At 48.4% G+C, this 255,843-nt stretch overlaps 12 protein-coding genes and 1 pseudogene across 64 annotated transcripts; 9 read left to right on the forward strand and 4 right to left on the reverse strand.

The window, feature by feature from the left end:
• Positions 1-925: 925 nt before the first annotated feature.
• On the forward strand, positions 926-11,643 carry LAMB2 (laminin subunit beta 2). Of its 2 annotated transcripts, XM_010347167.2 has the most exons (33): positions 926-1,029; positions 1,111-1,187; positions 1,317-1,489; positions 1,575-1,710; positions 1,792-1,865; positions 2,259-2,447; positions 2,540-2,603; positions 2,833-3,035; positions 3,125-3,245; positions 3,761-3,949; positions 4,121-4,300; positions 4,423-4,535; positions 4,800-4,879; positions 4,972-5,104; positions 5,301-5,459; positions 5,535-5,662; positions 6,266-6,398; positions 6,603-6,795; positions 6,872-7,015; positions 7,278-7,509; positions 7,593-7,756; positions 7,839-8,063; positions 8,152-8,369; positions 8,478-8,574; positions 8,661-9,033; positions 9,129-9,313; positions 9,387-9,628; positions 9,708-10,056; positions 10,387-10,594; positions 10,672-10,813; positions 10,897-11,073; positions 11,154-11,313; positions 11,395-11,643. In XM_010347167.2, the coding sequence occupies exons 2-33, from the start codon at positions 1,112-1,114 to the stop codon at positions 11,529-11,531; spliced, it is 5,397 nt and encodes a 1,798-aa protein (XP_010345469.1). In that variant the 5' UTR covers positions 926-1,029; position 1,111; the 3' UTR covers positions 11,532-11,643. The 2 variants fall into 2 exon arrangements, with proteins under 2 accessions (XP_010345469.1, XP_074259958.1); XM_074403857.1 differs by having other exon boundaries at positions 926-1,187; positions 10,495-10,594.
• Positions 11,644-11,828: 185 nt separating this feature from the next.
• USP19 (ubiquitin specific peptidase 19) lies at positions 11,829-24,750 on the forward strand. 38 transcript variants are annotated; one of them, XM_074403867.1, is made up of 27 exons: positions 11,829-12,291; positions 13,465-13,724; positions 14,943-15,116; positions 15,279-15,407; positions 15,498-15,631; positions 15,708-16,010; positions 16,126-16,342; positions 16,465-16,621; positions 16,721-16,792; positions 16,911-17,026; positions 17,129-17,349; positions 17,434-17,629; positions 17,712-17,845; positions 17,956-18,114; positions 18,200-18,310; positions 18,787-18,897; positions 18,978-19,079; positions 20,199-20,339; positions 20,426-20,544; positions 20,763-20,900; positions 20,993-21,306; positions 21,442-21,552; positions 21,641-21,857; positions 21,944-22,096; positions 22,203-22,363; positions 22,445-22,623; positions 24,269-24,750. In XM_074403867.1, the coding sequence occupies exons 2-27, from the start codon at positions 13,601-13,603 to the stop codon at positions 24,383-24,385; spliced, it is 4,110 nt and encodes a 1,369-aa protein (XP_074259968.1). In that variant the 5' UTR covers positions 11,829-12,291; positions 13,465-13,600; the 3' UTR covers positions 24,386-24,750. The 38 variants fall into 38 exon arrangements, with proteins under 38 accessions (XP_074259968.1, XP_039333128.1, XP_039333132.1 ...); XM_039477194.2 differs by having other exon boundaries at positions 11,829-12,002; positions 16,126-16,348; XM_039477198.2 differs by having other exon boundaries at positions 11,829-12,002; positions 16,126-16,348; positions 17,135-17,349.
• A 5,275-nt stretch (positions 24,751-30,025) lies between these two features.
• Positions 30,026-39,892, forward strand: QARS1 (glutaminyl-tRNA synthetase 1). The gene is made up of 24 exons (XM_003936673.4): positions 30,026-30,186; positions 30,332-30,479; positions 30,826-30,935; positions 31,092-31,167; positions 31,379-31,443; positions 33,475-33,528; positions 33,682-33,742; positions 34,065-34,136; positions 34,259-34,344; positions 34,523-34,609; positions 35,373-35,472; positions 35,574-35,652; positions 35,734-35,842; positions 35,940-36,070; positions 36,178-36,270; positions 36,384-36,521; positions 36,604-36,691; positions 36,781-36,924; positions 37,056-37,160; positions 37,350-37,442; positions 37,562-37,689; positions 37,784-37,850; positions 37,925-38,050; positions 39,750-39,892. The coding sequence occupies exons 1-24, from the start codon at positions 30,070-30,072 to the stop codon at positions 39,798-39,800; spliced, it is 2,328 nt and encodes a 775-aa protein (XP_003936722.3). The 5' UTR covers positions 30,026-30,069; the 3' UTR covers positions 39,801-39,892.
• A 1,662-nt stretch (positions 39,893-41,554) lies between these two features.
• Positions 41,555-109,611, forward strand: QRICH1 (glutamine rich 1). 5 transcript variants are annotated; one of them, XM_074403888.1, is made up of 12 exons: positions 41,555-41,916; positions 43,357-43,416; positions 57,092-57,215; positions 59,675-60,004; positions 77,429-78,460; positions 86,433-86,610; positions 87,090-87,244; positions 90,809-90,923; positions 105,321-105,429; positions 105,780-105,931; positions 106,268-106,358; positions 108,659-109,611. In XM_074403888.1, the coding sequence occupies exons 4-12, from the start codon at positions 59,696-59,698 to the stop codon at positions 108,849-108,851; spliced, it is 2,334 nt and encodes a 777-aa protein (XP_074259989.1). In that variant the 5' UTR covers positions 41,555-41,916; positions 43,357-43,416; positions 57,092-57,215; positions 59,675-59,695; the 3' UTR covers positions 108,852-109,611. The 5 variants fall into 5 exon arrangements, with proteins under 5 accessions (XP_074259989.1, XP_039333632.1, XP_039333633.1 ...); XM_039477699.2 differs by lacking the exon at positions 57,092-57,215 and having other exon boundaries at positions 41,599-41,916; XM_039477701.2 differs by lacking the exons at positions 41,555-41,916; positions 57,092-57,215 and adding an exon at positions 42,224-42,589.
• On the forward strand, positions 54,543-56,010 carry LOC101031287 (ATP synthase F(0) complex subunit k, mitochondrial). The gene has a single exon (XM_003936682.4). The coding sequence runs from the start codon at positions 55,709-55,711 to the stop codon at positions 55,883-55,885; it is 177 nt and encodes a 58-aa protein (XP_003936731.1). The 5' UTR covers positions 54,543-55,708; the 3' UTR covers positions 55,886-56,010.
• A 249-nt stretch (positions 109,612-109,860) lies between the features above and the next one.
• IMPDH2 (inosine monophosphate dehydrogenase 2) lies at positions 109,861-115,271 on the forward strand. Of its 2 annotated transcripts, XM_010347169.3 has the most exons (15): positions 109,861-110,056; positions 110,506-110,554; positions 111,089-111,190; positions 111,296-111,370; positions 111,703-111,909; positions 112,595-112,682; positions 112,756-112,955; positions 113,034-113,124; positions 113,218-113,313; positions 113,571-113,642; positions 114,314-114,457; positions 114,546-114,690; positions 114,779-114,922; positions 115,003-115,086; positions 115,177-115,271. In XM_010347169.3, the coding sequence occupies exons 1-15, from the start codon at positions 109,959-109,961 to the stop codon at positions 115,196-115,198; spliced, it is 1,617 nt and encodes a 538-aa protein (XP_010345471.1). In that variant the 5' UTR covers positions 109,861-109,958; the 3' UTR covers positions 115,199-115,271. The 2 variants fall into 2 exon arrangements, with proteins under 2 accessions (XP_010345471.1, XP_003936726.1); XM_003936677.4 differs by lacking the exon at positions 113,571-113,642.
• A 1,265-nt stretch (positions 115,272-116,536) lies between these two features.
• Positions 116,537-118,177, reverse strand: NDUFAF3 (NADH:ubiquinone oxidoreductase complex assembly factor 3). The gene is made up of 5 exons (XM_003936681.4): positions 117,597-118,177; positions 117,282-117,474; positions 117,054-117,120; positions 116,845-116,945; positions 116,537-116,765 (listed from the first exon to the last, which is right to left on the reverse strand). The coding sequence occupies exons 1-5, from the start codon at positions 117,671-117,673 to the stop codon at positions 116,628-116,630; spliced, it is 576 nt and encodes a 191-aa protein (XP_003936730.1). The 5' UTR covers positions 117,674-118,177; the 3' UTR covers positions 116,537-116,627.
• Positions 118,178-118,284: 107 nt separating this feature from the next.
• On the forward strand, positions 118,285-124,144 carry DALRD3 (DALR anticodon binding domain containing 3). Of its 5 annotated transcripts, none has more exons than XM_074403890.1 (13): positions 118,285-118,944; positions 119,244-121,088; positions 121,164-121,459; positions 121,610-121,863; positions 121,962-122,041; positions 122,121-122,249; positions 122,634-122,707; positions 122,800-122,861; positions 122,962-123,044; positions 123,131-123,313; positions 123,411-123,498; positions 123,603-123,671; positions 123,768-124,144. In XM_074403890.1, exons 2-13 carry the CDS (start codon positions 120,924-120,926, stop codon positions 124,142-124,144), a joined length of 1,860 nt encoding a protein of 619 aa, XP_074259991.1. In that variant the 5' UTR covers positions 118,285-118,944; positions 119,244-120,923. The 5 variants fall into 5 exon arrangements, with proteins under 5 accessions (XP_074259991.1, XP_074259992.1, XP_074259990.1 ...); XM_074403891.1 differs by having other exon boundaries at positions 120,036-121,088; XM_074403889.1 differs by having other exon boundaries at positions 118,285-121,088.
• On the reverse strand, positions 123,522-133,392 carry WDR6 (WD repeat domain 6). 3 transcript variants are annotated; one of them, XM_003936675.4, is made up of 6 exons: positions 133,089-133,392; positions 125,353-127,834; positions 125,174-125,257; positions 124,966-125,082; positions 124,749-124,867; positions 123,522-124,648 (listed from the first exon to the last, which is right to left on the reverse strand). In XM_003936675.4, the coding sequence occupies exons 1-6, from the start codon at positions 133,186-133,188 to the stop codon at positions 124,185-124,187; spliced, it is 3,366 nt and encodes a 1,121-aa protein (XP_003936724.4). In that variant the 5' UTR covers positions 133,189-133,392; the 3' UTR covers positions 123,522-124,184. The 3 variants fall into 3 exon arrangements, with proteins under 3 accessions (XP_003936724.4, XP_074259988.1, XP_074259987.1); XM_074403887.1 differs by lacking the exon at positions 133,089-133,392 and adding an exon at positions 132,394-132,621; XM_074403886.1 differs by lacking the exon at positions 133,089-133,392 and adding an exon at positions 132,273-132,387.
• Positions 133,393-133,497: 105 nt separating this feature from the next.
• P4HTM (prolyl 4-hydroxylase, transmembrane) lies at positions 133,498-151,485 on the reverse strand. The gene is made up of 9 exons (XM_003936678.4): positions 150,726-151,485; positions 150,424-150,505; positions 139,248-139,438; positions 137,967-138,063; positions 136,309-136,471; positions 135,516-135,701; positions 134,744-134,834; positions 134,424-134,547; positions 133,498-133,926 (listed from the first exon to the last, which is right to left on the reverse strand). Exons 1-9 carry the CDS (start codon positions 151,083-151,085, stop codon positions 133,706-133,708), a joined length of 1,515 nt encoding a protein of 504 aa, XP_003936727.1. The 5' UTR covers positions 151,086-151,485; the 3' UTR covers positions 133,498-133,705.
• A 16,770-nt stretch (positions 151,486-168,255) lies between these two features.
• Positions 168,256-243,575, reverse strand: ARIH2 (ariadne RBR E3 ubiquitin protein ligase 2). Of its 4 annotated transcripts, XM_039477707.2 has the most exons (17): positions 243,403-243,575; positions 239,440-239,504; positions 234,521-234,869; positions 214,111-214,156; positions 194,356-194,423; positions 189,677-189,740; positions 186,923-187,073; positions 185,767-185,888; positions 182,516-182,625; positions 179,042-179,159; positions 177,997-178,047; positions 177,885-177,906; positions 174,311-174,462; positions 173,128-173,271; positions 171,843-171,911; positions 168,961-169,044; positions 168,256-168,738 (listed from the first exon to the last, which is right to left on the reverse strand). In XM_039477707.2, exons 4-17 carry the CDS (start codon positions 214,147-214,149, stop codon positions 168,667-168,669), a joined length of 1,266 nt encoding a protein of 421 aa, XP_039333641.1. In that variant the 5' UTR covers positions 214,150-214,156; positions 234,521-234,869; positions 239,440-239,504; positions 243,403-243,575; the 3' UTR covers positions 168,256-168,666. The 4 variants fall into 4 exon arrangements, with proteins under 4 accessions (XP_039333641.1, XP_039333639.1, XP_039333640.1 ...); XM_039477705.2 differs by lacking the exon at positions 214,111-214,156; XM_039477706.2 differs by lacking the exons at positions 173,128-173,271; positions 214,111-214,156.
• On the forward strand, positions 242,761-244,878 carry LOC104652742 (ARIH2 opposite strand lncRNA). The gene is given in 7 exon segments (XM_074403518.1): positions 242,761-242,852; positions 242,949-243,150; positions 243,260-243,349; positions 243,351-243,690; positions 243,693-243,997; positions 243,999-244,061; positions 244,063-244,878. Coding segments are annotated over 7 exon segments (1,155 nt in total). The 3' UTR covers positions 244,126-244,878.
• On the forward strand, positions 244,873-245,182 carry LOC120367212 (cytochrome c oxidase subunit 7C, mitochondrial pseudogene; annotated as a pseudogene).
• The last annotated feature ends 10,661 nt before the right edge of the window (positions 245,183-255,843 follow it).

Consider the following 255,843-nt stretch of genomic DNA (forward strand, 5'->3'; position numbering starts at 1 on the left):
CACCAGCTTTCTCTCCTGGATGGCAGCTCAGGGCACTCCCTGCCGGAACTGCGGAGGCGTCAAACCAGACCCAGCCCTAAAGACCGGCGGACCCCACGGTTTCCCCCACTTCCTCTTCACAGGGGCCTGGGTGGGGCACCCTCCTAGTCCTCCGCCTCCGCCCCCGACTTTCCTCCTTCCCCCTCCCGGCCACTCACATTCCAACCCCGGGCTCCTGCAATCCCGGCAGGCCAAAAAGTCTGGAGCGGATAAATAGCTACAAGATCCGGAGTCGCTCGCCCTAACTCTGGTCCAGTGTCCACCAACCAGAGCCCATTTCCATACCGGGAGACAGGCAGCACTTCTCGTGCCTACTTGCCATGGTGACTAGTCGGGGAGGCAGTGATCCTTGGAGCTGTGCTTCGGGCTGGGTGTGCACTTTCCCCATCTCTCCCCCAGCCCCATTCTGTCCCGTCCCTAGGTCTGCCGGAGAACTCCCCACAGCCCTGAACAGGGGAATTTGGTACTCCTGCTTGTGCCCTCCAGCCTCTCCGCTGATGCTGGAGCCCTGGGATCTAACGACTGAATTGATGAATTTCCACGGTGCCCATGACGCCGAGGGGAAAAGGCAATAGGGTCCCTGGCCCAGAGTTGGAAATCGGAAGATCAGATCCCTCTCATTTGCTCCTGTCATGCCCCCAACTTCGTGAGCCCCCTTCCAAAAATACGCTAAAGCACCAAACCCCTTATGTTTCCCTGGCCCTCGTATAGGTGTGGGCTTGGGGGCACAATAAAGATTTGTGGGTGAAATGGTCGGTGTCTGATTCCAGGGGCGAAGGCCGTTTCCGGAGGACAGGGGTAGGGTTGGGGTCGGGGGCTCTCAGCCCCGTGTTGCGCTCCTGCCCATAATCCGCTCCGGCCTTTCCTTCTTGCCGCGATTCCCAACTTTGCTCAAAGTCGCTAGACTCCAAGCTGTTGGAGGGACTCCTGGACAGACCTGGAGATTGACAGAGGGCCTGGAAAGCAACAGGCCAAAGACCCACGGGCAGAGTTGGCACGGGACCCCAAAGGAAGGAGGAGGGCTCGGGCCCGAGACCGTTCTCCTCCCCTTATCCCTATTCTCCTCTTCAGGATGGAGCTGACCTCAAGGGAAGGAGGGAGGGGACAGCCTCTGCCCTGGGAACTTCGACTGGGCCTACTGCTAAGCGGTGAGAGGGCCTGGTGGGGGGCTGGGGGTTGTGGAATGTAATGGTAGGTCCTGGTAGCTGCCCTTGGGGCACATGAGGTGGGGCTACCGAATAAGAACTCAGCAGAACTGGCTGAACCACTGTCCCCAGTGCTGGCCGCCACACTGGCACAGGTCCCTGTCCCAGATTTGCCTGGCTGTTCGAGGGGAAGCTGCTACCCTGCCACGGGCGACCTGCTGGTGGGCCGAGCTGACAGACTGACTGCTTCATCCACCTGTGGCCTGAATGGCCCCCAGCCCTACTGCATCGTCAGTCACCTACAGGTGTGGCTGGGGACAGGGTGAGAGGCTGAGTCAGGGTGGGGCTGACACTGCCTCAGACACTGATTCTAATCCCCAATCAACCCAGGATGAAAAGAAGTGCTTCCTGTGTGACTCCCGGCGCCCCTTCTCTGCTAGAGACAACCCACACAGTCACCGAATCCAGAATGTAGTTACCAGTTTTGCACCACAGCGACGGGCGGCCTGGTGGCAGTCAGAGAATGGTGAGGCCATGGGTGGGGCAAAAAATGATGAGGGCTGTCCACCCGTAGCTTTGAGTCCTTGACTTCCGACTTCTGTCCCAGGTATCCCTGCGGTCACCATCCAGCTGGACCTGGAGGCTGAGTTTCATTTCACGCACCTCATTATGACCTTCAAGGTGCCTGCATATCTGGGAGCCTGCCCGAATCACCCTGCTTGGCTCCCCCATTGCCCCTGGACAGAGCCTCAGCTCCTTAACCCAGCCTTCCTGAGCGTGGATGCACGACAGTCTCCTTCATTCTTTCACACCTTCCATTTGCCTCCAGGCCTTTGCACATGCTTTCGGCCTTTCCAATCCAAGGCTGGGTCAGGTGCTGTCTCCCTGAGCCCTATGACCCCTGAGTCTCTCCATTAGAGGTGGCTACCCCTGCTGGTTATTATCTGGCTTCCACCAGTCACCCCCACTGCCTGTGAGCTGTTCGAGGGCAGTCTTGGGCTGAGCAGGGCTCTTGATGGCCCTGGGTTGGGCTTGGGTCCTGGTGCTTGCTGATCAGCTGTACCCCCCACCCAGACATTTCGCCCTGCTGCCATGCTGGTGGAGCGCTCAGCAGACTTTGGCCACACCTGGCATGTGTACCGATATTTCTCCTATGACTGTGGGGCTGACTTCCCAGGAGTCCCACTAGCCCCACCACGGCACTGGGATGATGTAGTCTGTGAGTCCCGCTACTCAGAGATTGAGCCATCCACTGAAGGCGAGGTAAGGGCTGGCATCTGGGCTGGGGGCTGGAAGCGGGGGATGATGGGCCTAAGGCAAGGTCCAGTGTCGCTATGAACTCCCTGCCTCTCCAGGTCATCTATCGTGTGCTGGACCCTGCCATCCCTATCCCAGACCCCTACAGCTCACGGATTCAGAGTGAGTGCTCCACCCTTTGAGCCTGGCACAGGCTGTGTCCGGCTAGGGACTATTTGGGGCCTCAGTAACTATTCTGGGTACTTCCTAGGGCAGGTGCCAAGCCCAGTTTAGCTTGGGTGGCAGTATACAGGAGGTCTTTCAAGGTGACCTTGGCTGCTGAGCCCCTGTGGGGGCATGGGGCAGCAAGGGTATGCCTAGCCAGTTGGCCCCAACCCTTCCCCCCACTCAGACCTGTTGAAGATCACCAACCTACGGGTGAACCTGACTCGTCTACACACGCTGGGAGACAACCTACTTGACCCACGGCGGGAGATCCGAGAGAAGTACTACTATGCCCTTTATGAGCTGGTTGTACGTGGCAACTGCTTCTGCTACGGACATGCCTCAGAGTGTGCGCCAGCCCCAGGGGCACCAACCCATGCTGAGGGCATGGTGAGGGGCTTCAGATGGTTGGGATAGGGCTAGGGGAAGCGGGGAACGTGGCTGAGCAGCTCTAACAACCTACCTGCCAACCTCCATAGGTGCACGGAGCTTGCATCTGCAAACACAACACACGTGGGCTCAACTGCGAGCAGTGTCAGGATTTCTATCATGACCTGCCCTGGCATCCAGCTGAGGACGGCCATAGTCATGCCTGTAGGAGTGAGTGAGATCTTGGCCTCCATAGCTCCAGCGCTCTGCAGCCTGATTGTGCGCTGGGTAGAACCTAGAGCTGGCTGGTCGAGCCCCTAAAACCCAGGCTGTATCCAGAGTGTATAGGCCAGGCGTCCCCAAACTTTTTACACAGGGGGCCAGTTCACTGTCCCTCAGACCGTTGGAGGGCCACCACATACTGTGCTCCTCTCACTGACCACCAATGAAAGAGGTGCCCCTTCCTGAAGTGCGGCGGGGGGCCAGATAAATGGCCTCAGGGGGCCGCATGTGGCCGCAGGCTGTAGTTTGGGGAGGCCTGGTATAGGCCTTGATGCCCCTTGGGAATCCCTCAATCCTCCTCTACAATCTGCTCTGGGTAGGGAACCAGTATGATGCTGAGGCCTTGAAGTCCCTGAGCCCCTACCCAAATTCTGGTCTGTGATAGGGATCTAAGGTGGCTTACTCTTTATCCTTGTGACCTGGTTCCTCAAGTGGCCTTTGCCCTATCCTTCCTCCCCTGCCAGAGTGTGAGTGCCATGGGCACACCCACAGCTGCCACTTCGACATGGCCATATACCTGGCATCTGGCAACGTGAGTGGAGGTGTGTGCGATGGATGTCAGCATAACACAGCTGGTCGCCATTGTGAGCTCTGCCGGCCCTTCTTCTACCGTGATCCAACCAAGGACCTGCGGGATCCAGCTGTGTGCCGCCGTGAGGCTGGGATTGGGCAGGGGGAGAGAAAGCTGAGCCTGAGGCAGGAATTAGAGAGTTGGGGGCTTGGGATAGAGCCAGACCAGGGATCCAGGGTGGGAACTTAGGAGAGGACTGGTGATGAGCTAGTTGAGATAGGGTGGTTGACCCTGTACCTCTTTTTGTCATCAGCCTGTGATTGTGACCCCATGGGTTCTCAAGACGGCGGTCGCTGTGATTCCCATGATGACCCTGCACTGGGACTGGTCTCGGGCCAGTGTCGCTGCAAAGAACATGTGGTGGGCACTCGCTGCCAGCAATGCCGTGATGGCTTCTTTGGGCTCAGCGTCAGTGACCCTCTAGGCTGCCGGCGTATGTGTCTCCTGCCATAACTTCTATGCTGACTTTTAACCCCTGCCCTCTTACTCCTCACTCAGCTGAACATGAGCACTACTACGGTTTCCCAAAGTGCTGATGATTCTCCTTCCCTGCAGGATGTCAGTGTAATGCACGGGGCACAGTGCCTGGGAGCACCTCTTGCGACCCCAACAGTGGAAGCTGTTACTGCAAACGTCTAGTGACTGGACGTGGATGTGACCGGTGCCTGGTGCGACTGGAGGGGGCTGGAGTTCTAGGGGCATGATTTGTCCTTAGAGCACATGGTTGGGGTGTGATATCCATGCCAGTGGGTGGGTGCTGAGAGCTTAGTCCTAACTGAGAAGCCTCAGGTCTGGGAGGCCAAGGGTGTGGGTCTGGGGCCGTGTTTACACCAAGGGGTGACAGAGGCTAAGACGTGTGGTTAGGATTTCCTGCTGGGTGGCAAGGGGGCCTGGAAGTTTATTTCTGTCTCCCAGCAACTCCTTTCCCCCAGCCTGGCCACTGGGGCCTGAGCCACGACCTGCTCGGCTGCCGCCCCTGTGACTGCGATGTGGGTGGTGCCTTGGATCCCCAGTAAGTGCTGTAAAGGGGGCCTGGGAAGGGATGGGGAAAGATCCTGAGCAGGAGAGGAGGTCCTTCTTGAGTAACCACAGAGTTCCCTCCAGGTGTGATGAGGCCACAGGTCAGTGCCACTGCCGCCAGCACATGGTTGGGCGACGCTGTGAGCAGGTGCAACCTGGCTACTTCCGGCCTTTCCTGGACCACCTAACTTGGGAGGCTGAGGACACCCAAGGACAGGTGTGGGGCCTCCCCCCAGAGGACTCGGTGTGGGTGGACACTTCTGTGACTGGAGAGGTGGGGTTATGGACAGTACCTTGTTGAGGAGGTAGGGGTGATATCTAGCTTTGGCAGGAGAAATGGAGTTTGAGGGGGGCTGTGGCAGAAGAGGCGAAGCCTCACCTAAGCCTTCATCCCTGGCTGCATTATCTCCCAGGTGCTTGATGTGGTAGAGCGCCTGGTCACCCCTGGGGAGACTCCATCTTGGACTGGCTCAGGCTTTGTGCGGCTACGGGAAGGTCAGGCCCTGGAGTTCCTGGTGCCCTCTGTGCCGAAGGCCATGGACTATGACCTGCTGCTGCGCTTAGAGCCCCAGGTTAGACCCTGTTATCTAATCTGGAGCTGAATCTCTGGATGTGGGAGCATCGCCTCCATCATCCTGTTTTTCCAGGTCCCTGAGCAATGGGCAGAGTTGGAACTGACTGTGCAGCGTCCAGGGCCTGTGCCTGCTCACAGCTTGTGTGGGCATGTGCTGCCCAAGGATGACCATATACAAGGGACTCTGCAACCACACTCCAGGTGAGGGCACTGGAGGTAGCACTCACAATAGCAGGGGTGTGGGGTCAGCCCTAAGCTCCCTGCAGGGGACCTGGAAGGCCCCACAGCTCATTCATCTGTTCCTTCTTTTGAATACCTCCAGAATGCTGGTTGCCAAGTCCTGTTGGGCATGGCTCTGTTCACAGGAAGGAAGTAGACAGATCAAGGCCTACTCTCTCAGGAGTCTAAGGCCCACAGGCCAAGGCATGAATTAATGGGAAATCACCTGGTGTCACTATCATGAGGGCCCACAGTGGTGGTGGTAGAAGTGGTACTGGTGGGGCCATGGCCTCAGAGCACTCAGAGCAGGAATGTGCCAGGTCTGATTAATGTTTTATTACATTTTGGGTAGTGAGTCTGCATAGGTGGATGTATGATTCTAGAGGGCCACCTTTACGGGAGTCTTCTGTGCAGATTCTTTGTCGGGCTGCCCAGCTGTTTGTTGGCCTAGCCCAGCCCAACCCAACCCAGCCATAGTCTCCGCTTTGGCTGATGTTTTGGCTGCTGGGAGTAGGATGGTAGAGGCCCAGATGATTTGTACAGGGCCCCTAGATGACCCCCTGCACCTGTCCTCACTTCCCCCAGGTACGTGGTGTTTCGTAATCCCGTCTGCCTTGAGCCTGGTATCTCCTACAAGCTGCATCTGAAGCTGGTACGGACAGGGGGAAGTGCCCAGCGTGAGACTCCCTACTCTGGACCTGGCCTGCTCATTGACTCGGTGAATAATCCCCCTTGCCCACACCAACCAAGATGGCAGGGCCTGTGGTGTGGGACTTGGCGGGTAGCAAGGGTCTGTGGCAGAAGAGGCAGGCCCATGGTGGTGCCAGGGTGGGCAGGCTACTGGCAGTGCTAAGGCAAGTGCTCTGGCAATGCCTACATGGTCCCAGGTCTGAACTGTGGTCTTCCTTGCTCACCCCCTCAGTTGGTGCTGCTGCCACGTGTCCTGGTGCTCGAGGTGTTTAGTGGGGGTGATGCTGCTGCCCTGGAGCGCCGGGCCACCTTTGAACGCTACCAATGCCATGAGGAGGGTCTGATGCCCAGCAAGACTTCTACCTCTGAGGCCTGCGCGCCCCTCCTCATCAGTCTATCCGCCCTCATCTACAATGGTGCACTGCGTGAGTGTCTGTGATGTGGGTTGATGGGACAGAGGTGGGGACCCAGCCTGACTTGGCCCAACCCTCCTCCCCACAGCCTGTCAGTGCAACCCTCAAGGTTCACTGAGTTCTGAGTGCAACCCCCATGGCGGTCAGTGCCTATGCAAGCCTGGAGTGGTTGGGCGCCGCTGTGACGTCTGTGCCCCTGGCTACTATGGCTTTGGCCCCACGGGCTGTCAAGGTACTCTCCTGCCCATTGTTCCCTCCTGTTCTCTCTCCTTTCCATTACTGTTCTCTCTCCTCCTTCTGGCCCTGCTGCTTCTTTCCTCTAACTTAGTCTTGGACCCTCTACTCTCAACCCTGGGTCAGTTGCAGTTCTCTTCAATTTCCTAACTTTCCCACCCAGACCCCCACTACTCACCCTCCCCTGAGACTCTCCCCGACCCACACTCCCTTCAGACCCCCCTCCCCCTCCCCTGACTCAGCCTCTGCCTTGCCCCTAGCCTGCCAGTGCAGCCATGAGGGGGCACTCAGCAGTCTCTGTGAAAAGACCAGTGGGCAATGTCCCTGCCGAACTGGTGCCTTTGGGCTTCACTGTGACCGCTGCCAGCATGGCCAGTGGGGATTCCCTAGCTGCCGGCCATGTGTCTGCAATGGGCATGCAGATGAGTGCGACACCCACACTGGTGCTTGCCTGGGCTGCCGTGATCACACAGGGGGTGAGCACTGTGAAAGGTGAGCCTGCAACATCTATGAGTGGGTTGGTGGGTGGGCAGGCTTCCCAGGGATGACACATTTCTTCTTCCCTCTCCCTGCAGGTGCGTTGCTGGTTTCCACGGGGACCCACGGTTGCCATATGGGGGCCAGTGCCGGCCCTGTCCCTGTCCTGAAGGCCCTGGGAGCCAACGGCACTTTGCTACATCTTGCCATCGGGATGAGTATTCTCAGCAGATTGTGTGCCACTGCCGGGCAGGCTACACAGGTGAGTGAATAGGAGGCCAGGCGTGGGATCAGGGTGAATTGGTTGGGCTGAGCACTCACAGCTTTCTCTTGACTGTGGGCAGGGCTGCGATGTGAAGCTTGTGCCCCTGGGCACTTTGGGGACCCATCAAGGCCAGGCGGCCAGTGCCAACTATGTGAGTGCAGTGGGAACATTGACCCCATGGATCCTGATGCCTGTGACCCCCACACGGGGCAATGCCTGCGCTGTTTACACCACACAGAGGGTCCACACTGTGCCTACTGCAAGCCTGGCTTCCACGGGCAGGCTGCCCGACAGAGCTGTCACCGTGAGTATGAGTATGGGAGGGCATGGCTGAGTTGGGGCTCTGCTTCTTGGCCTCCCCTTGACTACTATTCTCATCTTGGTTGGCACAGGCTGCACCTGCAACCTGCTGGGCACAAATCCCCAGCAGTGCCCATCTCCTGATCAGTGCCACTGTGATCCAAGCAGTGGGCAGTGCCCATGCCTCCCCAATGTCCAGGGCCCTGGCTGCAACCGCTGTGCCCCCAACTTCTGGAACCTCACCAGTGGCCATGGTTGCCAGCCTTGTGCCTGCCACCCAAGCCGGGCCAGAGGCCCCACCTGCAATGAGGTATGGGACCCTCCTGCATATCCCTGATTAGATGGGGCCAGGTGTCTGTCTTGTTTCAATGACTCAGCCTCTGATAGAGGCTCTAACCCTGCCTTGTTCCCATCCCAGTTCACAGGGCAGTGCCACTGCCGTGCCGGCTTTGGAGGACGGACTTGTTCTGAGTGCCAGGAGCTCCACTGGGGAGACCCTGGGTTGCAGTGCCGTGGTGAGGGAGCCAGGGAGGCCAGGTGGATGGAGGACTTCCCAGAATGCCCCACAGTGGCCCTAACTCTGTGCTCTGCTTTCTTGCAGCCTGTGATTGTGACCCTCGTGGAATAGATACACCTCAGTGTCACCGCTCCACAGGTCACTGCAGCTGCCGCCCAGGCGTGTCCGGTGTGCGCTGTGACCAGTGTGCCCGTGGCTTCTCAGGAATCTTTCCTGCCTGCCATCCCTGCGATGCATGCTTCGGGGATTGGGACCGAGTGGTACAGGACTTGGCTGCTCGTACGCGGCGCCTAGAGCAGCGGGCACAGGAGTTGCAGCAGACGGGTGTGCTGGGTGCCTTTGAGAGCAGCTTCTGGCACATGCAGGAGAAGCTGGGCATTGTGCAGGGCATCGTGGGTGCCCGAAACACCTCAGCTGCCTCCACTGCACAGCTTGTGGAGGCCACAGAGGAGCTGCGGTGCGGAAGGGCCTAAGAATACATGGTGGGATGGGGCAGAGACCCAGTGGACCAGGGTGAAGCCTTTCTAAACAGCCCCCTCTCCATCATTGCAGGCATGAAATTGGAGAGGCCACTGAGCACCTGACTCAGCTGGAGGCAGAGCTGACAGATGTGCAGGATGAGAACTTCAATGCCAACCATGCACTAAGTGGTCTGGAGCGAGATGGGCTTGCACTTAATCTCACACTGCGGCAGCTCGACCAGCATCTTGACTTGCTCAAACATTCAAACTTCCTGGGTGAGTTGTTAGCCGACTAGGCAGGTGGATCAGGGTCAATTATCAGCTGACTGTCTGCCTCTGCCCAACTTAGGTGCCTATGACAGCATCCACCATGCCTACAGACAGTCTGTAGAGGCAGAACGTCGTGCCAACACCTCGGCCTTGGCAGTACCTAGCCCTGTGAGCAACTCAGCAAGTACCCGGCATCAGACAGAGGCACTGATGGATGCCCAGAAGGAGGACTTCAATAGCAAACACATGGCCAACCAGCGGGCCCTCGGCAAGCTCTCTGCCCTTACCCACGCCTTGAGCCTGACAGGCATAAATGAACTGGTGAGATGCAAGTGTTGGGTGGGACCGGTGGGTGTAGATGTTTCTCCCACAGGGCCCTGACTTGTTCTGTGCTTGGAAGGTGTGTGGAGCCCCAGGGGATGCACCCTGTGCTACAAGCCCATGTGGGGGTGCTGGCTGTCGAGATGAGGATGGGCAGCCCCGCTGTGGGGGACTCAGCTGCAATGGGGCAGCGGCTACAGCAGACCTAGCACTGGGCCGGGCCCGGCACACACAGGCAGAGCTGCAGCGGGCACTGGCGGAAGGTGGCAGCATCCTCAGCAGAGTGGCTGAGACTCGTCGTCAGGCAAGCGAGGCACAGCAACGGGCCCAGGCAGCCCTGGACAAGGCTAATGCTTCCAGGGGACAAGTGGAACAGGCCAACCAGGAACTTCGAGAACTTATCCAGAGTGTGAAGGACTTCCTCAACCGTGAGCCTCCCACGTGTCCCAGGCCATGTGATTGTCCCTTTAGCAACTCCGTGTCTGTATCTCCCTCGGTTCATACTTGAGCCTCAGGGACTACACTGGATCACTGTTTATGACCCCTTGACTGGCTCCTGAGTCCTTGCCCATATGTGGTCCCATGTCCATGTTCTTGAGTCTGAGCCCCTTGTATAGTCCCTGTCCCTCTGGTTACATCCTTATGCCTGTTAACAAATCCCTATCTCATGTGCATGTCCTGAGTTCACACCTCAAAACTGTATCCTCATACCCATGCTGGAGAATCTATATCCTTAAGCTCTTGTTGCGTCCTTGTAGAGGAGGGGGCTGATCCTGATAGCATTGAGATGGTGGCCACACGGGTGCTAGAGCTCTCCATCCCAGCTTCAGCTGAGCAGATCCAGCACTTGGCGGGTGCAATTGCAGAGCGAGTCCGGAGCCTGGCGGATGTGGACGCGATCCTGGCACGTACTGTAGGAGATGTGCGTCGTGCCGAGCAGCTACTGCAGGATGCACGGCGGGCAAGGTCTGACCCCATCCCTGGCTCTTATCCCTGACACCTGGTCTTGATACCTGCAGGTTCTGATTCCCCCATTTTCCCAGGAGCCGGGCTGAGAATGAGAAACAGAAGGCAGAGACAGTACAGGCAGCACTGGAGGAGGCCCAGCGGGCACAGGGTGTTGCCCAGGGTGCCATCCGGGGGGCAGTGGCTGACACACGGGACACAGAGCAGACCCTGCACCAGGTGAGATCTTCCTAGGACATCAGTGGGGCAAGGCTATGGGCATGCACCATAGATCTGTGTAACCTTTGGCTCACCCATGGCAGGTACAAGAGAGGATGGCAGGTGCAGAGCAGGCTCTGAGCTCTGCAGGTGAAAGGGCTCAGCAGTTAGATGCTCTCCTGGAGGCTCTGAAACTGAAACGGGCGGGGAATAGTCTGGCAGCCTCTACAGCGGAAGAAACGGCAGGCAGTGCCCAGGGTCGTGCCCAGGAGGCTGAGAAGGTGAGTTGAGGCAGAGCCAGCTGGAGAAGGTAGGGCTGGAAGCTGGGCTACCACGCTAGCCTAACCCTCTACATCTGCAGCTGCTACGGGGCCCTCTGGGTGATCAGTACCAGACGGTGAAGGCCCTGGCTGAGCGCAAGACCCAGGGTGTGCTAGCTGCACAGGCAAGGGCAGAGCAACTGCGGGATGAGGCTCAGGACCTGTTGCAGGCCGCTCAGGACAAGCTGCAGCGGCTACAGGGTGAGAAATGGGGCAGGTGGGCAATAGAGACACAGGACTGTGGGAGTGAGATCCCCCTAAAATGACACCTGCCCTTCCTAGAATTGGAAGGCACCTATGAGGAGAATGAGCGGGCACTGGAGGGTAAGGCAGCCCAGCTGGACGGGCTGGAGGCCAGGATGCGCAGTGTGCTTCAAGCCATCAACCTGCAGGTCCAGATCTACAACACCTGCCAGTGACCCCTGCCCAAGGCCTACCCCAATTCTCAGCACCACCCCACATGCATGTCTGCCTATGCACTGAAGAGCTCTCGGCCCGGTAGGGCCCCCAATAAACCAGTGTGAATCCCCACTGTGTTGTCTGGACTCTGATTTGGGGCGGGCGTGGGAGTCTCCAGGAGAACTTAGAGGGAGCCCCCAGCAGGGACCACGCAAAGCTAAGGCACCCGAGCGCCGCCTCTTTCCGCTCGGGCCCGCCCCGGAGCTGCCCGTCGCTCCGAGCCCATTCCCGCCGGAAGTACGTCATTAGCTTGGCGCTCCGCCTCCCGCGGCCTTAACTGGAAGTCGAAACAAAACAAGCCGCTAAGGCCGTGGCGGCGGCGCCGGGACGGGGGAGGGGCGCGCCGGAACCGGAACCGACCTGACGCCGGAACCGGAACGGAGAGCGGGTTGCCAGGGCCCGAAGAGGGCTGGCTGCGGCGGTCTCGCTCGGTGAGTGGAGCAGGCTGCAACTCGCCGGCTTGGCCGCAGCGGGGAGGCCGCAACGAGCGGCCGCAGCGGCCTGTTCAAGGTCACGGGACGTGCCAGCCCCTACCCCCTAGTGTCCCGCAGCGTGCCAGCCCACCGATGCCGGCGGGGCCGTTACGCTATGCCAGTGGCCAGCATCCCACCTGGAAGGGGACTGGCGGCCAGCGAGGGCAGTTTCCTGGAATAGGTGGTGGCGAGCTCGGGGTTCAGAGGCTGGAGCTGGGTCGCAGCCCGACCGGGGCTCTGGTCTGTGGTCAGTAACCCTTCGCTGCCATTTCAGACTGGCTTGGGTCTCTAGACAACCCCTTTTCCCGCCTCGATGTCCCCGGAGCATGGGGGAGGGACGCGACCTTCGGCTGGGGCCTAGGTGCGAGAAGGAGGCGTCGGTGGCAGGTGTCTAATTAAAGATCCAGCTCACCAGTACCACGTCTGACCTGTAGAAGGGTATCTTACCATCTCCCCTCCCTCCTTTACACACTTAGGGGAACACAGACTAGTCATTATCTGTCCTGCTACTGGTTGAGGCCAGGCTTGAGGCTGCCAGGGGTCCTGGATTGGTGGTCCTCCCCAGCCTTATCTCAGTATCTAGTTTCAAGACCTTCATTTTGGAGGGAGAAACAGTCCAGAATCCACTGCTGGGTTTCCCACTCTGTGGCTTAGAGCTGATGAGTGAAGGCATCTGGGAAGGAAGGTGATGATTTCTGTTCCGGTCTCAAACTGGATGCCTACGCTGCCTTAGTACTGGAGCAGGGTTGCTGCTGAAGAGGTAGTGTGACATCTATAGATACACTTTTCAGTCCCTCTCTGCTTGGGACAGTAGCTGGGGAGAGGACTTTCTCTTGAAATGAAGAAGGACCAGGCAGTACATAGGAGCAGGTTCTTGCCAAGGGAGCTGGCAGGAGGCAGGTGGAGTGACTTAGCCCCAGGACCTTTTCTAGGCAATGGTAGAACCTGAGTTGAGCCTGTTTTCAGCCACAGAGCCTGGTCCTCCTGCATCTTGTCTCCTTTCCTGCCTTCCTCCTCCACTTTCTATTTCTCCAGTGGTGACTAAGCAGCCATTGAGAGTGAAGGAAAAGTGAGCACCCTGCTTAGAGTGCCAGCCCTGTGGGCTGGAGCCATGGCTCCTGTCCAGATTAGTGGAATAGCCTGGTCCCAGGCCATGACTTCCTTGACCTGGTGCCCCCTCAGTGAGGCTTCCAGCTGTGTGGGACTGTTATGGTGGGTATCTGTGAGGCTTGGCCAGAAGTGATTGCTGTTACTTGAATTATTTATTACCTCTTCAGAATAGCTTGAGAGTGTCCAGGGCTGCTTCATAGATAAGATACAGCTCTGTAGCATTAGGAGTGTCCTTGGTTGCTGAGCCCTGGCTGTAGTTAAAGAGCAAGTTGTTGGGTCTTGGCAGTGATCCCTGGCTCCTTTTCATTAGGCTGTCGGTTCCTTGCTGGAGAATTTGGCCACAAAGAGTTGCCAAGATAGCTGGGCCAGGAAGAAAGCGCCGCAGCCCTGACCCAGACGCTGTTGCCGACCCTGGGGCACTCTGGCTGTCGACCAAGCGGCTCAAAATGTCTGGCGGGGCCAGTGCCACAGGCCCAAGGAGAGGGCCCCCAGGACTGGAGGATGCCACTAGTAAGAAGAAGCAGAAGGATCGAGCAAACCAGGAGAGCAAGGATGGAGATCCTAGGAAAGGTGGGAGTGGCATTCCCAGAGCGCTTGTGGCCTTCTCTTCCTTCCATCTTATTGAGTATACAGATTGGGGTTTGGAAGATTTTTTGCTCTTCTTTCTGTCCTGATCTGATGCTGAGAGAAGGACCCATGATAGCGTCAGTAGAGCCTCAGCTTTGAAGCCTGAGTACTTGGCTAAGATTCAGAAGATGGTGCTGTTGGGGTCCTTGCCTTATTTCTTTTTTCTTTCTTTCTTTTTTTTTTTTTTTGAGATGGAGTCTTGTTCTGTTGCCCAGGCTGGAGTGCAGTGGCATGACCTCGGCTCACTGCAACGTCTACCTCCTGGGTTCAAGTGATTCTCCTACCTCAGCCTCCCAAGTTGCTGGGATTACAGGTGCACGCCACCACGCCAGGCTAATTTTTTTTCTTTCTTTTTTTTTTTTTGAGACAGAGTCTCACTCTGTCATCCAGGCTGGAGTGCAGTGGTGCAATCTCCGCTCATTATGGGCTCTGCCTCCCAGGTTCAAGCGATTCTCCTGCCTCAGCCTCCCAAGTAGCTGGGATTACAGGCAGACACCACCAGGCCTGGCTAATTTTTGTATTTTTAGTAGAGTCAGGATTTCACTATGTTGGCCAGGCCGGTCACAAACTCCTGACCTCAGGTGATCCGCTTGTCTTGGTCTCTCAAAGTGCTGGGATTACAGGCATGAGCCACTGTGCCTGCCCTTGTTTTTTGTTGTTGTTGTTGTTGTTTTGTTTTGTTTTTTAAAGGCAGGGTCTCACTTTTGCACAGGCTGGAGTGCGTTGCAGGTGTGATCGTAGCTTACTGAATCCTCAAAGTCCTGGGCTCAAGCAATCTTCCTACCTCAGCCTCCCCATTAGCTTGGCTAATTTTTCTTTTTTTTTTTTTTTTTTTTTTGAGGCGGAGTTTCGCTCTTGTTACCCAGGCTGGAGTGCAATGGCGCGATCTCGGCTCACCGCAACCTCCGCCTCCTGGGTTCAGGCAATTCTCCTGCCTCAGCCTCCTGAGTAGCTGGGATTACAGGCACGTGCCACCATGCCCAGCTAATTTTTTGTATTTTTAGTAGAGACGGGGTTTCACCATGTTGACCAGGATGGTCTCGATCTCTCGACCTCGTGATCCACCCGCCTCGGCCTCCCAAAGTGCTGGGATTACAGGCTTGAGCCACCGCGCCCGGCCTAATTTTTCATCTTTTTTTTTTTTTTTTTTTTTTTTTTTAGAGACAGGGGGTCGATATGTTGCCCAGGCTGGTCTTGAACTCCTGGCCTCAGGTGATCCTTCTGCCTCAGCCTCCTGTGCAGCTGAGATTACAGGGTCACGCCACCGTACCCGGCTGTTCTTTCCTACGTCGTCAGGGTCAGCATCCACACCTCGAGAGGAGCAGACCAAAGCGGGTCAGTAATGAATGGGCTTTTTTGGTGTTAGATAAGGGGAGGGGGCACTTACAGTTTGGCTTTCATCTGAAGCAGTTTTTCCTTAGGGCTGGGTCTCTGTTTCCTGCTTACCATCAGGAGCTTGTGGAGACCCTCTTGATTTCTTTGCTACTCCCCCTACAGAGTTGTTGCTTGATTGGAGGCAGAGTGCAGAAGAGGTAATTGTCAAGCTTCGTTTGGGAGTAGGTCCCCTTCAGCTGGAGGACATAGATGCTGCTTTCACAGATACGGACTGTGTGGTGCGGTTTTCAGGTGTGTCCATCTGCCCGCAACACAGCAGTATGTTTGAATCTTCTGATATCTCCTACCCCAGCTCACATAAGGACCCTGCTCTGTCTCCAGGTGGTCAGCAGTGGGGTGGTGTCTTCTATGCTGAGATAAAAGGATCTTGCGCTAAAGTGCAGACCCGCAAGGGGAGTCTCCTGCACCTGACACTGCCCAAGAAGGTGCCTATGCTCACGTGGCCCTCTCTCCTGGTGAGTTCTAGTAGTACAGGGTTGGGTAGGGATACCCAGTGTAGTTGACAGGGCCTGACTGCTGTATCTTTGGCAGAAGAAACCTCTAGGGACCCAGGAGCTGGTGCCGGGGCTGCAGTGCCAGGAGAATGGGCAGGAACTGTCTCCCACTGCCCTAGAGCCAGGCCCTGAGCCCCACCGGGTTAAGCAGGAGGCCCGGAATCAGAAGCGGGCCCAGGGCCGTGGTGAGGTAGGCTCAGGGGCTGGCCCCGGGGCCCAGGCAGGGCCCAGCGCCAAGAGGGCTGTGCATCTCTGCAGAGGGCCAGAGGGGGAAGGGTCCAGGGATGGCCCTGGACCCCGGGGTGATGCCCCACCCTTCGTGGCTGACCTGGCCACCCAGGTGAGAGCTGGGCATCTGTTTGGGTGTTAGGAGATGGGGGGAAAGTGTGTGTACTGGAGTGGGAGCCACCTGGCAGACTCAGGGCTGATTCTGCCCACAATCTTGCCATTAATAGGTTGAGGCTGATGAACAGCATTGCATACCACAGCTGAACCCCCAAACCTGCCTCCGGGACTCAGAGGAGAATTTAGCTCTTTCTGTAGGAGAGAAAGCAGTGTCTCCCGGGAATGACCTAGTCTCTCCAGCCATGGTCCGGAGCAGAAATCCTGTGAAAGATGACTGTGTCAAGGAGGAGATGACAGTGGCAGCAGATGCTGCAACCTTGGTGGATGGTAAAGGTGGGGGTGGGCAGGCAGAGCCCTAGGTTGGGTTGCAAAGTTTCTGGGTGGGTAGGGTAGAGTAGCAATAGTCTGGAACCTATTCTGCTTGGGGCTGAGCCATGGTCTCAATATAGAACCTGAGTCGATGGTGAACCTGGCATTTGTCAAGAATGACTCGTATGAGAAAGGCCCGGATTCAGTGGTGGTGCACGTGTACGTGAAGGAAATCTGCAGGGATACCTCAAGAGTACTTTTCCGTGAGCAGGACTTCACACTCATCTTCCAGACCAGGTAGTTGGGCAAATGATGGGGCAAACAGTGCCTCAGGTGGGACGGTATGTCTCATGCTCTTCCTCTTGTCCTTCCTCCTGTCCTGCTGTGCCTCTGCAGGGATGGAAACTTCTTGAGGCTGCACCCGGGCTGTGGGCCCCACACCATCTTCCGTTGGCAGGTGAAGCTCAGGTGGGTGGTGCCCAGCCCCACCACTGTGCCTGTTCTACTCCCCTGGGCTCCATCTCCCTGGCTCATCTAGCCTGATGCCCATTCCTCCTGAGTCCCTGAGTTCAGCCTTTTCCCGCAGGAATCTGATTGAGCCAGAGCAGTGCACCTTCTGTTTCACGGCTTCTCGCATCAACATCTGCCTTCGTAAGAGGCAGAGTCAGCGCTGGGGGGGCCTGGAGGCCCCGGCTGCACGAGGTCTGCACACGAGCTCCCTTCATTGCCCAGCTCCACGTTGCCAGGACCCCAACCCCTGTCACATGCTGCTAACCACCAGCCCTCTCATTCCCCCTTTTTAAGGTGCAGTGGGTGGTGCAAAGGTTGCCGTGCCGACAGGTCCAACCCCTCTGGATTCAACCCCACCAGGAGGTGCTCCCCACCCCCTGACAGGCCAGGAGGAGGCCCGGGCTGTGGAGAAGGATAAATCCAAGGCAAGATCTGAGGACACAGGGCTAGACAGTGTGGCAGCCCGCACACCCATGGAGCATGTAACCCCAAAGCCAGAGACACACCTGGCCTCGGTGAGAATTCTCGAGTGGGAAGGACCAAGAATGGAGGCTGGAGAGTCTTGGGGCTGTTCTCTCATGTCCTCTTTGCTCCCACAGCCCAAGCCTACATGTATGGTGCCTCCCATGCCCCACAGCCCAGTGAGTGGAGACAGTGTGGAGGAGGAGGAAGAAGAAGAGAAGAAGGTGTGTCTGCCAGGCTTCACTGGCCTTGTCAATTTAGGCAACACCTGCTTCATGAACAGCGTCATTCAGTCTCTGTCCAACACTCGGGAACTCCGGGACTTCTTCCATGGTGAGGGCAGGGCCTGGAGCCTGGGATATGGGCAGAGGGGGTGCCTTTGACCCTCACACCTTTGCTCGGCTGCTGTTCCTAGACCGCTCCTTTGAGGCTGAGATCAACTACAACAACCCACTAGGGACTGGTGGGCGTCTGGCCATTGGCTTTGCTGTGCTGCTTCGGGCGCTGTGGAAGGGCACCCATCATGCCTTCCAGCCTTCCAAGTTGAAGGTGATCTGTGACCACTGTCACCCTTGGCTGGAGAGGGCGGGGAGGGCCAGCCAACTGGGTGTGCAGTGGGTGCTAGGGCTTCATGTTCACACCTTGGCTTCTGTATCCAGGCCATTGTGGCAAGTAAGGCCAGCCAGTTCACAGGCTATGCGCAGCATGATGCCCAAGAGTTCATGGCTTTCCTGCTGGATGGGCTGCACGAGGACCTGAATCGGATTCAAAACAAGCCCTACACAGAGACTGTGGACTCAGATGGGCGGCCTGATGAGGTCAGGGTTGGGGACAGCGGGTGGGTATGTCTCACGTGCATCCCAGCCCCCAGGTGTCTTTGGTTCTCACCACTCTGCCTCTCAGGTGGTAGCTGAGGAAGCATGGCAGCGGCACAAGATGAGGAATGACTCTTTCATCGTGGACCTATTTCAGGGCCAGTACAAGTCGAAGCTGGTGTGCCCTGTGTGTGCCAAGGTATAATGGGGTCCCCTGGAAAGAGGCCCCCTAGTTTGGCTCAGCTGGTCTGGTCACACTAGGTTCAGAGGCATGTGCATCTTAGGGTGCTACAGGGCAAGGTTTGGGCAAAGAAGCTGGCAGGGAGGCCTTAGGATTCTATGTGGACTGAAGAGCCTGTTCAGGGTAGGCTTTCTGACTGAGGGAAAAGTGATATTGAAGCTCAGAGGTGTTACGACAGGGTTGTGGGCACATGAGGTGCAAGTGAGGCAAATCTGTAAAGTGGCTAAGTTGAGCATGGCTTTGAGTGCCAGAAAGAGGGACCATTTACTCCTGGTGGCCCTCCTGCCCCATCTAGTGTCCTGAAGCCTGAGAGTTTGCTGGTTGGCTGTGAGGGCCCTGAGAGCCATAAGAAAGCCTGGAATGGGTTCTTTGGGCGTGAGCATCTTGTCTCCCACTCTCTGTGCAGTCACCCAGTGCCACCCATACATCCACAGGTCTCCATCACCTTTGACCCATTTCTTTATCTGCCGGTGCCCTTGCCACAAAAGCAAAAGGTTCTACCCGTCTTTTATTTTGCCCGAGAGCCCCACAGCAAGCCCGTCAAGGTGAGGAGTAAGCCCCTACCCTCTGGGCTATCGCAGGGAATGTGGCCCACCTCCCTCACTGACTGCCCTTTTTGCCACAGTTCCTGGTGAGCGTCAGCAAGGAGAACTCCACTGCAAGTGAAGTATTGGACTCTCTCTCTCAGAGCGTTCATGTGAAGCCTGAGAACCTGCGTTTGGCAGAGGTATCTTTGTCCTTCCTTGGGCTGTTATATATGTGGACATGTGTGTGTACTCAGCATAGACATGTGTACCGTCATTGACATCTACAGACATACACATGGGCTGGGCACAGTGGCTCACAGCTGTAATCCCAACACTTTGTGGGGCTGAGGTGGGCAGATCACTTGAGCCCAGCAGTTTAGGACCAGGCTGGGCAACTTGGCGAAACACTGTCTCTACAAGAAATAAAAAAGATTAGATGGGTGTGGTGGGTATGTGCTTATAGTCCCAGCTACTTTGGAGGCTGAGGCAGGAGGCTCACTTGAGCTCAGGAGGTGGAGGTTGCAGTGAGCAGAGATCGATTGCATCGCACGCAGCTCTTTAGCCTGGGTGACAAATTGAGACTCTGTCTCAAAAATAAATAAATAAATAAATAAATAAATAAATAAATAAATAAATAAATAGATAAAACATAAAAATAGACATACACATGAGTGTGCCTGTGACTGCCCAAAAACAGGCAATGTGCTGTTATTTGAGGCATGGTTGAAACCAGGCATTTTGTCTGTGCAACAGAAGTGCCCTTAGTTCCTAGCCATTATCTGGGTTTATTCTTCTTTGTGGTGGTGGACCCCAACTGCATTTCCCTTTTCAGACAAGGAGCTTGAGCTGCAGGACTATCACTGTGTTCACTCTGCTTGTCCCTCTATCCTGCTACTGCTTTCCTTTTACCCCAGTTCTGTGTGCTAGCTCTCTCCAGGGGTTCCTAACCTTTAGCCCGACAGTGTCGGTTTTCTCAGGGGTAAGAGTGGGGAGGATGCTTCTTGAATGTGAACCCTCCGTGATAATATGTTGCAGCCTTATAAGGCCATGCTAGTTATAGTAGGGTAGAGTCCCTCAGTGTGGAAAGCTGGTATGGTTGATATCTGCCCAACACCTGATCTTTCAAGCCTTCTGATACACTGGGCTCGTTATAGCCTTGGGCACTGAGATGGATGCCAGCAGAGGCATAAGCCTATTTGGGCCTGCAGATCTTACTGCTGCCCATAGACCCAAGGCAGGGCCAAGTCTTCTTACACTCTGGGGCAGGACTAGGGAAAGGGCTTATTCTCATGTGGGATCTGTGTGTTCTCTGTCCCCAGGTAATTAAGAATCGTTTCCAACGTGTGTTCCTGCCCTCCCACTCACTGGACACTGTGTCCCCATCTGATATGCTCCTCTGCTTTGAGCTGCTATCACCAGAGTTGGCTAAGGAGCGGGTAGTGGTGCTAGAGGTGCAACAGGTGAGTGGGGGCCAACCTGATGGCACAGGGCCCTGGTGGGTGGGGCACTCCTGCCTGGTCTTGCTGAGCCAGACGACCCACCCTAGCGCCCTCAGGTGCCCAGCGTCCCCATCTCGAAGTGTGCAGCCTGCCAGCGGAAGCAACAGTCGGAGGATGAAAAGCTGAAGCGCTGTACCCGGTGCTATCGTGTGGGCTACTGCAACCAGTGAGGACCCCCGTGGTCTCCCCCACCCTTCCTTTCTACCTTTTGTGTGCCACCCTGCCCCTTCCTGCCACACCAAGGCACATATGCTTAAGCTCTACCTGTCACCCTACTTTACCAGGCTCTGGGGGAGGCAGGGCTGGCATACCCAGTTCTGAGGGACTATGACGAGCCCCCAAGATGGGGCTGAGGGCCTATCCTTGTCTTCGTCTTCCCTTCAGGCTCTGCCAGAAAACCCACTGGCCTGACCACAAGGGCCTCTGCCGACCTGAGAACATTGGCTACCCCTTCCTGGTCAGTGTACCTGCCTCACGCCTCACTTACGCCCGCCTTGCTCAGCTGCTAGAGGGCTATGCCCGGTAAGAGCCCAGTGGTTGGACTAGAGTGGTGTAGGTGGAGACAGGTGCTAGATGGGCTGGTCAGGAATCTTACTTGCCTTGTCTGTTGCCAGGTACTCTGTGAGTGTATTCCAGCCACCCTTTCAACCTGGCCGCATGGCTTTGGAGTCTCAGAGCCCTGGCTGCACCACACTGCTCTCCACTGGCTCCCTGGAAGCTGGGGACAGTGAGAGGGACCCCATTCAGCCACCTGAGCTCCAGCTGGTGACCCCTGTGGCTGATGGGGACACAGGGCCTCCCCGGGTGTGGACAGCCTCTGACCGGGGTCCCGTGCCCAGCACCAGTGGAATTTCTTCTGAGATGCTGGCCAGTGGGCCCACTGAGATTGGCTCCTTGCCTGCTAGCGAGAGGGTGTCCCGACCTGAAGGTAAGATCCAGTGAATGGCTCCGGGAGCTGGGAAGGAAGATACAGGAGGGTTGAGAGGGGCTCTTGTTTAGGTCCTGATGGGGCTGGTAAGGCCCTGATGGGCAGGGAAGATTTGATTATCATGTTCTCACACAGCCGCTGTGCCTGGGTACCAGCACCCAAGTGAAGCTATGAATGCCCACACACCCCAGTTCTTCATCTATAAAATTGACTCATCCAACCGAGAGCAGCGGCTAGAGGACAAAGGTGTCTGAGGCAGCGGGTAGGAGCCATGGGGTGGTTTGAGTTGGTTGTTCTCCACAGCTGCATGACCTTTCTCCCTGCCAATCTCCAGGAGACACCCCACTGGAGCTGGGTGATGATTGTAGCCTGGCTCTCGTCTGGCGGAACAATGAGCGGTTGCAGGAGTTTGTATTGGTAGCCTCTAAGGAGCTGGAATGTGCTGAGGATCCAGGCTCTGCTGGTGAGGCTGCCCGGGCTGGCCACTTCACCCTGGACCAGTGCCTCAACCTCTTCACACGACCTGAGGTGCTGGCACCCGAGGAGGCCTGGTGAGAACAGGACAGCAGGCAGATAAGGGGACAGGATGGAGAAGAGAGAGACTTGCTGGTCCTGACCCAACCTCTGTCCCCACCAGGTACTGCCCACAGTGCAAACAGCACCGTGAGGCCTCCAAGCAGCTGTTGCTATGGCGCCTGCCAAACGTTCTCATCGTGCAGCTCAAGCGCTTCTCCTTTCGTAGTTTTATCTGGCGTGATAAGATCAATGACTTGGTGGAGTTCCCTGTTCGGTGAGCAACGGACCTTGGTGACTGTGGGCGGAGCGTGAGGACCAGGGTGGGCATCCAGAGCACCTGCTGCTTGTCTCACCCCTCCCTGACTGGACCTGACCTGCAGGAATCTGGACCTGAGCAAGTTCTGCATTGGCCAGAAAGAGGAGCAGCTATCCAGCTATGATCTGTATGCTGTGATTAACCACTATGGAGGCATGATCGGTGGCCACTACACTGCCTGTGCACGCCTGCCCAATGATCGTAGCAGTCAGCGCAGTGACGTGGGTGAGGGCACAAACAGCCAGCAGGATAGGTGGTAGGGGTGGTGGTACAGACTTTGTTCACACTCTTCCCACCCTGCTGTAGGCTGGCGCTTGTTTGATGACAGCACGGTGACAACGGTAGACGAGAGCCAGGTCGTGACACGTTATGCCTATGTACTCTTCTATCGCCGGCGGAACTCTCCTGTGGAGAGGCCCCCCAGGGCAGGTCACTCTGAGCACCACCCAGACCTAGGCCCTGCAGTTGAGGCTGCTGCCAGCCAGGTGAGGCATGTGGGAGGCTTTACAGAATAGTGGGGATAGCTCACAGACTGTGGGGCAGGGTTGGGGGATATAGCTTCCTCTCCTCCAGCCACAGACCCCTTGAGCCTTGGGATTCATGAGAATTACAAAGTTCCCTTACATCAAAGCCTTATCCAGAGGTATCTCCATGCCCTGGGGACATTATCAAATGTACAGGTACACTAATATGCTGCCACTGGCAAGCACATTGGCACCCACTTGGCACAGGTCAGGCAACTGCTCTGAACCTCACTGGGCACTGTGCTGTGAATGGACTATACCTGACAATCTCCCAGATTTCCCCCTCACATTCCCCACATGCTAGCCCACACACCTTCACTTGCGATATCCCTGAGTTATGGTGTGCATTCAAGACAAGGCCCTTCTGGGCTGGCCATGGCCTCTGGTGGCTGTCATACTCTCTGAGGTAAGCATAAGCATCTGTCTTTGCTGATCTTCTGTCTCTTTTACTGACATGGTGTGCCATAGACCCAGTTGGTAGGCGTAGACACATCTCTTGCTGGACTGGCTGCCTCCTTTCTGGCCCCATTCGATTGAGCCCTCTGTCAAGCTTAGAGAAATCTCTGCAGAAGACTGGTCAAGATCTGGGTATGGGTGGAAAGGAGCAAGGAGATTGCTCTGGGATTGGCAACCCTGTTCTCTCTGAATCAATGTCGTCTGGGGAGGCCTGGATTAAAATACTAATTAGATAACTCCCCACCCACCTCCATGTGGAGCTGCATGTGGATTGAGGGCTGTTTGGGGTAGGCGAAAATGCTGTAAAGATTCTCTTACCCTTGTGCTCTTAGTCTGGACAACCCTGAGGTTGGCTGCCTGCCTTCCTTGCTGCTTGATCTAGAATGCAGGGTGTTAGTCCCAGTCACCCCAGGTGGGATTGTCATGGCTAAGGGTCTCAGGGACACTGGGTCCTCCCCACCCCCGGGGTGCTGATGGCCGTTTCCACATACCCTAGGCTTCCCGGATTTGGCAGGAGCTGGAGGCTGAGGAGGAGCCGGTGCCTGAGGGGCCTGGGCCCATGGGTCCCTGGGGGCCCCAAGACTGGGTGGGCCCCCCACCACGTGGCCCTACCACACCAGATGAGGGCTGCCTTCGGTACTTTGTCCTGGGCACCGTGGCAGCTTTGGTGGCCCTCGTGCTCAACGTGTTCTATCCTCTGGTATCCCAGAGTCGCTGGAGATGAGCTCGCCTGCAGGCAGCAGCTGTGAGCTGGCCTACCTGCCTGTCCAGGCCATGCTTGCCTTTGTTGTGGGGAACACCTCTGGGCTTTGGGCCTCAGCTTATGTATCTGGTCGGGGAGGGTGGGGAGACTGTGGCCTCTGCAGGGGCAGAGCATCCTAGTGTGAGTATCCATCCAGCTGTCTGTCCATTCATCCTGTTGCTCTGACCCTTGGCCTGGGGCTTGGCCCTGCCCAAGCTACTTCCTGTACTTAAAGTGTTAATAAAACCAGACTATTCAGGCCCGATCTCGTCTCTCTGTCTCACGCCGCTGCTGTCTGCGCCTGCCTTGGGACCCTCCCTTGGGTGCCAGGGCTCCAAGCCAGCACCCCCGGGATGCCAGGCGGCATGCTGGGCAGCCCCCAACCCCTGTCCTCATATTCTGTTGCAGGGACTAGGCCCTGGCCAGGCCCCCGAGGTGGCCCCCACGCGGACAGCCCCTGAACGCTTCGCCCCCCCTGTGGATCGGCCAGCCCCTACCTACAGCAACATGGAGGAGGTGGATTAGCAGGTCCCTGGCTGATTGGGGGGACTGGGTATGGGAGACCCACCACAGAGGGCCAGCTCTTTGCCGCTTCTCCTTCTCTAACCCAGAGGACACTGGCTCTGTCAACGGGAAGCTGTGGGGTATGATTTGGGTGTGGAGACGTCTCAGGTTGGGACTTCTTGTCAGCTTGGATGCCTGACCAGTGGGCTGGCTTTGGCTTCTCCAGCTGCCTCCAGTGCTGCGTGATTGATCAGTTGTACCTTCAATTCTTTCTGACCCGCATTATAAACATAATTTTATTCTAAAAATTGTAATTTTTTTTTGCATTTTGGAAGTGATTGCTGCTGTTTAAATATATTTTAAAAATAAAAAATAAGTAGACTTAGTGACTGTGATCCACATGTGGCCCCATGCTGGGGCCACCTCCCCTCCCCATCATTTGTGTGTGTGTGTGTGTGTGTGTGTGTGTGTACACACAAATATGTGTATAAGAGACCCTGAAAGTGCTCTATTCTGAAGGGCGATGATGGGGTCCCAGCTCATGTCCTATGGGTCATGAAGCCCCCAGTGAACCTACCTGCTGCTCTTTGATTTCACTGGTTTTGGGTTCCACATAGAGGCAGCTGTGGTTGGCATCATCAGGATTTCAGTATGCCCAAGAGACAGAGGAGTATATGAGGCACTGGAGCTGACAGCATGGAGTCAAAGGTGCATGTACTAGAGCAGCCTGGGGCTGATAGCCAGACAATAAGTCAAGGAGGACTTGGTGGGGGACAGAATACTGGGGGTTGGTATCTTCCTCCTCTTCAGTTCTCAGCTTTTTCTTTTCTTTCTTTCTTTCTTTCTTTTTTTTTAATAAAGACGGGGTTTCACCATGTTGGTCAGGCTGGTCTTGAACTCCCGACCTCAGGTGATCCACCCGCCTTGGCCTCCAAAGTGCTTGGATTACAGGCGTGAGCCACCACATCTGGCCTGTTCTCAGCTTTTTGTTTGCTTGAACAACATCTGGATCCCTGCAGATGGAAAACTGCCGTGGGGCAAATCTTGCTGCCCTGAAAAGAGGACAGGCAAAGAGGACCAGAGCTGATCTTGTCTGACTTCTATTGGAGGGAGGGTGCTGGGGCCTGCCAGCCTTAAGAGTCTTCCCTTAAGAGTCCCTGAAACCGGCCAAGTGTGGTGATTTATGCCTGTAATCCCAGCACTTTGGGCTGAGGTAGGAGGATGGCTTGAGCCCAGGAGTTCGGAACTAACCTGGGCAACATGGGGAAGCCCCATCTTTACTAAAAATATAAAAATTAAAGCCGGGCACGGTGGCTCAAGCCTGTAATCCCAGCACTTTGGGAGGCCGAGGCAGGTGGATCACGAGGTCGAGAAATTGAGACCATCCTGGTCAACATGGTGAAACCCCGTCTCTACTAAAAAAAATACAAAAAAACTAGCTGGGTGTGTTGCCGCATGCCTGTAATCCCAGCTACTCAGGTGGCTGAGGCAGGAGAATTGCCTGAGCCCAGGAGGCGGAGGTTGCGGTGAGCCGAGATCACGCCATTGCACTCCAGCTTGGGTAACGAGCGAAACTCTGTCTCAAATTAAAAAAAAAAAAAAAAAAAAAATTAACTGGGTGTTGTGGTATGCATCTGTAGTTTCAAATATTTCAGAGGCTGAGATGGGAAGGTCGTTTGAGCCCAGGAGGTGGAGGCTGTGATGAGCTGAGATTGTGTAATTGCACTCCAGCCTGGGTGACAGAGTGAAACTCTTTTAAAAATAATAAAAGAGTCCCTGAGACCTTGGCTCCTGGCAGCGGTGCCAGGCTATTCCCTTTCAAGTGGTTCTGTAAGTCTGTCCTAGCCTAGAGCCTCTGCAACCTTGTACAAATAGCAAGGACAAGTCTTGTGAAAAGCCTCCCTGCCTCCCTTTGTAGAGAATGCTGCCCCCTCCACTCTCCAGTTGCTTGTGGGGTAAGGTGGACATCTCTAGCTGGAAGGAGATGGAGAACAAAGGTACTGATGAGGCAGGTATTTAAGGGTTGCTCAAGTGTGTTAAGACAGGCAGAGGTGGGGCAGGGTCCTGGCAGCCCTGTAGGTTCATTCCCATCTCAGCCCATGGGGTCAGTCTCAAGAAGCTCGGCATTGAGGCCGAGCTGGTAGCCCTGTTTCATTTGGAGCTAGGAGTAGCAATAAGTTCCTGGGGAAAGCTAGCCCCCTGACCAATGTTGGCTTTTTCTGATGGGGACAACACAAGGATCATGTGAAACCACTGGCTGTGGAGAGGGGTGTGAAAACCTGAGTGTGGGACCTGCAGAAACGGAATTGGTGGCCTATGTGCCGGTACTGGCAGATGTAATACTGTTAGAGGGCCTACTAGGCATGGGTTGCTCTGGGTTTTTAACCATGGGCAGCCCCAAGTGCAAGGGAGTCTGGCCATCATTGGCTATATGTGCTGGATGCACTGATCAAGGAGCTTTGTCCGCCTCTGACTGCAGCCCTGCTGCTGCACTGCACCCTTCTGTAGCATCTGCATGAGACTATTTATTTATTTTTATTTTTTTGAGACAGAGTTTCGCTCTTGTTACCCAGGCTGGAGTGCAATGGCGCGATCTCGGCTCACCGCAACCTCCGCCTCCTGGGTTCAAGCAATTCTCCTGCCTCAGCCTCCTGAGTAGCTGGGATTACAGGCATGTGCCACCATGCCCAGCTAATTTTTTGTATTTTTAGTAGAGACGGGGTTTCACCATGTTGACCAGGATGGTCTCGATCTCTTGAACTCGTGATCCACCCGCCTCGGCCTCCCAAAGTGCTGGGATTACAGGCTTGAGCCACCGCGCCCGGCTCTGCATGAGACTATTGTCATGAGTGCTGTAGTCTTTACTACCCTACCTCTATGTTATCAGCCTGTGCCGTAGGGACCTCTCCATGGGCTTGGCTGCTGGACTCTACCTCTGTCCATTCCACAACTGGGCCTTGCTGGCTGCTGCCTGTTTTTTCCGCTTGACTTTCCTGGAAGCAGTGCCAAGGGCTCATGCAGGCAGGCTAACCTCCAGACCGGGCCCATACAATTTAACATTTCTGCTCTGTGCAAGTCATAGACATCTAGGGTTAGCTGGACATGCACTGGTACTACCACTTGTGGCATTCTTGGTGGCACTCATGGGGCTACTGCCTCATCCTATGACATGTAGCCACGGGGTCCACAGTGTACCATGAAGTAACCAGGAAAGGGAGTGCAGATCTTGATCCCATTGAGGGGGCCATCACCAGACCTGTAAGACTTAGTGATGGTGCTACAATGAATCAGTGAATCAGGTACTGAGGAAACAGTGGCAGTGAAAGTGGCAGGCACTCTGCATGGATTTGCTCATCATGGGCACCTTTGTGGTTGTCTGGGCACTTGCAGCTTCAAATTCAGTGCAAGGCTGGTGTGGCTATGGCTCTGTTTTTTGGTACCTGTCCTTAGCACCACGGGTCTGCATCCCCTGCTTAATTCCTGCACCTGGCCTTTCTCATGCAGTACCTTGCAGGGCTGGGCATCTGGCTGGGGCCAAGGGGCCATGGAGAGGTGGTAAGCCCCAGGACAGCATTGGACCTGGATACTGATGCAGCATGTGGCCCTGGCTAGCACCTGGCATGTGGTCTTTAAGTGGTATCCAGATGTAGGCCCAGACTTGGAGATTGTCATTAGTGGGATGTGGGCACAAAGGACACAATATGGATACAGGCTAGTGAGAATCCTGCCTATTCCTTGAAGGTCCAGAAGTATGAGCATCACCAAGGGCTGCAAGAGCTCCAATTTCAAATTTGGATATTTCTACCATCCCATCACCAGCTGCTCATTCTCTGCAACCCTCTACCTCAACCCCTTTTCACACACACAATCTCTATATTCTGTTTTAGGTAGCAGGTCCTGGAAGTCCAGGGAGACTGCGGGAAGATCCCTAAGCACAGCAGCTATAATCATGAAGATTCCATCTCATTTGTCCCACTCTGTCCCAACTTCAATAAAATATCCTTTCTCAAAGGCCTGCAGAGGGATTTCAAGGTCTAATTTGTGTGTGGTTTTCCTGAGATTTGCATGCTTTGCCATGCAGGAGGGGAAGTGTGGAATGAGATTTTTTTTTTTTTTTTTTTTTTTTTTTTGAGACAAGAGTCTCACTCTGTTGCCCAGGCTGGAGTGCAATGGTGCAGACTTGGCTCACTGCAACATCCGCCTCCTGGGTTCAAGCTATTCTCCTGCCTCAGCCTCCCAAGTAGCTGGGATTGCAGAAGTCCGCCACCACACCCGGCTAATTTTTGTATTTTTGGTAGAGATGGGGTTTCACCATGTTGGCCAGGCTGGTCTCAAACTCCTGACCTCAAGTGATCCGCCTGCCTCGGCCTGCCAAAGTGCTGGGATTACAGGTGTGAGCCACTGCACCCAGCCTATTTTTTTTTTTTTTTTTTTTTTTTGAGACAGAGTCTCATTCTGTCTACCAGGCTGGAGTGCAGTGGCATGATCTCGACTCACTACAACCTCCGCCTCCCATATTCAAGCAATTCTCCAGCCTCAGCCTCCTGAGTAGCTGGGATTACAGGCGTGTGCCATCATGCCCAGCTAATTTTTGTATTTTTAGTTGAGACAGGGTTTCACCATGTTGGCCAGGGTGATCTCAAACTCCTGACCACAAGTAATTCGCCTGCCTCGGCTTCCCAAACTGCTGGAATTACAGGCCTGAGCCTCTGCACCAGCCAAGATTTTTTTTTTTTTTTTTTTTTTTTTGAGACGGAGTTTCACTCTTGTTACCCAGGCTGGAGTGCAATGGCGCGATCTCGGCTCACCGCAACCTCCGCCTCCTGGTTCAGGCAATTCTCCTGCCTCAGCCTCCTGAGTAGCTGGGATTACAGGCACGCGCCACCATGCCCAGCTAATTTTTTGTATTTTTAGTAGAGACGGGGTTTCACCATGTTGACCAGGATGGTCTCGATCTCTTGACCTCGTGATCCACCTGCCTCGGCCTCCCAAAGTGCTGGGATTACAGGCTTGAGCCACCGCGCCCGGCCCCTCCAGCCAAGATTTTAAACCAAATCATAGAACTTCTGTGAGGTCCCTCCTGGCCCAGACTCTTTCTTCCCTTCCCTTTCCTGGCCAGCTGTGTCCCAAAAACTAAAATCTGTCGGACTTATGGGGCCTTTTGGATCAGCCATTCTGCATATTCTCTGCGATGGAGTCTGGATCAGGGATTTCCCGGGCGTCATTTTGCTCAACTGTTTCCATAACAACTCCAAAGCGTGGCGTCAAAAATGCTACAGGGACTCGCATTTGCCCCCGAGGAAAGTTACTGTACTGAGATGGAGTTCCCAGGGATGAAGTAGAAAAGTCAGAGCAAAAGTCCACGCCTGTGTTTTCCTCCTGCCTCGGGGCCTAACACCTTCCTTTCAGATCTGTGGCGAGTCTTTCTTTCTTTTTTTTTTTTTTTTTTGTGGCGAGTATTTCTGAACGCTACGCCGCGCGCCAACATTCCTTCAAGCGCCCAGTTCTACAGAGGCCCCCGGAGAGGCCGGTTAGTCTGCCCCGTGTTCTTTAAATGGCGCAGACGACCCTGGAACGCCCCGCCCCCTCCCGCCAAGGAAGAACACCATTGGCTCTCTCCAGAGACTTCGCTTTCATTGGTCAGCGGGTGAATGCCGACCTGCAGATTCGGTCCTAAGTTTCTTTTGGTTTCCGGTGTCTCTGCAATGGCGGCTCTGGACTCCCTGTCGCTTTTCACTGGCCTCGGCCTGAGCGAGCAGAAGGCCCGCGAGACGCTCAAGAACCAGACTCTGAGCGCGCAGCTGCGCGAGGCCGCTACCCAGGTGCGAGCCCCACTGTCCCCGGCCTGGTTTGCGGGTCTTGCCGCCACGCAGCGCGGGGCGGGATCCAGATCCGGACCTGCCCCACTTGTTTTGCTCTTTCCTCTCACTGAGCGTGGGGCTTCTCTCTTGATCTCTCTGACCCCAGGCTCAGCAGACCCTGGGCTCCACCATTGACAAGGCTACCGGAACCCTGTTATATGGCTTAGCCTCCCGACTCAGGGATACCCGGCGTCTCTCCTTCCTTGTAAGCTACATAGCCAGTAAGAAGATCCACACTGAGCCCCAGCTGAGCGGTGAGACTCCTCCCTGACCTGCCATTTCGACCACCAGTGCCTCCCTTCACTCAAGACCCTTGTCTTACCTTTTTTGCCAAGTCCTCCAGTTTCTAGACATCTAGTTCTGCACAGACACTGAGGCATGGAGTGGGTGGTGAGACTAACAAGGGAACTGTCAGGGTCTGAGCAGCATCCACTCTTGACACGTGCTTCTTTCTTTCTTGCCTGTGTCCTCTAGGGTGGTGGTGCCAGGGCCTAACTTTTCAGGAGGCCAGACTATCCTTGGAGTTTCATGAGATTAGGACCCTGTCTGTCCACTTATTGGAGCAGAAATGCCACAAACTCATTGGCTCTTTTTTCTCAGCTGCCCTTGAGTATGTGCGGAGTCACCCCTTGGACCCCATTGACACTGCGGACTTTGAGCAGGAATGTGGCGTGGGTGTCACTGTGACCCCAGAGCAGATTGAGGAGGCTGTGAGTCTTTCCCCAGGCATCGACCACCTCCCCAGTCCTGGCCATGGAGAAGAGTGGCTCAGTTTCCCTCCCCAGGAGGACCCAGAGTAAGGGAGTGGGTTCCCAGAATATCTGTGAAGGTGGCTTTCCTGAACCACACGGTTTGGGTTTCTGCAGGTGGAGGCTGCCATTAACAAGCACCGGCCCCAGCTCCTGGTGGAACGTTACCGTTTCAACATCGGGCTGCTGATGGGTGAGCAGGACCTGAGATGGGGCTATATTGTTATCTCTGGTCATGCCTTTTCTTCTGGGCATGAGTGAGGGGGCTGGGGGAAGGAACAGGAGTGACTTAAAGTGGTCTGGCTGGGCTCAGGCTTTGGTTCCTGTGGTTAGCCAGGAACTTTCGGAGGTGGGGGGAGTACTGTTTTTTGCCTTTCTGCAGCTCCTTGTGGCTATGCTTCTAGGAGAGGCTCGGGCTGTGCTCAAGTGGGCAGATGGCAAAATGATCAAGAACGAAGTGGACATGCAGGTGGGCATGCTTCACTAAGCTGAAGCTGGCAAAGACTTTGACATGAACAGGGCCTGGAATCCACTAAGGGATAAAAGGCAGGAGGAGGGCTGGGCATGGTGGCTCATGCTTATGATCCCAGCACTTTGGGAAGCTGAGGCCAGGGGATTGCTTGAGTCCAGGAGTTTAAGACGAGCCTGAGCAACGTAGTGAGAACCCATCTCTACAGAAAATTTAAAAATTATCCAGACATGGGGTGCATACCTGTAGTCCCAGCTACTTGTGGGGCTGAGGTGGGAGGATTGCTTGAACCTAAGAGGTTGGGTGCAGTAGCTCATGCCTGTAATCCCAGCACTTGGGGGTGCTGAGGCAGGCGGATTACCTGAGGTCAGGAGTTTTAGACCAGCCTGGCCAACACAGTAAAACCCCATCTCTGCTAAAAGTACAAAAATTAGCCAGGCATAATGGCGGGTACCTGTAGTCCCAGCTACTCAGAAGGCTGAGGTGGAAGAATTGCTTGAATCTGGGAGGCAGAGGTTGCAGTGAGCTGAGGCTGTGCCATTGCACTCCAGCCTGGGCAACAAGAGCAAGACTCCATCTTAAGTAAATAAATAATAAAAGAAAGGAAGGAAGAAGAGAGAGAGGGAGGGAGGGAAAGGAAAGGAAGAAAGGTGGGAGGAGTGCACAGTAGAGCCCAGTGTGGAACGAGCAGCACTTGAAAGGGTAGTGACAGACTTAGGCCTCTGGGTTGTGCCTAATTCAAGGTTAATCACTTTAAACCTCAGTTTGCGGCCAGGTACAGCGGCTCACACCTGTAATCCCAGCACTTTGGGAGGCCAAGGTGGGCAGATCACGAGGTCAGGGGATCGAGACCATCCTAGCCAACAAGGTGAAACCCCATCTGTATTAAAATACAAAAAAATTAGCTGGGCATGGTGGTGCATGCCCATAGTCACAAGCTACTCAGGAGACTGAGGCAGGGGAATTGCTTCAACCCGGGAGGCAGAGGTTGTAGTGAGCCAAGATTGTGCCACTGCACTCCAGCCTGGAAACAGAGCAAGACTTCGTCTCAAAAAAAAAAATAATAATAATAATAATTCAATTTTCTTTCATACATAGGGTAATGTGGCCATCCTCTCAGGATGTTGGCATCGAAGAGGGTGGTGGCTGAGGCAGATTGCTTGTCTTGATGCTGTGCCTACAGTTCCTCTCTATATGTGGCAGCCCGGTATGGACCCTCAGCAAAGAGAGCTTTTTTTTTTTTTTGAGATGGAGTCTCACTCTGTCATCCAGACTAGAGTGCGGTGGTGTGATCTCAGTTCACTGCAACCTCTACCTCCTGGGTTAAAGTGATTCTCCTACCTCAACTTCCTGAGTAACTGGGATTACAGGTGTGTGCCACCATACCCACTTAATTTTTGTATATTTAGTAGAGATGGGGTTTCATCATGTTGGTCAGCCTGGTCTCAAACTCCTGACCTCGTGATCCTCCTGCCTCAACCTCCTACTCCTGAAGTGCTGGGATTACAGGTATGAACCACTGCGCCCAGCTTAGAGAGAGAACATTTTTTTTTTTTTTTTTTTTTTTGAGACGGAGTTTCACTCTTGTTGCCCAGGCTGGAGTGCAATGGCGCGATCTCGGCTCACCGCAACCTCCGCCTCCTGGGTTCAGGCAATTCTCCTGCCTCAGCCTCCTAAGTAGCTGGGATTACAGGCACGCGCCACCACGCCCAGCTAGTTTTTTGTATTTTTAGTAGAGATGGGGTTTCACCATGTTGACCAGGATGGTCTCGATCTCTTGACCTTGTGATCCACCCGCCTCGGCCTCCCAAAGTGCTGGGATTACAGGCTTGAGTCACCGCGCCCGGCCCAGAGAGAGAACATTTTAAGCTAGCAGACCCACATGAGGAGAATAGGTGGGATGGGGTAGGTAGGTTCTTCCAGTCAGTGCTGGTAGACCGTCTAGGAAGCCTTCAGTCAGTGGGTAGGATCAGTCAGGGGCTTCTTGAAAGAGGATACTCCTGTCACTGCCTGACTGTGGTATCTGCTCAGGTCCTCCACCTTCTGGGCCCCAAGATGGAGGCTGATCTGGAGAAGAAGCCCAAGGTAAGGCTGGGCATGGCCCTGAGTCCCTGAGGGTGAGGTAAGGTATGGTGAGACTTCAGGCTGGGGAAGGAAGTGTCTAACCACAGTGATCCCAGGACCCTGACCAAGAGAAAATCTGATGGCATTTTCTGAAGCACCTGGGGCTTCTTTCAGGTGGCCAAAGCGCGGCTGGAGGAAACAGATCGGAGGTCAGCAAAAGATGTGATAGAGAATGGTGAGAAGCTTAAGGCTCCTGTCACAGCATTCAGCTCCCTGACTTCTGAGGCTCCCCAGAAGAGTCCTCACAGGCTCTTCAGGCCCTTGGCTTGCTCAGTACCCTGCCTTGCTCAGTACTCTGCCGTCTGTCTCAAGGCTGGAATTCCTGATGTTTCCTTTGTTCCCTTTGCCCAGAGACTGGCCTGAGAGGCCTCAGATGTCTGGTTCTTGATCTCTTGTCTCTGGAATTGAGCGAAGAGGGGTCTACTCGGTTCTATTCTGGCTGTAGGATATGGTAAATGTATCCAGAGGACAAGTTTTCCTTGTTTTGTTCCCCACAGGTGAGACTGCTGACCAGACCCTGTCTCTGATGGAGCAGCTCCGGGGAGAGGCCCTTAAGTTCCATAAGCCTGGTTAGTGGGCATGTCGAAACCGTGGGGAGAGCTGGATCTTGGCAGCAGCTCCTATAGTCAGGCCCCCGGGGTCAGAGGCTTTGGCTGCAGCCTGGTCCTTAGGCTTATTCTGGTCCTGACAGGTGAAAACTACAAGACTCCAGGCTATGTGATGACTCCACACACCATGAATCTACTAAAGCAGCACCTGGAGATTACTGGTGGGCAGGTGTGTGGGAATGTGGCCATATGAGCTTGTGCCATCAAATGCCTGCCTGAGTGCCTGGGCTGCCTCCATACTGCCCCAGTTCACCCATCACCATGGCCTTCCTGGGAGGGAACATCTGTTTCCTTAGGGTCATCTGAGTTCTGACCTTATTTCTCTTTTCCCATTCCTCTTATCTCAGGTACGTACCCGGTTCCCGCCAGAACCCAATGGAATCCTGCATATTGGACATGCCAAAGCCATCAATTTCAACTTTGGCTATGCCAAGGTAAGCATGTATCTAGGGATCTGGCAAGCAAGATGACCGCTTGCTGTTCCCATGAGTGGATACCATGTCCCTGCCTTGCTGTCTGCTCCCAGTAATGTACCCAGGTGATCAGAAAAGGAACCACATGTGTGACAGATACCTAGGAATCTATTGAGCTTATTGTAATAAGTAGCTCCCTCCCGCTGAGGAGTCAGTGAGTTCAAATTTGGGGTAGTTGCCAGTGTAGCCCCTAGGCTTAAAAAGAAGCTATGCTGTCTGTCCCAAATTGATGTAAGAGGTGCTTTATCTGGGCATTTAGATACAGGAAGGTGAGAGGAAAAATTCCTGAAGGCATTTTAAATTTTGACATGAGGCTGAGTGTGGTGGCTCATGCTTACAAATCCCAGCACTTTGGGAGGGTAAAATGGGTGGATAACTTGAGGTCAGGAGTTTGAGACCAACCTGGCTAACATGGTGAAACCACATCTCTACTAAAAATACAAAAATTAGCTGGGCATGGTGGCACATGCTTGTAGTCCCAGCTACTGGGAGGCTGAGGCAGGAGAATTGCTTGAACCTGGGAGGCGGAGGTTGCAGTGAGCCGAGATCTCACCACTGCACTCCAGTCTGGGCAACAGAGTGAAACTCCATCAAAAAAAAAAAGAAAAAGAAAAAAGAAAAAAGTTCTTGACATGAGAGAGCTCTATGAATGTCCTAGTTTAATGAACAGGATTGTGGGGCTGATGGATGATGTGGGAGTTCACAGATGCTACAACTTTCCTAGGCCAACAATGGCATCTGTTTTCTGCGCTTTGATGACACCAACCCTGAGAAGGAGGAAGCAAAGTTCTTCACTGCCATCTGTGACATGGTGGCCTGGCTCGGTATGGACTGGGCAAAGCCTAGAAGGGCTGGTAGTTAGTGGGCCTCCCTGCCACTGGGTGTTTCTGGCTGGGTGCTCATACTTTGTCTCATTCTGCCCCAGGTTACACACCTTACAGAGTGACATATGCCTCTGACTATTTTGACCAGCTATATGTCTGGGCTGTGGAGCTCATCCGCAGGTAAGGCCAGGACCATGACGTAAAGCCAGGCAGGCTGACTAGGTCATAGCCATGCTGGGTACTCACACTCCTTCCCCACAGGGGTCTGGCTTATGTGTGTCACCAGCGAGGGGAGGAGCTCAAAGGCCATAATCCTCTTCCCTCACCCTGGAGAGACCGTCCCATGGAGGAGTCACTGCTGCTCTTTGAGGTGGGGTCCTAGAGGAGCATCTGGGTTTGGGTGGGCCAAGGTGCTTAGGATGAGATACCCCATGCTTAGAGACAGGCTGAGTCCTTGTTCTCCTCAGGCAATGCGCAAGGGCAAGTTTTCAGAGGGTGAGGCCACACTACGGATGAAGCTGGTGATGGAGGATGGCAAGATGGACCCTGTAGCCTATCGAGTCAAGTATACACCACACCACCGCACAGGGGACAAATGGTGGGTGTGGCATGGGGTGGGGTGGTGGGGCTGTGGAGCAGGGCAGTGGGCCATGGGATAGGGCAGAGTAGGGCTGGATGGTAGGGCCTACTGCCTATGCCCCACAGGTGCATCTATCCCACCTACGACTACACACACTGCCTCTGTGACTCCATCGAGCACATCACTCACTCACTCTGCACCAAGGAATTCCAGGCCCGGTGAGGGAGCTGGGTCCATGGGGTGGTAGGGCCAATGGAATTCCAGCAGCCCTTCCTGTGATCTCTGCCTAGTTCCAGAGCTGGCCAGTCCTAACCCTACTTTCCCACCCCAGACGCTCTTCCTACTTCTGGCTTTGCAATGCACTGGACGTCTACTGCCCTGTTCAGTGGGAGTATGGCCGCCTCAACCTACACTACGCTGTTGTCTCTAAGAGGAAGATCCTTCAGCTTGTAGCAACTGGTGCTGTGCGGTAGGTGTGGCTGTTGGGCTTATTAAAGGTTAATTGACATGTACTCCCAAAGGTGTTCTCACCACCACCTTCTTATCCACAGGGACTGGGATGACCCACGCCTCTTTACACTCACGGCCCTGCGACGGCGGGGTTTCCCACCTGAGGGTATCAACAACTTCTGTGCCCGGGTATGGCCCAGCAGGTTGGGTGGACAGATGAGGGTTGAGTGTGGCAATTTGTGATTGTAGCGGTGACTGATGCTGAACTTTCCTGCCAGGTGGGAGTGACAGTGGCACAGACCACAATGGAGCCACATCTTCTGGAAGCCTGTGTGCGTGATGTGCTGAATGACACAGCCCCACGAGCCATGGCTGTGCTGGAGTCACTACGGGTCATCATCACCAATTTTCCCGCTGCCAAGGTGGGCCTGCTCAACATGAGTATCTGCGTGTGTGTGTGTGTGTGTGTGTGTGTGTGTGGGTGTGTACACACCTGGCCCTGGGCATGAGGGTACTTGTGCTGAGTATGACTCATACCTGTCTCCTGCTTTAGTCCTTGGACATCCAGGTGCCCAACTTCCCAGCTGATGAGACCAAAGGCTTCCATCAGGTTCCTTTCGCACCCATTGTGTTCATTGAGAGGACTGACTTCAAGGAGGTAAATGGTGGGAGTAGAGGATCCTGTTTGCTGCTGAGTCTGGTCCTGGGAATCTTTATCCTCATCTCTGTCAGTCCATCTACTTCCTGCTTCTGATGAACCAATGCTTGCCAGACATGGAGGTGGGGAAGCCTCCCCACTTGTTTGATCCTTGTAGTCTCTTGTGTCTACCGTACTTCCTATCTCTAGGAGCCAGAGCCAGGCTTTAAGCGCCTGGCTTGGGGCCAGCCTGTGGGCCTGAGGCATACAGGCTACGTCATTGAGCTGCAGCGTGTTGTCAAGGTGAGAGCCAACTGCAGCCTTCCTACTGCAGTGCCTGCTGGGGCCAGGATGTGAGTGCAGCCTGCAATCCTGGTCATGGTTCCTGGGTCTAATTGCTGCTCCCCTCCCCCCACTTTTAGGGCCCCAGTGGTTGTGTAGAGAGTCTGGAGGTGACCTGCAGAAGGGCAGATGCTGGAGAGAAGCCAAAGGCCTTTATTCACTGGGTGTCACAGCCTTTGACATGTGAGGTTCGCCTCTATGAGCGACTGTGAGTGAATGGAGCTGGGGTGGGGGCAGGTACAAGATGCTCATTGCCTGCTGTAGCTGCCTGGCTGCGGGTATGACCTTCATTCTGGCTGCAGATTCCAGCACAAGAACCCTGAAGATCCTACTGAGGTGCCTGGTGGATTCTTAAGTGACCTGAACCCAGTAGGTTCATGGAGTTTGGGATGAGGGAGGTAGGCCTCCCTGGCTGGATGGTTGCCTGAGTTCCCTGCTTGCAGGCATCACTACGCGTGGTGGAGGCAGCATTAGTGGACTGCTCTGTGGCCCTGGCAAAACCCTTCAACAAGTTCCAGTTTGAGCGTCTTGGGTACTTCTCTGTGGATCCAGACAGCCATCAGGGAAAGGTGCTTGACTTTACCCACCTGCCCTTAACTGCAGCAGTGACAGTGGCTGCCATTCACTGTACCACGTGCTCTGCCTACATTCCCTTAGTAAATCCTCACCACCTAAAGAGGTCAGCGTTCATATTCTACTAATGAGGAAACTGGGCACTAAGGATAAGTTCATGCACAAAATTTTGTATGAAGGCTGCCTTTCTTTTTATCTTTTCTTTTCTTTTTTTTTTTTTTTCTCTGTTGCCCAGCCTGGAGTGCAGGGGCACGATCTCGGCTTACTGTAACTTCTGCCTCACGGGTTCAAGCGAGTCTCAGGCCTCAGCCTCCCGAGTGACTGGAACTACAGGCGTGTCCCACCGCGCCTGGCTAATTTTTTTTGTATTTTTAGTAGAGACGGGGTTTCACCATGTTAGCCAGGATGGTCTCAATCTCCTGACCTTGTGATCTGCCCACCTTGGCCTCCCAAAGTGCTGGGATTACAGGCGTGAGCCACCACACCCAGACCTGGCTTCTTTTTTTTTTTAATTATTATTTTTTGGGGCTGGGTGTGGTGGCTCACACCTGTAATCCCAGCATTTTGGGAGATTGAGGCAGGCAGATCACCTGAGGTCAGGAGTTTGAGACCACCCTGGCCTACATGGTGAAAACCCTAGCTCTACAAAAAAAAGAAAAGAAAAAAAAAATAGGCCGGGCGTGGTGGCTCATGCCTGTAATCTAAGCACTTTGGAGGTCAAGACGATCACCTGAGATCGGAGTTCAAGACCAGCCTGACCAACATGGTGAAACCCTGTCTTGACAAAAAAAAAAAAGAAAAAAAATATATAAAATAATTATGATTTTAATATCTTTCATTAAGACAGCGAATAACCTTTCTATTTATTTTAAAGACAGGGTCTTAACTCTTGCCCAGGCTGGTGTGCAGTGGTGCAATCATAGCTCACTGCGGCCTCAAACTGCTGGGCTCAAGCTATCCTCCCAGCTCAGTAGCTGAGACTACATGTGCACACCACCATGCCTGGCTAATTTGAAATTTTTTTGTAGAGGCAAGGTCTCACTATGCCCAGGCTGGTTTTGAACTACTGGCTTCTAGCAATCCTCCTGCTTCAGCTTCCCAGAGTGCTGGGATTATAGGCATGAGCCACTGACTGTACCCAGCCACCCTACCTGTATTTTTATTTTTTGAGATGGAGTCTTGCCCTGTTGCCCAGGCTGGAGTACAGTGGCACCATCTTGGCTCACTACAACCTCTGCCTCCCAGGCTCAAGCCATTCTCCTGCCTTCCGAGTAGCTGGGATTATAGCCACATGCCACCACGCCCAGCTAATTTTATATTTTTAGTAGAGACAGTTTTGCCAAGTTGGCCAGGCTGGTCTTGAACTCCTGACCTCAGGTGATCCACCAGCATCACCCTCCCAAAATGCTGGGATTACAGGCGTGAGCCACTGTGCCCAGCCCACCCTGCCTTTCTCACTCCTCAAAGCAGGGGGCAAACATAGCGGTTGTTATCCATATAAAACTATAGCCTAGAGCTCCATCCAGTCCCTTGCCCAAGTCACAAAGTTACAGAGGACCTGGGTCTCCTGATCCTTAGTCCCCAGGTTGTTTGGCTTAAGAAGGAAGTCAGGGGGAGGTGTCTGTGGTGAAACCTGCCCAGGACTCCCTGGCCTTGTTCTGGAGAGGTGGTCATTCTTTTCGCTCTGCTTTCCAGCTTGTTTTTAACCGAACTGTGACACTGAAGGAAGACCCGGGAAAGGTGTGAGCTGGACACACTGTGAACCTACCTTATCCTTCTAGAGGTTGGGGCTACCCTCAGCACCCCAAATTACATGTTAATAAAGAACAGCTAAATTATGCTGGAGTCTGTGTGTTATCTCTCTGCCCTTCCACCAGCTGAGGGCCTTGGAGACATGCTGGTAGTGGTGGTGTGGGTGGGGAGTAATGTGCCTTTTGAACATTTTGTCTGTGAGAATGGGCTTTCCCAGAAAAGAGTGGTACTAACAGCTTTGAAAGCACTGGCGCACTTTTTGGTGCTTAAAGGAAGGGGCCTGCATGGGATTCATACCCTGTGTACCTGGTCTGAGAGAATGGAGGGCCCTGGTTAGGACCCCTGTGCCAGAGGGATCTAAAAGGTTTGTTTCTGCTGGTGTGAAGTAGAGAGGTCTGGCTCCCAGTCTGATCATTCAGCATATAATTTTTTTTTTTTTTTTTTTTTTTTTTTTTTGAGATGGAGTTCCACTCTGCAGACCAGGCTGGAGTGCAGTGGCTCCATCTTGGCTCACTGCAACCTCCACCTCCCTGCTTCAAGTGTTCTCGGGCCTCAGCCTCCAAAGTAGCTGGGATTACAGGTGCACGCCACCACACTTGGATAATTTTTGTATTTTTTGTGGAGACGGGGTTTCACTATGTTCGTCAGGCTGCTCTCGAACTCCTGACCTCAGGTGATCCGCCCATCTCAGCCTCCCAAAGTGCTAGGATTACAGGCGTGAGCCACTGCGCCTAATCAGCATATAATTTTTTTTCTTTTTTTTTGAGACGGAGTTTCGCCCTTGTTGCCCAGGAGGGAGTGCAGTGGCACGATCTCGCCTCACTGCAATCTCCACCTCCCAGGTTCAAGCGATTCTCCTGCTTCAGCCTCCCAAGTACCTGGGATCACAGGTATGCACAACCACACATGGCTAATTTTGTATTTTTAGTAGAGATGGAGTTTCACCACGTTGGCCAGGCTAGTCTCAAACTCCTGACCTGAGGTGTTCCACCCGCCTTGGCTCCCAAAGTGTTGGAATTACTGGCGTCAGCCACCGTGCCCGGCCCATTCAGCATATAATTTTTTAGTGCCTACTACGTGCCAGGCACAGTGAGATGTGGCATACATGCTGTGATAGCCTTCCAAGTTCACTGGCGGGGAAAGAGGTGACCAAGCACTGCATGGGAGAGCTCTTCCTGGGCCCTGTGCAAGGCTGGAAGGGGTTCCTGACCCAGCCTGTGCCTTAGAAAAGACTACTCTCACGAAGTGACTTCTGAAGGGAATCACAAAAGACTATGGGAACTTTGCCAAGATAAGAGGAACAAGGGCAAAAACCCCGAGGCAAAAGGAGTCTACAGCAGGCTGGAAGCCCTCTGGGGGCTGTGTGGGCTGCTGCTGAGGCCTGCGTGTGCCTGCAGCTTTAACGCCTTCCACATTTTCCCTGTATACAAACACCAGGCTACCAGTGGGCCCGCTTTAAGGTGGCCCCGACTGCGGAAGGCTGAACTCAGATGGCAGCAGCTGGGGGGGCCCAGAGGGTGGGTCCTTCGGGAGGTAAGAGCTCTAGAGGCTTCCCAGGCGGGGCACAGCTGGGGACGCCGAGCCCAGGCGAGAAGTTTGCAGGGTCCACCTTAAGCGAGAGGCTGAGCCCGGCCGGGCCCCGCCCCGCTTAGGGGTGCTCGACCAAAGGAGGCTCAGGCGGGCGACGGAAGGTGGGTCCAAGGAGCTAGCTTCGAGTCCTAGCCGTCAGAGGCTCCACGACGAGGCTAAGCCCCCGCCCTAACTCCGCCCCACACAGAGGGGCGTCCAGAGGCGGGGCGAGTCGCTCCCCGCCCTGGGATCCGTGATCCGCTGTAGCAGCCAGAAGTGCGGCCTGCCTCCCCTGCTGAAGCGTTCACTTTAAGTCTGGCCGGGAGGCAGCTCGAGATCTCGCGGGATCCGACGCCCCGATTCTCGCGAGAGGAGCAATCGGCTCCCATTGGCTGTGAGGGTTGAATGTAAGATGGCGCCCAGGGAGCTGTGAGGAGAAAACCCTGTCGGTCTTGGAGCTACGACGGCAGAACCGGGGTCCCGGGCGGTGCGGCGGGGCCGGCGGGTAGAGCGGAGGCGGCGGCGGCGGTGACGTCGCCGGGTGAGGGCTCCACTGTGGGCGAGGATGCGGCGAGGCTGTGGGCCTGGGACGGTGGGCCCACCCCACACAACGGCGGGCGGGGGCGGGCGGGCCGCTACCGCTGGGGCCTGAGAGCTCGGGGCGGCTCCGGAGCTGAAAACGTCCCTGGGCTCGCGTACCCCGCCCTGTGGATGGGGGAGGGGTGGGCCGGGGATTTGGGTGGGCGCGGCGCGACATCGCGCGCTGGTGCGGGCGCGCGTCTAAACCTGTTTTTACGCGCGGGAGCGCGCGCGCTGTGCGGCTCTCTCGGTGCGCGTGGCCGCCGACGTGCGCGTTCCCCGCCCGGATATCTCTGCTCTATGAGCTTTGGCCCGCGGGCAAGAGAGGCTTTCTAGGGCGTGCGCCCGCCACGACCCCCCGTTTTGGTGCGCGCGCCCTGATGTTGGGTGGCGGTGCCGCCTCGAGAGCGCGCCGGAGGCCTCTGCTGAGCGGAGGGCCGGCCGCGGCGCGTTGCGTGGGGAAGGTTGAGGATTGGGTCTTTTCTGGTCTGGTGACGTTCTCGGGCATCGGTCGCCTAGGCCTGAAGAGAAACAAACTAGCTTTGCTGTCTGGCTTGCGGCTCCGCTCCCCTGTGAGGGGCGCGAGATTGCCTGTTCTCCTCTAGTAATGCCGTTACTTGAGGCCCAAGTGCGGGGTGGGTACTTGGGTAGGGTGTTCCTCGGCTTCAGAAACCAAGCCCTATTGGCTTGAGAGGGCAGTGAGCCCCTCCGGGTTTCCTCACCTTGTGCTGGGCTTTGTGCCGGGCAGGTACCTGCTTATCGTATTAGAAACTAATACGTCCATAAGCGCAATTCGTACACGTCACCTCTGCGCTCCGGAAGGGGATTCTCTTATGTGGACGATGTGAACTCCGAGCTCTAAAATGCCACTTTAAATCCTTAAACGCAGTTTTTTCTTTTGCGTAGGTGGGAGGGGCTTACTTTAGTCTGTTATCCTAAGGGCCTAACATTGCCTCAGCCAAAAAGTTGCCTCGAACAAAATTGAACAACCTGAGAATCAATGCTATACCTTTTTTTGAAATTCCGGAAATCTCCAGAAATTCCTAAAATCTGACTGTGTATCGCTGTAAAAGTCACTTTTGGTTTAGGTTTTCAATCCTTTTCAGCTCTTTTTTTTTTCACCACGCCATTGTGTTTTGGTGTCAAGGAAGTTCTAGGTTTGTCCTAGAGAATTATGCACTTCTTTTTTTCTAATACAAAACATCTGCTAGTTTATAATTTACAGTCTTGCTCCATTAAGCTTAAGGAAAAGGAAGCTAAGAGGAAGTAAACTTAGCAATCAAATTTCATAATGTTGGGGTAGTTCTTTCTAATGTATTGTATTTTTTTTAAGAACAAAGTTAAAATTATTAATAAAAGGAGGCTGAGGATGGAAGGAACTTTTTTGTTCTATCTTCTTCAGAATATTAGAAGTCTTAAGAACTCAGGACAAGCAACAGAAATACATGCAACATGGTGACTGGTGAGTTAAAATTGTTCATATGCTGGAAGTATGTGTGCATAGTTTTTTTTTTGTAATACTGAAGCATTACAAATCCTATCAATTATTCTGGGTGCTGTCTTCCAGAAACTGTTAGGTGCTGTAAAATGAAGATGTGGGAGAACAGCATCTTTGAATTCAGCCACAGTTTGCTACTTGGGCAGTTTTCTCCTCTTAGGATGCAAGACAGTGGAACCCACAGATTTAAGCATGGCAAGGAATCGTCTTTTAAAAGGACTTAAATGGTTCAGAGAAAAGCTGTAAAGTTTACACTTAAAATTTTGATACTTTTTTTTTTTTGAGACAGAGCCTCACTTTGTAGCCCAGACTGGAGCTCAGTGGTGTGATCTTGGTTCACTGCAACCACCGCCTCCTGGGTTCAAGCGATTCTTCTGCTTCAGCCTCCTGAGTAGCTGGAATTACAGGCCTGTGTTAACACGCCCGGGTAATTTTTGTATTTTTGGTAGAGCTGGGGTTTCACCATGCTGGTCAGGCTGATCTCAAAACTCCTGACCTCCTGATCCGCCCACCTTGGCTTCCCAAAGTGCTGGGATTACAGGCATGAGCCATTGCACCCGGCCAAATTTTGATACATTTTTTAGGTCTGCCTGTTTTGAATTATCTTTGTTTTTAACTATTATGCTTGAGATCTTCCTTTGAAATTAGTGTTTAAAAATAGTATTTCTCAGCTGGGTGTGGTAGCTTATGCCCGAGGAGGGTGGATCACTTGAGGTCAGGAGTTCAAGACCAGCCTAGCCAACATAGTGAAATCCTGTCTCTACTGAAAATGAAAAATTAGCCAGGTGTGGTGGTGGGTGCCTGTAATCCCAGCTACTTGGGAGGCTGAGGCAAGGGAATGGCTTGAACCTGAGAGGTGGAGGTTGCAGTGAGCAGAGATTGTGCCACTACACTCCAGCCTGGGCGACAGAGTGAGCAGAGTGAGACTCCATCTCAAAAAAAAAAAAAAAAAAAAGCCGGCGCGGTGGCTTGTAATTCCAAAACTTTGGGAGGCTGAGGCGGGTGGATCATCCAGGGTCAGGAGTTTGAGACCAGTTTGGCCAACATGGTGAAACCCTGTCTCTACTAAAAATACAAAAATCAGCAGGACATGGTGGCGGGTGTCTGTTATCCCAACTACTCGGGAGGCTGAGGCAGGAGAATTGCTTGAACCCAGGAGGCGGAGGTTGCAGCAGTGAGCTGAGATTGTGCCATTGCACTCCAGCCTGGGCAACAAAAGTGAGACTCCATCTTAAAAAAAAGTTTCTCTATGATTTGCTTATTGGATGTCTTCCTTCGGGTCCTCTCTGATGAATTGTTTGTATATCTCTTCAAGAACCTCTTCAGTTCCACATCCTTTTTCTAGCTTGTGTTGCCATTTCAAACTAAAGATCAAATAGTGGTTGAATTTTTTTGTAAAATTGAATAGCTATAGAAAAGTAACCAAAGTCAGGGGCTCTGGATATGGCTGCCCTTCTTTAAGGCAGCTTCATAATCATTATTGTTTTTCCTTACATTTGCATATGCTTTCTTGTAGTTTAATTAGTTATGGTATGTTCGTTGTGCCATGCTTCTTTCTTGTCTGCGTTTTATTTATTTGCTTTTTTTTTTTTTTTTTTTTTTTTTTTTTTGAGACGGAGTTTCGCTCTTGTTGCCCAGGCTGGAGTGCAATGGCGCAATCTTGGCTCACCGCAACCTCCGCCTCCCGGGTTCAGGCAATTCTCCTGCCTCAGCCTCCTGAGTAGCTGGGATTACAGGCATGTGCCACCGTGCCCAGCTAATTTTTTGTATTTTTAGTAGAGACGGGGTTTCACCATGTTGACCAGGATGGTCTCGATTTCTTGACCTCGTGATCCACCCGCCTTGACCTCCCAAAGTGCTGGGATTACGGGCTTGAGCCACCACGCCCGACCTGGTCTCACTCTTAAGGCCAGGGCAAAACTAGGTAGAACTGGTGGCTGTGTCAGAAATCTAATGTGTTTTTCTTTTTTTAAAATTTATGAAATATCAACCTATGTAAATTTAGGTGATTATCTGTACAATTTAATGAAAAATTATAGACTGATGCTGGTGTAACTACTACTTTTTCAAGAAATAATGCCAGTATCCCTGAACCCTTTGTGGGTTCCTTCTGGAACACAGCTTCTCAAGCCCTATGGACAACTGTTACCTTAACATAGTTTAGCTTTGTTTCTTTTTGAGTTTTATATACATGGAGTCATGCTGTATTATCTTGTCTTTCTAGCATAATATTTCTGAAATTGTTCACATTGTGTGCAGCTGTTCATTCCCCTTTTTTATGTAGTATTCTGTTGTATGAATATACCATAACGTATTTATCTATGGCACTATTGATAGACATCTGGGTTGCTTCCACGCAATAGCATTTTGACTGTTAACAAAATGCTGCTGTGAATGTTCTTGTGTAAGTACCCTTGTAAAAAAAGAAGTTCCTTCATATACACTGATGGGTAAAATTGCTTAGTAGGAATAGATATTTTCAGTCTCACTAGATAATGCAAGTGGTTGTGCCAATTTACAATCCGTCAGTATTTGGGAGATATAAGAATTTTAATTTCCTAATTGAAAATGAAACTATGGCCAGGCTCAGTTGCTCACGTCTGTAATCCCGACAGTTTGGAAGGCCAGCGCTGGCAGATCACCTGAGGTCAGAAGTTTCAGAACAGCCTGGCCAACATGGTGAAACCCTGTCTCTACTAAAAATACAAAAATTAACTGGGCGTGGTGGCGGGCACCTGTAATTCTAGTGACTTGGGAGGCTGAGGCAGGAGAATCACTTGAACCTGGGAGGCAGAGGTTGCAGTTAGCCAAGACTGTACCATTGGACTCCAGTCTGCGAGACTAGGCAAGATTCCATTTCAAAAAAAATGAAAATAGAAGCATGATGAAAATGCCCCTAAACCAGGGACTCCTGTAAAGGTATGGAGCAGATAATTGGCCTAACGGGATATTTTCCATCACAAACCCTGCAGTGGGCTAGTAACCTTAAGAATAGAAACATGGGTGGAACACAGTGGCTCATGCCTGTAATCCTAGCAGTTGGGGAGGCCAAGGTGCGAGGATTGCTTGAGCCCAGGAGTATGAAACCAGCCTGAGCAAAATGACAAGACCCTGTCTCTACAAAAAAAATAGAAATAGCCGGATGTGGTGGCATGGACCTAGTCCGAGCTACTCAGGAGGCTATGCCGGGGGATTGTTTGAGCCCAGGAGTTTGATGCTGCATGGAGCTGTGAATGCACCACTGTATTCTAGCCTTGGTAATGGAACAAGATCCTGTTTAATTAAAAAACAAAAACAAAAACAAAAAATCCCAGACAAATGGCTGGGTACAGTGGCTCACGCTTGTAATCCCAGCACTTTGGGAGGCTGAGGGGGTCTGGATCACCTGAGGTCAGGAGTTTGAGAACAGCCTGGCCATCTAAAAATAAAAAAAATTAGCTGGGCATGGTGGCATGTGCCTGTAGTTCCAGATACTTGGTAGGCTGGGGCAGGAGAATTGCTTGAAACAAGGAAGGGTTCAAGTCACACTTTGTCACCCAGGCTGGAGTACAGTAGTGTGGTCTTGGCTCACTACAACCTCCGCCTCCTGGGTTCAAGTGATTATTCTGCCTCAGCCTCTGGAGCAGTTGGGACTACAGGCAAGTGCCACCACGCTGGGCTAATTTTTTTTATTTTTAGTAGAGACAGTTTCACCATATTGGCCAGGCTGGTCACGAATTCCTTACTCAAGAGATCCGCCCGCCTCGGCCTCCGAAGGTGCTGGGGTTACAGGTGTGAGCCACTGTGCCTGGCCTATTTTATTTTATTTTATTTTATTTATTTATTTTGAGATGGAGTCTGCCTCTGTCGCCCAGGCTGGAGTGTGGTGGCGTGATCTCAGTTCACTGAATTCTCGCCTCCTGGGTTCAAGCAGTTCTGCCTCAGCTTCCTGAGTAGCTGGGACTACAGGCGGGAGTGGCCATGCCCGGCTAATTTTTGTATTTTTAGTAGAGATGGGGTTTCACCATGTTGGCCAGGCTGGTCCCTTGTGATCCACCTGCCTCGGCCTCCCAAAGTGCTTGGATTACAGGTGTGAGCCACTGTGCCCAGCCCCATATGAATGTATTGAAACTGGTCTAAGCTATGAAGAGCCATTGTTGGAGTAGATGTGAACCTTGAGGGAGCTCAAAGCCTAAGGAAGAGGTAAAGTTCTGACGCAGCTCATACTTTCTTCTCTTAGTCCATCACAGATTCAAGACTCACTCTGCAGAGCCATACGGGGAGCCCAAAAGAGGTATCAGGCATAAGAAACCCAAGAAAGGGTGATTGCACTGAGATCTTCCCTTGGTATCTAGATGGAAAAAAGAAAGAAATTTGTAAACAGACCTATAGAAATGTAATATACTGTTGTTTTGGAGTAATCTTTGTCCATGGTACCATCTTATGTTCTAGTAATAAAATAATAAAAATAATAACTCATGTATTTAGGAATTGCTGTGTGTCAGGCACTATGCTAAGCTCCAGTAGAAGGAAATACAGAGGAGATATCAATAATCAATTTGAATTTATACCAGCAAAAATGTCCAGGGTCTGTTTAAGGGAGTGCTGGTTTTCCTTTATTGTTCTACAAAGCAGCTGTGTTTAAGGCATTGAGAAGTAAATGCTTGTTTACAGACCTCATATACCCCAAGAGCATTAGGGTATTTTCTTTTTCATTATTCTTTGTTTTTTCTTTTAATTTTTTTGCAACAAGATCTTCAAAGCATCATTACCAATCTTATGAGAGTCCCAGAACACTCAAGTATCCTTATGGCTGCATGTTTTTCAGAAATACTTAAATTTCTTTACTGCTTTTCACTAATTCTTTTACTTGGAGCTAATTTAGAATCTTTTGTCTGTTTTAGAAGTTTCTTCATTTCTCCTTTTTTTTTTTTTTTTTTTTTTGAGATAGAGTTTCGCTCTCGTTACCCAGGCTGGAGTGCAATGGCACCATCTCGGCTCACTGCAACCTCTACCTCCTGGGTTCAAGCAATTCTCCTGCCTCAGCCTCCTGAGTAGCTGGGACTACAGGCATGCACCACCATGCCCAGCTAATTTTTGTATTTTTATTAGAGACAGGGTTTCACCATGTTGACCAGGATGGTCTCAATCTCTTGACTTTGTGATCCACCCGCCTCGGCCTCCCAAAGTGCTGGGATTATAGGCATGAGCCACCGTGCCTGGCCCATTTCTCTTTATTACCAAGGCTCAACTTTCGTGTTTTATGAGCAGCATCTTGAAGTTAAGACTTAATTATTTTGTGCAAGTTTTTGTTATCTTATGGTTTAGTTTCTTTTTTCTTTTTTTTTTTTTGAGATGGAGTTTCACTCTTGTTGCCCAGGCTGGAGTGTAGTGGCTCAGTGTCAGCTCACTGCAACCTTCCTTTTCTGGGTTCAATCGATTCTTGTGTCCCAGCTTTCTGAGTAGCTGGGATTACAGGAATGTGCCACCACGCCCGGCTAATTTTTTTGTAATTTTAGTAGAGACAGGGTTTCATCATGTTGGTCAGGCTGGTCTCAAACTTCCGACCTCAGATGATCCACCCACCACAGTCTCCCAAAGTGGTGGGATTTACAGGAGTGAGCCACCTTGTTTGGCTGGTTTAGTTTCCTTTGAAGAGTTTCAGACTGGGCGCGGTGGCTTACGCCTGTAATCCCAGCACTTTGGGAGGCTCAGGCAGGTGGCTCACCCAAGGTCAGGAGTTCGAGGCCAGCCTGACCAACATAGAGAAACCCCATCTCTACTAAAAATACAATATTAGCCAGGTGTGGTGGCGCATGTCTGTAATCTCAGCTACTTGGGAGGCAGAAGCAGGTGAATTGAACCCAGGAGGCAGAGGTTTCGGTGAGCCGAGATTGCACCACTGTACTCCAGCCTGAGGGGCAGAGTGGGACTCCATCTCAAGAAAAAAAAAAAAAGAGTTTCAGATTTTGATTTTGAAGGAAAATCATACTGTGATTAACCATAATTGTTTATGTGTCTGCTACCCATTACTGCACTGTAGTCACTGTATAGAAAAAGATGATTTTTCTGATTTCCTAATCTGCCTGCCTCGGCCTCACAAAGTGCTGGGATTATAGGCCTGAGCCACCACGCTCAGTGATTTTTAAATTATATTTTAGATTAATGGAACTTGGGGGAAATACAGAAAATTATTTAACAGGAAGAAACTTAAATCCTCTGTGATTCCATTATTTAGTCATAACTACTGTTAGCTTTTTTTTTTTTTTTTGGACAGAGTCTCACTCTGTCCCCAGGCTGGAGTGCAGTGGCGCAATCTCAGCTCAGTGCAGCCTCCACCTACCAGATTCAAGTGATTTTCCTGCCTCAGCCTCTAGAGTAGCTGGGATTACACATGCCTGATATAATGCGCAGCTAGTTTTTGTATTTTTAGTGCAGATGGGGTTTCACCACGTTGGCCAGGGTGGTCTCAAAATCTATTGGCCAGGTGTGGTGACTCATACCTGTAATTCCAGCATTTTGGGAGGCCAATGCTGGTGGATTGTTTGAGGCAAGGAGTTTGAGACCAGCCTGACTAACATGGTGAAACCCTGTGTCTTCTAAAACACAAAAATTAGCTGGGCATGGTGGCAGGTGCCTATAATCTCAGCTACTTGGGAGGTTGAAGCAGGACAATCACTTGAACTCGGGAGGCAGAGGTTGCAGTGAGCTAGGATCATGCCATTACACTCCACTCTCGGCAACAGAGCAAGACTCCACCTAAAGAAAAAAAAATTTAGGCCGGGCATGGTGCCTCACACCTGTAATCCTAGCACTTTGGGAGGCGGAAGCGGGTGGTTTACCTGAGGTCAGGAGTTGGAGACCAGCCTGGCTGACAGAGCGAAACCCTGTCTCTACTAAAAATAAAAAAATTAAGCAGGTATGGTAGCAGTTGCAGCTGCTCAGGAGGCTGAGGCAGGAGAATCACTTGAACCCAGGAAGCAGAGGTTGCTGTGAGCCAAGGTTGCCCCACTGCACTCCAGCCTGGGTGACAGAGGGAGATTCCATCTCAAAAAAAAAAAAAAAAATTAGAGCTGGTTTCACTACATTGCCTAGGTTGGTCCCAAACTCCTGGGCTCAAAGGATCTTCCTGCATCAGCCTTCCAAAGTGTTAGAATTATAAGGTGAGCCACTGCACCCAGCCTGTTAACTTGTTTGCTTATTATTTACTTATCTATGAATAAATGATAGAGTCTCACTCTGTCACCCAGGCTGGAGTGCAGTGGCATGGTCATAGCTCTCTGTAGCCTCAAAGTGCTGGGATAAAACCATCTTCTTGCCTCAGCCTCCCAAGTAGCTGGGACTGTAGGTGAGAGCCACCATGCCCAGCTCTTTGTTGACATTTCTAATGGTTTTATGGTATTTTTTCTATTTCAAGCCTGTTTGTCTTTTAAGTTATTACTGTTACTTCTTTTCTTTTTTGAGACGCAGCCTCGCCCCCGTCCCTCAGGCTCAAGAGTGCAGTGGTGTGATCTTGGATCATTGCAACCTTGGCCTCCCAGGTTCAAGCAATTCTCCTGCCTCAGCCTCCTGAGTAACTGGGATTACAGGTGCCTGCCACCATGCCCAGCTAAATTTTGTATTTTTAGTAGACACAGGGTTTTACCATATTGGCCAAGTTGGTCTTGAACTTCCTGACCTCAGGTGATTTGCCCACCTTATCCTTCCAAAGTGCTGGGATTACAGGCGTGAGCCACCACGCCCAGCGTTCCCACCCCCCCTTTTTTTCTCTTGAGACGGAGTTTTGCTCTTGTTGCCCAGGCTGGAGTGCAGCGGCACTGCAACCTCCAGCTCTCCGATTCAAGCAATTCTCCTGCCTCAGCTTCCCAAGTAGCTGGGATTACAGGTGCCTGCCAACAAACCCAGCCAATTTTTTTTTTTTTTTTAAAGAGACAGGGTTTCACCATGTTAGGAGATGGTCTCGATCTCCTTACCTTGTGATTCACCCGCCTCAGCCTCCCATAGTGCTGGGATTACAGGCGTGAGCCATTGCACCTTGCTGTTTTTTTTTTTTTTTTTTAATGAAAAGCATAACAAATGGATTTTGATGGTTTACAGCAAGTAACTTTTTGAAACTTATACTTTCTGACAACTGAATATCCAGCTTACTGCTTCCCTTTTGGCTTAGGAAATAAATTTATATTTCTGCTAGAGTTGCTTATGGTAACTTTTTTTTTTTTTTTTTTTTTTTGAGACGGAGTTTCACTCTTGTTACCCACGCTGGAGTGCAATGGCACGATCTCGGCTCACCGCAACCTCCGCCTCCCGGGTTCAGGCAATTCTCCTGCCTCAGCCTCCTGAGTAGCTGGGATTACAGGCACCCACCACCATGCCCAGCTAATTTTTTGTATTTTTAGTAGAGACGGGGTTTCACCATGTTGACCCGGATGGTCTCGATCTCTTGACCTCGTGATCCACCCATCTCGGCCTCCCAAAGTGCTGGGATTACAGGCTTGAGCCACCGCGCCCGGCCTGCTTATAGTAACTTTTTAAAGGTACTATTCTTGAAATGCTAGCTGTTAGGATTTATTTGGGGATGACATAGGCAGCAGATTTTTTTTTTTTTTTTTTTTTTTTTTTTTTTTTTTGAGACAGTCTTGCTCTGTTGCCAGGTGCCAGGCTGGAGTGCTGTGGCTTGATCCTGGCACACTGCAACCTCTGCCTCCCAGGTTGAAGCAATTCTCCTGCCTCAGCCTCCCGAGTAGCTGGGACTACAGGTGCATGCTACCATACCTAGCTAATTTTTGTATTTTAGTAGAGATGGGATTTCACTATGTTGGCCAGGATGGTCTTGATCTCTTGATCTCATCATCTGCCTGCCTCAGCCTCCCAAAGTGGTGGGATTACAGATGTGAGCCACCGCGCCCAGCCCAGAAAGGTTTTTATGGTATCTTTGGAACTTTGATTGACAAAAAAATCATGTTCTGGACTTTGGTATGAAATATATTCTAAAACTAAAATGTTTGATTAAACAGAAGCTAGATTTATTTAACTAAATGTTTTTCAAAAATAGAGGGCATCTGGCCAGGTTCAGTGGCTCACACCTATAATCCTAGCACCTCAGGAGACTGGGCAAATCACTGAGGCAAGGAGTTTGAGACCAGCCTGGCCAACATAGCAAAACTTCATCTCCACTGAAAATATGAAAATTAGCTGGGTATGTGGCAGGTACCTGTAATCCTAGCTACTCTGGAGACTTAGGCAGAATTGCTTGAATTTGGGAGGCGGAGGTTGCAGTGAGCCATGATTGTGCCATTGCATTCCAACCTGGGCGACAGAGTGAGGAACTGTCTCCAAAAAATAAAAATAGGCCAGGCATGGTACCCCACGCCTGCAATCCCAGCACTTTGGGAGGCCAAGGAGGGCAGATCACGAGGTCAGGAGTTCGAGACCAGCCTGGCCAACATGGTGAAACCCCATCTCTACTAAAAATACAAAAATTAGCTTGGTATAGTAGCAGGCACCTGTAATCCCAGCTACACCGGAGGCTAAGGCAGGATAATGGCTTGAACCTGGGAGACGGAGGTTGCAGTGAGCCCAGACTGCATCATTGCACTCCAGCCTGGGTGACGGAGCAAGACTCCATTTCAAAAATAAATTTTAAAAAATAGACTGGGCACAGTGGATCACACCTGTAATCACAGCACTTTGGGAGGCTGATGTGGGCAGATCACAAGGTCAGGAGATCAAGACAATCCTGGCCAACGTGGTGAAATCCCCGTCTCTAATAAAAATGTAAAAATTAGCTGGGCATGGTGGTAGATGCCTGTAATCCCAGGTATTCAGGAAGCGGAGGCATGAGAGTTGCTTGCACCTGGGAGGCAGAGGTTGCAATGAGTCGAGATTGCGCCAGTGCACTCCAGCCTGGTGACAGAGCGAGACTCATCTCAAAAAATAAATAAATGAAAAATAGAGCCCGGGCCTGGTGGCTCAAGCCTGTAATGCCAGCACTTTAAGTGGCTGAGGTAGGCAGATCACGAGATCAGGAGTTTGAGACAACCTTAGCTGGGTGTGGTGGCACAGGCCTGTAGTCCCAGCTTCTTGGGAGACTGAGATGGGAGGGTCACTTGAGCCCAGGAGGTTGAGGCGGCAGTGAGCCAAGATGTTACCACTGCACTGCAGCATGGTCAATAGAATAAGACCCTGTTTCAAAAAACAACAAAAAATTAGGGGTGTGGAGGTTTAATTTTTTGATCTTACATAGTGGGAACTCCATAAATACTCTTAAATTTTTTCTTTTTTTTGAGACAAGAGTCTTGCTCTGTTGCCCAGGCTGGAGGGCAATGGTACAGTCTCGGCTCACTGCAGCCTCTATCTTCTGGGTTCAAGTGATTCTCCTGTCTCAGCATTCCAAGTAGCTGGGATTATAGGCATGTGCCACCACACCTGGCTAATTTTTATATTTTTAGTAAAGACAGAGTTTCGCCACATTGGCCAGGCTGGTCTCAGACTCCTGACCTCAGGTGATCCACCCTGCTTGGCCTCCCAGTGTGCTGGGATTAGAGGCTAATACTGTAATGAGTCTACAAGTAGAGGCTTAAAGGTGTGAAAGTGATAGTAACAAAACTAAGAATAAAAATGTGATTGGCAGGGTTTGGTGACAGGAGGATAATTTTTAGTTTTTTATTTACGTTTTTTTTTTAAGGGTCTTGTCTTGCTCTGTCGTCCAAGCTAAAGTGCAGTGGCATGATCATAGGTCGTTACAGCCTTGACCACCTGGGCTCAAGTGATCCCCTCAAATAGCTGGGACTACGGTGCACACCACCACACCTGGCTAACTTTAAAAATGTTGGCGGGAGGCCGGGCGCGATTGCTCACGCCTGTAATCCCAGCACTTTGGGAGGCCGAGACGGGTGGATCACGAGGTCAAGAGATCGAGACCATCCTGGTCAACATGGTGAAACCCCGTCTGTACTAAAAATACAAAAAAAATTAGCTGGGCATGGTGGCGCACACCTGTAATCCCAGCTTCTCGGGAGGCTGAGGCAGGAGAATTGCCTGAACCCAGGAGGCGGAGGTTGCGGTGAGCCGAGATCGCGCCATTGCACTCCAGCCTGGGTAACGAGCGAAACTCCGTCTCAAAAAAAAAAAAAATTTGGGGGGGAAATGTAGGGGGTCTCACTGTGCTGCCCAGGCTGGTCTTGAACTCCTGGCGTCAGGCTTTCTGCCTCTCAGCTGCCCAAAGGCTAGGATTATAAGTATGATTCCTCCACGCATGGCCTGAGAGTGATTAAAATGTGCTAAACTCGTTGTTCCTAGACAGATAATGTTTATAATTGTTAGATCAAGAACCCGAGGTTCAAAGCATCCTTAGCTGCTTTTTTGTTTTAATTTTTAATTTTTAATTTTTTTTTTTATTAAGATGAGGTTTCACCATGTTGGTCGGGCTCGTCTTGAACTCCCGACCTCAGGTGATCCGCCTGCTTTGGCCTCCAAAGTGCTTGGATTACAGGCGTGAGCCACCACGCCCAGCCTACTTAGCTGTTTTTACTTTGTATTTTATACCTTTTTATAGTATTAGAATGGTTGGTCTTTTATTTTTTTTTGAGACAGAGTCTCAAACTCCTGACTTCAGGTGATCTGCCCACCTTGGCCCCCCTAAGTGCTGGGATTACAGGCCTGGCCCCAGAATGGTTTTTCTGTTCCTGTCTCTGTTCCAGGTTTTTATATTCCTGTCTCCATCCCCCAAGAAACCTCCAAAAACAAAAGAAATACTAGGTGGAATTCTATACTGAATGCTGAAGAAAGCTTGTTTCTAGAAAGAAAAATTAGTGAAATTATCTTTTATACATAATATCAGATTTGAGGTGAGGCTTAAGCTGCCCCTTCTGAGTTTCTGAAACTTGAAAGAAAGAGTGAGGAGAAATAGGGTTACTAGGAGGATCATAGAGACTGGCTTTACCGCTTGTACTCATGAAGGTTTTTCAGTTCTGTAAACCATTTGTGGTGGTTTTTTTCCTTTTTCTTTTTTTATTCTTTTTTGTTGTTATATTTGTTTTGTTTTACTTGAGATTGAATTCCCACCTACTGCATATGGAAGCAGTGTTTCTTTGTATTGGTGTTTACTCATTTGTCTTTTCCCAGGCTTGACCCAAAAAAGGTTTCTTCTGCATGTGAAAACTCTTTACTTTTGTACCTTAAAAAAAATTGCTTTTTCTTCTTCCGGCCGGGCAGAGCGGTGGATACGGTCGTTGAAGGACCCTGGGTGAGGAATTTGTGGCTATAGCAGATTGAGATCATGGCAGGTCCAGAAGCTGATGAACAATTTCATTTCACTGGTATTAAAAAATATTTCAACTCTTATACTCTCACAGGTAGAAAGAATTGTGTACTGGCCACATACGGAAGCATTGCTTTGATTATCTTATATTTCAAGTTAAGGTCTAAAAAAACTCCAGCTGTGAAAGAAACATAAATGGATTTTAAACTGTCTCCGGTTCTTAACCTCATCTGTTAAGTTCCATGCCTGGAGAAGCTAATCCCAACTCATCATGTGATAATACAATTTGTACAATAAATTATGAACCTGGAAAAAAAAAATTGCTTTTTGTAGTAGCTTTGAAAATTTAATCAGTTTAGTATATTGTGTGAATGGAACTAACAGTTGGAGAAAATACATTTTAGGAAATTAAATTCCATCTGACCTCTGCCTGTCTTTTATAATGAAGGTGAAAAACTGAGATATGTACCCGTGTGGTAGAGGACCTGTTAATGTCTGCTCATATAATCTCTTCTTTGTCCCCTTTTGAGCAGAAGGATGTATGTGATTAAATATTAGAGTCTCATAACTTTGTAATTATGAAAGATGCCCCCCTTTTTTTTTTGAAATGGAGTCTCACTCTGGCACCCAAGCTGGAGTGCAGTGGCATGATGTCGGCTTACTGCAACCTCGCCTCCTGGGCTCAAGCAATTCTTCAGCCGACATGGCCCCCCAAGTAACTGGGATTACAGATACCTGCTGCCATGCCTGGCTAATTTTTCTGTTTTTAGTAGAGACAGGGTTTCACCATGTTGGCCAGGCTGGTCTCCAACTCCTGCCCTCAGGTGACCTGCCTGCCTCGGCCTCCCAAAGTGCTGGGATTACAGGCATGAGCCACCGCACCTGGCTGAAAGATGCCTTCTTAAGGAAATCCCTACTGTGATGCTGTTAGCAAAGGGAAGCTTTGATACAGTCTGTGCAAGTGTGGCAAATGAGTGCTCTCAGATCACCTATGCTAAGTAGCCTTCTCTGAATCTGTAGTTAGGCAAAGTGTGCTTGGCCTGATGCTCTCCTTATGAGTGCCGTGGACATCATTGATCACTTAATTTTTATTTTTTTATTTTTTCCAGGTGAAGGTCTTTCTAGGTTTCCCAGCTCAATGACCTGGACTCAAATAGTCCTCCCACTTCAGCCTCCTGAGTACCTGAGACTACATGTGTGCACCACTGTGACCAGCTGATAGTTTAATGTTTTTGAGACAGAGTCATACTCTGTTGCCTAGGCTGGAGTGCATTGGAGTGATGTCAGTTCACTGCAGCCTCGATGTCTGGGCTCAAGCAGTCCTTCGACCTCGGCCTCCCTAGTAGCTGGGACTACAGGTGCATAGCACCACACCCAGTTAATTTTTGTATTTCTTTGCAGAGATGGGGTTTCACCTTGTTGCCCAGGCTGAGGTGGAAGGACTGCTTGAGCCCGTGGAGCTATGGACATTACAGAAACAATCCAGTGGCTCACGCCTATTATCCCATCACTTTGGGAGGCCAAGGTGAGCGGATCACCTGAAGTCAGGAGTTCAAGAGCAGCCTGGCCAACATGGTGAAACTCTGTCTCTACTAAAAATACATAAATTAGCTGGGCATGGTAGTGGGTGCTTGTAGTCCCGGCTACTTGGGAGGCTGAGGCAGGAGAATCGCTTGAACCTGGGAGGTGGAGGCTGCAGTGTGCCGAGATTGTGCCACTGCACTCCAGCTTGGGCAACAGTGAGATTCCATCTCAAAAAAAGAATAGGCCAGAGTGGTGGCTCATGCGTATAATCCCAGCACTTTGGGAGGCTGAGGCAGGTGGATCATGAGGTCAGGAGTTCAGACTAGCCTGGCCAACATAAGTGAAACCCTGTCTCTACTGAAAATACAAAAATTAGCTGCGTGTGGTGGCATGCTCCTGTAGTCCCAGCTACTTGGGAGGTTGAGGTCTAGGAATCGCTGAACACAGGAGGCAGAGGTTGCAATGAGCAGAGACCATGCAATTGTACTCCAGGCTAGGTGGCAAAGTGAGACTCTGTCTTGATAAAAAGTTATAATTCTTCCTGTTCTGCATTGAATTTCAAATGCAACAGGTATCTATAAAGCAATTACCATGGGTGAGCTATTTGGAGAGAACCATGACATAGTCTTGTCTGCCAAGAATTTAGATCCTAGGTAGAAGAAAGGAGATGGTTACCCACATATTTTATATCTGTAACATAAGGTAGAGCATCTGGGCAGTCTAGTATATCTTGCCTGATTGCTCAAGGGAACAAATGCAGACATTCAGAATTGTCTGTGAGTTCTTTTTGGCAAAAATGTTAACTGGTTTTTGTTACTCTTTCATCCTGCTACTTTTGTTCTGGAGGTTGGGCTGATCAAGGGAGGATGGTTTAAAGGTAGCAGCAACAGGGGTCAGCAATCAATAGATTACACACTTGTCCCTCAGGTAATGAGTGTTAACTGTCTATGTCTGCAGCTTGATCCCTCCCCCCCCCCCCCCCCCCCCCCGCCCTTCTTGTTACCCAGGCTGGAGTGCAATGGTGCAATCTCAGCTCACCGCAACCTCCGCCTCCTGGGTTCAGGCAATTCTCCTGCCTCAGCCTCCTGAGTAGCTGGGATTACAGGCACGTGCCACCATGTCCAGCTAATTTTTTGTATTTTTAGTAGAGACGGGGTTTCACCATGTTGACCAGGATGGTCTTGATCTCTTAACCTCTTGATCCACCCACCTCGGCCTCCCAAAGTGCTGGGATTACAGGCGTGAGCTGCCGCGCCCGGCCTTACAGCTTGATTTTTAAGGCAAAGAAATACCTGATAAAAACTTGTAGGATTTCTTTCTTTCTTTTTTTTTTGAGATGGAGTTTCGCTCTTGTTACCCAGGCTGGAGTGCAATGGCGCGATCTCGGCTCACCGTAACCTCCGCCTCCTGAGTTCAGGCAATTCTCCTGAGTAGCTGGGATTACAGGCACGCACCACCATGCCCAGCTAATGTTTTGTATTTTTAGTAGAGACGGGGTTTCACCATGTTGACCAGGATGGTCTCGATCTCTTGACCTCGTGATCCACCCGCCTCGGCCTCCCAAAGTACTGGGATTACAGGCTTGAGCCACCGCGCCTGGCCCAAGGATTTATTTCTTAATTTTGGTAGTGACCTGGATATTTAAAGCACTATTTACCTTTTTTTCCTCAAATTATTTTAATATTAGTTACATTTATGTAGTGCTATCTATGTGTCAGGTGATTTTCTAAGTACTCTATTTAATCCTCATGTCACCTGTGAGGTAAGTACTATTGTATTCCCCTTTTACTGACAAGAAAACTAAGGTTAGTTGACTTTTCTAGAGTTAGGTAATTAGGGAGACATGAAGTTGGGATTTGAACCCAGGCGGTCTGGCTTCAGAGTCTGTGCTCTTAACCAGTAAGCTGTGCTGCAAAAGAATTTGAGCAGCATATGGTAAAGTAGGATTTTTGGGTTTTTTTGATGGGAGATGAAGAACATACCCTCTGCCTCTTGTGTCTTGCCACAACTAGGTGGCATACTTATCTTTGCTGTAGGAAATACTTGGAAGTAAAACGTATCAATAGGAATCCCTGCTCCTAGCTTCTTCCTTTTTGCTTGGTGTCCTCTCTGTGATGGTCACAGAGCAGTTTTGCATGTGACATTTACTGTCCAGTGCTCGGCTCTGCGGAAAAGATGGAATTGGCCTAGTGCTGGGTGGGAAGTGTGTTTTCAGCCCGTTTCATCCAGTACTGTGAAGCATGTGTTTGTTCTGTTTTCATTGTGATAGTTTAAGAAATGTTAATGGTAGTTTTCAACATCCATTAACTGAAAAAATAAGGTGGTATAATAAAACTTTATTTTTTGATTCTATATGTATACAGCTGCCCTGAATATATTCGTCTCTTGTGCAAGGGTGATTGCTTCTGGGCATTTCCTGCTAAAAATAATAATGTAATTTTGACTTCTGTTTATTTCTAGGAACCCTAAGGACTCTGCAATATGAATAATTCCCTGGAGAACACCATCTCCTTTGAAGAGTACATCCGAGTAAAGGCACGGTCTGTCCCGCAACACAGGATGAAGGAATTTCTGGACTCACTGGCTTCTAAGGGGCCAGAAGCCCTGCAGGAGTTCCAACAGACAGCCACCACTACCATGGTGTACCAACAGGGTGCGAACTGCATATACACAGACAGCACCGAAGTGGCTGGGTCTTTGCTTGAACTTGCCTGTCCAGTCACCACCAGTGTTCAGCCACAAACCCAGCAAGAACAGCAGATCCAGGTTCAGCAGCCACAGCAGGTTCAGGTATGTGGGAAATGCCTGTTTAATGTACTTTATTTGCTCTCAGTGTTTTATTTAGCTGGATCATCACATCTATGTGGATGTCGCAGGTTATTTTCACTAAGGGGGACTCTGAAACTTTTTATTTAACACTAAGATTTTTTTTTTTTTTTTTTTTTTTTTTTTTGTGATGGAGTTTCACTCTTATTACCCAGGCTGGAGTGCAATGGCGCAATCTCAGCTCACGGCAACCTCCGCCTCCCGGGTTCAGGCAATTCTCCTGCCTCAGCCTCCTGAGTAGCACGGATTACAGGCACGCACCACCATGCCCAGCTAATTTTTTTTGTATTTTTAGTAGAGAAGGGGTTTCACCACGTTGACCAGGATGGTCTCAATCTCTTGACCTCGTGATCCACCTGCCTCGGCCTCCCAAAGTGTTGGGATTACAGTGTGAGCCACCATGCCCGAATACTAAGATTTTAAAGTTAGTGTGGACTAAAAATTTTTTCTTTTCTTTCCTTTTTCTTTTTTTTCTTTAAGTTTTTTTTAAACCCAAGTATCAAGGGTTGACTTTGAAGACTGCAGCCAGGGAGCTGCTTAGCTATCTTAGCTACCCAACCCAGAAGCAGATCGCCTATGAATGGTTTGGCGCCAGGTTCAACATGCCTTGCCTGATGAACTGGGGGTAACCACCTTTCCAGCAGCACCCCTTTTCCCAGGATCAGGGGCTCTCTGCACTGGAACCTGGTTTCAGCACATGACTCTGCTGGCAGTGATGTCAGTGTTGGTGGGGAACTGGCTTTCCGAGGCCAGTCGACACTCTGTGGTGCTGCCATGTCATTGTACCTGGGTTGGTTGGTTGTTTTTGAGATGGAGTTTCGCACTGTTTCCCTGGCTGGATTCTCCTGCCCCAGGCTTCTGAGTAGCTGGAATTCTAGGTGTCTGCCACCACGACTGGCTAATTTTTTATATAGTTTTTCCTTCTTTCTTTTTTTTTTTTTTTTTTTTGAGACAGTCTCACCCTATCACCAGGCTGGAGTGCAATGGCGTGATCTTTGCTCACTGCAACCTCTACCTCCCAGGTTCAAGTGATTCTTCTGCCTCAGCCTCTGAGTAGCTGGGACTATACTCACACACCATTATGCCCAGCTAATTTTTGTATGTTTAGTAGAGACAGGGTTTCACCATTTTGGCCAGGATGGTCTTGATCTCTTGACCTCATGATCTGTCCGCCTGGGCCTCCCAAAATGCTGGGATTACAGGCATGGGCCACTGTGTCCGACCGGTTTTTTCTATTTTTAGTAGATCTATCCTGCTTCATCTTCCCAAAGTTCTGAGATTACAGGTGTGAGCCCCCGTACCCAGCCACACCTGGGTTGTTTTTCCTTTTTCTTTTTTTGAGACAGTCTCACTCCGACACCCAAACTCAAATGCAGTGGTGTGATCTTGGCTCATTGCAACCCCCAGCCCCCAAGTTCAAGCTATTCTCACGCCTCAGCCTCCTGAGTAACTGGGACTACAGGTGTGCGCCACTATCCCTGGCTAATTTTTTTGAATTTTTAGTAGAGACTGGGTTTCCCCGTGTTGGCCTTGAGCTCCTGACCTCAAGAGATCTGCCTGCCTCAGCCTCCCAAAGTGCTGGTATTACAGGTATGAGCCACCAGGCCCAGCCTTTTTTTTAAAGACAGAGTCTTGCCCTGTCACCCAGGCTGGAGTGAAGTGGCACGATCACTCCTCACTGAAGCTTTGACTTCCCAGGCTCAAGCGATCGTCCAGTCTCATCCTATCAAGTGGCTGGGACCGTAGGCATGTACCACCATGTTCAGCTAATTTAAAAAAAAAAAAAAAATTTTTTTTTTTTTTTTTTTTTTGTAGAGACGAGGGCATCTTTCTGTGTTGCCCAGGCTAGTCTTAAATTCCTGGCCTCAAGGTATTCTCCTGCCTTGGCCTCCCAAAGGGCTGAGATTACAAATATGAGCTACTATGCCTGGCCTTAAAAATATTTTCAAGATTACTGTAAACTAAAAAGACTACAGATATTTGATCTTTGCTTTGGAGAGTTGAATAGTTTAGAAATTAGAGATCTTTTGGTACCGTATTTAGATGTGATAACTTCATGTGACTGGGGCTTCCTTTCTATTTGTGTCATGCTGAGTAGAGACAGAACACAGGAGGGCTGGTCTTTGCTCATTACTGATAGTGTGACATTTGAAATTAATTTAAAAATGGAAAAGCTGGCCGGGCATGGTGGCTTATGCCTGTAATCCCAGCACTTTGGAAGACTGAGACAGTGGATCACCTGAGTTCAAGAGTTCAAAACCAGCCTGACCAACATGGAGAAACCCCATCTCTACTAAAAATACAAAATTAGCCTGGTATGGTGGTGTATTCCTATAATTCCAGCTACTTCGGAGGCTGAGGCAGGAGAATCGCTTGAACCCAGAGGTGGAGGTTGTAGTGAGCCAAGATCATGCCATTGCAATCCAGCCTAAGCAACAAGAGTGAAATTCATCTCAAAAAAAAAATTTAAAAAGGCTGATATATTTTAGTGATCTTCATTAAGTTATATGATTCTATAACTCAGATCACCTATAGATTTTTAGCTCTGTGTTTGTCATTCAGAAGCTATAAAATGACCAGGCACATTCATTCACACCTGTAATCCCAGCACTTTGGGATGCCAAGGCTGGTGAATCATTGATTGAGCCCAGGAGTTTGAGGCCAGCCTGGGCAACATGGCAAAACCACATCTCTACAAAAAATTTAAAAAATTACCCGGGCATGGTGGTATGTACTTTTAGTCCCAGCTATTTGGGAAGCTGAGGTGGGAGGATTGCTTGAGCCCAGGAGGTTGAGACCAGCTTGGACAACATGTTGAAACCCTGTCTCTACCAAAAATAGAAAAAAATAGCTGGGCATGGTGATGCAGGCCTCTGGTCTTAGTTGCTTGGGAGGCTGAGGTGGGAGAATTGCTTGAGCCTGGGAGGGGGAGGTTGCAGTCAGCTGAGATTGTACCATTGCACTCCAGTCTGGGTGACAGAGTGAGATCCCTTCTCAAAAATAAAAATTGTAAGCCACAGAAATATAATTCTAATTGATGAGAAGCTTTATGAAAGAGGAGAAACTAGTACATTTGCTGAGAAGGGAAAAATGTTTCCTTTTTTTTTCCCCTTTGAGATGCAGTACCACACTCTGTCACCCAGACTGGAGAGCAATGGTGTGATCTTGGCTCACTGCAACCTCCACCTCCTGGGTTCAAGCGATTCTCCTGCCTCAGCCTCCTGAGTAAGGGGATTTTAGGCGCCTGCTACCATGCCTGGCTAATTTTTGTTTTTTGATTTTTTGAGATGGAGTTTTGCTCTTGTTGCCCATGCTGAAGTGCAGTGGCGCAATCTTGGCTCACCGCAACCTCTGCCTCCTGGATTCAAATGATTCTCCTGTCTTCAGCCTCCAGAGTAGCTGGGATTACACGTATGCACCACCATACCTGGCTACTTTTGTTGTTTTAGTAGAGATGGGGTTTCCCCATGTTGGTCAGGTTGGTCTTGAACTCTCAACCTCAGGTGATTCCCCTGCCTCGGCCTCCCAATGTGCTATGATTACAGGCTTGAGCCACCACGGCTGGCCAAAGTTTTCCTCTTTAGAGGTCTTTATGTGAGACAACAGGCTTCTCCAATTGCAAGTGCAATTTTCTTGCCACTGTCTATTATGGTTGAATTTCGTTTTATTCTGGATACTTTTTACACTGATAGGACAGGAAAGGGACTGGTAGAGGGGAGGCAGGAGTATGGAGAGGTGTGCCTGGTGAGACAGAAGTTTTCGTTTCCTTCATTTTTTGTTTTTCTTTTTTGGAGACAGGATCTCAGTCTTGGCCAGGCTGGAGTGCAGTGGCATAATCATGGCTCACTACAGCCTCTACCTTTTGGGTTCAAGTGAACCTCCTGCCTCAGCCTCCCGAGTAGTTAGGACTGCAGGTGTGTGCCACCATGCTCGGCTAATTTTTTCATTTTCGGTAGAGATGGGGTCTCGCCATATTGCTAAGGCTGGTGTTGAACTCTTGACCTCAAGCAGTCCTCCTGGCTCAGCCTCTCAAAGTGCTGGGATTATAGGAATGAATCACTGTTTCCAACTGACGTAGGTTTCACTGTAGCCCCTCAGAAATGCAGGTGAATATATTGGAAGGATGTAGCCTCTGAAGCTTTAATACTGGGTTTAAATTTGAATTTGACCACTTAATTTTTGGCATGAGCTAAATCTTTACGTCCAGTTTGTTCATCAGTTAAATAGGGATAATACCATTTAATGAGGCCAAATAAGATAATAGAGAAGAAAGCATCTGGCATATGGAGAGATAATTCTTTTTTTTTTTTTTTAAAGGCAGGGTCTCATTCTGTAACCTAGGTTGGAGTGCAGTGGTGCAATCTCAGCTCACTACAACCTCTGCCTCCTAGGCCCAAACCGTCTTCCCACCTCAGCCTCCCAAGTAGATAGGACCACCACAGGCGTACCACCAATGCCTGGCTAATTTTTTTTTTTTTTTTTTTTTTTTTTTTTTGAGACGGAGTTTCGCCCTTGTTACCCAGGCTGGAGTGCAATGGCACGATCTCGGCTCACCGCAACCTCCGCCTCCTGGGCTCAGGCAATTCTCCTGCCTCAGCCTCCTGAGTAGCTGGGATTACAGGCACGTGCCACCATGCCCAGCTAATTTTTTGCACTTTTTAGTAGAGACGGGGTTTCACCATGTTGACCAGGATGGTCTCGATCTCTCGACCTCGTGATCCACCCGCCTCGGCCTCCCAAAGTGCTGGGATTACAGGCTTGAGCCACCGCGCCCGGCTTTAATTTTTTGTTTTTTGATAGAGATGGAATTTTACCATGTTGCCCAAGCTGAGTTTTTTCTTTTGTTTGTTTGTTTGTTTGTTTGTTTGTTTTGGCAGAGTCTTGCTTTGTTACCAGGCTGGAGTGCAGTGGCGTGGTCCCAGCTCACTGCAACATCCACCTCCCAGGTTCAAGTGATTCTCCTGCCTCAGCCTCCAGAGTAGAAGGGATTACAGATGTTTGCCACCATGCCCAGCTAATTTTATATTTTTAGTAGAGATCGGGTTTCCCCATGTTGGTTAGGCTGGTCTCAAACTCCCAACCTCAGGTGATGCGCCTGCCTCGGCCTCCCAAAGTGCTGGGATTACAGGCATGAGCCACTGCATCTGGCCTGTTTTTGTACTTTCACTAGAGATGGGGTTCCACCGTGTTGGCCAGGCTGGTCTCAAACTGCTGACCTTAAGTGATCTGCCCACCTCAGCCTCCCAAAGTGCTGGGATTATAGGCAAAAGCCACCATGACTGGCCTTGTTTTGTCTTTGTAAGGAAGAAAAAGCACAGGAAAGGTAAGAAGGCTGGCCCAGGTATGGTGGGTCAAACCTGTATGTAATCTTAGCACTTTGGGACTTTGGGAGGCTAAGGTAAGTGGATTCCTTGAGCCTAGGAGTTTGATACCAACCCGGACAACATAGTGAAACCCTGTCTGTATAAAAATTAACCAGGTGCTGTGGCTTGCTCCTTTGGTCACAGCTACTCAGGAGGCTGAAGTAGGAGGATCAGCTGAACCCAGGAGGTCATGGTTGCAGGGAGCTGTGATTGTACCACTGAACTCCAGCCTTTTATATCAAGAGGACAGGAAAGGGACTGGAGTGAGACTCTGTCTCAAAAAAAAAAAAAAAAAAGGAAAAAAGGCTGATTTTCTGGCTCAAATTATTCTGTTACTTACAGTTTTGACCTCCTCTTTCTTTCTTTGCTTTTTCATTTTTTAAAATAAAAAAAAATTTTTTTTCAGAGACAGAGTCTTGTTTTGTCACCCAAGCTGGAATGCAGTGGCTCAGTTTTAGCTCACTGCAACCTCTGCCTCTCAAGTTGAAGCAATTCGCCTGCCTTAGCCTCCTGAGTAGCTGGGTTTATAGGTGCCTGCCACCACCCCAGGCTAATTTATGTATTTTTAGTAGAATTGGGAGTTTCACCATGTTGGCCAAGCTGGTCTTGAACTTCTGACCTCGTGATCCGCCTGCCTTGGCCTCCCAGTGTTGGAATTACAGGCATGAGGCACCTCACCTGGCCTTTTTAAAATTAATTAATTATTTTTGAGACAGAGTCTCATTCTGTTGCCTAGGATGGAGTGCAGTGGTACGAACAAAGCTTACTTCAGCCTTGTCCTCCTGGATGCAAGCATCCTCCTGCCTCATCCCCCCAAATAACTGGGACTACAGGTGCATGGCACTATGCCTGGCTAATTTTTTTTTTTTTTTTTTTTCGAGACGGAGTTTCGCTCTTGTTACCCAGGCTGGAGTGCAATGGCGCGATCTCGGCTCACCGCAACCTCCGCCTCCTGGGCTCAGGCAATTCTCCTGCCTCAGCCTCCTGTGTAGCTGGGATTACAGGCACGCGCCACCATGCCCAGCTAATTTTTTGTATTTTTAGTAGAGACGGGGTTTCACCATGTTGACCAGGTTGGTCTCGATCTCTCAACCTTGTGATCCACCCACCTCGGCCTCCCAAAGTGCTGGGATTACAGGCTTGAGCCACCGCGCCCAGCCTATTTATTTATTTTGAGATGGAGTCTTGTTGCCCAGGCTGGAGTGCAATGGCGCGATCTCAGCTCACCGCAACCTCTGCCTCCTGAGTTCAGGCAATTCTCCTGCCTCAGCCTGCTGAGTAGCTGGGATTACAGGCACGTGCCACCATGCCCAGCTAATTTTTTGTATTTTTAGTAGAGACGGGGTTTCACCATGTTGACCAGGTTGGTCTTGATCTCTTGACCTCGTGATCCACCCACCTCGGCCTCCCAAAGTGCTGGGATTACAGGCTTGAGCCACCCCGCCCGGCCGTGTTTTTTAAAGGCTGTGTTTTTTGAGACAGAGTCTTGCTCTGTCACCCAGGTTGGAGTACAGTGGCGTGATCTTGGTTCCCTGCAACCTCAACTTCCCATGCTTAAGGGATCTTCCCACCTCAGCCTCCTGAATAGCGGGGACTACATGCTACAGAGTGGAATGGCACAATCATAGCTCAGTGCAGCCGTGAATCCCTGGGTGTAAGTGATCCTGACCTGCCATTTCAGCCTCTAGAGTAGCTGGGACTACAGGTACGCACCACCACACCTGGCTAATATTTTTACTTTTTGTGGAGACGGGGTCTTGTTATGTTGCCCAGGCTAGCCTCAAATTCCTGGCCTCAAGTGATCCTCTGTCCTGCCATAGCCTCCTAATTTGGGATTACAGGCGTGAGCCACAGCGCTTGGCTCCCTATTTCATTTTAATTTCAAGTGAAATTTAATACTTTTTTTTTAGGAAAAGATGTTGACAGTTATTATATCTGAATGATACTTTTTTTGGGGGGTGGGGCTGGTGGAGTCTTGCTCTGTCACCAGGCTGGAGTGCAATAGTGTGATCTTGGCTCACTGCCACCTCAGACTCCCTGGTTCAAGCGATTCTTCCTCAGCCTCCCCAATAGCTAAGATTACAGGCACACACCACCACGCCCAGCTAATTAATTAATTTATTTATTTGAGTTAGAATATCGCTCTGTTGCCCACACTGGAGTGCAATGGCGTGATCTTGGCTCACTGCAACCTCCGCCTCCCAGGTTCAAGCAATTCTCCCGCCTCCCAGGTTCAAGCAATTCTGCCTCAGCCTCCTGAATAGCTGGCATTACAGGACCCTGTCACCATGCCAGGCTAATTTTTGTATTTTTAGTAGAGGTGGAGTGTCACCATGTTGGCCAGGCTCGTCTCTTTGGCCAAGCTGGTCTTGAACTCCTAGTCTCGTAATCTGCCCACCTCAGCCTCCGGAAGTTCTGGGATTACAGGCATGCACCACCACAACCCGCTAATTTTTTTTTATTTTTAGTAGAGGCAGGGTTTCACCATGTTGGCCAGGGTGGTCTTGATCTCCTGACCTCATGATCCATCTGCCTCAGCCTCCCGAAGTGCTGAGATTACAGGTATGTGCCGTCGTGCCTGGCCCTTAATTTTAAATTCTTACTATTTTGGATATTAAGTGATACCAGATTATTTGTACTTTTTTTTTTCATTTCTGGAGTGACAGACAGATGCTCCCATTTATGAGGTGGATTGGGAAGTTCTAACTCCCTAGTATTTCTGCTAACAATAGCCATTAGCCACGTTAGCCATTTAATTGTTTATTTGGGAAGCTTGAGCACTTAAAAGTGATTTTTTTTTTTTTTTTTTTTTTTTTTGAGACGGAGTTTCGCTTTTGTTACCCAGGCTGAAGTGCAATGGCACGATCTTGACTCATGGCAACCTCCGCCTCCTGGGTTCGAGCAATTCTCCTGCCTCAGCCTCCCGAGTAGCTGGGATTACAGGCACACACCACCATGCCCAGCTAATTTTTTTTCTGTATTTTTAGTAGAGACGGGGTTTCACCATGTTGACCAGGATGGTCTTGATCTCTTGACCTCGTGATCCGCCCACCTCCGCCTCCCAAAGTGCTGGGATTATAGGCGTGAGCCACTGAGCCCGACTTTTTTTTTTTTTTTTTTTTTTAAGACAAGAGTCTTTGTTGCCGAGGAAGGAGTGCAGCGCTGCAGTCTGTCACTGCAACCTCTGCCTCCAGGTTCAGACTATTCTGCTGCCTCAGTCTCCCAAGTCGCTGAGATTACACCTGAATGCTACCACACCTGGCTAAGTTTTGTATTTTTAGTAGAGATGGGGTTTCACCTCATTGGTCAGGCTGGTCTCGAACTCCTGACTTCAGGTGATCCACCCGGCTCAGCCTTTGAAAGTGTTGGGATTACAGACATGAGCCACTGAACCTGGGCTCATAAATGATTTCTAAGAAAAATCAATTAATTGACCAAATAATGGCACTTTAAAAAAAGAAAAATTGGCCGGGCATAGTGGCTCATGCCTGTAATCTCAGCACTTTGGGAGGCTGAGTTGGGCGGATAACTTGAGACCAGGAGTTTGAGACTAGCCTGGCCAACGTGGTTTTGGAAAACTCAATGGACTAAAAATATGAAAATTAGCCAGGCATGGTGGCAGGCGCTGGTAATCCCAGCTACTCAGGAGGCTGAGGCAGGAGAATTGCTTGAACCTGTGAGGCGGAGGTTGCAGAGAGCCAAGATTGTGCCACTGCATTCCAGACTGGGCAACAGAGTGAGACTCTTGTCTCAAAAAAAAAAAAAAAAGAAAGAAAAATCAATTAAGAAATACAGTAAAGCATGAAGCATATGAGCTCTGATTCAGTGATAGTAACCAGATTTTTGACATTTTGTTTTTAAGCCGTGTGATAGTTTAAAAACATACTGTGTGTTTAACATAATAGTAGTGGTTATTATTATTTTTTTTCCTTCCTGTTTTCTTTTTTTCTGATATGAGGTCTCACTCTGTCACCCTTGCTGGAGTACAGTGCCATAATCTTACCTCACTGCAACCTTTGCCTCTTGAGTTCAAGCAATTCTCTCACCTCAGCCTCCCAAAGTGAGGACCAGAAGTCACTGGACCACAGTCCACAGTTGTGCACAACCACAACCAGCTGATTTTTTTTTTTTTTTTTTTTTTGGTATTCTTGGTAGAGATGGGGTTTCGCCATGTTGCCCAGGCTAGTCTCAAACTCCTGAGCTCAAGCAGTTCTGCCAGCTTTAGCCTCCCAAAGTGTCGAGGTTACAAGAATGAGCTACCATTCCTGACCAATAGTGATTCTCAAATGGTGGTTCAAGAGACTCCTGGTGGGCTCCAGGCAGCTTTTATGGTTCCTCAAGGTCAAAGCTGTTTCTATTACAGTGCCAATATATTTACCTTTTTCACTTTCATTCTCTCCTGACCATGTACTGGAGTTTTGCAGAGGCCATGCGTGATGTATGATAGCACAACAGATTGAGTGCAGGAGCAGGTAGGAGAATCCAGCTGCCTTATATTAAGTCTGCCATTAAAGAGGTTTGCGAAAATGGGCTGGGTGTGGTGGCTCATGCCTACAATCCTAGCAGTTTGGGAGGCCAAGATGGGTGCACTTGAGGTCAGGGGTTCGAGACCAGCCTGGCCAACATGGCAAAATCTCGTCTCTAATAAAGATATAAAAATTAGCCATGCACCAGGTGTGGTGGCTCACACCTGTAATCCCAGCACTTTGGGAGGCCAAGGCAGGCGGATCATGAGGTCAAGAGATCGAGACCATCCTGGCAAATATGATGAAACCCCATCTCTATTAAAAATACAAAAAAAAAAAAAAAATAGCCGGGCATGGTGGCACGTGCCTGTGGTCCCAGCTACTTGGGAGGCTGAGGTGGAAGAATTGCTTGAACCCAGGAGGCGGAGGTTGCAGTGAGCTGAGATGGTGCCATTGCACTCCAGCCTGGCAATAGAGCAAGACTCTGTCTCAAAAAAAAAAGATTAGCCGTGCATGGTGGCATGCACCTGTAATCCCAGCTACTTGGGAGGCCGAGATAGGACAATCTCTTAAGCCCAGGAGGCAGAGCTTGCAGTGAGCCGAGTGAGCCGAGATCGTGCCCCTGTACTCCAACCTGGGCAACAGAGTGAGACTCCATCTCCTTAAAAAAAAAAAGATTTGCAAAAATGTAAAACAATGTAATTCTTACTATAATTTTTTTATTTTGGCAAATAGTTATTTTTCGTAAGAATATGTTATGGGACTCCATGTTTGGGTCCCCTTCCATGAACACTCCCTTTGTGGAAGCCTGTCTTCCCCTCCTAAACTCCATCGATCTCTATTCCCTTCCATTCAGTGTGGAAGCTGTCTTTCCTCTCCTGGATTCCATCTTTTCTTTCACTCAGTGTGAGAGTTAGCTGTTTCTTTCTCCTTCTCCTGTTTCTTTCTCTAAACTAAAAAATATATATATGGTATACATTTATGTTAACATGTAATGGCTTTATGTGGGTTTTGTGTTTTTTTTTCGTTTTTTTTTTTTCAGAACGAATCTTTCTCTGTCACCCAGGCTGGAGTGCTCTGTTGCCCAGGCTGTAGTGAGTGGCATCATCTCGGGTCACTGCAACCTTTGCCTCCTGTTCAAGTGATTCTGCTGTCAGCTTCCCGATTAGCTGGGATTACAGGCATGCACCATTATGCCTGGCTAATTTTTGTATTTTTAGTAGACAGGGTTTCACCATGTTGGCCAGGCTGGTCTTGAACTCCTGACCTCATGTGATCCTGCTTGCCTTGGCCTCCCACAGTGCTGGGATTACAGGTGTGAGCCATCATGCTTGGCTTTATGTGACTTTTTTTTTTTTTTTTTTTTTTTTGAAACATAGTCTCACTTTGTTGCCCAGGCTGGAGTGCAGTGGTGTGATCTCGGCTCACTGTAGTCTCTGTCTCTTGATAGTCCACGGGTTCAAGTGATTCTCCTGCCTCAGCCTCCCAAGTAGCTGGGATTATAGGTGCCCGCCACCACACCCAGCTCATTTTTTTTTTTAATTTTAGTAGAGACAGGATTTCACCATGTTGGCCAGGATGGTCTCAATCTCCTGTCCTTGTGATCCACCCGCCGTGACCTCCTAAGTGCTGGGATTACAGGTGTGAGCCACGGTGCCCAGCCCTTTTTTTTTTTTTTTTTTTTTTTTTTTTTTTTGAGATGGAGTGTTGCTTTGTCACCCAGGCTGGCGCGCAGTGGCATCATCTCAACTCAGTGCAGCCTTCACCTCCTGGGTTCAAGTGATTCTCCTGCCTTAGGCTCCTGAGTATCTGGGATTACAGGCACACGCCACCATGCCTGGTTAATATTTGAATTCTTAGTAGAGACAGGGTTTTACCATGTTTGCAGAGTGGTCTCGAACTGCTGACCTTGTGATCTGCTGGCCTCGGCCTCCCACAGTGTTGAGATTACAGGCATCAGCCACTGCACCCAGCCAGCTACACCAATTTAACATGCCCACCAGCCGTTTCAAGTTGTCAGTATCTTCATCAATAGTTACTGTCTGTCTTTTTTAGTTAGAGCCTTTTAGGTATGAAGTGGCTTTGATTTGGATTTCCTTCATGAGTAGTGATAATGAGCAACTTTTTATGTGCTTCTTAGCCATTTACATACATTCTTTCTTTTGGGAGATGGAGTTTCACTCTCATTGCCCAGGCTGTAGTGCAGTGGTGTGATCTCAGCTCACTGCAACCCCTACCTCCTGGGTTTAAGCAGTTCTTCTGTCTCAGCCTCTCAAGTAGCTGAGATTACAGGCACTCGCAATCACCATGCCCAGCCAATTTTGTTATTTTTAGTAGAGACGGGGTTTCACCATGTTGGTAAGGCTGGTCTCAAACTCCTTACCTCAGGTGATCTGCCCAACTTCACTTCCCACAGAACTGGGATTACAGGTGTGAGCCACCATGTCTGGCCCCATTTGCATATATCCTTTGAAGAAATGTTTATTCCCATCCTTTCCTATTTTTTTGTATGTGTATGATACGAGGAAGAGATCTACCTTCACTTTTTGCATATGGATATGCAGTTGTTTTAGTATCATCTTTGGTTGTCTTTTATCATGTGTTTGCTGTTATTAGATAGAAAGAGACCCTCATTCTCATTTTCTGATGCTTTTTTTTTTTAAGTGACAAGGTCTCTGTCACCCAGCCTGGAATACAGTGAGGTAATCATATCTCACTGCATTCTCTGCCTCCTGGGCTCAAGTGATTCACCTCAGCTTTTTGAGTAGCAGGGACCACAGATGCATGCCACCACACCAACTAACTTTTGTATTTTTGTGGAGATGGGGTTTCTCCATGTTGCCCAGGCTGGTCTCAATTTCCTGGGCTCAAGCAATCCATCTGCCTTGACCTTCCAAAATGCTGGGATTATAGGCATGAGCCACTGTGCCTGGCTTCATTTTCTGCCTTCTTGTTTTCTACCTTTCTAATTCCTACCTGTGGTTAAGGTAATTTATATATGTGTCTGATGGTAAACTCTTGTTTTTAAAAAATTGCATACAAGCCGGGCGCGGTGGCTCAAGCCTGTAATCCCAGCACTTTGGGAGGCCGAGGCAGGTGGATCACGAGGTCGAGAGATGGAGACCATCCTGGTCAACATGGTGAAACCCCGTCTCTACTAAAAATACAAAAACTAGCTGGGCGTGGTGGCACATGCCTGTAATCCCAGCTACTTAGGAGGCTGAGGCAGGAGAATTGCCTGAGCCTAGGAGGCGGAGGTTGCGGTGAGCCGAGACCGTGCCATTGCACTCCAGCCTGGGTAACAAGAGCGAAATTCCGTCTCAAAAAAAAAAAAAAAAAAAAAAAAAAAAAAAAAAATTGCATACAAGCCGGGCGCGGTGGCTCAAGCCTGTAATCCCAGCACTTTGGGAGGCCGAAGCGGGTGGATCACGAGGTCGAGAGATCGAGACCATCCTGGTCAATATGGTGAAACCTCGTCTCTACTAAAAATACAAAAAATTAGCTGGGCATGGTGGCTCGTGCCTGTAATCCCAGCTACTCAGGAGGCTGAGGCAGGAGAACTGCCTGAACCCAGGAGGCGGAGGTTGCGGTGAGCCGAGATCGCGCCATTGCACTCCAGCCTGGGTAACAAGAGAAAAACTCCGTCTCAAAAAAAAAAAAAAAAATTGCATACAATGTATTACATCTTTTCATGCTGTTTTGCTCATATAACAATAACAGTAACATAACAGTAATAAGGCAGTAATTTCATTATCAAAAATGTGTCATCCAGGTTATGGTAATACTGCTCAGACGAAATTACTGGGATTCTGTTTATTTAAATGCCTTTCCCATTAAAACAAACATATGTTAAGTAAGCACTCTGAAGCAGTGGTCTCCAACCTTTTCTTGGCACCAGGGACTTGTTTTGTGGAAGACAATTTTTCCATAGATGTCGATGGGGGGCGATTTGGGATGAAACTGTTCGACCTCAGATCATCAGGCATTAGATTCTTTTTTTTGTTTGTTTTTAAGACATAAGCTTGCTCTGTCATCCAGGCTGTGATGCAGTGGCACTATTTCTGCTCACTGCAACCTCCGCCTTCTGGGTTTAAGCTATTCTCCTGCCTCAGCCACCCAAGTAACTGGGATCATAGACACCCACCACCAGGCCCAGCTAATTTTTTGTAGTTTTAGTAGAGATGGGGTTTCATCACGTTGGCTAGGTTGGTCTTGAACTCCTCAGCCTCCCAAAGTACAGGGATTACAGGCATGAGCCACCGCGCTTGGCCAGGCATTAGATTCTAATAAGAAGCATACAGCCTAGTTCCTTCACATGTGCAGTTCACAATAGGGTTTTTGCTCCTACAAGACTCTAATGCCACTGATGCTCTGACAGGAGGTGGAGCTCTGGAGGTAATGTTCGCTTGCCACATACCTCTGTGCTGTGCGGTTCCAACCACGGACCAGTACCAGTTCTTGGGCTCAGGACTTGAGGGGCTGGGTGTGGTGGCTCATGCCTGTAATCCTAGCACTTTGGGAGGCCAAGGCCGGCAGATCACTTGAGGTCAGGAGTTCGAGACCAGGCTGGCCAACATGGTGAAACCATCTCTACTAAAAATACAAAAATTAGCTGGGTGTGGTGGTAGGCACCTGTAACCCCAACTACTTCAACCCAGGAAGCAGACATTGCAGTGAGCCGAGACTGCATCATATCACTCTAGCCTGGGCAACAAGAGTGAAACTTGGTCTCAAAAAAGTTTTTTAAAAATGGCTGGGTGTGGTGGTTCATGCCTGTAATCCCTGCACTTTGGGAGGCCAAGGTGGGTAGATCACGAGGTCAAGAGATCAAGACCATCCTGGCCAACATGATAAAACTCATCTCTAGGCCGGGCGTGGTGGCTCAAGCCTGTAATCCCAGCACTTTGGGAGGCTGAGGTGGGTGGATCACGAGGTCGAGAGATCGAGACCATCCTGGTCAACATGGTAAAACCCCGTCTCTACTAAAAATACAAAAAATTAGCTGGGCATGGTGGTGCGTGCCTGTAATCCCAGCTACTCAGGAGGCTGAGGCAGGAGAATTGCCTGAACCCAGGAGGCGGAGGTTGCGGTGAGCCGAGATCGCGCCATTGCACTCCAGCCTGGGTAACAAGAGCGAAACTCCGTCTCAAAAAAAAAAACAAAACAAAACAAAAAAAAACTCATCTCTACTAAAAATATGAAAATTAAGCCAGGCGTGGTGGCTCACGCCTATAATCCCAGCATTTTGGGAGGCCGAGGCGGGTGGATCACGAGGTCAAGAGATCGAGACCATCTTGATCAACATAGTAAAACCCCGTCTCTACTAAAAATACAAAAAAAAAATTTAGCTGGGCATGGTGGTGCGTGCCTGTAATCCCAGCTACTCCGGAGGCGGAGGTTGCGGTGAGCCAAGATCACACCATTGCACTCCAGCCTGGGTAACGAGTGAAACTCCATCTCAAAACAAAACAAAACAAAAAAAACGAAAATTAGCTGGTTGTGGTGGGGGGCACTTATAATCCCAGCTACTTGGGAGGCTGAGGCAGAATTGCTTGAACCTAGGAGGCAGAGGTGGTGGTGAGCCAAGATCTTGCTTGCCACTGCACTCCAGCCTGGCGACAGAGCAATACTCCAACTCAAAAAAAAAAAAAAGCTGGGTGTGGTGGTGCACCTGTAGTCCTGTTTTTAACAGGCTGAGGTGGGAGGACCACTTGAGTTTGAAGTTAGAATGTGCTATTATCTTACCACAGTGCTCTAGCCTGGGCAACAGAGCAAGACCCTGTCTTTAGAAAAAAGAGACCGTTTGCAGTGGCTCACGCCTGTAATCCCAACACTTTGAGAGGCCAAGGTGGGTTGATCATCTCAGTCAGGAGTTCAAGACCAGCCTGGCTAAATGACAAAACCCCGTCTCTACTGAAAATACAAAAATTAGCTGGGCCTGGTGGTGGACGCCTGTAATCCTAGCTACTCGAGATGCTGAGGCAGGAGAATAGCTTGAACCTGGGAGATGGAGGTTACAGTGAGCCGGTATCGCCTCATTGCACTCCAGCCTGGGTGACAAGAGTGAAACTCTGTTTCAAAAAACAATAAAAAACAAAAGCCTGGCTGTGGTGGTTTACGCCTGTAATCCCAGCACTTTTGGGAGGCCGAGGTGGGTGGATCATTTGAAGTCAAGAGTTGAAGATAAGCCTGGTCAACATGGCAAAACCCCGTCTCCACTAAAAATACAAAAATTAGCTGGGTGTAGTGGCGCATCTGTAATCCCAGATATTTGGGAGGCTGACATTTCAAGAATTGCTTGAACCTGGGAGGCGGAGGTTGTAGTGAGCTGAGATCATGCCACTGCGTTCCAGCCTGGGTGACAGAGTGAGGGATCGTCTCAAAAAAAAAAGAGTTTTGATATTTCCTTGTTGGACCCCAGTATGTCTGTAATCCCAGCTACTTGGGAGGCTGAAGCAGGAGAAAATCGCTTGAGAACCCAGGAGGCAGAGGTTGCAGTGAGCTGAAATTGTGCTACTGCATTCCAGCCTGGGCAACAGAGCAAGAGTCCGTCTCAAAAAAAATAAGAGGCCAGGCGCAGTGGTTCATGCTTGTAATCCCAGCACTTTGCGAGGCCTAGGTGGACAGATCACCAAGTCGAGAGTTTGAGACCAGCCTGTCCAACATAGTGAAACCCTGTTTCTACTAAAAATACAAAAAAAATTAGCCGGGTGTGGTGGCATGAGTCTGCAGTCCCAGTTACTCGGGAGGCTGAGGTGGGAGAATTGCTTGATCCTAGGAGGCAGATCATTGAGCCAAGACTGCGCCATTCCGCTCCAGCCTGTGTGACAGAGTAAGACCTCATCTCAAAAAATAGAACCAAAAATTTTTTTTTTTTTTTGGAGACGGAGTCTTACTCTGTTGCCCAGGCCGGAGTGCAATGATGCAGTCTCTGCTCACTGCAGCCTCTGCCTCTCTGGATCAAGCAATTCTGTCTCAGCCTCCTGAGTAGCTGGTATTATAGGTGCAAGCCACCATGCCTAGCTAACTTTTTTGTATTTTCAGTAGAGATGGGGTTTTACCATGTTGGTCAGACTGGTCTTGAACTCTTGACCTTGTGATCCATCCACCTTGGCCTCCCAAAGTGCTGGGATTACAGGCATGAGCCACCACGCCCAGCCCATATTTTCTTACTAACCTCAGCTATACAGGAGGCTGAGGCAGGACAATCGCTAGAACTCGGGAGGTGGAGGTTGCAGTAAGCTGCTGTCATGCCACTGCATTCCAGCCTGGGCAACAGAGCAAGTCTGTCTCAAAAAAACAAAAGTGTATATATTTCTTTTTTAGACCCCAGTTAATTATTGTGCTTTCTATCTGGTGGATATATGTCAATGTGATTGTAATGTGATGCTGGATAATTCTGCATTTAGTTTTGCATATTGTGGCCTCCTCAAAAGCCTTGATTATGCCAGTGTTTTCTCACATTGTGCAGGGCCGTTGTGTGGGATCTCTTTCTTTCCTTGGGTGCTGGACTTTCAGTGATGCCTGGTTCACTCACTGATGAATCTTGTTGCTTACAGGTCCAGGTGCAGGTACAGCAGTCTCCGCAACAGGTCTCGGCTCAGCAGCTCTCCCCACAACTCACTGTTCACCAGCCTACTGAGCAACCCATCCAGGTCCAGGTGCAGATCCAAGGCCAGGCACCACAGTCCGCAGCCCCCTCCATTCAGACCCCGTCTCTGCAGAGTCCCAGTCCCTCGCAGCTGCAAGCAGCTCAGATCCAGGTGCAGCACGTGCAAGCGGCCCAGCAGATCCAGGCTGCAGAAATCCCGGAGGAGCACATCCCACATCAGCAAATCCAGGCTCAGCTGGTGGCTGGCCAGTCTCTTGCTGGTGGTCAGCAAATCCAAATCCAGACCGTGGGTGCCCTTTCCCCACCACCATCCCAGCAGGGCTCACCCCGGGAAGGGGAGCGGCGGGTTGGCACAGCCAGTGTCCTCCAGCCAGTGAAGAAGCGCAAAGTGGACATGCCCATCACTGTGTCCTACGCCATCTCAGGGCAGCCGGTGGCTACCGTGCTGGCCATTCCACAGGGCCAGCAGCAGAGTTATGTGTCTTTGAGGCCAGACTTGCTGACAGTAGACAGTGCCCACCTGTACAGTGCCACTGGGACCATTACTAGCCCTACAGGAGAAACCTGGACCATCCCTGTTTATTCTGCCCAGCCCCGGGGGGACCCTCAGCAGCAGAGCATTACCCACATTGCCATTCCCCAGGAAGCCTACAACGCAGTTCATGTCAGTGGCTCACCCACGGCCCTGGCAGCTGTAAAGCTGGAGGATGACAAGGAGAAGATGGTGGGCACCACATCTGTAGTAAAAAACTCCCATGAAGAGGTAGTGCAGACCCTTGCAAACTCTCTCTTTCCAGCACAGTTCATGAATGGCAACATCCACATTCCAGTGGCTGTGCAGGCTGTGGCAGGCACGTACCAGAATACGGCTCAAACTGTCCATATATGGGACCCCCAACAGCAGCCGCAGCAGCAAACTCCCCAGGAACAGACGCCACCACCACAGCAACAGCAGCAGCAGCTCCAAGTTACTTGTTCAGTAAGTGAAGACTTACCAGGAGGACAGGCAGTCTGTTCCCTCAGGGCTCAGTGCAGCACAGAGCTTGCCTGGTAACCTCTGGCTTATTTACTGCTATTAGTTTTACAGTGATACAGTATTTAGTATTTGGGAGAAAGGGAGGAAAAACAGCACATGAGGTTGTGCAACAGGAAAAAGATTTATCCTCGTACCTGGAGGTAAATGAGATGGCCAGGAATTGCTTTGGAGTTTTGGAGAGGTTTTGGGTTTAGGTATTATGGACGCTTCTTTGTAATTTTTTCTCACGAAGAGTAAAGTTACAGGTATAGATGAATGGGACACCCAAAGTGTGTCCCAGGAGCTGCTTCCTTGTATCATAAGTAAATAGTTCTAGCAAAACACTTGTAGTTTATCACATAGATTACAGACTCATCATTGGAGAAGCTGTGAGATTGTTTATTCTGTTTTTCATCTTTGAACACACAGTGTGGGTGAATTAGAAAATCTGAAATACCTCTTAATGAGCCTGTTAAAAAGTGATCACCATTGGGAGTCTTGAATATGCCACCTATGTGGTAGGACCTCCCAAGAGTATTACTGTGTTACTTGAAAATGGGCCAGGCACGGTGGCTCACACATGTAATCCTAGCACTTTGGGAGGCTGAGGCGGGCAAATCACCTGAGGTCAGGAGTTTGAGACCATCTTGGTCAACATGGTCAAACCCCGTCTCTTCTAAAAATATAAAAATTAGCTGGGTATGTGGCATGCGCCTGTAATCCCAGCTACTCGGGAGGCTGAAACAGGAGAATTGCTTGAACTCGGGAGGCGGAGGTTGTAATGAGTCGAGGTTGAAGTGAGCCAAGATTGCACCACTGCACTCCAACCTGGGGCAACAGAGCAAGATTCTGTCTCAAAACAAAAACTATTGGTGCTGGGTTCTGTGGCAGTTGCCTATAATCCCAGCAATTTGAGAGGCTAAGGTGGGAGGATTGCTTTAGCCCAGGAGTTTGAGACCAGCCTAGGCAATATAGGGAGACCCTATCTCTACAAAAAATTAAAAAATATACTCTAGTGTGGTGGCATACACCTGTGGTCCCAGCTTAGATGGGAGGATTGCTTGAGCCTGGGAGGTTGAGGCTGCTATGATCATGCCACTGCATTTCAGCCTGGAGGAAACAGTGAGACCTTGTCTAAAAAAAACAATTGGTGAAATATCTGGTCCCATTAGAGTGGGATATAGGGCCTCTGGTCTTATGGGACTGATGAAGGTGGTGTGCCTCAGTGGGCAAAGGCTCCTGGGAATGCATGTGTGGGAGCTGGCACAAACAAGTTAGATAAGGGACTAGGAAACACGGGCTCTAAGTGATTAAGCAAAGGTTGGCCAGGTGGTTTCATAGGGGCGACATTTTATTATCCTATGTGATATTGTTAAGGACCTGCTAAATATCTAGCTGTTGGTCCTAGAAATAGAACAAGACGAGTTTTTGCTTCATACAGCTAAGAGTCTTGTAGTCGGAACTTAGGATTTCTATTCCTTTAAATTATTTATAAGGCAGAATACTTATGACATACAAAGACAAACTGGGAATTTAGAAACTCTAGGTTAAAAAGGAAACAGCAGTGTCTGTGGACAAAATGGGGTTTGAACTGTAGTTAATTTATTTTTGAGACAAGAGTGTGGCTTTGTTTCCCAGGTGGGAGTGTGGTAGTGATCATAATTCACTGTAGCCTCAAACTCCTGGGCTGATAAAATCCTCCCACCTCAACCTCCCAAGTAGCTGGGACTGTAGGCACACACTACCACACTTGGTGGGTGTGTGTGTAGTGTAGTGTGTATGTATATATTTGTAGAGACAGAGTCTCACTGTGTTGCCCAGGTACACACTACCACACTTGGGTGTGTGTGTACATATATATATATTTGTAGAGACAGTGTCTCACTATGTTGCCCAGGCTGGTCTTGATCTCCTGGCCTCATGTGATCCTCCTGCCTTGGCCTTTCAGAGTGCTGGGATAACAGACATGAGCCACTGCACCCTGCGTCGAACTGGTGAACTGTAGTTTATAGTTTAGATAAATAAAAGAATGGAACAGCATAATTGTGAAACCAAGGATAGACAGAAGGGACATGACATGGCCTAAGGCAGGCGTCCCCAAACTATGGCCCGTGGGCCGCATGCGTCCCCCGAGGCCATTTATCCGGCCCCCCACCGCACTTCAGGAAGGGGCACCTCTTTCATTGGTGGTCAGTGAGAGGAGCACAGTATGTGGCGGCCCTCCAACGGTCTAAGGGACAGTGAACTGGCCCCCTGTGTAAAAAGTTTGAGGATGCCTGGCCTACGGCAACGTGAGAAGGGAACTGTGGGAATGGAGTTAGTGTGGAGAGGGGCGCTGGAATGAGATTGTTGTCTTCCCGAATTAGAGTTGAGTTTGATCTAATCTGTGGTAGGAAGTTTGGAATTACCTAGATTTATGGTAATAGGAGGAATCAAGTAGCTGTGTGTAGAATTGACTCCGTATAGGAGAAACTACCCGGTAGATTTGTAATGGGTCTCTATGCTCAGCTTTTGTTCAAAGAAATGGAGCCCATTAGGCCTCCCCTAGCTCTTCCTGGGCCTGATTGTCAAATTGCAAGTCAGGGCCTCATTTGGTACTTAATGGTCTCTGTTTATAATTTACGTGTCTGGGTCCTCTAACAGAAGATCCTTTCTGGATTTCATTTTAGTAGGCCAGTGTTTCATAGGCTATATCTGATTTGGGAAAGTCTTACAGTGATTAACATGAAGTATTATTACCAGAAATGGAAACATTGGTGAGGATCTCAATTTTCCATCCCAAGGGAAAGATGAGTTTGTCTATATATACCACAAACATCCCTCTCCCCTCCTATGCAGACTCTATGCTAGGATCTGGGGAAAAGAGGTGAATAAGACAGTCCACCCTTGGACTACTTTATGGTCACGTGGGGAAGACAGTCGAGTTGAACCCTAAGGGGACCTGGAGACAAAATGTTGTGTTCCTTCATCTGTCACAGGTTGGAGAGGACCATACCTTTTTTTTTTTTTTTTTTTTTTTTTTTTGGGGGGACAGAGTTTTGCTCTTGTTACCCAGGCTGGAGTGCAATGGCGCGATCTCGGCTCACCGCAACCTCCGCCTCCTGGGTTCAGGCAATTCTCCTGCCTCAGCCTCCTGAGTAGCTGGGATTACAGGCACGCGCCACCATGCCCAGCTAATTTTTTGTATTTTTAGTAGAGACGGGGTTTCACCATGTTGACCAGGATGGTCTCGATCTCTTGACCTCGTGATCTACCCGCCTCAGCCTCCCAAAGTGCTGGGATTACAGGCTTGAGCCACCGCGCCTGGCTGAGGACCATACCTTTTATAAAAGCTCTCGTAGGTCCTATCTTTAAACCAGATTTATGGTGAAATCTCCCTTCCTCACACCCACCTCCATCTATTGCCCCATTTCTTTGTTCTGCTTTATTCCCAGAACTCTCAAAAAGCATTATCTACACAAGCTGGGCTCATGGGCTCATGTGCTATAAAATTTTCCTTTCCTTTTCTTTTTTTCTTCTTTTTTTTTTTAAGATAGAGTCTTGCTCTGTCGCCCAGGCTGGAGTGCAGTGGCACATTCTTGGGTCACTGCATCCTCCGCCTCCCAGGTTCAAGCAGTTCTCCTGCGTTAGTCTCCCTAGTAGCTGAGACTGCAGGTGCACATCACCATGCCCGACTCATTTTTGTATTTTTTTAGTAGAGATATGGTTTCATCATATTGATCAGACTGGTCTCAAACTCCTGACCTCAGGTAATTCACCCACATTGGCCTCCCAAAGTGCTGGGATTACGGGCGTGAGCCATCGTACCCGGCCAAATTTTCCTTTTACCTCATGACTAAATCTGTTCTTGTCGAGGTCAGCTATAGTCTTGGCTTTCAGCAAGACAATAATTGGTGACAAACTTTTTTTTTTTTTTGAGATGGAGTTTTGCTTTTGTTCCCAGGCTGGAGTGCAGTGGCATGATCTTGGCTTACCACAACCTCCGACTCTCGGGTTCAAACGAGTAACCAGGATTACAGACATGCGCTACCACACCCAGCTATTTTTTAATTTTTGTAGAGACAGGGTTTCACCATGTTGGTCAGGCTGGTCTCAAACTCCTGGTCTCAGGTGATCTACTCACCTTGGCCTCCCAAAGTGTTGTGATTACAGGTGTGAGCCACTGTATCCTGCTTACAAACTTTACTAAAACAGAATGGGGGAAAGATGTATTGCTCCCTGAGCTAAGAAAGTACTTATTGATTGGGTAAAGGGAGGCTTGAGCCTATGGGTGGTGGGGAAGAGGGGATGTGTGCATGACGCACTAAGAGGCTTCTGGGGCTGTTGGGTCCTCTGGCCCTGAGCTCAGCTGCCTTCCTGGCCTGTGCTAGATATTACTATTTCAAAGAAATGGGTGGGGGTGGGGGTGTGTTCCTTAGGGGTGTGTGTTGTGAGTGTGTATGTGTGTGTGTGTGTGTGTGTTCCTTAGGTTAGCCAGTGCAAATTGAATCAGCTCTTTGTAGTTCAATACATCTAGACTGTAGTTCAATACAGCTTAGTATTCTGGGCCTAATGCAAACCTTTACACATGTTTGTTGAGTTAGCGAGTGAGAAAAACTAGGGTTTTGGGTGATTTGAATTGATTTCCTGATTTTTATAACCTTTGAAAATCCAAGCACATTCTGTTTTGTCTTTTTGATTTTATTTATTTATTTATTTATTTATTTATTTATTTTTTGGTGACAGAGTCTGGCTCTGATGCCCAGGCTGGAGTGCAGTGGCACCATCTCGGCTCACTGCAACCTCTGCCTCCCAGGTTCTGATTCTGCTGCCTCAGCTTCCTGAGTAGCTGAAATTACAGGCATGTACCACCATACACAGCTATTTTTTATTTTTTATTTTTATTTATTTATTTATTTATTTTGAGACGGAGTTTCGCTCTTGTTACCCAGGCTGGAGTGCAATGGCGCAATCTCAGCTCACCGCAACCTCCGCCTCCTGGGTTCAAGCAATTCTCTTGCCTCAGCCTCCTGAGTAGCTGGGATTACAGGCACGTGCCACCATGCCCAGCTAATTTTTTGTATTTTTAGTAGAGACGGGGTTTCACCATGTTGACCAGGATGGTCTCGATCTCTTGACCTCGTGATCCACCCGCCTCGGCCTCCCAAAGTGCTGGGATTATAGGCTTGAGCCACCGTGCCCGGCCTAATTTTTATATTTTGATGGAAATGGAGTTTCACCATGTTGGCCAGGCTAGTCTTGAACTCCTGACCTGAAGTGATATGCCTGCTTTGGCCTCCCGAAGTCACTGCACCAAGCCCAAGCACATTCTTTGAACATGTGGTTACTCAGTTCTTGCCCTTCAAAATTGGAGTCCAAACTAAAAAAAATGGAAAATCTTGGAATTTTAATACTGGGAAGGTATAAAAATCTCTTCAGAATCTGGCCAGGTGTGGTGGCTGACACCTGTAATCTCAGCGCTTTGGGAGGTGGTGGCAAATGGATCACTTGAAGTTGGGAGTTTGAGACCAGCCTGGCCAACAGGGTGAAACCCCGTCTCTACTAAAAATGCAAAAATTATTGTATTGTATAGAACACAAAAATGCAATGACCTTGGCTCACCACAACCTCCGCCTCACAGGTTCAAGGAATTCTCCTGCCTCAGCCTCCCAAGTACCTGGTATTATAGGTCTGCCACCGTGGTCTCCAGCCTGGGCAACAGAGAAAGACTGCTCAAAAAAAAAGAATTTTGAAAAGTAGGAAATATTGCCGGGCACGGTGGCTCATGCCTGTAATCCCAGCACTTTGGGAGGACAAGGTGGGTGGATCACCAGGTCAGGAGATTGAGATCATCTTGGCCAACATGGTGGAACCCTGTCTCTACTAAAAATACAAAAAATTAGCTGGGCATTGTGGCATGTGCCTGTAATCCAGCTACTTGGGAGGCTGAGGCAGGAGAATTGCTTGTACCAGGGAATCGGAGGTTGCAGTGAGCTGAGATCATGTTACTGCACTCCAGCCTGGGTAGCAGAGACTCCGTCTCAAAAAAAAAAAAAAAAAGAAATATTTAAACACTATTCATACATTCACTTTTTTAATTTTAACTTTTTGAGCCACAGTCTCACTGTGTCACCCAGGCTGGAGTGCAATAGCACTGTCTTAGCTCACTGCAACCTCCATTTCCCTGGCTCAAGTGATTCTCATGCCTCAGCCTCTCAAGTAGCTGGGATTACAGGTGTGAGCCACCATGCCTGGCTAACTTGTATCTTTAGTAGAGATATGGTTTTGCCAATTTTTTTTTCTCTAAATGATGGTTCAACTATGGTTGGACATTAAAATCACCTGGGAAGGCTGGGTGCCATGGTTCATGCCGGTAATCCCTGCACTTTGGGAGGCTGAGGCGGGCAGATCACTTGAGGTCAGGAATTTGATACCAGCTGGCAAGATGATTCGATACCAGCCATCTCTACTAAAAATACAAAAATTAGCCAGGCATGCTGGTACACTGTAATTCCAGCTACTTGGGAGGCTGAGGCAGGAGAATCGCTTGACCTGGGAGGTGAAGGTTGTAGTGAGCAGAGATTGTGTCAGTGCACTTCAGCCTGGGGGACAGAGCAAGATTCCATTTCACACACACAAAAAATCACCTGGGAAGCTTTTAAGAATACTGACACTGTGCCCCTACCTTATACCAGTTAAATCACAGTTGCTGGGGATAAGGCCCAGATGGGTTTTTCTGTGTGTGTGTGTTTTTTTTGTTTGTTTGTTTTTAAAAACAGTCCAGGTGATTTTAAGGTGCAGCCTACTTTAAGGTAACTGCTCTGGGCCGGGTGCAGTGGCTCATGCCTGTAATCCCAGCCCTTTGGGAGACGGACAGATCACCTGAGGCCAGGAGTTTGAGACCAGCATGGCCGACATGGTGAAACCCTGTCTCTACTAAAAAACAACTTAGCTGGGCGTGGTGGCAGGTGCTTGTAATTCCAGTTACTGGGGAGGCTGAAGGAGGAAAATTCCTTGAAACCAGAAGGCAGAGGTTGCAGTGAGCCAAGAGTGAAATTCCATCTCAGAAAAAAAAAATTACTACTCTGGACGTTTGGTACTCAAAGTGTAGTCTGGTGTCACTTGGAACTTTGTTAGAAATGCAGTCTCAGTTCCCACCCTTTTTAGTCACAATATGCATTTTGATAAAATCCCCAAATAATTTGTTTTCACATTAAAGATTGTGGAAGCAGTGCTTTGAGCCAGTAGTTCTCAGTGGTGACCAAACTTTTTTAATCGAGGAGTTTTTTCCTCCCTCCCCCGAAACGGAGTCTTGTTCTGTCACCAGGCTGGAGTGCAGTGGTGTGATCTTACTCAAGGAGTTTTTAAACAGTTGATACTTTGGCTGCCCCTTAAAGAGATTCTGGGGTAAGTCTGGCCATTAGGGTTTTTAAATAGAAGATTTAACCAGGCATGGTAGCTCACACCTGTAATCCCAGCACTTTGGGAGGCCAAGATGGGTGGATCACCTGAGGTCAGGAGTTCAAGACCAGTCTGACCAACATGGCAAAATCCCATCTTGACTGAAATTACAAAATCAGCTGAGCATGGTGGTACATGCCTGTAATTCCAGCTACTCGGGAGGCTGAGGCAGGAGAATCTCTTGAATCTGGGAGGCGGAGGTTGCAGTGAGCTGAGATTGCGCCATTGCACTCCAGCCTGGACAAAAGTGAAACCCTGTCTCAAAAAAAAAGATTTAACAGTGCAGCTTAGAAGCACTGCACTGGGCAGTTGCAGTGCTGCTTTTGCTGTCCCTGAGTAAGAAGTAGAACTCCAAAGCTTCTTAAAAGTAGGACAGCAAGGAATAGAGAGATATTTTCTTAAATAAATGAACTATACCTAACATTTTTCTGGCAATTTTGCGGAAGGATCTAATACAAAACAATACTGACACATTTTCATGGTTTCTCTCCCATAGGCTCAGACTGTCCAGGTTGCTGAAGTTGAACCACAATCACAGCCACAGCCTTCCCCAGAACTTCTACTTCCAAATTCTTTGAAGCCAGAAGAAGGGCTTGAAGTATGGAAAAACTGGGCCCAGACCAAGAATGCTGAACTAGAGAAAGATGCTCAGAACAGATTGGCACCCATTGGGAGTGAGTGTTTGGGAAGAAGAGTGGGCTCTGTCTAAAATACAACAGGAGGACAAAATGGCAGAAAAGTGGTATCCCCTGTCTGGGAGACAAGAGAGCAAAATCTGAAATAGTATGTTGAATTCAAGCCTAGCAATAAGCAGTACTGACCTTGTGTACATAATAAGCAGGATGTGTGGGGTTTGCCCAAAATCAGGTATTTTTAGACATAATGGGTTTCTGGAGTTAACCCTACCAGACCTGAGCAAAATGGCTTCTGGGAGGAAATGGGAACCAAGTAGTTTGCAGTCAAGGCCCTTCTTTCTTGGCATTAGGGTCATATACTCACGTTATAGGCCTGTTCTAACATTACAGATGTAAGACATTACAGTAGATAACAAGTGACCATTTCTAGCCCAGCACCCTGATGGGCAGTATCTGTTCTGAGCTTTTCAGATATGGATCCTCAGGACCTCCATTCATCTTTGGGGCTTCTGTTGCAGGGCGCCAACTGCTGCGATTCCAGGAAGATCTCATCTCCTCTGCTGTGGCAGAGTTGAATTATGGGCTCTGTCTGATGACACGGGAAGCTCGAAATGGAGAAGGTGAACCCTATGACCCAGATGTGCTCTACTATATTTTCCTGTGTATTCAAAAGGTAGGAAACAGATCTTCACGAGAACATGTTTGATCTGGGTTCTTTTTTTTTTTTTTTTTTTTTTTTTTTTTTTCCCAAAAAGAGACAGGGTCTCACTATGTTGCCCAGGCTGGAGTGCAGTGGCTGTTCACAGGCGTGATCCCACTACTGATCAGCACGGGAATCTTGACCTGCTCCATTTCTGACCTGGGCCGGTTTACCCCTCCTTAGGCAACCTGGTCCTCTGCTCCCGGGAGGTCACCATATTGATGCCAAACTTAGTGTAGACACCCGATCAGCATAGCCCACTGAACTCCTGGGCTCAAGCGATCCTCCCACCTCAGCCTCGCAAGTAGCTGGGACTACAGGCACCTGCCACCACGCCTGGCTGATCTGGGTTCTCGTTGGGATATTTGCTAGTTTTTAAGTCTTTTTTTTTTTTTTTTTGAGACGGAGTTTTGTCCTGTCACTCAGACTGGAGTGCTGTGACACCATCTCGGCTCACTGCAACCTTTGCCTACCGGGTTGGAGTGATTCCCAGTAGTAGCTGGGGTTATAGGCACCTGTCACCATGCCCAGCTAATTTTTTATTTTTAGTAGAGATTTTTCAATATGTTGCCTCAGAGGCCTCCATAGTAGTAGCTGGCGTTATAGGCACCTGCCAACACACCTAGCTAATTTTTGTATTATTAGTAGAGATTTTTCAATTTGTTGGCCAGTCTGGTCTCAAAACTCCTGACATTATGATCCACCCACCTCGGCCTCCCAAAGTGTTGGGATTATAGGCATGAGCCACCTCACCTGGCCTTTTTTAAGTTTTTTTTTGTTTTGTTTTGTTTTTGTTTTTTTTTTTGAGACGGAGTTTCGCTCTTGTTACCCAGGCTGGAGTGCAATGGCGCCATCTCGGCTCACCGCAACCTCCGCCTCCTGGGTTCAGGCAATTCTCCTGCCTCAGCCTCCTGAGTAGCTGGGATTACAGGCACGTGCCACCATGCCCAGCTAATTTTTTGTATCTTTAGTAGAGACGGGGTTTCACCATGTTGACCAGGATGGTCTCGATCTCTTGACCTCGTGATCCACCTGCCTCGGCCTCCCAAAGTGCTGGGATTACAGGCTTGAGCCACCGCGCCCGGCCTTTTTTAAGTTTTAAAAACCTACATGTTCACTTTAGAAAATTAGAGCCAGTGCTAGACACTGGTGGCTCCCGCCTGTTACCCCAGTGCTTTGGGAGGCCAAAGCAGGTGGGTCTCTTGAGGTCAGGAGGAGTTGAAGATGACCAGCCTGGCCAACATGGTGAAACCCTGTCTACTAAAAATATAAAAATTTGCCAGGTGTGGTGGTGCCCACCTGTAATCCCTGCTACCTGGGAAGCTATCGCTACAAAAAATTAGCCAGGCTTAATAGTGCTTGCCTGTAGTCCTAGCTACTGGGGAGGCTGAAGTGGGAGGATTGCTTGAGCCCCAGAAGTTGGGGCTATAGTGAGTCATGATTATGTCACTACACCCCAGCCTGAGTGACAGAGTGAGACCCTGTCTGAAAAACAGAAAGAAGAAAAAAAAATTAGCCAGAGGTGGTGGTGCATACCTGTAGTCCCAGCTATTTGGGAGATTGAGACAGGAGGATCCCTTGAGCCCAGGAGTTCGAGGCTGCGGTCAGATATGTTTTCGCCATTGTACTTCAGTCTGGGCAACAGAATGAGACCTTGTCTCTTAAAAAATAAATACGTAAAATAATAAAGTAGGAAAACAAACACTATTCATCATCCTACTACCTAGAGAAACTTCTGTTACATTATCGGTAGTTACCTTGTAGCCATTCACTTTTATTGTAAATCACAAAGCATTAATGTAACACTTTTCTTTTTGTTAAACTAAACATGGTTTTCATGAAAGTAATTTATTCAAAACAAAGTCTTGTGCTAGCATAGAGCTTTTCTTGTCATTGTTCCCTGCTTTAGCACCAAATACTTATTTAAAGGAGTGTAGAATAATATACCGATATGGGCCGGGCGCAGTGGCTCATGCCTGTAATCCCAGCACTTTGGGAGGCCGAGGCAGGTAGATCACGAGGTCAAGAGATCGAGACCATCCTGATCACCATCCTGGTCAACATGGTGAAACCCCGTCTGTACTAAAAACTTAAAAAATTAGCTGGGCACGTGCCTGTAATCCCAGCTACTCGGGAGGCTGAAGCAGGAGAATTGCTTGAACCCAGGAGACAAAAGTTGCGGTGAGCTGAGATCGCGCCATTGCACTTCAGCCTGGGTAATGAGAGAAACTGTGTCTTTAAAAAAATATATATATATACCAATGTAGTTAGGTTTTCAGGACATCTGTGGTGAAGCATAACAGAGAAATTTATAGACTGGCAGTTCAGGGGATCAGAGGTGGATTTTTTTTTTTTTTTTTTTTTTTTCTATGAGACGGAGTTTTGCCCTTGTTACCCAGGCTGGAGTGCAATGGCACGATCTCGGCTCACCGCAACGTCCACCTCCTAGACTCAGGCAATCCTCCTGCTTCAGCCTCCTGAGTAGCTGGGATTAAAGGCACGCACCACCATGCCCAGCTAATTTTTTGTATTTTTAGTAGAGACGGAATTTCACCATGTTGACCTGGATGGTTTCGATCTCTTGACCTTGTGGTCCACCCACCTTAGCCTCCCAAAGTGTTGGGATTAGAGGTGTGAGGCACTGCGCCCAGTGGTTTTTTTTTTTTTTTTTTTTTTTTTGAGACAGTTTTGCTCTTTGTTTCCCAGGCTGGAGTGCAATGGTGTGATTTCCGCTCACTGCAACCTCCACCTCCCAGGTTCAAGCAATTCTTCTGTCTCAGCCTCTAATGTAGCTAGGATTATGGGTGTCTACCACCACACCTGGCTAATTTTTGTGTTTTTAGTAGAGACAAGGTTTCACCATGTTGGCCAGGCTGGTCTCAAACTCCTGACCTCAGGTGATATGCCTGCCCCAGCCTCCAAAAGTGCTGGGATTACAGGCATGAGCCACCGTGTTTGGCCAGATTTCTTAGTGTTAAAAGGATATTGAGGAGAAACCTACAGTATAATAGGACAAGGGTTACTGGTTGGGACTCATCCTGTTGCCTAGTTTTGACAAATGTGTGCCTCCTAGTTTTTTCCTCTTATCATTGATTCTATCCTAAGTACTATGTGAATTGCTTTACATGCTTTCATTCTGTGCTCTCCCCAGTCCTAGAAGACAGATACTGTCACCTCCATTTACAAGCAAGGAAACTGAGCCCCAGAAATTAAAAGACATGCACGTTATTTAACTTATATAATATCTAATGAAAGGCAGAGCCTATTCATGATTTTTGCTACCACAAAACAATGCCTGGCTTGGGTGAAATAGCATTCACAGTGTATTGCTTATTTACCCAACTTTAAAGAATGTTGTGAGAATCAGTCATATGAGCTTAAGCATACTATGAAAGTGTTAACATGCTGGTGCGTTGGTTTGTTGAGGTGTGAATGGGTAGGGAAGGACAATAGTACTGGTAGAAAAATATATTTATATCCCCTGAAAGCCTTATTCAGGAGACTACCAATAACTTCTGTTGATTGTTTTTCTTTTAGTATCTTTTTGAAAATGGAAGGGTAGATGACATTTTCTCCGATCTTTATTATGTTCGGTTCACGGAGTGGCTACATGAAGTTCTGAAGGATGTTCAGCCCCGGGTCACTCCACTTGGTAAGAGTCTCCCTTGTCCTTGGATGTCTTTCCCACCTGGATTTAAGAAAGATCAACAGTGGCTGGGTGAGGTAGCTCTTGCCTGTAACCCCAGCACTTTCTGAGCCTGAGGGCAAATCACCTGAGGTCAGAAGTTCCAGACCAGCCTGACTGACATAGAGAAACCCCTTCTCTACTAAAACTACAAAATTAGCTGGGCATGGTGGCGCATGCCTGTAATCCCAGCCATCCAGGAGGCTGAGGTGGAAGAATTGCTTGAACCCAGGAGGTGGAGGTTGTGGTGAGCCCACATCATGCCATTGCACTCTGTGCTGGGAAACAAAAATGAAACTCTGTCTCAAAAAAAGCAAAAAGAAAGATCAACAGCTTCTGTGGTTGGCTGTGAAATAGCATGTGGGTGAGGGGGCTATAAATCCCAGACTGCAGCAGCATTGGCCACTGTGCTACTTGCCCTGATAGGCAAGAGACACTGCTCACCAGAGAACCCTGCTGGTCCCAGTGTGGGAAGGACACAGGAACAAGCAGAACTAGTGCGGTAGTTACCATCTTTCTTTTCTATTAAAATGTATCGATTAGGCTGGGATTGGTGGCTCAAGCCTGTAATCCCAGCACTTTGGGAGGCCGAGGCGGGTGGATCACAAGGTCGAGAGATCGAGACCATCCTGGTCAACATGGTGAAACCCCGTCTCTACTAAAAATACAAAAAATTAGCTGGGCATGGTGGCGCGTGCCTGTAATCCCAGCTACTCAGGAGGCTGAGGCAGGAGAACTGCCTGAACCCAGGAGGTGGAGGTTACGGTGAGCCGAGATGGCGCTATTGCACTCCAGCCTGGGTAACAAGAGCGAAACTCCGTCTTGTGTGATTCTCCTGCCTCAGCCTCCCAAGTAGTGATTACAGGCATTAGCCACCACGCTCGGCCTGTTTGTTTTGAAAAAAACATGGTCTTGGTATGTTACTGAGATGACCCTCAAACTCTTGAGCTCAAGTGATCCTCCTGCCTTGGCCTCCTGAGTAGCTGGGGCTATAGGCATGTGCTACCATGCTCAGCTATTTTTGTTTTTAATAGACTTTTGTTTTTGTTTTTGAGACGGAGTTTCGCTCTTGTTACCCAGGCTGGAGTGCAATGGCGCAATCTCGGCTCACCACAACCTCCGCCTCCTGGGTTCAGGCAATTCTCCTGCCTCAGCCTCCTGAGTAGCTGGAATTAGAGGCACGTGCCACCATGCCCAGCTAATTTTTTGTATTTTTAGTAGAGACGGGGTTTCACCATGTTGACCAGGATGGTCTCAATCTCTTGACCTCGTGATCCACCCGCCTCAGCCTCCCAAAGTACTGGGATTACAGGCTTGAGCCACCGCGCCCGGCTGGTTTTTGTTTTTATGAGATGGAGTTTCACTCTTGTTGCCAAGGCTAGAGTGCAATGGTGCAATCTTGGCTCACTGCAACCTCTGCCTACTGGGTTCAAGGGATTCTCCTGTCTAAGCATCCCAAGTAGCTGGGATTACAGCTGCATGCCACCTTGCCTGACTAATTTTATTTATTTATTTATTTATTTTGAAACGGAGTCTTGTTCTGTTGCCCAGGCTGGCGTGCAGTGGCATGATCTCTGCTCACTGCAACCTCTGCCTCCTAGGTTGAAATGATTGTCCTGCCTCAGCCTCCCGAATTGCTAGGATTAAAGGTTTGCGCCATCATACCCAGCTAATTTTTGTATTTTTAGTAGAGACGGGGATTTCACCATGTTAGTCAGGCTGCTCTGGAACTCCTGACCCTGTGATCCGCCTGCCTCGGCCTCCCAAAGTGCTGGGATTACAGGCATGAGCCATGGCACTCAGCCTAATTTTTGTATTTTTAATAGAGACGGGGTTTCATCATATTGGTCAGGCTGGTCTCGAACTCCTGACCTCAGATGATCCACTTGGTTTGGCCTCCCAGAGTGCTGGATTACAGATGTGAGCCAACACGCCTGGCCAATAGACTTTATTTTTTAGGGTACTTTCAGATTTTTAGAAAAATTAGCAATAAGCACAAAGAATTTCCAAGTATCTCCTTAAGTATATACCCTCACACACATTTTTTCCTATCAATAACGTTACATTAGTGGGGTACATTTGTTATAATTGATGAACGAATATTGATACATTATTACTAACTATAGTTCATACTGCTATGAACTTTATTATTGTGTTAAACATTCTGGTTTATATTTTGAATCTGTTGTACATTCTGGGTTTTGATAAATGTATGATGACATGTATCACCATTATGGTGTCCTACAGAATGTTTCCCTGCCCTAAAAAATACCTCTTCTGGGCTGGGCATGGTGGCTCACGCCTGTGATCTGAGCACTTTGGGAGGCCAAGGTGGGCGGATCACCTGAGGTTGGGAATTTGAGACCAGCCTGACCAACATGGAGAAACCCCATCTCTACTAAATACAAAATTAGCAAAATTAGTGGGGCGAGGTGGTGCATGGCTGTAATCCCAGCTGCTCAGGAGGCTGAGTCAGGACAATCGGTTGAACCCAGGAGGCGGAGGTTGCAGTGAGCCGAGATCACACCATTGTACTCTAGCCTGGGCAGCAAAAGCGAAACTCCATCTCAAAAACAAAACAAGCCAGGCATAGTGGCTCATGTCTGTAGTCCCAGCACTTTGCGGGGCAGAGGCGAGCTGATCATGAGGTCAGGAGTTCAAGACTAGCCTGGGCAATATAGTGAAACCCCATCTCTACTAAAAATACAAAAATTGGTGTGGTAGTGCATGCCTGTAGACCCAGCTATTTGGGAGGCTGAGGCAGGAGAATGGCTTGAACCTGGGAGGTAGAGGTTGCAGTGAACCAAGATCACGCCACTGCACTCCAGCCTGGGTGATAGATTGAGACTCTGTCTCAAAAAAAAAAAAATTAGTTGGGTGTTGGGTTTTGTGGCACATGTCTGTAATCCCAGGTACTTGGAATGCTGAGGCAGGAGAATCACTTAAACCAGGGAGTTGGAGGTTGCAGTGAGCTGAGATTGTGCCACTGTACTCCAGCCTGGCACCGGAGCAAGGCTCCATCTCTAAAAGAAAAAAAAATACCTCTTTGGCACCTGTTTATCCCTCCCTCCCCCAGATACCCTGGGAACCACTGATGTTTTTACTGTCTTCACAGTTTTACCTTTTCCAGAATGTCATATAGTTGGAATAATTTGGCATGTGGCCTTTTCAGATTGGCTCCTTTCATTTAGCAGTATGCCTTTAAGATTCCTGTGAATCTTTTTGTGGCTTGATAGATCATTTCTTTTTCTCACTCAATAATATTTCATTGTATGGATATACCACAGTTTGTTTATCCATTCACCTATTGAAGGACATCTTATCTTGGTTACTTTCAGGTTTTAGCAGTTATGAATAAAGCTACCTACACATTTGCCTACAGGTTTTTGACAAAGGAATAGACAGACCAATGTTACATAATAGAAAACCCAGAAATAGAGGCACAGAAATATAGTAAATTTGTCATTGACAAAGGAAAATTCAATGGAGAAAGCAGAAAGGATAATCTTTTCAACAAATGGTGCTTGTGCAGGCTGGGCACAGTGGCTTATGCCTGTAATCCCACCACTTTGGGAAGCTGAGGCAGGTGAATCACTTGAGGTCAGGAGTTCATGACCAACCTGGCCAACATGGTGAAACACCCTGTCTACTAAAAACACAAAATATTAGCTGGGTGTGGTGGTGCATGCCTGTCATCCCAGCTACTACAGATGCTGAGACAGGAGGATTGCTTGAACCCAGGAGTTCAAAGCTGCATTAAGCTATGATCATGCAACTGCACTCTAGCCTGCGTGACAGACCAAGACTCCATCTCTTAAAAAAGTAACAATCAGTACAGTGGCTCATGCCTGTTATCCCAGCATTTTGGGAGACCAAGGCAGGTGGATCACTTGAGACCAGGTGGTGGCTCATGGCTGTAATCCCAGCAGTTTGGGAGGCCAAGGCAGGTGGATCACGAGGTCAGAAGATTGAGGACATCCTGGGTAACACGGTGAAACCCTGTCTCTACTAAAAATATAAAAAATTAGCTGAGTGTGGTGGCATGTGTCTGTAGTCCTAGCTACTTGGATGTCTGAGGCAGAAGAATTATTTGAACTCGAAGACAGAGGTTGCAGTGAGCCAAGACCATGCCACTGCACTCCAGCCTGGGTGACGGAGTGAGACTTTGTCTGTCATCTAAAAAAAAAAAAAAAAAAAAAAAAAAAACTAGCAGCTGGGCGCCGTGCCTCATGCCTATAATCACAGAACTTTGGAAGACTAAGGTGGAAGGATCGCTTGAGCCCAGGAGTTTGGGACCAGCCTGGTCAGCAAAGCAAAATGTAATCTCATTCATAATGTCCAGGCTGGGTGTAGCAGCTCACACTCAGAATGTGAGCACTTTGGGAGGCCATGGTGAGAGGATTGCTTGAGCCCAGGAGTTCAGGACCAGCCTAGGCAACATGGTGAGATCCCATCTCTACCAAAAGATAAAAGCAAACCACACACACACACATACACATTAAATATCTGACCAGGTATCTCACCAAGAAGATGCATAGATGGCAGCATGCACTTACAGTCCCAGCTACTTAGGAGGCTGAGGTTGGAGAATTGCTTGAACCTGGGAGTTGGAGGATACAGTGAGCCAAGATGGGCTGAGCATGGTGGCTCACACCTGTAATCCTAGCACTTTGGGAGGCCAATTTGGGTGCATCAGATGAGGTCAAGAGTTCAAGACCAGCCTGGCCAATATGGTGAAACCCCATCTCTACTAAAAATAAAAAAATGAGCTGGTCATGGTGGTATGCATCTGTAATCCCTCCAGCTTGGGAAGCTGAGGCAATAGAATTGCTTGAACCTAACAGGCAGAGGTTGCAGTGAACAGAGATTGTGTGTCACTGCACTCCAGCCTGGGCTACAGAAGGAGACTCTGTCTCAAAAAAATAAAAGATGCTCTCATCAGGTGGCATCAGAGAGTTGCATATTGAAATAATGAAATACTACTGTACATTCATTAGAATGGCTAAAATTCAAAACACTGACAGCACCAAATGCTGACTAGCGTAGGGAATGACGTCATTTATTGCTTGTGGAAATGCAAAATGACACAACCACTTTGAAAGACAATTTGGCTGTTTCTTACAAAAGTAAACATATTGTTGCCTTATGATGCAGTGGTTGTACTCCTTGGCATTCAAAGAAGTTCACACAAATGTCTTGAGTTTTAATCCCTGTTCAGCCATTTATTAAAATGTATGCTGCTTAACCCTTTTTTAAAAAAGCTTATGGTTGGGTGAGGTGGCTCATGCCTGTTATCAGCACTTTGGGAGGCTGACAGCCTGGCCAACATGTTAAAACCTCATCTCTAATAAAAATACAAAAAAATTAGCCAGTCTTGGTGGCAGGCACCTGTAATCCTAGCTGCTTGGGAGGTTGAGGCAAGAGAATTGCTTGAACCCGGGAGTCAGAGGTTGCAGTGGGCCAAGATTGCACTCCTGCACTGCAGCCTGAGCAACAGAGTGGGACTCTGTCTCAAAGAAAAAAAAAACAAAAACTTACTGGTTAGACAAATTTTTTGAGTGCCTACTAAGTGCCAGGCAATATTCCAGGTGCCGGTGAATATCAGTGAAGACAATGGAGCTTGCACTATAGTAAGGCAACGGTATATAAAGAAGCAAGTTAACTTAAGTACTTTGTCTTTTTTTTTTCTCCTCTTTTTTTGAGGAGAAGGTCTTGCTGTATTTCCCAGGCAGGCCTCAAACTCCTTGGTTCAAGCTGTCCTCCCACCTCTGCCTCCCTAAAAGCTGGGATTACAGGTGTAAGCTACTGCGCCCAGCAATTTAAGTACTTTGAAGAACAGAACACAAATGGAAAGTGTTAAAGAGTGTTACAAGGGCCGGGCGCGGTGGCTCAAGCCTGTAATCCCAGCACTTTGGGAGGCCGAGGCGGGTGGATCACGAGGTCGAGAGATCGAGACCATCTTGGTCAATATGATGAAACCCCGTCTCTACTAAAAATACAAAAAATTAGCTGGGCATGGTGGCTCGTGCCTGTAATCCCAGCTACTCAGGAGGCTGAGGCAGGAGAATTGCCTGAACCCGGGAGGCAGAGGTTGCGGTGAGCCGAGATCGCACCATTGCACTCCAGCCTGGGTAACAAGAGCGAAACTCCGTCTCAAAAAAGAAAAAAAAAAGAGTGTTACAAGGGATGGCTATCATTGAAACAGACATGATTGACTACATCACTCTACATAATTTGGAAGTTTTCAAGCCAAGTATGGTTATACATATTTCACTTTTTAGACTGTTATTACGGAAGTTTGAAATATACATAAAAGTAAACACAATAGATTCATGAACTTCTCCATGTACCCATTTTCCATGGCAAATGTTTTTTGTTGCTGTTTTTTAATTCCTTTTTTTGTTTGTTTTTTCATGGTAAACCTTAGGTATACCACTACCAGTTTCCCCTCTTCTATATTGGAAGTGAATTTTAGATACTTTATCCACAATTTTTTTTTATATGGAGTCTCTATCACCCAGGTTGGAGTGCAGTGGTGCAGTCTTGGCTCACTGCTGCCTCCACCTCCTGGGTCCAAATGATTCTCCTGCCTCAGCCTCTGAATAGCTGGTATTACAGGCATCTCCCACTACACCCAGCTCATCTTGGTGTTTTCAGTGGAAATGGGGTTTCATCATGTTGGCCAGTCTGGTCTCGAATTCTTGACCTCAAGTGATCTGCCCTCCTTGACCTTCCAAAGTGCTGGAATTACAGCGCGAGCCACAGTGCCTGGCCCAATATTTATACGTGCATACATATACATATACACGTACATATATCTCTCTCTCTCTCAATTCCATTGTCATAACTTTTTTTTTTTTTTTTTGAGGCAGTCTCACTCTGTCACCTAGACTGGAGTGCAGTGGAATAATCTCAGCTCACTGCAACCTCTGCCTCCTGGGTTCAAACGATTCTTGTGCCTCTGCCTCTTTAGTAGCTGGGACCACAGGTGTGCACCACCACACCCAGCTAATTTTTGGTATTTTTAGTTGAGATGTGGTTTTACCATGTTGGCCAGGCTGGTCTCGATCTTCTGGCCTCAAGTGATTGGCCTGTCTCAGCCTCCCAAAGTGCTGGGTTTACAGGCATGAGCCACTGGGCCCAGACTATTATACATTTTTTTTTTTTAATTGTATTTATTTTTTGTTTTTAGAGACCAGGTTTCACCATGTTGGCCAGGCTGGTCTCGAACTCCTGACCTCAAGCAATCTGCCTGCCTCGGCCTCCTAAAGTGCCAGGATTACAGGTGTTAGCCACCGCGCTCTGCCATACTTTTTTATTTTTAATTTTTATTTTATTTTGAGACAGAGTCTCACTTTGTCACCTGGGCTGGAGTGCAGTGATACAATCTTGGCCTACCTCCCAGATTCAAGCCATTCTCCTGCCTCAGCCTCTTGAGTAGCTGGGATTACAAGCATGATCCACAACACCTGGCTAATTTTTGTATTTTTAGTAGAGACAGGGTTTTACCATGTTGGCCACCTGGTCTCAAACTCCTTACCTCAGGTGATTCGCCCACCTCAGCCTCCCAAAGTGTTGGGATTACAGGCATGAGCATGAGCCACCACGCCTGGCTCATACTTTAAAAAATAATAAACAGCTGGGCATGGTGGCTCACACCTGTAATCCCAGCACTTTGGGAGGATGAGGCGGGTGGATCATGAGGTCAGGGGTTTGAGACCAGCCTGGCCAACATGGTGAAACCCTGTCTACTAAAAATTAAAAAAAAAAATATTAGCCAGGCATGGTGGTGGGCCCTTAAACTTGGGAGGCGGAGGTTGCAGTTAGCGGAGATCTTGCCATTGCACTCCAGCCCGGGCAACAGTATGAGACCTTCTCTCAAAATAAAATAAATAAAAAAGTATATATGTGTCATTAAAAGTCTACCCTTTATCAAAATTTCTAATAGTATCATAAATTTCATTATTTTGATTTATCTGAATAAAAATTTTTAAAAGTCTACATACTGAAATTGGCTATATCTTTTGTTTCGTTTTGTTTTTGAGACAAAGTCTCTCTCTGTTGCCCAAATCAGAGTGATGTGGCAAGATCTCCACTCACTCTAACCTCTGCCTCCTGGGTTCAAGTGATTCTCATGCCTCAGCCTCCTGAGTAGCTGAGACTACAGGTGGGTACCACCATGCCCAGTTAATTTTTGTATTTTTAGTAGAGACAGGGCTTTTACCATGTTGGCCAGGCTGGTCTCGAACTACTGCCCTCAGGTCATCCCCCTCCACCCCCCGCCTTGGCCTCCCAAAGTGCTGGGATTACAGGTGTAAGCCACTGTGCCCTGCCCAGCTATGTCTTCTTAATATTTGCTTTTTGTTTGTTTTGAGATGGAGTCTTGCCCTCTCACCCAGGCTGGAGTGCAGTGGCGTGATCTTGGCTCACTGCATCCTCCAGCTCCCGGGTTCAAGCAATTCTCCGACCTCAGCCTCCTAAGTAGCTGGGACTATAAGTGCATGCTGCCGTGCCCGGCTAATTTTTATGTTCTTTTAGTAGAGATGGGGTTTCACCATGTTGGCCAGGTTGGTCTCAAACTCCTGACCTCAGGTCATCCGCCTGCCAAGGCCTCCCGAAGTGTTGGGATTAGAGGCATGAGCCACTGCACCCTGCCAGTTTTTTGTATTTCAATAGAGACAGCTTTTTACCATGTTGCCCAGGCTAGTCGACAACTCCTGAGCTCAGGCAATCTGCCTGCCTCAGCCTCCCAAAGTGCTGGAATTGCAGGTATGAGCCACTACTCCCAGCCTTAATATTTACTGTTAATCCTAATTTCCTCCTCCTTTTTGTCTTAAAATATATTCATGGAAGAAACTAGCCTTTGAAATTGTCAGAGTCTTATTTTTGCTGATTGCACCCAGTGTAGTTTAACATACTCTTTTTTCCTTATGTATTTATGGTTGATAGGTAGTTGAATATACAGATTGATTCTGGTTTTTTGGTTTTCTTTTTGGTAAGATTATTTCATAGTTGCCCTTTCTAAGAGACGGCATCTCGCTTTATCACCCAAGCTGGATTGTGGTGATGTGAGCACAGCTCGCTGCAGCCCCAACCTTCTGGGATCAAGCGATCCTCCCACCACAGCCCTCCAAGTAGCTGGGGACTATAGGTGCATCCCACCATGCCTGGCTGATTTTTGTATTTTTTTATAGATAGGGGTTTTGCCATGTTGTCTAGGCTGGTCTCAAACTCCTGAGCTTAGGCAATCCATGCACTTTGGCCTCTCAGAGTACGGGGATTAAAGGCATGAGCTACCATGCCTGGCCCTAACTTTCTGTCTTTAACTCTTTGGATTCATAATATTCATAATCGTATAGATTGTATAGAAGAGGCTTGGTTTGTTTTTGGTTTTGTTTTCCTTTCCTTACCAGTTTTTACAAAAATGAGTTAGTTCACCAGCTTCTCTCAGTGATGTCCAATTAAGGTTTTCTTGTTTTATTTTAAAAGTCATTGTGGGCCGGGCACGGTGGCTCACACCTGTAAATCCCAACACTTTGGGAGGCCAAGGCAGGCGGATCACAAGGTCAGGAGTTGAAGACCAGCCTGGCCAACATGTTGAAACCTCATCTCTACTAAAAATACAAAAATTAGCTGGGTATGGTGACACATGCCTATAATTCCAGCTTCTCTTGAGGCTGAGGCAGGAGAATTGCTTGAACTGGGACCTGGAAGGCGAAGGTTGCAGTGAGCCAAGATTGTGCCACAGCACTCCAGCGTGGGCTACAGAGCGAGACTCCATCTCAAAAAAACAAAAAAACTCATTGTGAACTTACAGATTTAAACATATTTAATGAGATTCAGCTCATTGCAATCATTACTAATGCACAAATGTCCCATCATTGGCCATTAGGAGCTTCTTTAAATTGACTCCTAAGTCATTTTGACATGACCCTAATATTCTTTCTTGATACCTGATTTGACAGAATGTTTATCCCATCTTGGACATTTCTTGTCCTGCTGTAGAATCCTTAAGTTCTGGAGCCTGGTTCTTTTTAATTTTTTTGAGACGGAGTTTTGCTCTTGTTGCCCAGTCTAGAGTGCAATGGTACGATCTCTGCTCACCACAACCTCCGCCTCCTGGATTTAAGCAAATCTTCTGCCTCAGCCTCCCAAGTAGCTGGGATTACAGGCATGCACCACTATGCCCAGCTAATTCTGTGTTTTTAGTAGAGACCGGAATTCTCCATGTTGGTCAGGCTGGTCTCAAACTCCCTACCTCAGGTGAGCCACCAATCTTGGCGTCGCAAAGTGCTCGGATTACAGGCATGAGCCACTGTGCCCAGCCCAAGCCTGGTTCATTTTACTGGGAAATGGTATTTCAGTACCTTACTCTGTATGCTAGGGGTACTTATTATACCTAGATTGGTCTTGGTTTCTAGCATCTTTTGTGGGCAGAACTAGAAATCTTTTTTTTTTTTTTTTTTTTTTTTTTTGAGATGGAGTTTCGCTCTTGTTACCCAGGCTGGAGTGCAATGGCGTGATCTTGGCTCACTGCAACCTCCGCCTCCTGGGTTCAGGCAATTCTCCTGCCTCAGCTTCCTGAGTAGCTGGGATTACAGGCACGCGCCACCATGCCCAGCTAATTTTTTGTATTTTTAGTAGAGACGGGGTTTCACCATGTTGACCAGGATGGTCTCGATCTCTTGACCTTGTGATCCACCCGCCTCTGCCTCCCAAAGTGCTGGGATTACAGGTTTGAGCCACTGCGCCAGTCCTAGAAATTGTTTTTAAATATAAAATACATCTTTTTGGTCCTGTAATTCAGATTTAGAACTGTAAGGCTACTGCCTTAGGTTTTTTTTTTTTTCTTCTATAGCTCCTTACTCACATGCTAGGAACCCTGGCCCTCAGTCAATAGAGTTCGTTTTATTTTATTTTTTTATTTTGACACAGGGTTTTGCTCTGTTTCCCAGGCTGGAGTTCAGTGGCTTGATCTTGCCTAACTGTAATCTCTGTTTCCTGGGCCAAAGCAATCCTTCCACCTCTCAGCTTCCCAAGTAGCTGGGACTACAGGGGCATACCACCACATCTGACAATTTTTTTTTTTTTTTTTTTTTTTTTTTTTTTTTTGTAGAAATGGGATTTTGCCATGTTGCCCAGGCTGGTCTCAAACTCCTGGGTTCCAGTGATCCAACTCCCTCGGCCTGTCAAGGTTACAGCCATGAGCCACCATGCCCCGGCTGTTTTTCTTTTTCTTTCTTTTTCTTGAGACAGAGTCTTGCTCTGTCACCCAGGCTGGAGTGCAGTGGTGCAATCTTGGCTCACTGCAACCTCTGCCTCCTGGTTCAAATGATTCTCCTGCCTCAGCCTCCCGAGTAGCTGGGACTATAGGCGTGTGCCACCATACCCGGTTAATTTTGGTGTTTTTAGTAGAGACAGGGTTTCATCATGTTGGTCAGGCTGAACTCCTGGCCTCGTGATCTGCCTGCCTCGGCCTCCCAAGTGCTGGGATTGTAGGCATAAGTGCCCGACTTACTTTACTTTTTCTTACAGTTTTGCTTTGTCACCCAGGATGGAGTATAACAGTAGGTTTATGGTTCATTGCTGCCTCGCCCTATTGGGCTTAGTCTGGGGCTCAGGCTGGGGCTCAGGCTGGGACTCAGGCATGAGCCACTGCACTCAGCTCTTTTTTTTTTTTTTCTATTTTTTAATTTTTTTTATTAGTCGTGTCTCCCTATGTTGCCCAGGCTGGTCTTGAACTCCTGGGTTCAAGCAATCCTCCTCCCTTGGCTTCCCATTGTGCTGAGATTATAGATGTTAGACTCCAAACCCAGCCAAGTTGATTATAAATTGTAGAGAAGAGAGTAAAATTAGGGAAGTGACGTCAGAGGGAGCAAGTGGCAGAGCGAACCCAGAGAAGTGGAACATACCAAAGTATGCCAATAAGTGTTCCTAGGAGAACAATTATTAAGAAAAGGAAGCCCAGGCATGGTGGCTCACACCTGTAATCCCAAAACTTTGGGAGGCCAAGGTGGGAGAATTGCTCGAATCCAAGAGTTGAAGACTAGCCTGGGCAACATAGTGAGACCTCATCTCCACAAAAATCAAAAAAATTAGTTGAGTGTGATGGCATACAACTGTGGTCCCAGCTTCTAGGGAGGCTAAGGGTGGGAGGATTCCTTGAGTCCTTCTTTCCAGAGGAGGGCTGTTTTTGGCTCATCCTGCATCTTGGGGGCTTCCAATACGTCTAAGAGCAGAAAAGCTTTTCTCATTGCCGCTGGGTCACAAAATAGTCAAAAGGTAGACACAGATAGAGTCAGGACTGCCTTAAATAGATGGAAGTGTACTACAATAGAGAGCAAGCTTTATTCTGGCAAGAGCAACACAGAAGAGGAGTGTATTGGGCAGAATGTTCCTTTTTCTGCTTCCAGGAAGTGTCACACACTCTGCTTGCTTGGAGAATCCTGAAACCCTGTAGGAGAATACTGTTGCCTGCTGCTATCTTATCATGCCCCCAACTGCCCAAATACCTGCATATTGACTGACTTCAGCACATGAAAGGGCCTTAGTGGTTATATCAAATGTCATATTTCTTTGGTGCAGACCTTGCTGACCAGGGGTTCTTGTTTAAATTACTGACCTTTGCCCATGCCTAGCTCTGGGTTCACTTATGAACCGGGATCTTAGAGTAATACCAGCTTTGTGAGGAGAACTTGTAACAGTTCAAATACTGGCATATTTCCTTGGTGTGTTGGTTCACACCTGTATTTCTAACTGCTCAGCAGTCTGGCAGAAGGATTCTTTGAGCCCAAGAGCTCAAGGCTGCTGCAGTTATCCATGAATGTGTCACTGTACTCTAGCTTGGACAACAGAATGAAACCCCATCAAACTCCATCTCTTTTTCCTTTTTTTTTGAGACAGGATCTCACTCTGTCACCTAGGCTTAAGTACAGTGTTGTGGTCATGGCTCACTATAGTCTTGACTTCCCAGGCTCAAGGAATTCTCCCACCTCAGCCTCCCTAGTAGCTGGGATCGTAAGTGTGCACCATCACACTCAACTAATTTTTTTGATTTTTAGTGGAGATGAGGTCTCACTATGTAGCCCAGGCTGGTGTTCAACTCTTGGGCTCCAGTAATTCTCCCACCTCAGCCTCCCAAAGTTCTGGGATTACAGGTGTGAGCCACCATGCCTAGCCTTCCTTTTTTAAGAAAAGATAAATATTATAGAAGAGAGCCTGCATCTTAACAAAAAATGAAAAAAGAAAATCCCCCAGAGTATCAGTTTCGTCTTTATCTAGAGAAGGAGTGACAATGGCCTTGCTTTTTAGAGATGGTTGAAATGAGAGAAGACTTGGTGAGGGCACACGGGTGTGCATTCCAGTTCTTTGGGCCCTGGACCAACTTTGAAAATAAGGAGGCCAGGCGCGGTGGCTCAAGCCTGTAATCCCAGCACTTTAGGAGGCCAAGGCGGGTGGATCACGAGGTCAAGAGATCGAGACCATCCTGGTCAACATGGTGAAACCCCGTCTCTACTAAAAATACAAAAAATTAGCTGGGCATGGTGGTGCGTGCCTGTAATCCCAGCTACTCAGGAGGCTGAGGCAGGAGAATTGCCTGAACCCAGGAGGCGGAGGTTGCGGTGAGCCGAGATTGTGCCATTGCACTCCAGCCTGGGTAACGAGCAAAACTCCACCTCAAAAAAAAAGAAAATAAGGAAAACTCTGTATACTCTCAGAGAAATATGCATATATGCAGAGTCTGGTTTATAGTTTTCGGTACTTCACTGTCACTGAGGGCAGTCTTTTGCCTCATGTTAGCCTTGGATTGGAGGGTTAACAGCAACCATGTAAGGCTGTGGTTCTCAAGTGTGGTGTTAGAAATGCTCGTTATCAGGTTCTACCTCAGAAAGAAGTTGAGACCCAGCCATCTGTTTTAACAAGATTTCCAGATGGTTTTTGCCATACTTTGGGAGACTCCCCTGATGAATGAAACTTATACTCCTTGTAATCCCAGCACCTTGGGAGGCTGAGGCGGGTGGATCACGAGGTCGAGAGATCGAGACCATCCTGGTCAACATGGTGAAACCCCGTCTCTACTAAAGATACAAAAAATTAGCTGGGCATGGTGGCACGTGCCTGTAATCCCAGCTACTCAGGAGGCTGAGGCAGGAGAATTGCCTGAGCCCAGGAGGCGGAGGTTGCGGTGAGCCAAGATCGCGCCATTGCACTCCAGCCTGGGTAACAAGAGCGAAACTCCGTCTCAAAAAAAAAAAAGAAGAAACTTATACTCCTGTGTGGTCTTTGTGTTTCACACCTTCCATATTGTGCCTTTGAGAGACTACCTGCCATCCTCTTGTTGTAGCAGTACTCTGTTCCTCCTAGGCTATGTCCTGCCCAGCCACGTGACTGAGGAGATGCTGTGGGAGTGCAAGCAGCTTGGGGCTCACTCCCCCTCTACCTTGCTGACCACCCTCATGTTCTTTAATACCAAGTAAGTGTTCTAGAGGCTCCACTGCTGGCATCTGTCCAGTGAAGAGTGTGGAAACTATCCAAGAGGACTTCTGAATTCCTCTGACATATACTTGAGAAACTTTGAGCTACTGAAAGCCCTAGCCCCACTTGGCTGCATTTTGTTTGGTAACCAGTGAGGCAAACAGCCTTGCCAGACCCCTACCACCCATCTTGATGTGGCTCCTGCACTGGATACTGTGCTTGGATATGGACCTGCGCAGATCCTGGGAGTGTGGGCAGTGGCTGCTCTGAGGCACCAGTGGGCAGAGAGTAAGTCATGGTATCCTCCTGGCACCCCCTCCCTCTGCCTTGCTTTTACTTGTGATCCAGGTACTTCCTGTTGAAGACAGTTGACCAGCACATGAAGCTGGCCTTCTCCAAGGTTTTGCGACAGACAAAGAAAAACCCCTCTAATCCCAAGGATAAAAGCACGAGTATCCGGTACTTGAAGGCCCTTGGAATACACCAGACCGGCCAGAAAGGTAGGGAAAGGAGGCAGGGATGACAAAAACAGGTGCTGCTTGACATTCTCTGTCCTGCCTTTGTACCTGTGGGGCTAGTGATAAGTGTGAAGGTTGGGATTTGCTGGATAAAATTCTCCACTCCCTTCTCCCCAGCCAAGAACTCCACACTTTCCTCCTAGAAGCAGAGAAAGCCTAGTTGCCTTTTCCTTTAGTAGTCACTGCCCATGCGTCATACCTTCCTCCCTCACCCTGTATTTCCTAGTTGGACTGGCTGAAAGCCTAAGGTTCCTGATCAGGGCCTGAGGTAAGGCAGTCTAATGTCAGGTCTGTGGTGGGGGGATGTGTGTTTTATAGTTACAGATGACATGTATGCAGAACAGACGGAAAATCCAGAGAATCCATTGAGATGTCCCATCAAGCTCTACGATTTCTACCTCTTCAAATGGTGAGGATATCAAGTGCTATCCATATGCATGTGTGTGTGTGTGTGCATGTGCATGCTCACTTGTGTGATATCACAAGGAAAAGTCCCAAACCAAGTAAAAACACTGCCAAAAAGCTAAATTTAGAAGCAGCCTTGCTCTGGCTTCCCAAAGGTGTGTGATTTGCCTAGCACTGATAGAAAAACAGGTCCTGGGTCCCTACAGTCACCTTTCATGAAAAGGGTGTGGAGGTACAGAGAATCTACCTTCATCACACATTGAGCATGGCCCTGCTTCCTGACCTTGACTTTTTGTCACTGCCACCATTAATCTAGGTGGGACTCCTCTCAGCTTTTTCTCCCTTTTGCCCATTCAGTAGTTTCTCATTACATAATAATCCTTTTATGGCAGTCAAGGCTTTTCACGCACTTCCCCTTGCTAACCTCATGTCTGTGGAGCTCTTAATTCCCTAGCCACACCAGCTCCTCTCTGCTCAAGGGCATTATATTATTCCTCTTCTCAACTTAAAACACAGCTTATCAGAATGTTTCTAGATTCTCCACCTCTTTCCTGTGGCTATTTCCTGTTTATTATTTTGTATTTGTGTGACTTTGCTACCTATGTCCCCTTCTATCTGTAAGCCCCATGAGATAGGAAATACTGTTCCTGCTTTTTTTTTTTTTTTTTTTTTTTTTTTTTTTTTTTTTGAGAGGGAATCTCGCTCTGTTACCAGGCTGGAGCGCAGTGGCGCACTGAAGTTCCACCTCCCGGGTTCAAGCGATTCTTCCGCCTCAGCCTCCTGAGTAGCTGGGACTACAAGCATACGCCACCACACCCGGCTATTTTTGTATTTTTTTTAGTAGAGATGGGATTTCACCTGTTGGCCAGGATGGTCTCTATCTTTTGACCTTGTGATTCTCCTGCCTCAGCCTCCCAAAATGCTGGGGTTATAGGCATGAGCCACCATGCCCAGCCTTTTTTTTTTTTTTTTTTTTTTTTTTTAAAACTATCAGCATCTAGTGCTGACCTGGCACCAGTAACCTTTAAACAAATCTTAAGTGGATGGATGAATAACTACTGTTAAAGGATACAGGGTGCCAAGTACTTTTTTTTTTTTTTTTTTTGAGACGGGGTTTTGCTCTTGTTACCCAGGCTGGAGTGCAATGGCACGATCTCGGCTCACCGCAACCTCCGCCTCCTGGGTTCAAGCAATTCTCCTGCCTCAGCCTCCCTAGTAGCTGGGACTACAGGCATGCGCCACCATGCCCAGCTAATTTTTGTATTTTTAGTAGAGACGGGGTTTCACCATGTTGACCAGGATGGTCTCGATCTCTTGACCTCGTGATCCACCCGCCTCGGCCTCCCAAAGTGCTGGGATTACAGGCTTGAGCCACCGCGCCCGGCTTTTTTTTTTTTTTTTTTTTTTTTTTTAAACCCAGGCTGGAGTGCAATGGCATGATCTTGGCTCACTGGAACCTCTGCCTCCTGGGTTCAAGCGATTCTCCCGCCTCAGCCTCCTGAGTAGCTGGGATTACAGTCATGCACCACCACACCCGGCTAATTTTTGTATTTTTAGTAGAGACAGATTTTCTCCATGTTGGTCAGGCTGGTCTCAAATTCCTGACCTCAGGTGATCTGCCCACTTTGGCCTCCCAAAGTGCTGGGATTATAGGTATGAGCCACTTCACCTGGCCCAGGGTGCAGTGCTCTACGTTAATAGAGGTACAGCACAGTTGGGGAAAGGGAAGTGAACCCAAGTCAAGGGCCCCAGCGTCATGGCCATTGGGTAGAAAACACAACACGGGACTGGCTGCTGCAGTAGCTTATGCCACCTGGGAGGCGGAAGTTGCAGTGAGCCGAGATTGTGCCACTACACTCCAGCCTGGGTGTGGTGAACTGAGATCATGCCACTGCACTCCAGCCTGGGTGACAGAGCAAGATTCCGTCTCAAAAAAAAATAAATAAACACAACATGTGCAAAGACTTGGAGATAGACCTTCTGGGCAGTGAAGTTGACTTCAAGAAGGATAAGGATGGACTCATATGAGTCCATGGGAGCCCTAGGCTGGTGCAGTCAGTGATGGATCCCAGCCAGCATGTGGGGGTGGGGGTGGGCAGAGGGGAAGCAACCCAGCATTTTGGGCATTTGCAGTTGTCCCAAAGTAGGACCAGGATGTAGTGTGTCGTGGCTGCATGCAATTAAGTAGCTGTGCCACAATACCTTGGGGCCTTACTGTTCGCAGACAGCATCTCTCTGGGAGGTTAAAGGTGGGAGGGTTGAAGTTGTATTGATGGTACCCAACTTTTATCCACTTATCTTCAGCCCCCAGAGTGTGAAAGGCCGGAATGACACCTTTTACCTGACACCTGAGCCAGTGGTGGCCCCCAACAGCCCAATCTGGTACTCAGTCCAGCCTATCAGCAGAGAGCAGATGGGACAAATGCTGACCCGGATCCTGGTGATAAGAGAAATTCAGGAGGCCATCGCAGTGGCCAATGCAAGCACTATGCACTGAGATGCCTTGGTCATGGCGGAAGAGAAACCAGCCAGGAAAAACCAGACAGACTTTCACACTAAAGAAGAGGCCTCCGTTTTTTCTTTTTTCTTTTTTTATTGGTGTAGTTATGAAGCCTTCCAGGCTGCTTCTGTTTAAAATGTAAAAGAAAACTTTGCCCCCTTTGCATCTTCATAAACCTGCTGCGGCAGACTCCTCAGCCAATGGGGGCTTTGGGTTTCCTTGAGAGTCATATGTCCTAGAAAGTTGCTGACTGACTCTTTTTTGGCCTGGGGCCTGGGGAAAGGGCTTGGACTGTTAGAAGAAATGTGGCCCCTTTCCATCTTCAAGAGAGATGGAATTAATGATGGATGGACCCTGCAGGAAATCTCCCCAGCCTGCTTCCACTGGGCTGACAGACTTCGCTGACCACAGGGAAACGATGTTCTTTTCTTTCTTCATGCTCGGACATAAACTTAGCATCCTAATGGAAGAAAAATGAGGGGAACTTTAATTATGATTTATTAAAGACAATTTCTATTACACCCTCCTTTATGACAAGTGACATTTTAGATGTTAAAGTAAAAACTTTACCATGCCTTTTTTTTTTTTTTTTTTTTTTTTTTTGGGCCTATCATTGAGGCCTTAAAACCTGAGGCTCCTGTGCCTGATGGAATTCTTGTAACATACACTTGTGTATCATATAAAGATACCACTCTGTTTCTCTTATGTATTCTTACTCTAGTTGTTTATTAAGAATGACAAGCACGTCTTTTCAACATGCTAGTGAACAACGCCTCTTTATTTTGGGGAGGAGCCTGGCGGGACAGTGGAAGCAAAGGCTTGCCTGTTAATTGAACGGGCCTGGGTCCTGCGGGGAGTGGGGTGGGATGTGAAACCGCAACCCCTCAGGCCATTTCGTGCTGTACGCATGCGCCGTTTCTCCAGCACCAGCCTCTTCCCCGCCGCAGCGAGGCGGGTCGGCTCCGCCCGCGCGCACTACGCCCTGACGTCAGCGTCGGGCGCTGCGCAGTGACGAAATCGGCTGGTTTATATTGGCGCGGCCTGGACGGCAGAGGTCTCTGCGGCGCGGTCCTCGGAGACACGCGGCAGTGTCCTGTTTTGGCCATGGCCGACTACCTGATTAGCGGGGGCACGTCCTACGTGCCAGACGACGGACTCACAGCACAGCAGCTCTTCAACTGCGGAGACGGCCTCACTTACAAGTGCGGGCCTTATGGGGCCCAACTGGGCAAGGAGAGGGGCGGCACACTGGGCGAAAAGGCCAGATGGGGGCTTCTGTGAAGCCACCTTGGGCGCGGGCGTGGGGGATAGGTTCCGGAAATTGGCCGCCCACCTTCGGGTCTCACTTTGAGACATCTGGAGCGGGGCTTGGGGTACAGAGAAGCATCTCAATAGTGCTTGGAATTTCAGGCTGGAGACTCCATACCCCAGAAATGTAATTGTCAGGGTGCCAGGAGCACTGATGACAGCTCGGTGGCAGAAAAGGTCCCCTGTCCCCATTTCCACCTTGTGCTGTGCCGTGCCTGTGGCACACAGGCTCTGTCAGTGCCACACTGCTCACATGCCTTACGGGTTGTGGGGATGGAGTATAGAGTCTTATCCAGCCGTAAGCCTGAGAACTTTACTCCCAATTCACTCCCTTCCCTCGCAGTGACTTTCTCATTCTCCCTGGGTACATCGACTTCACTGCAGACCAGGTGGTGAGTATGATCAGGAATTGGGTTCTGAACATCAAGGTGAGGTAAGGTGCTACTGTCACCTGTTCTTGGCTACCTCACCAGATTGGGTTTGGGGGTGAATTTTGTGGGATCATGTTACTGGTTAGCATGTAGGTCATAGAAGTACCTGTTTGTGCCGGGCGCGGTGGCTCAAGCCTGTAATCCCAGCACTTTGGGAGGCCGAGGCGGGTGGATCACGAGGTCGAGAGATCGAGACCATCCTGGTCAACATGGTGAAACCCCGTCTCTACTAAAAATACAAAAAATTAGCTGGGCATGGTGGCGCGTGCCTGTAGTCCCAGCTACTCAGGAGGCTGAGGCAGGAGAATTGCTTGAACCCAGGAGGCGGAGGTTGCGGTGAGCTGAGATCGTGCCATTGCACTCCAGCGTGGGTAACAAGAGCGACACTCTGTCTCAAAAAAAAAAAAAAAAAGAAGTACCTGTTTGTGGGGGACCCAGTAACACCTTGAGGTGTAAGCGATGCTTTCCCACGCTGGTTGACCTTTATCTCCTCAGGACCTGACTTCTGCTCTGACCAAGAAAATCACTCTTAAGACCCCACTGGTTTCCTCTCCCATGGACACAGTCACAGAGGCTGGGATGGCCATAGCAATGGCGGTGAGCCCCATGGGGTGTTGGGGTAGGAGCAAGGATGCCATCACCTTTCCCCAAAGGCATTCAGTCCTGCCTCTGGTCACTTAGTAGTCCCTTTTTATCCTGTAGCTTACAGGCGGTATTGGCTTCATCCATCACAACTGTACACCTGAATTCCAAGCCAATGAAGTTCGAAAAGTGAAGGTCAGAAGGGCAAGGATCATTAGCAAGCACTCCTGGGAATTGCACTGAGGTGGGGTGGGAGTAGGGGTTTGTTCTATTAATTTGGTATCCTTTCTTCCCACCATGGGATTCAATTACTGAGAAGAGCCTGAGATTCTGTTTCTTAAAGCAGCAGCAATAGACCAGGTAGACAGTGCCTCTAGCCCACTCATGTCTCCTCATAGATGTGTTGGTGTGATTTGGTCCTGTGGCACTGCCACAGAGATCATTAAGCAGAGACCCCATGCTTCAGATCAACAGCCTGACGAAAGTAGTTCAAAGATGCAATGCCTTTTCTCACCATCCCCTTCCAGAAATACGAGCAGGGATTCATCACAGACCCTGTAGTGCTCAGCCCGAAGGATCGAGTGCGGGATGTTTTTGAGGCCAAGGCCCGGCATGGTTTCTGCGGTATCCCAATCACAGACACAGGCCGGATGGGGAGCCGCTTGGTGGGCATCATCTCCTCCAGGGACATTGATTTTCTCAAAGAGGAGGAACATGACTGTTTCTTGGAAGAGGTGGGTGCCACTGGCAGAGTACAGCCAAGTTCTGGAAGCCCAGGATGAAAAGAGGCTTCTGTTGCCTGTATGACATCTCTGATAGCCATTCCTATCTGGGAAAGATGAGAGTCGAGCCATGTTTCTGACTCCTTCATTGTGAACGCTTTGAAACTGCCCAAATGCTTGCTAGTATTAATGTGTTCTTTGAAACCCCTAAGGCAGGGCTTGAGGTCAGCCCACATTTTCTTGCCATTGTTCCTGTGTGGTCCTTCTTATTCCATAACGTAAGGGGCTGCTCGCTGTGCTGTGTTGTCCTTTCTACTCACCCCTCATTCAATACTAGACTGCTTAGGAACTACTGGAATCCCCTTAGGAAGGGTGGTTTGGGTGCGGGCGAATGAAGGTGGTGGTCCGTAGAACCTCACCCCTGAATTAGGCAGGGTATGTAGAGGTGACTGGCCATAGGCTGCACACGGTGACTCACGCCTGTAATCCCAAACTTTGGGAGGCTGAGGTGAGCGAATCTTGAGGTTAGGAGTTTGAGACCAGTCTGGCCAACATGGTGAAACCCCATCTCTACTAAAAATACGAAAAATTAGTTGGGCATGGTGGCAGGCCCCTGTAATCCCAGCTACTCGGGAGACCAAAAAAAAAGGTGACTGCCCATAGTCTGGCCCTTCCTCATATCTCACCTTCCATGTAGATCATGACAAAGAGGGAAGACTTGGTGGTAGCCCCTGCAGGCATCACACTGAAGGAAGCAAACGAAATTCTGCAGCGCAGCAAAAAAGGTAAGTCCTAGAGCTGGGAAGGGGCCTGAAACTAATACTCAGGCTCCTGATTCATGTCCTGCCCTGACCACAGGCAAGCTGCCCATTGTAAATGAAGATGATGAGCTTGTGGCCATCATTGCCCGGACAGACCTGAAGAAGAATCGGGACTACCCACTGGCCTCCAAAGATGCCAAGAAACAGCTACTGTGTGGAGCAGCCATTGGCACTCATGAAGATGACAAGTATAGGCTGGACTTGCTCGCCCAGGCTGGTGTGGATGTAGTGGTTTTGGTGAGCTGCTACACAGGCGGGTTGGGGCAGTAGGGGGAGCTGTCACATCACAGTCTGAAACTTAACTTCCCGTCTCAGGACTCTTCCCAGGGAAATTCCATCTTCCAGATCAATATGATCAAGTACATCAAAGAGAAATACCCCAATCTCCAGGTCATTGGAGGCAACGGTAAGGCAAGATTGTGCCCTGAAGGATGTGTGGTGGGAGTGGGTAAGCTGGGCTCCCACTGTAACCTTCATGTGAGCATTTCCTTCACCTTAGTGGTCACTGCTGCTCAGGCCAAGAACCTCATTGATGCAGGTGTGGATGCCCTGCGGGTGGGCATGGGAAGTGGCTCCATCTGCATTACCCAAGAAGGTAAGAATATGCTTTGACAGGGCCCACAGAGACCCCAGTTTCAGGCCCCACATACCTTGGAGCCAAGCACTCTTACGGGAACAATAGAGTCCTCTAGTAGGGGCAACCCTGGGGCCAAATTGGCCTCTTGGATGGGTGACATGGCTGGAAGCAAGACAAAGTCTTGTCATCCCTCACCTGCCACTCCCCTGCCTAGCCTGGCCTCCTTGCTCCTGCTCTGTGCCTTCTCTAAACTCTGGTCTGTTTGTTTTATTTAGTGGCTCCCAAGATCCCTCCAGACATAAAGTCCCACAGCCCCAAATGCCCTTCTACTGTCACGGGTTGCTATAGTAAGTCTAGCCCGGCCCACTGGCCCGGCCCAGCTGCCCACTGCCCGGCTGCTTGGTTGACTGTAGCTGTAGCTCCCGGGGTTTGTGGTGCTGATGGGTGGGCAGGGCCAACTGATATACAGACCGTGGTTTGGGGGCTGCTAATGAACATAGCTCCTCTTCCTCCTGGGGTGCTGATAGGGCAGGACCTCCTTCCCTAGTAGGCCCTTCCCTGCCCACATCTTCTGCAGTAGGCATGGCTCAAGGACCAACTCTGGAGCCTGCTGCCCCACACAACCACTGCCCTTATCTTGCCTGAACTGCCCACCATTCAGGGAGGAAGGGCTGGGCCTGACTTTAGTGCCTCTGGGGACTAACTGCACGGTGACTCCTGCCCCATCTGATACCAGCTGGACGGGGGCTTTCCCGGCTGCCAAGACTGCATGTGCCTGAGGCTGCCCTGGGCACTGCGCACATGCACGTGCACATGTGGGGGTGAGTGGAGGTCAGCACAGCTGTTTGTATTATTTAAGGCAGATGGGGCAGCAGCCATTCCGACACATCTCTTCCTCAGCCAAGCTGCAGTCCTGATGCAGATGTAGGCAAGAGCTCCTGGGTCCTAAATGTAGCCACAGAGTCCACTGCCTGTCCCCATTAACCCTATCCACCCATGTGTTCCTCCATCTCAACAGTGCTGGCCTGTGGGCGGCCCCAAGCAACAGCAGTGTACAAGGTGTCAGAATATGCACGGCGCTTTGGCGTTCCAGTCATTGCTGATGGAGGAATCCAAAATGTGGGCCATATTGCCAAAGCCTTGGCCCTTGGGGCCTCCACAGGTGAGGCCCAGTACCCATGAAGGCCAGTGGGACTCCCCCTGCCCCCATGCTGCTTAAGCTCTGCCCCAAGCACTCCATCTCTCCACAGTCATGATGGGCTCTCTCCTGGCTGCCACCACTGAGGCCCCTGGTGAGTACTTCTTCTCCGATGGGATCCGGCTAAAGAAATACCGCGGTATGGGTTCTCTCGATGCCATGGACAAGCACCTCAGCAGCCAGAACAGATATTTCAGGTGGGACAAGCAGGCCTATTACCCCACCTAATCCTGCACTGTCTCATCTCTGCTGTGACCTTGCCTGTGTCTCTGCCTCTCCCTGCAGTGAAGCTGACAAAATCAAAGTGGCCCAGGGGGTGTCTGGTGCTGTGCAGGACAAAGGGTCCATCCACAAATTTGTCCCTTACCTGATTGCTGGCATCCAACACTCGTGCCAGGACATTGGTGCCAAGAGCTTGACCCAAGTCCGGTGAGCTTGGGAAGCTGGGACATGGGTAGAGGGGCTGGTTCAGGGCCAGCTACCCACATTTGACTTCTGCCCCTCTTCAGAGCCATGATGTACTCTGGAGAGCTTAAGTTTGAGAAGAGAACGTCCTCAGCCCAGGTGGAGGGTGGCGTCCATAGCCTCCATTCGTAAGTCACCCTGTCCCTGGTGGGCCCTCTGCCATGCCTCATGCCTCCTTCCTCCTGCCTTCACCTCACAGGTGGTCCTTCTGCCTGCAGGTATGAGAAGCGCCTTTTCTGAAAAGGGATCCAGCACATTGCCTCAGTTTTTTTCAATAAAACTTTAGAAAAAAAAGGTGATGCCTGATCTTTGAGGTCAACAGACAGGTGGGGCTCTGTAGCTGTCACTACCACAGATGTACGTAAACACAGCACTCTGATTTTCAGTGGGAACCTCAGGCCCTGAAATAAATGTGCTCCGTGGACCTGAAAGGGGGTAATACCAGGTTCAAAAAGTTCCTCCTAAGGCTGCTCACAAAACAGCTTTGACCAGCTGTGGTTCCTGGGGTTTGTCTCACACTGAGCTGCTTTTACCCCTCTGGCTCCCAAGGGGTCAAAGAACAATCCCTGGTACTGGCATCAACAGGGCATCCTACTAGGCCATAGCTTGGCCATATAGGACCAGGTCAAGACACATATATGTTCCCTAACTTAAATATCTCTCAGCCAGGCGTGGTGGCTCTCGCCTATAATCACTTTGGGAGGCTGAGGCAGGTGGCAACACAGTAAAACCCTATCCCTAATAAAAATAAAAATTAGCCGGGCATGGTGACATGTTCCTATAGTCCAGCTACTCAGGAGGCTGAGGCAGTGGAATCACCTGAACCCGGGAGGCAGAGGTTGCAGTGAGCAGAGATCACTTCACTGCACTCCAGCCTGGCAGAGAGAGAGCATCTCAAAAAAAGAAATTAGGTGTGGTGGTGGGGACCTGTAATCCCAGCTACACAGGAGGCGGAGGCAGGATAATCACTTGAATCTAGGAGGTGGAGGTTGCAGTGGGACAAAATCAGGCCACTGCACTCTAGCCTGGGTGACAGAGCAAGACTCCGTCTCAGAGAAACCAAAAAAAAAAAAAAAATCAATGATTTTGTGAGAAAAGGCATTGAGGTCCTCTGAAATCTGCATGTGAGCAAGTAGACAGGTCTACAACGGGTAAACATACTATTTTTTTTTTTTTTTTTTTTTGAGACGGAGTTTCGCTCTTGTTACCCAGGCTGGAGTGCAATGGCGCGATCTCGGCTCACCGCAACCTCCGCCTCCTGGGTTCAGGCAATTCTCCTGCCTCAGCCTCCTGAGTAGCTGGGATTACAGGCACGCACCACCATGCCCAGCTAATTTTTTGTATTTTTAGTAGAGACGGGGTTTCACCATGTTGACCAGGATGGTCTCGATCTCTTGACCTCGTGATCCACCCGCCTCGGCCTCCCAAAGTGCTGGGATTACAGGCTTGAGCCACCGCGCCCGGCCCAACTATTCTAAGTTAATCTAGGTGAAAAAGTGACCCCTTGGTTTCTTCACATTCCTCTCCAAGAGCCCAGTAAGCCAGCAGCTCCTGGCCAGCAACACACCTGATACAAAATGGGAGAAGTGTATAAATTATTATGTTGATAAGCAAGATAAGTGCCAAAGGGGAGATAAGAGTGAAAGCATTGGCAACTGGCAGAGTGCAGTCAGCAGGTCAGTTCCTGGTGGTTCTGAGTAGCTTGGCCCAAAGATGTGAGTAAAGTCCCTCCTGGTGGGGGGATGAGAGCAGCTCCGGTTACTCGGCCTTCATTACACAAGAAGTTGAAGGTGGCACAGGCATTGGGCTGCAAAGAAAAGGCCAGAATCAGCCTGTCTAGTGCCAAGCCTGTACTCCCCACAGCATGCCTCAGTTGCAGGACTCACCGTGTCCTGCACTTCCACAGCAATGCCCCGCTGCCTCATGGCTTGAAGCACCCGGGACTGCAGCCTCTCGGTCCGGTCTCCAGTCCCCACCACAACAATCTCTAGGGAAGGGAGGGTGAGGCTAGTCTACAATTCTGTTGAGAGGTTGGGGTGGGGGTTGCCTTTTGGAGCTCAAGGCACCTCTGCCCTGCCTCCCCTCCCCCGAGTACCTATCCGGGGCTCCAGCATCCAGAAGAGGGAAAAGCTCTCTTCGGTGATGTCCTGGTGAGATCCCACCTGTGCAGGGAGATGACTTACTCAGTACAACAAATCCACGCAGCTTCTCCCCACCTCCATCCACTACAGGAGATAAAGGAAAGCCACGTTTACAGGGACACAAGCAGGCTGAGGACCTGTGGCTCTGGACCTCAGTTTCCTCACAGCGGGCCAGGACTTACGTTCCATTGCAGCAACGAGTGCGGGAGCAGAGCGCAGGGCCCGACCACGCGGTTTCCGTTGATCATGAAGCCGCGGCTGCTGTAGCTGTCGATGTACATGCTCTGAAAGGCCTCGCGTTGCAGCAGAGAGATGTGCGTCCGCTGATACAGCTCGTCATCTGCTGGCGAGAGCCGATGCCCTCGTCGCGGGGCCCTGCGGAGGGAAAGGGTCAGGGTCACAGGGCCGGGCCGGGCCGCCCGAGAAGCCAGAAGGTGCGGGGTGGCAGTCGCCGGCCCTAGGGGGTGGGATGGTCAACGGTGCGGGGTCCAGCTTACCAGGAAAATTGAACAGGCAGACAGCGCAGCGAGGGTCGCGCTCTGTACAAGCTGCGTAGCGCGAGAGCGGTGGCCATGGCTGACCGACGCGCGGCGAAGTCGTCACCGGCGCCGGTTGCTACAGGGTTGGCGGGGCCCTGCGGAGGCTGACCCGGCGCGGGTGCAGCGCCCCCTGCGTCCCGGAGGGCACGGCACAGCTCGGCCAGCCCAGCAGGCGAGTGTCAACTGTCCTGGGAGGACGAGTCCCCCGACCTCCGGCGCAGCTCCAATGTCATCACCTGCCGCTCGCCCCGCCCCGGGCCCTTGCCCACAGTCCCAGGGGAGTGGAACACCTGGTAGTGTGGCCGCCCTCAGGGCGTTGCCTGAGCCGCAGTCGCGGCCTGGCCCCCGGGCTTTCAGCTATTAAGCCACGCTCCTGAGGCGGGGCAGCCGCCCACCTAGTTGTGAACCGAACACCTGGCCAAGCGGTCGGGGCCAGACTTCGAGCCCCTAATCCTAGCCTCTGGGGCTTCAGGCACCGTGGGCGGGTCAGCCGGCTCAAGCTTCTCGGGCTCACAGGCGAAGCACGCCCCGCCCTAACCGTCACACGCGCGACCGTTGGCCTCTCTGCTGCGCGCTGAGAGAGGCGTGGCCGAGCGTGGATTGGTTTCTCGGGTGCTCCAGGGGGCGTGGCCAGGTGGTTTCGCCTTAAAATGGCTCCAAGTCCGCGAGCAGCCAGAGCAAGCGGAAGGTAGTGTGTGGGTGGCTGGGCCAGGCCGGGCAGAACTGGACCAGACTTGAAGTAGAAGCGCGTGGAGCATCACCTTGTCCTCGTTCACTCTGCTCTCGTCCTGGGAGTCCCCAGTCCCCCGTCTTGAACCAAGTCAAGGGCCTACTGGCGCGAGAGTCGCTGGCGCCCGCGCGGGGATTGGGTATCTCGGCACGCTGGCTCTGTCGTGGCCTCAGGGGAACATTGTCGCGTTCGCTACTTGCGGGGCTGGGCGAGCAGGAAGCTTGGCACAGTCGGGGCCTGGTGGTGGGTCTCCTGGGGGCGGTCGCAAAAGGTTTCCGGGGTTCCCGCCGCTGCTGTGTGGGCCCCTGGTGCTCTGGGCGCTGGCAGAATCACTGGACAAAGAGCTCCGAGCGCGGGGGTGTCCCCGAGGCGGACGCGTGGGTTTACTTCCTCTCCAGCCCCACGGGCGCGCTTCCCTCCTGGCGGATTCTGAAGCCCGCCCCACCATCATCACCGCACCAGTGGCCCAGACTTCGTGGGACTAACAGGGCTAACCCTGCCCTGCGGATCTAATCCGGATCGGGACCCGGTCCCAGGGAAGGCCCCCACCTCCCCTTCTGTTGTTCTGGGGCCCAGGTGAGCGTCTTGTTCCCTCTAGACTCAGTTTCACAGCCTACTGCTATGTCTGCCTCCTGGGACTAGGGATGGGCGGGTTCTGATGTAGCCCCAGGGCGAGTGACCAGGGGGCGGGAGCTCCCCCGCCCCCCGCCAACGGCTGGACAGCGGGCAACGGAATCCCAAAAGCAGCTGTTGTCTCCAGAGCATTCCAGCTGCGCTTGGATTTCGTCCCCTGCTCTCCTGCCTGAGCAGCGCCCTGGCCCAGATGGGGTACTCCTGACCCCCAGACATACTTTACTGAGCCGCTTGGGTCTCAGTTCCTCTCTCAGGTGCGCCCTCAGGCTGGAGGTGATGGTTGTAGAAGTCGGAGAGCTGAAGCTGGTGGCCATCCCTGGAACCCTGAGGATCACTGGCGAGGGAGGGTAGACCCAGGACCTCCGGGTAGGGCTGCAATGATAGTGAGTCCCCCAGGACAGCCTCAGCCCGCAGCTTGCTAAAGATAGCCCTCTACTTCCTGGGGAAAACCACCCCAACCGTCTTCGTGGATGACAGTATCTAAAGTCCTCAGTTTGGCTGAAGGTTTCCAACCCTGCTAAGCAGCTGTCTCCAGGTCATGCGCCTTCAGCATGGAAAGCGCTTTGGAATGACACGATCACTCCCGTTGAGTGGGCACCCGAAAAGCCATCGGGAATGTCGTGTCCGCCCAGTGCTCTTTCGGCACCTCCCATCCAGGGCCTCAGCCCTGGCCCAGAAAATGGCCTTGTCGAGCTTTTCCTGCCCTTGGGTTCCCCTCCTCTCTGGATTTCCCAGCTCTTTTTGCTGGGTTAGCTTCGCTCTCTATTAAAAGGAAGGGGTGGTGGTGAGTATGTTACATTGAAATGAAAACATTTGGGAACTTTTGCGGGGGTTGGGGGGGAGAAAAAAAGCTCTCCCACTGGTAGAGGAGCAGGATGCTCCAAGGTCTGTTTCTCTGCTTCTTATGGTCGCATTATTTGGTTGGCCCATAATGACTGGAAATGTAAGAACCGTTGTTAAAGTACAGCAGGTTAAAGGAGTCACATTAAAAGCTGTTCATTCTGGAAGCCGTCATGATGGTTTTAATTCCTCAGGTATCAAGAGAAGAAAACCGGAAATTATATCAGAGTGCGCATTTATTGGGAATAAAGACCACCCGGGCCAAGCGCGGTGGTTCACGCCTGTAATCCCAGCGCTTTGGGAGGCCGAGGCGGGCGGATCACGAGGTCAGGAGTTCGAGACCATCCTGGCCAACATGGTGAAACCCCATCGCTATAGGAAAAAAAAAAAAAAATGCAAAAAATTAGCCGGGCATGATGGCAGGCACCTGTAGTTCCAGCTACTCGGGAAGCTGAGGCAAGAGAATCGCTTGAACCTGGGAGGCGGAGGTTGCAGTGAGCCGAGACCGCACCACTGTACTTCAGCCTGAGCAATAAATAGAGCGGGACTCCATCTCAGAAAAAAACAAAACAAAACAAAAAAAAAACACCCATATCTCAAATGAGAAAATGCTTGCAAATAACCTGAACACTATTCCTTTTAAAACAAGATATTTTAAATAGGTCATGAAAGTGGCCTTAATGTTATACTGCCTTATTCCAGTGACAAGTATTCATCATGTGTAAAATGGAAGAAATGTCAACACAAAGATGTGAGACTTCAATGAGAAGAGACGGTACCCTGTCTGAGCCCCCACCGGGTCGCGAGTTAAGGCCTGGTCTTCTCCCTGGTTAAGGACTGGTCACAACGAAAGAACCCCTGGCCCGGGGTGGACCCCGAAGTTTCAGATCCGTGGCCCGGCTGTCCAGGTGAACCACGCGGAAGGGGCGGTAGGCCGAAAGCAGCCAACACCGCTCCCTCTTTCGCACCTGTCCACTTAACGGGGACCGCCGCCTAATCCCAGCCCCAGCCAGTCGATCCTTTCCGGAAGTTCCACCTCCCTAAATTTTTTTTTCCGGTTCCGTTCACTCCTTCCGGTCACCATGACTACCGGGCGCCTTGGTGTCGGGGAGACGCTGGGAGCCCTCAACGCGGCCCTGGGGCCAGGCGGTCCCGTGTGGATCAAGGAGACGCGCACCCGCCACCTGCGTTCCCGAGACTTCCTGGCGCCGCGCCGCGCGCTGCAGGCGCGCTTCAATGACGGGCAGGTGGGCACGAGCCGGGCCGTACGGCTGGGAGCTCAGCCCAGTGCCGTGGCCCGCTGACACCCCGTTCTCCCACAGGTTCCCGAGCATGTGCTCCATGCCCTCGCCTGCCTGCAGGGCCCCGGTGTGGCTCCGGTGCTGCGCTGCGTGCCGACCCCCGCGGGTCTGTCGCTCCAACTGCAGCGTCCCCCAGTCTTCGAGCGCGTCCTCAGCGCCGTGGATGCTTATACCGCGCCCGCCTCGCCCGCCTCACCCGGCCAGCGCGTCTTACTACACTGCCCGGCACTGCGCAGCTCCCACTGCGCACTCCGCTTGAGCCAGCTGCGTACGGTGCTCGTGGCCGATCACCTGGCGCGAGCTCTGCGCGCTCACGGGTGAGCGGGGCCGCGGGGCTGGAATGGAGGAGGGACTACTGGAGACCTAGAGAGCAATCGGCGCCGCCCTTGGGGACTGCGCCTGGAGGTGGGAAGTCGTGGCGAGCGTGTCCAGGTGCGCAGTCTGAAGCGGCCGCCCTCCCTTTGCAGGGTATGCGTGCGCCTAGTGCCAGCTGTGCGGGATCCGCACATGCTGACCTTCCTGCAGCAGCTGCGGGTGGACTGGCCCACTGCCTCGGAGAGAGCTTCCTCCCATACCCTGAGGAGTCACGCACTTGCAGAACTTACCTCTTATGACGGGAGGGCACTGTCCCCTGGCATCCTAGGCAGACTGTGTCTGAAGGAGCTGATGGAAGAACAGGGCTGCACAGCTGGCTATGACCCCAACCTGGACAACTGTCTGGGTAGGATCTGAAGCCTGGCAGGGCCAGAAAAGGCAGGAGAGGATGGGGTGACATCTCCACTTCTTGCCAGCCTCAGCACCTGTCTGTTCTCTTTGCAGTGACTGAGGATCTCCTCTCTGCCCTGGCTGAGCTGCAGGAGGCTCTATGGCATTGGCCTAAGGACAGCCACCTAGGCCTGGTTAGTGACTCCCAGCCCTGTAGGTTCTGGCAAACCAAGTATATACTGTACTTCCACAGTGATGATTGTCCTCCCTTAGGCTGGGGTCCCAGATACTGGTACAGACAGTTGCCTGGTTATACACGTGGTTAGCTGTGAGGAGGAGTTCCAGCAACAGAAGTTGGACCTGCTTTGGTGGAAGTTGGTTGACAAGGCTCCACTCAGACAGGTAGGTTAATGATGGTGGAGCTCCCCACCACTTCACCCCCAACCTCAGAGGGCCCTTGAAAACCCACCACAGGGCATGTTAGCTGACAGGTCCAAAAACCAACACTTGACCTTGGGGAGTTGCTGGACTTGAGAGGGCATGTGAAGCAGGTGCAGAGGCTCTGGGGAATGGGGGCTCTGTAGACACATCTCAAGAACATTGAAGACCAGGTTGAGGAGGCTGGACTGTGTGTGGCCTGAGGGACTGGGTAGAAGGAGCCACTCAACCTGGCGGTTCCAAGTTGAGGGAGTCTGGGTTGAGTGGAGGCACCAGATTCAGGCCCCTCCAGGGACTACTGCTGGAGAGTAGTGCCAGCTGGGCTAAGCCCTGCCATCTTCCTGACAGAAGCACCTGGTCTGTGGCCCAGTGAAAGTAGCTGGTGCACCTGGCACTCTGATGACTGCCCCTGAGTACTACGAGTGAGTGAGGCTGGGACAACCTAAGCCAGGGTAGTGTGGGGGAACTCTTTGTTGGGACCCTGCCTACTGGCCTTCCTCTCTTCCAAACACAGGTTCCGGCATGCCCAGGTGTGCAAGGCCTCAGCACTGAAGCATGGTGGGGATCTGGCACAAGGTGTGCCTGGGAAACCCTGGCTATGTTCTGGGTTAGGGGCAGGTTGTTTGTATCCCTGCCCTTGCCTGCAGACTGACTGAACAACCCTATACTCCCTCAGACCCAGCCTGGACAGAGATCTTCAATGTTCTCTCTGTGGCCACCGTCAAGTTTGAGATGCTGGGCACAGCCCCACAGAGTCAGGTGAGCCTGGGAGCCTGACAGGGCCAGGGTTGGGGGACAGGTTATGGTGGCTGCCTTGTCTCTGCAGCTGTGCTCCTATTCCCCAGATCCTCCTGACTCTGGCTGACAGCAACATCTCCACGAAGGGCACAAAAAGTGGCACCTTTGTCATGTATAATTGTGCCCGTCTTGCCACACTCTTTGAGAGTTACAAGTGCAGTATGGAACAAGGTCTGTACCCCAATTTTCCTCCAGTGAGCAGTCTGGACTTCTCACTGCTACATGATGAGGTGAGTGTCCCTCTTGGTAGCTGGCACAAGGAGGTCTGGACTTTCCCTCCCAGCACCTTTCTTCCCCACAGGGTGAGTGGTTGTTGCTCTTCAACAGTATCCTCCCCTTTCCGGATCTGCTGAGCCAGACAGCAGTGCTGGACTGCACAGCCCCAGGGCTCCACATCGCTGCACGCACAGAGATGGTGAGGCACAGACAACCAGGATAGACACTGCACATTCTATTCTTTATTCTGGCCTGGGGCACAAGAGCAAAGAGATGGGCCAGTGACTCAGTCTCTGTCTCTAGATGTGCAAGTTCCTGGTACAGCTCAGTATGGATTTCAGCTCCTACTACAATCGGGTACACATCCTAGGGGTGAGCACACAGCAAAACGGGGTGGGAAGTGCAGAGGGATACAGGGTAAACGCAAAGGAAGCAGAGGATGAGACCAGCAGGCCCCTTCTCCTTCAGGAGCCTCGACCACACCTCTTTGGTCAGATGTTCGTCCGCCTGCAGCTTCTGAGGGCTGTGCAGAAAGTGCTCCATGCTGGCCTGGCTATGCTGGGTCTCCCTCCACTGAGCCACATCTAAGGCCACAGAGGCTCCAATATTTGGGAGTGTTCACAAAGTCATCAACTGGAAGAAAAAAGCAAAAACCCACAGCCAAAATAAACTGCTATTGTTACAAAGTTCTGTCTTGTCATGGGGAGTGGGGCATATTTTTGGCAGCACTCCACTCACCTTCAGCTCCTGCAACGATGTCAGGAACCCACCGCCACCACCTCCTCCCCTCAAGGCATGCTGAGCATGGGCACAGACAGCCCATCCCTGCTCCACACCGTCTGTGAGCAGGCCCCATGCTCAGCACACCAGCCACCTTGGGATACCTCAGTCATACCAGTTATAAACCTCAAGCCCCTGACCCCCAAGGGCACAGCGGTGGCCAAACTCAGGGCTCACAGGCCAGCAGTCCATGTCAGCCACATCTGGCACATGGTACACAGTGCTGTTCATGAAGGTGGGTTCACCATGCCCCAGACGCCAGAAGGTCAGCCGTTGATCAATGGAGGCTGAGACCATAAGGCTTGGGCTTAGGATCTTAAGGCCTGTCACATGGGCAGCATGTGCACAGGGGACAGAGTACTCCTCTATGACACGCAGCTGGGGTACCAGCCCAGCCTCTCCCACAGCCTCTTCTGGCTCTGGCATCTCCACAGCAAGCACGAATACATGGAGGGATCCATCTTCACTGCCACTGGCCACAAGATGGTGGCCCTCACGGGTGGGCAAGGTGTGCAGGCTGTTGATACCACAACTGTGGGCCTGGAGAGTCAGGGAGGGGGTGCAAAGCCCTGGAGGAAGAGGGTAGTTGTCAGGGCCCTGCCTGCCACGGGTATGAGGGGTATGTGACAGGTGGGGAGGGATAGCCATGGTTGCACATTAGCTACTCACGGAAGGGAAGCCCAGGATCCACTGGGGCCTCCAGGACAGGGGAGCCATGGTCTAGCATAGTGGTGAGATCCCAGAAGGCCAGGTTGCCATCAGTAGCTGCGCTGCATAGAAGCAGCCTCCTGGAAGCCAGGAAAACACAGCCCAGTCAATGACAGAGATGAAGCGAAACGGGAACCCACACCCAGCCCATGCAGGACCATCATCCAATCCCTCTTACCGCCTCTGGTTGGGTGCCTCGTGTGTAAAGGAGTGGACCTTGAGGACACATCGCTTATGGTGGAAGGTTTCAGCAAGGAGCTGCAGAATCCGCCCAGAATCCCGCAAGAGAAAGAGCCTGTGGGGGTACGGCGTGGCCCAGCTCAGAAAGCATCCTAGACAACCTTACTTCCTTTGTCTCCCGCCCCCACTGGGCCCTATGCTCTCACCTTACGGCCCCATCACTACAGGCTGCAGCCACAAGGGGGCCAAGGCCAGGCTGTTCAAGTTCACACACAGCAAGGGACATATACCTGCAGAGACAACAAGCAGCTGTCAGGTGGAGCCTGCAAGCCTGGGAGCATCTGCATGATCCCACACCACACCCTGCCGAGGAGTACGGTATTACCTGGTCTCTGGGTCTACCTTGACCATCCGATGCCGATTGCGCTGCCGGTCCCAATACTCATCTAGCCGGTGGGAGGAAAGGTGCATGACATGGCAGGCAAGGCGGCTTGGGGTGCTGGGGTCCGGAGTAACCATGATGCTGAAGCAATGCATCTCAGCCCGCCCGCCGGCAGACACCACATGGGCAGTCAGGCCTGGCTGAGGATCCTGAGGGCCACCTGGGGTGCCAATGCCCCACACAGCCACAGCACGCACGGAGGAGATATGATTACAAACAGCTGTGAGTGCGTGGGCTGAGCCTGTGGTTGTAGGGAGTGCCAGGACACAGACAGTAGTGTCCTCACTACAGGTGATCACAATGTCAGTCAAGTTGGGCCCCTCACAGCCAGGCTCCAGGTCGTCAGGCTCCACAAAGCTGGGCACTCCATATTCAGTCCCCAGGGTGATGGTGCCCACACGCTTTACACAAGTGATCTCACGGCCATGCAGACCCTCCCGGAGAATCACGTGTGGCCGGGTGCAGCCACCCAGAGCCCTGTACAGCATGACATCCCCATCCTTGAGGTAGGCAAAGGCCATAGCCGCCTCAGTATCAGAGAAGGCCCATGAGCGGTGCCCTCCACCACAGTTGACGATGTGCAGCTTCTCGTGTGACCGGGGGCTCCACACCACAAACTCATTGGCATGGAAACCCAGGATGACCATGCTCCCATCAGGCACTATACGGAGCCCAGCTAGCCAGTTCATGCCTCGACAAGACTTCTGCCTTAGGACTGGCTGGAGCTGGCAGTCTCGTACAAACAGCTGGTAGTAGGCACCATCGCGCCCGGTGGTATACACATAGCCACGATGGCATGTGACTGAGGTCACACCCTGCTTCCCATGCAGAGAGGGCAGGATAGACACTGGGCCCAACCCAGTGAAAGCATTCCCACTGCTACTACTACCACTATCCACTCCGGGTACCCCAGCACCAGCCCCAGCCTTGCCTCCCATCCCAGGGTCCTTGAGCAGACCTGGTCTGGAGGGGAACAGCATCACAGAGCCCCGGCGGTCACCACACACCAGGAAGTCACCTGGGGGCAGGAAGGCGCTGCATGTGTGCCATCTCTGCTTGCTTGGGGGCAGCAGGTACCGACAACGTTCCTTGACAACGATGGCCTTGCCAGAGGGTGCGGCTGAGATCTCCAGGCAAGCCACTACCCCGCCAGGGCCTGATGCCAGCAACAGGAGTTCCTCATAACCACGCAGGGCCCAGCTCAGGCTGTGCACCTTCCCAGGAAACAGGGTCTGGTCCACAGCAGCAGTTGGAGTGTTGATGGGGACAACCTTGACACCACCTTCTCCATTGGCCATGGCACACAATCCAAAGCCCTCAGGACCAGGAGCTGCCTCCAGCAGGCAGTAGGACTGGAAATGTTTATCCTCTAGCAGTTGCTCCCAGCACTTGACCTCGAGGTCATAGAGATACAGGGCCCCTGTATCAGTCACTGCCAGTAGTCGCCAAGAGCCAGCCAGTGTCACAGCCTTGAGGGTACCTGGCCTACTACGGGACTTGAAGCAGAGAGCCGAGACCCCCAATCCCCTGTACCCACGCCCTACCAAGTGCCACAGCCGAATGCCTGAGTCATCACCCCCGGTAATCACCCAGGCCTGCCTCTCATGGGCAGCTATGGCCCGGATCCCACGTCCCTGGTGTCCTCGAAAGGCCTGGAGGATCTCACCTTCGTGGCTCCACACTAAGCAGACACAGTCCTCTCCTGCACTGATAAGGTAATTCTCTAGGAGCTTGACCTGCCATACACGGGCGCTGTGCCCAAAGCAGTGCCCAATATTCTGCACCCGACCCCCAGGCACTCGCAGGTCGCCCACTTTCCAGATACGAACGCTTCGGTCTTCTGAAGCTGTAGCCAGCAAACCCTTGCTTTCCAGGTATGACATGCTGAAGATGATGCCCACATGCCCACTGACTCGTCGGTCAGGTGCCACAGGTTTATTGTCTGTTAAGGCAGTTGCTGGGTACCAGACCAAGAGCTGGTTGGAAACAGCACCTGCCACAATGGTCAGTTCCTTCCAGGTGTCTCCAATCAGGCAGGCTGAGGAGAGGGTGCACCTGTCTGTGCAGGGCACCTCTTGCAGGATGCACCCTACTACAGGGTCATATAGCACCACTGAGTTGTGGCCCAGGGCCAAGGCCATATTTCCCTCAAGCCAGCGTGCATCCCAAATCCAGTCAGACATGTTCCACAGGCCAGAGCGCCAAAGCTCCCGGAAGTGGCCCTGTCCCCAGCTAATTTTCACAACTCGGAGTCCCTTGCTTCCAAACACAGCCACCATGGCCTCCGAGTCAAGGTCTCCATTAGGCTCTGGCCGCACCCGGAAGCCGTGGATAAGATAGTGGCCAAGTAGGTTCTGCACTCGCTTTATCATCTGTAGATGCCCACCAAAGTCCAAGCTGTACACCAGGACATCGGGCCCCTCACCTAGAGAGAGGCAAAGAGCAATATCAGAGCCTATGTACCTAACTCTGATGGCCCATGGGGAAGAGATGGGGATCAGGGAAACTTCTCAGCATGTAGCCTATGAATACACCAGGTCACACAGTCCTGCAGCTTGAAACTTAGAAAATCCCTGGTCTCAGCCGGGCATAGTGGCTCAGGCCTGTAATCCTAGCACTTTGAGAGGCCAAGGCGCATGAATCACCTATGTCAAGAGTTCGGGACCAGCCTGGCCAACATAGTGAAACCCCATCTCTACTAAAAATACAAAAGTTAGCCGGGCGCGGTGGCTGAAGCCTGTAATCCCAGCACTTTGGGAGGCCGAGGCGGGTAGATCACAAGGTCAAGAGATCGAGACCATCCCGGCCAACATGGTGAAACCCCATCTCTACTAAAAATACAAAAAATTAGCTGGGAATGGTGGTGCGTGCCTGTAATCCCAGCTATTCAGGAGGCTGAGGCAGGAGAATTGCCTGAAGCCAGGAGGCGGAGGCTGTGGTGAGCCGAGATCGTGCCATTGCACTCCAGCCTGGGTAACAAGAGCGAAACTCCGTCTCAAAAAAAAAAAAAAAAAAAAAAAAAAAAGTTAGCTGGGCATAGTGGCAGGCATCTGTATTCCCAGCTACTTGTGAGGCTGAGGCAGGAAAATCGCTTGAACCCAGGAGGCGGAGGTAGCAGTAAGCCAAAATTGCACCACTTCACTCCAGCCCGGGCGAAAGAGTAAATCTCCGTCTCAAAAAAAAAAAAAAAAAAAAAAAAGAAAAGAGAAAATACTTGGTCTCAGCTTCAGCTGGACTTTGAGTGCTGACTTTGTGCTTCCCTCATCAATCACACTTGATGTTCACAGTTCAACCACAAATTTCTCAAACTCAGAGCCGCTTCCTTACTTCATTATTATTTTTTTTTTCCAATTAAAAAAAAAAAGAGGCCAGGCATGGTGGCTCATGCCTGTAATCCCAGCACTTTGGAAGGCCAAGGCAGGTGGATCACAAGGTCAAGATATCGAAACCATCCTAGCTAACACGGTGAAACCCTGTCTCTACTAAAAATACAAAAAATTAGCCAGGCACATGCCTGTAATCCCAGCTATTCGGGAGTCTGAGGCAGGAGAATCACTTGAACCTGGGAGGCGGAGGCTGCAGTGAGCTGAGATGGCGCCACTGCACTCCAGCCTGGGTGACAGAGCGAGACTCCATCACAAAAAAAAAAAAAAAAAAAAAAAGAGACAGGGCCCAGCATGGTGGCTCACACCTGTGATCCAAGCACTTTGGAAGGCAGGAGGATCATTTGAGCCCAGGAGTTGGAGACCAGCCTGGGTAACATGCCAAAACTCCATTTCTACAAAAATTAACTGGGCATGATGGTGCATGCCAGTAGTCTCATCGGAGGCTCAGGTGAGAGAATCACTTGAGCCGAAGAGGTGGAGGTTACAGTGAGCTGAGATTACACCACTACACTCCAGCCTGGGCAAGAGAGTGGGACCCTCTCTAAAATAAATAAATAAATAAAATAAAATTGGCCAGGCGTGGTGACTCATGCCCATAATCCCAGCACTTTGGGAGGCCAAGGAGAGCATATCACCTGAGGTCAGGAGTTCGAGACTGACCTGACCAACATGGAAGAACCCCGTCTCTAATAAAAATACAAAATTAGCATGTTTGTCATCCCAACTACTCGGGAGGCTGAGGCAGGAGAATTGCTTGAACTCAGGAGGCAGAGGTTGTGATGAGCGGAGATCCCACCATTGCACTCCAGCCTGGGCAACAAGAGTAAAATTCCATCTCAATTAAAAAATTTAAAAAAAAAGCCGGGCGCGGTGGCTCAAGCCTGTAATCCTGCCTCAGCCTCCCGAGTAGCTGGGATTACAGGCACACACCACCATGCTCAGCTAATTTTTTGTATTTTTAGTAGAGACGGGGTTTCAACATGTTGACCAGGATGGTCTCGATCTCTTGACCTCGTGATCCACCCACCTCGGCCTCCCAAAGTGCTGGGATTACAAGCGTGAGCCACCGTGCCCGGCCTTTTTTTTTTGAGACAGAGTTTCGCTCTTGTTACCCAGGCTGGAGTGCAATGGCGCCATCTCGGCTCACCGCAACCTCCGCCTCCTGGGTTCAGGCAATTCTCCTGCCTCAGCCTCCTGAGTAGCTTGGATTACAGGCATGTGCCACCATGCCCAGCTACTTTTTTGTATTTTTAGTAGAGACGGGGTTTCACCATGTTGACCAGGATGGTCTCGATCTCTTGACCTTGGGAGCCACCCGCCTCGGCCTCCCAAAGTGCTGGGATTACAGGCTTGAGCCACCGCGCCCGGCCTAGAGACAGTTTTGGTTGTTTCCAGGGGTTGTGCTATTGGCAACTAGGGCCGGGATGATGCTAAACATCCTACAATGCACAGACAGACTTCAAACAAATAATTATCTGGTCTAAAAGGTCAATAGAGGCAAAGACTGAGAAAACCCTGGTCTACTCTAACCAGATTGGGTGAGTTTGTAAGGGGAGGACACAACAGTTAAGAGTTAGGAATCGGCCGGGCGCGGTGGCTCAAGCCTGTAATCCCAGCACTTTGGGAGGCCGAGGCGGGTGGATCACGAGGTCAAGAGATCGAGACCAACCTGGTCAACATGGTGAAACCACGTCTCTACTAAAAATACAAAAACTTAGCTGGGCATGGTGGCGTGTGCCTGTAATCCCAGCTACTCAGGAGGCTGAGGCAGGAGAATTGCCTGAACCCAGGAGGCAGAGGTTGCGGTGAGCCGAGATCGTGCCATTGCACTCCAGCCTGGGTAACAGGAGCAAAACTCCATCTCAAAAAAAAAAAAATAGTTAGGAATCAAGGATAAGCAGCAGTTAGCCAGAGAAAGGGAGGAGGAAGAGGAGGATGGGTGGAGAAAGTGGGGCACAGGGCGCTGGGAAGGTTTGTAGCTTTCTTGGTATAGAAAATAGCATGTATGATTGCCCTGAAGTAGGCAAGAGCATTGACTACGGTTGCTCAAATAGGAAATGAAAGGCTCAAGAATGGGCTAGAGACATAGGGTATGGTAGCTCATGCCTGTAATTCTAGCACTTTGGGAGGCTCAGGTGGGTGGATCACCTGAAGTCAGGAGTTTGAGACCAGCCTGGCCAACATGGTGAAACCCTGTCTTTACTAAAAAATACAGGCCGGGCGCGGCGGCTCAAGCCTGTAATCCCAGCACTTTGGGAGGCCGAGGCGGTGGATCACGAGGTCGAGAGATCGAGACCATCCTGGTCAACATGGTGAAACCCCGTCTCTACTAAAAATACAAAAAATTAGCTGGGCATGGTGGCTCGTGTCTGTAATCCCAGCTACTCAGGAGGCTGAGGCAGGAGAATTGCCTGAACCCAGGAGACGGAGGTTGCGGTGAGCCGAGATCGTGCCATTGCACTCCAGCCTGGGTAACAAGAGCAAAACTCCGTCTCAAAAACAACAACAGGCCGGGCGCGGTGGCTCAAGCCTGTAATCCCAGCACTTTGGGAGGCCGAGGCGGGTGGATCACGAGGTCGAAAGATCGAGACCATCCTGGTCAACATGGTGAAACCCCGTCTCTACTAAAAATACAATAAAACTAGCTGGGCATGGTGGTGCGTGCCTGTAATCCCAGATACTTAGGAGGCTGAGGCAGGAGAATTGCCTGAACCCAGGAGGCGGAGGTTGCGGTGAGCCGAGATCGCGCCATTGCACTCCAGCCTGGGTAACAAGAGTGAAACTCCGTCTCAAAAAACAAACAAACAAACAAAAAACAACAACAACAACACTTAGCCCCACATGGTAGTGGGCACCTGTAATCCCGGCTACTCAGGAGGATGAAACAAAAAAATCACTTGAACCTGGGAGGCAGAGGTTGCAGTGAGCCGAGACTGTGCCACTGCACTCCAGCCTGGATGATAGAGTTAGACTGTTTCAAAAAAAAAAAGAAAGAAAAAGAAATTGTAGCTATACGTATAAAAGTCACGCTGGAAGCCACAGAAGTAGGTGAATTCACTTGCAGAGCTTCCTAAACTGCATCTCCCGTTATTCCCCACCTTAAAACCCTTCAATAGGTTCTCCCCACTCCCCTTAGGGAAAAAGATTAAACCGTGACCTCGCCTTGCTTGTCCAGCCTCCTTTCCTCCCAGGCTCCACTCCTCCTCTAGCTTCACACGAATTCCTTCCTTCCCCCAAAATGACAGATTCTCCCAGCCTCAAGGCCTTTGACATGCTTATCCTCTACCAGGAACTCACCCCTTTTCCTAGTTCACTCTTATGGTTCCTTTGAGTTCCTGCTTAGCTGTTCCCCCTCCAGGAGACTTAAAAAAGTTTAGCTTTTGGTAGGAACACCGTGCTCCAAGAACCCCCGCACCAGATCAAAGCTGGGTCATCCCCACCCCCAAACACACTCTCTTAGGACTGGCGGCAACTCACTCAAGGCCTCACAGCCAAGGCCCTGCTTCAGGACCTTCACACAACTCAGCAGCACCAACATGGGTAGCTTCATTAGTAGCTTCATGTAATGACTGTTCAAGACCAGCCTGGACTCTGATACCTCTGTTCCCAGGACTCTGCAGCCAGCCATTGGGGCCTGTCCTTTGTGACCTGGTTCTCCTCGGTGGGACCTCCACACCTTATTTCCTGGACCTCAACTATCTCAGGAGAGGTCTCAGCTTTCGCTTCCCCGGGCACTGCCCGCTACTCGGAAACGTCTCATCCGCTATTTTCTGCGACGCCACCCTCCTCAGAGGATCTTCATCCCCACCTTCAGGGGAAGAGCCTCGCCCGCCCCCGAGGCCACACCCCCTTGCCATCTCCCAGCCCCGCCTTCCCCAAGAGGCCACACCCCCTAAAGGCCTCCTTCTCCACCTCCCGGCTTAGCCAGGTCTCCACCAGAGAGGCCAAGCCCCAGCCCATCTCCTGAAAGAAGGCACACCCCCCAACCCTCGGTTCCCCGGCCTCTGCCACCGCGCGGCCGCGTTCCCCTGCATCTTCCTGCGGCTCCACCCGCCCTTTACGCGCGGGCTGAAGTTTATGAAACGCCGCGGCAGCCCTATCAGCTTTGTCTCTCAGGCCCCGCCCTCCTCAGGTTGGTGCTGGTTCCCGCAGTCTCCTGGGCTCCCTTCCCACCTCCGATCCAGCCTCAGCCTGCTGCCCCTCCTCCCCCTCAGGGCATCCCTTTGTTCCTGTGGCACCGCCCTAGGCGGGCGCTGTTTGTTTCCCCCTGGCGTGCCTCAAGCCAAGCCTCACCCGCCAACAGCCGGTCCCCCACACACTCCAGACCCGTGACTGGGAGGAGTATAAGCTCCGAGGTTGCTCGCGGCCAAACGTAGTACTCGAGGGCGTCCATGTCGATCCTCCAGGTGCAGAGGCAGCCGCGGCTAAGAAGGGAGCTGAACTCTCGCGAGAATGAGCCTCCTCAGCCCACCGCGCTGCCCATCAACAGCGCCCTCAGCTACAGGTAGCAGAGACCAGGGCGCCCGCTGAGGATGTCCAATGACGACCCTTCGTCCTACGCAATCCAGCTCCTGATTGGCGAGACCCGCGGAGGGCAGCTCTTACTCCGCCCCCTCACATGACGCTTGCAGGGTGTTCCTAGCTGCCAACTCGCTGCACCTGGCCCTGCCTCCCTCCCACCGACCCGGAGCTTGTCCGGCCCGAAACTTGTGGTTTTTTTATTTGACGGGGCAGCATGGGGTCAGTACATAATAAATAACATGAATATAGGAACTACGTCGTATCGCGGCTGGCAGGGTGGGACAAGACATTGGCCAGACCTTTAGTCTGCAACAGGACAGGAGGACAGCTGGATCTCCGATCTTGGGCAGCTGGCGACCCGCGGCTGGGAACCGGGGCCAACTCTCCCCTCAGAGCTCCACGCGCGCATCGCGGTAGGCCCGGTCCAGAGCCCACTCGGGCTGTGAGTCGGTGCCCCCTTCGCGGGCCAGGCGGGCCATCTCCTGTTGGAATAGCGCTTGCCGCGCTCGGCTGGGGTCCACGTTGATCCAGTTGTTGGCAATCCACTTGGTGCCGCGCGTGACCAGGCAGCCCCCGTGCAGCGAGTAGTCGTCTATGTCACCCACCCAACCTACAAGAGGAGGGTGACATGAGATCCTAGGCTTGGCTGGCCAGAGCTTTGCCTCATAGGGACCAAGAGCATGACCAAGGTGGGCTCGGCTGTGCATTCCTTGTGTAGCAAACACCCAGACCCAAGGCTTCCTTGGGGGCTCCTCATCTCACCCAACTAATGTATGGTCAACACCACTGGCCCTCCGAAACCAGCTTTCTTGCTCTTGGGCCTGCCTGTAGTCCTTCCCACACTGGGTTGGCAAGGGACATGTGTCCCAAGCCCCAGGGAGTAGGAGGGCTGGGGCATCAGGGAATGATAGGGATGGCGACAGCCCAATAGGCAGAACGGGTCCTGGGGCACTCTGCTGAAGTCACTAAGGATGGTCTTTGGGAGGCACCAGGAGCAGAAAACCATTTGGAAAGCAGCCAGAAACAGCCCTCCCTGGTGGCAGACAGAGGCTGGGTAAGGGGAAGCTGTCCTCAGGGCACCCCCCAGGCCTGGCCATAGGCCCTCACCTTGCCCATCAGGCAGGTAGTTGTACCAGAAGACTGCTGTGCCCTGTCGGGGCTTGACACGCAGGTTTCCCTTGTCACAGTGCCTCCGTGTGTCACGGAGGTCCACGTCATCTTGAATCAGGCTCTGTGGGCAGCAGGGTGGTGGAGTGTTCAGCCTCTCCCCACTCTATGGCCAGGCCAGTCAAGGGTGACCAACGGGATACCAACAAGATATGCCCAAGGAATCACTTAGGCCCACATCCTTAGACCTGGAGAGGTGTACACTTCACTTGCCCAAGCCCCTGCCAGCCCACAAGAGTAATACCCCAGTTGACCCTTACCATTTCATCATAGGTTCTGTTATCTGCTACAGGGAAGACAGTCTCACCCCCACCGGTGACGTTGTTCAAATAAAACAGCACTGTCATGTAGCTGTAAGGCAGGGGGGCCACTGAGCGTCCCCAGTTATGGATGCTCCCAGGGGCTTACCTGTGGGCAGGATAAGCTGCCCAGGTTCCTGTTGCCAGGGACCAGGACAGACTGGGATGGGTGACAATAGGGAAGGCCACTGCCAAAATGTCCCTAGCCCCTCCTTCCCCCAAACCCAGTCTCTTACTGTGAGTTGCAGTGGTTTTTTGGCCAAGATCACAGGTGCACTTAGCTAAATGCCAGGCCCTGAGCAACGGCCTAGCAGGGAAAGGTAGGCTAGCAGAAGCAGCAGGGCACGCTGAAGGGCTCCTTGGGGACCGGAAGGGGCTGGGCCAGAACAGCCACCTGAAGAGGAAAGAACTGCCTTGGCAGGGGAGGGAGGCACAGCTTCAGCTTCTCTAAGTGGAATCAAGATCAACAACTGGGGGAATGGGCAGGACAAGCTGGGGGCCCAGCCTTGCCCCTTCCTTCACAACTCTGGAGGCGATTTTTGGTGTCTGTGGGTACTTCAGTCTGTGTTGACTCCAGTAGACACGATGGCCAGTAACCACCCCTTTCCTGCCATTTGGTAAACAGCTTGTGGGGAGAGGTGGGGGCATCACTGACCATGCCAAGGGGCACGTCTGTGTCATGGGCGTTCCTGGTCTGGGGATTGAAGGCAGCCCCCAGTTGGGAGATACTTGCCGGCAGGAGGTCTCGAAGGGTACAGACTCGTTGGCTACCAGCTTGGTATGGGAGCAGATGGTCTCTGGGTACACAGGCCCACTGTCCACATGGGCATGGTAGTGGCCCCCCTCACCATATCGAACAACCTGCAGCGGCTCGCTGAGCTCCACGATCTCAGGCGACAGGCGAGTGAGGCGCAGCACCCTGGTGGGCAGCAGGCATTTGGCTGGGCAGCCCCATGCAAGGTGGTGACCTGAAGGAGCTGGCCAAGGTGAACCCTGGGCCTGCCACAAGCTCTGCCCCTGCCCACCTCCCCTGGAAGTCCCTTAAGCCATCTCAGACTGGCCCTGTAAGAGCAGGAAGGGGTTACTCATGATGAGTTCTTCCCTCAGATGCCAGAGACAGAGACATCTGCCCTGTGGAAAAGATGACATTTCCACTAAATAAAGGGGATGGGGAGGCCTGAGGTCCTCCTCCCTAGAAGGAAGTTGTTTATTTTAAAACCCTTTCCTGCTCTGACAGAAGGGGTCCTATAGACAAAGATAAGGGGCCATTTCTCTAATCAGCAGAAAGGAAGAGCTCAATCTCTTTCTAATCCCAGTCACCCATTGTGTGTGTGCCTGCAGGGAGGGCTAATTTGCCTTTGCTAATTGCCTGTTTTTCAGCAGGTCCCAATCCTGGTCTAACAAATGGAACTTAATCCCAAATGGATTAATCCATTCTGTCCTCTTGGTCCCAGACAAGGACTTCTGTGGAGGCCCTGCCCAGCCTTCTCTCCCCTGCTCCAGTGTGAACAGCCTCAGGTGCTCACCTCTGGCGGATGGCACGCATGACGTGGTGGGCACCCTCACCCTGGTAGAGCCAGGTATGGTGGCTGTTCCGCACCAGCTCACTGGACTCTGCCTTGTGGCTCCTCATGTACTTGTGGAAGTCCCGAAGGTCCATGTTGGAGAACTCCTGCAGACTCAGCACTCCTGCACAGGGCACCTGCCATCAATGCCCGCCAAGCCCATGCTGGGAGGCCACAGTGGCAGGCTGCACTTCCCTACCTACCCCAAAGGCAGCAGCTGCCCCTGACCTCAGGCACTGAGAAGCCATGTACACTTGTCCCCCACCTGGATTTTTGGGTCAGGTGAACATGATTTCTGTCACATCAGGCCCTAGAGGAAGACCCAGAGCAGTTCCTTTTCTCAGTTTAAGCCCTAATTTGACCCTAAGAAGGAAGAGGCCCACCCCCTCTTAGAGTGGCCAGAGAAGGTTCTCCAAAGGAAGCTTGAGCCATATGGCAAGGGCCCTAGGCCAAGAGCCAACCCTGGTCCTCCAGCCTGGCTATATAGAATGGTGGCCAGTCTCCAGCCTGTGGAGGGTGAGGAGAGAGCAGGCAGTGCTGGGCCTCATCCAGGGCCTTATATATGCCAAGGTGCAAGCAGGGCCAGTCCCCGGGGAGTTCCTCATGACCTCAGGTCTCATCCTGGGTGGAACCTGCCTCAACAACCCTGCCTACTGCATTATCAGCTCACCTTAGCAATGAAAGTCAGTCTCATCCCTGGCATGAGAACATTTTCCACAGCCCCTGTTCAAACCAGAAAGCAGGGGCTCCACCCTCTTGGGGTTCTGAAAGAGTAGCTGGTGTCTTTGCTCCATATTATTCTGGCTGACCCAAGGATGTCACCTTCCACCCTTTGGCCCAGATTCCTCTGAAGGTGGGGGACATTCAAGGGCTGTGAGCCTGTCACTGGCTCTATTCTGGGGCCTGTAGCAGTATGGCAGCCATCTAGCCACAGGTCTTGGCCAGTTTCTTCAATCTGGCTCACCAGCTGCAGAGCTACTCTTCCAAGTCCTTTTTGACTGCTGTATCTTCCTCACCTGGCCCAGAATTTGGCATGAGGGTGATGACCACACCTCAGAAACTGCCTGAGAGTTATTACCAGAGGGGTACCACTTGCACGACAGCTTCCCTGCCTGCCCCTGCCCCCAGCACTTAGCACAGTTGGCAGAACTACCACTTAAGGCACTTTGGCCTGACTACAGATAGATAGGAGGAAGGCAAGGGAGATCTCACTTAGACCAGGGAGGTTGTCTTCTGGGGTGGACCTCATGTCTGGCTGGAGAGGTGGATGGAGCAGGGTGAACAGCCAAGCTCTTGCTGGCCCCACTGTCACCTTGCTCCTGCTCCACTAACTCTGTTCTCTGCCAACTAGTAGCCCTACTTCCTGTCCCTAGGCTCTCAACTCTGCCTGATGAGGTCAAAAGGGTCTCAAAGAACTGCCCTCTAGACCATCACCAAGGGGAATGCGGGGCCTGGCTGCCTGCCTGCTTCCCAGGGGTGAAAAGCAAAGCTGGATCCTTGCCTCGCCATCTCTGGCCACTATAAAGGTGTACAGAGAGGCTGCCTGTGGGGGAAGGGCCCAGGTTTTCAAGGTGGTGCACCTGGGAGTGGGGCAGGACTATGCAGAGGTGTGAGCTCACCATCACCATCAGGGTCAGCCTTGATCGCGGCGTACATCTCCTGAATGCTCTCTGGAGTCATCCACCATCCATTTCCCAGGCGAGTCTGGGCCAGGACCTAAAGCATAAGAGGGATCCTCATTGGGGTGACCCCAATGATGGAGAGCCAGCAGAGCACAGATGGCCCAGCGCTTGCTGTGCAGCAAAGTGTTCAGGTGACAGGGCATGGATGAGGACACAAGGCAGGGCAGAGCCCATTGGGCTGAATTGAGTGCAGGTAGAGAGGTACAAAGTATCTGAGGAGAAGGCTGGGGGCTGGAGGTTGAGGCATAGGGCCGCCAGGCAGGGTGGCTCAAGCCTGTAATCCCAGCACTTTGGGAGGCCAAGGCGGGTGGATCACGAGGTCAAGAGATCAAGACCATCCTGGTCAACACGGTGAAACCCCATCTCTACTCAAAATACAAAAAATTAGCTGGGCATGGTGGTGCGTGCCTGTAATCCCAGCTACTCAGGAGGCTGAGGCAGGTTGCCTGAACCCAGGAGGCGGAGGTTGCGGTGAGCCGAGATTGCGCCATTGCACTCCAGCCTGGGTAACAAGAGCAAAACTCCGTCTCAAAAAAAAAAAAAAAAAAAAAAAAAAGAGGCATAGGGCCACTGGCATTCCTGGACTTAAGACCTGAGGCCTTCATGGGGAGTACTGTTGGTTGGAAGCAGAGGGAAGGTCAGGCCTGTGTCCCACTCAGATACTCTGAGTGAGATGGGGAGCCAAGTCCTGGGTGTGAAGGGAGAACAGGCACCCAGGGGAGGCTTGGTTAGGCCATGACTACCAGGCCCCTCAGGAAGACCAAAGGGTTCTCTGTGAGCAGTGCCCCCAACCACCCTGCCAGACTTCTCTCAGAAGCTTGGCCCTCCAGCCTGGCTGTAGAGTGTGTGAGAGGTATGCAGAGAGATAGACAGGCTGCTAGCCACCTCAGAGCTGCTGCCCCATCCACCATGAATTCTATGGGGCCCTCAGTCATGAGAGCAAGGAACACTGGCTGCAGATGGTACATCCTTGAAAAACTGGCGATAAGCACCATCACCCGTGGGTGGATCCTCCTGCCATCTTCTGAGATTCCCAGGGCAACCAGGGGCTCTCCAGAGGGAAAGGGGACCCCCCCCCCGGGGTCTGGGCATGCCCAGGCAGGTCTGGGTGGTATCTGACTCTTGGGACCAGGGCTGGGCTGGACAAGTGACCTGGCCACCAGAAAGGTGATTCTGGGCACTCCCACCCTGAGCCTACTCAGGTCCCAGGATTCCAACCTCACGGAGCTGCAAGCGCCCATCACGGTTCTGGTCCAGCAGCTGGAAGAGGTCCAGCTGGCTGACCTGCATAGTGCTCATTGCCTCTTCATACTCTTCAGTGGGCAGGATCTGGCTACGCTGTAACCCCTTCATCTGCGCCAGATGGATGATGAGCCGACACTCTTCATCAGTCAGGAAGCCAGGGATTTCTGCCAGAAGAGGAGGTGGGTGAGGCCAAGGACTCAGCCAGGGCACTGGTGCACCCAGTACCTCCCTACAGGGTTCCTGGGGTACTGCATGTCCCTCAGCGGCCACCAGGTCTGGAGGACTTTACACACCCTTTGATTCTGACTTGTCAAGACTGAGTTGTCCTGCAAAGGCTGGCTGGTGTTGGCAATGTGGGACCTCTCTTGTTGATGATGAGAGCACATTTTCCAGGAGAGCCCTGGGAGGTGAGCCTGAGCTAACCTGGAGATGGGCTGGCCCATCTTTGGGTTGAGACTGAAGGCTAGCATGGTCCTGAAGGGCAGAGGGTTGATTGCCACTTATTTTTTTGTTTGTATTTCTTTTGAGATGGAGTCTTGCTCTGTCGCCCACGCTGGAGTGCCATGGCATGGTCTTGGTGCTCACTGCAACATCCGCCTCCGGGTTCAAGCGATTCTACTGCCTGAGCCTCCTGAGTAGCTGGGATTACAGACATGTGCCACCATACCCGGCTAATTCTTGTATTTTTAGTAGAGACGAGGTTTTGCCATGTTGGCCAGGCTAGTCTCGAACTCCTAACCTCGTGATCTGCCTACCTCCACCTCCCAAAGTGCTGGGATTACATGAGCCACTGCACCCGGCCGATTGCCACTTCTTACTGGGTATAAATATTTAAAGTGGGGAGACAGGCAGGGTGTACAGTGGTGGCTCATGCCTGTAATCCCAGCACTTTGGAAGGCCGGGGCAGGCGGATCATGAGGTCAGGAGTTCGAGACCAGTCTGACCAACATTGTGAAACCCTGTCTCTACTAAAGATACAAAAATTAACCAGGTGTGGTGGCACATGCCTATAATCCAGCTACTTGGGAGGCTGAAGTAGGAGAATTGCTTGAACCTGGGAGGTGGAGGTTGCAGTGAGCTGAGATTGCACCACTGCACTCCAGCCTGGGTGATAGAACGAGACTATCTCAAAGAAAAAAAAAAAAAAAAAAAAAGGGAGATGGTGGCTGCTTCTTGCTTTCATTTTAGCTTTTCATCATTATTCAAATAAAAAACGACAAGACATACAATGCGTTAGGCCAGTCCAAGAGCCTTCCCCTCCTATTTCCTGCATAGATGGGTGCTGGCTATCTGACCAGGGCTTAGTTGTCCAGTGCTGGAAGATCAGTGAGGGTTACTCAGGTCTTGGGCTGATACTGGTCTCTGAAAAGATGTCCCAGGGTGTCCTTTGCTTCCTCAATTCCTTCCCTGGTACAAATGTTCACTGAGAGCCTATTCTATGGCTCTATGCCCCTAGATAAAGATCAGTCGGGCCTGGGGCTTGGCTTCAGTGGCTGGCTTCCTGAATACCAGGCACAGCTGGTAGGTGGCTTGGTGGACCTAGAACCTGAGCCTCACATCTAGCGAGCCCACATTCTGCTGGTAGCCCCAGACACTTCCAAAGCAGGAGGATGGGCCCTGTTTCCTTCCCTTGTTCCTGGGAGAGAGAACTTCACTGGGGGACAAGAAGCACACAGAAGAACTTATTGGAGGGTGGCAGTGCCACCTGCGGAGTGGTCTGTGCTTTTCCCAGTTCGCCTCTCCCACGAAGTTCCAGCCATTGCCAAGAGGAAGGAAAATGGCCACTGAGCACCAGGGTTGGAGCTTTTTAAATTTTTTTGTAGAGATGGGGTCTCCCTGTGTTGCCCATATGGTCTCGATTTCCTGGGCTCAAGCGATCCTCCCACCTTGGGTTCAAAATTGCTGGGCCTGGAGCAGTTTTTAATAGTAACTACAGCAGAAAATACTTAGGTAGTACAGACTCTGCCCAAGGCACTGTCGTAAGCATTTCATACATATCAGCTCCTTAATCCTGACACTTACAAGTCCAGGCCCCATTAATTCACCCTTTCTATCTAAGTGGAAACCCAAGCACAGACAAATCAATGCCTTGCCACTGGCCGCCCAGTCTGTTGTGTTCCAGAAACCATGCTCATGACCACATTCAGCTTCTAGGAGCAGGTGACCCTGAAGTGATAACATTGAGGACAGGACAAAGGCCCCTACTCCTGGCCTGCATGATCCTGTGACCCCAGCAAACCCAGAAAGGGTGTTATCCATGAGGAGACAGCCCTGTGGAACAATGGGTTAGATCAAATTGCAAATCAACAAAGTCACCTCTTGATTGCTTAACACACAAAATTTAAAAAGAAAGGAAAAAAAGCCAGAAAAAGAAAAGAAAACACAGGCCCAGGTTTCCTCAGTTTATTAGGTACCAGTAATCTTCAAGCCCAGTGGCAATGCCACCAGCTTCTACAGTCTCCCCCGCTGTGTGCTGATCAAAAACAAACAGCACAGTGCATACTGGGGCCTGACCAGGTGGGTCCAGGCATCTTGGAGCTGTGCAAACCCCTGCAGGATCTCCTCCGTTGGCTCCCAGGTACAGGAATAGCCCTATAAAGCCCTCAACTTCAGCTCATTAAAGCCAAGGCACAGAAGGTAGTGATGGAGCAAGGGCTGTGGCTGGTGGTGATGCTGGTGATGCTGTGGGGTGACAGAGAGGCAGGGGCTCCCTGGGGATGCACAAGGTGCATGCCCATTCCCCAAGCCATGGCCCTATCTCATGACATTGGCTACACAGATGCGGCTGCCCAACTTGCTGGACCATGACACAGTGGCTTAGGCCATTCAGCAGTCAGCTGGCTGCCCCTGCTTGGCTGGGAGTGCCACACCGCTGCTGCCTCTTCCTCTGCTCCCTCTTTGCCCCTGTATGCCTTGAAATGTAGGACAGGGGCTTCCAGGTGCAAGGCCCCAGGGGGTTCCTCCAGGGCTCTGCTTTGGTGGCTCAGGTCTTCACTAATCCTTGCTGAGCACCTATCAGGGCTGGGCACTGACAGGGACAGGGAAGAAAATGGATCGTTTCGTTAGAGTGTTTCAGACAGAGGGAAGCAGGTGCCCTTAGGAAAGGGACCACCAATGATGGTCAAAGGCTCTTGAATGTCAAGATAGGGCAGGTAGACAATTCCCTTCAGGCTGAGGGTGGAGGGCAGGCAGGCTGGGAGCTCCTCTCCAGTGAGGTGTGGAAGCTCTGCCTGTCCAAAGAGATCCTGGCAAGAGATGGAGCAGAGGCCCTTCTGGTGGCCTTTTTCCCCCACAAAGTCCAGATGTTCCAAGGCTGTTTCCTCTTCCTCAGCCTAACCTATGCTGTGAACAGTGATTCCCTTCCAGAGCCTCTGGGTGGCCATGCCAGCAGAACTCAGGATCCTTGCACTCTTTGGCAGCCCCAGCCCTGGCTGCGGTACCCTGAAGGCCTTTCAGGACAAGAAGCCCTGCTTCCTCACTTTAATGTGGAGAGTGAAGGCTCAGGGTGCAGGCTGCCTCTCGCAGACACTGGATGTCCACAGAGCCGGAGCAGGAGTTGCACTGGAAAGCTGGCAAGACACCTGGGTGGGAGGAGGCGGAGGAGATGAGACAAAAGCACTGGGAGTGGAGAGGCAGAGCTGAGGGCTGAGATGTGGGGCAAGTGGGAAAGCCAGGCTATGAGCTGCTGCTAAGCAACCAGTGTCGTTGCCCAGGAACCACAGAGAGTTCCAGGCCATGAGGCAGGGGTAGGAGCATAGAGAGGCTCCAGCTGATCTGGGTGCCCAGCAGGTAGCGGTGCAGCCCCCAACCCTTTCCCCCAAGGGTCATCCACTCCTGCCACAGCCTGTTCGAGGCCGTGCAGGCCAGGTGCGAGCCCATCGTGGCCTGCTACAACTGCCCCTGGCCAACCATCTTGCACTATGGAGGCTTCCTCTCGGGCCATGGTCTCTGCATCACTGCTGTGGCTAACAATGGCTCCCGCCTGGACTGCCCATGTGAGTCTGCACAACTTCCTGGCTGGTCTCCACCTTGCTTGGCCCTAACCCTTTCAAATAATTCCCCAGGGACCAGGTAAACTGTGCTCAGGCATCTGTCTCAAAAAGAGGGAAAAGTGGGAGGGGTCAGCCCTCTTCACTCCCCTCCTCACTCCACCCCCAACCACATTGGACAGTGCCTCACCCTGTCCCTCTTCCTAGTGCTGCCTGCCAGCTGCAGGGACTGTGAGTTGCAGGATGCAGACTCCTCCAAGGAAGTCCTGGACATGCTCTGCACCAGTGACTTTGATGAGTCCTGGGCCTATAACCTGTAGCTTTTTTTTTTTTTTTTTTTTAGATGGAGTCTCGCTCTGTCACTCAGGCTGGGGTGCAATGGAGCAGTCTTGGCTCACTGCAACCTCTGCCTGTCAGGTTCAAGCAATTCACCTGCCTCAGCCTCCTCAGTGGCTGAGACTACAGGCATATACCACCATGCCTGGTTAATTTTTTGTATTTTTAGTAGAGGTGAGGTTTCACCATGCTGGCCAGGCTGGTCTCGAACTCCTGACCTCGTGATCTGCCCACCCTGGCCTTCCAAAGTTCTGGGCTTACGGGCATGAGCCACCACACCCAGCTGGGCCTATAGCTTTACACACCCCTTCCAAGTGCCTCCATTGCAGCCCCTGGCTTGGTGCTGAGGCAATGTAAGAGGGAATACCCAAATGCTATGCTTGGTTACAGCTAAAAGAAAAAATTCCTTTACAAGCATTCAACATTGCTTAAACAAAAAGAAACCAAAAATTCTGCTAAGGAAGGTGGCATCCTAACAGCCTGATTCTAAGGGCAGAACATTAGACAAGAGGGTTTAGTCCACCAGGTGGAAGGGACTGGTGGACTAAACACTTTGGGAGTTTATGGGGGACTCCTTGAGGCCCATCTCCTCACTGGCCCCTCTGTTCCCACTTAGCAGGGAAGGTCAGGCTCTCCAGGCACTGTACCTCCTCTGGCCTTTGGGACTGTGACCTGTACTTTAGACTACAGGTGCTGAAGATGGGACCACTGGCCCCTGCAGAGCTGGTGCCCACCCTGCAGCTGGATGGCACATGCATGTAAAACCTTTTTTAAGAAAGGCACACAGGAACCTACCTGTTGAGTGGGAAGATGGAGCACCACTGGCCGTTGGTAACCACGGCCTATGCCTGGAGCCAGGGCCATAAAAATTTTCAGCTGGCTGTGTACCATTGGCACCATCACCAGTGCCAAGCATAAGGGCTAACACTGCTAGGGAGAGCCTGGGACTTTGTAGTCATGGCCTCTGCAATGGTCATGCAAATTGTGTGTACTCCCATGGAAACACATAAAACCCTCTTTCTGCTGCCCCGCAAGGAGGTTTACAAATGAGAATCCAGATAGACACAAGTCTCAAACAGGGTGGAAATCCACCTTCCATAGACACAGGTAGGGACTGCTTCCTGAGCAGGTAATGCTCCACCCAGCCAAGAGGGCAGGCAGGCTCCCTGGCGGCTGTGTATGCTGGGTAGCAAAACCACCTTTCTGTCCTTCCCAGATCCTGCTACTACTGCCCATTCACATGCCACATGCTTTGGAAACCCAAGCTGAGTCTCCGGACAGGCATACAGTCTTGGGCTATGCTCATCTTGGGCAGGATGCTGCTTGTCACACCCCAGACAGACTCAATTATACCTGCTTAACCTTTACTGGGTCCATAGCTTTGCCAAGCAGAAGGCCTATGAAGTTTGGCAGGGGTGTGTGTGGCAAAATGGGGAAGATGTCCATGCAGAAGCCTGAGCTAAGTTCCTTAAAAACTTGAATTAGCCGGGCACAGTGGCTCACGCCTGTAATCCCAGCACTTTGGGAGGCCAAGGTGGGCAGATCACTTGAGGTCAGTAGTTTGAGAGCATCCTAGCCAACATGGTGAAACCCTGTCTCTAGTAAAAATACAAACATTAGCTGGCCATGGTGACAGGTACCTGAAATTCCAGCTACTTGGAGGCTGAAGCAGAAGGAGAACGGCTTGAGCCCAAAAGGTGGAGGTTACAGTGAGCTGAGATCACACCACTGCACTCCAGCCTGGGCAACAGAGCTAGACTCCATCTCAAAAAAAAAAAAATCAGCAGGAGATAAAACTCTGGCCATTGGACACACAGCTGGAACAAATCAATCCTCTTACATATGCAGCTCACTTTTGCAGGGAGAGGTACAAATGACACTAATAAACATGGAAGGTAGTTTCCAGCAGTCCTAAGCATTTGAGAACAGAACCCAGCAGGCTGATGCAACGGGGTGTCTGGGAACTTCTTCAGGTGGGTTTGAGGACAAGAGGTCTCTGAGGATGGGATGTGTGAGCAGAGGCCTGCTGGAGCTAATGGCACTATCTGGGGGAAGGGCCAGGTCTAAGCCTTTTAGTAAGAGAATAGCACATACAAAGGCCCGAGGCAGCAGTGAGCTTATGGTGTCTGAGGATCAGCAGGGAGTTAAGCGGAGTCGGGGGTGAGGGTAAGAGATGTGTCTAAGAGGCGAGAGGGCTTTTAGGCATCAAATGAGACTTAGAAGTGAAATGGAAAACGTTGGAGACTTTTTTTGTGTGGAGAGGCGGGGGGTGGGACCAGCCAAGCCTGATCACCTGGCTCCCTGACTCAGAGTCTTTTTTTTGTTGTTGTTGTTGTTGAACGGTCGACTCTCCCAGTGTTCCAGTCGCCTGTTGAAAAGGCAGCGGGATCTCCCATGCCATGACTCACTGAGCCGGCACAGCGGCGCTGAAATTCCTGGCGGTTTTTTTGCCTAGGAATCTCCTGGCCTGGCTCGCTATTTCAGATGAATGGGTGACTCTGCCGTTTCAGGGCTCCAATCACCAGCTAAGCAGGCACCCAGACCAGTGTCTTTTGTATGGAGAACCGCCACCCCAGGGTGCGGGCAAAATAGCCGTGTGGGCCAAAACAGCCATGCTGGCAACCCGTGGGGATCCTCCGCCTGGGAATCTCCTGGTCTGTGGGCAATAAAAATCCGTCTGGAAATGCGGCGTCCACTCACCCTCTCCACTTCCACTGGGAGCTGCAATCCTGAGCTGTTCCTAGTCAGCCATCCCTTTTGCCTATCGTTGGAGACTTTTAAGAGAGTGATGAGTGGCCAGGCATGGTGGCTTACACCTGTAATCCCAGCACTTTGGGAGGCTGAGGTGGGTAGTTCACCTGAGGTCAGGAGTTTGAGGCCAGCCTGGCCAACTTGGTGAAACCCTATCTCTACCAAAAAATACAAGAAATTTGGCCAGGCATGGTGGCTTATGCCTGTAATCCAAGCACTTTGGAGGCCAAGGTGGGCGGATCACCTGAAGTCGGGAGTTCAAGACCAGCCTGACCAACGTGGTGAAACCCCATCTTCAAAAAAAAAAAAAAAAAAAAAAATGGAAAAGAAAGAAAGAAAAGAAAAAAGAAATTGGCCAGGTGTGATAGTGGGCTCCTGTAGTTCCAGCTACTCAGGAGGCTGAGGCAGGAGAATCACTTGAACCCAGGAGGCGGATGTTACAGTGAGCCGAGATGGCACCATTGCACTCTGGCGTGGGCAACAAGAGTGAAACTCTGTCTCAAAACAAAAACAAAACAAACAAAAAAAGAGAGCAATGAGATCTGATCTGCTATGACAGAATCAATGTGGAATGGGGTAGGACGGTGGGAGAAGTGAGCCACATGTAAGAAAGCAATGTCCCCAAAGAGGTGGCAATGTCTCAGCAATGAAGCACTTCTCTTATGAACAGGATGATGGCCGCAGCTGACACCCAATATTCCAAATCCTTGGGAAATACCTACCAGTCATGGAGGTATTTGCCAGGAGATCCGCATGGGTCTTTTGTGGTCCCAGTTCCCTAGTGTCTTTAGGAAGAAGGGTGGGAAACAGAAAATATTTCTCAAAGAGAAACTGGGGGGTTGCATGGGGTCTTCCCTGTAAAGTGCTAGGGTTCCCTTCTACAGAGATGGAGGCACCTTGGTGTTGACCCCAGTTCCCTTTCCCCAGCTCACATCTTGAGCATCCACTCCTGGATCCCAGTTATCTTGGGTCCCTGAGGGTGGCATGTCATAGGTTTGGAGCTAAAGAATAGCCTGGCAGAGGGGGCAGAGTCTATAGCAGGCCCACTCTCCTTGGGCCCTGCTTGCCCCTTTAGAATGACTGGGCAGCAGGCCAATGGAAAGAGGGACAATCAGGCCCAGAAGACAGACACTGCTCCTGCTGGGGATGAGGCATCCTTCTTTGTAGTCATCTAATACCACAGCACTCAGGAACTGTGCCACCATGACCACCCTCTCCCCTGTGGTTTCCCTGTCACACATCTGGACTTCTTGTAATCACTGATTACAATCTCTTGGTTATGCTTTTTGAACTTTGTTTGCAGAAACAGAGATCTATCTGATGGCTTAACCAAAACCAGTTTACCTTTTGTCAAATCTCTTCTGCTTTTTGTAATTTGCTCTTGGTAACTTCAGATTTGGGTTTCTCATGTTCTGTTGTTTTTTTTTGTTTGTCTTTTTTTTTTTTTTTTTTTTTGGTGAAGGAGTCTTACTCTGTCACACTGCAGTGCAGTGGCAATGATCTTGGCTTACTGCAACCTCCGCCTCCTGGGTTCAAGCGATTTTCCTGCCTCAGCTGCCTCCTGAGTAGCTGGAATTACACACATCTGTCACCATGCCCAGCTAATTTTTGTATTTTTAGTAGAGACAGGGTTTCACCAGATTGGCCAGGCTAGTCTTGAACTCCTGATCTCAAGTGATCCACCTGGCTCAGCCTCCCAAAGTGCTGGGATTATAGGCATGAGCCACCACGCCAGGCTCATTCTCTGCTTTATAGGACAAGCTGCTTATTAGGAAGACTTTGGCCTCATGGCTCAATTAACCTAACACAAATATGAATTAGATATATACAGATCCCGGGAAGGCTGCTGAGAGAAAACACCACTTCCTCAGATGTGTCTGTTCGTAGTAGTGTAGTAGTAATGGGGTGAATATTGGTCTCCGGATCCCTCTTTCCTGAAGTCATCTGGCTTTACCCATACTTTCCACAAGTTTTTGCTCAAATATTTTTCTCAGGCAGGTCCACCCTGGCTACCTCATTAAGAGTTCTAGCCAGGTGTTGTGGCTTATACCTGTAATCCCAGCACTTTGGGAGGCTGAGGCAGGCGGATGATCACCTGAGGTCAGGAGATTGAGACCATCGTGGCTAAAACAGTGAAACCCCATCTCTATTAAAAATGCAAAAAATTAGTCAGGCGTGGTGGCACATGCCTGTAATCCCAGCTACTTGGGAGGCTGAGGCAGGAAAATCGCTTGAACCCAGGAGGCAGAGGTTGCGTTGAGATGGGATCGTGCCATTGTATTCCAGTCTGGGAAACAAGAACGAAACTCTGTCTCAAGAAAAAAAAAAAAAAAAAAAAAAAAAAGAGTTCTAATCCCAGCTGAACTTCTGCCTTACTGTCTGCTATTTTTTTTTTTTTTTGAGACAGTGTCTCTGTCACCCAGGCTGGAGTGCAATGGCACTATCTTGGCTTACTGCAACCTCCGCCTCCTGATTTCAAGTAATTCTCATGCTGCAGCCTCCCGAGCTACTGGGAATACAGGTGCCTGCTACGACACCTGGCTAATTTTTGTATTTTTAGTAGAGATGGGGTTTCACCATGTTGGTCAGGGTGGCCTCAAATTCCTGACCTCAAGTGATCTGCCCTCCTCGGCCTCCCAAACTGCTGGGATTATAGGCGTGAGACATCGCACCTGGCCCTGTCTGCTATTTTATGTTGGCAAAAAAGAAAAAAGAAAAAAAATCTGCCTTACTTGTCTGCAATCACATATCACCATCTGACAAACCAATGTATATATATATTTGTTTGTTTATTGTCTGTTTCCTCTTCATTTGAATGTCAGCTTCAGGGTTTTCTTTCATTGTTTATACTTAGTTCAGTACTGTGTTCCCGGCACCTAAAATAGTGCCTGGCACAGACTTCAATGTTATTCAATAGTAATAGTAGTAACAACAAAAACCAGCTTCGGGTGCCCCTCCCACAACATGAGTGCCAGCATAATCTATTTTCCACAAACAGTGTGCATATAACATCATTCTGAGAGGCCTAGGCATCATCCCCCAACTAGGACCCTCTACCCTGGCAGTAATGACATGTGCTCGGATGCTCTACTTTGGCCCCAGCTCCTAACCCATTCCATTCCCTGGCAGGCAGGAATGGCTCTGGGTTTGCAAATACGTTTGTCATGGAGGCCACGTACCCAGGGCTATGCTGCACAAACTTACCCTGGGCAAGGTCCATGGGACAAGGAATCCCCACCTTGTTGACACTGGTGGTTTTTGAAGGACTCTGGGGTCTTCGCAGCTTACACTGTGGCTTTAGTGCACAGTGGGTTCTAATCCTAGCTTCACCACTGAAGTAACCTTGCCAGCCTAGCCAAGCCACAGCAGCTCTCTGGGCCTTTCTCCCCCACTGGCCTGAGGGTAGGATCTATACACACTTCACAGAGGGGTTGCAGGAATTAAATGAAATAATCATACAAAGGCAAGCACATAACTAGAACTCAGAAAACATGAGCTATGTTGTGGCTCCAAGTAGAGTTACCCTAGAAGTCTTTGCCCACGATGGCTGAACAAAGACTCCATGGTGAGAAGAATCCTAGAGTAACGGCAGCAAAAGCTGAGCTTCTGACTGCTGATTCTGCAGGGAAGGCTGGGGGTCGCCAGTTTGCCTACATTTGGATGGCCTGCTTCTCATCAGAACACAAGAACCACTTGGGCATTGGGATTTTCCCCAGAGGTCCTGAGGTTGGCAGAAAGCTGGTTATCAGTTTCCCATCTTCCCCGAATTCTAGAAGGTGACAGAATCAGTGGTGGCACAGACTGTCAGAAGACAGCTGCAATGAAATGTTTAGACGCCAGCCTAAGGCTCACACTCTGAGCCCTGTGATGGAAGAATGGACTGCAGGGAGTAGGGATGAGAGGGAGTGTTACCCTATTCCGAGGACGGGGAGGGTCCTTCACTTTAGTAATCCTCTGGAAGGGCTGCTTTGAAGCAGCCATTTTCAAACAGAGGTCACGTGATCACAATGAGCCTCAAGGTGGCCACCAAACTGCAGCCCCTGGCCCTTCCCAGGAGTATCTGGCTGACTTACCGAAGAGCAGCGGCTTGAGGCTGAGGGTTCGGATGAAGTGATCCCTGTCGGAGACCAGCTGGACCTTACGCTCGTGCCCCACCTAAGGGAAAGGCGCACAGCGGGCGGCTGAGGCGCCATACCGCGCTGCCCAAGAGAGGCCAAGTCGCTCTGCCCCGGAGCGTGACAGCAGGGGAGTGAGTGGGAGCGCGGGACGACGCACCGCAGCGCCGGGGGCAATGTGGGGAACCCGGGCTGAGCGCCGGTCTTCTCCGGCGCAGCCGTTTCCCGCCAGGAGTGCGGGGGTGCGGGGAGGTCCTCACCTTGATGCCCTCCAGCCGGGTGAGGGGACCTAAGGCGGGTGCGGGCGCGGGCCCGGGGCCCTGGGCGCGGTGCTGGGGCCCAGGGTCGCTGCTCTCGTCGCCGTTGCTGTAGTGCACGAAGAGCAGCAGCGCCAGCACGTTGCCCAGGTACAGGTGCACGAACACCATCAGCACCAGGAAGTAGGCGCGCGAGCAGATGCCGCGGGGCTTGCACAGCGGCCGCACCGGTGCGTCCTCGCCGCCGCCCAGCTCGGCTGCCGCCTGTGCCTGGCAGTGCTCTGGTGGCGCCCACTGCGGCCTCGAGGCCTCCCCGTCCGCCGCAGTCTCAGCCCGTTGGCCTGTCACTGCCGCCGCCGCCATGGCACCCAGGTCGCGCGCGCGCTCAGGGGAGGGGCTGCGGGGGTGCCTGCGCTGCGCAGTCGCCCGGACAACGGTCGCCGGGCCCGCGAGCGCCGCGGTCACTGGGAGACGGTGCCTGGGGGTGCTGCGCCCGCTCGGAGCCGCCCGCGCAGGGTTCGGCCTCCCTGAGTCTTGAGCCCCGGCCCACGCTGGGGCTTCTCTTCCTAAGCTGGGTTGTCGCTGGGCAGAGCTGTACACTCCCCAAGTCAGAAGCCAAGCCCCCAAGTGTAGACGCAGACAAGAGTGGCACCATTAAGGCATACCGCACAGGGAACTTCTCGGTGCCTGCGTAAAGACGCTCTCTTGCCTCCCGGAAAAGTATCCTCTGTATCTTCTGGCTCCCGGAGAGGGGGTGGGGAGCGCAGCGCGGAGGAGGCAGCGCTGAGATGACTCAACACTGCGGCGTTTCGGGGCGCCGGAGGCTGGGACTGTGTACGCGGGGATAGAGTAGGACCCATGGCCTCCTCGCAGGCGTTCCTGAAGCTCGGTTCCACGGTCGGTCCGGATCTCCTGGGTAATCCGGCCGGAGTCAGCAGGCCTTTGGGAAGCTGCCTGATGTACGGGGTTGCATAGGAGGGCATCCTGGAGGAGCCCTGGCATCAGGAAGATCGGCCCCCCATGGCAGCCCGCAGAATGAGCCAGTGCTCAGGTGTATTGAACACTCCATGCATCAGAGTTGGCACGTGTGAAGAGGCGGGAAGGGACTCTTCCACAACCGAGACACCATTACCTCAGAAAAAAATTAAACTGGCCGGGCACGGTGGCTCAAGCCTGTAATCCCAGCACTTTGGGAGGCCGAGACGGGTGGATCACGAGGTCAAGAGATCGAGACCATCCTGGTCAACATGGTGAAACCCGTCTCTACTAAAAATACAAAAAATTAGCTGGGCATGGTGGCGCGTGCCTGTAATCCCAGCTACTCAGGAGGCTGAGGCAGGAGAATTGCCTGAACCCAGGAGGGGGAGGTTGTGGTGAGCCGAGATCGTGCCATTGCACTCCAGCCTGGGTAACAAGAGCGAAACTCCGTATCAAAAAAAAAAAAAAAAAAAAAAAAAAAAAAAAAAATTAAACTGGCCGGGCGTGGTGGCTCACGCCTGTAATCCAAGCACTTTGGAGGCCAAGGCGGGCAGATCACCTGAGGTCGGGAGTTCAAGACCAGCCTGACCAACATGGTGAAACCCCGTCTTAAAAAAAAGAAAAAGAAAAAAATTAAACTGATTATCACCGAAAATGGGGGTGGGGAGGAGACATACCTATCAATGGCCAAGTGCCAAAGCATCTCTGCTCTTCTAGGGCTGGTTACCCTCAGGAAGAGATAACTACACGCCCCCAGGACAGAAACTGACCCCCCCCCCAGGTGGACTTGCAGACAAGAGCAACACCTTTCTTCTTTTCTTTTCTTTTCTTTTCTTTTTTTTTTTTGAGAAAGAAAAAAAGAATAATAAAGAATAAAGAAGAGGAAGAGAGGCCGGGTGCAGTGGCTCAAGCCTGTAATCCCAGCACTTTGGGAGGCTGAGGCGGTGGATCACGAGGTCGAGAGATCGAGACCATCCTGATCAACATGGTGAAACCCCGTCTCTACTAAAAATACAAAAAATTAGCTGGGCATGGTAGCGCGTGCCTGTAATCCCAGCTACTCAGGAGGCTGAGGTAGGAGAATTGCCTGAACCCAGGAGGCGGAGGTTGCAGTGAGCCGAGATCGCGCCATTGCACTCCAGCCTGGGTAACAAGAGCAAAACTTTGTCTCAAAAAAAAAAAAAAAAAAAAAAAAAAAGAGGAAGAAAGAGAAAGAGGAAGAGGGAGAGAGAATGGGGGTATTGCTTCATTGCCCGGGCTAGAATGCAGTCTAAATATGGGCATGCCTGTAATTGTCCTTAATAATGGAGACATGAAAGAAAATGAGGGAAGAGAATAACAAGGAGCCAACCAACATTTCATTTAAACTTCTAAGTTGATATGATGTGGTACTGATAAGAGTGTATATTTTGTGTATTTAAAGTGGAGAGTTCTATAAATGTTAATTACGTTTACTTGTTCCAGAGCTGAGTTCAAGTCCTGGATATCGTTGTTAGTTTTCTGTCTCACTGATCTGTCTAATATTAATGTTGAAGACTCCCACTATTTTTTTTTTTTTTTTGAGACGGAGTTTCGCTCTTGTTACCCAGGCTGGAGTGCAATGGCGCAATCTCAGCTCACTGCAACCTCCGCCTCCTGGGTTCAGGCAATTCTCCTGCCTCAGCCTCCTGAGTAGCTGGGATTACAGGCACGTGCCACCATGCCCAGCTAATTTTTTGTATTTTTAGTAGGGATGGGGTTTCAACATGTTGACCAGGATGGTCTCGATCTCTTGACCTCGTGATCCACCCACCTCGGCCTCCCAAAGTGCTGGGATTACAGGCTTGAGCCACCGCGCCCGGCTATTTATTTTATTTTATTTTTTGAGATGGAGTCTTGCTCTGTAGCCCAGGCTGGAGTGCAGTGGCTCAATCTCGGCTCAACGCAACCTGTGCCTCCTGGGTTCAAGCGATTATCCTGTGTCAGCCTCCCAAGTAGCTGAGATTATAGGCGCCCACCATGCCCAGCTAATTTTTGTGTTTTTAGTAGAGATGGGGTTCTACCATGTCGGCCACGCTGGTCTTGAACTCCTGACCTCGAGTGATCTGCCCATCTCGGCCTCCCAAAGTGCTGAGATTACAGGCATGAGCCACAGCACCCAGCCTTTCTTCCAAGATTTTACACACAGTGGCAGTTTCCATGATGCAAGCACATGGGGGCATCCCCTAATCCAGCCACCCTCAGGGACCACTTTGGTCAATCTCAGGAGAGGATAAATGAACGCTGCTTCACAATAGGAGAGGTTCTGTTTCTAGACAGAAAGGGAGCAGGCAGCAATGGGAGGTCTTGTGGCTTGGCCAAGTCTGCGGTGCTAACTACACACTACCAGTAGCCCAGTATTTCACTTCAGATGGAGTAGAAACAGCTCTGAAAGCAACCAGGCAGGCCTGGACTCCCCCAGAGGCCAAGGCAGTGATGACTTACCCCTCCCTGCTAAAATGAATTCTTTTTTTTGTTTTTTTGTTTTTTGAGTCAGAGTTTCGCTCTCCCAAGTAGCTGGGACTACAGGTGCCCGCCAACATGCCTGGCTAATTTTTGTATTTTTAGTAGAGACAGGGTTTCACCATGTTGGCCAAGCTGGTCTCAAACTCCTGACCTCAGGTGATCCACCTGTCTTGGTCTCCCAAAGTGCTGGGATTACAGACCTGAGCCACTGTGCCCAACCCAAACCTCCTAAATTATTTTTCTTTTCTTTTTTTTTTTCTGAGACAGAGTCTTCCTCTGTCCTGCTGGGGAAAGCAGCAGTGGAGGAGGGGTTTACACTGTGCCTACATAAACTGGTTCTAAGTAATGTATAAAATAAATCAGGAACAATAAACTGCAGAAGGTCTCGGAGGTCTCTGGGGAGGAAGGCCTCTCTATGTCAGCATGTTCCCAGGTGCAGAGTGTCCTAAGCTCTGATATTCTAAACATAGTGCCCAAGGACATAACACTCCCTTGAAGCACTAGAATGTAACCAGACATGTAGGCTCCTTGCTAAGTCTGCTCCCACCAGCTGCATTGTCTATAGATAAGCATATGGTTTTAGCTTGTGAGAAACTCACATAAACCGCCACTGCTATCAATTTTATGTTTGATGCACAACCTCCCTTCACCAATTCACCCTGCCACCTGCACTACAGATAACAGTGATTGTGTTCAATAAATATTGTGGAAACCAGAGTTCAGGGCCTTCACTGCCTCCAGTACGAAGTGATAGTCCCCTGATCCCACTTTGATTCTTAATATTTTTCTCACAGGCCGGGCGCGGTGGCTCAAGCCTGTAATCCCAGCACTTTGGGAGGCCGAGGCGGGTGGATCACGAGGTCGAGAGATCGAGACCATCCTGGTCAACATGGTGAAACCCCGTCTCTACTAAAAATACAAAACATTAGCTGGGCATGGTGGCACGTGCCTGTAATCCCAGCTTCTCAGGAGGCTGAGGCAGGAGAATTGCCTGAGCCCAGGAGGCGGAGGTTGCGGTGAGCCGAGATCGCGCCATTGCACTCCAGCCTGGGTAACAAGAGCGAAACTCCGTCTCAAAAAAAAAAAAAAAAAAAAAAAAATATTTTTCTCATTCCTTTGTTGCCACAGAACTCAGGGTACCCACGGTGGGGTGTGGGGGCTGGTTCCCTACATTCTAGTGCTCAAATGTGGGGCTAGAGAATTTCGGTGAAGGAACGACTGAGCGTGGTAAAGTGGAGGAACAATGGACAAAGGGCTCCCGAGGACAAAACTAATCAGCACTACGCATGAGTAGATGCACTAGGAAGGATACCAGGTAAAAATGGGACAAGCTGAAAGCAAGTATATTACTTACTCATTTTTAGTGAAGCATCTCTATAGAAGTGGGGGAGTTAAAATTAGTACTAGCCGCTTGCTCTATCAGTTGTTTACAATGAATCTGTGCTTTCTTACTCCGTTCTATTGCTTTGTCTTTCATTGCTTTATGAAGAAGGAGACTATAACTGGGATAAGAAAATTAAAGATAACCCAGTTAAGAAAAAAGAAAAAATAAATGAGGAGAAAAGAGTCTGTCAGCCCCTTCTCTGTATTTTATCAAAGAGTGGCCAGATCCGCCTGACATTCCTCCATTAGAGGAATCAAAGGCCATTTCAAAAGTGAAACTTGGTGCTCTAGCAGCGGCGTTCAAGCCAACAGGCTCAGCCCAAGGCCAGCAAAGGCTTCCCTGGTGCGAGGAAGGAGCAGCAAGAGCGAAACGCAGGCAGGAAACTGTCAGCAGCAAGCAGCAGCTGGGCGGGTCCGGGTCCAGGTGACAGCGCGCTGCGCTCTGCAGGTTTCCCGCAGTAAAATTTTATGTGTTCTTTGTAAACAAGCAGCATCCAAAATTGTAATTCTCTGCTAAGGTTTAAGTAAAATTAACTAGTAATAACTACTGTGTTATCTCTAAGGTAGCTCTTTTAACATCCAATTTAAGTAAAGCAGTAACCTCTAAAGGAAAAGAAATTACAGCTAGCCCATAAATTAAAAAGGAACAATTAAAAGTGAGACATGGGCCGGGCGCGGTGGCTCAAGCCTGTAATCCCAGCACTTTGGGAGGCCGAGGTGGGTGGATCACGAAGTCAAGAGATCGAGACCATCCTGGTCAACATGGTGAAACCCCGTCTCTACTAAAAATACAAAAAAATCAGCTGGGCATGGTGGCACGTGCCTGTAATCCCAGCTACTCAGGAGGCTGAGGCAGGAGAATTGCCTGAACCCAGGAGGCGGAGGTTGCGGTGAGTCGAGATCGCGCCATTGCACTCCAGCCTGGGTAACAAGAGCGAAACTCCGTCTCAAAAAAAAAAAAAAAAAAAAAAAAAAAAAAAAAAAAAAAAAAAATGTGAGACATATAACTTTGCTCCTCAGTAGAAAAGAATTTCCTAATTAACTGATAAGATGGAAAACCTGCTTAATATCTTAAAATGGCAACACTACTGACACAAGCCTTATTTACACTTAATTTTGTAAATTTTTTATTTTTTTTATTTTTTTTATTTTTTTTTTGAGACGGAGTTTCGCTCTTGTTGCCCAGGCTGGAGTGCAATGGCGCGATCTCGGCTCACCGCAACCTCCGCCTCCTGGGTTCAGGCAATTCTCCTGCCTCAGCCTCCTGAGTAGCTGGGATTACAGGCACGTGCCACCATGCCCAGCTAATTTTTTGTATTTTTAGTAGAGATGGGGTTTCACCATGTTGACCAGGAAGGTCTCGATCTCTCGACCTCGTGATCCACCCGTCTCGGCCTCCCAAAGTGCTGGGATTACAAGCTTGAGCCACCGCGCCCGGCTCTTTTTAAAACTTAATGTTACCAATTTCAACTTGCCATCTTTTTTTTTTTTTTTTGAGACGGAGTTTCGCCCTTGTTACCCAGGCTGGAGTGCAATGGCACGATCTCGGCTCACCGCAACCTCCGCCTCCTGGGTTCAAGCAATTCTCCTGCCTCAGCCTCCTGAGTAGCTGGGATTACAGGCACGTGCCACCATGCCCAGGTAATTTTTTGTATCTTTTTTTTTTTTTTTTTTTTTTTTTTGAGACGGAGTTTCGCTCTTGTTACCCAGGCTGGAGTGCAATGGCGCGATCTCGGCTCACCGCAACCTCCGCCTCCTGGGTTCAGGCAATTCTCCTGCCTCAGCCTCCTGAGTAGCTGGGATTACAGGCATGTGCCACCATGCCCAGCTAATTTTTTGTATTTTTAGTAGAGACGGGGTTTCACCATGTTGACCAGGATGGTCTCGATCTCTCAACCTCGTGATCCACCCGCCTCGGCCTCCCAAAGTGCTGGGATTACAGGCTTGAGCCACCGCGCCCGGCTAATTTTTTGTATCTTTAGTAGAGACGGGGTTTCACCATGTTGACCAGGATGGTCTCGATCTCTTGACCTTGTGATCCACCCGCCTCGGCCTCCCAAAGTGCTGGGATTACAGGCTTGAGCCACCGTGCCCGGCCCTCAATTTGCCATCTTAATAATTAATGCAGTAGGCCGGGCACACGGTGGCTCACGCCTGTAATCCTAGCACTTTGGGAGGCCGAGGTGGGTAGATCACCTGACTTCAGGAGTTCAAGACCAGCCTGGCCATCATGGTGAAACCCCATCTTTAAAAAAATAATAATAAGATTAATGCAGTAAATTGCTAAGTTAATCCTAGCATCACCAAAATTCCTTTAAGAAAAGAGCAATTCATGCTGGGCGCGGTGGCTCAAGCCTGTAATCCCAGCACTTTGGGAGGCCGAGGCGGGTGGATCACGAGGTCGAGAGATCGAGACTATCCTGGTCAACATGGTGAAACCCTGTCTCTACTAAAAATACAAAAAATTAGCCGGGCATGGTGGCACGTGCCTGTAATCCCAGCTACTCAGGAGGCTGAGGCAGGAGAATTGCCTGAACCCAGGAGGCGGAGGTTGCGGTGAGCCGAGATCGCGCCATTGCACTCCAGCCTGGGTAACAAGAGCGAAACTCCGTCTCAAAAAAAAAAAAAAAAAAAAAAGCAATTCAAAGCACTATTGCACTTCTCAATACCTAATACTTTAACATTGTTTGCTAATGGATCAGGTAAACAAGAAAAAAACTACAGTCTAATAGAGACCACGTAATTCAATCACCCAATCTAAGTTTACTAGCAGTCAAAAATGCTGAAATTAAAGCTGTGATATTAGCATTAAAAAACTTTTTCTGCTCAGCCAATAAATACTATAGTAAGTAACTTGGCTTGCTCAGTTTATTGGCAACAAAATCTTAAAACAGCTTTATTAAGTCTAATAAGCCCACAGCTCACTGCCTGGGCCATTAGCTTATGGCGATAAGCAAGCAAAATTACAAGTAATAACAACACTACTTAACCAAGACAGACAAAAACAGAAAAATTAAAGAGAAAAATAGAAATATTAAGAAAGCTATAAAATTACACTCTTAGTAAAAAAGGTTATAAAACAAAGTTTAGGATGTCTAAGTTTGTCAGTGAAAGTTGTAAAAATGTTATAAAAGGAAATTTATGCAAGTAGGTTGTATAAATTTTGTTTTGAAGGTCTAAACAAGTTTTAAAACATTAATTGTAAAAAAATTCTGTGTGTAAATATATTGATTAAAAGTTAAAAGTATCATTTAATGTTCTGTAAACTATACATTAAAGCACACAGGTTTTTCTTAAAACACTAACCTGCTCTTTTACAAAGATTATAAAAGTCTCTTACATGTTACTGTTGATACTTTTTCTCATTTCATTTGGGCGACATGCCAAACCGAAGAAAGCACAGCTCATGTTAAAAGCCATCTGTTATCTTGCTTTGCTATTATGGGCGTTCCACAAAAAATTAAAAGACAATGGCCCTGGTTACAGCAGCAAATCTTTCCAAAAGTTTCTGTTACGATAAAAAATTAGTCATACTACTGAAATTCCTTATAATTCATGAGAACAAGCTATTGTTAAAAAAGCCAATAGAATATAAAAAACATGGCCGGGCACGGTGGCTCACGCTTGTAATCCCAACATTTTGGGAGGCCGAGGCGGGTGGATCACGAGGTCAAGAGATTGAGACCATCCTGGTCAATATGGTGAAACCCTGTCTCTACTAAAATACAAAAATTAGCTGGGCATGGTGGCACACGCCTGTAGTCCCAGCTACTCAGGAGGCTGAGGCAGGAGAATTGCCTGAACCCAGGAGGCGGAGGTTGCGGTGAGCCGAGATCATGCCATTGCACTCCAGCCTGGGTAACAAGAGCGAAACTCCATCTCAAAATAAATAAATAAATAAATAAATAAATAAAGGGCCGGGCGCGGTGGCTCAAGCCTGTAATCCCAGCACTTTGGGAGGCCAAGGCGGGTGGATCACGAGGTCAAGAGATCGAGACCATCCTGGTCAACACGGTGAAACCCCGTCTCTACCAAAAATACAAAAAATTAGCTGGGCATGGTGGTGTGTGCCTGTAATCCCAGCTACTCAGGAGGCTGAGGCAGGAGAATTGCATGAACCCAGGAGGCAGAGGTTGCGGTGAGCCGAGATTGTGCCATTGCACTCCAGCCTGGGTAACAAGAGCGAAACTCCGTCTCAAAAATAAATAAATAAATAAATAAATAAATAATAAAAAATAAAATAAATAAAATAATTTAGGGCAATTAATCTGGTGGCAAGACCCATTAACAAAAAGTTGGGAAAAAAGACAATACAATAACATTGGGGGAGAGGATTTGTTTGTCTCTCTTCAGGTCCAAATCAATAACCAGTGTGGGAACCATAAAACATTTAAAGCCTTTTCATGAGCTGAGGTTATCACCATTACAGTGAGTACTCCTGTAGCTGGGACAAAAGTAAAAGAAAATTTTACATAATGGGCATATATTTCTTTCCTTCCTTTATTAACATATAATTTCTGGTCTTAGTATTTTTAATATAATTCAGGAAATAAAACAACTATGTTTTGCCCCCCAAAACCTAAATGCAGACAAAATAAAGACTGGTCCTCAAAGTTAAAAATATTAATTTGGAAAAATTGTGTTTTGGCAGAGACTTAAGGTGCTGCACAATAATTCCCATGGAATTGTTACTAATTGGTCCCCTAAGGGGATATTTAGCATAAATTACACCAGTCAGCCCTCTTGTCCTGGCACAAAATTATTTAAATGGTATACAAAAAGTAATAACAGTTTCAAGTTAATATACGCTAAAACAAATGTCTCTATCATTTGGAGAAATGGAGGCAAGGTAAAACCACAATCAAAAATTATTTGGCCAAAATTGGAAATTAAACAAAAAAACTTTGGAAATTAATGTCCCTAAAACAAATAAAGGTCTGAAAAAAAATTATACAAAATTCTGATACAATCATTATTATTCATTAAAACTTGTAATAAAACTTTGGAGTCAGAGCTGTGTTAAACCTCCTTACTAGGCCGGGCGCGGTGGGTCAAGCCTGTAATCCCAGCACTTTGGGAGGCCGAGGCCGGTGGATCATGAGGTCGAGAGATCGAGACCATCCTGGTCAACATGGTGAAACCCCGTCTCTACTAAAAATACAAAAAAAAAAAACTAGCTGGGCGTGGTGGCTCGTGCCTGTAATCCCAGCTACTTAGGAGGCTGAGGCAGGAGAATTGCCTGAGCCCAGGAGGCGGAGGTTGCGGTGAGCCAAGATCGCGCCATTGCAGTCCAGCCTTGGTAACAAGAGCGAAACTCCGTCTCAAAAAAAAAAAAAAAAAAAAAAAAAAACAAAAAACAAAAACAAAAACCTCCTTACCTTTTAATAGTGAGAATGTTACAAATAAATTTTCTTAACTCCAAGGTAACATCAGAATTGTAAATTGTTTTCTTGTATTAATGCTTCTGAACATCATTGGGAGATGATTAACCGCCATCTACTGGTCAAAGAGAATAATTTAACTCTGGATATTGCTAAATTAAAAGAAGCAAATTTCGAAGCATCCCAGGCTCATCATACCCTGTTGCCTGAAGCTAATATTCTTGCTGAGGCCACTGATGGCCTCTCCAATATCAATCCTTTAAAATGAATCAAAACTATTGTAAAACAACCATTGCAAATTTTGCTTTAATTTGTGTCTGTTTATGCTGTTGGTTCTTAGTCTACATATGTTGGAGCCAACTTTGGAGAGAGACCCAACACCACAAATAAACAATAATAGCAATGGTGGTTTTAAAAAATAAAAAAGGGGCAAATATTGGGGGAAGAAGCAATGGAGGAGGAGTTTATAGTGTGCCTACTTAAACTGGTTATAAGTATCAAAGATATCAGGAACAACTGTGGAAGGCCACGGAGGTCTCTAGGGAGGAAGGCCTCCCTATGTCAGCATGTTCCCAGGTGCAGTGTCCTAAGCTCTGATATTCTAAACATAGTGCCCAAGGACATAACACTCCCTTGAAGCACTGGAATGTAACCAGACATGTAGGCTCCTTGCTAAGTCTGCTCCCACCAGCTGCATTGTCTATTGATAAGCATATGCTTTTAGCCTATAAGAAACTCACATAAACCGCCACTGCTATCAATTTTGATGCACAACCTCCCTTCACCGATTCACCCTGTGACCTGCACTACAGATAACAGTGATTGTGTTCAATAAATATTGTGGAAACCAGAGTTCAGGGCCTTCACTGCCTCCAGTACAAAGTGATAGTCCCCTGGTCCCACTTTCATTCTTTTTTTTTTTTTTTTGAGACGGAGTTTCACTCTTGTTACCCAGGCTGGAGTGCAATGGCGCGATCTCGGCTCACCGCAACCTCCGCCTCCTGGGCTCAGGCAATTCTCCTGCCTCAGCCTCCTAAGTAGCTGGGATTACAGGCACGCGCCACCACACCCAGCTAGTTTTCTGTATTTTTAGTAGAGACGGGGTTTCACCATGTTGACCAGGATGGTCTCGATCTCTCGACCTCGTGATCCACCCGCCTCGGCCTCCCAAAGTGCTGGGATTACAGGCTTGAGCCACCGCGCCCGGCCCCACTTTCGTTCTTAATGTCTTCTTCTCATTCCTTTGTTATCATCGAACTCGGGGTACCCACAGGTGGGGTGTGGGGCTGGTTCTCTACATGTCCTCCAAGCTGGAGTGCCGTGGTGTGATCTTGGCTCACTGCAACCTCTGCCTGCCGGGTTCAAGCAGTTCTCCTGCTTCAGCCTCTGGAGTAGCTGGGATTATAGGCACGTGCCACCAAACCCAGCTAATTTGTGTATCCTTAGTAGCGACAGGGTTTCACCATGTTGGCCAAGCTGGTGTTGAACTCTTTTTTTTTTTTTTTGAGACGGAGTTTCGCTCTTGTTACCCAGGCTGGAGTGCAATGGCGCGATCTCGGCTCACCACAAACTCCGCCTCCTGGGTTCAGGCAATTCTCCTGCCTCAGCCTCCTGAGTAGCTGGGATTACAGGCACGCGCCACCATGCCCAGCTAATTTTTGTATTTTTAGTAGAGACGGGGTTTCACCATGTTGACCATGATGGTCTCGAACTCTTGACCTCGTGATCCACCCGCCTCGGCCTCCCAAAGTGCTGGGATTACAGGCTTGAGCCACCGCGCCCGGCGTGTTGAACTCTTAATCCTGTGATCTGCCTGCCTCAGCCTCCCAAAGTGCTGGGATTAAACACAATAAATACCAAATCAACAGAACCACAGTTTTGGTTTACTGGTACCTATGATTGAGGTTGCGACTATTTTCCTCTTGCCTTTAAAAAATAGAATTTGATCACCATAAAATCCTTGCTTAACCTATTTTCCTGAACTCAATTTATTTATTTATTTATTTATTATTTTTGAGACTGAATCTCGCTCTGTCATCCAGGCTGGAGTGCAGTGGTGCGATCTCAAATCATTGCAACCTCTGCCTCCCGGTTTCTTTTTTTTTTTTTTTTGAGACTGAGTTTCGCTCTTGTTACCCAGGCTGGAGCGCAATGGCGCGGTCTCGGCTCACTGCAACCTCCGCTTCCTGGGTTCAGGCAATTCTCCTGCCTCAGCCTCCTGAGTAGCTGGGATTACAGGCATGTGCCACAATGTCCAGCTAATTTTTTGTATTTTTTTTAGTAGAGACGGGGTTTCACCATGTTGACCAGGATGGTCTCGATCTCTCGACTTCGTGATCAACCCACCTCGGCCTCCCAAAGTGCTGGGATTACAGGCTTGAGCCACCGCGCCCGGCTGCCTCCCGGTTTCAAGCGACTCTCCTGTCTCAGCCTCCTTAGTAGCTGGGATTACAGGTGCCTGCCACCATGCCTGGCTAATTTTTGTATTTTTAGTAGAGAAGGGTTTCACCATCTTGGCCAGGCTGGTCTTGAACCCCCAACCTTGAGACCCACCTGCGTTGGCCTCCCAAAGTGCTGGGATTACAGGCATAAGCCACCGTGCCCAGCCCCTAAACTCCATTCATACACCTATCACCTGAGTTAGGCCTATGCTAAGCACAGGTACTCAGCTCACTGCCAGACAACACAGGTTTCAGAGCTGCTCCATCTGTTGTCAGCTGTGGGACTTACATAACCATTTTATAAACCAGAATTTCTGTCCTTTAAAACGCCTGGTCCTTTTGATGCCATAGCAGTATATGCTACCAAATCCAGGCCTTGTATTGACCTATGTTCTTTTTTTGTATCTTTGAGATAGAGTCTTGCTCTGTCGCACCCAGGCTGGAGTGCTGTGGCACTCAGCTCACCACAACCTCCGCTTCTGGGTTCAAGTGATTCTCCTGCCTTAGCCTCCCAAGTAGCTCACAGGCGCCCACCACCACGCCCAGCTAATTTTTTGTATTTTTTAGTAGAGACAGGGGTTTCACCATGTTCTCGAACTCCCGACCTCAGGTGATCTGCCCGCCCTGGCCTCCCAAAATGCTGGGATTACAGGTGTAAGCCACCGCACCCGGCTGTATTGATGTGTTTTTTTTTTTGAGACGGAATTTCACTCTCGTTACCCAGGCTGGAGTGCAATGGCACGATCTCGGCTCACCGCAACCTCCGCCTCCTGGGTTCAAGCAATTCTCCTGCCTCAGCCTCCTGAGTAGCTGGGACTACAGGCATGCGCCACCATGCCCAGGTAATTTTTGTATTTTTTAGTAGAGACGGGGTTTCACCATGTTGACCAGGATGGTCTCGATCCCTTGACCTCGTGATCCACCTGCCTCGGCCTCCCAAAGTGCTGGGATTATAGGTGTGAGCCACCGCGCCCAGCATTTTTTTTTTTTTTTTTTTTTTTTTTTTTTTTTTTTTTGAGACAGAGTCTTGCTCTGTCGCCAGGCTAGAGTGCAGTGTCGCAATCTCGGCTCACTGCAACCTCTGCCTCCAGGGTTCAAGCAATTCTCCTGCCTCAGCCTCCTGAGTAGCTGGGATTACCACCATGCCCAGCTAATTTTTGTATTTTTAGTAGAGACGGTGTTTCACCATGTTGGCCAGGATGGTCTCGATCTCTTGACCTCGTGATCCGCCCACCTCGGCCTCCCAAAGTGCTGGGGTTACAGGTGTAAGCCACCGCACCTGGCCTAGTTTTTGTTTTTTAAGACAGGGTCTTGCTCTGTCACCCAGGCTGGACACCTACCCACCAGGCCCAAGCAGTCCTCCTACCTCAGCCTCCCTAGTAGCTGGGACTACAGGTGTCCGCTACCGTGCCCAGCTAATTTTTTTTTAAATAAACAGGTTTCCCTATGTTGTCCAGGCTGGCCATGAACTCCTGGGGTTCAAGAGTTTTCCTGTCGCAGCCTCCTGAAGTGCTGGGATTACAGGCGTGAGTCACCAGGCTGGGCTCCTAGCTCTCATTTTAAATGGCTGTGTAATGTGATGACAGCACCTACCTCAAGGTGTTGCTGTGAGGACTAAATGGGTTTGTTATCAGTTAACATTAGTGTGATTATCTTGTTAGGACAGAAGCTGGTTCCGCTTCTACCCCTTTCTATCCCACTCATTGGTGGCTGGGTCCTTAGTACCCCAAACAAAGCCTATTATACAGAAGATGCTCAGGTACTTACTGTGTGAACCTCTGGGGACTACATGGAAAATCTCACCTCTTGACTTCGCTACAAGGTGCTATCTCCTTATCTCTTAAGGCCATAGTATCCTGTCCCACTGATCTGCAGGAGTGGTCTTGTGCATAGGTGATCCTTTGCTCCTGGTCTGGCCTTGCTGCTCCAGTAAAAACATTCACTAGTGGGCTGGACACAATGGCTCATGCTTGTAATCCCAGCACTTTGGGAAGATAACATGAATTCAGGAGTTGGAGACCAGTCTGGACAACATGGCAAGACCCTGTCTCTACAAAAAAATATAAAAATTAGGTGTGTGGTGGCATACACTGGTCCCAGCTACTCAGAAGGCTGAAGTGGAATGATCACTTGAGCACAAAAGTGGAGGCCGCAGAGATCATGCCACTGTATTCCAGTCTGTGTGATAGAGTGAGACTGTGTCAAAACAAAACAAAAAACACTCACTAGTGACCAATTCCTTCTGTGTCCCCCATGGACTGGAAGCTCCTGGAAGGTAGAGCACAAGCATCACTTGCATACTACTGCATGCCCAGGTGCCAAGCATGGGGGTTGGCACAGCTGAGGTCCAGAGGAAGAGCTGCAGAGTTCAGACTGGCAGTGTATGAGGCCTCTTCTGGCCATGGATACCCTGTGCATGCTGCCCACAGCTATTGAGCCTCCACTTTACCCTTGAGCTACCTAACACTGACATTACTGCCATTCCTGACACCACAAATGTGGTCCCCTTAATCAATCCAAACCCCATTTCCTGTCTTTCACTCTTGAGATTATACTCCACACTTCAGTTTCTATCCCAAGTTGTCTCTTCGTAAGCCTTAGGACTCCCATGAAGCTAGAGTTTGTCCTGCCATACTCCACAGCCCTACACTCCCATGTCTGCTTTAGAGAGGCCCAGAGATCTCAGAATGGGGGGTTTGGGACATTTATTATCAGTACCCTATTGCAACCCTGGGATCTGTTTGTGTTGGGGAATGATTCAGCCTGTACACAGGGAAGGAGACAAGAACTGAAAACTGCCAGGATTTTCTACTTCCAACCACTGGGATAGCTTACAGGTGCCCTCCCCACTGACAGCCAGAAAGGGAAAATAAGAGCCGAATTTGGCCAGTGGAGCCTCCACAGCCCCTCTGACTGTGGAAGGGGCTGACTGATAGGAAGGTACGCCTCTGGTGTTCACTGGCCAGACCCCTATGGGCTCAGAAGACTACCTAGACCCCATGAAGAAAGACTAGACACATTTTTATAATCAGAAATTTAGTTTATTGTGAATAAACCACTCAACTTTGAGCAGATGACATTGCCTCAATTAACTTTTTCTTTGAAGAAAAACAAAGAGATATGGTAAATTCATGAAAATACTGTGTCCCTTCTCTTCTGCCCTTTGTAGGGCAGAAAAATTCTGCCTGACCTTTCCCATCTTCCTGATAATGTTAACAAACGACAGCCACTGGGGGCACAGAAGGCGGCTCTACACAGGCCAAGAGCTACAGGCTACAGTCTGAGCACAGAAAACCGTGCAGCTCCAGCATCCAGGGCCACAGCTGCACACAACTGCAGAATCCGGTAGCCCTGCAGCCCAGACAATGCCCAGGGTGTAATTCAGGGTGCAGAGCTACAACTCAGATCCTGTGCCATGGTGGTATCACAGGAAGGACTTGATGGAGAGATAAAGGCTCCAGACACCAGGATATTTATTCCTTGTGCCAACACAGCATTCATACCTGACTTCCAGGTCCTGCAGCAGGTCCTCTCCTCGTTCACAGCTCCCCACTGTTCCATTCTGGGTTCATTTGCTATACTCCTAATTTGTTCTCCCAATCCACCCCGCAGTCCTTTCCTTGCTGGGAACACAGGAAGAGACAAAACCTGAGGAGGGAGAAAGGGAACCTCCAACTAACCATGGACCTCATGATTCCAAGAATTACAGCTATCATTTGTCTTCAAGAATGGCTGTTTCATAGCTCACATGGTACCTGGGAAATTGCCGACTTGCAGGTGAAATGTATGAATATCAAAGAATTTCTATCACAATATTCACAGATCTCTGTATTAGCTCTCCCTGGAGGTCAAGCAGGCCTGGTAGAGTATAGACTACTCTGCCTGGCCTAGAGTGGAAGCACTGAACAAAGCCACAAAAACCTCAGAGATCACAGATCTAACTTTTCGAAGGCACCCCAGGACCAGATTCAGGATAGGTAGGACACCAGGCAAACTACCTGCTCCCTTGCACTTGACTGTGCAAAAGCTGGTCTGACCCTCCTAGTACAGGATCTGGGACCACAAACCAAGGAGTCCCGTGGCCTTGGACTCCCAGACCCCAGGATGGATGGTATCCTCTGACAGCTGGAACCAGGCAAGGGGGAATACACCTCAGCCTCAGAGCAGCCTCTGGACATGCTCTAGGTAACATGAAAATAACTTGTGCAAACCTGGCCCCCATGTCAGGAAGGCCAGTGCCCTAAGGAGGGCTATGCTGAATTCTGACCTTGATGTTTGCCAGAGGAGAATGCAGCAAGACAGTGTCAGGTATGGCCAAGTGTGACCTGCTCAGAGCTATACCACTTGAATACTGGCACAAAAGAAAGGACCAAGGTAAAGCAAATTTATTTGGGAGGAACAATTCCCTTCAAAAGTAGATCCCTATCTTTAGGAGACAAAAGGAAAACACGGTGCTGGACCTATGTCCCCTAGTTTGGAGGGCCACAGGCCCACCCCCATTCTGCTGTGGGCTCTAGCCCCAGTAGCCAGATCCCGGTAAACCTCAGTTTCAAGAATAAATGTGAGCCACAGACATGCAGCACCACCAGAGAAAACAACAGCCCATGGCAAGAAGACTGTGTTCTGGACCATCTCCATACTGCCATGGTAAGGCAGAAGACATGCTGTGACTCCTTGTGCTCCGTGCCCACTGCACAGGCTAGTTCAGTTCCCTACCATCTGCCACCCATGCTCTTCCCTTGGGACTCCAACTCCAGCCAAACAAATGTGAATATGGAAAGCAGAGGCCCAGGGTCCTCTTGTAGTACAGACATTTTGAGGTGGGTAGGCAGCATATGTTACATTCTAAGTAAAACAGCTAGAGGGTAAAACACTCCAACGCCAATTTATTTTCAAAAAGGGCTCTGTGTTATCCTATAGTTTGCCTTTTTTTTTTTCTTTGTATAATTGTACAACCTTTGAAAGTTACATAAGTTGTAATGATCTAATACTAATAACAGCCATTCAGAAAACACTTTCCCTCCCTCCCAACAACCATCCAGGGGGAAATAAAAGTCCTGAAAAGAGGCCAGTTCAACATGGCCTCTACCCTGGTAGAAACAAAAAGTGAAAAGAGAAAAAAACAGAAATCAACTAAGAAGTGTTGCCAGTGTCTCTCAGGAGTGGGGCCCTGGCTGTCGCCTGGGGTCATGAAAGGCAGAGCCTGCAGCATGCAGTACAGCAGCTGGGAGACCTTGCAGCCACATCTTCCTCACCCCAGCACATCCACATCCCAACTTAGGTGTCATGGAAATCCTTCAGCAGGGTTCTCCTCCGCTGCTCCGCTATATGCATCTGATTCTCCAAGTCCTGCATCACAGAAACAAGGTGTCTGCTTGCATGGCCCAGGCCTGGGAGCAAGAAGTAGACAAAGCCGCAAACACCCTCCAGGGCCTCCAAGGAGTCAAAAGCACTGCCCTTCCCATTCTTAGTAGCAGCTTCCAGTGCACAAACCAACAACCCTGTCACCTATTAGTATGCCAGTCCTTCTTTACCTGCAATATAGAATCCAGGAGGATAGTAGGCACTTACCCCTCTGTCATAACTGTCCGCACGTTCCACTTTCCATGAGAGGTTTTCAATCTCAGCCTCCAGCTGAGCCTGCTGGTATTCAAACTGCATAGGCAGAGCAGGAGGGTCAAAAGGTGAGTGGGCTATGGCTAGGGCAGGGCCTGTAGATGGGGGCTGGGGAGGTGGGGCACACGTAGCACCACAGGCTCACAGGAACTACAGACAATCCTGATAGTGTCCTCAAAAAGTGCTGTTATTCCATGTTCCCAGAGTCAGAATCCAAACAAAAGGCTATCCAAATAGCAAGGCCACACTCACCCTTCACCCGCAAAAGCTCAACTCTATCCTCCACACTCCCAAAGGAAGGGGAAAAATTTAAGCCACTGAAGAGAATGCTCCCAATATGAAAGGGAACGGATGCTGTAAAAAAATAAGTCAAGGCCGGGCGCGGTGGCTCAAGCCTGTAATCCCAGCATTTTGGGAGGCCGAGGCGGGTGGATCACGAGGTCAAGAGATCGAGACCATCCTGGTTAACATGGTGAAACCGGGCCGGGTGCGCTGGCTCAAGCCTGTAATCCCAGCACTTTGGGAGGCCGAGGTGGGTGGATCACGAGGTCAAGAGATCGAGACCATCCTGGTCAACATGGTGAAACCCCGTCTCTACTAAAAATACAAAACATTAGCTGGGCATGGTGGCGCGTGCCTGTAATCCCAGCTACTCAGGAGGCTGAGGCAGGAGAATTGCCTGAGCCCAGGAGGCGGAGGTTGCGGTGAGCCGAGATCGCGCCATTGCACTCCAGCCTGGGTAACAAGAGCGAAACTCCGTCTCAAAAAACAAACAAACAAACAAACAAAAAAACAAAAAAACAAAACAAACAAACAAAAAAAACATGGTGAAACCCCGTCTATACTAAAAATACAAAAAAATTAGCTGGGCATGGTGGCACGTGCCTGTAATCCCAGCTACTCAGGAGGCTGAGGCAGGAGAATTGCCTGAACCCAGGAGGCGGAGGTTGCGGTGAGCAGAGATTGTACCATAGCACTCCAGCCTGGGTAACAAGAACGAAACTCCGTCTCAAAAAAATAGTAATAGTAAATTAAAAAAATAAGTCAAACGCATATTCTCAGATACTATCACTTCATTTTTTTTCTTCTGCAAATCAAAAGCCTTAAAAATACTCAAACTTAAATCTGACTTAGTAATTATATATCTAAGAAGATACAGTTTTATGCACAAAAACGTTTCTGAATGTCCTATTTACAGCAAAAAAAAAGAAAAAGAATAAATGTCCCAAGTGATGTACAACCAATTAATAGCACACTTACGCAACCGTTAACAAAATGGTATTTACCAGACAGGTAAATCATGACAGCTATAACAATAAACTGTTACAAAAATAAAATGCTACTGGGCATGGTGGCTCATGCCTGTAATACCAGCATTTTGGGAGGCTGAGGCCGGAGGATCACAAGGTCAGGAGTTCAAGACCAGCCTGACCAACACGGTGAAACCCCGTCTCTACTAAAAATAAAAAATAAAAAATTAGTGGGGCGTGGTGGTTCATGCCTGTAATCCTAGATACTCGGGAGGCTGAGGCAGGAGAATCACTTGAACCTGGGAGGCAGAGGTTGCGGTGAGCCAAAATCACATCATTGCACTCCAGCCTGAGCAACAAGAGCGAAACTGTCTCAAAAAAAAAAAAGTTCGGCCGGGCGCGGTGGCTCAAGCCTGTAATCCCAGCACTTTGGGAGGCCGAGGCGGGTGGATCACGAGGTCAAGAGATCGAGACCATCCTGGTCAACATGGTGAAACCCCGTCTCTACTAAAAATACAAAAAACTAGCTGGGCGTGGTGGTGCATGCCTGTAATCCCAGCTACTTAGGAGGCTGAGGCAGGAGAATTGCCTGAGCCCAGGAGGCGGAGGTTGTGGTGAGCCGAGATCGTGCCATTGCACTCCAGCCTGGGTAACAAGAGCGAAACTCCGTCTCAAAAAAAAAAAAAAAAAAAAAGTTTTACATAACCTTGATTATATACACAATATTATTTATTTTTTTATTTATTTATTTTTTTTTATTTTAAGAGACAGGGTCTCGCTATGTTGCCCAGGCTGGAGTGCGGTAGCTATTCACAGGCGCGATCCCACTACTGATCGGCACAGGAGTTTTGACCTGCTCCCTTTCCGACCTGGGCCGGTTCACCCCTCCTTAGGCAACCTGGTGGTGGTCCCCCACTCCCGGGAGGTCACCATATTCATGCCGAACTTAGTGCGGACACCCGATCGGCATAGCTCACTACAGCCCAGAACTCCTGGACTCAAGAGATCCTCCAGCCTCAGCCTCCTGAATAGCTGGGACTACAGGCACGCACCACCATGCCTGGCACACAATATTAATTTTAAACAGCTGGAAAATGCTAACAGTGGTAAATTCTTTCTGGACAATGTAAATGCTTCTCTGTTTTCCAAGATTTAAACAAAAATGTGAATTACCAGTTTATTAACATTTAATAACAATAAATTCATATCCAAATTCAACTCTAAGATGAAGAATTAAACAAGGTATAAAACAAACAGTCAAATATATCTTAAGGACATGCACTAAATATCCCTCCCAAGCATGGGCACTGGCCTCCCACATGGCCAGAGACCTCTTTAGCCAATCGCCCTATAAATATAGTTGTTCAGAGGATTAGGTGCATGTGCCTTATATTACACAAAACAACAGCACCTTAGATCTATTTTGGAAGTGCCCAGAGTAGAAGTGGAATTTTGCAATTAAACAGTGCTGTTTTAAATTTGCCTTCCTAATGACCAGGGTCTGGTCTTCACTGTCCTGCAAAGTGCTGGTAAAGAAGGGCACCTTTAAGGCTAATAGGACAGAGGAGAAAAATTGCTTTGCCTTACCAGCTTCTTCCTGGGTCCAGATTCCATGTAATATGCATATGGGTAGGTGTACTGCAGGGTGTATCGACACTGCAACAGGAGAGAAGAGAAGGGACCTGTGTCTATGATTCTAAGCTACCTGCATCTCAGGTGGCTCTTACAATTCCTAGCCCCAGCATGCAAATTAGCCTAGCTCTATAGGTATGGGCCTAAAAGAAATGATACTAAGCCAAACAGAGGATGAACTGGGAAAAGACATGGGGAAAAAACAAACAACAATGGTCACAGAACACCCAGACTTCCTTTTACAAACTGATTAATTACCGGCAGCTGCCTCAATCAGAGTCCACACACATCTGTCTCAATGCTTACCCAAAGACAATCTCTTCTCTCTCTCTCTCTTTTTTTTTTTACCCTGAAATGGTCTTGGTCTATTGCCCAGGCTGGAGTGCAGTGGTGCAATCCCCACTCACTGTAACCTCTGCCTCCCAGACTCAAGTGATCCTCCCATCTCACCCTTCCAAGTAGCTGGGACTACAGGTATGCATCACCACACCAGGCTAATTTTTGTATTTTTTTGTAGAGAAGGTGTTTTATCATGTTGCCCAGGCTGGTCTCAAACTCCTGGGCTCAAGCAATCCACCTGCCTTGGCCTTCCAAAGTGCTGGGATCACAGGCACCCTGCCCAATCTTTTTTTCTGAGACACAGTCCTGCTCTGTTGCCCAGGCTGGAGTATAATGGCATGATCTTGCCTCACTGCAGCCTCTGCCTCCCAGGTTCAAGGGATTCTCGTGCCTCAGCCTCCCAAGTAGCTGGGACTATAGGCATGTGCCACCACACTCAGCTAATTTTTGTATTTTTAGTAGAGATGGGGTTTCACCATGTTGGCCAGGCTGGTCTCAAACTCCTGACCTCAAGTGATCCACCCTAACATCAACTGATCCGCCTGCCTCAGCCTCCCAAAGTGCTGGGATTACAGGTGTGAGCCACCGTGCCCAACCCTTCAGACAATCTTTTATTTTCCTTTGGAGTGATGCATACACAGGACAAAGGAGAAGTAAAGGGCTCTAGTTTTCCCTGCAGGCAGAGGCAGTGTAACACTCTTAGAAATCCCTCGGACATCCAGCAGAGAACTGGGTCCTTGATGCGCACAGCAAATGAAGATGTGGATCCACAAGCAGAAGCATGGAAGGCTGCACAGGGTGCTAAAATACCCTCTCCCAATAGGGCTTCCCACTTTCAGAGATCTGTGCCTGATGGGGCCAGGCACTAGACCAGGGATAGGATGAGTGAAGTGGTAGATACCTTGGCCAAGAGCTTGGCAGCATTCTGTAGGTACTGCCAGTCGATCCATGTCCCCAGATTGTTCATGACCCTCTCCTGAATCTTCTCGTGAATCCGCTGGTATGTCTGTGCCTCTAGCTGCAAACTTTTGTTGTGGTTTTCCCACTACAGGGCACAGAAGGAAGGAGAAAACCACAGGAGTCCCACGAAGGTGCAGAGGTCTACACAGGAGTTGAGGACAGACACCTAGCTGGCAGGACATGGCCACAGACTCCTCTAACTTATGGAGAAAAAGTGCAGGAGCGGATCATCTTCAGCCATCCTTCTAACCTGTCCAGAGCAGCTGTATGCCTGCCAGATCACACTACCTTTCTGGAGCAATGGGACTCCAGCCCTGAGGACTATGCAAAGCTAAGCCCCTGATGGTCTACTGTGTTCTTTGGGCTTCTGAAGGGCTCCTTCAGAAAGGAGAAACAGCTTTCCAAATCTGTTTCTACTACTAAGGTTACTAATCTGTTTCTAAATCTGACTACTAAGATGATACTATGGGAAGATTGTGAGGACAAAAAGAAAAAAATGAATAAAAATTTAAAACATAGAAAAAAGAAAAAAAATGGCATTAGATGGAAAAGACTGTCTGATGGCCCTTCACTGTCCTTCAACCAATCATTTGGCTGGGTGCAGTGGCTCACGCCTATAATCCCAACATTTTGTGAAGCTGAGGCGGGCAGATCACAAGGTCAGGAGTTCAAGACCAGCCTGGCCAATATGGCAAAACCCTGTCTCTGCTAAAAATTACAAAAATTAGCCAGGCATGGCGGTGGGCGCCTGTAGTTTTAGCTACTCAGGAGGCTGAGGCAGGAGAATCACTCAAACCTGGGGGGACGGAGGTTGCAGTGAGCCGAGATCATGCCACTGCACTCTGGCCTGGGCAACAGAGCGAGATTCCGTCTCAAAAAAAGAAAATAATAATCCATCATTCAACCAAGGTCAGTACCAGGTCCTTCCCTGTTGGCTGGGGATACCCTGCAGAGCTTGAAAGGCACATCTATACAGGCAGTACCCAGGGATACTGCAGGAGCTCCATTCACTGACTTCTGTGTGTACAGGCTGGCTCTGGCTACCAGTCCATGGGAATCCCACCCCAACAGGCCAAGTGGAAGAAGCCAACCCTGTAGGGGAAGGTACAGAAGAGGACACCTACCCTCTCAAAGTAAAATAAGTACTTCTTGAGGGCTTCCCTTGCCTGGGCTTGTTGGCTCTGGTTCACAATGTCAGGATTCTCCTTGTAACGACTGCACTCATAGTATTCACTGCCATGAGTCTTCCAATCTCCTAGACACATCCAGCAGAAGTCTGTGCAAAACAGAGAAAAGTCATTTACATCCACAAGACAACTCCACTTTCCTCCACAGGCAAAGTGAGACAGACCCAGCTCCAAAGTGGTCACCTGAAAAGAACTTTGCCAGGGTGCCTCTTTCCAGAAGGAATGTGCACCTCTCATCCCTGTCACATCCTACTGTCCTTGTAGCCTATACTTGCTGATATGAACAATAGCCTATGGATAATTTCTTTCTTTCTTCCTTTTTTTTGAGACGGAGTCTCACTCTGTTGCTAGGCTAGAGTGTGATGGTGCAATCTCAGCTCACTGTAACCTCTTACTCCCTGGTTCAAGCGATTCTCCGAAGTAGCTGGGATTACAGGCACATGCCACCACACCCAGCTAATTTTTGTATTTTTAGTAGAGACAGGGTTTCACCATGTTGGCCAGGTTGGTCTCAAACTCCTGACCTCATGATCTGCTCACCTAGGCCTCCCAAAGTGTTGGGATTACAGGCCTGAGCCACTCCATGCGGCTACTTACGGATAATTTCTACTCCAGCACATGCGCCACGTGCCTTATTAATCTAACACAGGCAGATGCTGAGCGTATAGACTACTGTTCTGCTATGTCAATGCAACAATGAGAAGCAGGAACTCGTCCAAATGAGGACCACCTGACTGTCTCAACACACATCATCAGTAAAAACTGACCTCCCAACTGCTTCCTACCATCACACTTGTCCTAGAAAGATTTCTGTATATGAAGCTAATAATAAAGGATTCTTTCCCTTTTTTTCTGTTTTAAAGAACACATTTCCTATTCTTTTTGAGACGGAGTCTTACTCTGTCCCCTAGGCTGAAGTGCAGTGGTGTGATCTCAGCTCACTGCAACCTCCTCCCAGGTTCAAACGATTTTCCTGCCTCAGCCTCCAGAGTAGCTGGGATTACAGGTGCCCGCCAATACGCCTGGCTAATTTCTGTATTTTTAATAGAGATAGGGTTTCACGATGTTGGCCAGGCTGGTCTCAAACTCCCAACATTCAGTGATCTGCCCATTTCTGCCTCCCAAAGTGCTGGGATTACACATATGAGGAATGTGCCTGGCAAAGAACACATTTCTATAAAACCGAAAGCTATCCAGTGGTTCATACTCAGGATTATTCTGCTTTGGCTGAGCGCAGTAGCTCATATCTGTAATCCCAGCACTCTTGAGAAGCCAAGGTGGGTGGATTACCTGAGGTCAGAAGTTCAAGACCAGTCTGGCCAACATGGTGAAACCCTCGTATCTACTCAAAAAAAAAAAAAAAAAAAAAAAAAAATTAGCCAGTACAGTGGCACGATCTCAGCTCACTGTGACCTCTGCCTCCTGGGTTCAAGTGATTCTCATGAAATGGCAGTTAACCTTGAGTGTCAAGGGATATGGACACCCAGACTGCTTCTTAGGCACTAGAAATGTAGTTGGTGCTGGGGTGTTTGTCATTATTCTTTAAACTGTATGTGTCTTTTGCATTGTTCTAAGTCTATGATACACTTCCCTCTCTGATATATACATAGAAAAAGAGAAAGAAAGAGTGTGGACCCACAGAAGAAATATGCCACTACCTATGGCCTATCTTTGTTTGGCACTTTGCAGAGTCAGTGTTGCTAAGACTCTGCCATGACCACTCTGATTAAGAGGGGTCTTGGGGCTGGATGTGGTGGCACATGCCTGTAATCCAGCACTTTGGGAGTTCAAGGCAGGTGGATCACCTGAGGTCATGAGTTTGAGACCAGCCTGGCCAACGAATACAAAAATCGGCCAGGTGTGGTGGTGGCGACTATAATCACAGCTACTAGGGAGGCTGAGGGAGAATCGCTTGAACCTGGGAGATAGGTTCACACCACTGTACACCAGCCTGGGTGACAAGAGCAAAACTCCATCTTAAAAAAAAAAAAAAAAGGCCAGGCATGGTGGCTCACACCTTTAATCCCAGCACTTTGGGAGGCCAAGGCAGGCAGATCACCTGAGGTAAGGAGTTTGAGACCAGCCTGGCCAACACGGTGAAACCCCTTCTCTACTAAAAATATAAAAAACTAGCCAGGCGTGGTGAGCACCTGTAATCCCAGCTACTCAGAAGGCTGAGGTGGGAAAACTGCTTGAACCTGGGAGGCAGAGGTTGCAATGAGCCGAGATTATGCTACTGCACTCCAGCCTGGGAGTGACAGAGACTCTGTCTCAAAAGAAAAAAGAAAAGAGGGTTCCCGGGAATAGCATTTACACAGGCCCTTACAAAGAGAAACTCTCAGCTGGGCACAGTGGCTCACTCCTATAATCTCAGCACTTTGGGGGGCCAAGGCAGGTGGATCACCTGAGGTCAGGACTGGCCAACGTGGCAAAACTCATCTCTATGAAAAATGCAAAAATTAGGCCGGGCGCGGTGGCTCAAGCCTGTAATCCCAGCACTTTGGGAGGCCGAGGCGGGTGGATCACGAGGTCGAGAGATCGAGACCATCCTGGTCAACATGGTGAAACCTCGTCTCTACTAAAAATACAAAAAAATTAGCTGGGCATGGTGGTACGTGCCTGTAATCCCAGCTACTCAGGAGGCTGAGGCAGGAGAATTGCCCGAACCCAGGAGGCGGAGGTTGCGGTGAGCCGAGGTCGCGCCATTGCACTCCAGCCTGGGTAACAAGAGCGAAACTCCGTCTCAAAAAAAAAAAAAAAATACCAAAATACAAAAATTAGCTGGGCGTAGTGACACATGACTGTAATCCCAGCTACTCAAGAGTCTGAGGCAAGAGAATCACTTGAACCCAGGAGAGAGAGATCGTACCACTACACTCCTGTCTGGGCAACAGAGACTGACTCTGTCTCAAAAAAAAAAGTAGAAACTCTCAGGGGCTCCTGATGAGCATCAAAGCAGCTGTGTAGGAGACCTACTTGGACATATTTTCTATTTGAAGGGATTCTGTTTCTTCAGTTGATCTGGCAGGAAGGCATGCAAAACCAATTGGTTCTAGCTATGTAAACTACTCCTGATCGATAAAGGAGGTCTGAAATGCTAAATCAAAACCCCCTCTATAAACTTTGTAAAACAGCAAGGGAAAACCATTATTTTACTACCTCTGGTAAAGATATCTCTAGGGTATCACAGATAAGCCCCAAGCTACTTACCAGCCTTGGCAAAAAGAATGAAAGCAACACCCTGAAATCATCTTCTTGGATGACTGAGGATCATGAGGATTATCCCAAACTTGACTTCTGACTATATGTGTTAGCAAGATAGTAGTGGGGTTATAAGAGGGACCAAAAAATAAAATAAAATAAGCTACTTTATGCCAGTTATTGTGACTGTAAGTGACTGAGGCTCTTCTATGTTCTGTCATTTCATGGCAGAAGTACTCACTTAAATAGTAACGAAGACCCAAGCACAAGAAAATGTCACTGGGCCTTACATACCAAGCTTGGAACTCACCGTGTTTACATTTGGAGCATTGCTGTCAGAGGAAAACAGAAGAGAACATGTTAAGGGCACACTGACCAAAGTCTCCATGTCACACAGGCAAAGTGTACAGGCTTCTGCTTACCATATGATTGCAGCCTCCATTCTTCTCAATGCAGATGTTGCACTTGGGACACTGAGGAGACAGAAGGGTGCCATTAGGCTTATACACCACTGGGCTGGTTTTAAGACAAATTACACAAAGCTCCTGGCATCTGTGCCCAGTCACTCATCATGTGAGCACTTCTGGGGAGGAGCATCTCACTTAAATGTGCAGGTTGCTGAGGCTGGAACAGCAATTCAAGGAAATGAGGTCAGCATATTTGGCTTTGAAACATTTCAAGCACCAGCTGAGCCCCACTAAGTCTTCCACCATCTGCCCCTGCCATGAAACTGCTCAGATTAAGCACAGGCTGAATCAGCAGAAAGCCTGCCTACTTGAGAGGACTGCCAAGGAAGCACAGGAGCTGCCACGATGGATTCAGTCCTTGTCAGCTTGCCTGGACTTCTGCTTCCAGAAGTGGGCAAGGAATCCACATCTAAAGCTCCTCTCTCTCATTTGAGAGATGCCAGCAACCTGAGGCAGCAATGCAGAAACCAATCTGATTCTGTGATCTCGCACTGCCGTGAAGTAGACTATGTTTAATGATGTCGTTAATACAGCCGTGCTTGTGAGTGCACTGACTCGACGACTGACGGACAAAGGTACAGCGGCCCCTAGAGCCCACAGGCCATATTTTCCCATGGAAAACTTCAAAATGATTATTGTGCAGGTCTGGGCTTGCATTACAGCCTTACTATGCACCAGGTGTGGCTCTTAACGACCTCCTTCCCAAGGCTGTTAAAGGCTGGTAGGCATTCAATCATAATTAGCTCTCTTCTAATTAGTTGCCCCTTTGGGTCAAACTTTCCCAGAATTTTAACATTTCATAATTTTTAAAAATGCACCCAATACATCTGATGATAAACTGCTAAAAGCTGCGAAATCTGCTTGAGGATCCCCAACCCCAAGTCCTCAGGATGGGCCCTGGAGCTCTGAGTATTCTGCTCTCAGATGGCAAATCTCCAAGGCAAGGCCCTGGGCACCACTAAAGAGGGCAGATCCATGAGAGGTAAAATATGGTCCTTACATCTTTAGTGTGAGCACTAATGTAGTTGGCTGTTTCAGAGTCGTCTGCACACTTCGTGAGCCATTTCCGGATAGTGGCGCAGTCTGTGGGTGCATGATACATCTGACGACACTTGAAACTTAAAAATTGGAAAAGAAAAACGTTCAAATATTAAGTCAGAGTCCCATGTTTAAAATTTTCCTTTTATCCAAACCAACAAATCCTGAATTAGAGTTTTTCTTTTTTTTTTGTTTGAAACAGAGTCTCACTCCATTGCCAGGCTGGCGTATAGTGGCACGATCTCAGCTGACTGCAACCTCCATCTCCTGGGTTCAAGTGATTCTCCTGCCTCAGCCTCCCAAGTACCTAGGACTACAGGCACGTGGCACCACACTCAACTAATTTTTGTATTTTCAGTAGAGACGGAGTTTCACCATGTTGGCCAGGATGGTCTTGATCTCTTGACCTAGTTAGTGATCCACCTACCTTGGGATCCCAAAGTGCAGGCGTGAGGCACCATGCCTGGCCTAGAGCTTTTCAAATAAAGTTATCTCTCAAGGCCTATGGGACATTTACTTTCCTAGGATTATTACTGAAATAGCTGCATGAATGTCTTTTCATTTAAGCCCTTATAAGACATGATCTAACATGCACAGACACATGTGTCTATAGGCTGAGTGCAGTGGTTCATGTTTGTAATCCTAGCACTTTCAGAGGCCAGGGTGGGAGGATTGCTCGAGCCCAGGAGTTTGAAACCAGCCTGGGCAACATGATGAGACTTCATCTCTACAAAAAAATAAAAAATTATCCAGGTGTGGTAGTATGTGCCTGTAGTCCCAGCTACTAGAGAGTCTAGGGAAGGAGGATCACGTGAGCTCTGGAGGTCAAGGATGCAGTGAGCTATGTTCGTATCATTGCACTTCAGTGTGGGCAACTGAGAGAGACCCTGTCTCAAAAAGAACAAAAAAAAATCTGTTGACCAGGTGCAGAAGTTCACACCTATAATCCCAACACTTTGTGGGGCCAAGGTGGGAGGACTGCTTTAGACCAGGAGTTTGAGACCAACCTAGGGAAATAAGGAGACCTTGTCTCTACAATTTTTTTTGAGACAGAGTTTTGCTCTTGTCATCCAGGCTGCAGTGCAATGGCATGATCTCAGCTCACTGCAACCTCTGCTTTCCAGGTTCAAGTGATTTTCCTGCCTCAGCCTCCTGAGCAGCTGAGATTACAGGCGCCTGCCACCGCGCCTGGCTATTTTTTGTTTTGTTTGTTTGTTTGTTTGTTTTTGAGATGGAGTTTTTGCTCTCGTCACCCAGGCTGGAGTGCAATGGCGTGGTCTCGGCTCACCACAACCTCCGCCTCCTGGGTTCAGGCGATTCTCCTGCCTCAGCCTCCTGAGTAGCTGGGATTACAAGCACGTGCCACCATGCACAGCTAATGTTTTGTATTTTTTTTTTTTTTTGAGATGGAGTTTCGCTCTTGTTACCCAGGCTGGAGTGCGATGGCGCGATCTCGGCTCACCGCAACCTCCGCCTCCCGGGTTCAAGCAATTCTCCTGCCTCAGCCTCCTGAGTAGCTGGGATTACAGGCACGTGCCACCATGCCCAGCTAATTTTTTGTATCTTTAGTAGAGACAGGGTTTCACCATGTTGACCAGGATGGTATATATATATACACACTTCTGGCCAGGCGCGGTGGCTCACGCCTGTAATCCCAGCACTTTGGGAGCCCAAGGCGGGTGGATCACGAGGTCAAGAGATTGAGACCATCCTGGCCAACATGGTGAAACCCCAACTCTACTAAAAAATACGAAAATCAGCTGGGCATGGTGGTGTGCACCTATAGTCCCAGCTACTCAGGAGGCTGAGGCAGGGGAATTGCTTGAACCCGGGAGGCAGGGGTTGCAGTGAGCCGAGATTGTGCCACTGCACTCCAGTCTGGCGCCTAGTGACAGAACAAGACTCTGTCTCTACAAAAAAAAAAAAAAAATATATATATATATATATATATATTTCTGTAAACATCTTGTTTATCAACCCCCAGGATGTCAGACAGAGCTATGACTCTCAAAGGGCATGGTGAGGTACTCTGAGAAGGATTCCTTAGTTCCGACCATAAGGCAGGACTGCGATCCACTTCTGGGAGTCTCATCTGATCTACCAGTGAGACGTGCACACAAGGATGCACAAATGCCAGAACCTGCAAAATCTGTAGGGTCATGATACATCTGATGACCCTGAAATTTAAAACAGAAAAGAAAGACACTCCAGTATGTCGGGCTAGGCTTCCATATTTTCAATTTTTGTTTTGTGCACACCAATAGTACTTTGTGGCTAGAAAAGGCCCTCAAGGCAGATATCCAGGGAAAGGAGTCGATAAACTGGGACACAAGGATAAAGAACAACTACAAGGAGTCTCTCTGAATCTGCTGTAATCCTGGGGGCTGCCTAATTTAAAATGAAAAAAAAAAAACCAAAAAACAAAAAAACAACCCATTACATTAGTGATTCTTTTTTTTTTTTGAGTCGGAATTTCGCTCTTGTTGCCCAGGCTGGAGTGCAATGGCGTGATCTCGGCTCACTGCAACTTCCGTCTGCTGGGTTCAGGCAATTCTCCTGCCTCAGCCTCCTGAGTAGCTGGGATTACAGGCACACGCCACTATGCCCAGCTAATTGTTAGTATTTTTAGTAGAGACGGGGTTTCACCATGTTGAACAGGATGGTCTCGATCTGTTGACCTCGTGATCCACCCGTCTCGGCCTCCCAAAGTGCTGGGATTACAGGCGTGAGCCACCGTGCCCGGCCTATGACTTAGTTTTATAAAAAATAAGCCAAGAAGGTTGGGCATGGTGGCTCACGCCTAGAGTCTGAGGCGGTCAGATCACAAGGTCAGGAGACCATCCTGGTCAACATGGTGAAACCCTGTCTACTAAAAATAAAAAAATTAGCTGGGTGTGGTGGTGCTCGCCTGTAGTCCCAGCTACTCTGGAGGCTGAGGCAGGAGAATTGCTTGAACCCGGGAGGTGGAGGTTGCAGTGAGCCGAGATTGCACCACTGCACTCCAGCATGGATGACAGAGTGACATCCCATCTCAAAATAAATAAATAAATAAATAATAATAAAAATTAGCCAAGAACGACCAAGACAGAGAAAGATTAAAACGTTGAAGATTGTATCTTTCAAACACAGTAATATGTGATTTGCTATGCAGGTAGATACATCCTCATACAATCTCTGGGCCATGAGACTTAGTAGCATAAGCCACAACACATTTTCCAAGAACCTGTGTCACTTCCTTGTCTCCAGACTGAGCATGTATTGAATACCTAGTGGTATATGAGATGCTAGGCACAAACCTACCCACTTGGAGCACAGCTGCTCTGTTCGCCCAGAGACCCTGCCTCTCCCAGTGCTGCACTCACATGGAGCAATAGCTCCATGTGAAGGAGGATGGGGCATGAGCCCAGGGCTGCTCAGCACTCACACTCACTCTTACCAGAAGACCTCGTTGCACCGATTGCACTGTACTCGGCGAGCTCTAGGCTCCTGTACCCGAATAACCATGGGGCAGTCTGCACCAGGGCACAGCTGGAGCTGGTAATGACTCTGTGAACAGACCAAGGGGAAACAATGAGGACACTCTTAGTTGCTGTCTACAAATTAGAATGCCTGAATAGGGGCCTAGCGTGGTGGCTCACGCCTGTAATCCCAGCACTTTGGGAGGCCGAGGCGGGTGGATCATGAGGTCAAGAGATCGAGACCATCCTGGTCAACATGGTGAAACCCCGTCTCTACTAAAAATACAAAAAATTAGCTGGGCATGGTGGCGCGTGCCTGTAATCCCAGCTACTCGGGAGGCTGAGGCAGGAGAATTGCCTGAACCCAGGAGGCGGAGGTTGCGGTGAGCTGAGATCGCGCCATTGCACTCCAGCCTGGGTAACAAGAGCGAAACTCCACCTAAAAAAAAAAAAAAAAAAAAATGCCCTGAATATTCAAACATTTTCTGTTTTCCCAGCTCATGACTTCTATTAAGGGGCTATATGAATTCAGAAGGTATGTCACGAAGACCGAACATAAGCAACGTATTAAAGAGGAACTTTGAACATTTAGCTTAAACTAAGTATCAACTCAGTAGAATGATCTAAGGTGATAAAGAACTGTACCAGGCATGGTGGCTTCTGCCTGTAGTCCTAGCTACTCAGGGGGCTGAGGTGGGGAAGATTGCTTGAGGCCTGGAATGTGAGGCTGCAACGAGCTGACTGCACCAATGCATTCAAGCCTGGATGACATAGAGAAACTCTATCTCTGAAAAAATTTTAAAATAGTAAATAAATAAAAGAATACAGAATTGCATGCATGAGATCAAAGTGCATATGGACCAGGGCATATTTCAGAAACACAGTCTTGTTAGCTGTGCATAAGGTATCTCTGAGGGCTGGGTGCAGTGGCTCACACTTGTAATCCCAGCACTCTGGGAGGCCAAGGCAGGCGGATCATCTGAGGTCAGGAGTTCAAGACCAGCCTGGCCAACATGGCGAAACCCTGTCTCTACTAGAAAACATAAAAACTGCTGGTCGAAAGGTAGTGAGTTATCTCAATTGATTATTCACAGTCAGTTACAGATCAAACTCCTTGTTCTACTCTTTCCCCCATTCTCACTACTGCACTTGACTAAAAAAATAATAACAAAAGAAAGAAAACATAAAAATTAGCTGGGCAAGCCGGGCGCGGTGGCTCAAGCCTGTAATCCCAGCACTTTGGGAGGCCGAGGCGGGTGGATCACAAGGTCGAGAGATCGAGACCAACCTGGTCAACATGGTGAAACCCCGTCTCTACTAAAAATACAAAAAATTAGCTGGGCATGGTGGCACGTGCCTATAATCCCAGCTACTCAGGAGGCTGAGGCAGGAGAATTGCCTGAACCCAGGAGGCGGAGGTTGCAGTGAGCCGAGATCGCGCCATTGCACTCCAGCCTGGGTAACAAGAGTGAAACTCCGTCTCAAAAAAAAAAAAAAAAAAAAAAAAAAAAAAAAAATTAGCTGGGCGTGGTTTTGTATGCCTCTAATCCCAGCTACTCAGAAGGCTGAGGCTGGAGAATTGCTTGAATCTGGGAGATGAAGGTTGCAATGAGCTGAGATCATGCCACTGCATTCTAGCCTGAGCGACAGAGTGAGGCTCCATCTTTTTTGTTTTCTTTTTTTTTGAGATTCCATCTTTTTTATCTACTAATGGCAACAAGCAGCACAAAGAACAAGACCTTCTGTCTATCTTGTGGCATGTGCACAACAAGACTCAGACCATAAATTTATGTGATAAATTTAGGCAAAAAGACAAAGATGAAAGTTACGCTGCATCAGATGGATGGCTTGAGCTCAGGAGTTCAAGAGTAGCCTGGGCAACATGGTGAATGAAACCCCCGTCTTTACAAAAAATACAAAAATTATCCAGGTTTGGTGGTGTGTGACAGTAGTCCCAGCAACTTGGGAGGCTAAGGTGGGAGGACTGCTTGAGCCTGGGAGGTCAGAGGCTGCAGTGAGCCATATTAGGGCCTCTGCACTGCAGCCTGGGTGGCAGAGTAAAACCCTGTCTCAAAAAAAAGAAAAAGAAAATTATAATGCATGGAATCAGCAAAACTAGGCATTTGGCCTAACAGAGGGAAAGGACTCCAGAAGCAACCATGCTGGAATCCTGGACAAGTTTTCAAATTACTCAAGAAGCAATACACCTCTCTGCTCAACCATAGAGAAAACTGAATGTAACAGCAGCTCCTAAATATGCCTGACTTGTATTCACCCGGTGACACACAACAGCTTCTTTAAGCAACTATGTATAAGGTGGGCATGTCCTTCCATTCTGTGAAGAGAAAATCAAAGCTCAGAGGTTAAAAAAAGTTTTTTTTAAGGCTGGGTATGCTGGCTAACGCCAGTGATCCAAGCACTTTGGGAGGCTAAGGCAGGCAGATCATGAGGTTGAGATAAAGATCCTGGTTAACATGTTGAAACTCCGTCTCTACTAAAAATACAAAAATCAGCTGGGCATGATGGCATACACCTGTAGTTCTAGCTACTCAGGAGGCTGAGACAGGAGAATTACTTGAACCCAGACGGTGGAGACTGTAGTGAGCCGAGATCATGCCACTGCACTCCAGCCTGGGGGACAGAGCGAGACTCTGTCTCAAGAAAAAAAAAAAGTCGGCCGGGCGCGGTGGCTCAAGCCTGTAATCCCAGCACTTTGGGAGGCCGAGGCGGGTGGATCACAAGGTCGAGAGATCAAGACCATCCTGATCAACATGGTGAAACCTCGTCTCTACTAAAAATACAGAAAATTAGCTGGGCATGGTGGCACGTGCCTATAATCCCAGCTACTCAGGAGGCTGAGGCAGGAGAATTGCCTGAACCCAGGAGGCGGAGGTTGCGATGAGCCGAGATCGCGCCATTGCACTCCAGCCTGGGTAACAAGAGCAAAACTCCATCTCAAAAAAAAAAAAAAAAGAAAAAAAGAAAAAAAAAAAGTCAGTGATCACATAGCAAGGAAGCATCCGAGATTCATACAACGGTATGTCTGACTCCAGGGCCTGTGCTCTTCACTATCACTCTAGTGGTTTTCAAACTTTTTTAAAGCCATAGAGCTCTTTCTTCAAACACCGTCACTTAATGTCAGCCTAGTCTATAAAGTAAGTAACTGTGGTAACCATCCGATGGAAGGTAGGCCCAGGAAGAGAGAGGGCAGAACAAAGGCTGGCAATACCTCCACATAGTCCCTGAAGAGGTAGCGCCTGTATTTCTCTCTCAATTCTTCATTGGGAAGCAATGGAAACACAAAGTCCTCTGGTGTACGGAGCGGACAGTCCTGAGCCATACAAGAGACTCCTGTTGAATAAAGACAACCTCATGGACAACCATACTGCAGAAGACACAACTTGCCCACCCAGTTCAATCAACAAATCCAGATTCCATGTAAGAAACACTTCAAGCAACAGAATCTATTCAGAAAGGAGAGAAATTAGCATATTTTCACATGATGAAACTAAAATATTATCCCAAATTATATCACTAACAGCATCATTAAATAACAAAACCAAAAAAAAAAAAATAATAACAAAACCATTTTAAAAATCCTATAATCCCAGCCCCTTAGGGAGGCTGAGGTGGGTGGATCACAAGGTAAGGAGTTTAAGACCAGCCTGGCCAATATAGTGAAATCCCATCTCTACTAAAAATACAAACATTAGCAGAGTGTGGTGATGTGTGCCTGTAGTCCCAGCTACTCAGGAGGCTAAAGCAGAAGAATCACATGAACCCAGGAGGAGTTTGCAGTGAGCTGAGATCACTGTACTCCAGCCTGGCCAACAGAGCGACACACTGTCTCAAAAAAAAAAAAAAAAAAAAAATTCCTTAAATAGCGTTCTTGACTAACAAGATGTTAATGATGTTTATTTAACATTATGTACAGGTGATTATCACCAATTGTGGGACTTCGTAGATCCCAATTAATGCAATGCTAATTTGTTTCAGTATCATCAAATCACAGTTTAACAAATACTCCTGCAACTAATCGTCAAATTTGATTTCTGCTGTTACCTAAAAAGCAGCACACTCTTGTGGGCTTATGGCTGCCACTTGTGGAATTCAGGTAGGCACCTTAAAGGATCAATCTCCCAAAAGGTGAGAGAAAGGAGCTCTGCACTCATGCCAACATTAACGTTATCTTTAATTTTCTCGTTTTGCTGAGGACTGTGGAAAACTTTGTCACTGTAATGATGTATTTGAAAATCACTAGTTTTGATGATAAAAACCCCAATCAGGCTCAGAAGAAAGTACTCAGTTTACCTGAGTATATGAAAAGGCAGAGTCAAAGATAAACACTTCATGCCAGCCTTTTCCCAGTTCTGCGGCAGACTCACCCACGCCCACGCCGTCCTTGACAAGAACGGAGCAGTGCTGTTCCCAGCAGCTTCGGCAAAACTGGTGCTGACAGGCCAGAGAGAGTAGGTTTTCCTTTCGCACAAACTGCATACACACTGCACAGTGGTGAGGGGGATGGGATGTGGAAACCTGGACAGAAGCAGAGCCACATGAGCCAAAGGGGAGTCAGGAGCAGGAGGCCATAAGGGTACCTCATGCAGCCAGGTGTATGGGAAGTGATCCTTACCCTGAAACAACTATCAAAGCTCAACTGCAATGTGTGGACTCTGAGTCCCAAGGGTGCTAAGCTAAAAGTATATACTAGGAAGGCTTCCTGAAGGAGGTAGCAGCTAAGCTGGGCTTGCAAAATCACTAGGATTCAGAGGCCGAAAGAAGACTGAAATGAGAACTTACAATGGTTTATAAGGGCAGACTGAAAAATTCAGGGTTTCAGAATTGCCAAGGTCCTTAGAGGTCATTTAATCCAATTTCTTTTTAGAAGCTATCAGGTTTCTTTTGCAAACTACCCCTGTTAAGCACAGCAGAGTTGCCCCTCACAACTACTAGAAACCCAGTCAGAAAGGTTATTAGAGGATGAGTTTATAAAGCTTCTAACAGCCAAAACTGTAGTTTTACTGGTCAAGGACAGTGGTTTTACTGTATCTATGTGCCCAAACCACAAAATACTACAGCCTTTACCAAGTTACAACTCATCCATAATATACCAGATGTCACATGTTATTAATCTGGGGGGAGGGAATGTGGAGACACCTTCTAGGGAAGAAACTTTTAGAATGTGGGCAAATAACTGTAGAGCATGAAATCCAGAATCCATAACATGCTACACAATCTGGCAGAGAAAGACAATCTGGGGACCTTGTCTAAAACCATGAACCAATGGAAAAGCCCACTTACTAGAACATTAGGTTCTTTTTGGTTTACTGGGAATATAAAAAAACAAGTTGAGGAAAAGAACTGGATTCTCATATTTATCCATTTTGTTTCTAGAAACCTTTGTCCTAAGAGGCTGCAGAAATTATGTGGTGATCTGAGCCCCAATTCTGCCTTCCAAGAGCTCTTTTGGCATGGTCTTTATATAAAAAACATTCAACAAATGTTCATTTAGCTCCTAGATACACAGGAAATTGCTATGCATTGTTTAAATACAGCATCTATGGTACAAGTGGTAAAACGATATGAGTTAATCACGACAACACACATGTGAAAGTTTATAGATATAGGCCAGGCATGGTGGCTCACACCTGTAATCCTAGCACTTTGGGAGGCTGAGGTGGGTGGATCATGAGGTCAAGAGATGGAGACCATCCTAGCCAACATGGTGAAACCCTGTCTCTACTGAAAATACAAAACTTGCTGGGCGCAGTGGCTCACGCCTGTAATCCTAGCACTTTAGGAGGCCGAGGTGGGTGGATCACCTGAGGTCAGGAGTTCAAGACCAGCCTGGCCATCATGGTGAAACCCCATCTTTAAAAACAAAACAAAACAAAACTTAGCCGGGCATGGTGGCACGCACCTGTAGTCCCAGCTACTCAGGAGGCTAAAGCAGGAGAATTTCATGAACCCAGGAGGTGGAAGCTGCAGTGAGCCAAGAATGCACCACTGCACTCCAGCCTGGAAACAGGGGGACTCCACCTTCAAAAAAAAAAAAGGCTTATAGATATAATTAGGTGAGTTTCCAAGGGAATGATCCAGGAGACAGGCTTTGTCAAAAAGGTGGCTTGGATTGTTTTTTGTTTTTTCTTTTTCAGATGAAGTCTCTGTTGCTCAGGCTGGAGTGCAGTGGCACAATCTTGGCTCACTCCAACCTCCACCTCCCAGGTTCAAGTGATTCTCCTGCCTAAGCCTCCCAAGTAGCTGGGATTACAGGCATGCACCACCACACCTAGCTAATTTTTGTATTTTTAGTAGAGATGGGGTTTCACCATGTTGGCCAGTCTGGTCTTGAATTTGTGACCTGAAGTGATCCGCCCACCTTGGCCTCCTAAAGTGCTGGGATTACGGGCGTGAGCCACGGGCGTGAGCCACTGCACCCGGCTGGACTGGGGTCTTTTTTTTTTTTTTTTTTTTTTGAGACGGAGTTTCGCTCTTGTTGCCCAGGCTGGAGTGCAATGGCGCGATCTCGGCTCACCGCAACCTCCGCCTCCTGGGTTCAGGCAATTCTCCTGCCTCAGCCTCCTGAGTAGCTGGGATTACAGGCACGAGCCACCATGCCCAGCTAATTTTTTGTATTTTTAGTAGAGACGGGGTTTCACCATGTTGACCAGGATGGTCTCGATCTCTCGACCTCATGATCCACCCGCCTCAGCCTCCCAAAGTGCTGGGATTACAGGCTTGAGCCACCGCGCCCGGCTTGGACTGGGGTCTTTAAAGGTGACTTCCCTTCCTATAAGCAAAGGTGGAGACAGAGTCTGGACATTCTAGGAAAGGAAGGCACAAACAGAACAGAATAGGTATGAGGTAATCTCAGAAACACCAAAGCACCCAGAAGGAATGGAGTGCAGGCTGAAAGTGTAGAGAGGAAAGTAAGGCTGGAGAGGGTGCAATGACAGGCAATTATTTATTCCTTGTCTATCAGGAAACTTTTCAAACCATAACAGATTTAAGGCAATACTAGAACAAATATTGTGGGCATACTGAACTATAAACACAGCAAAGGTATTTCTTAATGACACTGCACGCCACAGGAAGAGGCATGTGCAATTAGAAGCCTCATTCAAGTAGTAGACACTCACTTGTTTTGATGGATTAGGCTGAACTCGAGCCTCAACGAGCAGTTGAGCAGAATTGGACTTGTATCTACAAAACAAAAAGCAGGAATGAAGGAAATTAGAAGCTAAAGACATTTTTACCCCTGCACATTAATAGGACAGACTACCATGTTTTGTGGTCACAGTGAAGCATCTTTGCCTCTACTTTCTCACAGAACTAAGCTTCCTTTTATCTCAGTATAAAGACTTTTTTTACAAGACAGAAAATGTGAAATATAAAGGAATAATAAAAAGGAAAAATTAAATACATAAATCCTGATAAATTATGCTACATTAAAGAACCTCAGTTCATCATTCATCAGAAAACACCAAAGTCAAAAGCCAAGCCAAAAAGTGGAAGATAATTCAATATATAAACTTCTAGGCCAGGCATAGTGGCTCACGCCTGTAATCCCAACACTTTGGGAGGCTGAGGCAGGAGGAACACTTGAGGTCAGGAGTTCAAGATCAGCCTGGCCAACATGGTGAAACCCTGACTCTACTAAAAATACAAAAATTAGTCAGGCATGGAGGCATGCACCTGTAGTCCTAGCTACTTGGGAGGCTGAGGCAAGAGAATCGCTTGAACCTGGGAGGTGGAGGTTGCAGTGTCTCAAAAAAAAAAAAAAAAAAAAAATCATATGTATAAGGCTGGGCATGGTGCCTCATGCCTGTAATCCCAGCACTTTGAGAGGATGAGGTGGGCGGATCACTTGAGGTCAGGAAATTTAGAACAACCTGGCCAATATGGTGAAACAAAACCTCATCTGAATCCCAACTACTCAGGAGACTAAGTAAGGTAGGAGGATCGCTTGAACCTGGGAGGTGGAGGCTGAAGTGAGCAGGGATTGAACCACTGCACTCCAGCCTGAGACACAGAGCAAGACTCTGTCTCAAAAAAAAAAAAAAAAAAAATATATATATATATATATATATATACACACACACACACGTATATATGTACACACACACATACAAAATGAAAAGATTCTCAACCTCCTAAATATCAAAATGAAAAACAATCAGATGTCATTTACATCCACCAAACTACAAAACTTTAAGTCTTACAATATCAGGAACACCTATATACCACTACTGAGAGTGTAAAGTGGTAAATCACTCTGGAAAACAGCTTGGAATTATCTAGCAAAGCCAAAATTACACATATGCTATAGCCAGCAATTCCTTTTTTTTTTTTTTTTTTTTTTGAGACGGAGTTTCGCTCTTGTTACCCAGGCTGGAGTGCAATGGCGCGATCTCGGCTCACCACAAACTCCGCCTCCTGGGTTCAGGCAATTCTCCTGCCTCAGCCTCCTAAGTAGCTGGGATTACAGGCACGTGCCACCATGCCCAGCTAATTTTTTGTATTTTTAGTAGAGACGGGGTTTCACCATGTTGACCAGGATGGTCTCGATCTCTCGACCTCGTGATCCACCCGCCTCGGCCTCCCAAAGTGCTGGGATTACAAGCTTGAGCCACCGCGCCCGGCCCAGCAATTCCCTTTCTATATTTAACTCCAGAAAAATTATGTGACAGGAGTCACCTAGAATAATTTTCCATTTAAACAGAATTATCACATAGCAATAAAAGTGCCATACAAAGCCCAGGTCAACAAATTTCTGAGACACCAGGAATTGGAGGAGAAAAGAATTATGTCTCATCTATGTGATTTCTTTACCCTACCTAGTCAGAGTGCTTCCCTCCACTATCCTTATTGAGGGGCCTGTTTTATTCCTAATTCCCACACTAGTATTTTTTTTTTTTTGAGACGGAGTTTCGCTCTTGTTACCCAGGCTGGAGTGCAATGGCGCGATCTTGGCTCACCGCAACCTCCGCCTCCTGGGTTCAGGCAATTCTGCCTCAGCCTCCTGAGTAGCTGGGATCACAGGCACGCGCCACCATGTCCAGCTAATTTTTTGTATTTTTAGTAGAGACGGGGTTTCACCATGTTGACCAGGTTGGTCTCGATGTCTCGACCTTGTGATCCACCCGCCTTGGCCTCCCAAAGTGCTGGGATTACAGGCTTGAGCCACCACGCCCGGCCCCCACACTAGTATTTTAAGTATCTTTTGCCATCCAAATCTCCACTCCTGAGTTATACTGAAACAGTTAGGGTAGTGAGAGATATACCCTATTACCAGAGCCTATGTGTTTCCAGAGTTTTCAGCATTAGTACAATAGCAAGGCAGAAGTTCATCTGCAATTCCATCTAAATGTATTCCACTCTTGAGTACAGAGCATGAGTGCAGTTAGTGAATCAGGAACTAATTTGTTCTTTCCCGATTTTGCTGAGCTGCTCTGGCTGGTATGTCCTTCCCAGTTGTGTTCAGCCTGGAGAAGGAAAGGCATGATCTTCCTCTGTAGCTAAATTCTACTAAAAATACAAGAATTAGGCGTGGCGGCAAGTGCTGGTAATCCCAGCTACTCGAGAGGCTGAGGCAGGAGAGTTGCTTGAACCCTGGAGGTGGAGGTTGCAGTGAGCTGAGGTCGTGCCACTGAACTCCAGCCTGGGAGACAGAGTGAGACTTTGTCTCAAAACAAAAATTAAAAAAAAAAAATCAGGCCGGGCGCGGTGGCTCAAGCCTGTAATCCCAGCACTTTGGGAGGCCAAGGCGGGTGGATCACGAGGTCAAGAGATCGAGACTATCCTGGTCAACATGGTGAAACCCCGTCTCTACTAAAAATACTAAAAATTAGCTGGGCATGGTGGCGTGTGCCTGTAATCCCAGCTACTCAGGAGGCTGAGGCAGGAGAATTGCCTGAACCTAGGAGGCGGAGGTTGCGGTGAGCTGAGATCGCGCCATTGCACTCCAGCCTGGGCAGCAAGAGCGAAACTCCGTCTCAAAAAAAAAAAAAAAGCCGGGCGCGGTGGCTCAAGCCTGTAATCCCAGCACTTTGGGAGGCCGAGGCGGGTGGATCACGAGGTCGAGAGATCGAGACCATCCTGGTCAACATGGTGAAACCCCGTCTCTACTAAAAATACAAAAAAAAACTAGCTGGGCGTGGTGGCACATGCCTGTAATCCCAGCTACTTAGGAGACTGAGGCAGGAGAATTGCCTGAGCCCAGGAGGCAGAGGTTGCAGTGAGCCGAGATCGTGCCATTGCACTCCAGCCTGGGTAACAAGAGCGAAACTCCGTCTCAAAAAAAAAAAAAAAAAAAAAAATCATACCATACAAGAAAGAAAGACTCGGGCCGGGTGCGGTGGCTCAAGCCTGTAATCCCACCACTCTGGGAGGCCGAGGCAGGTGGATCGCAAGGTCAAGAGATCAAGACCATCCTGGTCAACATGGTGAAACCCCGTCTCTACTAAAAATACAAAAAAAAATTAGCTGGGCATGGTGGTGCATGTCTGTAATCCCAGCTACTCAGGAGGCTTAGGCAGGAGAATTGCTTGAACCCAGGAGGCGGAGGTTGCGGTGAGCTGAGATTGCGCCACTGCATTCCAGCCTGGGTAACAAGAGCGAAACTCCGTCTCAAAAAAAAAAAAAAAAAAAAAAAAAAATTAAAAAAAGAAAGAAAGACTCACTGCAGTGTGAAAAAGCAGGGATGGTTATCAAGTGCTTCTCACCAGAAGCAATTTTGCTCCCCAGGAGTTATTGGACAATGTTTAGAGACATTTTGATTGTCGAGGACTTAGAGGTGTGGCTTCTAGTAGGTAGACCCCAGGGATGCTGCCAAACATTCTACAATTCATAGATCAGGCCCCCACTATGAAAAGTTACTTAGCCTAAAATGTCAATAATACTGAGGATGAGAAATACTGTGCTAGACAGGACACAGGCCTCTGCGGGTGAGCATAGAAGAGCTCTACAGAGGATGGCCAAGGAGGAGCCCTTTTTCCTGACAACTCACATCTTGAGACTCTAAGGTCTGTATCTTAAGCTTTCTAATTCTGGAAGAGTTGGAATGAAAAACTCAAATACGCTGCTGGCAGAGGTGGTGGGTGGTAAAGCAGCCTACATTTTCTTTTTGAGACGGAGTCTTACTCTGTCTCTCAGGCTGGAGGCCAGTGGCACAATCTCGGCTCACTGCAACCTCTGCCTCCCAGGTTCAAGTGATTCTCCTGCCTCAGCCTCCCAAGTAGGTGGGACTATAGGAGTGCCATCACACCCAGTTAATTTTCATATTTTTAGTAGAGACAGGGTTTCACCATGTTGGCCAGGCTAATTTCAAACTCCTGACTGCAGGTGATCTGCCCGCATCAGCCTCACAAAGACCTGGGATTACAGGCGTGAGCCACCATATATGGCCAGTAGCCTACATTTTCTGAAGAAAATATGACATGTACTCTGATGCAATCCTCAAGTTGATGTATCCAAAAGAAGTAACAGATGTTGACATGTGTTACCTAGAAAGATACTGATTAGAAATTAACAATGGCAAAGAAAATCTGAATTAACTTCACTGTCCAACAACAGAGGTTTAGAAAAAGTATGGAATATCTGTGATAGAATATTGTGCTAGTTTTAAAACTGGGGTAGAAGAATATACTGAAGACATGGGGAAAAGTTCACAACATATTAAGAGAAAAGGATATAAAATAGAATCCAATGCTTTAAAAACATACTACGCACATTGGAATATAGTCCAAAAGGTAAATAATCATCATCATGGAGAGAGCAGCTATGGGCAATGTTATCTCTTCTCCCCCAAATACCTTACCTGTCCAATATCTCTGAAACTTGCCAGTGGAAATTAACTAATATAAGTTTAGCAACTGAATGAGATACCTAGAAAGAAAAAAGAAAAAAAAAATCAAATTATAACCACATTTTCTCTTAAAGTATTTCACATTTTGAGAACTGTATACATTAACGTCTATGCCAAGCCCAGGCTGGATTACCAAATTCCTCCTCTTGGTTCTCTGCTTTGTCTTTTAAGTTCATATTCTTTTTTTTTTTTTTCTTTTTCTTTGAGACAGAGTCTTGCTCTGTCGCCAGGCACCAGGCTGGAGTGCAGTGGCGTGATCTAGGCTCACCGCAACCTCCACCTCCTGGGTTCAAGCAATTCTCCTGCCTCAGCATCCCGAATAGCTAGGACTAAAGGCGCGTGCCACCACACCCAGCTAATTTTTGTATTTTTTTTAGTAGAGTCGGGGTTTCACCATGTTGGCCAGGATGGTCTCGATCTCTTGACCTAGTGTTCCACCCACCTCGGCCTTTCAAAGTGCTGGGATTACAGGCGTAAGCCACCATGCCCAGCCTAAATTCACATTCTTACAATCTTGGTGATTTCATGGATCTCTCGATTTTCTATCTTTGTTTTCATTAATGAACCTTTCAAGAAAATTAATTTCATTTGAAACTTAAAGATACCCATTCTACAGTAAGTAACAACCTAGCATCTATTAATAATATAAGCAAAAGAACTGCGGGTTCCTTCATGTAGGTCATATTATGTTCCCTCAAGCTGCTGTATGAGGTTGTACACAGGAAGTAGGTCTCTAGTTAGGCCTATTACTTATAGAAAATCCCCAGGCCTGGGTTTACATAAACACACAAAAACACCAGAAAAGGCCGGGCGCGGTGGCTCAAGCCTGTAATCCCAGCACTTTGGGAGGCTGAGGCGGGTGGATCACGAGGTCAAGAGATCGAGACCATCCTGGTCAACATGGTGAAACCCCGTCTCTACTAAAAATACTAAAAATTAGCTGGGCATGGTGGCGTGTGCCTGTAATCCCAGCTACTCAGGAGGCTGAGGCAGGAGAATTGCCTGAACCCAGGAGGCGGAGGTTGCGGTGAGCCGAGATCGCGCCATTGCACTCCAGCCTGGGCAACAAGAGCGAAACTCCGTCTCAAAAAAAAAAAAAAAAAAAAAAAACACCAGAAAACAACAAAACATAAAAACCCAAAACTCAGTTTAAAATCTCTGGATTCCCAGCGGCCAATGAGTCCTAATTGCAATGAAGGTTTCAAAACTTGTGGGCAGCCTTTCTGGCCCCTATATGCTCTTAGGGGACATTTAAAGCACATAGTTATAGCTACTAAAGAAACTCAAGATGGTGCCTTGAGCTAGCAATTCTACTTCTGTAATGTCCCCCTGAGGAAATGACAAAGGATATGTGTACCACAGGATTACTTACAACAGCAAAAAATTAGAAATAAATGTTCAACAAAAATGAGTTAGATAAATAATATATGACAAATCTATGCAATGGACTACTATGTGGTGATTTAAAAAGATTTAGAAGTCTATTGACGGCTGGGCACGGTGGCTCAAGCCTGTAATCCCAGCACTTTGGGAGGCCGAGGCGGGTGGATCACAAGGTCAAGAGATCAAGACCATCCTGGTCAACATGGTGAAACCCCTTCTCTAATAAAAATACTAAAAAAATTAGCTGGGCATGGTGGCGCATGCCTGTAATCCCAGCTACTCAGGAGGCTGAGGCAGGAGAATTGCCTGAACCCAGGAGGTGGAGGTTGCGGTGAGCCGAGATCGCGCCATTGCACTCCAGCCTGGGTAACAAGAGCGAAACTCCGTCTCGGGAAAACAAACAAACAAAAAAAGAAGTCTATTGACATTGACATAGAAAGACTTTTTTTTTTTTTTTTTTTGAGACAGTCTCTCTGTTGCCCAGGCTATAGTGCAGTGGCACAACCTCGGCTCACTTCATCTCCCAGGTTCAAGCAATTCTTCTGCCTCAGCCTCCCACATAGCTGGAATTACAGGCATGTGCCACTACACCCAGTTAATTTTTGTATTTTTAGTAGAGACAGGATTTCACATGTTGGCCAGGCTGGTCTTGAACTCCTGACCTCAAGGGATCTGCCTACCTCAGCCTCCCAAAGTACTGGGATTACAGAAAGCATGCTTTCTATTCTGACTTTTATGTCTCTTTATGCACGACCACCAAGTCCCAGCAAAGATACTAAGCCACTCAGGAAACTCAGAGGAATTCTGACCATGTCCAAAGCACTCGGCCACTTTTTTTTGGTTTTGTTTTAAATAAAGAGATGAGCTGTGCTATGCTGTCTAGGCTGGAATACAGTGGCTATTCAGAGGCGTGATCATAGCACCCTACAGCTTTGAACTCCTGGGCTCAAGTGATCCTTCTCGAGTAGCTGGCATTCCATGTGCACACCACTGCATCTGCCTTAGAAGTTCACATTTTAACGTTAGGTAAAGAAGCAAATAAGCATCTATGTGTTATAGTCATAACTGGGAAGTAAGCCAGTTACAAAACACCCTAAGTGTCAAGACTTGGGTGAGACCATAGAAGACTGGGATGTGTTTGGAGGCCTTAATTAGGCTTCCAAGAGAGAGCACTACACACCATGAGGGTACTGCTAAAGCAAGGAGAAACTAGTATTTAAGGTTAGGGTGCCAGGAAAACACAGAATATTGGTTTTCTGCTCACTGGACTGAGTACTTAAATAAGAGCTACCATAGACCTGTAAGGTAGTATGTACCTGGTCCACAGATAAGAACTGCAGGGGAGGGAAGACACACAGTGAACACCACATGATCCCTCTTTCTAGCGTTCAAATCACTCCTGAAAGGAGACAAGTACACACCTACTAAACAAGGGCACATCCCAGCACATGAGTAGCAGAGGCTATGGAATCAGTGAGTGCCTTCCTGTCCTACAGTCCAAGTACATCTGGAGAAAATCAAGGACTCAAGACAGCTTACTTCACTCAGGATGGGGGTCCCTATTTTCCTTCCATACAAAGTAAGCGGCCTCTGACCCGTGCATGTTGCCACAGTATTTTCCTGCAGAGGACTATGCAGACTTTAGGCCTAGGTTTCCCAAATTATGGCTGATATTTCTTCTGTGTCCTTAACAAAGCTATTCGTCCCCAACAGACCACTATTACAAAATTAAAAGAGAGACAAGACATCTGTTGAATATAGCCTTTGGATATAAATAGCTTTTTAAAAGAATTATTATTTTGAGATGGGGTTTCACTGTTGCCCAGGCAGAGTGCAGTGGCGTAATCTCAGCTTACTGCAAACTCTACTTCCTGGGATCGAGCGATACTCTTACCTCAGCCTCCTGAGTAGCTGGAACTACAGGTGCAAGCCACCATGTACAGCTAATTTTTTTACATTTTGTAGAGAAATGGTTTCTCCGTGTTTCCCTGTCCGGTCTTGAACTCCTAAGCTCAAGTGATCTGCCTGCCTCGATCTCCCAAAGTGCTGGGTGTGAGCCACTGAGCTCGGCCTTATCTTTTTTTTGAGATGGAGTCTCACTCTGTCACCCAGGCAGGAGTGCAGTGGCGCTATCTTGACTCACTGCAACCTCTGCCTCCCAGCTTCAAGCAATTCTCTGCTTCAGCCTCCTGAGTAGCTGGGATTACAGATACCTGCCACCATACCTGGCTAATTTTTGTATTTTTAGTAGAGACAGGGTTTCACCATCTTGGCTAGGCTAATCTTGAACTCTTGACCTCATGGTACACCCACCTCAGCCTTCCAAAGTGCTGGGATTATAGGCGTGAGCCCATAGATAGCCTGGCCTTATCTATTTTTTTAAACAGAGATGAGGTCACACTATGTTGCCCAGGTTGCAATGCAGGGCTGTTCACAGACACAATCCTACTACTGATCAGCATTGGAGTTTTTTGTTTTGTTTTTTAGAGACGGGGTCTTGTTTTGTTGCCCAGCTTGGAGTGCAGCAGAGTGCAGCTTACTGTATCCAAGAAATCCTGGGTTCAAACAATACTCCCACCTCAGCCTCCCAAGATGCTAAGACTACAAGCCCACACCACCACTCTCAGCTAAATTTTTTTTTTTTTATTGTTGTTGTTGCAGAGACAGGGTCTCTCAAACTCCTGGTCTCAAGTAATCCTCCTGCAGCAGAGTTTTGACCTGCTATTTCCAACCTAGGCCAGTTTACCTCACGAATAGTTTTAAAAAACATGAAGTGATAATGTTTTAGATGACCACCTCGCTGGCACCTTTTCCTTCTTCTCATACCCAGTAGGGCCCAATCAGCCTTATGCCATACTTTCTGTTCTGACTTCTCTATCTCATTATGCATAACCACCAAGTCCTAGCAAAGATACTAAGCCATCCAGGAAACTCAGAAGAATTCTGACCATGCCCAACAGCTGCCTCCTCTTTTCACTACAGATGGCTTGAGTGGGCTCTTTAAGCTGAGAACAGGGGTCAGGCTGACTCACAGATCCACAAAGCCCAGAAATGGACTGGACACAGGGTAGCCAATCAACCAATGCTGATTATTAAATGATATGTCTTTAACCTGTGGATTTAAAATAAAATTTTGCTGTTTCATTAGTAAGGTCAAGAAAGCTGGCCGGGCACGGTGGCTCATGCCTGTAATCCCAGCACTTTGGGAGGCCGAGGTGGGTGGATCACAAGGTCAACAGATCGAGACCATCCTGGTCAACATGGTGAAACCTCGTCTCTACTAAAAATACAAAAAATTAGCTGGGCATGGTAGTGTGTGCCTGTAATCCCAGCTACTCAGGAGGTTAAGGCAGGAGAATTGCCTGAACCCAGGAGACGGAGGTTGCAGTGAGCCGAGATCGTGCCATTGCACTCCAGCCTGGGTAACAAGAGCGAAACTCCGTCTCAAAAAAAAAAAAAAAGATAGTGGAGAGGTGTAAATCTGTTCTTTTAATGCCAACAATCAAGAGTACATCAATATATATAGGATAGGCCAGGCATGGTGGCTTGCACCTATAACCCCAGCACTTTGGGAGGCCGAGGCGGGCAGATCACTTGAGGTCAGGAGTTTGAGACCACCCAAGTTCTGGCCAACATGGTAAAATCCCGTCTCTAATAAAAATACAAAAAGTAGCCAAACATGGTGGCGGGTGCCTATAATACCAGCTACTCAGGAAATCAGGAGGCTGAGGCAAGAGAATCACTTGAACCAGGGAGGCAGAGGTTACACTGAGCCAAGATCATGCCACTGTACTCCAGCCTGGGCAATAGAGCAAGACTCCATCTCAAAAAAAAAAAAAATATATATATATATATATATACACACACACACACACACACACGCACACACATACATATATATGTACAAATACACCCTAAGTGTATACATATATATATATATATACACACACACACACACAGAGGACAGTTGGCCAACATCAGTGTCAGCTGTATGCATCTCCCAGCAGCCTTCTGTAAGAGACACTCCTGTGATCCCCACATCAAGACAGTGGTGACTGCCAGGCACAGTGGTTCATGCCTATGGTCCCAGCTACTGAGGAGACTGAGGTGGGAGAATCGCTTAGCCCAGGAGTTTGAGACCACAACCAGCGTGGCAACACAGCAAAACCCTGTCTTTTTTTCTTTTAATTTTTAAAATTTTCTGAGACAGAGTTCTGCTTTTGTTGCTCAGGCTGGAGTGCAATGGTGTGATCTCAGCTCACCGCAACCTCTGCCTCCTGGGTTCAAGCGATTCTCCCGCCTCAGCCTCCTGAATAGCTGGGATTACAGGCATGCACTACCACGCCTAGCTAATTTTTTGTATTTTTAGTAGAGAATGTTGTTCAGGCTGGTCTCGAACTCCTGAGCTTGTGATCCACCCGCCTCAGCCTCTCAAAGTGTTGGGATTACAGGCGTGAGCCACTGCACCTGGCCAACCCTGCCTCTTTAAAAAAAAAAAAAAAAAAAGCCGGGCGCGGTGGCTCAAGCCTGTAATCCCAGCACTCTGGGAGGCCGAGGCGGGTGGATCACAAGGTCGAGAGATCGAGACCAACCTGGTCAACATGGTGAAACCCCGTCTCTACTAAAAATACAAAAAATTAGCTGGGCATGGTGGCGCGTGCCTGTAATCCCAGCTACTCAGGAGGCTGAGGCAGGAGAATTGCCTGAGCCCAGGAGGCGGAGGTTGCGGTGAGCCGAGATCGCGCCATTGCACTCCAGCCTGGGTAACAAGAGCAAAAAACTCCGTCTCAAAAAAAAAAAAAAAAAAAAAAAAAAAGTAAGGGAGAGAATTATCCATTTAGGGTGGATAGTACATAGAAGATTGGAGGCTCCCTCAAAAATCTACTACAAATCTGATGAAATTCTGAGACCACTAAGGGAAAATGCAGTGTCACTGCACCTCATCTAGTAATGAACACCAGGAAGGATCTATAGGAAAGCCAGATTCCTCAGAACCCTCTGAGCAAAAGCAGCATAGGGATGGAGAAAAACAATGAGAAAACGATGCTCTAGAATATATTCTAAAAAGTAGCCACAGCAGGGACGCCACCTTTTCCCTGATTTGGGTCACAAGGGAGAACTAACTGAACCCCACCTCAACTCCCCAGCAGTTTTCCAGAGAGTAGTTATCTTGAGCCATCTTGGCCTCCTGGCAGGAAGGCCAAGACAAATCTTCTAAACAATATTAAGCCAGATTAATGGTAAAAATCTGAGTGCAAACAGCTGAGCTTTCTAAGGGACGAACTAATATTCACATCATTAGTCTTTAATGCTCAAAAGAGCCCAACAATCCATTTAGAACCTATCACAGTCAACACTTTCACAACTGACTCTTTCCACCCCTTGTCCCCCTGTTACTCTTTAGAATTTGTTCAATTGTGGAGAGAAAACCTTTCAGTAGAATCAAGAGGAGCTCTTGCTGGACTGTTTTAATCAAGGTGTTAACAACCTGTTGGTAGTTAGGATTAAGTATGATTATCAAGACAACTAATAAAGGCCAAATCTTTTCCAAAAAAAAAAATTGAACCAGGGTGGTAAACAACCAATGTAAGCCAAAAAAGACTGACTGGCCAGCTGCAGTGGCACATGACTGTAATCCCAGCACTTTGGGAGGCTGAGGCGGATGGATCACAAGGTCAGGAGTTCGAGACCATCCTGGCCAACATGGTGAAACCCTGTCTCTACTAAAAATACAAAAATTAGCTGGGCATGGTGGCACGCCTGTAGTTCCAGCTACTTGGGAGGCTGAGGCAGGAGAATTGCTTGAACCTGGGAGGTGAAGGCTGCAGTGAGCCAAGATCACACCACTGTACTCCAGCCTGGGCAACAGAGTGAGACTTTTTTTTTTTTTTTTTTTTAAAAAGAGGCTGGTCCAAGTGCAGTGGTGTTTACAACTAATTGATCACAACCAGTTACAGATTTCTTTGTTCCTTCTCCACTCCCACCACTGCTTCACTTGACTAGCCTTTAAAAAAAAAAAAAAAAGGGCCGGGCACGGTGGCTCAAGCCTGTAATCCCAGCACTTTGGGAGGCCGAGGCGGGTGGATCACGAGGTCGAGAGATCGAGATCATCCTGGTCAACATGGTGAAACCCCGTCTCTACTAAAAATACAAAACATTAGCTGGGCGTGGTGGCGCGTGCCTGTAATCCCAGCTACTCAGGAGGCTGAGGCAGAAGAATTGCCTGAACCCAGGAGGAGGAGGTTGCGGTGAGCCGAGATCGCGCCATTGCACTCCAGCCTGGGTGACAAGAGCGAAACTCCGTCTCAAAAAAAAAAAAAAAAAAAAAGAGCAGGGCGCGGTGGCTCAAGCCTGTAATCCCAGCACTTTGGGAGGCCAAGGCGGGTGGATCACGAGGTCGAGAGATCGAGACCATCCTGGTCAACATGGTGAAACCCCGTATCTACTAAAAATACAAAAAATTAGCTGGGCATGGTGGCATGTGCCTGTAATCCCAGCTACTCAGGAGGCTGAGGCAGGAGAATTGCCTGAACCCAGGAGACGGAGGTTGCAGTGAGCCGAGATCGTGCCATTGCACTCCAGCCTGGGTAACAAGAGCGAAAACTCCGTCTCAAAAAAAAAAAAAAAAAGAAGAAAAAGAAAAAAGAAAAAGAAAAAAAAAGACTAATGACTTGGAACACATGTGACCAATGTGGTGTTCAGAATAAACTTGTTCTATTAGATCAACATGTAATCAGAGGATTAAAGGTCATATTTATTTATGAATGCTTTTTCTTACGTTTTTTTTTGAGATGGAGTCTCATTCTGTCGCCCAGGCTAGAGTGCAGAGGCATGACCTTGGCTCACCACAACCTCTGCTTCTCGAGGTTCAAGTGATTCTCCTGCCTCAGCCTCCCGAGTAGCTGGGATTATAGGTACCCACCACCATATCCAGCTAATTTTGGTATTTTTAGTAGAGATGAGATTTTACCACATTGGCCGGTTGGTCTCAAAATCCTGACCTCAACTGATGGACTGGCCTGTCTTGGCCTCCCCAAGTGCTGGGATTATGAGTATGGGCTACCATGCCCGGCACTATGAATGCTTTTTCTATTTTTAGAAATATTAACTGAGGAATGCTGGCGCGGTGGCTCAAGCCTGTAATCCCAGCACTTTGGGAGGCCGAGGCGGGTGGATCACGAGGTCAAGAAATCAAGACCATCCTGGTCAACATGGTGAAACCCCGTCTCTACTAAAAATACAAAAAATTAGCTGGGCATGGTGGCGCGTGCCTGTAATCCCAGCTACTCAGGAGGCTGAGGCAGGAGAATTGCCTGAACCCAGGAGGCGGAGGTTGCAGTGAGCCGAGATCACACCATTGCACTCCAGCCTGGGTAACAAGAGCGAAAACTCCGTCTCAAAAAAAAAAAAAAAAAAAAGAAATATTAACTGAGGAAAAAAACTAGGAACTAGAAAGTTTCTTGTCCAAAAGGAGTCGCAAGATAATTATTTGCAGTAAGCTGGGTCTCTCATTATAGAGCTAAAAAAGGTTATCTATTGTTCCCTCTATTTCAGGGGCCAAAAAGGGTGCCATTAAACAGGCACCCCTCAACAAGCCAAAGAGAGTACCATTCAATGGGTCACTATTTTCAGCAAATCCATTCTCCAATTCATTTGCACTATTCCCGGTGGAAATCTCCCCACTGTTTAAATAGCAAACCCTAAGCTGGTGGAATCTCTTTGACAGTCACTTTGTACATTCACAAAACCATGAGTAAAGAATGGTTACAGGCTGGGTGTGGTGGTTCAAGCCTATAATCTCATCACTTTGGATGCCAACATGGGAGGATTGCTTGAGCCCAGGAGTTTGAGACCAGCCTGGGTAACATAGTAAGATCCCTTACCTGCAAAAAAAAAGAAAAATTTTTTTTTTAATTAGCTGGGTGTGGTGGCAGGTGTCTATAGTCCCAGCTACTTAGGAGGCTAAGGTAGGAGGATCGCTTGAGCCCAGGAGGTGGAGACTGCAGTGACCCATGATCACACCACCGCACTCCAGCCAGGGTGACACAGTGAGACTCTGTTTCAAGAAAATGAATAATCATGTTTAATAATTTAAATATAATACTTTTGAAAGCTTATGGGGTCTGCCAAAATCAGAAACAAAAATTAACTGCTTATTCCTGTTTTTGATTCAATTTGGCTCATAATTTGATAAGATGTTGATTTCAATTAATGAATTTCAATCTATTCAGAATTGCTGGTAGGGCATGGTGGCTTACACCTGTAATCCCAATACTTTGAGAGGCTGAGGCGGGCAGATCACCTGAGGTAAGGAGTTCGAGACCGGCCTGGCCAACATGGGAAACCCCATCTCTATTAAAAATAAAAAATACAAAAATTAGCCAGGCATAGCGGTGGGTATCTGTAATCCCCGCTACTTGGGAGGCTGAGACAGAAGAGTATCTTGAACCTGAGAAGCAGAAGTTGCAGTGTGCCAAGATTATACCACCGCACTCCAGCCTGGGCAACAAGAGTGAGACTCTGTCTCAAAAAAAAAAAAAAAAAAATTGCTGACAGTAGAAATACTATACCAGGCAACGTAAATTCCCTTGTTGCCAAATTCAAACATTTCTCATACCTTATCTTGCTGGTAGAATCTGACACTTTAATTCCCTCTGCCTTAACAATTCCCTCTGCCTTAACTACTCCCTCTTGATCTCTGTGATTCTTTTGGAGCACCTGTTCAGATACTCTGTGCTCTTCCTCTTGTATCCCCATCTTGCTAGTTGGTGGTGGGCGCGGGGGGGCACCACATTTCCACTCCTCCCAAGGTAGGACTGTTGGCCTTTTCTTCCATGTCTCACTCTTCATTAACCACTTTACACCCTCTCCCATTACCACCACTCCATTGTCCAATCTCTAGTTCTTCCTCTCCTCAGCACTTCCATCAGAAGGGCCTCACTCACATGGCAAGGCATCTTAATGTATATCCCTACTACTCCATAATCCTCAGGATGAGCTTCCTGACACCCTTATGCAACAGTAATAAAAACACAATTCTTGCAGATCCCTTACATCTTGGCAGGATCAGCTCCTACCTTGTTTAAAACCCATCACTACTCTCCAGTATTGACAGGACAAACTTTATATGCTTTAGTAGGAGACAGTCATCAGGACCCACCACCGAATCCCCCCACAGCAAGAGACTGAATGATTCCAGCACCACCATATGTTTCTCTTAACTGTCAACTGCCAATAATGCCCTTCTTTGTAGCATACATTTAGAAATTAAATAACATACTTCTATAGAACCTTTGTGTCAAAGCAGAAATCAATAGAGAAATTAGAAAATGTTTTTAACTGCATAATGAAATACTACATAATTAAATTTCTGAAATGCAGCTAATATAATGCCTACATGAAAATTTAAAAATGTAAATGTTTGTACTAAAAAGGGTCCAAAAATCAGTGACATAAGGGTCTAAACTAAGAAGCTAGAAAAATTTAGCAACTGCTGTGTACTACAATTTAAAAAAAGAAAGCTAGAAAAAGATGACTAAGTTAAAATGAAGTAAAAATAGTAGCAATTAGAGAAAAAAAAAAATCCAAAACAAGTAACAGCAAAAATTAACAAAGTCTAAAAATGGATCCCTTAAAAATATCAACAAAGTTGATAAAATATTAGAACAATTAGGAAAAAAGAGAAAACAATTACCTATAACAGAGGTAGAAGATGGACCACCCCCTATAAATCTTATAGATATTGAAAGGGAAACAAAAGAGAGGGTAAGAAAATGTTATGAACGATCTAATTCTAATAAAATTGACATCTGAAATGAAATTAACATGTTCTTTGAGGAATACTTACCAAGAATGACACAAAATGAAAAAGAAAAACGGAGCAGTTCTTTATCTAGTAAAGATATTGAATTGATGATCAAAATCCTTCCCACAAAATTCCAGGCCCAAGGATTTTACTAGTGAATTCTATCAACACTAATTTTACATAAACACTTTTAGAAACTAGAGAAGAAACATTTCTTCCAAACTCATTTTATGAGGTTAGCATAACCATGATAAAACATTTAAAAACCCCAATATTCCACAGACATAGATACAAAAATCCTTAATTCAAAAATTTCAGCAAATTAAATCTGGCAATATAGAAAAGCTCCTTAATGTAATTCACCAAATTAACAAAATAAAGGGGAAAAAACCCAAATGACCCTTTCAACAGATGCAGAAAACCCATTTGACAAAATTACACTCATTCAAAACAAAAATCCACAGTAAATTAGGAAGAAAAGAGAACTGCTTGAATCTAAGACAGAGCATCTATGAAAAATATCATACTCAATGATGAAAGATTCAATGCTAACAACAGGAAAATATCAAGGATGTATATTCTCACCATTTAATTTGACTGCTGTATTTTATTTTATTTTATTTTTTTTTGAGACAGAGTTTCGCTCTTGTTACCCAGGCTGGAGTGCAATGGCGCGATCTCAGCTCACCGCAACTTCCGCTTCCTGGGTTCAGGCAATTCTCCTGCCTCAAGCCTCCTGAGTAGCTGGGATTACAGGCACGCACCATCATGCCCAGCTAATTTTTTTTTGTATTTTTAGTAGAGACAGGGTTTCACCATGTTGACCAGGAGGGTCTCGATCTCTTGACCTCGTGATCCACCCGTCTCGGCCTCCCAAAGTGCTGGGATTACAGGCTTGAGCCACCGCGCCCGACCTGCTTTATTTTATTTTAGATGGAGTCTTGCTCTGTTGCTCAGGCTGGAGTGCAGTGGCACAATCTCGGCTCACTGCAACCTCTGCCTCCCAGGTTTAAGTGATTCTCCTGCCTCAGCCTCCCAAGTAGCTGCGAATACAGGTGCCCACGAATACAGCCAGCAAATTTTTGTATTTTTAGTAGAGATGGCGTTTCATCATGTTGGCCAGGCTAGTCTCAAACTCCTGACTTTGTGATCCGCCTGCCACAGCCTCCCAGTGTTGGGATTACAGCTGTGAGCCACCACAGCTGGCCTTTATTTTTGAGATGGAGTTTTACTCTTATTCCCCAGACTGGAGTACAATGGCACAATCTCGGCTCACTGCAACCTCCAACTCCCAGGTTAAGCGATTCTCCTGCCTCAGCATCCCAAATAGCTGAGATTACAGGTGCCCACCACCATACCAGGCTAATTTTTCTATTTTTAATAGAGACAGGGTTTCACCATGTTGGTCAGGCTGGTCTCGAACTCCTGACCTTAGACAATCCACTCACTTCGGCCTCCCAAAGTGCTGGGATTACAGGTGTGAGCCACTGAACCCAGCCTCATTTGATATTATATACTGGAGACCCCAGCCAGTGCAGTAAGGCAATGAAAAAAGGAATCTACAAAAATACCACTAGAGTCAGGCGTGATGGCTCACGCGTGTAATCGCAGCACTTTGGGAGGCTGAGGCGGGTGGATCATGAGGTCAAGAGATCGAGACCAGGCCGGGCGCGGTGGCTCAAGCCTGTAATCCCAGCACTTTGGGAGGCCGAGGCGGGTGGATCACGAGGTCAAGATATCGAGACCATCCTAGTCAACATAGTGAAACCCCGTCTCTACTAAAAATACAAAAAATTAGCTGGGCATGGTGGCGTGTGCCTGTAATCCCAGCTACTCAGGAGGCTGAGGCAGGAGAATTGCCTGAATCCAGGAGGTGGAGGTTGCAGTGAGCCGAGATCGCGCCATTGCACTCCAGCCTGGGCAACAAGAGCGAAACTCCGTCTCAAAAAAAAAAAAAAAAAAAAAAAAAAAAGCCGGGCGCGGTGGCTCAAGCCTGTAATCCCAGCACTTTGGGAGGCCGAGGTGGGTGGATGGGAGGCCAAGGTGGGTGGATCACGAGGTCGAGAGATCAAGACCATCCTGGTCAACACCATCCTGGTCAACACGGTGAAACCCCGTCTCTACTAAAAATACAAAAAACTAGCTGGGCGTGGTGGCGCGTGCCTGTAATCCCAGCTACTTAGGAGGCTGAGGCAGGAGAATTGCCTGAGCCCAGGAGGCGAAGGTTGCGGTGAGCCGAGATCGCGCCATTGCACTCCAGCCTGGGTAACAAGAGCAAAACTCCATCTCAAAAAAAAAAAAAAAAAATTACTACTAGAACTAATAAATGTGGTTGGGCATAGTTGCTCAAGCCTATAATTCCAGCACTCTGGGATGCTGTGGTGGGCAGATCACTTGAGCTTAGGAGTTTAAGACCAGCCAGGGCAACATACTGAAACCCCATCTCTAAAAAATATACAAAAATTTGGCCAGGCACAGTGCCTCATGCCTATAATCCCAGCACTTTGGGAGGCTGAGGCAGGCAGATCACATGAGGTCAGGAGTTCGAGACCAGCCTGGCCGACATGGTGAAACCTGGTCTCTACTGAAATATAGAAATCAGTCGGGCATGGTGGCAGGCACTTGTAATCCCAGCTACTCAGGAGGCTGAGGCAGGAGAATCCCTTGAACCCAGGGGTCAGAAGTTGCACAGATCTTGCCACTGCACTCCAGGCTGGGTGACAGAGAGAGACTCTATCTCAAAAAAGGAAAAAAAAAATTAGCCAGGTGTGGTGGCCTGTGACTGTAGTCCCAGTTGCTTGGGAGGCTGAGGCAGAATTGCTTGAGCCAGGGAGGTCTAGGTTGCAGTCGGCTGTAACCACACCACTGTACTCCAGCCTGTGGACAGAGTGAGACCCTGTCGAAAAACAACAAAAACTAACTAAAAAACTAATAGGCCAGGCACAGTGGTTCACTCTTGTAATCCCAACAATTTGAGAGGCCAAGGTGGGTGGATTACCTGATTTCAGGAGTTTGAGACCAGCCTAATGAACGTGGTAAAACCCCATCTCTACTAAAAATACAGAATTAGCCAGGCGTGGTGGCGCATGCCTATAATCCCAGCTATTTGGGAGGCTGAGGAAGGAGAACTGCTTGAATCCGGGAGGCAGAGGATACAGTGAGCCAAGACTGTGTCATTGTACTGCAGTCTGGGCAACAGGAGCAAAATGCCATCTAAGAAAAAAAAAAAAAAAAAAGCAAAATGGCCGGGTGTGGTGGTTCACACCAGTAGTCACAGCACTTTGGGAGGCCGACGTGGAGATAACAGGGTCAGGAGTTCAAGACCAGCCTGACCAAAAAAAATAAATAAATAAAAAGTTGGCCTGGTACAGTGGCTATGCTTGTAATCCCAGCAGTTTGGGAAGCCAAGGGCAAATCACTTGAGCCCAGGAGTTCATGACCAGCCAAGGCAACATGGCAAAACTCTGTCTCTACAAAAGTACAATTAGCTCGGTATAGTGACATGCACCTGTAGTCCCATCAATCTGGGAGGCTAAGGTAGAAGGATCACTTGAACCCAGGAGGTTGAGGTTGCAGTGAACCATGATAGCTCTACTACACTCCAGCCTGGGTGACAAAGCAAGACGCCATCTCAAAATAAAAATTTAAAAAAGAAGAAGAAAGATGATACAAAGTCATCTTTCTTTGTATACATACAAAAAACACACATAAAAACTAAATGTTAGAATTCAAAGAAAGGGCCAAAAAAAAGTATTTCTATATAGCAGCAAATTAAAAAATTAAATAGGTGAATTTTAATAATTGTATTTAACCCAATATACCTGAAATTATTTCAACATGTAACACATAAAAGCACATTGATAACCTTTTTTTTTTTTTTTTTGAGACAGAGTTTTGCTCTTGTTGCCTAGACTGGAGTGCATGATTTCGTCTCACTGCAACCTCTACCTCCTGGGTTCAAGCGATTCTCCTGCCTCAACCTCCCGAGTTGCTGGTATTACAGGCATGCGCCACCACGTTGGCTAAATTTTTAGTAGAAATGGGGTTTCTCCATGTTGGTCAGGGTGGTCTTGAACTCCCAACCTCAGGTGATCCGCCCACCTTGGCCTCCCAAAGTGCTGGGATTACAGGTGTGAGCCACCGCACCGGGCTTTTTTTATCCTTTGTTTCCTTCTAAATGCACTGTGTATTTTACACTTACAGCACATTTCAATTCAAACTATATTTCAAATGAGCAATGGCCACACATAGCTACCATACTGGGCAAAAAACAGATTTTGAACACGACAATCAAAACCAATCAAAATGAAAATCCCAATCAAATCCACAGGCTTTTTAATAAAATTAATAGTTGATCTCAAAATCTGTAGAAATGTAAAGGATCCAAAATATCCAAAGCAATCTTGAAAGAAAAAAGCCAAGTTGAACGACTTACACCATATGACTTCAAGACTTACTATAAAGCTATATACAGACAGTGGAGATACTGTCTTAAGGACAGACATATAGATCATTAGAACAAAACAGAGTCTAAAAGGAAATTCATACATGTATGGTAAATTTTCAACAAAGGTGCCAATGTAAATTCAGTTAAAAAAAAAGTATTTTCAACAAATGGTTCTGGAACAATTAAATAACTATTCATACAAAACAAAACACAGAACATAGACCATTACTTTATACCACACAAAAATTAACTCAAAAGAGTTCACATATCTAAATGTAATAACTAAAACTATAAAATTTCTATAAGAAAACACAGAAGAAAATTGTGGCCTTGGTTTAGGCAAAGATTTCTTATATGACACTAAAAGCGCAATCCTTAAAAGAAAAAAAAAGAATATAAACTAGACTTCATCAAAATTAAGCTTTTACTCTTCAAAAGACATCATTTAGAAAATGGAAAAGAAGGAAGCAGAAGTAGATGAAGTAAAAAAGAGAAAAAAAAAAGAAAAAGGAAGAGACAGATGATAGGATGGGAGAAAGTATCTGCGAATCATACATCTGAATAAAAGCCTTCATTCAAAGTATACAAAGCTCTCTTAGAACTCAGTAAGACACAAAATGCAATTTTAAAAAACAAAGTATTTGAATAGACATTTCACCACAAAAAATAAATGTACAAATAGCAAATAAGCACAAAGATCATTAATTACATTAATGATTAATGACACTAGCTATTAGGGAATGCAACTTAAAACCACAAGATACTACTTCATACTCACTAGAATGATTATAATCCAGAAGACCTAAAATACTAAGTGTTAACAAGGAAGCAGAGAAACTAATGCTAGTGGGAATATAAAGTAGTAGAACCACCTTGGAAAACAGTACACTTACCACATGACCCAGCAATCCCACTCCTAGATATCTATACAAGAGAAATGAAAACACATGGCCATATTAAGCCCTGGACATGAATGGTCACAGCAGCATACTGCATAGTTGCCAAAAATTAGAAACACCTCAACGTCCACCAACTTATAAATGAATGAGTAAACAAAATGTGGCACGTCCATACAATGAAAAATCATTATTCAACAACAAAAGAGAACACACTACTGACGTATGATACAATATGGATGAACCTCAACCATTATGCTAAGAGAAAGAATCAGGCAACAAAAGATTACATATTGTATGAAATTTCTAGAAAAGGCAAAACTATTGAGACAGAAGATCAGTAGTTGCTTGGGAATGGGGATCAACTACAAATGGACACAAAGGAATTTTTTAGGTGATGAAAAGTTCTAAAACTGAAACTGTGGTAATGACTGCATAGTTGTATACATTTAATAAAACTCAAATAATGGCACTTTTTTTTTTTTTTTTTGAGACAGAGTGTCACTCCGTCACCAGGCGCCAGGCTAGAGTTCAGTGGCACGACCTCGGCTCACTGCAACCTCCGCCTCTCGGGTTCAAGCAATTCTCCTGCCTCAGCCTCCCGAGTTACTGGGACTACAGGCGCGTGCCACCACACCCAGCTAATTTTTTTTGTATTTTTAGTAGAGACGGGGTTTCACTACGTTGGCCAGGATGGTCTCAATCTCTTGACCTCATGTTCCACCCGCCTCAGCCTCCCAAAGTGCTGGAATTACAGGCATGAGCCACTGCGCCCGGCCATAATTGTACATTTTTAAGTGGATAAGTTTAATGGCATGTAAATACTTTAACAGAGTTGTTTCAAAAATGATGTTGACTGATGGACAGATAAATGATGAAGCAAATGGAGCAACAGATTAGCAACTGTATAATCTAGAGAGTATGTATATGAATGCCCACTGTACAACTGTTTAAAGTTATTTATCTTAAATTTTTCATAATAAAAGGGCAGAAAGTTTGCTAAATTTAATTCAATGGCTATCACTCACATAATCAAATGTCGTAATATACAAAAGGTTGACCCTTATATTACTCCATCAAGTAGATCACTTTGGCTTTTTATTATAATCCTCAAAATGACAAATACCACTTCACAGTTTTAACAGATGTCACTAAGGCTAACTGACTATATATACTATAGAGTACAATATAATAATGCCTAGTATAAAGTCATTTCCACATAGGCCTAAAATGCTGATAACTCTACAACATTCTCTGGCTTTCTTGATCTCCCTGACCAAGGCTTCTGAGTATTCCACTGGATGTTCTGCTCCCAGTCAGCCAGCTTCTTTAATATCACTTTTCCACAGGCATCGCTTTTAGGCCTGCCTTCTCACTCCCTAGACTAACTTCAGGCAATCACATTTGTGCCTCCCCCTTAGCATGAACCTAGGCCCCAAAGATAAGAACTCTCATTTTACTGGGAGCTAGGGAAGAAAGTGTATGAGCAACACAGAGAAGTGTGGGCAAGCAGAAAGTTTACTGAATAGCGAAGAGTGCCCTTAAGTTTCTGGGTAGTCCAAAGAAGGCTTTCACAGAGTCAAAGATCGCATCTGAACAAAGACCAAGCACATCCCTTCTTCCCTCTTTCCCCGAGTCCTTCAAATCTGCACCATGACAGGTAAGACACTTTTTTTCCAGCTTCAAATGAGCTTTCTCTCCTCTGTTGTCATTTACCCTACACATTGCTCTGCATTATCCATAGCCCTCAATCCAACATGGCTTTGTTTTGCCATTGCATTTACAATGCCAATACTCTCAGAGGTTTCCAGATCTTTATTTCAGGAAACATGTGCTACATGTATGTCAAAAAAGGCTTTGTTTATGGTCATTTGTATTTTCCAAAGGTCATGAGCAAACATCCTCTATATAGGATGACAGAAGGTATTTGCTCATGATCTTTGGAAAATACTCTCTGACACAGGTCCTCAAAACATGTTCAGTAGTTACCATTTTGTTACACTGACCTAGAAACCTAAAGGATAGACAGCTGCCTGAGAGTCCAGTTCTCCTTTCTGGTATTTAAATGAAGAACACAGTAAATGTGTCACACAATTATATGCATGCTTCACAAGCAGGGCTGAGGAATGGAGGATGGAGACCAGGGGAAATCCAGGCTGTGGGTCAATAATGGTAAGATTTTCTCACAGAGATGTAATGAAGTGAATACGAATGTTTTAGTCACGGTTATAACCAGCAAGCAGTTCCTGACATCGTTAGCAGTATACAAATCTACAATCTCAGCATTTTGTAAGATGTTCTGGAGGCACTTTCTTCCACAGCCTAAGGGTGTTAGACTAGAAAACTGTCAAAATCAAACTGTCAGCTTAGAACGGAGACTACCTTATTAAGATAAAACTTATGAATCTGTGTCCTCTGACCTACTTGCTACAAGGATAAGACTGCAGGGTTTCAGGATCTTAAATAAGGCAACTCCAATAGCAATTTGCTTGTGGACTTAGACTAAAAATTCTGCGACTTGCTGTTTCAACTTTGTTCAGTGTAAGCAGAATTGTGATATTTTTCAAATCACAAATCCCAAGTCCACCTGAAGTTTGTTAGTAAATAACAGCCACAAATTTATTTTCTGATTTCTACCAAATCCCTTCCCCACAACCACATTCAAGTAAGTCTCTATCAGAAGTTTAAACTGGCCATTGCAACAAACATTTGACTCCCCTGACCACAAAGAACTTAAAATACCAGAGAGAGATAAATCATGCTACTGAAGGAAATGGTAAGCACATATGACATTCAGGACCCTTTCTAGTACACAACCAACATCTATCTTCAGAAAAAAACATTTTGAGAGTTCCAGGAAATTTAACAGTTATTATTTGACATCCTAGGGCACATGGATAGTACATGTCTATTATTCTAAATAGTGTCATAGAACATACTAATTTTATATATGGATCAAGGCACATGCTAAGTAGCCCCTGCTCCTGACAACAGTTCCCCAAGGATATCCATGAACATGATGAATTGCTTCTTTATCTTTTTAGTCCCCTCTAGCTGGTTCAAGCTCTCCAGCCCTCAGGGCAAATTAACAACATAGCTTGCAAATAGATTTTTTACCCCAGAAAAAAGAAATCCAGCAGCCCACCAAAACTGTCACCAGCCCTTCCCACACTTACCAGTGCCATAGGGAGGATGCAGCTGATGGCAGTGAGCATCAACGGCCTGAAAAAATACAGGTGGTAGTTTCAATTTTTATTTAGAATTCTTACTTGCCAACTGCCTGAAATCTTTTAAGGCTACATGAATGGGTCTTCATGCCTCAGCCTGCTATTTCGTGGTTCAATCACTTTTGTTAACAGACAATAGTGGTCACTCACTAAAAAGCAGAAATGAAGAAAAGGAGTAAACTGTGGGCCAGCTTCTGGGCCTGGGCTAGAAAGGGACATGGTATCAGAAAATCAGCCTAAAGAGACCAAGATGGATGGATTTGGGTCCGGGGACAAGGGATGATATGGAGGGAGGCAAGAAGTACTAAAGGGACAAGAGGAAGAAAGAAGGTTAAAGCACAAAGACAAAGGAATAAATAAACACCAGCCTACAATGGGGCAAAATGAGCACAAGCATTGGTGATGGTAATGGTGTCTCATAGGGCTTCTGACCCTAAACAAGGCTTACCCCTGAAGCCTAATTTAAGTGGTAGGATTTCATTTCTCCCATACTTCACACCTAAATATTCTCAGCCTCTAAAAGGCCTGCTCTCTGGCAACTGATCATAACTTTGCCCCTTCTACTTTTTTTTACAGGGACAAGGAGGGAGGGCTGACTTGTAACTGAGGCACCCAAATGTTACATATCTTTTTAAATCTTATTAATAAACACAAATTTGAAGACTTCTCACTAGCCTAACCTTGATTCAGTCCTAACGGCTATAGACTTCAATCATTAAAATCAATACCAAAAATACCAAAGAGCTCACTCAATATAAGGTTATTTATGCAAAAATGTAATAATGTAAAAATATTAATCATTCCTTGACCATGAGGGCACATTTTTTTTTAATTATAAAAAAATTCAAACATCTACCAAAGTGAAGAGTATAATGAAATCCATTAACCAGCTGGTCACCAGACCCACTGTGTCTCCATTCCAGCCCTCCCCAATTCCCTCCAGATTATCGTGAAGTAAATCCCAGCCAGCATATCTTTTAGGATTTATTTAATGTAAACCTGAGAAGTAATTAATACAAAGGGCTGGTTATTGTCCCCCCTTTTTTTTTGAGATAGAGTTTCACTCTTGTTCCCCAAGCTGGAGTACAATGGTGCGATCTCAGCTCGCCACAACCTCCACCTCCCAGGTTCAAGCCATTCTCCTGCGTCAGCCTCCCAAGTAGCTGGGATTACAGGCGTGCGCCACCACACTTGGCTATTTTTTTTAATTTTTAGTAGAGATGGAGTTTCTCCGTGTTGGTCAGGCTGGTCTTGAACTCCCAACCTCAGGTGATCTACCAGCCTTGGCCTCCCAAAGTGCTGGGATTACAGGCATGAGCCATCGTGCCTGGCCAGTTATTGCCCCTTCTAGACTTCTAACAGATTTCCAGCGGAATGCCACATAGGCAGATTACGTCCAGCAACCACAACCAAAAGGAATGCAGATGGGAGCTGATATCAAATGAATTGCACAGTAGGACTAAAAGCTGAGTCTCCATTCCTGTACCACAGCCCATCCTGTCCAAAAATTATTTCAAACAATGCTCTATGGTAGTACCACCTTCTTTAAAGGGTTGGCGCTTCAGAGACCAGCACACCTTAATGAAAAAGCCACAGATTCCAAAAGCATGTTTTAATGACAGAGCTACTATCTCACTGACTGCTATCCTTTGATACCCGTTTATGCTCAAAACATATAACCCTATTTTAAAAACCTTTCTGTTTATGTAAAACTCCATAAACCGGAACAGAATGAAAGCTCATTGAGGGCAGAAATTTTTTGCCTGACTCCCTGTCTGCCAAACCCAAGAACCTGGAACAATACCTGTGCTAGCATTAGGTCCCATACACCAATACAACTCTCTGCCTGTTTCCTGTGGTCCAGCCTTGTCACCACACACCCATATCCACTGCAAGAGTGTATGAAGGTGCCAAGGCCTTCTAAGCCCTCAGGGATGCACAGGGATGCAAGTGAGGCCAGACACAGCTTCTCTGAGACAGGTTAAAAAAAGACGGAGGGCTCAGCAGTCTCTCAAGGGTTGCAAGAAGAGTGGTGATGCTGTCAGTAGGCTGGAGGAGGCTAAAATCAAGTATATGAGTTAGGGAGAGAGAACAATAAGGCTAGAGCCTGGAGAATCCACTTTAAATTTTTCAACAGAGCGAAATAAAGAGGTGCTTCAGTGGATGTATCGGAAAAATAAAAAGTGGAAGGAGGGGGCAGATATTAAAGACAGAGAGATCTTTAAGTTATTTGAAAAAGAAGAGGCTGGATGGGCGTAGTGGTTCACACCTGTAATCCTAGCACTTTGGGAGACCAACTTGGGCAGATCACCTGAGGTCAGGATTTAAGACCAGCCTGGCCAATATGGTAAAACCTCATCTCTACTAAAAATACAAAAATCAGCTGGGCATGGTGGCACATGCCTGTAGTCCTAGCTACTTGGGAGGCTGAGGCAGAAGAACCACTTGAACCTGGGAGGTGGAAGTTGTAGTGAGCCTAGATCACGCCACTACACTCCAGCCTGGGTGACAATGAGACTCTGCCTTTAGGGAAAAAAAAAAAACTTAGCGGGGCATGGTGATGGCCACCTGTAATCCGACTACTCAGGAACCTGAGGCAGGAGAATCATCTGAACCCGGGAGGTGGAGGTTGCCCCCCCACCCTGGGCAACAGAGATTCTGTCTCCAAAAAAAAGAAAAGAAAAAAGAAAAAGAAGAGGTCAAACTATCTTTTTCCCCCATCTCTCCCAGGATCTACCTGGAAGTTAAAAGGACATTAGAAATTCAGGAAGTACTTGTTTACTCGGAAATAATTCTTAACCTATCGGAATGGCCAACAAACAAAGAAAATCAGTTGAGGCTGGGCTGGGCGCAGTGGCTCACGCCAGTAATCTCAGCACTTTGGGACACTGAGGTGGACGGATCTCCTGAGGTCAGGAATTCAAGATCAGCCTGGCCAACACGGTGAAATCCCGCCTCTACTAAAAATACAAAAATTACCTGGGCATGGTGACAGGCACATATAATCCCAGTTATCTGTAAGGAGGATGAAGCAGAATTCTTGAATTCAGGAGGCAGAGGTTGCAGTGAGGCAAGATCACGCAACTCCACTCCAGCCTTGGTGATGGAGTGAGACTCCGTCTCAAAAACAAAAAAAATTAGCTGGGTGTGGTTGCACATGCCTGTAATCCCAGCTACCTGGGAGGCTGAGGCAGGAGAATCACTTGAACTCGGCAGGTGGAGGTTGCAGTGAACTGAGATCATGCCGCTGCATTCCAACCTTGGCGACAGAGTGAGAGTTCATCTCCAAAAAAAAGGAAAAGAAAAATCAATGGTTCATAAAACATAAAAGGCATTTTAATGAAAAGGAACAACACTACCACCTCATTCCTTTTATTCCTTTTTGCCACCACCAGGTCTTCCTATCTAGGAGAAATCTCTTCCAGTCATTTCTCTAATGTTCTTCTGGTTGTCACCAACATCACTGAGTATACCTCTAACTCTCTAGAATATGTAACTTACTTAAATTGCTCCCTATCTCCCCTTTTCAACTTTTTGATATATAAACCAATTTTTTGATACATAAATCACTATTTTTAGTTCCTCTATCAGTTACCTTTGTAGCTTTAGGACACTATTCATATCCAGAATTGCATTTTCTTCACTGTGGTTCCAATGTCACTAATCCTTGGGCCAAAGGAGAATGTTCATATATCAAGCACAAATATATTTTTTGCTTGCCACCAATGACTCATACTTTATTTATATATATATATATATATGTGTATGTATATGTGGCCAGGCGTGGTTGCTCACACCTGTAATCCCAGCACTTTGGAAGGCCAAGGTGGATGGATCACCTGAGTTCAGGAGTTCAAGATCAACCTGGCCAACATGGTGAAACCCCACCTCTACCAAAAAATACAAAAATAAATTTTTGAGACAGAGTCTGGCTCTGTTGTCCAGGCTGGAGTACAGTGGCACAATCTCAGCTCAATGCAACTTCTGCCTCCCAGGTTCAAGTGATTCTCCTGCCTCAGAGTCCCAAGTATTCTGGGATTACAGGTGCCCACTAGCATGCCCGGCTAATTTTTATATTTTTTAGTAGAGACGAGGTTTCACCATGTTGGCCAGGATGATCTCTACTGACCTCAGGTCATCTGCCTGCCTCGGCCTCCCAAAGTGCTGGGATTACAGACATGAGTCACTGTTTTTTGACGCAATGAAAATGTTCTGGCCCAGGCGCGGTGGCTCACGCCTGTAATCCAAGCACTTTGGAGGTCAAGGCGGGAGGATCACCTGAGGTCGGGAGTTCAAGACCAGCCTGACCAACATGGTAAAACCCTGTCTTTATTAAAAAAAAAAAGAAAAGAAAATGTTCTGGAACAAGATGAAGATGATAGGTGCATAACACTGTGAAAGTACTAAATGCCACTGAATTGTATACTTTAAATGGTTACTTTTAGGTTATCTGATTATTACTTCAAAATTTTTAAAGGGAAGAGGAGTCAGGAAAATGAATTCTAAGCTCTATGTACATAAACAGAACCTGTCACTTTAGGGTGACTGATGAGACAGTTATTATTCCAGACTCAAGGACCTCCAGATGATAAACGAGATCAGCCAAATCTCACATTCTAAGGGTCCTATTTATCTCCTGTTTATCTCACTTCTTAAAAATAAGAGTGTTGCCGGGCGCGGTGGCTCAAGCCTGTAATCCCAGCACTTTGGGAGGCCGAGGCGGGTGGATCACGAGGTCGAGAGATCGAGACCATCCTGGTCAACATGGTGAAACCCCGTCTCTACTAAAAGTGCAAAAAATTAGCTGGGCATGGTGGCACGTGCCTGTAATCCCAGCTACTCAGGAGGCTGAGGCAGGAGAATTGCCTGAGCCCAGGAGGCGGAGGTTGCGGTGAGCCGAGATCGCGCCATTGCACTCCAGCCTGGGTAACAAGGGCGAAACTCAGTCTCAAAAAAAAAAAAAAAAAAAAAAAAGAGTGTTGGCCACGTGCAGTAGCTCACGCTTGTTAATCCCAGAACTTTGGGAAGCCAAAGCGGGCAGGTTAACTGAGGTCAGGAGTTCAAGACTAGCCTGCCAACTTGGTGAAACCCCGTCTTTATTAAAAATACAAAAATTAGCCAGGTGTGGTGGCGGGCACCTGTAATCCCAGTTACTCAGGAGGCTGAGGCAGAACTGCCTGAACCTGAGAAGTGGAGGTTACAGTGAGCTGAGATCATGCCACTTCACTCCAGCCTGGGTGACAGAGCAAGACTCTGTCTCAATAAATAAATAAAAATAAGAGTTTCGGGTCAGGCGCGGTGGCTCAAGCCTGTAATCCCAGCACTTCGGGAGGCCGAGGCGGGTGGATCACGAGGTCAAGAGATCGAGACCATCCTGGTCAACATGGTGAAACCCCGTCTCTACTAAAAATACAAAACATTAGCTGGGCATGGTGGCACATGCCTGTAATCCCAGCTACTCAGGAGACTGAGGCAGGAGAATTGCCTGAACCCAGGAGGCGGAGGTTGCGGTGAGCCAAGATCGCGCCATTGCACTCCAGCCTGGGTAACAAGAGCGAAACTCCGTCTCAAAAAAAAAAAAAAATTAGCTGGGCATGGTGGTGTGTGCCTGTAGTCCCAGCTACTCAGGAGGCTGAGGCAGGAGAATTGCCTGAACCCAGGAGACAGAGGTTGCAGTGAGCCGAGATTACGCCATTGCACTCCAGCCTGGGTAACAAGAGAGAAACTCCGTCTCAAAAAAAAAAAAAAAAAAAAAAGAGTTTCTTTTGCTTTTTTTTTTTTTTTGTGGGTTTTTTTTTTTTTTGGTCTAAAGACCCAGTGGGGACAAGGATGACTAATCAATATACAGCTCTTTTATTAATCCCCCCATTTGCAACACACTTATCTCTTCAAGTATTCATCCATCAAATCAGAGCCTATGGCCTTTTCAAAATTTGGACAAACTGGCTCACAACTGCAGTATGTCCCCACACAACACCCCACTCCAACCCATTCTGTTTGTTAATATGAGTTTACAACATGCATGTGCCTTTACTTTCATTTGCATAGTATTTAAAAATGGAAGGGCACTCCCAAATTTACTTTATCCCCTTTAATAATCTCTCTCCTCTTACTCTTTCTGGTCTTCTAGACAACTGTTGATTTATTTTCCTTCATGATAGATTAGTTTGCATTTTCTAGAATTTTATATGACTGACATAAAGTTTTTATGTTTCTCTCCTTTGGGTTTCTTCATATGGCTTTTTTTTTTTTTTTTTGAGGTTTATCAACAATGCTTATATAAGTTGCTCATTCTTTTACACTGCTGAGAAGTATGCAGTTCTATGGGTATGCCACTGTTTGTTTATTCATCTGTTTACCAATATGCAGGTTGTTTCCAGTTTTTGGCTACTGCAAATAAAATCGCCACAGACATCTGAATACCAAAATAAACAGAAGTAGAGGTAGGGCAAAGGTATATGAGTGCAGCCAATCATCTTGAAGTAGAAATCAATGTTAACAAATTTGCAAAAGAAGATCTGGTGTGTTCTACTACAGTATCATAAAATTCAAAACTTTTAAAGTACATTATATTTATGATTACAGATACCATTAGTCATCTTTACAGCTACTCATCATCAAAGAGGACATAGAACCCATTTTATCTTTTTTTACTAAAGAATATTCATTTCTTTGTAATTATTGCTAAGTAAACTTCTCTATTAAACAAGATTATAAATACAATAGGACTTTGTACAGTGGAAACACTAAAAAACTGGTTTACATACACATGAAAATAAGAAGGTTCACGTGTTCTGACAGAAAAGAAAAGGAAAAAATCTATTTTAGAAAAACATTTAAAAAATAAGTTAGAATGGAATTTGTCCAGTAGTTTCCAAGTCACCTGAAGCCTCTTATGAGAAGATTAGGGAGGAATGAGGACAGGAGTCTTGCCAAAACCACCCCTAGGCTCAAACTGTGAGTTACTCTGTTTCTTCCTCTTAGCTTTGCCCAGGTCCAAGGCAGAAGGCGGTGGGGGAGGGGGCTTTCAAGTATAAAATCTCACAGAGGACCAGTGCTGATGGTGGGGCCAGAGCAAAGAGGATAGCCCTCACCCCAGGGACTAGAGCGTCTCCCCTTAGTTTCTAGAATCTACTTTAATCTTGAAAATCAATGAAATATGAGGTTACATTTAGATATCAAAAAGACAATGGGTAGTTTGGGAATCTTCTGTTTAATTTAAAAAAATTAAAAAAAAGACGATGGGAAGCCTATCCAACTTTTTTTTTTTTGAGACGGAGTTTCGCTCTTGTTACCCAGGCTGGAGTGCAATGGCGCGATCTCGGCTCACCACAACCTCCGCCTCCTGGGTTCAGGCAATTCTCCTGCCTCAGCCTCCTGAGTAGCTGGGATTACAAGAACGTGCCACCATGCCCAGCTAATGTTTTGTATTTTTAGTAGAGACGGGGTTTCACCATGTTGACCAAGATGGTCTCGATCTCTTGACCTCGTGATCCACCGGCCTCGGCCTCCCAAAGTGCTGGGATTACAGGCTTGAGCCACCACGCCCGGCCCTATCCAACTTTTAAGTATAGATGAGCAATTTATGTCCTACTACTACTGTTACAAAACCAGTACATTCCAAATGATGGACACATTCTTTCAGCAGTCAAAAGACAGCAAGCACTCCTTCTTCCTCACTTGAATAACCCAAATAATTTACAATTTTTCTGCACTTCTGTAACAATCTAACGTCTAGCCCCTCGAGATTCCGTTTCATTACATTTTTGTTTTGTTTTGTTTTAAGACAGGGTCTCACTCTGTCACCCAGACTGGAGTGCAGTGGTGCAATCTCAGCTCACCGCAACCTCAGCCCGATGTTTCACCATGTTCACCAGGGTGGTCTTGGTCTTGAACTCCTGAATAAAATGATCCACCCATCTTGGCCTCCCAAAGTGCTGGGATTACAGGCGTGAGCCCAGCCCATTACTTTTTTTTTTTTTTGAGATAGAGTCTCTCTGTCACCCAAGATGGAGTGCAGTGGTATAATCTCAGTTCACTGCAACCTCTGCCTCCCAGGTTCAAGCGACTATCCTACCTCAGCCTCCCAAATAGCTGGGATTACAGGCGCCTGCCATGATTCCCCACTAATTTTTATATTTATGTAGAGAGAAGGTTTCACCATGGTGGCCAGGTTGGTCTCAAACTCCTGACCTCAAGTGATACACCCACCTCGGCCTCTCAAAGTGCTGGGATAACAGGCGTGAGCCACTGTGCCCTGCCTGTTTCATTACAATTGTATGAAGTTCAGGTTTCTATATGGCAATTGCTAAAACTAATTCTGATATATACCATAAGCTGGGAATCATATATCTATTACGTTTATACCATTTTTATTTAGAGGTCAGCTGTCTTCATGAAAATGTCCTTTGAAGAGAATGTCTTCTGTTTATAAATTGGATCACACAGAAGTAGAGGTCTGGAGTTAAATTCTCAACTGTGCATCTACTGGCCTGGGCTTAAACACATCAACAAGCAACAATTACTGAGAACATAACCAGGCATTTCTGGTAGATGCTGTTATGTAAAGAAAAAATATGAGCCTCTATCATAAAGAGTTTACATCCTAGCTTATAATTAATTGGCAAACATTTTAAGTACACACCAAGAAACAAGCACAGTAGTACAGAGGCAAGGGTGACAGACTCTGTCTGGGGATCAGGGAGGGATTCATGGAAACAATGGATAGGGTAAATCCTCTATTTCCAGGTTGGTGGATGGTGGTATCAACAATTAAGACAGAAAATCCTGGCCGGGCGCGGTGGCTCACGCCTGTAATCCCAGCACTTTGGGAGGCCGAGGCAGGTGGATCACGAGGTCAAGAGATTGAGACCATCCTGGTCAACGTGGTGAAACCCTGTCTCTACTAAAAATACAAAAAATTAGCTGGGCGTGGTGGCGCGTGCCTGTAATCCCAGCTACTCAGGAGGCTGAGGCAGGAGAATTGCCTGAACCCAGGAGGCAGAGGTTGCGGTGAGCCGAGATCGCGCCATTGCACTCCACTGGGTAACAAGAGCGAAACTCCGTCTCAAAAAAAAAAAAAAAAAGACAGAAAATCCACGAAACCAAGCTTGATGGCATTAGAAAGGTTTCTTGTCAAAGGAGGCAAGGTTATCTGCAGACTTTGGGAAAGGATAATGACAGAATTAAAGGGACTGTTATTGGCCTAAAATAAGGAATAAAAGAAATGAGAGCAGGTAGAACTGACCAGGAAAAGAAACTGCTAGTCAGAGAGAAACTTTTCCAGATAGAGGCCACACTTTCTTCACAATTATAAGAACAGCTCTGTTTTCCTGTTAAAATCTCCAAACAAACCCCTTACTCATCCTGCCTGTATTTTTCTCCATTTGTGGGAGATAATGTGGTCATCACCTCAAAATCATTGATATTTTTGTTTTTGTTTTTTTGAGACGAAGTCTCACTTTGTTGCAACCTCCACCTCCCAGGTTCAAGTAATTCTCGTCCCTCAGTCTCCAGAGTAGCTGGAACTACAGGCATGCACCACCAGCTAATTTTTGTATTTATTTATTTATTTATTTATTTATTTTAAGACGGAGTTTCGCTCTTGTTACCCAGGCTGGAGTGCAATGGCGCGATCTCGGCTCAACGCAACCTCCGCCTCCTGGGCTCAGGCAATTCTCCTGCCTCAGCCTCCTGAGTAGCTGGGATTACAGGCACAAGCCACCATGCCCAGCTAATTTTTTGTATTTTTAGTAGAGACGGGGTTTCACCATGTTGACCAGGATGGTCTCGATCTCTTGACCTCGTGATCCACCCGCCTTGGCCTCCCAAAGTGCTGGGATTACAGGCTTGAGCCACCGCGCCCGGCCTGTATTTTTTTTTTAAAAGGTGGGGTTTCACCATGATGGTCAGGCTGGTCTTGAACTCCTGACCTGAGGTGCTCCACCCACCTCGGCCTCCCAAAATGCTAAGATTACGGGCGTGAGCCACCGCGCCCAGCCATAATTTTTGTATTTTTAGTAGAGACAGGGTTTTACCATGTTGGCTAAGCTGGTCTTGAACTCCTGACCTCAGTGATCCACCTGCCTCTGCCTCCAAAAGTGCTGAGAATACAGGTGTGAGCCACCGAGCCCAGTCAAAATCATTCATGTTTATAAGATTTGTGATACAAAAAGCACTTCATGTTCTGACAGCTCATGTCAGTTTAAGAAATAAAGTCAGAGGGCAGATACATTTCAGGAGGGGCAAAATGCTCCGCATTCTGCGCCTTTTTCAAATCTGTCCTATAATTCTTTCCTCTTTGCGTCTTTGCCCCACTTCTTTTTTTTTTTTTTTTGAGATGGAATTTCGCTCTTGTTACCCAGGCTGGAGTGCAATGGCGTGATCTTGGCTCACCGCAACCTCTGCCTCCTGGGTTCAGGCAATTCTCCTGCCTCAGCCTCCTGAGTAGCTGGGATTACAGGCATGCACCACCATGCCCAGCTAATTTTTTTCTATTTTTAGTAGAGCCGGGGTTTCACCATGTTGACCAGGATGGTCTCGATCTCTTGACCTTGTGATCTACCCACCTCGGCCTCCCAAAGTGCTGGGATTACAGGCTTGAGCCACTGTACTCGGCCTTTGCCCCACTTCTACCATGACCAAGAAAATTGGTATGAACATTCATGTGCCAGGCACTTTACCTGATTATTATCACATTTAATGTTGTGAAGGAGTTATCATTATTTTATAGATGAGGAAACTCAAGCATAGAGATGCTGAGGGACTTATCTGAGGTCACAGTATATTAAATGGAAGACATGGGAACCCATCTGACCACTAGCCCAGACTCTGGTCAAGGCCCAACAAACACAAAAGCCATATCCATAAAGACACAATATAAGCAGTCCCCCATCAACTATAATATATAGGTACTCACTTAAATGCCCAAAGGAGAAAGCTCAAGCAAATTATGGTTCAAAAACAAGATGGCATGCTACACAGCCATCATGAGGACAAAGCAAAAATGGAAAAATGTTTGAAATATACATGAAAAAAGCAGAACACATAAAATACATGTATATAGTGATTATTAAAATGCAAAGTCGAGCTGGGCGCGGTGGCTCAAGCCTGTAATCCCAGCACTTTGGGAGGCCGAGGCGGGTGGATCACGAGGTCAAGAGATCGAGACCATCCTGTTCAAAATGGTGAAACCCCGTCTCTACTAAAAATACAAAAAAAAAAATTTAGCTGGGCATGGTGGCACATGCCTGTGATCCCAGCTACTCAGGAGGCTGAGGCAGGAGAACTGCATGAACCCAGGAGGCGGAGGTTGCAGTGAGCCGAGATTGCGCCATTGCACTCCAGCCTGGGTAACAAGAGCAAAACTCTGTCTCCAAAAAAAAAAAAAGCAATGTCTACCAGGGCAGAGATTTTTGTCTGCTTTGTTCAGCTATTTTTCCTATTATGTGCCTGCTGCAGCAACGTAATAGGAAGCCTAGTAGGTTCTCAATAAATATCCAATACTGGTTGAATAAACTGCTGAAGAGTAATGCTATGTATGCACATGGAAAAGATCTGAAGGATGATTAGCAGGGAAGAAAATTTACTTGAGGTTAATGAAAACATGAATGATAGCCGGGCGCGGTGGCTCAAGCCTGTAATCCCAGCACTTTGGGAGGCCGAGGTGGGTGGATCATGAGGTCGAGAGATCGAGACCATCCTGGTCAACGTGGTGAAACCCCGTCTCTACTAAAAATACAAAAAATTAGCTGGGCATGGTGGCGCGTGCCTGTAATCCCAGCTACTCAGGAGGCTGAGGCAGGAGAATTGCCTGAACCCAGGAGGCGGAGGTTGCGGTGAGCCAAGATCCTGCCATTGCACTCCAGCCTGGGTAACAAGAGCGACACTCTGTCTCAAAAAAAAAAAAAAAAAAAAAAAAGAATGATATTATTTTCTTAAATGCTGCAGCAACATCTTGACAAAAAAAATTTTACTATAAATTCAAGATTAGAACATAAATGTTAAAAACAAAAAAACCACACAAATATCAGATCACCCCTTGATTACACATGACTTCCATGGTTCCTGAAGTAGAAAGAAAGCACAACAAAAAGACTAGAATGAAAGCTAGCCTTAACTATGATGAAGAGTTTCTTTTTTGGAAGGTGATGAGCATGTTTTATGTGGTATCAGGTACACAGTGATGACAATAACCTTTCTAAGCTGGCAAGACAAGAACAACTTTGCGCTATGTGTATTTAGGCCCCTTTCAATGTCATACTGGACATTTCTCATCTCTTTTTAAAACTGAATTTACACATCAGTAAAATACGCATCAGAATTCCAGACTAAAACACTGTGAAATATGTTAACAAACCTATTAACAGCCAGCTATTTGAAATACAGAAATTTAACCTAGGTTCTACTTAGATAGAGGCATGCAAAGACAGCTCACATCAGATCACAAAAATAGAAAGCAGAGGGCTGCTCAGCACACAAACACGCAGTGTAACCAGGCCCAGCCTGAAAATACTTTCCCATGAGTAGTAGCAACAATAACAACAACAACAAAAACAACAACAACAACAAACCATTATTGGTCAATTAATGACTGTAAGTAAATAAAAATAAAATGATCTTAAAATTCAGCTATATTAGAATAAAAGAGAATCAATTTAATAATTAAAATTAAAGTTTTCACCAGATACTTGTTATCTTGTAACTTGGCAGTACACAAGTATCTGGTGCCAATTAAGAAAATGGCTAAAATATTTTGTTGTTATGAACACAAATTGACCATGTTACAAGTGAAAAAGGTGAAGAAGCCAAGTTGTTTTTTTTTTTTTTTTTTTTTTTTTTTTTTTTTGTTTTTTTTTTGTTTTTTTTTTTTTTTTTTTTTTTTTTGAGATGGAGTTTCGCCCTTGTTACCCAGGCTGGAGTGCAATGGCGCGATCTCGGCTCACCGCAACCTCCGCCTCCTGGGCTCAGGGAATTCTCCTGCCTCAGCCTCCTGAGTAGCTGGGATTACAGGCACGTGCCACCATGCCCAGCTAATTTTTTGCACTTTTTAGTAGAGACGGGGTTTCACCATGTTGACCAGGATGGTCTCGATCTCTCGACCTCGTGATCCACCCGCCTCGGCCTCCCAAAGTGCTGGGATTACAGGCTTGAGCCACCGCGCCCGGCCTGAAGCCAAGTTGTTTTGAACAAAGAAATACAAAGACTTCAGCACTTAAGAGTCGGAAGCCCTTACAACTCATTACAATTCATTCACAAAGGGGAAAAATTATCCACAGAAGACTCTTAGAGAGATTTTCCAGTTACATTTTGCTCAAGAGCAAACACTAGATTTTAAAACAAATTCACAAAAGAATATGGCAGAATAGAGTTGTTTTTTTTTTTCTTTTTTCCTTTTTTTTGAGATGGAGTTTCGCTCTTGTTACCCAGGCTGGAGTGCAATGGCGCGATCTCGGCTCACTGCAACCTCCGCCTCCTGGGTTCAGGCAATTCTCCTGCCTCAGCCTCCTGAGTAGCTGGGATTACAGGCACGCGCCACCATGCCCAGCTAATTTTTTGTATTTTAAGAAGAGACGGGGTTTCACCATGTTGACCAGGATGGTCTCAATCTCTTAATCTCGTGATCCACCCGCCTCGGCCTCCCAAAGTGCTGGGATTACAGGCGTGAGCCACCGCGCCCGGCAGAATAGAGTTTTATAGGAAACATTTTCACAGCTTTACTGCAGTTAACATAGCAATTCATAAAGCAAGAAGAAATGTAATAAAAACACTCGTAATAATTGGCATATTTCTCCAATTCTATCTGGAGAACAGGCTTAAAAAGTGAGCAACATAGTTTACTATGCCAACATGTGCTGAGTAAGTTTTAAAAACCTATTTAAATACCTATTTAAAATCCTAGGCCAGGCACAGTGGCTCACATCTGTAATCTCAGCACTTTGGGTGGCTGAAGCAGGTGGGTCATCTGAGCAAAAAACCCACACGCCTGTAATCCCAACACTTTGGGAGGCAGAGGTAGGGGGCGGATCACGAGGTAAAGAGATCAAGACCATCCTGGTCAACACGGTGAACCCCCATCTCTACTAAAAATACAAAAAAATTAGCTGGGCATGGTGGCGCGTGCCTGTAGTCCCTGATACTCCGGAGGCTGCAGCAGGAGAACTGCCTGAACCTGGGAGGCGGAGGTTGCCGTGAGCCAAGATCACAACATTGGCTAAGGTGGGAAGACCGTTTGAGCCTGGGAGGCAGAGACTGCAGTGAGCCAAGATCATACCATTGCACTCCAATCTGAGTGACAGAGTGAGATACCGCCTTGGTTGGGGGGTGGGGGGAGAAAAAAGAAAAGAAAAAAATTCTATTAAAAACCTATTCCTATAGTTAACAAACCTATTCCTTTCCTCCAACAGTAAAGATGCTTGAGGCAGGCCGGGCGTGGTGGCTCAAGCCTGTAATCCCAGCACTTTGGGAGGCCGAGGCGGGTGGATCACGAGGTCAAGAGATCGAGACCATCCTGGTCAACATGGTGAAACCCCGGCTCTACTAAAAATAGAAAAAAATTAGCTGGGCATGGTGGTGCGTGCCTGTAATCCCAGCTACTCAGGAGGCTGAGGCAGGAGAATTGCCTGAACCCAGGAGGCGGAGGTTGCGGTGAGCTGAGATCACGCCATTGCACTCCAGCCTGGGTAACAAGAGAGAAACTCCGTCTCAAAAAAAAAAAAAAAAAAAAAAAAAAGAGAAACTCCGTCTCAAAAAAAAAAAAAAAAGATGCTTGAGGCTACATCCATAATCCTCCTGTCTACCTATACATCTTTGACCCTCATTCCAGCCCAGAAGGCAACCCTCCCACTCTCATGCTCATTACCCCATGGAGGCTGGAATTCTGTAACCTGCACTGCCCTTCTACTCCATCTTCAAGGTCCTCTGGCCTCAACACAAAGCTCAGGTAGCTCACTATACTTCCTAGACTACATCTAGTTGAAAGTGGCCTATTTCTTTCCCTTCCTGAAGCAATGGGGTAGGAACCTGAACAACATTCAGTCCTCCTGCCCACGCCCCTAACACGATGCTAAGATGAGTGCACAAGGAGAAAGAGACACCTGACCCATCATAAATCAAAGCCACCTCCACAGTCATGATCCTGCCTGGGCTGTGTCTGGGGTTCTACCAAGGCTGAGCCTCTTCCTGAGCAGCTTGTTAGCAAATATCAAGAGTTCAATGGAATGGTAATTAAAATAACTCACTGAATAATTCTTGGCTAACTACTGCACATTTTGTAATAAAAATACCTATGGTTGCAAGAAGGACCTTCTTTCATTTATAAAGACAATATAGTAATATTTGTGTAAGTTTCATATAAAAATTCAGCGTGTAAGAAAGGTAACTTTGTTTTCCTTAAAGACTCATATATGATCACTAAAAATACTTACTCCCCAGAGATCCCCTCTTCCTACAACACAACACCTCACTTGGCAATCATTTCCTCTCATTTGACTATCCCATTTGTTATGTGTGTAGAATAGTTCATATGCAAATAATACATCTATATTTCCACTATTTGAATACCAGTAGTTTCCCTACCTCAATAACAGATAAACATTTTCTCTGTTTTCTATCCTGAGCCCTTGATCTGATTTTCTGGGTGCCTTCATCTCTCAATAATGACTTTACTCACAAACTGGTCCCAGAACACATACAGGAAGTTACTTTCTGACATCAGGGCCCTCATCAAACTAAAATCCCAGTGTCCTAGACAATCAGGATTTTTCTACTTAAGAGACTTTACCCAGCTAACCCAGGAGGCTGAAGTAGGAAGATCACTTGAAGAAAGGAGTATGAGATCAGCCTGGGCAACAAACGAGATCCTGTAACTTAAAAAAACATTTTTTTTCCAGCTCAGGTCAAAACTCCCATGCTGATCAGTAGTGGGATCATGCCTGTGAGTAGCCACTGCACTCCAGCCTAAGCAACATAGTGAGACACCCCTGACCCCCCCAAAAAAAAAAATTCTTGCAGCTTTTTCAGCCCAGTTTTAAAAAACTGCTTTTAATTAGCTGCAGCTACTTGGGAGGCTGAGATGGGAAGACAGCTTGAACCCAGGAGTTTGAGGATGCAGTGAGCTACAATCACGCTACTACACTCCAACTACAGTTAGAGATAGGGTAAGCCCTCATCTCTAAAAAAAATTTTTTTTTTTTGAGACCGAGTTTCGCTCTTGTTACCCAGGCTGGAGTGCAATGGCGCGATCTCGGCTCACCGCAAACTCCGCCTCCCGGGTTCAGGCAATTCTCCTGCCTCAGCCTCCTGAGTAGCTGGGATTACAGGCACACGCCACCATGCCCAGCTGATTTTTTGTATTTTTAGTAGAGACGGGGTTTCACCATGTCGACCAGGATGGTCTCGAACTCTCGACCTCGTGATCCACCCGCCTCGGCCTCCCAAAGTGCTGGGATTACAGGCTTGAGCCACCGCCCCCGGCAAAAAATTTTTTTAATAATAATTTTTAAAAAGAGACTTCAAGTCCCAAATGGCAATAAAGGGCTTAACTTTATGCTATACTATAAATCATTCATGTGCAACTGCCTGGACACAACAAAATGAGTACAAAGACATGAGAATCAGTGAAAAATTTAAGCCACTCCTCAAACTTGGATAGCTTTTACTCACAGACTAGAATTCATGACTATAATTTTAAATTACATACACATGTAACATATTCTACAAGCCACAGCACCTAAATTATATGAAAGAATTAATTTTTTTCAATATGCCACAGAATTGTGCAATCAGCACTACAACCAATGGGGACATCAGTAGTGATTTGGGTTCCTATCACTATTGATCCCACTTTCAGGGACATGTGCAACAAGACAACCAGAGTAGCCGGAACACCGTTGGGTAAACTAAACACTTAAATTATTCCCTCCCATCCTCAAAAAATATTAATTACAAAAATAAAAACAGGCCAAGAGTGGTGGCTCATGCTTGTAATCCCAAGACTTTGGGAGGCTGAGGTAGGAAGATGGCTTGAGGCCAGGAGTTTAACACCTAGGCAATATAGCAAGATCCCACCTCTACAAAAAAAAATTTTTTTTGTTTTGAGATAAGGTCTTGCTCTGTAGCCCAGGCTGGTGTATAGTGAAGCAATCTTGGCTCACTGCAACCTCTGCTCCCAGTCCCAAGTAAGCCTCCTACCTCAGCCCCCTCAGTAGCTGGGACTACAGGTGCATGCTACCACATCAAGCTAATTTTTGTATTTAAAATATAATTTAAAAAATATAAATAAAAACAATGCTAGTTTGTATCTGGCCTCAAAGAAAAAAAAAACTGTATATAATTCCTTGTCCTTTACTCTTAACCAAGCTGCTTTTCTATCCAGTCTCTTTGGTCAAGCTACTGAACCACTTAAAACACCAGAGTCCCTTTATGTAAAGTCAAGCCAACGAAAAGAGACATGACCTTTTTTTGCCCAGCCCCAGAAAGTAAATGGGTGTTAACATGTTTGTCAGTGAAGTATAGGAAGGGAAAAAACTAACTGTCTTCTATCACCATCTAAATTTTTGTGGATTATTCTCCTCTTTGCTCCATTTTCTCTTTAACCCTTCCTTACTGTTTCAACTCTCTTCCTTCTCTTTATTCCCACATCTCTGTTCCAAGCTCTTTTTGTTCTTACTCTTCTCAGTCTTAAAGCCCAGAACAATGCCCTTTTATTTCATTTCCAATAGGAAAGAAAATGTACCAGGGATTAGGAAATTTAGCTCATACCAACGGCAGCATCTGCTACTATCACCAACAATCAACAAAATCGACAAATATCCAAGCAATTATTCAATACCTACTATAGATGAAATAATGTGGCAAGAATAATGGAAGAGATAAGGTACAAGACAGTTACTGCTCTCCAAGAACTGACAATCTTGTTAGAGAGATCATGCCAAAATGTGAGAACAGGTAAAACATAAGGCAGTTAGAAGACTGCAGTACATAATCTAAAAAAACCCAGGAGCTGTATTGTTTGGACACAGACCAAAGGAAGGCATGGTCACTGTGTTCTAAGGGCTCTCAAGGAGGCTCACTCAGAGAAAGCACAAGCTAGACTCTGAGGAGTCCTAAGAGCAGTAAGAGATGAGGTGGAGAAGAAAAAACTTTCCAGAAGAAAAAACTTCTAAGAAGAATAATATAAAACAGAAAATTTTTTGTTACACGTATTTTACCACAATTTAAAAAAAAAAAAAAAAAAAAAAGGAAAGAAGGAAAGAAGAACAGGTGCTTGTGCCCCTCAGCTGTCTCTAGCAGGGGAGAAAAAGCCAGCACAGAGGGCTTGACAATCTGAGAATTCCCATGCATCCTATGCATGGACAGGAACATCCTAATGAACTTGGTCAATTGACGCTGTCCAGTGCATAGTCACACCCCCCATAATTCCTAATATTATTTCTTCTAACCTGACATTATGAACATATTCTTTTCTTATTTTAAATAACAACACTGTATATAACCTGACAGTACGACTAAAGCAAAAGAAACTATTGATCAACAAGGGAGAGGTGTGCATGATGAGGAAAAACGCGATGATTGTTTTTCTACCAGGGAAATGCCCTCTGGAGGTAAGGGTTCAGCAGCTTTGCTATAGCCATAGTGCAGAAATCTCAAACCCAGAGGATCCATAGGTCCCCATTCTTCAGAGTTTTCTGCTCAGCACAAGAGAGGAAGTCTACAATTGCTTCTAGAAATGAGTCACGAAAAAAAAATTAGCTTTCAGCTTCCAGCCAGTTGCTAATAAAGACCTAAGTATCTAAATTCAAGGTATTAGCCTCTGCCAACCATCTAGGGGAAAAAAAAATCCCTACACTAGTAGATAAAGCAAATGTTATAGAAATCACACAAGACACACCTTTACTTGGTTGAAATCATGCCAAGGTGCCCTTTTGACTTTCAATTTAATCAGAAAGGAAATTCATGTAACAGTCGAAGAAGAAAGATTAGTCAAAACACTAAATAAGAGAAATGTTTCCAATTTCCCATAATGGCCAGTGTTAGAAAAGGAAACACGCTTGCTGAGAAACTGTCAAAATAATCATAAAAAATATAAATAGTGAGGATAGTAACTGGTCTAAGGTGCAAGACATCCAAAGATATGTTTCAGTTTATGTGTTAAAAAATAAAATGAGGCCGGGAGCGGTGGCTCAAGCCTGTAATCCCAGCACTTTGGGAGGCCGAGGCGGGTGGATCACGAGGTCAAAAGATCGAGACCATCCTGGTCAACATGGTGAAACCCTGTCTCTACTAAAAACACAAAAAATTAGCTGGGCATGGTGGTGCGTGCCTGTAATCCCAGCTACTCAGGAGGCTGAGGCAGGAGAATTGCCTGAACCCAGGAGGTGGAGGTTGCGGTGAGCCGAGATCGCGCCATTGCACTCCAGCCTGGGTAACAAGAGCGAAACTCCGTCTCAAAAAAAAAAAAAAAAAAAAAAATGAAGGCCAGGCACGGTGGCTGACACCTTTAATTCCAGCACTTTGGGTGGCCAAGAGGGTGGGGATCACCTGAGGTCGAGAGTTCAAGAGCAGCCTGACCAACATGGAGAAACCCCATCTCTATTAAAAATACAAAATTAGCTGGGCGTGGTAGCACATGCCTGTAATCTCAGCTACTCGGGAGGCCGAGTCAGGAGAATCACTTGAACCCAGGAGGTGGAGGCTGCAGTGAACCAAGATTGCGCCATTGCACTCCAGCCTGAGAAACCAGCAAAACTCCGCCTCAAAAAAAATAAAAAATAAAAAATAAAATGCTTGCTAGAATAATCAACTTTGTTCATTCCTTACAATTTCCATACTAATATCCCCAAATCAATAAAATACAAGCTATAAGAAAGAATTAATATTAAAATAAGTACATGAAACAAATGAGCTCATTAGTCCAAAGGCACTGATTATTCACAGCAAACCAGAGGGATCTGGATACTCTCAAGACATTTATCAGTCACTCAAATACATTTGTACAGAAGATGGTGATTCTGATGTTTTACTGTATCAACCTCATAAAATTCCTGAAAGCTCACTTCCTGAAACAAGTACAAAGCTCTGCAATTCTGCTACTATGTACTTCTGGTACAGTACATCTTTCTTGAACCTACTCCCCGCCTCCTTTCTAATTCTTACTAATTTGGGAATCTGAGGACCTTAGATGTGCATATATTAGAAAACAAAGTAAATGTAACAAAATGTCCAAATGATGTTGACATACACTTAAATTTGGTTTCAAGCTACAAGGCCATTCAGTTAGTCTGGAGGAGACATTAATTAACAACAGCTCATCCTTAGATTTAACTTCGGGGATTACACTGGAGTTTACAACACTGCTCACCTTTAGAACAGAGGCTAAGCTGGTCATGTGCTCATTGAGGGCACACTCAGATTCCTTGTAGGTCAAGCAAGTGAACTGGTACTCCTCGGGATCAAAGGCATCAGCCCCCTGCTGTTCCACATCGCTGGCCACTCCCACGTAATAGTCCTCTATGTCCCCAGGGTCTTCGTCCTCTTCTTCCTCTTCCTCACAATTTGGGTCATAGTCCTCTTCATTGCTGTCAGACCCCTGGCTATTCATGTCCACGGACATCTTAGCATCCAGCCAACTTGCAGATCAGGAAAGCAGTTGCTTTTTCACCCTCCCCCCAAAACTACCGCTTTCTCAAATGCATTAGTATTTTTGTCTTCTAAGGGAGAAAAAAAAAATAAGTGTTACTTTTTCCCCATGACAAGTTGTAACAGAAACCGTTCAAGAATCAAAATGGCACAGTCCTGGCCCTAATTTCACTATACCCTATTCCAACTCTGGTATCACCTGGGGAATCTCACCCTCATCCCCCAAGCCCAGGCTTATCAAAGGGAAACCCTTCCCTGGTGAGACAGAAGCATCTGATAATGGTAACTTCATATGAAGGGCCTGGCATGACAGGGCAAGGCCGTCTGCTCCATGTCAGGGAGTCAAATTCCAATGAACTTGTTAGTCTTGCCAAAGTCCTTAAGGGAAAAGCACATCCATACAGCTGGCCACCCAGAGGCGAGGCAACATAAAGATATAGCTACCAAAGTTTAAAATTTTGCTAATCATGGTCCAGTGAGTATTGATACAGACAGTACACAAATAGGAACACTTCCCGTTATAATATGTACAAAAAGAAGACCACTGTTTCACAGACATTAATCTTAGATGTCTGAAAAATAGGTGCATAGTTGGTAAAGAAAAAAACTGGCTCTCGGCCTTAGCGCCATTTTTTTTGGAAACCTCTGCGCCATGAGAGCCAAGTGAAGGAAGAAACGAATGTGCAGGCTGAAGCGCAAAAGAAGAAAGATGAAGCAGAGGTCCAAGTAAACCGCTAGCTTCTTGCACCGTGGAGGCCACAGGAGCAGAAACATGGAATGCCAGACGCTGGGGATGCTGGTACAAGTTGCGGGACTGCATGCTACTGTCTAGAGCTTGTCTCAATGGATCTAGAACTTCAACGCCATCTGATCGCCGATCACCTTTGAGACCCACTTTGCTTATAACAAAAACTACCCATGTTGGTCCTTTACCCTGGACCTGTGACATTCTGGACTATTTCTGTGTTTACTTGTGGCCGAGTGTAACAACCATAAAATAAATCACCTCTTCCACTGTCTTAGCTGAAGAATTTAAAAAAAAAAAAAAAAAAAAAAAGAAAGAAAGAAAGAAGGAAAGAAAAAAAAATGGCCGGGCGCAGTGGCTCACACCTATAATCCCAGCACTTGTAGAACAGCCTGGCCAACAAGGTGAAACCCTGTCTCTCCTAAAAATAAAAAAATTAGCTGGGTGTAGTCGCAGGCACCTGTAGTCCCAGCTACTCAGGAGACTGAGGCAGGAGAATCGCCTGAACCCAGGAGGCAGAGGTTGTAGTGAGCCAAGATCTTGCCACTGTACTCCAGCCTGGGAAACAGAGCAAGACTCTGCCTCAAAAACAAAAAACAAAAACAAACAAAAAAACCACATAGCTCTTCAACATCCTCCTCTAGTCTGCAAAGTTGACTGATTTTTTTTAAAGAGTTCCACTGGCCAGGTGTAGTGGCTCATGCCTGCAATCCTAGCACTCTGGGAGGCCGAGGCGGGTGGATCACGAGGTTGAGAGATCGAGACCATCCTGGTCAACATGGTGAAACCCCGTCCCTACTAAAAATACTAAAAATTAGCTGGGCATGGTGGCGTGTGCCTGTAATCCCAGCTACTCAGGAGGCTGAGGCAGGAGAATTGCCTGAACCCAGGAGGCGGAGGTTGCAGTGAGCCGAGATCGCGCCATCGCACTCCAGCCTGGGTAACAAGAGCGAAACTCCGTCTCATTTAAAAAAAAAAAAAAAAAAAGAAAAAAAGAAACGGAAAAAAAAAAACCAGTCAGGAGTTCGCGACCAGCCTGGACAACATAGTGAAACCCTATCTCTACTAAAAATACAAAAAAACTAGCCAGGCAGGATGGCAGGCACCTGTAATCCCAGCTAATCAGGAGGCTGAGGCAGGAGAATCTCTTGAACCTGGGAGGCGGAGGTTGCAGCGAGCCATGATCGCACCACTGCACTCCAGCCTGGGCAAAACTCTGTCTCACACACACACAAAAAAGAGTGAAACTCAGTCTCAAAAAAAAAAAAAAAATGTCCACAATAGCAAAATGTTACTCCACTACATATGAATAAAGAGAATACTAGTTGAGAAAGTGAAAGTCACAAATCCTAACTTCAACTTACAGAAAACTGTGGCAAACACCCACAAACTTCTCTATACAAGTACTATTTCAAGGGATGATCTGCAAGAACAGTATCAACTAATGATTTAAATCTGGCTGGGCACGGTGGCTCACTCTTGTAATCCCAGCACTTTGGGAGGCCACAGTGGGTGGATCACAAGGCCAAGAGTTCCATATCAGCCTGACCAACATGGTGAAACCCCATCTCTATTAAAAATACAAAAATTAGCTGGGCGTGGTGGTAGGTGCCTATAATCTCAGCTACTCGGGAGGCTGAGGCAGGAGAATCCTTGAATTCAGGAGAAGGAAGATGCAGTGAGCCTGGGCAACAAGAACAAAACTCCATTTCAAAAAAAAAACAAAAAAATCAACTAATGATTTAAATCTAAAACTAACAGAACCTTAAAGTGCAAGAGCATTTGGATTAACAATATGTAAACAACTTATATAAATAAATCTAGATTAAATACAAAAGCAAATGTAAAGCCTACTTGAAGTAGATACTCTGTCTGAAAAAAACCACCAACCATTAATCTAAAACAAAGACTGACGGCCAGGTGTGCTGGCTCACAGCTACAATTCCAGAACTTTGAGAGCTGAGATAAGAGGATTCCTTGAAGCCAGAAGGTCAAGACCCACCTGAACAACCTAGTGAGATCACGTTGCTACAGCAAATTAAAAAACAATAATAATCCCAGCATTTTGGGAAATGGAGGTGGGCAGAACACCCGAGGCCAGGAGATCAAGATCAGCCTAGCCAACACTGGCGAAATCCCATCTCAACTAAAAATACAAAAATTAGGCTGGGCATGGTGGCTCACGCCTGTAATCCCAACACTTTGGGAGGCCAAGGTGGGCGGATCATGAGGTCACGAGTTAGAGATCAGCCCGACCATGATGAAACCCCGTCTCTACTAAAAATACAAAAATTAGCCAGGCGTGCTTGTGCACACCTGTAATCCCAGCTCCTCAGGAGACTGACACAGGAGAACCACTTGAACCCAGGAGGCAGAGGTTGCAGTGAGCCAAGATCACACCACTACACTCTAGCATTGGTGACAGAGCAACACTCCATCTCAAAAAAAAAAAAGGAAAGAAAAAAAACAAAACCAACAAAAATTAGCTGGGCATGGTGGTGAACATTTACAATCCCAGATACTTGGGAGGCTGCGGCAGGAGAATCACTTGAACCAGGGAGGCAGAGGTTGCAGTGAGCCAAGATCATGCCACTGCACTCCAGCCTGGGCAACAGAGTGAGATACTGTCTCAAAAAAAATAAATAAACGAAATAAGATGGGCACAGTGGTCACGTGCCTGTAGTCCTGGCTATGTGAATGGATTGCTTGGGCCTAGAAGGTCAAGGCTGCAGTGAGATCATGCCACTAATGCCTCTACATATCAGCCTAGGCAACAGATTCTGTCTCAAAAAAATAAAAATTAAAAATAAATAAATAAATAAAGTTAATAATAATTTAGATAAATGCTCTTCTACTTACCAAAAAAAAAAAAAAAAAAAAAAAAGAGGCCCAAGTACAGTGGCTCACATTGTATCATAATCCCCATACTTTGGGAGGCTGAGGCTGGAGGATCATTCATAACTATGAGTTCCAAAGGAGCCTGGGCAACATAATGAGACCCATCTCTACCAAAAGGAAAAAGAATTTGTACTGAATATGTAAAGTCTAAAGGACCGTGGAATCTTTTTTTTTTTCACCCTGAGACAGGGTTTCACTCTGTCACCCAGTCTGGGATGTAATGACATGATCATGGTCTACTGCAGCCTCCAACTTCTGGGCTCAAGAGATCTTCCTGCCTCAGCCTCCTGAGTAGCTGGGACTACAGGTATATGTCACCCCAACACCTGGCTAATTTTATTTTTTGTAGAAACAGGGTTTTACTGGCCAGGCATGGTGGTGGCTCATGCCTGTAACCTCAGCAACTTGGGAGGCCGAGGCAGTTGGATCACAAGGTCAGGACTTCCAGATCAGCCTGGTCAATACACTAAAATCCCATCTCTACTAAAAATACAAAAATTAGCTGAGCGTGGTGGTGGGCGCCTGTAGTCCCAGCTACTCAGGAGGCTGAGGCAGGAGAATTGCTTGAACCCAGGAGGTTGCAGTGAGCCAAGATCATGCCACTGCACTCCAGCGTGGGTGACAGAGCAAGACTCCATCTCCAAGGAAAAAAAAAAGGAAAAAGAAAAGGGTATTCCTATGTTGTTAAGGCTGGTCTCGAACTCCTGGCCCCGAGCGATCCTCCTGCCTTGGCCTTAAAAAACACTGGGATTACATGGCATGAGCCACTGTGCTCACCCTAGAGTCACATTTTTATATAATAAAAATATCAGCATATTTAAGTTGGTATGTTAAATATAAATGCTCCGATTTCTTAAAAAAAAAAAAAACCTATTAAATGATGTTTGCAGTCTGACTTTTAACAAACTCTTTTGTATGGTAGAGCCACATAGTCACAACTAAACTTAACTATGGTGTTTTTTCTTTGGAGAAAAAGTTAATCTTTAAGTTAGAAATACCTGTAATTCTTGGGAGATTTCTCAGGCATATGTCACCCAAATAGTCTATGTAATATGATTTCCATCTAAAATGAAAAGAGAATTACATGTATATTTTTAAAACTGGTATACCAATTTTGCAAGTTTTTTATTTTTGTTGTTTAAAGCTAAGGTATTTTAAAGAACAAGTACCAAGGAACAGAACAACTATTAAGTTAAGAACTTCTTTTAAGTGCCAACAAAAATCCATATCATAATTATACTAACAAGAGTTACATGAGCTTCTAAAAAAAAAAAAAAAGTATTCCACTGGGTGTAGTGGCTCACACCTGTAATCCTAGCACTTTGGGAGGCTGAGGCAGGCAGATCACCCATCAGGAGTTCGATACCAGCCTGACCAATATGGCGAAACACCATCTCTACTAAAAACACAAAAATCAGCTGGGCATGGTGGCGGGCACCTGTAATCCCAGCTACTCAGGAGGCTGAGGCAGGAAAATCGCTTGAACTGGGGCAACAGAGGCTACAGTGCGCTGAGATTGTGTCACTGCATTCCAGCCTGGGTAACAAGAGACTTCATCTCAAAAAAAAAAAGACAGAGAGAGAAAGAAAGAAAGTAGCCAGGCGCAGTGGCTCACCTGTAATCCCAGAACACTTTGGGAGGCTGAGGCGGGTGGATCACCTGAGGTCAGGAGTTTGAGATCAGCCTGACCAACACAGAGATCCCCATCTCTACTAAAAATATAAAATTAGCCAGGCATGGTGGCTCATGCCTGTAATCCCAGGTATTTGGGAGGCTGAGGCAGGAGAATAGCTTGAACCCAGGAGACAGAGATTGTGGTGAGGTGAGATCATGCCACTGCACTCTAGTCTGAGCAACAAGAGCAAAACTCTGTCTCAAGGCAAGAAAAAAAAAAAAGTATTCAAAGTAAACAGGTAGCAATAATTTAACCTGGGATACTAGTAATAGAAACTAATGCTCAATTCTCTCTCTCCTCTCTCTCAGTTTGAAAACTACTTTTTTTTTTTTTTTTTTTTTTTTTGAAACAGGGTCTCCCTCTGTCGCCCAGGATGGAGAGCAGCATTGCAATCTCAGCTCACTGTAACCTCCACCTCACCCAGCTGAAAGCCTACTTCTTTACTATAATACTTCTATCCTTCAGATTCTCGACAGTAGCTACCACAATTTCAATCCTAAATGTTATGTACACGTTGACAAAGCAAACTGTAACTGATTTAAAATTGAACTTTTACTATAAAGTCAACTCAACTGTGGTAATCTAACACAGAATACTACTAATATTTCAGATCTCACTTTACTCATGCTGTCATGGCTCATTTATGTCACTTTACTCATAAATGTCATGGTGGTACATGCCTGTAGTCCCAGCAACTTAGGGGGCTAAGGTGAAAGGACCTCTTGGGCCCAGGAGGTTGAGGCTGCAGTGAGCCAAGATTGAGCCACTGCAATCCAGTCTAGGTGACAGAGAGACCCTGTCTCCAAAAAAAAAAAAAAAAAAAAAAAAAGTCCCAGGGCCAGGTGTGGTGGCTGACACAAGTAATTCCAGCACTTTGGGAGGCCAACGTGGGTAGATGGCCTGAGCGTAAGAGTTCAAGACCAGCCTGAGCAACATGGTGAAAACTCACCGCTATAAAAGACAAAAATTAGCTGGGCATGGTGGCTGCAGATGTAATCCCAGCTATTTGGGAGGCTGAAGCAGGAGAATTGCTTGAATCTGGGAGATGGAGGCTGCAGTGAATCAAGATTGCACCACTGCACTCTAGCCTGGGCAATAGAGTGAGATTCCATCTCAAAAAAAGAAAAGAAGAGAAAAGAAAAGAAAGGAAGAGAAAAGAAATTGCCCACAGCTGCTCACCAACCAAATATTTAGGTGGGGAAAACTCCAAGCTCCTCCAAAAAAAAAAAAAAAAGAGAACTCCATTTCATACTAAGTGTTCTAGGCACAGATTTAAACGAAAATTTAATTTTTAATCATCTCAAAGTTAAATATCCAAATTCTACTTGAAAAAATACTGACCTTGTTCCAAGGGGGCAGTATCTATTTCTTTAGTAACATAACTGACAGTAACATTTTTATTTCCTTTGAGACTTAAATATTATCCCTACATCCCAGGAAGAAATGTCATTAATAGAAATTGTTTTTGGAGTTCAAGACCAACCTGGGCAACACTGCCAAATGCCGTCTCTGCAAAAACAGAATCTTAAAAATTAGTGGGGCACGGTGGCACACCCCTGTAGTCCTAGTTGCTCAAGAAGTTGAAAGAGAAGGATTACTTGAGTCCGAGAGATTGCAGTGAGCCATGATCACACCACTGCACTCCAGCCTGGGTGACAGAGTGAGGCCCTGTCTCTAAAAAAATTTTTTAAAGGTCAGGCACAGTGGCTCACACCTGTAATCCCAGCACTTTAGGAGGTCAAAGTGGGAGGACCCCTTGAGCCCAGCACTTCAATACCAACCTAGGCAACCTATTAAGATCCTGTATCGGCCGGGGGGCAGTGGCTCACGCCTATAATCCCAGCACTTTGGGAGGCCCAGGTGAGTGGATCACGAGGTCAAGAGATCGAGACCATCCTGGTCAACGTGGTAAAACCCCGTCTCTACTAAAATACAAAAATTAGCTGGGCATGGTGGCTCACACCTGTAGTCCCAGCTACTCAGGAGGCTGAGGTAGGAGAATTGCTTGAACCCAGGAGACGGAGACTGCGGTGAGCCGAGATCGCGCCACTGCACTCCAGCCTGGGTTTCAAGAGCAAAACTCCGTCTCAAAAAAAAAAAAAGACCCTGTATCTACAAAATATTTTTAAAATTAGCCAGGTATGGTGGTGCGTGCCTGTGGTCTCACATACTTGGGAGGCTGAAGCAGGAGGACCGTTTGAGCCCAGAAGGGCAAGACTGCTCTTAGCTCTGATCGCCGCCACTGCACTCCAGCCTGGTGACAGCCACTGTCCCGCCCACCAAAAAAAAAAAAAAAAAATTTCCTCCAGAGCCAAAGTCACCCATGTTCAGAGGACCTTACAGCCACCCAGGGCTCGTTCACCACTGCAGACCACGAACAGAGTACAGAAGTTTTAGTGAGTCTGATGACGTTCACTCCAGATATGATCATTAGTGCTTTATGATCATTTACTAACTAAACCTCTGAAGAAAAACTTGGCACAAAACTAGAAATTAGCAATTTCGTTCCAAAATACTACACTCTGCAACTGTCTTGTCTAACACGGTGACCACTAGCCACATGCAGTTATTTAAATTTAATTACACTTAAAAATTAAGAAAAATTTAAATTTTCGTTTCCCAGGTGCACTAGCCTATAGGTCAAATGCTTGATGGCCACGTGTGGCTAGTAGCTACCATACAGAACAGCAAAAGTATAGAACATGTCCGCTATGACAGAAAGTTCTATGGGCCCCGGCAATAAACAGCACTAAGGCAAAGTCATCCGAGAACGGGCTGCCCAAGCAGCGTCGGGCAAGGGGGCTGCCCAGCTCCGGGGCCGCATGTCCCCAGTGGCGTCGTGGTCTCCGGAATATCCGAGCGGACTCGGAGCCCACGCGCTGAGGATACCCTCCACAGCCGGGCGTTAAACCGCGCGGGCAGCGCTGCGAGAGCTACCGAAGACGACTCGAGTGGGGAGCCCCGAGGCCGCGCGCTTCCTCGCCGCGCCAGGCAGGGAAGGCCCATATGTGCCGGCACCGGTTGGTCAGAGGCGGTGGCCTCCGACTTCTCCGCGAGCTAAAAAGGCGGCGAGACTAAAAAAAGGCGGAGAGACGCTGGGCGCCCGGCCGTCACTCCGCTGACGGCGGGGAACGCTTGGATAGTGTACCGGCGGCTGGGGGCGCCCGGGCCTCCCAGGCAACGGCGAAGGCGGAGTCCGGGCCCGGCCGGGGAGGCGCGCGGAGAGGCCCCCCCCGTTACCGGCCCGCCAAGGTAAACAAGGCCGCGACGTGCGCCGCGCACTTACCAGGAGCTGCGGCCCCGCGGCCGCTGAGCCCGGGCGAGCCAGACCGGGTCAGGCCGGACCAGAGGGATAGGATTGGGGCACAGCGGCGGCAGAGACAGCAGGCCGACGCCGGTCAAACCCGCGCTGCTTCCTCCACAGGAGCGGTCTCCGCAGCTCCGGAAGTGCTTGGCGCCGTTGCGTCACTTCCGGACTGGGGTCGACCCACGGTCTCTTGGGTCGCAGCAGGCTCCTGGCTACAGAGCCCCTTTAGCGCCGCCTCCTTGCAACTTGGCGCTCTGACCCAGAGTTTGACAGGGTACGGCGGGCTCCGACCGCGTGGGGAGTCACCATTAGCACACTAGCGTTTCCCGCCGAGATGATGTTAACCAGCGCGTTTCTTACCGACTTCTCATATCACTGTTCGTACTCCGGGATCGGGCACGGAGAGGACATCTGGCGTCGGTGGAGTGGATGGAGGACCATTGTTTCCCAGCCGCTATCTGGTCAGAGGAGAGCTGGGGCCTGCACCGAGAGGCGGTCTCTGGGTGGCCCCAGAGCCGCAGCCACACCAGGCTTTCGCTTCCCCCGCCGCGGCCTCGTTTGCCGCCCAGTTCTCCTACTTAACGCTCACCGTGCAAAATTGCATCTTAACTGCCTTGCTTGCAGTTTCTTTTTACAGTTGTAGGAATTGTCATGATGACTTCCAGTTACCTTCTGGGGCCGGTTGTCAAATGGTGTGGCTAGAGATGGACGCTCACTCAGATTGTTGCTGCACCACAGTGGAAATGCCCATGAGAAGCCGCTGTTGTTAGGGAGGCTCCGGAGTGTGCAATTCCACAGGCAACAAATCAAATTATTTCCAACCATACTCAAGTCCCTTATATACACATTCAAGACACCTATGCTGGCCAGTCGCTGTGGCTCATGCCTGTAATCCCAGCACTTTGAGAGGCCAAGATGGGAGGATCGCTTGGGCCCAAGAGTTTGATAAAGTGAGACCTCCCTCTTCTTTACAAAAAATTTAAAAATTAGCTGGGTGAAGTGGCACACGCCTGTGTTCCCACCTACTCAGGAGGCTGAAGTGATAGAATCACTTGAGCCGGGGAGGACGAGGCTGTAGTGCACGGAGATGGTGCCACTGCAGTCCAGCCTCGGTGACACAAAGAGACCTTATTTCAAAACAACAATAACAAGCTATACAATGTAGAAAGCCATTAAAAATCATAGAAAGCCATTAAAAATTTTATCCTCCTTCCCCATAAAAAAAAAGAGTGGGCTGCTCTGCCTACGGAGTAGCAATTTCTTTGTTTCTTTACTTCTCTAATAAACTTTCTTTTACTTTGCCAACAAAATAAATCATACTGGTTGGTGGAGCATGGTGGCTCACGCTTCTGATCCCAGCACTTTGGGAAGCCAAGGTGAGAGGATCGCTTGAGCCCAGGAGTGGAGGCCAGCCTGGGCAACATAGTGAGATTCCATGCCTACAAAAAAAAAAAAAAAAAAAAATGTTTTGATGGGTCATGAAAAAAAGCTCTTGGTGAGATGCAGCCATTTCTTCCGTCCTCAGTCTCTGCGCCTTTCGCAGAGCTTCCAGCAGCGCTATGTTGAGCGAGAGCATCCAGAGGTTCACAACCTCTGTGGTACATCGTTGCCACTATGAGGAGGACCCTGGGAAGAATGTGCCACTTACAGTGGAAAACAAGAGGCGGTTACTAGCCATGATGTGTTTGTACTTTGGATCTGGATTTGCTGCACATTTCTTTATAGTAAGACATCAACTGCTTTAAAAATAAGGATGTTTCAGTTCTCCATTTAACAGATATGAAGAGCTTTTTTTTTTTTTTTTTTTTCTTGCTGTGTCACCCAGGCTGGAATGCAGTGGCTCAATCTTGGCTCACCACAACCTCTGCTTCTCAGGTTCAAGTGATTCTCTTGCCTCAGCCTCCTGAGTAGCTAGGATTACAGGCATATGCCACTACATCCAGCTAATTTTTGTATTTTTTTTTTTTTTTTTTAGACGGAGTTTCGCTCTTATTACCCAGGCTGGAGTGCAATGGCGCGATCTCGGCTCACCGCAACCTCCGCCTCCTGGGCTCAAGCAATTCTCCTGCCTCAGCCTCCTGTGTAGCTGGGATTACAGGCACGCGCCGCCATGCCCAGCTAATTTTTTGTATTTTTTTTAGTAGAGACGGGGTTTCACCATGTTGACCAGGATGGTCTCGGTCTCTTGACCTCGTGATCCACCCGCCTCGGCCTCCCAAAGTGCTGGGATTACAGGCTTGAGCCACCGCGCCCAGCTAATTTTTGTATTTTTAGTAGAGACAGGATTTCACCATGTTGGTCAGGCTGGTCTCAATCTCCTGACCTTGTGAGCCACCCACCTCAGCCTCCCAAAGTGCTGGGATTACAGGCGTGAGCCATGGCGCCCAGCCATGAAGAGCATTTTAAGAGGTGCAGTCTCTGAAAAATGGATCAAACTCGAACTCATATGGCATACTAGATATGTGTGTAAATAAACTTATGCAATGAATGAAAAAAATGTTTTGGCTGGACATAGTGGCTCACGCCTGTAATCCCAGCACTTTGGGAGGCTGAGGCAGGTGGATCACTTGAGCCTAGGAGTTCGAGACCAGCCTGGGCAACATGGTGAAACCCTGTCTCTACAAAAAATACAAGTTAGCTAGATGTGCCTGTAGCTCCAGCTACTCTAGAGGCTGAGATGGGAGGATCACTTTAGACCCAGGAGGTGGAGGCTGCAATGAGCAAGAGATTGGGCCACTGCACTCCAGGCTGGGGGACAGTGCCAAAACCTGTCTTCGAAAAATTAAAAAAAAAACAAAACGCTGTACTAAGGCATCTATTGATAAGGAAAGGTATTTGTGATATACTCAAGTGATAAAAATAGGATAGGGGCTGGGCACAGTGGCTCACGCCTGTAATCCTAGCACTTTGGGATACCAAGGCAGTCGGATCACCTGAGATCAGGAGTTCCAGACTAGCCTGACCAACATGGCAAAACTCTGTCTCTACTAAAATATACAAAAATTAGCCGGGCATGGTGGTGTACACTTGTAGTTCCAGCTACTCAGGAGGCTAAGGCAGGAAGAATCGCATCAACCTGGGAGGCAGAGGTTGCAGTGAACCGAGATCGTGCCACTGCACTCCAGCCTGGGCGACAGAGTAACTCCGTCTCAAAAAATAAAAAATAAAATAAAATGTGAATGCATGTCAAATATACAGTCTTTCGTGGTTTCTTTGGAACAGGAATCCAGACAGGCCACAGTAGGAATGGTTTATCTAAGCTCCACAGGTAGGGGCCTCAGCTAGAAGATTCAAAGGCTGGGTAGTGGAATCATAAGCAGAGTTGTTTACTCATACTTCTGGCAGTTGATGTCAGCTGGAGGCCTAGCTGGGGCTATCAGCCAGAAAATACACATGCATGATCTCTCCATGTGGCCTTTGCTTCCTGGTAACATGGTGCCTGGGTTCCAAGGGCAAAAGTTTTTTTGAAACAGAGTCTTGCCCTATTGCTCAGGCTGGAGTGCAGTGGCGTGATCTCAACTCACTGTAACCTCCTGGATTCAAGCAATTCTCATGCCTCAGCCTCCCTAATAGCTGAGATGACAAGATGACAGGCAGGCATCGCCATGTCCAGCTAATTTTTGTATTTCTCCATGGTTTCTCCATGTTGGTCAGGCTGGTCTTGAACTCCCGACCCCAGGTGAGCCACCCAGCTCAGCCTGCTAAAGTGTTAGGATTACAGGGGTGAGCCACCGCACCCAACCCTCTTTTTTCTTTTCTTTTTTTTTTTTTTTTTTGAGACAGAGTTTCACTCGTTACCCAGGCTGGAGTGCAATGGCACAATCTCGGCTCACCGCAACCTACTCCTCCTGGGCTCAGGCAATTCTCCTGGCTCAGCTTCCTGAGTAGCTGGGATTACAGGCACGTGCCACCATGCCCAGCTAATTTTTTGCACTTTTAGTAGAGACGGGGTTTCACCATGTTGACCAGGATGGTCTCGATCTATCGACCTCATGATCCACCCACCTCGGACTCCCGAAGTGCTGGGATTACAGGCTTGAGCCACCGCACCCGGCTAACCCTCTTTTTTCTTTTCTTTTCTTTCTTTTTTTTTTTTTTTTTTTTTTTCGAGATCGAGTCTGGCTCTGTCACCCAGACTGGAGTGCATTGGTACAATCACTGCAGCCTCAATCTCCTGGGCTCAAGTGATTCTCCTGCCTCAGTCTCCCAAGTAGCTGGGACTACTACAGGCATGCACCACCACACCTGGAAAATTTTTAAAAATAAGCCGGGCGCGGTGGCTCAAGCCTGTAATCCCAGCACTTTGGGAGGCTGAGGCGGGTGGATCACGAGGTCAAGAGATTGAGACCATCCTGGTCAACATGGTGAAACCCCGTCTCTTCCAAAAATACAAAAAATTAGCTGGGCATGGTGGCGCGTGCCTGTAATCCCAGCTACTCAGGAGGCTGAGGCAGGAGAATTGCCTGAACCCAGGAGGCGGAGGTTGTGGTGAGCCGAGATCGCGCCATTGCACCCCAGCCTGGGTAAGAAGAACGAAACTCCGTCTCAAAAAAAAAAAAAAAAAAAAAAAAAAAAACATGTAGGGTCCCACTATATTGCCTAGGCTGGTCTCAAACTGCTGGGCTCAAGCAATTCTTCTGCCTTGGCTTCCCAAAGTGGTGGGATTATAGGTGTTAGGCACAGCCTGAAGTTCTTTCTGCATAGTTGTAAACATGTTTTGGATTTTATTTCTAGAAATGGAAATAAAGGAGTTGCTTAGTCAACTCCTGTGCTCATTTTACATTGTAATGGATACTGCCAAATCACATCTTGTTCTTTCAGACTAGATAAAGGCCAGGCACCAAGTTGTTAGATATAGTGAGTAAAGAGGACCACAATACCTGTGGCAAGGAGCTTTGTTCTAATAGGAGATGCAAAAATTAGTGGAATAGTTCAGTATGAAATTACCACTGTGAGTGCATTGGATGGAAATGCATCAAAAATAAAAAAATAAAAATTACCACCCTGACTTGGAGTGCTGCATAGGAGAGTTGGTAGACTCAATCCTCAGCCTCTCTTCATCTATGCTCCTTCCCCAGTGATCTCATTCAACCTCTTTGCCTTAGGACCTCCCATACCCTGATGACTTCCAGGTTTTCATTTGTAATCCTATCAAATTTCCTAAACTTCACACTCAGTATATTAAGTTGCCCATTCAATCCATTTGGATGTCATTGGCACTCAGATTTAACAGGTCTTAAACAAAATTCTCAAATTTACCTCCAAACTTGCCACTCCCTCAGTATTTCCCAGCTCATTAATACCACTATCTCTCACCATTTACTCAGGCAAAAAAATTCACAAGTTTGGCCAGGCATGGTAGCTCACATCTGTAATCCCAGCACTTTGGGAGGCTGAGGGAGGCAGATCACCTGAGGTCAGGAGTTCAAGACCAGCCTGGCCAAGATAGCAAAACCCCATCTCTACTAAAAATACAAAACTTAACCGGGTGTGGTGGTGGGCGCCTGTAATCCTAGCTACTCGGGAGGCTGAGGCAGGAGAATTGCTTGAACCCAGGAGGTTGCAGTGAGCCAAGATTGTACCACTGCACTCCAGCCTGGGTGACAGAGCAAGACTCCATCTCAAAAAAAAAAAAAAGAAAGAAAGAAAGAAAGAAAAAACAAATCACAAGTTTTCCATGATTTTTCCTCTTCCAAATCTAGTCCACAAGCAATTCCCATGTACTATACCTCCAAGATATGTCCTGACTTTAGCACTTGCCACTACCTGTAGCTCTAGTCCAAGCCACCTTCAATGTGTCATTGGATGTGAGCAGTAGTTCCTTATTAACTAGTCTCCCTGCTTTAAATTAGTTTTTATTTTTGTAGAGACAAGATCTCACTCTGTCACCCATGTTGGAATGCATTACATTTTATTTTTATGTATTTATTTATTTTGAGACAGAGTCTTGCTCTTTCACCAGGCTGGAGTGCAGTGGCACGATCTCAGCTCACTGCAACCTCTGTCGCCCAGATTCAAGCAATTCCCCTGCCTCAGCCTCCTGAGTAGCTCTGACTAAAGATGCGTGCCACCATGCTTGGCTAATTTTTTGTACCTTAGTAGAGACAGGGTTTTACCATGGCCAGGATGATCTCGATCTCCTGACCTCATGATTTCCCGCCTCGGCCTCCCAAAGTGCTGGGATTACAGGTATGAGCCACCACACCCGGCCCATTTATTTATTTATATTTTTTGAGATGAAGTTCCGCTCTTGTTGGCCAGGCTGGAGTGCAATGGTGGATCTCGGCTCACTGCAACCTCCACCTCCTGGGTTCAGGCAAATCTGCTGCCTCAGTCTCCTAAGTAGCTGGGACTATAGGCATGTACCACCATGCCTGGTTAACTTAGTAGAGACAGGGATTCACTATGTGGGCCAGGCTGGTCTCAAACTCCTGACCTCAGGTGATTTGCCTACCTCAAATTCCCAAAGTGCTGGGATTACAGGCATGAGTCACCTCACCTGGCCCAGTACATTTTATTTTTATTTTTATTCTTTTTCTGTTTCTTTCTTTCTTTCTTTTTTTGAGATGGGATTTCACCATGTTGGGCAGGATGGTCTCGATCTCCTGACCTTGTGATCTGCCTGCTTCAGCCTCTCAAAGTGCCGGGATTACAGGCATGAGCCACTGTACCCAGACTATTCTTTTTCTTTAAAGAAAATATATTTATTTTTTTCAAGATAGAAGGTGAGATTTTTTCCTTTTTTTTAAGAGGCAGCAGTATTGCCACTCTTGTTCTACTTCATCTGCTCTCTACATTGTCTAGAAAAATCTTTTTAAAGCATGAAACATGTCATTTTTATTTTCAACATCCTCTAAAGCTTTCTATAACAGACTTTGGTCTTATAGACCAGGCGTCCCCAAACTACAGCCCGAGGGCTGCATGCGGCCCCCTGAGGCCATTTATCTGGCCCCCCGCCGCACTTCAGGAAGGGGCACCTCTTTCATTGGTGGTCAGTGAAAGGAGCACAGCATGTGGCGGCCCTTCAGCGGTCTGAGGGACAGTGAACTGGCCCCCTGTGTAAAAAGTTTGGGGACACCTGTTACAGACCAACAAAGGATAGTCTAGAGCTGGGGAGCTAGAGTTAGAATCCCTTGACCAGGTACAGTGGCTCATGCCTGTAATCCCAGTCCTTTAGGAGGCTGAGGTGGGAGGATTGCTTGAAGCCAGGAGTTCAAGACTACCCCGGGCAACACAGGGAGATCACGTATCAAAAATAATTAATTGGCCGGGCGTGGTGGCTCACGCCTGTAATCCAAGCACTTTGGAGGCCAAGGCCGGTGGATCACCTGAGGTCGAGAGTTCAAGACCAGCCTGACCAACATGGTGAAACCCTGTCTTAATAATAATAATAATAGCCGGGCGCGGTGGCTCAAGCCTGTAATCCCAGCACTTTGGGAGGCCGAGGCGGGTGGATCACGAAGTCAAGAGATCGAGACCATCCTGGTCAACATGGTGAAACCCCGTCTCTACTAAAGGTGCAAAAAATTAGCTGGGCATGGTGGCGTGTGCCTGTAATCCCAGCTACACAGGAGGCTGAGGCAGGAGAATTGCCTGAGCCCAGGAGGCGGAGGTTGCGGTGAGCTGAGATCGCGCCATTGCACTCCAGCCTGGGTAACAAGAGCGAAACTCCGTCTCAAAAAAAAAAAAATAATAATAATAATAATAACAATAATAATGAATGAATGAATTAAAATTGAGGCTGTGCAGAGTGGGTCACTCCTATAATCCCAGCACTTTGGGGGGCCAAGACAAGAGGATCACTTGAGCTCAGGAGTTAAAAACTAGCTTTGGCAACATAGGGAAACTCCATCTCTACAAAAAAATACAAAAATTAACCTTGGCTGGGATCACGCCTGTAATCCCAGCACTTTGGGATGCCAAGGCAGGTGGATCACCAGAAGTCAAGCATTTGAGACAAACCTGGCCAACATGGCAAAACCTCATCTCTACTAAAAGTAAAAAATTAGATGACGTGGTGGTGGGTACTTGCAGTCCCAGCTACTCGGGTGGCTGAGGCAGGAGAATCATTTGAGCCCAGGAGGCGGAGGTTGCAGTGAGTTGAGATCACGCCACTGCACTCCAACCTGGGCAACAAGAGCGAAACGCCATCTCAAAAAAAAAAAAAAAAAAAAAAAAATTAACCAGGCACAGTGGTGTGCACCCGTAGTCCCAGCTACTAGGGAGGCTGAGATGGGGGAATGGCTTCGGCGCAGGAAGTGGAGGTTGTGGTGACCCAAAATTGCGCCACTGCACTCCAGCCTAGGTGACAGAGCAAGACCTTTTCTCAAAAAAAAAATTAAAATAATACTTTAAAGAGAATTCCAACTCCACATCTTCCTATCCATGTGACCTCCAGCAGGGAAACTTACCTCTCTGTGACTTAATTTGCTCATTTGTGAAATTAGGAGAATAATTGCAGCCTCTACTGAGTGAAAAAAGCGAACTGGTATTTCCAATACAACCTTTTTAATCAATGAAAATGGTTTGTGTGTGTGTGGGTGTGTAGATATAAATGTGTAAATAAACTCATTGAAAGGACCATGGAGGGCATGTACAAAATGCTAATTTTTTTTTAATGATTTAATTTTTTTCTGAGGCAGGATCTTCCTCTGCCACCTAGGCTGGAGTGCGATGGTTCTATCTTGGCTCACTGCAACCTCCGCCTACTGGATTAAAGCAATACTGCCTCAGCCAGGCGCAGTGGCTCATGCCTGTAATCCCAGCACTTTGAGAGGCTAAGGCGGAAAGATCACATGAAGTCAGGAGTTCAAGACCAGCCTGGCCAACATGATGAAACCCGATCTATACCAAAAAGTACAAAAATTAGCTGGGTGTAGTGGCACGTGCTTGTAGTCCTGGCTACTTGGGGGGCTGAGACAGTAGAATCACTTGAACCCAGTAGGTAGAGGCTGCAGTGAGCGAATATCCTGCCACTGCACTCCAGCATAGGGGACAGAGAGAGTGAGACTCCTTCTTAAAAAACAAAAAACAAAAAACAAAAAAACAAAGCAATTCTGCCTCAGTCCCGAGTAGCTGGGACTACAAGTGTGAGTCACCTCACCCAGCTAATTTTTTTTTTAATTTATATATATATATATTTTTAAAGATGGAGTTTCACCAGGCTGGTCTTGAACTCCTGACCTCAGGTGATCCACCCACCTCAGCCTCCCAAAGTGCTAGGATTACAGGCATTAGCCACCACGCCTGGCCAATTTTTATATTTTTTATAGAGATGGGGTTTTGCCATGTGCCCAGGCTGTTGTCAAACTTCTGGGCTCAAGCAATCCTCTCGCTTTGGTTTCCCAGCATGCTGGGATGACAGACATGAATCACTGCACCAGGCAAAATGCTAATACTTTACATTCCTGTTTTTTGAAGTTGTGTTCTTTAATCTATCCAGAATATGTGTTTGGTAGGAGATAGAATTTAGTTCTATTTTTTCTAATTTGATAATTTTTGTTTGCTTGCTTTGAGACAGAGTCTCACACCTTTGCCCAGTCTGGAGTGCAGTGACACAATCTGGCTCACTGCAACCTCTGCTTCCCGGCTTCAAGTGAGCCTCCTGCCTCAGCCTCCTGAGTAGCTGGGATTACAGGTGCTCTCCACCATGCTAATTTTTGTATTTTTAGTTTCACCATGTTGGTCTTAAACTCCTGACCTGGGAATCTGCTCGCCTTGGCCTCCTAAAGTACTGGGATTACAGGAGTGAGCCACTGTGCCAGACCAATTTTTTTTTTTTTTTAAGACAAAGTTCCCCTCTTGTCGCCCAGACTAGAGTGCAATGGTGCCATCACGACTCACTGAAACCTCTGCCTCCTGAGTTGAGGCAATTCTCCCCACTTGGCCTCCTAAGCACCTGGGATTACAAGCGTGCACCACCATGCCCAACTAATTTTCGTATTTTTAGTAGAGATGGGGTTTCCCCACATTGGCCATGCTGGTCTCGAACTCCTGACCTCAGGTGATCCACCTGCTTCTGCCTCACAAAGTGCTGGAGTTACAGGCATCAGCCTGCGTGCTTGGCCTAATTTGATAATTTTTTAACCCAACACCACGTATTAAACAGGTCATTCGTTGCCCAGGCTGTGGGGGTACAGTGGCTTGATCTCGGCTCACTCCACCCTCTGCCCCTTGGGCTCACTCATGCCTTAGCCTCCCGAGTAGCTGGGATTACAGGCACATGCCACCACACCTGGCTAATTTTTGTAGTTTTAGTAGAGACGGGATTTCACCATACTTGCCAGGCTGGTCTCGAACTCCTGACCTCGAATGATTTGTCCTCCTTGGCCTCTTAAAGGGCTGGGATTACAGGCATGAGCCACTGCACCTGGCCTGAATCGGTCATTCTTTATTCACTACTTAGAAAAGCACCTTTATACCATGGGTTTGTTATCTGGGCTCATCATTCTGTTCTGAAGGTCTGTTTGCCTATTCCTGGTCCAATACTATAATGTTTTAATTGCAGCTTCATGGTTTATTATTATTATTATTGAGACAGAGTCTCACTTTCTCACTTAGGCTGGAGTGTAATGTCGCGATTTTGGCTCACTGCAACTTCTGCCTCCTGGGTTGAAGCAATTCTCCTGCCTCAGCCTTCCGAGTAGCTGGGGATACAGGTGTGTGCACCATGCCTGGCTAATGCTTGGATGATTTTTTCATTTTGTTGAGATGGAGTCTCACTCTGTTGCCAGGCTGGAGGGCAATGGCACAATCTATGCTCACTGCAACCTCCGCTTCCTGGGTTCAAGCAATACTTCTGCCTTAGCCTCTCAAGTAGCTGGGTCTATAGGTGGGCACCACCATGCCCAGCTAACTTTTTGTATTTTAGTAGAGACAGGGTTTCACCATGTTGGCCAGGATGGTCTCCATCTCCTGATCTTGTGATCTGCCCACCTTGGCCTCCCAAAATATTGGTACAGGCATGAGGCATCGCGTCTGCCCTGATCTTTTTTTAAATTTTCTTTTTTTTATTTTTAAAGATGGGGTTTCACCATGTTGGTCAGGCTGGTCTTGAACTCTCGACCTCAGGTGATCCGCCCACCTTGGCCTCCAAAGTGCTTGGATTATAGGCGTGAGCCACCATGCCCGGCCTATACATTTCTTAGATAATCTCATACAATTTTGGTTTGTGTAAACCTTAGATTCAGGTAGACATGGTTTTTTTTTTTTTTTTTTGAGACGGAGTTTTGCTCTTGTTACCCAGGCTGGAGTGCAATGGCGCGATCTCGGCTCACCGCAACCTCCGCCTCCTGGGTTCAGGCAATTCTCCTGCCTCAGCCTCCTGAGTAGCTGGGATTACAGGCACGTGCCACCATGCCCAGCTAATTTTTTGTATTTTTAGTAGAGACAGGGTTTCACCATGTTGACCAGGATGGTCTCGATCTCTTGACCTCGTGATCCACCCGCCTCGGCCTCCCAAAGTGCTGGGATTACAAGCTTGAGCCACCGCGCCCGGCCTGTATTTTTTTTTTGAGACAGAGTCTTGCTCTGTTGCCAGGTGCCAGGGCTGGAGTGCAGTGGTGCAATCTCAGCTCACTGCAACCTCCGCCTCCTGGGAGGTTGCTGGCAATTCTCTTGCCTCAGCCTCCCGAGTAGCTGGGACTACAGGCACATGCCACCATGCCCAGCTAATTTTTGTATTTTAGTAGAGAGAGGGTTTCACTATGTTGGCCAGGATGGTCTTGATCTCTTGACCTTGTGATCCGCCCACCTTGGCCTCCCAGAGTGCTGGGATTATAGGCGTGAGTCACTGTGCCTGGCTGATGTGTTTTCTTTGTATTTTGTTTTGGCAATGGAGTCTTGCTCTGTTGCCCAGGCTAAAGTGCAGTGGCATAATCATGACTCAGAACAGCCTCAACATCCTGGGCTCAAGGGATCCTCCCACCTCAGCCTCTGGAGTAGCTGGGATCACAGATATGCACAACCATGCCAGATTAATTTTTTTTTTTTTGAGACGGAGTTTTGCTCTTGTTACCCAGGCTGGAGTGCAATGGCACGATCTTGGCTCACCGCAACCTCCGCCTCCTGGGTTCAGGCAATTCTCCTGCCTCAGCCTCCTGAATAGCTGGGATTACAGGCACGTGCCACCATGCCCAGCTAATTTTTGTATTTTTAGTAGAGACGGGGTTTCACCTTGTTGACCAGGATGGTCTCGATCTCCTGACCTCGTGATCCACCCACCTCGGCCTCCCAAAGTGCTGGGATTACAGGCATGAGCCACCGCGCCCGGCTAATTTTTATTTTTTTGAGACACAGTTTCAATCTTATCTCTCAGGCTGGAGTGCAATGGTGCAATCTCGGCTCACTGCAACCTCTGCCTCCTGTGTTCAAATGATTCTCTCACCTCAGCCTCCTGAGTAGCTGGGATTATAGGCCCCC

Source organism: Saimiri boliviensis, chromosome 8 (assembly GCF_048565385.1).
Source record: "Saimiri boliviensis isolate mSaiBol1 chromosome 8, mSaiBol1.pri, whole genome shotgun sequence".
NCBI lineage: Eukaryota > Metazoa > Chordata > Mammalia > Primates > Cebidae > Saimiri > Saimiri boliviensis.

Coding starts and splice junctions, on each gene's coding strand:
- LAMB2 (XM_010347167.2), top strand. CDS start 1,112: ATGGAGCTGACCTCAAGGGAAGGAGGGAGGGGACAGCCTCTGCCCTGG. Junction 1,866..2,258: donor ACCTCATTATGACCTTCAAG/GTGCCTGCATAT, acceptor CCCCCCACCCAG/ACATTTCGCCCTGCTGCCAT. Junction 7,510..7,592: donor GGGGGTGAGCACTGTGAAAG/GTGAGCCTGCAA, acceptor CTCTCCCTGCAG/GTGCGTTGCTGGTTTCCACG.
- USP19 (XM_074403881.1), top strand. CDS start 13,601: ATGTCTGGCGGGGCCAGTGCCACAGGCCCAAGGAGAGGGCCCCCAGGA. Junction 18,311..18,786: donor TGTGCCCTGTGTGTGCCAAG/GTATAATGGGGT, acceptor ATACATCCACAG/GTCTCCATCACCTTTGACCC. Junction 21,858..21,943: donor CTGGCACCCGAGGAGGCCTG/GTGAGAACAGGA, acceptor TGTCCCCACCAG/GTACTGCCCACAGTGCAAAC.
- QARS1 (XM_003936673.4), top strand. CDS start 30,070: ATGGCGGCTCTGGACTCCCTGTCGCTTTTCACTGGCCTCGGCCTGAGC. Junction 36,271..36,383: donor ACCAAGGAATTCCAGGCCCG/GTGAGGGAGCTG, acceptor TTCCCACCCCAG/ACGCTCTTCCTACTTCTGGC. Junction 36,925..37,055: donor CCAATTTTCCCGCTGCCAAG/GTGGGCCTGCTC, acceptor CTCCTGCTTTAG/TCCTTGGACATCCAGGTGCC.
- LOC101031287 (XM_003936682.4), top strand. CDS start 55,709: ATGGCAGGTCCAGAAGCTGATGAACAATTTCATTTCACTGGTATTAAA.
- QRICH1 (XM_074403888.1), top strand. CDS start 59,696: ATGAATAATTCCCTGGAGAACACCATCTCCTTTGAAGAGTACATCCGA. Junction 87,245..90,808: donor TTTTCCTGTGTATTCAAAAG/GTAGGAAACAGA, acceptor TTTTTCTTTTAG/TATCTTTTTGAAAATGGAAG. Junction 90,924..105,320: donor GCCCCGGGTCACTCCACTTG/GTAAGAGTCTCC, acceptor TGTTCCTCCTAG/GCTATGTCCTGCCCAGCCAC.
- IMPDH2 (XM_010347169.3), top strand. CDS start 109,959: ATGGCCGACTACCTGATTAGCGGGGGCACGTCCTACGTGCCAGACGAC. Junction 110,555..111,088: donor ACTTCACTGCAGACCAGGTG/GTGAGTATGATC, acceptor TTATCTCCTCAG/GACCTGACTTCTGCTCTGAC. Junction 112,956..113,033: donor GTGTGGATGTAGTGGTTTTG/GTGAGCTGCTAC, acceptor TTCCCGTCTCAG/GACTCTTCCCAGGGAAATTC.
- NDUFAF3 (XM_003936681.4), bottom strand. CDS start 117,673: ATGGCCACCGCTCTCGCGCTACGCAGCTTGTACAGAGCGCGACCCTCG. Junction 117,475..117,596: donor CTGCCTGTTCAATTTTCCTG/GTAAGCTGGACC, acceptor TTCCCTCCGCAG/GGCCCCGCGACGAGGGCATC. Junction 116,766..116,844: donor CTGTGGAAGTGCAGGACACG/GTGAGTCCTGCA, acceptor TTTTCTTTGCAG/CCCAATGCCTGTGCCACCTT.
- DALRD3 (XM_074403889.1), top strand. CDS start 120,924: ATGACTACCGGGCGCCTTGGTGTCGGGGAGACGCTGGGAGCCCTCAAC. Junction 121,089..121,163: donor CGCGCTTCAATGACGGGCAG/GTGGGCACGAGC, acceptor GTTCTCCCACAG/GTTCCCGAGCATGTGCTCCA. Junction 121,460..121,609: donor CGAGCTCTGCGCGCTCACGG/GTGAGCGGGGCC, acceptor CTCCCTTTGCAG/GGTATGCGTGCGCCTAGTGC.
- WDR6 (XM_003936675.4), bottom strand. CDS start 133,188: ATGGACGCCCTCGAGTACTACGTTTGGCCGCGAGCAACCTCGGAGCTT. Junction 124,868..124,965: donor GAGGCACCCAACCAGAGGCG/GTAAGAGGGATT, acceptor CCTGGCTTCCAG/GAGGCTGCTTCTATGCAGCG. Junction 124,649..124,748: donor GGATCCTGGGCTTCCCTTCC/GTGAGTAGCTAA, acceptor CTCTTCCTCCAG/GGCTTTGCACCCCCTCCCTG.
- P4HTM (XM_003936678.4), bottom strand. CDS start 151,085: ATGGCGGCGGCGGCAGTGACAGGCCAACGGGCTGAGACTGCGGCGGAC. Junction 134,835..135,515: donor CCCTTCGAGACCTCCTGCCG/GCAAGTATCTCC, acceptor CCTGCCTTACAG/CTACATGACAGTGCTGTTTT. Junction 133,927..134,423: donor CTACCTGCCTGATGGGCAAG/GTGAGGGCCTAT, acceptor CTCCTCTTGTAG/GTTGGGTGGGTGACATAGAC.
- ARIH2 (XM_039477705.2), bottom strand. CDS start 234,772: ATGTCCGTGGACATGAATAGCCAGGGGTCTGACAGCAATGAAGAGGAC. Junction 179,160..182,515: donor CGGTGCAACGAGGTCTTCTG/GTAAGAGTGAGT, acceptor CCAATTTTTAAG/TTTCAAGTGTCGTCAGATGT. Junction 177,907..177,996: donor ATGGAGGCTGCAATCATATG/GTAAGCAGAAGC, acceptor TTCCTCTGACAG/CAATGCTCCAAATGTAAACA.